The sequence below is a fragment of the Peromyscus californicus genome, unplaced genomic scaffold (genome assembly GCF_007827085.1).
Source record: "Peromyscus californicus insignis strain IS unplaced genomic scaffold, ASM782708v3 Scaffold_19__1_contigs__length_69161282, whole genome shotgun sequence".
Classification (NCBI taxonomy): domain Eukaryota; kingdom Metazoa; phylum Chordata; class Mammalia; order Rodentia; family Cricetidae; genus Peromyscus; species Peromyscus californicus.
This window is the reverse complement of record NW_026294491.1, coordinates 38,004,185-38,247,977: the sequence shown is the minus strand read 5'-3', so window position 1 is coordinate 38,247,977 and position 243,793 is coordinate 38,004,185. Positions and strand designations below refer to the sequence as shown.

Here is a 243,793-nt window from a genome sequence, read left to right as displayed (position 1 = left end):
AAAGGCATGCGCCACCACCGCCCAGCCAAGCGGGCAGTTTTCTATGACTCTAGTTTTGCCTCTAGGTAAACCCGGGGCGGCCGTGATTCTTTAATGTCCTGCATGAGCCCCTCGCTGGAAAGTGGGCGCACACTACAACTTCCAGACATCCTCGGGCTCAAGGGGCGGAGCCCGCCCCGCCCTAGAAGATAGGATTCACCAATGGGAGCCCAGAGCGCCGGGGGGGGGCGGGTCCAGGGGCGGGACCTCGGGGGAGGCGGCAGTCCAGCCGCAGCGCGAGTCAGTCGCGCCGAGAGCGCAGGGACTGGACGGCTCCGCTCGTCGAGGGTCTCTGGTTGGCGACGCGTGATCTCGCTGGGCCATGGGTAAGCGGCTCGCAGGCGGCGCCGGGGTCGGAGGGCTGGGGACCCGGAGCGATCGCGACCCGCGCGGGGCCACTCGGGTGTCTGTGTGCTCCCTTCTCGTGGGAAGTCGGGGCGGCTAGGGGCTTCCCAGGCGTTTATCTCGAAACTCTCCTCTCCGGCTCTGGACTGAAATTCACTGAGCCGCCCACACTTCCTGCTGCGGTTTCAATCTCAAGCGGCTCTGGGCCCATTTGTTGTGACAGCTGTCAGCAGCGGCGGCAGCTTCTCGGCCGCGGGCCCCTCCCTGCCCCGTGCCAGCCCAGCGCTTCTCAGAACCGGAGGCGCCGGGGTCGCGCGCGCCGCGCTTCCCACTGCGGCCGCGATTCCTGAAAGTGACTGCGCGGGTTTTGAAGAACTTGCTCAATGCGCTTTGAAGAATCAACGGTTCCTCTTTCTGCCGAGGGACGTGCTGATGGTTTGACGGCCACAGGCTTCAGGTCCCCCGCTCCTTCTCTTCTCTCTCCTCTTCCCCTTTCTTTTTGTTTTCTCTCTTACTCTTCTTTCCAGCCCCTGGCAGGAAAGACGGCTTCTTTTTCCTCGCCTGATCCTCTGACTTTCCCTCTCTTCCCTCGGGTCTCTCCAGAGGGACAGACAGGGTGGTGGCCCTGGGCTGGGGGTGATTAGTGGAGAGAGGGTAGAAGGGCAGGCCGCCAGAGTGCAACGAACAAGTTTGGCTTTGCTCTCAAGCTCGAGCTAGGACACAACCATGCCACCGCATGTGTGACCCTCCACACTGCCCAGGCGTCATACCCTGGCTGGGGTCACGCTCCACACCCCGGCCCACAGGCGCAGTGGGGTTGCCAACCCTGGGCCTGGAAGGCCTCACATTCATCCCAAGTTGTACTGCTCTGGCCTGCATCTCCGTGTTCGCAGTCTTGTTTCAGAGGAGGGGTCACAGCAGCCAAAGGAGGGGAACAGGTGTTCCTGGCCCCGCCCCGTGGGCACTGTTGGGAATTGATGCACATCTCAGGGTCTCAATGCCTAAACAGGATGCCAGGGCAGGGGAGGGTGGGTGATGTTAGCTAGAGGGTCTGGTCTCCACAGCAGTTACGGAGCCCAAACTAACTGCTTGGCCTAGAATTTGAAGTGACGGGGGCAGAATGGGCCTTAGAATCACCCCTCCATTGGCCTTTTATTACAGTCAGAAAAACTGAGGCATAGAGATGGGCTCAGGTCTGATAGTGAGTGAGGGCCAGGCTTCCAAGACCCCTTGCCCTTCTCTCCTTCCCTGGTGGCCTTCTGTTGCCCTAGGTGGGAAGCTGATCTGCAATGGTCTCCTCCATTCCCTCTTGGACTAAGGTAGCAGGCACTGTGCCGGGGTGAGGGTACCAGAATGGAAACGTGGTGAGGTAGGGAAGTACCCTGTGTAGGGGTTGTACCTCTACGGTTGAGTCACCTCCCTGAGCCTTGTTTCTGCCTAGGTGGGGTGGGAAAACCGGAAACGATCCATATATAGGGCTCTGTTTTCACCAAACCTATGGACAGAGGGGCGGGACTATGGGGGACTCAGTCCTTCCAGGAGTAGAGTCTCTTAGGCTAGTCCAGAGCTGGGTAGCCCCGAGAGGCTGGAATCTCATACCTGGTGCCACTACACCCCCGCTGTGCCTTTATGAACCTCTCAGGACTCTCATCTTGTCTCTAGCCACTAACAGGGCTCACCTCTCCCTTCCCTGGCAGAGGTGCCAAGGATAGGCTGTGCCTAGTTCTGGGCCCTGGATCCTCAGACTCCTGTCCAGCTAGCTGTCCTCAAGGCTGGCTCTTGACAGGACCCTCCCCCCCTCCCCATCCCCAAACTGCCCACTGGAGCATGCCCAAGGAGAATGCCAGGCAGCCGGCTTCTGGGCCACGGAGTGGACTGACCCGCTTCAAAGGCTGCCTTTGTTTCCGCTCCAGCTTGAGCTCAGAGAAACTTAAGCCAACAACCTCAGGCAAGGGGGTGGGGCCGTGTCTGCCGGTTGTTATTGAGGTTGCTGGTGCCTTTATTGTTGTAATTGACGTCGTGTTCCCAGTCAGCGAGTTTTCATGAAAGGAAGTGTCACTTCCTTCCCATCACACGGAGGGTGACTGGGGTAGGCAAATGAAAGAGACAGGAGGAAAGTGGTGCCCACGCCTAGCGAGCCTGGCAGCTCCTGGGAGGTGTGTGGCCTTGAACACTCCCTTGAGCATCAGGGTTTCTCAGATCCGAGTGTGTTCATCCCGTGTACTTCGGTCCGTCTTTCGGGAGCACCCTCGGGAGAGTCAGATGGCCGTGGGATCAGGCAGGTGTCAGCCAGCAAGGGTGTGTGCACACTTTCAACTTCAGCTTCTAGGGGAAGCCTCGTTTCTTGCTTTCCTCGGCTTAGACTCCTGGCCGTTGAGCCTGGCACCCCCACCTTACAGAGATGAGGGGACAGAGCTACCGAAGCAGTGATGGCGGTGATGAAAGATGCACCCAGCACGGCAGGGTGGTGCATGCCTACCGTCCCAACACTGGGAGATCTGATCCAGAGAACCGTATGTTCGAGGCCAGCCTGGGCTGCATAGACAGACCCTGTCCCAAGCAAACACATAAACGAAGCAGAGAGGCATCCGTGTGGTACGAGAGCCCCTCCTCCTCCTTCACCCTGCACAGTCCCATCTGATCTCAGCTCACTGGCTGGCAGGGTGGGGGAGGGGGCGGGCTTACAGGGACCTCCCGCTAGCTCTTCACGGATCCCACTGCCTCTCTGACTCTTCTACGGGGTGTCCCTCACCATTTTCATCTCCCCGCTTTTACACAGAGCCTCTGTCTACCCAGACAGCCTGGTCCCACTTCTTCCGGGATTCTCAGTAGTGTCTAGTGGCTTTCCTTCCTTAAAGGTGGTACCCTGTATTGCAATGATGGGGCCCTGGGAGATTCCAAGGCCAGGCACGTTGATCCACATGGTAGAGCTTCTTCTGCCCCTTCCTATTCTGGGTTTGGTTAGCTCGGTTGTCCACACTGACTTATTCTTATTAGCGAAGTGGGGCTACACAGCTCCACTCAGGCAATGTGGCTAAGTTTCTACCCTCTGAACTTAGATGGGAAAGCCGAAGGTCTCCCCGTCCTACTCACAAAGCTCTAGATCTTAGGGTTCAGGGTCTTGGCGCAATTCTGTAGCTTGGAATCTCAGCTTTGCTATTGGAAAGGTGTGTGTGTGACCCTGAGGCAAGTTGTCCAACCTCTCGGAGCCTCAGGCATGACATCTGTTAAAAGGAGGAAGATTCAGTAAAGGCTTGTGTTAGATGCCCAGCCCCAGGCAGCCCAGAGATTAGCTTTGGTGGAGCCGCAGCCAGCGCAGAAAGGGAAATGGGGCGTGGCTTGAAGACACACCGACTTTGGCAAGCTTGCTCTGATTGGAGACAGAGGCTGACACTGGGCGCTTCGTGCTGTAGTTTAGAGGCCGATCTGCCTCAGACGCGTCCTTGGAATTGATCAGAAGTCAGTCATAACCCAGGAGGGACTGAAGCAGCTCTCCTGCTGTACCCTTCTGCACCTCCCTGATGCCTAGAGAGGGACACCATCACACCCTGATCTCTTGAATGGACAGTGGAGAAGGGAGCCCCAAGGAGCTGTGGAGGGAAGCCCTGCCATTCCAACCATAAAATTACTTTCATTGTTACTTCATAACTGATTTTGCTACTGTTGTGAATGGTGATGTCAAGATCTGATATGCAGGGTATCTGATATGCAACCCCCGTGAAAGGGTCATTCCATAAAGCTACCAGAATTAAAACCCACACATGGATGCCAGCACTCCACCGTGAGAGGAACAGAATAGAAGGTCTAGGCACGACCCCAGGCATGCTTCTGTCAAGTGTGAGGCTGTAGGGAGAGCAGCATTTCATTCACTGCGGAGGGGGTCACTCCACCAGCATTTGGCACATACCTGCCCGGCGGAGGAAAACATGGGTAGACCCCTACCTCACACCCTACACGTCACACGTCACACCTCACACCAGGAGAGAGTTTCGATGTGCTGCAAGGAAACATCAATCCCCGTTATCATTATTGTTTCCCGTCTGGATGATATTGTGGAAAGCAGGCTGTCTTTTTAAAATAATTGGTCCTCTTCTCTACTCAAGAGTGGGACATCGAGGCACTGGCCCGGAAGGGATCTTACACACACGCTCTGATGTAGATGAAGACTCGGATAGTGGTAGCAACAGTCAAATAGGGAAAGGTGGGTTTCTCCTGTCTTACAGGCAGGGTGATCCTGTGCCACCAGACCCTTCCCACTCCCTGTAGAGCCAGAGGTGGGACCCAGCCTGATACTTCATGCTTAAACCAGGAGTTTCAGGAGCCAGGCAGCACGGGGCACTGTCTAAATCTGTGGTTGTGGGTTTCATAGCAGAGCCTTTCCTACAGATGATTTACCTGGAACCCATATCTAAAGGTGATTGGGGAAATGAGGGGTTAAGACTGCCAGGGACAGGACAGAGGGTACCCTGCCTCCTCATCTAAAGCTGCAGAAGTCAGGGCCCAGAAGGTCCTGCCAGGGACAGAGAGAGTGTCCTGGCCAAGAGAGAATGGACACCAAGTTCATTTGGGGACTCAGGACACAGTGATAAAGAAAGTATTTCCCTTTGTGACTCAGGGGTGGGAGCTCTGATCCCTTTTCCATTTGGGGCCAAACAGCTTGGATTGGCAACTTCCTTTCCAGGTAACCTGAGTGCCCTACTCCAGGAGATTTTCCCTGAGTGAGCATACAGATAGCGGAACTGAACGGAGCATCGGGGCTAGGGATCACCTCCTGGTGGCTGTTCACCTGCAGCCTGCTGGGATCCCTGGGAGCTTTTCGTTCTAATGAAGCCCCACTCAAGGCCATAAACATCTGTCTTTGAAGAGCTTCCAGGGGGTTGTCATGGTCCAACTGTGTTATTTTTTGAGATCCAGGGGCCGGGCCATGCTAATTCTTTAGCAGCAAGAAGCCCAGGTCACACTAAGGGATAGATGGAGAGTCCCTGCGGCCGGTGCCCAGGATCTGAGGAGCATCTGGAAGGGAGCATCTGGAAGGGAGCATCTGGAAGGCGAAGAGGCCTCAGGCTGGAGGAGGGCTGGAGCAAGATTTGTTTCTGGTTATCAGACTTGAGATTCACCCAGAGGTGGCAAAGGACCCCTCGGAGCCTTTTCCTCCCCTGTCCCAGAAGCAAAGACTGAGGCATGGAGTTTCAGAGAATGTGGTAGAAAAGGGAGTACAGTTGTCAGCTCCTGAGATTTCTGGAGACTGGCCATGAATCTGATGTCTGGAGCTGTCTAAGACAGTGCCCGAGGCTATTTAGGCCCCGGCAAGTGTTAAGATGAACGTCTCTGTGAGCTTATTTGGACACTCCATGAGGACTTTCCCAATGGTGACCATAATCACAGCAAGCCATTGAACCAGTGGTCAGACAGATTTTGTCTTGAGTTCTGGTGCCCTAGGGAAATGCTTAGCCTTGTGACATCTCTGGCTTCAGTGTCCCCGTCTTTAAAATGGGGTCCCTCCTGGGACCAAATGAGAGAATGCACCTGCAGAGCCAGGGACCCAGAGGCAGGGACCCGTACCTGTGAGCAGACATAGACATGAATGGCTGCACTTGTGTGAACTGTCGGAGGGAGAGCGGGCTTTCCAGGAGCTGAACATCCTGACACCGGGTCCTCTGGGTCATGTGGCTGTGGGACCAGTGTCCTCCAGGAGATTCCTCTTTGCCTGTGCTGATAGGAAAAATCTCCCAGCTTCCGGCAATAAGGGTTCTCGGAGCTGGAGCAAACCAAGAGTTGGTCCCATTGTACCGGGTTAGCAAAGAGAAAAGGGAAAGTTGTCGGACTGGGGGGGGCGGGGTGCCATGGCTCACGCCTGGGATCACTTTGCAGGTAGAGGCCGGGGCTCAAGGCCAGTCTGGGCGACATTGCGAGACCATTTCAAAACCCAAGGAAAGTGCTTGGTGGGCTGGAAGATCTGAATAAAGCACAACGAAATGTGTGAAACGCCACAGTAAAATCTGTTTCTTTGTATGCTAACCGCCCCTCCGCCAAATGATTTAAAAACATGTCTGCGTAGAATGTACCAGGCCCTCGACTCCATCCCCCAAACCACAAGGGAACAGATTAGCAGAAGAGGTGAGCGTCTAGGCCAGCTGTGCTGGCCCATCCTATCATTGCAGCGTCAGAGAGATGGACGCAGAAGGGCCAGGGGTTCAAGACCATTCTCAGCTACATAGCAGATTGCAGTCTGGGCTACATAAGCCCCCGTCTCATAAAATGGGAACAAAACAAGTTCCCTTTTAGTTGGGCCTGGTAGCACGTGCCTGGAACCCTATCCTTCAGGAGGCAGAGGCAGGAGGATTCCTGCATGTTTAAGGCCAGCCAGGGCTCCGCAGTGAGACACACCGCCTCAATTAATTAATTAATTAAAAAGATTTGGTTCCAAATCTGATGCCAGCCTGCCTCATCACCTGAGGCAGTTTGGGTTGATACTTTCGCAGTGGCCTCTCTGTGACGCTTTTACAACCTCCTGCTGCCCAGGCCAGAGCTTCACTAAACAGTGTCGTGCGTGCGGCTTCTCGCGGGCCATTCTCCTTTACCTGGCACGTGTCTTGAATGAGAGGCCTCACAAGGTGTGGGGAATCGCACAGTCCAGTCATTACCAGACAAGAAAGAGAAGGACGGGCTGGAGAGATGGCTCAGAGGTTAAGAGCACAGACTGCTCTACCAGAGGTCCCAGCAACCACATGGTGGCTCACAACCGTCTGTAATGGGGTCTGGCGCCCTCTTCTGGCCTGCAGGCATACATGCAGGCAAAACACTGTATACAGTATACATAATGAATAATCTTAAGAAAAAAAATTTTTTTTTTTTTTTTTTTTTGGTTTTTCGAGACAGGGTTTCTCTGTGTAGCTTTGCGCCTTTCCTGGAACTCGCTTTGGAGACCAGGCTGGCCTCGAACTCACAGAGATCCGCCTGGCTCTGCCTCCCGAGTGCTGGGATTAAAGGCGTGCGCCACCACCGCCCGGCCCAAGAAAAAAAATTTTTAAAGAAAAAAATGGAAGGACTCACAATGCTGGAGTTAGCTGGTGCTGGGAAAGGCCAGCCAGAGGTAGGGATTATAGCTCATTTGAACAGCCATTAAGAGCCTTGCTACACAGGGGCAATTGGCAGTGTGGGGACTCGTAAATAAAGCCTTGTCAGCCTTCAGCTGAACTGCTTACCGTAAGGCTTTCTACCTGAACACGGGCAGGTTTGAGAGACTGTCCCCGAAACACACCCTACCCATATCCCTCTGACTTGATTCTGGACAGTAATGATGAGGCTGAGGGTTTCCTGCAGAGATGTAGGGGTGTGGCTAGAACAGAGGAAAGAAAAGGGAGTGGCTGCCGAGGCAGGGTGAGTGTGTGCGTGTGTGCGTGTGCGTGTGTGTGCGTGTGTGTGTGTGTGTGTGTGTGTGTGTGTGTGTGTGTGTGTGTGTGTGTGTGGTGGTGGTGTTTACAGGAACAGCTCGAGTGTGGTACCAATACTGGCCAGCAGAGGGCACTCTGGAAGGGCTATGAGCACTCACCCCTTCTCTGACTGATGTGAGGGGACCAATCCTCAGGCCCCCCCCCCCGCCCCCGCCCCCGTTCCTCCTGCCCGCATCTCACCTGCCCTCTCCGCATTTGCTCCTCTCTCCCAGCAGCACCTCCTGCCAAAGAGAAAAGGGAGCAGTCAGAAGAGGGTGACCTCCTAGAGCTCCCTGTGTGCCCCAAGCCCGATGGTGAGCAGAGTAGGAGCCAGAGCCCCATCCAGCTGGAGGTGAGTTTGGACAAATCCCCGGACCTCTTCCTTGCTGGGCTCAGCCTCCCGGGAACCTGAGATACCCTGAGCTCTGAGAGGGAGACAGGCCTCAGCCTCACGCTGCAGAGCTGTTTGGGGCCCCCCCCGCATTGGAAGATGCAGGATCTGGATGCTAGGCGAGGCGGGACCTCACCCAGTTTCGTAGCAGAACTCTCTGCAAATCAGACAACCTGGACTCTGATCACAAAGCCGTCAAACACGAGTCTGTGGTGTTAAAAAAGAAGTATTCCCAAACCAGGAGGTGGTGGCGCACGCCTTTAATCCTAGGACTTGGGAGGCAGAGGCAGGTGGGTCTCTGTGAGTTTGAGGCCAGCCTGGTCTAGAGTGAGTTCCAGGACAGCCAGGACTACACAAGGAAATCCTGTCTTGGGGGGGCGGGGGAGAAGATAATCCCACCTGTCCACCAAGCTGATAAGGGGAAGCTGCAGGCTGTTGGCTCAGAGAGGCCGGCCCCCTGGTACCAGGAAGCATGAGTGCCTTTTGCTGTAGGGTTCTAGGGACACTAAGCCTGCCTTCCAGGAACTAAGATGGATAAAACAGATCAAAGCAAGATATACCTGGCCTGGAGGATGCAGGGCTGCCCCTGTGGCCACTTCTAGGCCTTGTCTGTCAGCACTCTGGAGTTCTAGATTCCAGCCCTTGACCTGAGCCTGGGCCCCAAGCTCATAGCTGCCCTTGTGTGATCCAGGACAGGCGGCTGGGTGCTCCCAGGTAGCCTATGGTCGGGACCTAGGCACTTATTCCTTTGCACAGCCGTGTGGTTTCCGGTGCCCAGCTGCCCATCAGTGGGGCCCAGCCATGCCTCCTGCTCTCTCCCCAGGACTCTCCTGAGGCAGGCGAGGAGCGGGAGGAGGAACAGGCCTTCCTGGTCAGCCTCTACAAATTCATGAAGGAGCGGCACACGCCCATCGAGAGGGTACCCCATCTTGGCTTCAAGCAGAGTGCGTTCCAGGGGAGGGGTACGGGGGGGGGGAGTAGATTTAGGGGGACCGTCGGGATCTTCCCAGATAGGACAACAGGCAAGGCGCCTCTGCTCCAGGTGACCCTGGATGCCTCCCGCTTACCGGGGTTGCCTATAAGAACGATACCTCCCTGGAGGCAAGGGGTGGAGTTGGGTTCCCATCCTCTTGACCATCAGGCCAGCCTGCCCCGTCCATAACGGTGGTCTCCTCTGGGAGCGTGTGGGTTGCAGGGGCTGACAGTCTGTCTTTGCCTCTCTCCTTCAGTTAACCTGTGGAAGATTTACAAGGCCGTGGAGAAGCTGGGGGCTTATGAACTGGTAAGGAAGGGCTCTCCAGTTCCTTGCTGGTCTCCAGCCTCAGCCATACCCCCGCAGGGGCTCGGGAGCAGGGGGGTGCTCAGCAGGGCTTCCTGGCCTGCGGACTTGAGGAAAATCGGAAAGCCCGGGTCCAGCCTGCGTGCTGTGGGAGGAGGGACCGGGTCCTTTGCATCCCTAAACAGCTTTCTTCCCACACCACCGTCCCCTACTCCAAAACCCGCTCTGCCTAGCAGTCAGGTAGCCCCTGGGAGGGAGAGCTGGTGGGCACTAGTAACCTTCTCCAGAATCCTGCCCATGGCTGGAGAAGGAACCCCAAAATTCAGCTCTCGCCCCACTCTCTGCAAGGGGAAACTGGAGCAGAGAGGGTCCCATGGCCAGAGAGTACCTACCCATTGGCCTATCCTGTCTTCAGGTGACGGGCCGCCGTCTCTGGAAGAACGTGTATGACGAGCTGGGGGGCAGTCCAGGCAGCACCAGTGCGGCCACATGCACACGCCGCCACTACGAGAGGTATGGGGTACCGACCCATGGGGTGCTGCACACCTAGGCCTTCCCCTTCCGGGGTCTTAGCGGGTGTGTGCTGGGAGTAAGGCGCAAAGACAGTATATAGACGGATGTGCCGTTTGTGTTGGGGGTGTGGGGGACAGAGTGTATGTGCCACAAGCGTGTCCTTGTCAGGGTTGGGTTGGGATCTTCCGCGGGATGAGGAAGAGCCGTGGTGGGCCGAGCGTGCGCACTGGCAGGAAGGAGCAGACAGCTTTGGAGACAGCAGGCGCTCTGGTGGTGAGGAGCCAGAGGGGCTTAAAGGAAGCCGAGGCCAGCTGTGAAGAGCTAGGCTTCTGATGGACGCACTGGCTCTTCCCCAGGCTGGTCCTCCCATATGTGCGGCACCTGAAGGGCGAGGATGACAAGCCACTGCCCCCTACCAAGCCCAGGAAGCAATACAAGATGGCCAAGGAGCTGAGGGGGGATGACGGGACCACTGAGAAGCCAAAGAAGGCCAAGGACTCAGAGAGGCACGTGGACCAGGTAAGCACGGAGCAGAGGGAGGTGGCTGTCACAGCTCCCACTCCTGTTCTGGCCAGGGCGGCTGACCCCTGCTTGGCATGCTGGGAACCTGCTGCTAGGGCAGGAGCTGGCTGAACTTTGGGTCCTCTGAAGACCGGCTGACACCTGCTCACAGGACCCTATGCTGGGATTGCTGGGAGACTAGGCCCCATCTGCTTGGGACGGGGCGTCTTGGAAAACTTTTGACCAAAGGTGTTGCTAAGAGCTAAGGGGCACTGTTGGGTGTCCTCTGAGGGCCTGCTGCCTCCAGGTCTCTAGGTTAGATGTACCGTCCTGCACCCAACTCTAAGACAAGGCCTTTTCTTATTCCAGACCACACCGGGAAAGACCAAATCAGATGCCGCTGGCCTGACACAGCTTCCCAGCCAGGGACCCTCAAGGGATAGTACAGAACAGCTCGGCCCAACATCTGGGCCCTCTCTGCCATTCGCGGGTGCCAGTGGCTGCCCTGAGGCCTACAAGCGGCTCTTGTCCAGCTTTTACTGCAAAGGGGCTCATGGTATCATGTCCCCACTGGCCAAAAAGAAACTCCTGGCCCAGGTCAGCAAGGCAGAGGCCTTGCAGTGCCGTGAAGAGGGCTGTTGCCATGGAGCAAGAAGCCCCAGCGGGGACCGTCAGGAAAGTCCCCAGAACCTAAAAGGGCCGGCTGAGAACTCTGAACACCACCGGCTAACCCCACAGGAAGGATTGCAGGCCCCCGGTGGCAGCACCAAGGTGGAGGTGCAGGAAGGCCCCTGCCCCGTAGCCCCCACTTTCTCAGGCTGTTTTCATGCCTACCCCACCGAGGTGCTGAAGCCTGTCGGCCAACACCCCAGGGACTTCTTCTCTGGCCTCAAAGACAGGGTGCTGTTGGAACCGCCTGGGAAAGAGGAAGGGCTGACGACCAAAGAGCCCCAGCTGCTGTGGGATGGGGATGCCAACCGCCCCTCCGCGTTCCAGAAAGGCAGTTCCAGACAAAGAAGTTTCTACCCCAAACCCAAAGCCTGCTGGGTGTCCCCGATGGCCAAGGTCCCTGCTGAGAGCCCTGGAGCCCCGCCCCCGCTCCCCAGTAGCCCAGGCCTTGGCAACAAGCGCAGCTTGGAAGAAGAGGGCTTTGCTCATGGTGGCAAGAAACTGAGAGCAGTGTCTCCCTTCCTGAAGGAGGGGGATGCCAAGGAGTGCAGAGGCAAGCCTGCAGCACCTGGCTTGGCTGTATCCTGTCTGCTGGGCCCAGCCCTGGGTCCCACTCCTCCAGATGCCTACAGGGGCACCATGCTGCGGTGTCCTCTGAACTTCACCGGTAGCCCGGACCCTCTGAAGGGCCAGGCCACACTCCCCTTCAGTCCCCTGGTCATCCCAGCTTTCCCAGCCCATCTCCTGGCTACAGCAGGCCCCTCACCCATGGCTGCCAGCCTGATGCATTTCCCTCCCACGTCCTATGACACTGTCCTCCGCAACAGACTGGGTCCAGCTTCATCTGCCTGGCACATGCCACCCGTCACAACCTATGCGGCACCTCACTTCTTCCACCTCAACACCAAGCTGTAGGTTGGATCCTGTTGTGCTGTGCTGTGAGGATCTGATGGGGCCTCAAAAGGCCAGGTGCTGCCGGAAACCTCAGGCCAGAGCCCACTGCCTAGAACTCCCAGGCCAGTCAGCTTCCCCGAGTCTGTATCCTCCCCGGGCACAGACAGGAGGGAGGCAACAGGCTTGTCTTAACGAATCAGCCTGAGCCCAAAGCCCAGGGACCAAATGGTGGCAAAATCACAAAAGTACCTGAGCTGGTATTCTCTCCCTCCACAGAGGTCAAGAGGACCGAAAGGCAATGGAGCTAGAGAGTGGCTCAAGGCATCCAGGTTGGCCATGAAAGGTCCAATAAAAAGACACTGGTGGGATTGCACCCAGCCCTGAGGTGTACAGCACTGGACTTTTGCAAGGGGATGTGAGGCAGGAGCCAGCTCGTGGATGTGGTCACCAGTGTGGGAGCAATGATGAAGTGACCCATTCTGTTCAGGATGCTCCCACCCCACTGGAGTGCAGGCCCAGAGTAAAACTCAGCCTCTTATGCACAGACGCACAGTCGTGCTTCCTTTTGCTCCAGCCTCAGGACACTTGCCTGTTGAGGTTGCCATGGTGCAAAGCCTAGAGCACACTGGTGACTTGTGAGACACGAGGGAGGAGCTGGGTGACTCCAACCCTCCGAGCTGAGCCACAGGCCCAGCCCAAGGATGCATATGCCCTGCATCTTTGAGCCAGAGCTAGGAAAGGAGTTGCTTGCTTTAAGAGGTTCTTGCTATGTTGCTCAGATTAGTCTCAGACTCCTGGCCTAAAGAAACCCTGCTGTGGCCCTCTTGGTAGCTGGGACTACAGGTGTGAGGCATGGTACCCGTGAAAGGGGGCTTTTGAGGGTGCGAAGACAAAACCCAAGTTATCTGTCCAGGTAGTGGGTAGACTTGTGAACCCTGCTGCCTAGTGCTCTTGGGGACCTGCCACCACCACACCCACTTTCCTGCTCTACATACTGGTTTTGGGGCGAGGGGCAGAGGGGACCCATCTCTGCCTGGGAATCTCTTGCCACGCCATGGTAAGCTTCAGCTGTGGTTGCTCCAGGGGCCCACACAGAAACCCTATGGTTTCGCGCCCTCCTCCCTTAGAGATGGCTTGATCTGCCGGTCCCAAGGAGACTGTCAGCACAGCTTCACAACCGTTCCCGGAAAGGCAGTGCCACCATGGCCCAGAGATGCCAGGATGCCAGAGAACCAGGTCAACAGATGGTTACTGACCTGCGTCAAGGGAACTCACCCTGTTCCTGACCTCAGGCCATGGACAGGAGGGCAAGTTTTTATGGCCCTCTTAGTTCACAGGTAACATGGCTAAGGGCGGGGACAGGAAGCGACACTGAGGATGCCTGGCTTTGGGAAATGGTGGTCAGCGAAGGTAGCTGCCTGTGAGGGGAGCTATAGCACAGGTATCCAGAGTGGGGGGGGGCAGGTGTCCAGTGATGCACTCAAGCATCTTCTAGCTCCCCACCTTCCTCCTGGAGACTCTGAGATGCCGGCGGCCTGTGTATGCGGATGACTAGCCCTGAGCTCCTGGATGCTTACTGCACCCATATGCTGTGTCCCCATCCATGAGCTTGTGCAGACCCATTGAGGAGGGATTCTAGGCTAACAAATGCCGTGGGTGCTGGGCTGCACACCGTGGGATCAGATCCCAGGAGAGGTGGAGGCTACCTTTGTGTTTGGAGGGATCCCCTTCATCTACAAAGTAACACTAGTCTCCAACTGCTCAAGGGTCGTGTTTGGCAAACAGCCTGACTTGGGTATAGGTTGTTCAGGACTGCAGCGGTGGGGCCCCCTGCAGGCACATCTGGAAAATGCACATCTCGTGGGGTAGCAGGGTAGATGGATTCCTGGGCCCGGACTCTGCTACTTCTGCCTAAGCAAAGACACTAGAAATGAGTGCAAGTCAGCCTTCTTGGAAGACCTCGGAACTCTGCACTGAACACTATGTATTTGCCTCACGTGTGAATTCTCATTCTCTTTCCCATTGTGAATGAGAGAACTGAGCTCAGGGGTGACTCCAGACACCATGCTGGCTGATGGGGAGTGCATGTTGCACACACACATCTCCCCTTGTTCGTTCTTGTCCCTGACAGACTGACCCAGAGGACCCAGAGGCCAGCAGAGTTCTCAGTGTCTGTGTTCAGAGCATAATTTGTGTTCAGGGTCGACTTTCAAATCATTCATGGCGTTTGAGCTGCTAATGGTGGGAGGTGGCAGAGGCCACCCTGGAATTTGTACTGACCCCGCCCCTACCCGTGGTCCCAGTTCATTTCCCTGGAAACAGCTTAAGTGTGATGAGTTAGGTGTTCAGCAGGTAATACCTTGGTTTGCTTTGGAGGTTAAAGCGTGCTGCCCCTTTATCTGTTTTGGGTGCTCAGCTTGGTGGCATTAATGCATTTCTCACACTGGGCAGGTATCATCACCACAGTCTTAAACAGAGTGGCCGAGAGTATCCTTTAGAAGACCTTGAGAATGACTGGAGGAGGTGACAGAGAGGCAGAGCAGCAAGTCCCCAAGGGAGCGGCAAGAGAGTGGGGTCCGGGAGCCAGGGTCCTGTGAGGGTTGGGACAGAGCGAGCCAGAGGTGACTAAGGCTGGGTTTGGTGCCTTCTAGGCCAGGGGGCAGTTGGGCTTTTACATGAAATAAAAGAAAGATGGACGAGTGTTCTGCCTTCCAGATTTTGTTGTTTGCTTTATGGTGCTGGGGATAGGACCCGGGGCATTATGCATGCTTAGCAAGCATTGATCACTGAGCTACATCCCAGCCCCAGCCTCTGGCAAATGGTGGATCTGGATGCTCTGGAGACTAGAATGGAGCAGGGAGCCTATCCTTGGAGATGGAGGTGGCAGCATCTGGATACAGGTCTGGGGATGCTGTGGGCGTGTCTGGCCAGTATTGCTGTTTAAACTCTGGGTGGGGGCTGGCCTTGGAGAAGGACGAATGAGCGATCTCCCCGAGTGTCCAAGCTGCCCAAGGGCATAGCTAAGGCATCTGAGGAGCTCCGGTTTCCACTTGAGGCTAGTGGCATGAGTATCATTGCACCCGGGAGGCCAGCTGGATGCAGTCTTCAGGCAAGGGACAGTTAAGCCCCACTCCAGTGGGAGCTGAGGTGGCTGCAGGGTGGTATTACGGGACCAGGGAATGAAGCGGGGTGTGTGTGTGTGTGTGTGTGTGTGTGTGTGTGTGTGTGTGTGTGTGTGCTGGGAACAGGTGGTCAGACCTCCAGACTTCAGGTCCTGGTGAGCTCTGGACACTGGAGGGGGTGGGCTGGGGTGACGAGAGGCTTGGCTGTAATCAGTTACTGGTAAGGTAGAGCAGGGAGGAGCTGTCAGGAGAGCTCGGGTGTGGGAACTCTGAAACACCGCAAATGAGGGCAGCCGGCACGCTAGGTGGTCACCGCAGCCAGGGTAAGGTGCACGGGCACAGGAAAGAGGGAGATGGGAACTTAAGCAAAATCAGGACAGGAGCAGCAGGCAGAAGTTAGTTCTCACATGGAGCTGCTGTGGTGGCCAGAGCTGCTGGAGGGGACTTTAGGAAAAGCCAGAGGCAAGTGAGAAACTTCCGTGGCTTTAAAGGGATTTGAATTACGGGCGGGCAGAGACTGCCTGACGTGTGTTGATGTGTTTGTTTGCTTTCCAGTGTGGTGGATGGAACCCAGAGCCTTGTGTATGCTAGGCGAGTGCTCTACCACTGAGCCACATCCTCAGCCCTGAGGTGTTTAAAAAACAGTAGAACCAACAGCACTTAAAACATTGAGTTTCTCTTGAGTAGCCAACATTTCTGGCCACATGGGATGACTTTCTGAATCATGATGGCGGGAACCCATCTATCTTCGATAGTCTTCAGCTCCCCCGCGCACCCCCCCTCCCCATGTCCAGCCCTTAGGGAGCCAGTCCTAACCAACTGCCCTGATTCCCACCACTCAAGTTGGAGTGATGACTCTGTTCAGACACTAGGTGGCAGCTGCTGTTCTTCATGGCTATAGGCTCAAGACCAATTTTCTTAGCTAATGACTCCAAGAATGTTACTGCTCAACTCTTCAAAGGGCTTCTGGGCAGGAGTGCAGAGCAATCGCTGTTCTGGCAGGGCCGCTGAGGTGGGCAGATGTGAACACAAGCTCCCAAGACGAGCTTCACTCCCTGGGCCATGCCTGCACACCCATGTGATGATGGCAGCCACCTGCACATTCTCTGACCCAGATTGTGATGCAGAATGGGATCTAGACACTGATAAAGAGCAGATGCCTGCCAAACACACTCCACAGCCTACCAGGGATAGCCTAGCCTCTTGTGGGCAGCCATTCCTCCTGGAAGGCACCATCTGCCTGGCCCTGGCTGTGGGGCTCCCTCAGAGAGGAAAGGCCCTGGCATACTACAAGGGGAGCAGAAAAAGGGGGCTACCAGTAGGGGTCTTTCAAAGAGGAACTCCCACCTTTGCATTTTCAGAGGCTCTTTCTTACCACTAGGCTTCTTGGCTTCATGCGTGAGCCTTGGGGTGCAGAGGAAAAACCAAGAAGCTGGAAGTCAAACAGATTCTGACCTGCACCCTCCCACAGCCAGTGTGCCAGTGGCATTCTTGGGTCCTTTCCTTTCAAGCAATAGAAACGAAGGCCAACCAGGCAAGAGAGCCTCCTGAGCGGCTCAGAGCATGAGGGAGAACCGGACACCAGGTCAGGATGGACGGACTCAACGTGAATCCTGTACTAGGGTTTCTTTTCTCACCACTGTGACCAAATGACCTTCAGAAATAACTTGGAAGAGGGAAGATTTCTTTTGTTCACATTTTCAGAGGCTTTATTTAGCCTATGGCAACTGGGCCCTGTATGCCTGAGTAGAACATGGTAGCAGAGCCATGTGGCACTAGAACATGGTAGCAGAGCCATGTGGCACGGGAAGTTCTTTGTCTTACAGCAGACAAGAGGGAGCAAGGGAGGTGGGTTGGGGGTTTAGCTCAGTGGTAGAGTGCTTGACTAGCAAGTGCGAGGCCCTGGGTTCGGTCCTCAGCTGGAGGGGGGGGGGGAGCAAAGGAGTGGGGGAGGAAGAGACAGAAACAGAGAGATTGAGAGAGGGCACTCAAGCCAGGTATAACCTCCAAAGACATGCCCCAGTGAGCTACCCCCTCCAGCTGTACCCAGTTCCTAATTTTCAGAACCTCGCAAAATAACCACCAAGTGGGAGTACCAATGTGTGTGAGGTAGAGCCCGCTCCTAACCCAGAGGTGGCCACGGGCACCTGTTCTCCATCTGTGTCCTGCGACATTTGCTGGTAGCTTGAACTGCATTGAAGTAGTAATATTTGTGCCCTTCAGAGTGTCTCCTGCCCACAAATGCTCCCTGAGCTTTCGTCCCAGGCAGTGGTTAGATCACCAGGAGCAGGCCACAGGCTCTGCCTGCCATCCCTCCTCGTGAGTTTCAGAAGAGAAGCTGATGGGGCTGGAGAGATGGCTCAGTGGTTAAAAGCACTAGCTGTTCTTCCAGAGGACCAGGGTTCAATTCCCAGCAACCACATGGCAGCTCACAACTGTCTGTAACTCCAAAATCTGACGTCCTCACACAGACATACGTGCAGGCAAAACACCAATGTACATAAAAGAATAATAAACAAGTTAAAAGAGAAGAAGGAGGAGGAGGAGGAGGAGAATAAGAAGAAGAGAAGCTGACTCTGAGTCTTGAGCTACCTATGCCGAGGCTCAGAGAAAGTGTGTGCCACGTGGATCAGAACACTGGGTGGCACCAGGTGCACCCCTTTCTCTGTCTCCTCATCTGTGGTATGGAAGTGAGTCATTTAACCTCAAGAGTCAGGGTATTTAGAGAAAGCCGGCTGCAAACTAGAGTTCTGAGGAACGTGAGTCACCACTTCCCTTGCCAGCTTGGCCATGCCGTGTCCTGTCCTTTACCTTACCAATTTTGAAACCCCTTGCATGTGTTCTGACCGCGACCCTTTAGCTTGCCTTCTGAGTCAGAGTCACCCTGACTTTTTGGATAGTGTCTGGGTCAAGAACGGCAAGTCAACTTTTGTGGTTGTCTGCAGCTCTGGATTGACTCACTGTGAAAGTGATGCAATTGATTAGTAATGTCTGCCAAGGCCCTAGGAAGGGGAGTGGAGGTTCACCTGCCACATCCGTGCCATCTCTGTCTGGGGCTTGATGATGGGCTGTCTGATGCAGGTCCCTGACCTCACTGCCACATCTCAGCCTGGCTCCGGTGGTTTCCCTCCCGCAGGAGCAAAGACTAGGGAAAGCAAGGCTTGCACTGGGAGTTCAATCCAAGACGACTGGGTTGAACATTGCTTGCCCGCCAGCTACAGTTTGATAGTAATCAGGAAGGGAACCAAGAGGGAAAAGCTGTTCAAAGAGGTCTGAGGAGGCTGGGCAGTGGTGAGTCACACCTTTAATCCCAGGACTTGGGAGGCAGAGGCAGTTGGATCTCTGTGAGTTTGAGGCCAGCCTGGTCTACAGAGCGAGTTCCAGGACAGCCAGGGCTACACAGAGAAACCCTGTCTTGAAAAAGAAACAAACAAACAAAAAAAAGAGGTCTGAGGAGATGGCTCAGCAGGTTTACCAAGCAGGAGAGAAACAACTACTGGAAGTTGTCTTCTTGCCTTCGGATGTGTGACATGGCATGCATGTACCCCCACACCAAACAAACGAGAGAGAGAGAGAGAAGGGGAATCCAAGGAGGAAGGGAGAGCAGAGGGAGAATGGTTTTTTCAGCAGTGGCTAGGTGGGAGAGATGGGTGGGATGGAGAAGTGGAGCTTACCATGTCATGTGTAGAGTAACCTAATGCTTTTGATATGGGGCTTGTGGCCTTGGGTGTAATCAATAGGTGATAAATTAGAATAAGCATGCCAAAATCCAGCTTTGACCAGCTCACTCTGCTTAAACAACTCTTCATTGCCCCCAAATTAAAACCCGGGTCTGTTTGGAAAGTTCTTCTTTCCTCAGGCTTCTGGTTCCCCCTTCCCCATAGCAACCACACTCTGCAGTTCCCTCCTGGGTTGAGCCCTGGGAGTCCTGTCCCTTCTCAGCTCCGGAAACACACGCTGTTCCTTCTACCTGAAGACCATCCTTTCCTCTGATTGCATGCTTCCTTCGGCCTCATCCTGAAGCCTCTTCCTCCAGGAACCCTGGCTTCCACCTCAGGCGCCCTCACAGCACCTAGTGTTTCCCCCATCCTGCCACTGCAGACCTACATCTGCATCCCTGCCCTGCCCTGCCCTGCTCTGCCCACTCTACCTTGACCCGACCCGCCCTGCCCTGCCCTGCCCCACCCGAATCTTGGGTCCCTGAGGGCAACCCATACTCTCTATACACCTCCAACTCCCACTCAGACATATCCCCATAAAACAGGAATTCTGTATTCACTCAATATATTATATAGTCCAAGTGTCCACTGGCGAGCATCACAAACAGCCCAGTGAACCTCGCTGCTTTGGACAGGAATTCCCAGAGGATTCCGGCATGTGCAGGAGCCAGAGCGGCTCAGAAGAATGGTGACACCACTGCCTCGGCCAGTTCCCACCGGCTTTGGGAGAGGGCTAGAACTCTCCCTGTAAAAATACGGTCCATGCCCCGTTCCTTCCCCAGCACTGTACACACGGCAGAGACAAGGCAGACATTTCTTTTACTTTAGGGACCTTTGTTTCCACTTTGGGTCAAGATTCATGGTTTTCCTCACTATTTAGTAAAGCAGAAAAGGGAGACTTGGGATTTGTAGACCATCATTAAGTGTACGTATGTGCACACCTATGTGCGTGCAGGCACACACACATGCTGTGGGACCAGTGGGGAATCAGAGGGCGATCTCAGGTCTCGGTCTTTGCCTTCCATCTTGTGTGAGGCAGGGTCTCTTTTTGTTGTTCACTGCCATCCTTGTCTGGCTAGATGAAGCCAGCTTCTGGGACATCAGGACTCCTGTCTCCACCTCCCATCTTGCTGTGGGAGCTCTGGGATTGCCGACACAGGCTGCTACTGTGGTCCGCTTTGTAGGCCTTTGGATTGACAGCCCTGCTAAGTCCTGTCTGGTAGTGCACAGTGGGTCCTCTCCATTTCTCATCTTCATTGTCGAAGTTTTGTTTTTTGTTTTTTCCCTGAGACAGGGTTTCTCTGTGTAGTTTTGGCGCCTGTCCTGGATCTTGCTCTGTAGACCAGGCTGGCCTCGAACTCACAGAGATCCGCCTGCCTCTGCCTCCCGGGTGCTGGGATCAAAGGTGTGCACCACCACCGCCTGGCTTGTTTGAGATTTTGGGGGCTGCTCAGGACTAGGCCATTTGTTTGGACAAGGGTATTAGAAGTTCTGTTGTAAGTATGTACCAGATCTCAAGGTAGGAGACACGTGCTTGAGAGCACGAGAATGTAATTTGTGGACAGTGGGAAACCAAGTCTGTATTGTCGGGAAGCCATGGAGGGAGAATTCTCAACAAGTTCTGTGCTTGTAGCTATTAACCACGGCTAAGAAAAAGGGCTCATGGGGCTGGAGAGATGGCTCAGAGGTTAAGAGCACTGGCTGTTCTTCCAGAGGTCCTGAGTTCAATTCCCAGCAACCACATGATGGCTCATAACCATCTGTAATGAGATCTGGCACCCTCTTCTGGCCTGCAGGGACACATGCAGACAGAACACTGTACATGATAAATAAAATAAATCTTTAAAAAAAAAAAAAGAAAAAGGGCTCAAAGGTGTTATAATAATACAGTATACACTTGACCCAAAAGTGGTCTCTTCATGGGTCATTAAATGATTATACGACCTTGCAAATATAACTGCATTGTCAGATTATCAGGAAAATGGTGTGCTCAATCTTTCACAAGTTTAAACAATCAAGATACACATATATAATATATAATAATACATATATAATACATAAAAAGAAAGGAGGCATACTAACTCCCTACTTAAAGCACCTGAATCCAATGAACACTTCAGAAATTTTATTAAGTGTACAGTGCTTTGTTTATATATAGCATGTGTATTTGCATGTATGGATGTACATCACATGTGTACCTGGTGTTGGCAAGGGACCAGAAGACAACATCATATCCTCTGGGAGTTACAGATGTTGTGAGCCACCACCATGTGGATGCTAGGAATTGAACCCAGGTCCTCTGCAAGAGCAGCCAGGGCACTTAACCACTAAGCTCTATTTCTAGCCTTGAGACTTCAAAAAATTTTTAAAGTGCATCTTGATTTAGTCCCACCAGTTAGCTTGTAACAGTCCATTCTGCAGTTAAAAAGCTGGATCTAAGGCGTTACTCTTTTGAAGATCTGTAAGCTATTAATGGAATTGCCTAGGACCTTCATTCCAGTGCCTAATTCTCACTCTTTGGAATGTTATGCTGGTACAAGGCCCATGCCCTAAAATGTCTTCTTTTATGCTCTATTGGCAAGCAAATCACCATTACTTTTTGCCTGTGGATGGATAGATTCCCAATTAAAAAGAAACCAACAGCCAGGCATTGGTGGCCCATGCCTTTAATCCCAGGATTTGGGATGAAGAGGCAGGAGGATCTCTGAGTTGGAGGCCAGCCTGACCTACAGAGTGAGTTCTAGAACATCCAGGGCTATACAGAGAAACTCTGTCTCAAAAAAAAAAAAAAAAAAAAACAAAAACAAAAACAAAAAAACCAAAAAAACCCAAGAAACCCAAAACAACAACAAAAACCAAAACAGCCCAGCAGCGGTGGCCCATGATCACCCAGGCCCCTCCTCACTGGTCCTCCCATAGGTTACAAGCACCATCTTCCCAGAGGTGTCGTCAGACAAGGCACACAAGCCGGCAAGGACTCCAAGGCGGGTCAGAGGCTCCAATGGTTCCAAGGTCCCCTCTCGTGTGGGGAAGACAATGGGCACGCAGCTTTCTACTCATCGATTTGTCTACTTTGAACTCAGATCAGTAAGGGATCTGTCCCCACTGGGAAGAGATAGGAAGGGTTCCTGAGTTTTGTTCCCGTTTCTTCTTGGCCCTGAAACTTGATGGAGTTTAGAACTGAAGCTATGTGCGTCCTTACCTGTGTTTTTTCCCAAGGGCAGCTTCATCATACCGAGTTAGATGGAAACCTTTGAAAGGAAATGATGCCTGTCTTTTGTTTTGTTTTGTTTTTCGAGACAGGGTTTCTCTGTGTAGCCCTGGCTGTACTGGAACTCGCTCTGTAGACCAGGCTGGCCTCAAACTCAGAGATCGGCCTGCCTCTGCCTCCTGAGGCTAGATGCCTCCCTGCCTGACTTGATGCCTGTCTTAGAGATAAGCTTACATACATTCTTTTGAAATTCCCCAATTTAAGTTGTAACTTTCAAGGTCCAAAAAACTTTTTTACCCAGCACTTGAGAGAGGCAAAGGCAGTCGGATATCTGAGTTCAAGGTCAGCCTGGTTTACAAATCAAGTTCCATTACACAGAGAAACCCTGTCTCAAAGAAAAAAAAAAAACTTTTACAATTTTTATTAGATGTATTCATCTTATGTATTTTGCCTATATATATATATATATATATATACACACACACACACACACACACACACACACACACACACACACACACACACACACACGTGCACCATGTGTGCGCATGGTGTCTACAGAGGTCAGGTGGAACAAATCCCCTGGAACTGGAGTTAAGGATGGTTGTAAGTCACCATGTGGGTGCTGGGAACTGAACCCAAGTCCTCTGTAAGTGCAAGTGCTCTTAACCACTGAGCCATCTCTCCAGCCCCAGAAATGTGGGTATTTGTTGTTGTTACTTTGTTTTGAAGACAGGGACTGTCTGGAATTTATTATGGAGCCCAGACTGACTATCTTAGTTTGCTTTTTATGTGATAGAGACCATGACCAAGGCAAGTGGGGGAGGAGAGGGTTTACTTGGTTTACTCATCTTGACCAATAATCCATCAATGAGGGAATCCAAGGCAGAAACTGAAGCAGGAAGCTGGAGGCAGAAACTGAAGGAAAGGCCAGGGAGGAGGGTGCTTCCTGGCCTGTTTTCCGTGGCTTCCTCAGCTTGTTTTCTTTTGTTTTTTTTGTTTTTTTTTTTTTTGTTTGTTTTTTTGAGACAGGGTTTCTCTGTGTAGCTTTGTCAGCTTGTTTTCTTACACAACCCAGGACCACCTGCCCAGGGGAGACACCACCAAGGGTGGGCTGAGCCCTCCCACATCAATCATTAATCAATAAGTGTCTCCCATTGCATTCAGACAATCTGACAAAATGCTGAAGTGTAAGTTTTGAGTTTATGTATTTTATATAAGAATATGATACTAGACGGCTAAAAGGAAAAACCTTAACCAGGTCAGCTTAACTGTGTTGAGTTGTGGGGCTGGCAGGACGGCTCAGCAGTTAAGAGCATTTGCTGGTCTTGCCGAAGACCTGGGTTTGGTTCCCAGCACCCACACGGCCATTTACAACTGTAACTCCAGTTCCAGGGGACCTGATACCCTCTTCTGGTCTCCAGCACACATGTGCTACACACACATACATGCATAAATGGAGGCAAAACACTTAAACACAGAAAATAAAACTTTAAAAACCCCAAATACTATAATGTCTAATTGTGCAAATAATTCTCGAGTTGGGCAGTCCTCAAAATCAGAACAAAGTCTAGTTACTCTGTCTGGGCAGACTATCTTAAAATAAGCATGTAGCTCAGTGTCAGTGTTTAGCTAGCATGTCTGAAGCCCTGGGCTCAATATCCAGAACCACACACAAATTCTTTCAGGGCTGAGAATATAGCTCAATGGTAGAAGACTTGCTTAGTAGGTGTGAGGCCCAAGGCTGAATGTTTTAGTTAGGAAGAGACGAGACAAATGACCATGAACAACTTGGGAAGGAGATGGTTTATTTCAGCTTACAACTTTCAGGTCATCCTCCATTGCTGAGGGGATTCAGGACAGGAACTCACACAGGGCAGGAACCTGGAGGCAGGAGCTGATGTAGAGGCTGTGGAAGGGTGCTTCTTACTGGCTTGCTATCATGGCTTGCTCAGTGTGCTTTGTTACAGAACTCAGGCCCACCTGCTCAGAGGTGGCACTACCCACAGCGAGCTGTGCCCTCCCATACCAATCACAAGAAAACACATGACAGCTTACCCACAGGCCAATCTGATGGGAGCATTTTCTCAATTGAGGTTTCCTCTTCTAAAATGACCCTTGGTCATTTAGCTTGGTATCGAGTTGACATAAAACTCAACTGGTACACTAGATCTCCAGAACCAACCCCCAAATGTTTTACTGTTCCTTTCGTTAAATGAGATTTTCTCTTAGTAACTCATGATCTCAAGTGAAATCTCACGGCAATTTTTTGACAGCTTGCTTCTCCCATGGAAAATCACCTTCTCTCTTTACCTTGGAGAGAATGGGGGCTGGAAAGAATTCATTCCATCAGACGTTACTCTTGAGTTGCAGGAAGCATTATCGTGACTGTCAGCAAAGACATTCTGAGTACAGTGCTGAAGACATAACTGTTCAGCACCTATGCACTGTGGGGGAAGACCTAAAGACCCATCTGTAGTGCTGGTGATTCCTGGTGTAATTCTACTTACCAGAGACAGGTCACAGCTCTGCCTGTTAAACAGAAGCAGTATAGCATTACTGGCTAAAATGTGTTAGTTTTAAATGTTTGCTCAGTTCTTTTTTGGGGGGGTGCAGTTGGGGGGACTGAATTTGCATAGTAGGTAAACTATCATTGAGCTACAGCCCTAGCCCTTTTATAAATTTTGTGATAGGATGTTGTGGGGTGTTCTGTATGCTGTGAATGTGTTGCTCTGATTGGTTGATAAATAAAAAGCTGATTGGCCAGTAGCAAGGCAGGAAGTATAGGCAGGATAAACAGACAAGGAGAATTCTGGGAAGTGGAAGGCTGAGTCAGCAGACACCAGTCTACCGTCCAGGGAGCAGCATGTAACGGCACTCAGGTAAATCCATGGAAAACATGGCAACATATAGATTAACAGAAATGGGCTGAGTTTAAGTGTAGGAGCTAGTCAATGTTAGGCCTGAGCTAATGGCCGGGCAGTTTTAATTAATATAAGCCTCTGTGTGTTTACTTGGGTCTGAGTGGCTGAGAGCCCGCGCAGGATTGGAGAAAACTCCAGCTACAAAAGGGTCTTGTTATGCCTTTGAACCTGTGATCGATCCTTCTGCCTTAGCCTCCTGAGTGAGTGCTGGGAGCATAGGTATGTACTACTATACCTATCTTTAATATAATATACAATTTAACTCCTTAAATCAATTCACCCTGTATCTATTTTTGGCCATTTCCTTGGAATAATTCCATTCCAGAGAAATTTGTTGTTCATGGGCTTCCTCTTCTTGAGATGACTGTCTCCTCCATGTCCAGTTATTTGGAGTAGTTATCAAAGTCGGCAAGATGAAAACCAAAACTTCCATTCTACTGAAAACTATGGACGGCAGAGTGCTGTCACTGAGGTGGAAGGGCGAAGGGATATCTACCAAAGCCCAGATAACAAAGCCATACAACTCCTCCCGGTGTTAGAGGGACTATGTGAAAACAACTATCAAGACAACCCTCCTATTCCAAGCAGGCTAGCATCTGCAGAGTCCCAGTGAGAAGCCAAAACCCCACCTGCACCAGGAGTGAAGGCGTTTCCACCCCATCTGAGGGTCCAGGAAAGCCAAGCAGAGGAACCAGACCTACACCCACCCCCGGCAGGTAGAGTTCCCCCTTTACCCTTAGGGCAGAGTCAGACAAAGACTGAGGAAATACAAGGTCTAAACTAGATCTAGGGATTCAGAAGTCTCATTCAAAACCACACAAAGCGCATACCAGGAGCTGAAGAAAAAGACAAACAACAACAAAAACAAAACAATCCCAACATCCGAGGGGGAGGGGGAAAATTCTCAGCACAAATAATAGACAGCTCACAGATGCCATCATCAAGGTGACATAAAAGCAGCTGTAAAAAATCAAAACAGGGCCGGGCGGTGGTGGCGCACGCCTTTGATCCCAGCACTCGGGAGGCAGAGCCAGGCGGATCTCTGTGAGTTCGAGGCCAGCCTGGGCTACCAAGTGAGTTCCAGGAGAGGCGCAAAGCTACACAGAGAAACCCTGTCTCGAAAAACAAAAAAAAACCAAAAAAAAAAAAAACAAAAAAAAACAAAAAAAAATCAAAACAGGCCGGGCGGTGGTGGCGCACGCCTTTGATCCCAGCACTCGGGAGGCAGAGGCAGGCAGATCTCTGTGAGTTCGAGGCCAGTCTGCTCTACAGCACAAGATCCAGGACAGGCTCCAAAACTACACAGAGAAACCCTGTCTCAAAAAAAAAAAAAAAAAAAAAAAAACCCAAAAAAACCAAAATGGTACGGTGGCTCACAAAGCCAGAGGATCTCATAGAGAGACCTATCTCAAAAACCAACAGCAAAATGGAGTCACTTGTGCCATCTATTGTGGGGATGTATTAAGGCAACTCCATGTAGTTAAAAGGGAGGTTTATTTGGGGGTTAACTTACAGCAAGTAAAGGGATTGGTTACAGAATCCGGGAGAGGTGTAGCGCAGTCCAGTGGTGTTCTCTGGAGAGCTCTGCTTGGTCTACCATCCAGCATCCAGGATCACTGGGAACCAAGAGAGCCAGCACATCTGGATCTTATGGGCTCCCGGGCGGGGTTGGTCATAGGTAGGCATGACAGCTATGAGAAGCCTCACTAGAGGTAGTACTTCCAGGTCAAAGCTGGAACAGCTACCCATTACAGCCATCCTTCCAAAAGAAACCAGTGTTTGGGCTTGTATGTGTAGCTGCCTGTCACCAGCTAGATAACCATCACTTTGGCTGCTTGTATTCTACTTCTGGTATTTCTTCCAGGCACAGACGTATCTCCAGAATTTTCACAGCAGTCTAGCATCAGACATTCCCAGACAAAGGACAGCTATAGAATTAGTTGACCTTTAGAGGCACAATTAAATCAAGTTCTTTAAACAGTAACAGAAGGAATCTTGACACATCAGTAAGAAAGAGCAAGGGAAGGAAAGGGTGAAAATGGATTAACCACAAGACTTTTTTTTTTTCCCCCAAATTACCTTTGAATAAAAACTCAAAGCCCCGTCTACACAGCAAAAATTAAGGCCCTGTCTGGCGAGGCTCTGAAACTGTAGACAATAGTTTTAGAAGCAGTAGGAAGGGCCCAGTGTGGAGTCTCAGCGTTAAGTGTGAAGAATGGGATAAGGCACAGGGCTGTGGTGCAAGGACACATGCTCATCATGCACAAGGCCCTGGCTGGACTGCCAGCAACATAAAGCAAGTTATGTCATAGAATGTAACACCTCAGAGCACACATCAAGAAGGCTGTATAAGGAGATACACTAAAAAACACTATAGGCCAATCAAAACTGCATTCTAAAAAGAAAAAGTTCAAGAAACCCACAATGGCAGGGAAAAAAGAAAACAAACAACAGAAAAAGAGGCTGACTGAAGCCCTGACATATCTATAATTATATATAATGGAAACAGTCTAAAGCCACCAATTGAAAGATTGTCAGAGGGAAAATCACATGCTAAATGCAGTCAGTCCACTAGACGTTCATATCTCATATAATCATATAGGTAAGTTTAAAACAAAGAATGGGAAAAAAATATACAAACACTAATCAAAAGAAAGCCAAGGGGCTGAGTACACCTCAGTGTGTACAGGCCCTGGGCTCTGTCCCAAGCAAAGGGCGTGGGGATGGAGAGAGACAGAAGTCACAGAAAGACTAATACAGACTTCAGAGCAAAAGTTAACACCAATAGACAGGGACATTACACAATGATAAATAGGTCAACCCATGCAAAAGACAAGGGAACCCCAAATGCATTTGTACCAAATAGCAGAACTGAAAAAAAGATTAGAGTTGGAGATTTCAACACCACCCTGACAGAACATGGCAGAATATCACTGAAGGTTCATAAGAACACGGCTGTGAGCAGAATTGTACTGACATCTATAGAACCTAATAGCATCAGAATAAACATTCCTTAAGTGTCCACAGAACATAGGACAGAGTGGGCCACAGCCCAGACCATAAGCAAGTCTCAGTAAATGACAGACCAAATGAGCCATCATGCACACATTGTTAGACTGACAATATAAAAGACATCAAGTGGTAGTGAGGAGGAAAGACAGCATGTTTCTCGTACTGCGGCTGGGAATGCAAAACGGCACAGCTATTCCAGAAAACAGTTAAGACAGTTTCTTATAAAACTAAAACTTTACCAGGGGACCCAGTTAATCATACTTCTGGACATTTACCCCTGAGGAGTGAAAACAAACGTTCACACAAACTTGCATACAATCACTTGCTAAAGCCATCAAGATGCCCCCCAAGTTCTCTGGCCTCAGATGCAGAAGCAGGTGGATGAAGGGTGCGTTTTATTTTGCAAAGCATGGCAGTAACATGCAAATGCTGTGTTGCTGCTGTGGCTCTAAGGCCTCTGCCTTCAGAACCTGTAACAGATGTGGCTCAAGAAAAGTGTAAATGGAGAGTGAAAGCCAAGACAGGACACTGGGACTGGACAAATAAGACATCTGAAAAATCACCTAACAGAGACTCAGACAAGGATTCTGTGAAGGAACAACAGATAAAACCCAAGAGGCCAGCTCCTGCAGCATCCAGCTCATCTTGAAGATTTTAATGACTAATCATAAGACACATGCTCTGGTTCCCTCAACAGGCTAATGCTTATGTTGTGGCATACCCACACCATGAACGCTACTCAGCAATAAAAGGAATGAACTATATTAAAAACCCTTACACAACTTGGACAGACATCAAAAGGATTACACTGAGAGAAAAGAGACCATCTCAAAGGTCATGTGCTGTACAGTTCTATTTATATATTACTCTATTTACGGAGCCGTAGAAGGGATTAGTGGTCGCTATGGCAAAGATGGGCAGTGACTATCAAAGGACAGGACAAGAACCCTGTGCAAAGGAACAGTTATGCCTTGACTGTGGTTGCAAGACTACGGTGACAGAGAACCACACACATATTGAACCAACATGTGCTCATTAAAAAAAGAAAACTGTATGTGCATTGTAGCCATGGCACAGTAGCGCTGGTCAGAGGAGGGCTTTGGGGAGCTGGTTCTTCCCTTCCACCTTGTTGAGGCAGGGCCTCTTGTCTGCAGCTGCACGGTGAACTCCAGGCTAGCTGGCCCACAAGCTTCCAGGCAATTCTTGGTTCCACTTCCTATCTTCCTATAGGAGTGCTGATATTACAAATGCATGTAACCAATCCAGCTCTTGATGTGGGTTCCGGGGAATACCAACTCGGGTCATTGGGATAATGAACTAGGACCTTTACCCTCTGAGTCATCTCTCCAGCCCTTAATTTCCTCATTTTGGTATACTAGTCGGGTACAATGCAAGCAGTGGGGGGAAAGTTGGGGAGGGCGCACAGGTCCTACACTACCACATTTGTTTTAATAAAAAAATTTTTGTTGCCGGGCGGTGGTGGCGCACGCCTTTAATCCCAGCACTCGGGAGGCAGAGCCAGGCGGATCTCTGTGAGTTCGAGGCCAGCCTGGGCTACCAAGTGAGTTCCAGGAAAGGCGCAAAGCTACACAGAGAAACCCTGTCTCGAAAAACCAAAAAAAAAAAAAATTTTTGTCTTTATGTACCAACCCGTTCTGCCTCCCTCCCCTTCTACCCCCCCCACCTACCCCCATCCCACGCCCAACCCCTCCTAAGAGGCTAAGGCCTCCCTGGGTAGTCAATACAGGCTGGCACACCAAGGTGGGGTCGGACCTAGCCCGAGCCTTGCATCAAGGCCGAGTAAGACATACACTATCACTCTTACGGCATATACACAGCAAAACAGCTCAACAGTTCATGTTTCTTACTACTTCTTTTAGAAAGGCAGTGATATGAATTGCATGACTCACTGGACTGTGGGGTGGGTGGGATACAAACCAGCCCCTAAGAAGGTTCAGTTCAATCGGGCTGTGTTTGGAATTAGAACTCAGAATGGAAATCCACAAAGGAGTCTGTGCTGGACAGTCCTGGGACAATATGAAAACACTAATCCTGGAGGGCACCAGACAGATGACTCAGCAGTTAAGAGCATACACGTTGCTCTTGCAGAAAACCTGGGTTCAATTCCCAGCACCCATCTGTAATACCAGTTCTAGGGAGTCCAACAGGCACACAGATGATGCACATATATGCATGCAGACAAACATTCATATAAGGTACAATAATTAAAATAGATAAAATTAAAAACCAACCAAATCCTGAAAACAAGGCCCCAAGGCAAGCACCCTGTCTCTAAGATGCTTTCTAAAGTCAGACTCTGAGGGCCATGCCTATAATCTCAGCACTCATGAGGCTGCAGCAGGAAGATTGCTGGAGCTCACCCCTGGCCTAGGGTAAGAACCAGTCTAAAAACAAGGAGCTGGGAGGTGAAGAATGCCCAGTGAAGGTAGTACACAAGTCTCTGCTTCTTCCACCCTGCAGTCCTAAAACCCGCCCTAGAAAAGGGCATGGAAAGACAACAAAGGCTTGTTCTTTTTTTTTTTTTTTTTTTTGGTTTTTTTCAAGACAGTTTCTCTACGTAGTTTTGGTGCCTTTCCTGGATCTCACTCTGTAGACCAGGCCTGCCTCTGCCTCTGAGTGCTGGGATTAAAGGCGTGCACCACCACCGCCTGGCATGACTTGTTTCATTTTAACTGTATCAATTTGCCTCAGATTCACTATGCAGCTGAACTGTCCTTTAACTCCCGATTCTTCTGCTTCTGCCTCCTGACTGCAGGGATTACAGGCATTTGCTGGCATACTCAGCTATCATTCCCTTTATAGGTGAGGAAAAAGTGTGTGTGGTCTGTTCTGGTCTGAGATGGAAGACTAAGAAGGATCTAAGGATCAAAAGGCGTGGAGGAGGTCCCTCTTGCTACAGATGCACAAGTAAGCTCAAGGTTAGAATCCACTTATCCTCCTCTAAGTCACTTCGGGGTCAAAGGGCAGCCTTAGGATACGCAATTGTCTGTTAGGATGAACAGTGAGGGATCCTACCTACTGACTTGAGGCCTAGAGAGAGCTCCACTCCAACAACAATTGCTCTTGGCCCGATGGGAAAACTGAAAAGAGCCACATTTTCCTCACTTCCTAGGTTGGTCTCCATTTCAGGTCTTCCATCTCAGAACCCAGGACAGAAATCAGCCCACACCTCTTCCTCAAGGGGTAGTGACATAAGGGAGTGGCAGCTGGGTGTGGCAGTAAATGCCTATAATCCCAGCATTCAGGAGGCAAAAGCAGGAGAATCAGGAGTTAAAAGCCAGTTCAGCTACACAGCAAATCCGAGGTCTGCCTAGACTACACGAAACCTGCTTTTGTTTTGATGTTTCTTAAGAATTACAGTAACTAGGCCTCAGCATCTGACAGCAGCAAAATAATCTCAAGCACCTACCACCTCTCCACTACACAGGCAATTCCCAAAGCATGCAAAATCAAATGAAAACAAGCTGAAACAATGCAAAGTTGTTTTTTTTTTTTTAATTATTTTTGATAATGAAAGATCAGACCATCACTATGGCTCACTTCTATGAATTCATCCACCCCCAAATTATTACTGCAATACAACCAAAGGTGGACAAGTCTCTGCCCCTGTGACCTCTTCTCAAAGCCACAGACAACTTCATGGGGGCATTTACAATACATCTGTTGCCCGAGAATTTAAAGCCTTCCTGATCCTTCTACACACTCCATAAGAGTATTATCTTCTGAGGCTATGCCCTCAAGTCTGCCACAAGACGGGTAGGGTAAAGCGAGTTTCCACTTCTGACAGTGTGGTTTGAGATGGGCTCTGGGGAATGTGATCCACAGACTCCAGGCACTTCCTTGGTGGTCAGTCCCTCAAGGTGAAGATCAGTATGTTGTAGCTCCCCTCCCTCAGTTTTGCAGCTCTTCAAGGTACATAGGTCAGGCCTCAGAAGTCACCCATGGGATGTACACAGATTCACCACCAAAGCAGGGTACAAGTTTTCTTTGGTTCCAGAACACAGGGGCAGCATCTCTCAGGAGCAGCCCCTCCAGTGTTGTTCAAGCTGTTCTCCTAAGTCACAAAGGGTTGTTCAGGGCCCTCTGCCAACCTAAGTGATCCCTCCAAGTTTCACAGAGCCCCACAGTCTTATCCTCTCTCTTTTGGTGGTTATATGCTCTGAACTATGAAGCTCTCAAAGCCTCAGCACTAGAGGCCTCTTCCAGATTTCATACCTTCTCAAATTCACTGAAGGCCTTCTGAATTTCAGAATACAGCCCCACGGTGAAGCAAGCACTGTGAGTGCAGCTCCACAGCCAAGGCCAGGGTGGAGCTTGGAGAGCACCCCCTACTCCTATCACATGTCTCTGACCTGACTTGCCTGAGGCTCCTCAACACTAGTTTCCACTCAGATTACAGTGAGAGGCTTTGGTGTAGCTGTGTATGGCCCTGTCAACGAAATCACACTTGAGTTCCCTTATTTCTCATCTTGACGGAAACTTTCTAAGTATGAAAAGGAAAGGAGCCTGCTCTGGAACACAAATTCAGAGCCAAACTCCAGGCTCCATCTGCACAGTGTCCTAGGAAATGAGGCTCAGCTCCATCTTCAGTGTCCACATCACCAGGGACCATGATCTGCAAGGCTCAGGCTGGCACCAGAGCCTCACACAGTAGTCACTACCACCTCCCTTCTTCTAACAGAAAGACAAAGTTCCAAGGAAAGGAGACCAACTCTGAAGCACAGCCTTCACTGTCCTACCGCTCCAACTCCTACAACAGCAGCATGGGAGCCGGTCAATCTGCTTCGTCGCCAGGCACCAGAGAGGACTCTGACTTGGCTGACTCCACTTCTCTAGCTAATCTTAGGTCCTCAAGTGTCACGCAGAGTCCCAAGCCCGAACTGTCAGCAGCACAGGGTCTGAGGGTGTGTCTTGCCACCCATTTCCTCTGGCTGCTCCATCCCTCATCTTCAGTCTTTTTGGACCTACAGGCTCTGGTACAGACAGTGCACAAACCATGGTGAAGAAGAAGAGGGGCCTGCTAACAACCGTTCCTCACGGCCCCAGCAGCTGAGGGGCTCAAAGCCGACAGCCCAGTTCTCCCTGCCTTCCTCATGAACTGCAGTGAGCAGCTCTATACTGACACTGGGGTCAAATGACAGTAGTGTTGGGGTAGAAATGCCAATAATCCACACACGGCCAGGCCTGCTGGGGATTCCAGGAACCAACCTGCTGGCCCTGGACAGTGCTCCCCTTGCTGGCACTATATCACCTGGCCTAATGCCCTCTCAAGACCCAGAGGCCCAACCCCAAAGACAGCGGGTAGAAGGTGGAAATGACTGTCTTTAGGATGTCTTCAGACACTCAGACGGCTCAGCAGGACCACACGGTTCACCTTGAGGCAGCTGTCACCAACCTGGTAAGGAGGACATATTGCTGGCATATTCAGGGTGCTGGAGGCAGGCGCTGTGGGCAGAAGGGTGAAAAAGGGTTAAAGCTTGGCCAGGCTAGACCCCTCCTCTGACCCACTCATCTCACTCCTGTGAACTTAATCCAATGTAATAATCAACAGGAAAGCAGCAGCACAAGATAAAGACCCTCTGGTGTGATGTACTTAGCAGAAGGTGGGTTCTGGAGTCAGGCTCACCTGGCCACTCCTTAGGGTAAGGGGCTCACTAGCTCACAGGCTCTGAGCTTTCTTTTCCTCACCTGTGCACACAGATGGCAGCACCTGCTTCCTAGGATTACGTGAGATAACTGCACGAAGCATCAATAGTATAATCCATGCTCAACCACAATGATCAGTTAGTTCTTAGCCTTTATCACACCCAAGGACAGGAGAGGAACGCACAGAAAAGGAAACAGGTGAGTGACTAGACAGAACCAAAGGGAAATTTCCACGACCATTCTGACAGTATCATTTTTAATTTTTAGGTCCTGGGAATTTTGGAGGCACGAAGGATAGCAGACTGTTGAGGCCTGCAGCCTGGGAAGAGGGATGGCATCTTTTCAACAAGTCTACCATGTTTCCCTGTTTCACACTTTCAGAAACCTCAGGACCACAGTGAAAATGAAGAACATGGAAGGGGAAGGATGAAGAAGGGTTGATAAACTGACAGAGGATCCAGGACAAGGCTCCACACAGGAGGAAGTCATTGTCCTGATTTTAAGCGTAATTGGGCAGGGACTACTGCAAGGTTGCAGTGAGGCCAACTGCCACAGGCAACAGCTAGAGGAGGGCTTCCCAGTCTGCCACCATCATGGTATGGTCAGGAAGACACAGAGATTACAGTATAAACAAGGAATCCATTCTCAGAACTATGATGTATGGCACAACATAGTCTTCTTCCATTTGCAGCCCTGAGTTATCAGGACACACAATAGCTCTTTCCCATTAAGGAAACATGATGGAAGCACTATTTAGTCCAGAAACAAGGTAATTAAATGCTTTCATGGATACAATAAAAATTAGCTGGTACTTACACTCTTTAAAATCCATTCCTTGCACGAGTACTATACTAAGAAATCTTAAAATTAAAAAGAGAAGGAGGCCGGGCGGTGGTGGCGCACGCCTTTAATCCCAGCACTCGGGAGGCAGAGCCAGGTGGATCTCTGTGAGTTCGAGGCCAGCCTGGACTACCAAGTGAGTTCCAGGAAAGGCGCAAAACTACACAGAGAAACCCTGTCTCGAAAAACCAAAAAAAAAAAAAAAAAAAGAGAGAAGGAGGAGGAGGACAAAGACAAAAACTACTTAAGATAGGTTCCCACTGGCCCAGGTCAGCTGAGGATGACCTTCTGAGTCTCCTGACTCTATCTCCTGGATGCTGGTATTATAGGCATGCACCACTTTGCCTGACTTAATTGGTGTATTTAGGGCTTCAATGCATGCTGGGCAAACACCTGACCATTCTCACCCAAAAAGAACTGTTTTTTCATTAAATGAGCCAGACATGATAGTTCCAGCCTTTAATCCCAACACTTAGAAGGCAGGTTGATGTCTCTGAGTTTGAGGCCAACCTAATCTACATAGCGCGTTCCAGGCCAGCCACAGCCACATACAGTAAAACCCTGTCTCAAACAACAAAACCAAAATTAGGTAAAATACCATTATCACATATAAAAAGTTAAACGCATGAGGACAAAAACCCCAGTACTTAGGAGGATGAGGAAGAATGCTAAAATAGAGACCAGTCTGAGCTACAAATGTGAGAGCATGTCTCAGAAACAACGAGCCGGGCGGTGGTGGCACAAGCCTTTAATCCCAGCACTCGGGAGGCAGAGGTAGGCAGATCTCTATGAGTTCGAGGACAGCCTGGTCTACAGAGCGAGATCTAGGAAAGGATCCAAAGCCACACAGAGAAACCCTGTCTCAAAAAAAAAAAAAAAAAAAAAAAGACACAAGATAGAGTAATTCTGAGAGAACCTCAACTGAGGAAATGCCCCAAGACTAGCCTGAAAGGAGAGCAAACTGAGAAGAGAAGAGCCTACTATTGGAAAGGGGAGTGTATCCTTTCCACTGGCTTCTACTTCACTGGAGAGTCCATTTACTAATGTTAGTCAGTCTAGAGTTTCTTCTGTGTGTGTGTGTGTGTGTGTGTACTGTTGCTGACTAGTTTTGTAAAAGAGCATTTCAGGCCGGGTGGTGGTGGCACATGCCTTTAATCCCAGCACTCGGGAGGCAGAGGCAGGAGGATCTCTGTGAGTTCGAGTCCAGCCTGGTCTACAAAGTGAGTTCCAGGAAAGGCGCAAAACTACAGAGAAACCCTGTCTCGAAAAACCAAAAAAAAAAAAAAAGAGCATTTCAGTCTTTGTAGAATACAATAGAAATAGTTTTGGGTTTTTGTTGTTGTTATACACTGCATCAAACAGTACAGAAGTGTTCGTTCTGTTCCTTGGTGCTTTGATGGACATGACCTTCAGGGCCTGTTCTGAGGCAACGAAGACAAACAAGGTCTGAGAATCGGCCTCTACTCACCAGTTCTGAATGAGGAAATCAAGAGTGGAGGAAAGAAGGAAGAGGCAAACACACAAAAACATTATACCCAGTCATGGCCATCCTTGACTATTCACAAACTCAATCCTCACAACAGCTAGGAGTTTTATAGATAAGAGAGGTCCTGCCTTGCTCAACGTGAAAAAGCTATAAACCTCAGGGTTCAAATTTGAATCTGGTCTGTCAACAAATTTAGTACAATGGCAGCTATGGTCAACCCTTTGGCTGGCCCCAAATTCACCTAGAACTGGAGCTCACTTCCTGGGTCCATCGAAGCCAACTCACCTGTGAGCTAGAGGGCAGCATCTGGGAGGTGGGCTCCTCGGATGGTGCTGCTCCTGAGCCTATAGGGCTTAGCGTGGTGATTCTGCTTGGCTGGCCACGGAGTGTCAGAGTAATGGTGGTGGGGACCTTTAAGCCTAAGTAAGAGACAGACAGACATAGATACAGAAGACAGAGGATTCATAGCCTCTTTCAGGTAACAGTTTCTTCCCATATAAAACATCCTCTTGGTTTCCTTCCTGGGTGGGTAGGTCTACCCCTATCAGTCAATTTGAAAGGCAACAGGAAACTTCCTGTGTTCTCTAGACCTCTCCGGGGGCTGGGCTCCACAGAGCTGAATCTAAGAATCAAGGCCAGGACCATGTGGTGCTGGGTTTACACCTTGCCTATGGCTAGTGAAGTGCTATGGAAAAACCCAGATCTGCAAGTCCCCATTATTTTCATGAGACTCACCTGATGCTTGGTTAGAAATCTGAGCTAAACCAGGTAGGCTGCTTGCCAACTTAGCGAGGCCCCCATTGGTCAGCAGCTGGTGGATAGCAGTGGGCTTCCCACCAGGAGTGGCAGCCAAGGAGGAGAGAGTGGTGGCCACAGGAATGGTACGGACGATGGTGCTTGTGCCTGTGGTGATGGCACCCAGGTTCTGCATGGGGGTTGGCAATTTCACACTGGCGGCCTATTGGACACATGACAAGATGATCAGAAGTTACTACCCAACAGAACATTAGAGCCTGGAGAGCCCACAGCTACTATTAAAAGCTAACACGCATAGTGCCCACCACATGTTAAAGTGCTCTTCCAGGCATTTTGCATATATCATCTTTAATCATCACAAATACATGAGGGAGCTAATATCATTACCTTATTTTATAGATAAAGAAATAAGACAGAGAAGTTAAGAATCTCACCCAAGGCCATACATACAGTAAGTCACAGATTATAACATGTGGTAGTTTTTTGGCTACATATTTAGAAGGTTCTTTGTTCTTAACCCACTGACCCCAGACACAATCTCCCTGACAAAATTAAGGAGTCCTAATCCCGCACTGCCAAACACAGCAGATGATATACCTGTGGGGCTGGCCCTGGAGAGGGACTTCCTGGGAGGCCAGAGGTCTTGCTGCTAATATCCTGTAAGCTGAAGCTGAGGCCTTGGAGGAGGCTGCTGGCCGAAGTAGCCCCTAGGAGAGGACACAGCAAGTAGCAGCAGAGGTCAGTCACTCAAGCAGGCACCCTTTCACCCTTACCAACAACTTCAACTTGCCCTAACACAAGGAGAGGTGCTACGCCAGCCTTGGATTTGCTCTGCACATTCAAGCTGTTCTAAATCTTGCTCAAAATGCAGCATTAGGAAAACCAGACAACTTAAATCCCAATTTTTTTGTTTGTTTGTTTTGTTTTTTATTTTTTTTAAGACAAGGTTTCTCTGTGAAACAGTCCTGGCTGTCCTGGAACTCACTCTGTAGACCAGGCTAGCCTCGATCTGACAGAGATCTACCTGCTTCTGCCTCCTGAGTGCTGGGATTAAAGGTGTGTGCCACTACTGCCCGGCAAATCACACTTTAGAAACCTAAATCCCCTCTATTTCTAGATAAGAAGAAAGACTTTTGAAGCCAAGTGGATTCAGATACCTGACCGCATTACATACGATCCAAAATTCTCAAAGTAAAAATCTGCTTAATGGAAAGATAATTTAGCAATGCTCTAAGTTATGGGATCAGGTGACCAGCCCTTCCATTAAGGCTGGGGTCAGAAAAAACTAGGAAAAACATACCTCATTTTGCTAATATCCAATTTAGCAACACCTCCCTTGATTCAGTCAGAGGTATTAAAAAGGAGAATAACAATACAGGCATCGCCCATCCTCACAGTAGAGGACACAGCCCCTACAGATATTAAAGACAAGGAATTTCCCTCATCCAAGCTAATTCTGGTCCTGTTAGCTTCTGCAATCACTGGAGAGCAGAGATACTCCCTCGAGTTCCAGTTCCAGAGCTCCTGGTCTAAGATCACCCTCCAGCGGCAGATCTAAGATTGCTGGTGACAGTGTGATGGGTTACAAGATACCTGGAAGGGAGCTGCCAGGAGAAGTGGCCACCAAGCGGCTCTGCAGTGTGTGGATGGCATTGGGTGTGGCACTGCTGGAAGCCACAGATGGGGCTGCGCTGGCTATAACTCCACCTTCAGAAGAACTTGACCTTGAAAAAAGAAAAGGAGCCCTATCATCCAAAGGGCGGCAGCCCACAGCCACAGAGGGAGCGATCAGAACCAAGTCCAGCAAGGAAGAATTTTCTTTCTTTGTTTCAGCTTCTAAGCCCCAAATTTATCCTTCTAAAGGTTAGGCCTAAATTAAAGAACTGAGGTCTTAATAAAGTCAGTGGATGCTCTGCAATCTCATAAGGACAAATGAACTCTAAACTGACAGAAATGAAGGAAAGCACCCAGTGAGAAAGAAGTCTCATGCTCCTAACTGACAGACTCCAGAATCTCTCAACTTCCCCCAACACAAACGAACCAGAAACTGAGTGAAGGGAAAGGAGGGACTAGGAAAGGCCAAAGGCATACTCACTTGGCTGTAGTGAGAAGTCCAGTGAGTTCCTTGGCTCCCGAGGAAGTTCCCAGCGTCATGGTGATGGGTTTCCCCCCAGGGGCTGCAAAACAAACCCCCAGACCAAAGGCCAGTCCTAATTTGCCACTACAACCAAGGCTAAATTCAAGACTGGAAAGAGAAAAAAGAACAGCTATGCTATTACAGGAGAGCCGAGGTTCCTCCTTACTTCCATCTTTTAAGCTTTCTGGAGTATCTTATTACCTTAGCTGAAAACCAGAAAGGGACAAAATATCAAGTGTTCTAAATGGTCCCACAACTATTTATATTGTCTCCCTTGTTGAGACAAGGTGACTGTCACTTTCCACCATGTGTGACCTCAGACCATCTGTCTGTCCCAGGTGTCCTTGACGCTGACAGAGCCTGGGCTCTGTCTTGGAAAGCTGGTCAGCCTTTACCAAACACTCCATAAAAGACTCACCTTCAGGTGTTCCACCTTGAGAAAGAGCACAAGGCCCTCCAGCTGTGTCCCCTTGGGAGATGAGGGACACTTTGATCTTTGGTCGCTTGGAGGGCTTTGCGCCAGGAAGAGGACTGGAAGGATGGTGCCGCTTCAGCTGGACCCGAAGCTCCTCTTTCTCTGCCTCCTCCATGGGTTCTGATGAAATGGGAACTAAGAAACGGAGTTGAGGTAAGATCTTCCGTAAGCTTATAAATACCACAGGTCAAGTCAGCCAGAAGCAGCCATGTGGGGACACACAGGAGAAATACCCCAGGAACTAGCTACACCTCATATTTCTACCTCAGCTCCCACCCATTCTGGACTCAACTTGGAGCACCTCAGAGATAGCTCTAGTCCATTCAGTTGCCCTGGACTTGCTGGCTCTCAGGAACTACTTGGTGAGGCAGCATCTCAGATGCTGCCCAAATATAACGGGGCAGAAGTGACCCATGTCACAACCAAGTCTGGGGATCTGGGCTTCCATGAACTCCAACAGATCATTGTGTATAAAGGTAAGTCTTCTGGATTTGCTGATCTTTAGGCTTTCTCAGTTCTACTCTTTACACTCGGAAGTCTCCTCCCTCTAGTCCCTCTTAGCACAGGCAAATAGGGGGGTCTAGAGAAGAAGACAGCAGCCCAGTGAATGGGGGGAGGGGTTCCTGGCATGGGGCACAGTGAGGGAATCAATTACCCGTTAGATGGACTGCTTAGGGATCAATGTACTGGCCTAAGACAGAGGAGAAAGGCGAGTGCTTGAAGTGCTGGTGCGCTTGCAGCAGTCAGGACGGAAAGAACCACGGCAGGGGGAAAACAGACAAGGAGGTGCAGGCCACAGGCCACAGGCACACAAACACAAGAGAAAGACAGACCAAGAAGCAAAAAAAAAAAAAAAAAACCCAAAAAACAAAAAAATACAAAACAAAACAAAAAAAACCACAGTGAGAAAGCAAAAGACACCATGAGAAACCAAGAGAAAGACCCGAGAACGGCAAAGGCGTAAGCAAGGGGAGGTGGTGGAAAGAGTCGGGAGACAGAAGAGAGGAAACGAAGAAATGGAGTGGAGAGAGGGGAGAGTGAGAGGCAGGGGAGGAGAGCAGCAAGCCTAGGCGAGCAGGTGAAAGCAATACTCACCAAAGAGACAGGAGGAGGCGCCGGGAGGAAAAGCTTTCCTCACCAGCATGTTTTGTTTCAGAAAAGCAGCAAACTGTGCTGGAATGAATCAGAAAGAATTACAGAATCACAGCCAGCTAGAGAATGGAGGAAGAGTGGGAACAAGGAAAAGATGAAAGTGGTCAGTGGATGCTCTTTCTGAGGGAGCTACACTGATCTGGAACCCGACTTTGCTGGGTACTTGCCACAGGGGGCCACTGTCTAGCCTTAACAAGGCAGGGCAAGTCAACTCCACGGAGGGGCGACAGGCAGTGGGGGCTCTGTCTGCATTAACTCCTACTCCACCCACCCATCAGCTCTGCTAAAGCCGTGGTTTTAGGGCTGCTGCTGTCCCCATTGACACTCTGAGTCCCATCCTAAACCCAGCTCCCCACACAGCCTTCAACATCACCTTAGTATCTCTACTAATCATGCTACCCAGAAATATAACAATCTGCCAGCCCTGCCTTTACCAAATTTCTAAGGGAATCCCACCAGGAACTCAGGAAAAGCTGGGTCACAGGGCATCCGTAGAGCCAGGCGCCTAGCCTCTTTCACTGCCGTCACCCACCCACTCATACTTGTTAGTGTGGCATTTCATAAGAAGTCTTGGTTTAGGTGGTAACTCTTTGGCTCCATTAAAAGCACAAGGGGAGGTGAGCAGAGGATCATGTCGGGGTTGGGCTGGAACAGACCGACATAAGGGACAGAGCCACTGATGCTTCTTTCTCAACTCACTGAATTTTCCTTTTCTACAGTTCCTCACACAGCCTGTGGATTCCTCCAAACCCTAATGTCAACAATACAAATGTTCTCCACCCTCATCTGAAGCGTAACTGCAGAACCCTGACCAAATCTGTAGACAATCCATCACAGAACTCTGAACTCTTCAAGAACAAAACAAAGAAGGGCAAGGGGACCTGGCCTAGAATCTGAGGAACAATCAGTCACCCCATGCTTATCATCTGGAAAGACTCTGACTACAGAAACGGATGGCAAAATACATACTTCTCCAATTAGTAATTACAAGGTCAGGCCACTACACACAGTCAGCTTAGCTCAATGTCTCCAGCACACCAACAAACAAGGCTGTGACTATCAAATACAAGGCCTAGTCCCACACAGCCTTGGCATTCATTTCAACCTGATTTTGCCTAGAATCCGTATGAGAAAGGGTGCCCCTTGCACTGCAGATCTAATGCTTCCCAACTGCCACATGACATCAGCTGTAGGAGACAGAACCCCACTGGGGCTGCGGGGCCAGGAGACTGTACCTTGGGCTTGTTTGTGGGTCAGTAGAGCTTCTGTCCTCTGCACATGTCTTTTCAGCAGCTGGGAAGCCCCAATCTGACTGGACTTCTGAGCAGAGGTCACCGTGGTCACTTTGGTCTTAGGACTAGAGGTGGGGCTGCTGGACACACTGGAGAGATCCTGGGTAAAGAAGGTCCAAAGAGGTTTGCATCCAACCATTACTTGGCTCCCTGGATCTCCACAAGGGAATAACCAATTATGCATCTTCACACCTCAACAAAGGTGCTCCCTCCCTGCCCACACTACCTCTGAGCCCGAAGGGGAGGTGGGGAGCTTGGCAGCTGGGGAAGCAGGCCGACTGCCTCGCTCAGGAATTTCAAAGGCCAAGTCTCTTCGGGCCAAATCTCGGGGCTTCTTCTTCTTCTCAGCGTCCTGATCCCGAGGCTCAGAACCCACATGCCCCTCAGCACGAGTGAGCACTCCAGTCAAGAAGTCCACAATCTCATCCTAGTGTGAAAACGAGGTAAGGTCTGAGTCCTTCTCTGGAGAATAGGACCCTCCTAGATAAAATCAAGGTAAATAGAACTCTACTCCCAAATGATGGTTCTTCCCACTCACACGGCCACATGAAGGCCAAGCTCCTTAGCTGCTATGCTTGGCGAAGCCAGCAGGTGCCCGTGTGAAAGCAGCTCTGGGCACACTGCACCCCAAGATGCCTCACCCGTACCCCTATCCCAGTTCTCCCCTCCTCTGCTCTGTTTCTCCCTCTCCCCCTTTCTGTAACTGTGACTTAGGTATACCACAGAACCCACTTGATACCCTTCATGGTCCAGAGCAACTGAGGCTGCTGCCAGTAAGACTAAACCCAGGGCAAGAGGAAGGAGGCCCCCCACTACAAAACAAGAGAAAACTACTGTTTACCTGGATACATCTGTCCACCATGCTTTGAGTCAACCCTTCTGACTTCTTCTTTGCTTTGCTTATTCTAAGAGGCAAAAAAAAAAAAAAAAAAAAAAAAAGAAACCATGAGGCCAGTGAGATGACTGAGTAGGTCAAAGTGCTCGCAGAAAGCCTTATGATTAAGTTCAAACTCTGCCACCGGAGTGAAAGGAGAGAGCTGACCTGAAAGCTGTCGTCTGACCTCCGCACACATCCTGGAACAGGTGTACTTCCATTCACCCACACACACAGAAAGAGGAGCAGGGGGCTGTGAAAAATTCTATCTACAAGAAAGACCCTACCTCAAAATAACAAAAATGTGGTTTCTGACTGAGGCTCCTGGCAAAGGGAAAACCAGGCCCCTAAGTTATACGATGGAGAGTAACATTATTGAAACTATATTTAACTTCCAAAATGAATTAAATGAAGCTTAACACAAACAATACCTATGTTCACGCTGATTCTCCAACCTGAAGACCCATAGTTTAAGGAGAGAACTAACTCCAAGTTGACCTGATTGTCATTAAAAGCGCTATGGCGAGCCGGGCGGTGGTGGCGCACGCCTTTAATCCCAGCACTCGGGAGGCAGAGGCAGGCGGATCTCTGTGAGTTCGAGGCCAGCCTGGTCTCCAAAGCGAGTTCCAGGAAAGGCGCAAAGCTACACAGAGAAACCCTGTCTCGAAAAAAAAAAAAAAAAAAAAAAAAAGCGCTATGGCAATGGGAACATTCACACACACAAAAATCAGTAATAAAAATATAACTTAAAATAAATTTTTTTAGACAGGTGTGGTAACATACACCTTTAATTTCAGCACTCAGGCAGAGGCACACAGTTTTCTGCAAGTTTGAGCCTGACCTGGTCTACCTAAGGAGTTACAGGACAGCCAGGGTTACAATAGACAGACCCAATCTCAAGAAAATTTTTTAAAGTAAATGTAAAGTGTACTGTAATGAAAGTTTGATGTCAAAGACAAGAGTCTCAAAATATTTTCTCCCAAATGACTGGCAGCTCATCTCTGATCTTACATTAACACCATCATTTTTCAGATGAGGATAGTGAGTTACAGAAATTAAGCAACTCACCCAAACTTCTACATAAAGGAATCAAGACAAACTGAAGTTTCCCAATTCTTAGTCCAATGATTTTCAATCTGTGCCAATGTCTCCTCACCACAACACAACAATACCCAGCATTCCCATCCTTGTCTATTCCCTCCAACAAATCAACACACACATATGCTAAATCTCTTGTGGATCATCTGAATTCTGCAAAAATAATGTGTTTACATGAAAACAATGCGTTGAACATCAACAATCAAGTAGCAAATGACAAAGGCCAGAAAGACCCCTCCAATATGCCGGAGTAGAAACCAGACAGACAGGAGCAGGCATTTGCCTGAACTGTCCAGTTAAAAACAGACATCTGAGACCAGGCGCGATGGAGCATGCCTTTAGTCCCAGCACTTGGGAAGCAGTCAGGCAGATCTCTGTGAGTTCAAGGCCAGCCTGGTCTCCAGAGAGACAGTTCCAGGACAGCCAGAGCTATATAGTGAGACTGTCTCAAGAAACAAACAAAAACCCTTATAAGTAAAGGTGTTTTCTAAAACCCCTCCCAAAATTTGGTTTTATTTATACTTCAAAACGTATCCAGTTAGGCTTAACACACGTAATCTATGTTCACACTGATCTTCACTAAGGAAAAATATTTTTTTAAATGCCTAGCACAGGAAAAGTCTGATGACAAAGAATCTCAAAGTACCTTCTCCCCACAAGATGACTCCTAATTACAAAGGGAAAACAATAATTTCATAGTGGAGAACCCCACAGCAGCTATCTCAACTGCATGATCAAAGTTATTATCAGTGGTAGTTAAGACAAATTGAATCACATATCCCCAAACAGGATAACTGAACATTTTCAATGCAATCAGAAGAAAATATTTTTTAATAAAACAACTGTCAGCTCTCTAGAACAGTGTCAAGGTCGCAGAAAACAAACACTGAAGACCAGGCAGAAGGAATGTGTTCAAGGTCATCCTCAGTACATGGTAAATCTGAGCACAGCCTAGGCTGCAAGAAATCCTATCTCAAGAAGAGAGACAGACATTAGGGAGACACTGATGAAATCTAAGTTTGTTATTCAAACCAGACAACAACTATCAAGTTGACATTAGTTTCCTCATTTTGAGAATTTTGGTTATACAAGAAACTCGAGGTGAACGATAGATGAGATTTCAGATTTCTTGTACTATTTTTGCAGCTTTAAAGTTTTTTTTTTTGTTTGTTTTTTGTTTTTCAAGACAGGGTTTCTCTGTGTAGACCTGGCTGTCTTGGAACTCACTCTGTAGACCAGGCTGGCCTCGATTTCAGAGATCCACCTGCCTCTGCCTCCCAAGTCCTGGGATCAAAGGCATGTGCCACCACCGCACAGCTTGTTTTTAAGTTTTTAAGACAGGTTCAAGGGCCAGGCTGGCCTCAAACTGAATCCTTTTGCCTCAGTCTCCTGAACATATACTGGGATTATAGGATGCAACTCTGATTTGTTATTTCTGTCACTGGTCTATCATGACACTGCCATCTTGGACAAGCATTCTTACGTTCTAATATGTTCCCTCTCAGCTCTAGAGGAATGTACCCACCTGAGATTATCATCAGCTCCTCCCACCACCACCAAGCTATTTTCTGCTCTAATCTTTTCCCGGAAGTCTTCCATGGCTTCAGGGTGACACTGTAGAGAATTCTGACCAATGACAAAGAGGACTGGAGTCTTCATGTCCAAGAGGGGATCATCCACATCCTAAAAGAGACAAGCAGCAGTTTAGATCTAGCCAATTGGTGCTCAGGAAGCACTGACCTTGAGGCTGTTCAGAAAAGTCAGTTGTGAACCTGCAGGAGACCTCGTCCCACCCTGGATGCAGCATGCACTCCACTGTCCCACATTCCTGCTGTCCCCCACTCCCACTGCCAAAGACCAACCAGTTTCACCTCGCTCTTACCCCCCGGGGGCCATCCACAGTAAGCAGAGGAAACCCAAGGCAGACAACTGCAGTGACGTACTCCATCACAGACACCTGTAAGTAAGGGCACCATTTATCTTTAGGGCAAGTGAATTCATTGCACCTCAGCCTCCCCAGAATGCAGGTGGGACTGGTTAGTCCAGAGCCACCAGTTGGTTCCAGCCTTTCTTGCTTGTCTTAGCCTTCAGTTTTATCAACCATGGCATGATTAAGTGTACAGAACACAGGCAGTCACTTCCTAGAGAACTGGAGCCCTGATAGGCCCCCACATACACCTGAGCCTGATGGGAGTTGTCATACTTCAGCCCCATCAGCAACCTAGACCAGAGCCCTCCTTACAGACTTTGTTATTGAGAACAAATATAATCAAAAAAAAAAAAAAACAAACAAAAACAAAAAACCCCACGAATGTTGCCAGGCTGGGAGATACAGCTAGCTCAGAGCAGCACATTTACTTCTCATGTGCAAGGCTCTGGGTTCCAACCCCAGAACACAGAGAAACATCCCCAAACACAGTAAAAACACAAATGCCAACCCTGTCCCTTAAGTGGAGAAATCTCTTATCAGTAGTTTTAAGGGATCGCTCCCACACAGCTGAGAGTTCTGTATCAGGTTGTTCGCAGTATATCGGATGCTTGCTCTCTCACTACTCTGGATACCACACTTCACTATGCTGGTTGGAAGAAGTGGAGCTATCGACAAAAGTCAAGGACACTTACACAAGCTGATATATACATGCAGGGAAAAAATGTTCCTTCATATTTATAAAGGAAACCAACTTGAATACAACATCAAATTTAAAACTACTCATTTGTCTCCATGTGAAATGTTGAGAGAGCGCAATATGGTATTTAAGTCTGTAGAAAAGGAAATCTTTTTATATGCTCAAACATATATAAATGAAATACAGTATTTGGATTTTTTTTTTTTTTTTGAAGGCAGGGTTTCTCTGTGTAGCCCTGGCTGTCCTGGAACTTGCTCTGTAGACCAGGCTGTCAAGAGATCCACCTGCCTCTGCCACCCCAAGTGCTGGGGTTAAAAGCATGAGCTACCACTGCCCAGCTGTAGTTGGAACTTTTCAATAGTTTTGTTTTCTCTTCTAAGAAGTTTGGGCTAGCCCAGAACTCACTATATGCAGCCCAAACTAGCCCCAAACTCATGGTAACCTTTCTGCCTCAGCCTACCTGGTGCTAAATAATATTATAAGCATGTGTCATCATACTTTGAAACTTCCTTCAAAATAATCTGGAGCACAGAGAAAGTGGGCAGGAATAAGACAAAAGTAAGCCTGGCTATGAGTTGATCACTGGTAAAGCTAGATGAGGAGATCAAGGAATTTATTTACTACTCTATTCTTGCTATAGTAACATTTCCTTAGTAACATTTAAAAACTCAGACTGCCTCCCACGTTGTAAATGCAGTTCCCACACAAAGTATCTATCACAAGGACAAAGAAGAATTCAAAATAGTAATAGCAGCAAGCACTGTTTCCATGACCACCTTTAAGTTTTCAGTGACCTCCAAATAGAACAGAATTTACTTACATGACAGGCCACCAAGGCTCCTGTATTCCATCCAATCAAGATGATGGGTTTGTGTGGAAAATGGCTGTGAATCTTTGTGGCAAGAGAAAGAAGACAGTAAACGGGACTGTGATGGGCACAGAACAATCCCACACCACTGGTGTACTTCCGTCAACTAAATCAACCTGGGAACTCTCACCTCCAGCACTTTGCTTCTCACGGCACCAATCATGTGCTCAAGGCACTGCAGAACTCCTACCCCACTACCATTGTTCAGCAGATGGGTGGCTACAGGGATGACCTAAAGGGAAGAAAGAGCATCCATGCCAGCAGTGCCAAGTTTCAAACCTCAATTCTGCTTAACTTATCCCAAATCTCTTAGACAGCTGACACTTAAATGCCAAAATTAGAGTTAAGGGGATGAACCACATTTGAGTTCAACAAACTTGACCTCCTCCCTCCCACACACCCTTTTCTTTAATCCTCCAAGACTACATTCCTACCCAGGATTCCTCTTGTCCTTACAATTACCTTGCCTAAGCAGGAAAGCTGTGACTGCCAGAAGCGGTGGCGGCGTGAGGCAGGGAACACAGAGCTGGAGGGACCAGAGGAGGCGATGAGAATCAAAGGAGAGCCAGGGAGTTTGCTCTGAGGAGACAGAATCCCATCCAAGAACCACTGAGTAAGAGGTATTCATCTAGGAACTCTCAACAACTACATCCCAACAGTCTTTACAGCAACCACCAGCCCTTTGCTTATGGCTAGAGAGACGGCTCAGCAGTTAAGAGCATACTCTGTTCTTCCAGGGAAGCAGAGTTCAGTTCCCAGCACCCATGTCAAGTGCCTGTAACTCAGTTCCCTCTTCTGACCTCCACGAGTACCTGCACTCAAGTGCAAACACCCACTTTAAAAAGAAATGAATCTTTAAGGAGAACCCAAGCTATTAATGAGAAAGTTAAGCCACTTATCTTCCCTTGCCAAGTCTCTAAGACTCAGTCTGGCCGGGCGGTGGTGGCGCACACCTTTAATCCCAGCACTTGGGAGGCAGAGCCAGGTGGATCTCTGTGAGTTCGAGGCCAGCCTGGTCTGCAGAGCAAGATCCAGGAGAGGCACCAAAACTACACAGAGAAACCCTGTCTCGAGAGAAAAACAAAAAGACTCAGTCTGACCACTGTATATGCCGGTTAAGGCTGAACTCCACTTACTGGCTTGTTATGAGAAAGCACACCAACGGCTGGGTCCCAGGGCCTCTTGAGGAGGAGTGACAAGGCCTCGGCTCCTGCAGCCCCAGTCTTTGTGTTGGATGACACAAGCATCCGATCGATCAAAGTTGGGATCTACAAAGAAGGATAAACAAAGATGCTTCCAGTGGCAAGTGAGAAACTTTCCCTCCAGAAGCAATGCGCTTCAGCACAGAAGCCCACTGAGCTCTTAGCTCTTATGCATATCAAATCAGTGCACAGCCAAAGTACACTCCCACTGTGAAAGGAAAGCAGAGCTGATCCTCTGGAAGGCAATCTGGTAAGCTGCACCAATGGACTGAAGTTTATTCCACCATCCCTTTCCCAGATGACTGTACTTTGTGTACTTTTTCCTATCAAAAGACACACAGAAGTCATGGTGACTCATTCCTATGTGATCCCAGCACTTGGGAGGTGGATGGAAGAGTATCAAAAATTCAAGGTCAACCCTCAGCTACACAGGGGACAGCTTGGGATACATTAGACCTTGTCCCAAAAAATAAACATCTACACTATCTTCTGGATATAGCCTTCAAGTTGAGACAAGTATAATGAAACCTGTTATTGTTCCCCAAAAATATATCCTACTATACTGTGTATACTGTGATTTATATCATATCCTGTTTTTAACTATCCCCCTAAAAAGTGATCTCACCAATATATAAATATAGGTTTCAGACATGCTGATGCTTTCTTATACTGCAAAGAAATATCTTCACAAATCCCACAATACCCACAGAGAAGTCAAAACAATCTCAAAGAAAGCAAGTAAAGATTTTTAAGTGTTAAAGGTTCTTTCAGAGGCATTTTAAAAGGGTTTCCAGAGACTAGAGAATATGGTTTGAGGTAGGCATAAAACTCCAAAGGCCACAGGCTAAGATGAGCTATTCCTAACTCAGGAGAGGAAGAGATGAAGGAAAGGAGAGAGGGAGGAGGAGAGGGAGAGAGAGACATGCAGACATGCAGAGACAGACAGACTGATTAGAAGCTGGGAGTAACTCTTAGGATTTGCAAGGCCCTGGGTTTGATCCACAACACACAAAATAATTAATTAAAATAAAATGGACAGCACACTGTGGTATGTTACGTGAAATCCTTCATCTTTCCTCCATGTAAATATGCTTCAGATAAGTAAGTTTAATAAGATTTGAAATCTGGGCTCAGCCGGGCGGTGGTGGCGCACGCCTTTAATCCCAGCACTCGGGAGGCAGAGCCAGGAGGATCTCTGTGAGTTTGAGGCCAGCCTGGGCTACCAAGTGAGTTCCAGGAGAGGCGCAAAGCTACACAGAGAAACCCTGTCTCGAAAAACCAAAAAAAAAAAAGAAATAAATCTGGGCTCAACACTCAGGAAGCTGAGGTAGGAGAATAACCCATTCCAGGCCAGCAATGGGAAACCCTGTCTCAAAAAGAAGAAAATAAACAACAAAGGGAGAAGAGACACTAAAAAGGATCTCCACAGGAGATTTGGGGAATTATTAATCTCTGGACTGCCTCAGTTAACTCAGAAGCTAATGTTTAGATAACAGCTGCTGTCACAGAACACCAAGCTAACGCTGCAGAGGGATTTAACTCAAAGGGTGAGAAAGACAAACCAATGGGGGCGGGGGTCAGTGCTAACTGCCGTGGGAGGAAAAGAAACCCTACACTGGTGATTCCAGCCATCCAACAGAGCAGGGCAGTCAACAGGAAATGGACATCCGAAGCAGCAGCAGCAGCAGCAGTAGCACATGCAGTGAAGCAGGCTTAGGTTAGGCACGACTCCAACATGAGATGAGTTATCAGCCAGACACACAGATGGGCACAGTAGCCCATTTCTGGAATCTCTGAACTTGGGAAGCAGAAGGAGGAGGATTGAAGCAGGTTCAAAGCCTGTCTGGTCTACATAGCAGGTTCCAGGCCAGACAGGTTAACCAGTGAGACAAAAAGCAAGGATGTGTGGTGTTTATTCCAGACCCAGGTGGACTTAAGTAACAGATTCCAGCAAGAAGTAGGAGTACACATGAAAAGGGTTAAAGCCAAACTGCAAAGGATCACCACCCCAAACTGGCCATTCTTTATAAGCCCTCTCTAATCATGAGCCACAACACTGTGAACACTGAGCTTACACTTCTAAAGCTTTCTCAGGCAACAGAGTTTACCTATGAAACTGGGAAGCCTGAGGCTCACTGTCAACATGAAATAAGTCATCAGTAACTGACTTCCACTTAAGAGCTAGAAGACCAAGCTTCCCCAGCCCTTCTAGTTCTGCCTTCATTCTGTCTCACCACAATTAAGACCCTGAGTTTGCTGTCCCTTCTCTGCTCTCTTCATAATGAAGCTAAAGGTGAAAATAGCTGGGCTAAGAGCATGACCTGAGTCAGTTACTGCCTAACACCTAACAAGTATTTTAAAGCAAAATAACCCCATATTCAATAGCTGTAAGTAGAGAACCGCCATGCAGATCACAGGCCAGGACAGACAGTACCTTATACTCAATGTGCTCACTGATTGGTGTACCAGGCAGACTCGTGACATTCCAGCTAACCCATACTGGACCCCAGCAGTATGTCCAGGTAGCACTGGCACCCACTGTACACACTTAAAGAGTCCACAATAGGCGTCTGTCATGCTTAAAACATCTATCACCTCATTTACACTGGACAAGACCCACTAGTATTTTAAACGAGAAGTAGTGTGAACTTGTCTCTTCAAGCAAGAGGAATCACATCTGAATCTTGACCACGGCAAGTGTGGCAGAGCTACCATTGCCCAGGGCACTACCAACACCTGTCCCTAGAGCACACTATTCACCAAAGAGACTTCCTTTGGCTCACTCTCATGTCTGGTACATTATAAATACAAGATAAGTATTAGCTGAATGAAAAACATTAGGTCAACTATTCTACCACACATATAACTATTGTACCTAGTCCTGAGTTTTGTTTTCCTTTGGCACACAGTTAGTTTTCTTCAGTTTTCTAACAAACTCAGCATTCTGCAATTTCAGAAAAAAAAAAATCTGACTAAGAAACAATGAAATTAGAAGTTTTGGAGACATGACTCAGGGAACTAATGATTGGGCAAATGCAAGGGCCTGGGCTCTACCCCAGTACCATCATGTGAAAGAAAAAGAAAGTAAAGAACTGAATTAAGTACCATTGTTTAAGACCATTCTGTGCTGGAGCAAAGCACGAATACTCCTCCAGCCCCTATGAGGGCCACTTAAATAATCCTCAGGAGTTACTGTGGGCTTCCCATTACTATGGCTTTTATGTCAATTCACTAACTCAATCCCTACAGAAATGAACTTGCAGTGTAGACCAGGCTCAAAGTGATGGAAACTAACCTGCCTATGCCTCTACTGGGATTAGAGGCATGTACCACCACATCCAGCCTAGGGTTCATCTCTTGATGAGGAGAGACTTAGTCAGGCAGTTCCTTGCTATGTAATCCCTGGCCCTCTGAACACCGCAGATCTGCTTCTCACACCCTCCTTATCGACAGTCCCCTCCCTGGTAAAACCCTCATCTCCTCCACCCCAAGTCAATTCAGCGATGACTCAAAGCACAAACTGCAAGGCTACAGAGGTTAAATATGTATTCTGGTTTTCAGAATGCCACACCTCATCCAAAAGATGGAAGGACTGAAGAAACTTACACCAAACACAAACCTAAAATGATACCTTTTTCCTATTTTTAATAGCTAAATTGCTAGACTCAACCATGCTGACCTGGTCCCAATGGCCTTGTCAAACCTATATCCTGAACCCACATCAAAATACTAGCTACTGCTAGAAAAAGCAACAAAAGCCTCCTCACCTTCCCTTTCAGTGTCTGCAAAGCATCCAAGTAAGCCGCCAGCATGGGCAGACTCAAGGTCTCCACAAGGGTGGTGTGCAGCCACTGGATCAGCTTGGTGTCCCAGCCAACACTGGCCAGAGCCTGTCGTACCCTTCTTGCACACTTGTCCACAGCCACACGACGCAGCACAGGCTCGTTGCAAGCCTGAAAGATGTTCATAGAAAGAGGTTAGTACAAGATGACGACACAGGACAGAGTCAATCAGTGAGGCCTGAATAAGAGGGTCAACTACAGACAGATTTCTGATGTCTTACCCCTTCATTGGCCAAGCGGGCGAGCCGGTCAGACTGCAGGGCTTTGAGGATCTTGTTAAACAGCTTGCTCTGAGCCATGGTCCAGCCAGTCCTGTAACAGAGACTCAGGAATTAAAGTGTAACCCCTAAGGACGTTTCCCATGTATGTCCACCACATAAAGAGATGCTGTCATATTTTTGTTCCCATTATGAGTCTCAGGTCACTGAGCTAAGGCATGAAATTTTGGTCCCAATTCCGCCAACGAATCAGCTCACCATACACTATAAGTCAGGATCAGTCATGGAGTCTTTCAGTGCTTGAAAAGCCAATTATTTATCTGGTGGCTAAAATAATCATATTAGTAACCAAAGACATGGCACCAGTGCACAAACATGTTTCAATTCTATTTATTATTTATTTTCCAGACAGAGTCTAACACCAAACTAGACTCAAATTCCAAACTCCTCCTGCCTCAGCCTCCAGAGTGCTGGGATTACAATATATACCACAATGCTTGGTTCAGCAAGCATTTTAATGTACTATACTAGAAGCATGACAGTAAGGTAAGAGCTCTATTTAAACCAGTTTGAAGAGCAAAAATGTGAAAGAACTATTATAATTCTTCAATGCCCCAATATTGTTACCCCAGCCTTTATGTTTTTTTCTGTCACACGATTAGCAAAATGATGCTAACATTAACTAGCACGTAACAATGACATATGTCTACCTTCCCGACAGCTTTCTAAACCCAGATGTAAACTCTGAAATTACAAGTCTGTACTATTTTTGGGGGGAGGAGGAGGAAGTTTCAAGTCAGGGTTTCTCTGTGTAGCCTTGACTGTCTTGGAACTCACTCTGTAGACCAGGCTGGCCCCAAACTCACAGAGATCTGCTGCCTGCCTCTGCCTCCTGAGTGCTGGGATTAAAGGCATGTGCCACTACTACCCGGCATATCCTGTTGTTCTTAGCCCCACACTTCACTTCCAACATGGTGGTATAGAGCTTATTAACATCACTCTTCACCTCATTCCAAATCTTAAGAATTCTGATATCCCAACTATGACTAGTAATCTTAGAGATAGGAAGATAATAGAAGGAAAGGTAATAGAAGATATTCAAACTTTATTTACTCTCTCTGCCATCAAGAGACTCCCAATAAGCTGAGCACGGTGGCGTACGCCTTTAATCCCAGCAGTCAAGAGGCAGAGGCAGGAGGATCTCTGTAAGTTTGAGGTCAGCCTGGTCTACAGAGTGAGATCCAGGACAGGCACCAAAACTACATAGAGAAACCCTGTCTCAGAAAAAACAAACAAACCCTCCCAACGACCTAGTGCTGGTTCTGTGGGTAAAGTGACAGCTATGCTAACATGAGGCCTTGAGTTTGTATCCCCCAGTATCCATGTAGAAGCTGGGCATGGAGACATGTGTCTGTAACTCTAGTGCTGGGTTCAGGGTGGGGAGAGACAGAAGGATCCAGGGACTTGCTGGCCAGCCAGTCTGACCAATCAGCAAGCTCTAGGTTCAGTGAGAGATTCGATATCAAAAACTAAAGTAGAAAACTAGAGGAAGATACCAGACATCAATCTCTGGCCTCCATCTGTAGAAACACAGGTGATACATACATACATACATACATGCAAAACATAAGCACACACAAATCAATAAAATGTAAAAGAAAAAAAGTTAAAGTTCTTGCAATGAACCATGTGGATCTCAGTACCTTCCCAATCTCATCATCCAATGACTGTCACTCAGCTTAGCTCAGTGTACTCTTCTATCCCTGATCAATACCGCCCATTCCCCTACACCCATGTGCATCACATGCAGTCCTGTATCTGGATCTTTTTCATTCATTCCCTAAAATCAACAGTAATGTCCTCTTTCCTCTCCTTCAGGTCACTGCTAAATATCACCTTCTACTGAAGCTTCCTTGACCCCTTTTATCCCACCGTGGGATTCTCTAGCTCCATTTTCCAACTACATCACCATCTCACATTCTAGCATTCTGAGTTTGGCTCCCTTTGTTAGAATATAAAAGGCAAAAAAGCCAAGATTCTTAATGGTTGTGTTTTAATGCTATATCCTCAGTGCATGCAACAAGTGCCTGACATTCTGGGAGTTAACACATGCTGAATAAACAGACAAATTGCACACACACTGCATTCTAAGTGCTTTGAACAGCTAGGTTCATCCTGTCATTACCCGCCACCCACCCACACGAAAACCCTACTAAGCACATGCGTGCTAAGCAACAGGAAGAACACAGCAGGAAGATTTAGACTCAACACTCAACCAAGCTCTTTACCACTCTAAGGTGGTCAAGCTACAGGCAAGCTACTTAAAATGCCATCAACAGTCCCCATTTCTTCCTTCACAGCAGATCAGCATCTTTTCCATCACACCTAGTCTTACTCCAACATGATACTTCATTTCTACAGGCCATGGGTCTACAAATACTACTATCATGGCCTAGTGAATACACAGATGAAGGATAAATTAGCCTTCCACTCTGTTCAACAATTTGGTATACAAGAGTAAGCAAGTATTTACTAGAAACCCCTTTTCTCTCTGTAAAATAAAATATCCACCTACTATACAACTCCCATGGTCCAGAAGAAGTCTAACCAAGAGCCAGGATGTTATTCCGCTCTTTAATAAAGAGCTGGCTATGTACCCTGGGTGTTCCAGTCTTTAAAAGAGAGAGAGACAGAGACAGAGAGACAGAGACATGAACTAGATTTTCTCTAAGTTACTTAAAATTCAGGTTAACTATGATAAACAATGATAGCAACATAGATTTAGAGATAGAACCAAGCAACCCCTCTTCAGAAATGCCATCATTTCCAGTCTTGGTAATCGAGATCTAACACAGCCAAGTATTCTACCGCTAAGTTATATATTCCCAGCCTTTGCTTTTATGAGACAGAATCTCATCAAACAGCTCAAGTTGACCCTGCACTTTCCTTTTTTTTTTTTTCCTTTTTTTTTTGGTTTTTCGAGACAGGGTTTCTCTGTGTAGCTTTGCGCCTTTCCTGGGACTCACTTGGTAGCCCAGGCTGGCCTCGAACTCACAGAGATCCACCTGGCTCTGCCTCCCGAGTGCTGGGATTAAAGGCGTGCGCCACCACCGCCCGGCGACCCTGCACTTTCTATGTAACCAACACTGACCTCAAACTCATGATCTTCCTGCTTCTGGCTCCTGAATGCTGGGGATTACAGGACTGTAGCATCATACCTTGCTAGCGATGCCTTCTATCTATCTGCAAAGCTTTCCTTGTTACACGGAAATCCCTTCTGAGTTCCCAAAGCTACTCACCCTTATAATACCGTGAAGATTCTAGACTGTGCTTTTCTTTTTTCTTTCTCGCCTAGTTCTCTTGGTATAACTCCTATTACTTCATCAGAATCATGTCTATTTTTATTGTGGTTTGCTCCTTAGAGACTTTGGATTTTGGGGATGGGGACTGAAAAGCCTTAATTCCACTTGGAATAGGAAGGCTGTTGGGACTAATATCCCTCGCCCATTAGTTCCTATTTCCCTTTCCATTCACATTATTGAAATGCCCAGCTTATTTATCCATGTACAGTGATTCTCAGGTGGTCTTGAGACTTGCATGTGTAGATGTGGGAGAAAACAATGTTCACAAACAGTATAGAAAAAGCTTTCTGGTGACAGATATATTTCCATTTTAATGTACTTCTTAATTTTTAATTACTGTTTGAATTCTACCCTATTTGTAAGCACTAAGATTATTATTTGTGTGTGTGGTGTATGCATGTGAGTGGGGTGTCCATGTGTGTCCATGTGGAAGCCAGAGGTTGAATCTAGGTGTCCTCTTCTTTTTCTATATTATTGTTTGGAACAGGGTCTCTCACTGACCTTGGTACTCAATGATTGGCTAAATGGCTGTCCAGCAAGTTCCAAGAACCCCCAACTTCTTCTCCAACCCTGGGTCACAGATGTCTATCACCATTTTTTTTTTTTATGTAGGTGCTGAGGACCCTAACTCAGGCCCTGATACTCACACAGCAAGTACTTTATCCGCTGAGCCATCTCCTCAGCCCTTCCTCACTCAGTCATTTTTTAACTCTATTTTTACTATGAAATACAAAATGATGAGGAAGAAATATGATCTCGAAAGAGAAAAGTTAAAATCTATTCAGAAAAGACTACCACATAACACATAAAACTAAATTTGAAAGCTTATGATTATTGCTGTACATACAACAAAGTGACCCAAGAACTGAAACACGTTCTATGCATTCTGTTAGCTTCGTGGGAGGCTAAAAAATTAAATAGGCAGGGGGGAAAAAAGATCTAACCCAAGATTAAGATAAAGATATAATTAAGGAAAAATTCAAACACAGGAGACCAAATTTTAAATACAAGCCTAAACAGTCAAGGAGCTGATGGGAACTGGGGTGAGTCAACTACCCCCTCCCTTCGGGCCAAAATCTATTTAATTTTCATGAGTGCCAGAAATGCATTTTCTTCGTTTCATAGATGAGATCAGACAGTCTTTGTTTTCCTTAGTCTGACCAACCTGAATGATATGCTGACCTCAGGCTCATTCTAGTTAAAGCAAGCAAAATAGCACGCTGGTCCTAGAAAACCTGACTCTTCTTTTCTTTTTCTTTCTTTCTTTTTTTTTTTTTTAAAGAGACAAGGTCTCACTATGTAACCCAATCTGTCTTCAAATTTGGATCCTCCTGTTTCCAAAAGACTGGGATTATAGACATATGCCACCAAGCCAAGCAAACCCAGTATTTTCAAAGGTAATTATTAATTCCCTGATTCTGTTCCAAGGGAGACTGATTCAATGCAAAAATGTCTAAAGGACAAGGAGGCTAGAAAAGGGAACTGAATCCCCTGAAAGCAGTTAGGATGGTTGTAGGCCATCACATGAGTGCTGCAAACAGAACTCTGGCCCTCTGCAAGAACAGCATCTCTTAACTGCTTAGCCATCTCTCCAACTCCAGATTTTTTTTTTTTTTTTTTGGTTTTTCGAGACAGGGTTTCTCTGTGTAGCTTTGCGCCTTTCCTGGAACTCGCTTTGGAGACCAGGCTGGCCTCGAACTCACAGAGATCCGCCTGGCTCTGCCTCCCGAGTGCTGGGATTAAAGGCGTGCGCCACCACCGCCCGGCCAGATTTTTTTTTTTTTTAATTGTGTGTATGTGCTTGGCATGTGTGTGTGAGCTGTATTTAGGAGGGAAGCACATGCCATGACATTTATGTAGTCAGAATACAACTTTGTGGAGTGATTTCTCTCCTCCCTCACATGGGTTCCAGCAAGTAAACTCAGGTCATCAAACTTGCACCAGGTTTGTGTTTTGGCAAGTGCCATCTCACTAGCCCTGTCTAAATCACATTTTTTTTATCTTAATTTTATTTATTTATTTTTGTTTTTGTGAGACAGGTCTCTCTACATAGTCCCAGCTGTCCTGGAATTCACTATATACACCAGCACGGTTTCAAACTCAGAGATCCACCTGCCTCTGCCTCCCAAGCATTGGAATTCAAGGTGTGAGCCACCATGCCAGGCCTAAAGAACTTTTTTTAAGTGAAAAATTAAACAGGGCAAGACAACATCAGAAAAGCTTAATTAAATCACACAACTAAGAAAGGAAAGAATAAAAGAAGGGAAAAGAAAATGGACAAGCAGTAAGGAAGGAAGGAAAACAAAGATCTTGGACTTGAAATACCAAACATCCGACCTGATATATACCTACGTATCATAGTATATAATCACACAAAGTTCAGAAAAGGAGAATGGGAAGATTCTTGGTTGAAATTCTGAAGTTCTGATTTCTAAGATAAGACAGCCTACTTTCCAGCACTAGATTAAAAAAAAAAAAAAGTTAAGACGTTATAAAACCCACCAGATCAAATGCATCTAATGCAACTCTTCATTTGACAACAGATGGGTTAGCTGGCCTGACATCTTCAGGACTATATTACTTTACCATCAAATAGAACTTCCAACAATCCTCCAAGTTATATGACTGTGACACACAGACACAAGAACATGACCCAGACCCAGTCAGCTAACTTTGTGGACAGGAAACCATGTAAACATACGAGGGATCATAGACCATATGGTCCCTGACACAAATACAAAACTCTTGTTTTTTTTTTTTTTTTTTTTTTTTTTTTTTGGTCTTTCGAGACAGGGTTTCTCTGTGTAGCTTTGTGCCTTTCCTGGAACTCACTTGGTAGTCCAGGCTGGCCTCGAACTCACAGAGATCCGCCTGGCTCTGCCTCCCGAGTGCTGGGATTAAAGGCGTGCGCCACCATCGCCCGGCCAAAACTCTTGTTTTAGTGCAAAAGCAGCCATGGCACTATCAAATGAATGGGCATAGCTGTATTCCAAGAATTGTGAATCATAGACACTGAAATTAATTTTTCTTTTTTTTTGGTTTTTCGAGACAGGGTTTCTCTGTGTAGTTTTGGTGCCTGCCCTGGATCTCGCTCTGTAGACCAGACTGGCCTCGAACTCACAGAGATCTGCCTGCCTCTGCCTCCCGAGTGCTGGGATTAAAGGTGTGCGCCACCACCGCCCGGCTTGAAATTAGAATTTTATGTGTTTTTTTCTCCAAGCACTTAAAAACATAAAACTACTCTTAAGGCATACAAAGCAAGCAATGGGCCAAACTTGGCACATGTGTCAGTTTAACAACCCCTGCCTGATCCAGACAATTAAATCAAGCAGAGATGGAAACCATTTCATAAAACATCAGCCATCGTTAGAGAAAACTAGGATTAGGTGGTGGTAGTAGATTTTGTTTCCTAAACACAAAATGATCTGTGGGAGTTCCTACTGAATAATTCAAGAGTCAGAGAAAAGAGCTCTAACAAAGAATGGAAGTTTCTGACTCTACAGATACAAGGCAATCAGTAGTCTCTCTAAAGATAAAAACCTAGATTCTAGGGAGCTGTCCTATAGAGCTCTCCATGGAGTTCTCAGTGTGGGAAACTGTAATTTTACATGGCTTATACAGGAACAAAGGAAGCAGCAATTTAACAAGCAAGGGAAAGAAGGCAATAAGATGCTTATAATCACAGCAGAGGCAACTGAAAACTTCCAAACAAGCTACAGAAAAAGGATGACCTCTTGAGTTAAGCTAATAAGTACTAACAAATAATGAAATCAGCTACCTGCAAAAGTTACCTAACCAAAGAGATAGCTTAAAGTCTGTTGCTAATAGAACACCACCCAAATCTTACCAGACACCAAAACACAGTAACAGTTTATTTCAAAATAACAAAATCCTATCAGTGTGCAGTTGGGTCCTAATAGGGGATGGAGGTTCACTCTGTGACTAGAGAAAGACAAGCCAAAGATAAGAATCTCTCTAGTGTTTTCTGCAGCACCCAGCAGGTAAAGGGGCACCCTAGTTATCTGGTGTGCCTATCTTTCTCCTGTAAAGATTCTCCACCCACCCACCCCCTATAACAGAATGCCTTCTCAGACTTTTCAACTAGGGATGGATACTCTAGTCAGGCACTCCAGTGTCTCTTCTGCTTTACAGTTTTATCTTTCCTTATAAATTAAGAAACTAGTGACCATGCATGGTGGTACATACTTATAGTATGTCTGGCCAGCCTTGACTTTCACAGTAAAACTATGCATAAAAGTAAATAAAGGCAAGGCATGGGGGCAACACATCTATAATCCCAGCACATGGAAGGTAGAGGCACAAGAATCAGTTCAAGATCAAATCCTAGCTACAAAGGGAGTCTGAGGTCAACCTACATTACACCAGAGACCCTGTCTCAAAAATCAATAAAGGGGCTCAACAGCTGTGAGCACTTGCTGCTCTTCCAGAGGACTAGAGCTTAGTTCCCAGCATCTATATCAGACAACTCGCAAGTGCCTGCAGCTCCAGGGGATCCAACAACCTCTTCTGACTTCGAAGGGCACCCATCACACATGGTATACACTAGCATACACTCATAGACAAATATACATTAATATAAAATGAATCTTTCACAAATTCCTTCTTTTAAAAGAAGAACTGACTTAAGAAAGGCATTACTATATATATACTATTAAGACTGATGACTTTAATAAACCAAACCTCTCAATCATAATCAAAGGTTAACTGATTTTAAAAAGTCCTTCAATTCTCTCAAACATTTGTCCCCATAGTTTTTAAAGTCATATTTTTATTATTTGTAACTGTGTCTGTGTGCACACGCGCATACGTAGATATGTACGTATGCATTCAGGTATGCAAGTAGGCCAGAGGCATCCTCCTTGGAGCTGGACTTACAGGCAGTTGTGAGCTGCCCAACTTACGGTCCTCTGAAGAGCAGGACAGCTCTCAATCTCTGAACCATCTCTCTCGCCCCTCTCACCATTTTTTTAAATTAAATTCTGTCATGGAGTTATATCCCCAACTTCAAAAAACTGTATTTTAAAGCAACTCAAACATACTAGCTTTACAGATAACTCCAAAACATTTATTACCCTAACCGTAGATCATATAAATGCAAATCTTACATACAAACATAATTTAGCTTTTTAGGTAGTTTGGGTGGCTCTTACACTGCATAACCTACACAGTAAGTCATACCTATGTCCAGCAAGCAAACTGTACAGTTTTGTGGTGCTGGGGTCTCACACATGCCAGGAAAATGCTTTACCACTATGCTACATCTCCAACCCCCACTTCTTATAAAGAGATTAAGGTTTCACTATGCTGTCCATACATGTCTTGAATTCTTAAGTGCACGTCCCCTCCTGCCTGGGCCTTCCAAGGTGCTGCAACTACAGACACCTGTATGTCACTATGTATGCCAATCAATGCGCTAGAGTTAGGGACAGCGAGTAAGGCAGCTGAGACCAACGCCTGCAGCCAAGTCCTTCACAGCACTGAGCGGAGATACAATTGACATAGCTACAAAAGAAATGAAGCTCAATAAATGCTTCAGTGAAGATGATGTCAAAGAATTAACCCCAAAGTGACCAAGTCGATCAAGGAATGGCCTACCTGTTGACATGTTCTTCCCAGTCTTCTGGTGGAGGAGGAGCATCTGCGTCAGTCCTGGCGAAGATGACATGCCGTTCACACTCGTTCATCACACTTCGTGCCTTCTGGTTGTCATAGAGTGGGACAGGAGTTGATGTGACCGTCTCCACATCTATTGGAACGTCTGATTCACTGTAAACAGGTGAGGAAATAGGACCAAGCCACACACACTTCACACAACACAAGTGCTTAACAATCATTTGGTTGGCAAATAAAAAGATACATACACTGTCTATTGAACATAATTAGCTTTAAATGATGAATAAGCTCATCACATCCACAAGAAAATTTTGATCCAAAGTCATCTTCCCCACACTCTCATCTAGCTCTCCTCTCTCCCTGGTATATGACTGGGAAATACAAGGCCATTATACCTTTAGTGGCTCTTGGTTTTTTTCTTTTGAAAACCCTGGCCTGGAATTGACTATGTTGCCTAGGTTAGCCTTGAACGTGGTTGTTGTTTTATTTAACATTTCTAAAACAATTTTTGTGTGTCTATTTAAGTGAGTATGTGCATGTGAATTCATGTCCACAGAGGCCAGAGACATTTGACACGGATACTGAGAGCATCTGGCATTGGTCCTCTGCAAGAACAGTATGTGATCTTAACTGCTGACCCATCTCTCTCCAGCTCCTAGCCTTAACCTCTTGACACTCCTCCTGCCTCAGTCTCACCAAGTGTCGGGATTATAGGCATGAGTTACTACACCTGGCTCCAAAGTCTTTTTTAAATGCAGCTATACAAAAACCAACAAACAGATATGTAGATATAAAGAGAGACAAATATATCCACAAGTAAATAATTGGCTACCCTAGGCATACTGTCCCAAAGTTATAGGCCTCTCATGGCTACTTAAACCTATTAAAATAAATAGGATTAAAAATTTGCTCCTTGTCCAGCGTGGTGGTGGTGGTGGTGGTGGTGCATGCCTTTAATCCCAGCACTTGGGAGGCAGAGGCAGGTGGACTGAGTTACAGGTCAGCCTGGTCTTCAGAGCGAGCTCCAGGCCAGCCAAGGCTACACAGAGAAACCCTAACTTGAGGAGGAAAAAACAATTCCATTCCTCAGGGCCGGAGAGATGGCTCAGCAGTTAAAAGTGCTTGCTGCTCTTTCAGAGGACCCAGGTTTGATTCCCAGCACTCACATGGGATAGCTCACAACTGCCTGTAACTCCATCTCCATGGGGATCTGATGCTTTTGTCCTCTGAGGACACTGGCACTCAATGTACATACCCATACTCATAAACACAATTAAAAATAAAATAAGTCTTCCAATAAAGTAATTTACTCAATCACTGACCTTCATTTTAAGAAAATGCCATGAGATACAAATACATGAGTTTTAATGTAAACAAGAAATTTTATACAATAAAAAAGAAATATTTCAAAAGACTTTCAGTTATGCCCCAGGCCAGAGGAATCAGGACTATTCTAGAATGTTCCTCTAAATAATGGCTCATAGATCTTGAGCAAACTGGAAGTCAACAAAATGTTACTATCATTATGAAATAAAAAACAAGTCTTCTGAGCTGGGTATGCTAGTACTTGGGAGGAAGAGGCAGATGGATCTCTGTGAGCCATCCTGGTCTACATAGAGAGTTCCAGGACAGCCAAGGATACACAGAGAGACCATTTCACAAACAAACAAACCTCTCTTCTAAGCCACACCTATGACTGCAATCGTAATGCTTGGGAGGCAGCAACAGGAAGATCAAGAATTTGCTGCTACCCTGAGCTACACAGCAAGTTCCAAGCTAGCCAGGGGTACAGAGTAGAACCCTGTCCCTAAAGAAAACACAAACTAATCAAGGTGGCATACACCTTTTATCCTGGAAGATCAAGAGTTCAAAATCATCTTAAGCTATACTACTGTCTGGGGAGGGGAATGGTGTGTCTATGTGTGTAGAGAACCCACTATCCCCACAAAAACAACAAACCCTGTGCTTGAGCAAAGATTAAACATGAAGTCAAAACAAAAAACAAAACAAAATCTCTTATCCAAAAATTTGTAACGATCAGACTAGAGTATTTCAACAAATCCTGATATGGGTGAAATCAGAAGGTTCAAAATAATTAACTAATTAGTTAGGTCAAATGTAACCAATCACTTATCAGATAGTAAATTTTTGAAATGTTCTTACCCTCTAACGTAGGGTGGCTGGAAATATAATGAGACTTAGGAGGGTTTAGATTAACCCACAGGTGGCTTTCTGTAAGGAGGTAAGAATGAAAGCAATGTTTTGGGAATTCCCTCCAAAATCTGTGAATCTGTGCACTAAAGCCAGGAAAAGCGAATGATAGATTGTAGCCACTGTCAAACAAATCAGATGCAGTAAAGTGACAAGGAAATTCTTCCTTTTCTCTTTCCACACAAGCTCTATGACACTTATCTAAGTGGACTAGGCTGTTTTCATTTGCACAATCTTCCTTTTCTAATTCACATTTGGAAATGTCTGTGAAGATGTCCCTGATTGGCTTATGCTACTCATCCAAAATCTCCAGTCACCCCCACAACCCCCAATCACTCCAAGAACACCTTTCTAAACCCCACCATACATATGATCACTGCCAAGGTTAGGCAGAAGTAGCCCTTAAGAAGGAAACCCAAACTCACATGGTATTCTCAAACTCACATAGTATTCTCCTGCTGCCGACGGGGAGTTACAAAGAGCATGCGGGTGGGGCGGGCACTACTGGCATCTGGGTGGGCACTCCATGGTTTAGCATAGCTATGATCCAAAAACACGAGGTCCAGCTCCCGTTCATGCACGGAAAGTTGGAAGAGCAGGGAAGTACCCATCCGCCGAGCTGAAGTCTGGAAGTCCCTCTCCCCACCCCGGTGGGCCATGTCAGTAGTCAGGCAGCCAAGTCAGGGTGCGAGTATCTGCATGCTAGTCACCTGCAGGGAAACGAGGTTGGTCAATTCAGTGTTTTCAATTTCTCCCAGCGTACACCATCAAAATATGCTTTTATGCCTATCACTCTTATCATCGATTACATACATCTTTGCCCACCGAGGTAAGAGTTCCCACACCACTACCAAAAAGGTGCCGGTGCTATACAAAATGCACAATCATGTATCTATAAACGGACAAGACTCCACAGTTCACAAAGACCTGAACTTTGCTTGCAAGGTGTAGTGGTGTAGGCCTTTAATCCTAAAACTGGGGAAGGAGAGGCAGACGGATCTTTATGAGTTAGAGGGCAGCCAGGGCTACACAGTGAGTTCATGTCTCTCTTTAAAAAAAGGGGGGGGGGGAGAAAAAAGGAAAAAAGAAAGCAAAACAAAAATCAAAGACCTAAATCTGCTATGCAATTTCCTGCCTGGGTGGTAAAGGTTTCTGCAAACAAGAGGAACCACAAGCATGAATTCTTCAAAAGCTAGGGGGTCCCTACTTTCCATCCCCTAAAGGACGTGGGCAGGGCCTGTGGGCTCAGGCGCCCCTGGAACAACAGCCGGGCACGGCGGGTGTCTAGGAAGCTGGCTGCTGCCAAGGGCTCCAGGCTTCGCCGCTTGGGGCTGAGATCAAGGGGAGTCTCCTAGGGTCACGTTCCAAAGTTCTGCACCGACCTCACGTTACACCCGAGTTTGAAAAGATTTAAAAAACGAGAGCCCGCCCTCAGCCCGCGCCGGGCCGGGCCCTCGGGAGGCCTTTCTTCCTTCGCCCTCCCTCGGCGAGGCGCCCGGCAAACTGCCCGCTCCTCCGAGAGCTTCCCGCCGCGGAGCCGCAAAAACCTCAAAACGGCCCACCCGGGCGGCGCGGCGACGGCGGCGGCTCGGAGGGGCCTAGGCGACTTGGCCAAGGTCATCCCGAGTTCGTGACGAGGAGGAGCCGCCCGGCCCCGCCTCCCGGGGCCCTTCTCGGCCCCGCGCCTCCGCCGCCCCAGGGCCGTCTGGGCCTCCCGCGCCCGGCCCGCCCCGGCCCGGCCCCGTGGCTCCAGTCCCGGCCCCCGCAGGCCCGCGGAGCCCCGAGGGCCTCCGCCGAGGCCGCCTCCCGCCGCCTCGAACCCCACGGCCCGCCACCCGCGCCGGGCCAGACCCGCGTCTCACCCGCAGTCGTCGGCCGCGCGCTCGCCCGAGCCGGATCCCAGCGCGCGTGCGCCTTACCGCCTCCGCGCCGGGCGCGCTGGGCTCGGGAGAAAACGCGGAACTGGATCGCTGCCAGGGAGCCGCGCGGCGGTGAGCGGCAAAGCCCGGAGCGGATCCAGCCCCCGCGACCTCGCTGGCCAGTGGGTAGTGCCGAAGGGGCACGCGACTCCGAGGCAGAGACCTCCTCCCTCCGTGATTTCGGCAGGAAGAGTGAGGGCAGAGGAGAAGATAGACAACCCAAGTGCTCGGGGTCCTCACCGCAGTCAGTTCTTTGTCCCTTTGACCATTAAAGAGCTAGCTAGGTTCAACTTGCAGTAGGAGGGTGGGGTTTACCTTCAGTCCAGTGCGGTGCTCTATCCTTATAATCCCAGCACGCAGGGGTGTATCCTTATAATCCCAGCAGGCCGAGACAGGAGGATCGCGGTGAATTCCAGGACAACCTGAGCTACAGAGTGACACCCTGTCTCAAAACTTCAAAACCAACCGGAGAGAGAGGGGGAGAGGGAAAGCTGAGCAGAGTGTTATTTCAGCCACCTGTCAAGAGCTCAAATTGATTTCTTGATGGCAATTACCATGAGCTACCGCCACCTCCAGGCTTTCAAACTTAGCGCCTTGGGTTGTTTATTTATTCATTTATGGAGGGGGTGGTGGAACAGAGTCCCATGTATCTCAGGCTGGGCTCAAATTAGGTATGGAGCCAGGGATGCCCTTGAATTTTTGATCCTTCTACCTCTCTACCGTTCAAGTGCTGGGATTTTAGGCCTGCAACACCACACCTAAAGTAGAACACCGTGTGGATTTTTTTGTTTGTTTGTTTGTTTGTTTAGTGGTTTAGTTTTTCAAGACAGGGTTTCTCTGTGTATAGCTCTGGACCTAGCTCTGTAGACCAGGCTGACCTTGAACTCAAAGATCTGCCTGGTGCCTCCCCAGTGCCGGGATTAAAGGCATGTGCCACCGCCCAGCTTAGAACACAGTGTTTTAAACTCTAGGTGGCAAATCCCATTGAGGCTTGAATAACTGAAGGTCGAGAGTCAGGAAGATTAGGCAACCACAAGAAGTTTCTAAATGTGCAATGGCCTAAAATTAATTCAACCAGTATTTCTGGCCGTTTGTGATGTGTTACATCCACAATGTCACTGCAGCCTTGGTTCTGAGCACACAGCATGTACACTTTCTCACAGCTCATGCCATAAAGTTATAGCACCAACAAATGCTATGTAAAAACCCTCGGCTGAGACTTCAGACTCTTGTATGTTATGAACTGCAGTGTTTTTACTGTAGACAACAAGTTTTCTGTTCTTACAGCAACCTGAGAGTTTCATTATGAAAAACAAAGGTTCTTAGTAGTTTCCTATCTTTCCTCAGCATGTATCAAAGTAGTACTATCTTTGGATTGTGATAGAATGTCTGGTTTTAGAAATTGCTGTTTGAGAGCCAGGCCAGTGGTAACACACGCCTTTAATCTCAGTACTTGGGAGGCAGAGCCAGGTGGATCTCTGAGTTCCAGGCCAGCCTGGTCTACAAAATGAGTTCCAGGACAGGCACCAAAACAACACTGAGAAACCTTGTCTCAAAAAACCAAAAAAAAAAAAAAAAAAAAAGAAAAAAAGAAAAAAAAGGAAATTGCTGTTTCAGTGGCTGTTTGAGCTTCATAAAATGATCAATGAATTATAGCTTGGGATTAGGACAGAATGTACAATCATTTCTGAAAACACTTCTGCCATTTTGTACTATGTCTTTATATAAAGTAGCTTTCTTTTTTTTTTTTTTTTTTTTTTCTTTTTTTGGTTTTTTGAGACAGGGTTTCTCTGTGTAGTTTTGGTGCCTTTCCAGGCTGGCCTCGAACTCACAGTGATCCGCCTGTCTCTGCCTCCTGAGTGCTGGGATTAAAGGCGTGCGCCACCACCACACGGCTAAAGTAGCTTTCTTAGCATTAATTATTATTAGCAAAAATATCCATCACCTCAGAGGCTAGAGGATCAGGAGTTCAAGAGCAGCCTCAGCTACATAGGAAGTTCAGGGCCAGCCTGGGCTACATGAGACCCTATCCCAAAAATAAAAATAAATAGATAAATAAATCAAACAAAGAAAAAAAGAGGCCAAATGTTTTGCTACCCCATTAGGAAGCACTCCACCGAGGCCTCATGGATTTCCCTGTATATATTTTATATATATTTTTATATATATTTTAAGGCCTCACTTCTTTTCTCATCTAAATTGCATGGCTTTGCCAAGAATTCATTCCAGACAAAAGAGAATTCTGTGCCTGACATTGAACTCAAAAGGACAGTGATAGAAGAAAAGAAAGGAATCGCCAAAGCAGCTAGGTTATTTTGTTTGTACAGGCCTGGTCACCTGAAGCCACTTGTTTTATACACCCTCTGTCACATGCCACTCGTCTCTTCTGGAGATTCTCTGCGGAACCAAGAACCACCCATCTCTGTGATGTCCCTCTGTTGCTAAGCTCCACTCACCCTGCGAATCTGGGACAGAGGAACTCTAAGGCGGACTCGGCGGCACCGTGAAGGGAAGGAGGGGAGAAAGCAGGTGTCCAAGATGCTAAGGCTTGTCGTGGAGTCGGCCAAGATTAACCCACCTCTCAGCCCCCCACCCAAACCCTGTGTAACTGTCTACTTCAGAGGTGAGAACCAGGTTCCAAAAGGCTACCAGGGGCCCTGCTAGGCATCACACACTCAGAGAAAACCCAGTTTCTCACATTCTTGTAGCATGAATCTTAAATGTTTTTATTAATAAAATCAAACCTGAGCCAGGTATTGGGGTGAACTGGAAGATCAGAGAACCAGAACAAGCCACAGCTACCTCACTTTGCCGGATCCTCAGCTAGTCTTGTTTCCTCAGACTGGAAGCCTCTGTGTCCTCATATCCAAATGGCTCTCAGCTGAACTGTGCTGCTCAAAACCTAAAAGCTTGAATGCTTAACCAGCCAAATGCTTCTTGTTCCTGGTCCTCACGCCTTATATATCTTTCTGCTTTCTACCATCACTCCCTGGGATTAAAGGCTCGCTTTCTGGGATTAAAGGCGTGAGTCACCATGCTTGGCTGTATCCTTGAACAGATGGATTTCTGCCTCTGGAATGCTAGGATTAAAGGCGTGTGCTACCACTGCCTATCCTAAGTATCTAGTGGCTTTTCTGTTCTTTGACCCTGGATAAGTTTATTAGGGTACACAATATTTTGGGGAACACAATACCACTACAAATTCTACTACATGGAAGATGTCCCGTGTGGCACAGTGAAGAGGTAGACTCTGATTGCTTCACAACCTGTTTGTTGTCAAGGCCCTAGCATCTCAAGTCTTGGGTCTGATCCCCCAACAACCCAGCCAGGAGAGAGAAGAAGAAAAAAAATGACAATAGGTTTTTGGGTTGTTTTCTTAATTTCTTGTTTGTTTGTTGGTTTTTTTGTGTGTGTGTGTGTGTGTTTGTTTTCAAGACAAGGTTTCTCTGTGTAGTTTTGGTGCCTGTCCTGGATCTCACTCTGTAGACCAGGCTGGCCTCGAACTCACAGAGATCTGCCTGGCTCTGCCTCCTGAGTGCTGGGATTAAAGGTGTGCGCCACTGCCACCTGGCCTTAAGTATTTTGTAACGCGTACAACTTTGCATGTGTGTGTGTGTGTGTGTGTGTGGTGTGTGTGGTTTGCTTGTTTGTTGTGAGATGTGGTCTCACTGTGTAGCCCTGGCTGGCTTGATTTAGAATTTGCTTTAGCCCAGGCTGGCCATGAACTCCTGAGTGCAGCCTCTTGAGTACTGGGGTTACAGATATGCACCAGCTGTGTATGACTGTCTAGCCTGCATGTAAACACGTTTACCTTGTGCGTACCTGGTGCCTATGGAAGTCAAAAGAGGCTGCTAGATCCCCTGGAACTGGGGTTACAAATGGTTGTGAGCCACCACGTGGGTGCGGGGAACAGAACCCAGGTTCTCTGTGAAGAGGTCTAGGAGTCAGCACAGAATACACCCAGACACCAAATTCTCAGCACAAAAGCAGGTGGGGGGAGGTGCCTCTAGATCAGACAAAGACAGCAGCAGGTGTTTCTGCAGGAGTGGTTTGTAGGAGAAAAAGAGGAAATCTGTGCTAGGATCAGCTGGTAAGTCCTGATTGGACAGGTTAGGCCCTGGGGCCAAATAATGAATCTGGATGGCTGGACCTTGGTGTTTTGATAGTCGGATCTTGGAGTTTTAGTCAAGCATGAGGGAGGGATGTAACCTAATGGTTTAACAAAGGGGAGGGAAGGGAGGAAGGTAAGACCCACCAGAGCCGTGTTGGCAACACTTGGGCCTGTTCCAGAGCCCTTCACTCTGCAAGAGCAACCAGTCCTTGCTCTTAAACAGCAAGCCATCCCTCCAGTCTCAAAACCTACCATCTTCATTGTTATTTCTTTTATTTTGATTCTCTGCCTCCCTCCCTCCCAGGTAGGTATGGGGGGGTGCAAAACAAACACTTCCTCTCCTTCTTCCATGAACTAGGGCTGTGCTATAAAGTAAGGGAAAAGGAAGAAGTCCCGTGTGGTTTCACCTACCTATAATCTCAGCACTCAGAAGGCTGTGGCAGGAGGATTTTGAGCTCTGGGCTAGCCTGGTCAACACATTGAGATCCTAGCAGTGAGGGGGGGGGGGGCTGCTTCATAGAATTATGAGGAGAAATTTTAAAGATAGCATAAGGATAACCTTTAGTATGACTTTTGCTAATAGCTGCTCAATATTATCAATTACACTTGAATGAGCCTTACAGTTGACAATGCCTTTTCATAAATGTCATGATATTTGTTCCTCACAGCAGTTCCATGAGGCAAATGAGGCAAGACTCATTCTCTCCACTTTTTAATAATAGAAGGAACATATGTCTAAGAAGGGAGAGGAAGAGAAAGGGGCGAAAGAATCTAAGAGACAGATTAACTCTATTTAGGAATCACAGGGCTGAGAGCCAATAGGAAGTATGGCCGGGGCTTGGACTCAGCAATATAGCTTTTGCCTAGCATGTGAGAAGCCCAGATTTTGATCTCACTGCCACAAAAAAAGGGGAAGAAATAAAAGAAAACATGATGGTGGTGTTTTGCTGGCGTGTATGGAAGCTAGTACAAGCCAACAAAGTTTTAGAAACTTGTAGGGAGTGAGAAAATCAGGTCCAAAAAGAAAAGAAGACACAGAACTGTTGGCCCTCCATATCTATGGGCTCTGAAGCTGGGAATTTAACCAACATGAGTCAAAACTATTTAAGGCCAGGCAAGATGGCTCACTTGTAAAGGCAACTATCATTCCTATACCCCATAGGCCAGAATGAGTCAGCCCCATATGGCTTTGAGACTCTGGGTACTATGTACTGGGACGAAAGTGAAGTGAAAATAGGGTTATCTATCACACAGGGTGATAAGTTTGAAATACTTGGAAAGGAAACTATAGATGCTATGTCACAGCTGCCAATGTAGATTTGACTTCTCATGGTACCCTACCTCTCTTGACCCCACTCAAACCCAGACACAGAAATACTTCCCCCAACTCATACCAGCCCCTTGGTATCTTTGCAGATATGAAGAAAAGAACCCGTGTGGAGGAAGGAAATGACCCCATATGGAATGAGGTAGACACACCATGGCACTTCTGGAAGAGGACTGAACAACTCCAAGAGCAAGGGGCAGGGTTGGGCACTAAGCAGGTGCCAGAGGTCCAGGGAGCTGCCAGGGAGTCTCACCTGGGTTTCTGAGACAGCTTAGCTTAGCCTCTGATCTGATAGGACTGCAAAAAGTCTCATCTATCCACAGCTGTTCTTGATCTTTCTCTCTTGCCTTTGGGGATGAACCACAGCATGGTCCATCCTCTAACCCATCCACACCATTCCGATAGACCTAGAAGCTTGAAGCGGAGACAAGGCTCCTTGCGCAGAATCCTCTCTCTCTCTCTCTCTCTCTCTCTCTCTCTCTCTCTCTCTCTCTCTCTCTCTCTCTCTCTTCAATTCACTCACATTGTCCCACCCCACAGTCACTCAACTCCAAACATGCCTAGGCAGCTTCAGCACAGGAACACATGTGTGATAGCCCACATGTGGGACAAGGTACAGATGCAATCTCCTTAGGGAAATAGACATTACAGAAAACTCCTGCATTCCAGCCAATTCCCTAGACTTGTCCTCACTGCCTAGAAGGGTGGGATGGGAAGGAAGAGGCGAGATGTCGTCCACCATGATGTCACAATGCTTGTAATCCCAGCACTCTTGAGGCTGAGTCGGGAAGATGACCAAGTTGCAGGCCAACCTGGCCTACCTAGTGAGTTCCAGGCCAGCCAGGGTTACATAAGAAGATCCTGTGTCAAAACACCAAACTTCAAAATGAAATGATTTCTCCCTGCTCCTCACAGACCCTAATCTGGTACCTCTGGAATCAACCACTGGAAAATGACTCCTTCCTGCAAGTCATCCTTCGGGATGAGGGCTTTAAAAAGAAAGAAAGGTGAGCTAGGAAGAGACAGGAGGAGCCTGGCCCCTGACCAAAGCAGCGTGGACCAGACATCTCATTTCTAACCCCATAACTAACCCAGATGAAAGGCCAGCGCCCATGCCACACAGTAAAGGAAAATGGAGGGTGGTGTACTAAAGGAGATGAAGTTGGCTAGGATAGAAACTTGGGTACCAGCAGCAGCTCTGCTTTAAAGCCACAGACCTTGAATGTCTACCTAATTTCAGCCTCTTCTGGTCAGAGCCCAATTCTGGTACCCAACCCAGACTAACATCCCATTCATGATACACTATGGGCCTTTTCCACAACATAGAATCTGATTGGTCCATCTTGGCCAGGTGCTCATCTTTGATCCAATGAGCTACTAGTTTTGTTTTTTTTTTTTTTTTTTTTTTTGGTTTTTCGAGACAGGGTTTCTCTGTGTAGCTTTGCGCCTTTCCTGGAACTCGCTTTGGAGACCAGGCTGGCCTCGAACTCACAGAGATCCGCCTGCCTCTGCCTCCCGAGTGCTGGGATTAAAGGCGTGTGCCACCACCGCCCGGCGAGCTACTAGTTTTCGTGGGATTCCCCAAGCAACTTCCCACAGAGTTGTAGTGACCCCCACCCCCATCCTCACCCCCACAGTCCTCTAGTGAAGGCCCTGCTTACCTGGATTCTTCAGGCTTTGGGAGAAAAATCATCCCTACAGACACAGCCTGGGACACAGGAGGAGTCCTCTCTCCCCCTGGCTGGGAGTCTCATACCTACTCCTTACCTCCCCCAGGTTCATTGGCCTGGCCACTGTACTGCTCAAGCAGCTGGTGCAAAGACCGAATGAAGTCTTTTTTGTGAAGAATCTGACCCTGCTCAACCATTCCATGAAACCCACTGATGTGAGTCAGGCACCAGATGGCCCAGCCCAGGAATGTGGGCTGCTGGTATAGCTGAATGTCTTGCTCCAGGAGCAGCCAAATGCTCCACCACAAAGGAGTCCTTTGTGCCCTGTGAGGGCTCCATCACACTGATATCATCTGGTCCCCATCCTGCCATCCATCTCCTATTTACCCTTTCTCTTCCCTGGAGGACTGAATGTTGGCAGGCAGAGGAATGGGAAAGCTTTGCAGTAGAGAAAAGGGAAGGCTTTGGCATGCCCCAATTGGAGGCTGCTGCTCTGGGGAAACCAAAGACAGGCTACCCAAGTGATTGGTTAGAAACTCCTAGTTGGCTTTTCCTACTAGGAAAAGCCTGGTTGGTCCTATGAGATGGAAGCCTGAGAACCTGAATTCAGCCCCCAGGACCTACATGGTAGAAGGAGGATCCTGACTCCCACATCCACACACTTGCACCTTGGCACACACATGCTCCCCTCCCCCTCCCATGCAAAATAAGTAAAACTTAGGTCATCTCTCAGCTTGCTATTTATCAAATCCTGGCCATTTGGGGCTGGTGGCTCTTGCTTGGCTTCTTGGCTTGTTGTTAAGAGATAGTGGACTGACTTCCTCCAAGTCTGACTGGCCTCCTGGGCTGCTTTCTGTAGATAATAGATTGGTCTTCTGGACTGGTGGCTACAGCGAGAACTCTGTTATATGTGTGGTCATCATCCATGTATATATTCAGTCTCTTGGAAGGACAAGAGTTTGTCCCCTGGCCTGGAGAGGGGGGTCCCCCAGCAGAAGTATCAGGAACATGGGGAGGAGGCAGGTTCAGGAGGCCAGGCTGCCTGTGTTACTGCGACACAGTGGAGGTGAAGGCAAAGGCAGGAGCCGGAGATGAGGGGGCTAGTGGTGTGTGCTGCTGACTAAGACTTGATTCTAATCATCTAAACTGGTAGTGGGTGTCCAGTGGACAATCCCAAGGGATGGTGGGTGAGGAGTATGTGGAGGAAGGGTGCCAGTTAATAGGCATTGGCAGTTTTCCTAGATCAGGAGACATTAAAATAGCATTGGGGAGGGGGGGGGGGTCAACACCCTAGTTAGCACAGTGGTCCAGGACAGGTCCTGAGTCACACTTCCGTTTTCTCAGCAACCTCTTGGGTATTCTGCCATTGATATCATTTTAATTCTATTATCTCTATTATCCGTGCTTACACACACACACACATACACACACACACACACACACACACACACACACACACACACACACACGTTGCACAGACGCCTGTAGCACAGCCTTGTCTCATGGCTAACTTCGTGTCCCCCAGGAGGAGGGGCATGAAGCCAGTCAGACGAGGAAGGCTGGTGCTATAAATTAACTCCCTGCTTTTGCTTTGCAGTGTACTGTCACCCTACAGGTGGCCCAAATATATGACCAGGATACTGAGATGACAGGTATGTGTTTCCCTAGGTTTACCCAGCAGTTACCAAGCATATCTGAATGGGTTCTTTGGGACCTTTGAGGCTCAACTCTTATGGCCTACCAAAAGATTGTGACCAGATAAGAGTTCTTGGAAGTTATAGGAACCTTATACACTGCTTACTGACTTGCTCTCCATGGTTTGTTCAGGGTATTTTCTTTTCTTTTTGTTTTGTTTTTCGAGACAGGGTTTCTCTTTGTAGTTTTGGTGCCTGTCCTGGATCCTGCTCTGTAGACCAGGCCGGCCTTGAACTCACAGAGAACTGCCTGGCTCTGCCTCTTAAGTACTGGGATTAAAGGTGTGCACCACCGCTGCCTGGCCCAGGTTATTTTCTTATACAACCCAGGACCACCTGTCCAAGGTGACACCATCCATAGTGGGCTGGGCCCTCCCACAGCCATCATTAATCAGGAAAATTTCCCCATAGACTTGCTTACATGCATTCTGATAGGGGGCAATCTCTCACTTAAGGTTCTCTCTTCCCAGATGACTCTAGGTTTATGTTAAGACAAAAACTAACCAGCACAGCCACCCATCTCCCCATCTCCATTTCTCATCTCTGGACATAAGGCTTATCTTAATGGGGAGGGGCAGAAGGGTAGAAGGATGGCCATTGCCAAGAGCCCCCATGTATGAAGAGTGGGGTCCAGGGATCCATCACTGTTGAGGATGAGAGGGGCCCATGATCACGTTCAGGGAAATACATCTGCCCCATCAGGATCAAGTGTCTAGTCAGGAGTAGGTCTCGGGAGGCAGAATGATTAGGAGGGGGAAGGGCCTGAAAGCTCCCTAAACTGCCCACCTTGGACTTTTTCCTTAGGCAATGAAGAACTCCTGGGCTCAACTGCAAATAAGGTGGCCCAGCAGAAACCCATGGTCCCCAGCCTCACCATGCACAGGGCCCTGGCTTCCAAGCCTCAGCACTTTCAGGTGAGAAACTAGAAAGCCTGTGTAGACCTGCCTGACGCTAGTGCCCTTTTCCCACACCATCCCCGCCCTTCTCCAAGGTCATGGGAGAAAGCAGAGCTTCCGATCCAGCTTCACATCCTCAGGTCCCCGCTGCCCCTGTTCCTTGAGGGACCACTCTGGAGAAATCCTACCTGTGGCTGGGGCTAGACTGCTCCAGTGAGGCTAGGAGGGGCTTGCTGAGCTTTGAAGGCTCAGACAGGTGCTGGGAATGCAGAGCAGAAGGCACAACCTTTCCAGAGCCCTTGGTTGTGGGCAAAGCAAGGCAAGGCACAGGCAAGATCAAAGAAACTGAGCGAGGCCGAGAACTGTGTGAGAAGGGACCATGGGGTGATCCGTGGCTTCTGGGAGAATTCAGGAAGCCCATCTCATGTCCCACCAACTTCCCTCCAACCCCCACCACTTGGCCTAGCATTTCTACCATTCCCCGACCCAACATGTCCGCAGGAGGTGGACTCCAGCCTTGAGTGCCCCTTTTCCTGCATCCGGTCTGTAGCCAAGTCTTGTCCCTGGACTGAACTTACTTCTCCATCACGTCTTCCACTCCCTTCCCTGAGCCTCAACTGTCCCTTCCTTGGACCACGTGGAGAGACATACTTCTCCGGAACCCCTGGTCAACATATCTATCCATTCTTTAGTCCGTAGTATTTTCAAAGATGCCTAGTAGTCATATCATACATCATCTAAAAATCCCTAGAGTCAGCACACACCTGGAATCCCAGCTACTTGGGACGGGGTTGGGAACTGAGGTTGTAGAATGAGTTTGAGGCCAATCTGGGCTACATAGGGAGAAGCTATTTTAAAAAATTAGCCACAGCGTTTTGGGTCCTTAGGTGGCTGACAAAGCCTTTGATAAACCAATCCTATATGTTGGGTTTTTTTTTTGTCTTTTGTTTTTTTTTTGGGGGGGGAGAGGCGGGGTTTGAGACAGGGTTTCTCTGTGTAACCTCCTTGTCTGTCCTTGAACTCTCTCTGTAGACCAGGCTGGCCTTGAAATCACAGAGATCTGCCAGTGGCTGCCTCCAAATGCTGGAATTAAAGGCATGTGCCACCACTGCCTGGCTCCCAAGCCTGCTTCTTCTTCTTCTTCTTCTTTTTTTCATTAATTAATTTTTTTCATTTATTTTACAAACCGGCCACACAGTTGTCGTCCACCCACCCCCACCCCACCCCTGCTCCCCATCTATCTCCTTCTCTGTCTCTGAAGGGGCAGGTCTCCCATGGGCATCAGCTAGGTCAACTAGGTTCTGCCTCAAACTGATGTGCCAAGTCTTCTTTTTTTGGGGGGGGGGGGGTTTCAAGACAGGGTTTCTCTGTGTAGTTCTGGTGCCTGTCCTGGATCTCGCTCTGTAGCCCAGGCTGGCCTCGAACTCACAGAGATCCGCCTGGCTCTACCTCCCTAGTGCTGGGATTAAAGGCGTGTGCCACCTCGCCTGCCCAAGTCTGCTTCTTTTTTTTTTTTTTTTTTTTTTTTTGGTTTTTCGAGACAGGGTTTCTCTGTGTAGCTTTGCGCCTTTCCTGGAACTCACTTGGTAGCCCAGGCTGGCCTCGAACTCACAGAGATCCGCCTGGCTCTGCCTCCCGAGTGCTGGGATTAAAGGCGTGCGCCACCACCGCCCGGCCCAAGTCTGCTTCTTAACATTCAGCTCCTCCCAGCGGGTGTGTCCCCCGTAGGTTCGGCTGAAGGTGTTCGAAGCCCGACAGCTCCTGGGCAACAACATCAAGCCGGTAGTGAAAATAAACATCGCAGGCCATCAACATCTCACGCGGATCAAGACGGGAAACAATCCTTTCTTCAATGAGGTAGGCTGAACAGGCCACAGAGGGCAGGAGGGCCAGCCAGGAGCTGGGCGTTATTTCCTGGAAGCAGCTGGCAACCTTGCTTCCTGAGCGGACTGTCTGCAAGCCACAAGCATTTATTGAGCACCCAACCGAACACCAAGTATTATGCTCAGTTTTGGACAAATAGGAGGGGGTCATTCAGAGAACTCTGCACTTGAGGAGCTCGTGGTCTGAGGGCAGCACAGCACATGAACCCACAAACCATCCCAGTGGGGTGGGCAGGAGTCTGGGAAGCACTGTTATTGGGGCTGTGAAAAACAACCCCAGTCCGTACACGTACTCTCATCCCCGCTAAGGCCCAATAGCATTGGGTCAGGTATACAGAAGCTGCTGGTGCTTGGTAAACTAGTTGGTGTCTAGATGAGTAAAGATGGAAGCTGGCAAGGACCAGGCGCTGGGACAGTGGAGAGGACTCAGAAAAAGGTGGCAAAAACCATGAAGAAAGAATTTGCCGGAGGATGGAGAAAGATAATTCAAAGACTCGGAAGCGAGAAGCAATTTTGATTCCCACCTCCTGTAGGTGAAGGGTGTGGTTGGGACTGTACAATGTAGATTAGAGTCCCACTGCACATAGCCCTGGAGAGCCATGGAAGACTTGAGCAGGGGAGTGACAGGGGGAAGGAGGTTCTAGCTAACATGGAGAGAAGGGGCGGAGCGGACTGGCAGGGCAATCTAGAAGGAGCTCAAGACTCAAGTAGCCACCCTGGAGCAGCTACTGGGTTTTGAACTGCTAGGTTCTCTAGGGAACCCCTTTACTTGGGCAGAACACCCCCTGCGAGCCTAGGAATGGTTCTGGAGGGGTGTGAGGGTGCTCATGAGCAGAAAGTCACTGAAATGGGCACACAGTGAGGGTGAGGGTAGGGGCTGGCAGTGGAAGACGCACATTATTCTGGAGCATCACGTTTTCTAGGCCTTGGGATAAAGTAGGGGAAGAAACTGTCTACCCCAGCCCCAATTCTCTCTGCTCCAGACATTCTTCCAGAATTTTCATGAGGTCCCTGCAAAGTTCTTTGAGGAGAACATCTTAATCCAGGTAAGGAACCAAACTGGTCTCCAGATAAATGGGACCATTTTCTTGTCCTACCTCAGCAACAGAAAACACGTTGGCCTCAGTGCCCATTCTCAGAGAGGAAGTCACCTGTTTCCAAAGTAGAATCTCGAACACTTTCATTCCCCTTGGTGGCCCAAATACCTCATTCATTCATTCATTCATTCATTCATTCATTCAACCTGTTAGAGATTGCCAATTGGCAGGCCCTGAGCTAAGTGCTTAGGTGAACATGGCAACTAGATTCTCTTGTCACCAGAGTGACATCCTCCATTCTCCAACATGAGGGAGCCAGTGACAATGGTGAATGGATGTTTATCAAGGGCCTTCTAGGTGCCCAGCCCAGGGCTGAAGGGAACTAGGTACCTATTCCCCTAGGGCATTTTCATGTTCTTGGGCACAAAACACAATGGAAACAACCAGAACAATATATACTTAGGAGAGTCGATTGCAACAGCTTGTTTTGTGTTGACCTTGGACAAGTGAATTGATCTCTCTGATCAATATCTTCATCAATGACATGGAACTAAAAATATAAACCTCACAAGATTCCTCTGGGAACTCCCTACAAAAAATGACATGCAAGCACTGGCCATAGGAAACACTCAGTGCGGTGGGTGTGGGGGCCTACACCTGGAACCCCAGAGCGTGAGAGGAGGAGGCAGAAGCATCAGAAGTCCAGAGTCATTACTGGCTACACAGTGAATTTGGGGCCAGCCTGGGCTACATGAGATCCCCAGATGTATCCTTGCTATTGCTCCCATAGAGGGTGGGGGGTAATTGGCATCGTGAATGAGAAGATCTTTCTGGAAACTTCTTGCAGGTGGTGGACTCTGCAGCATGGAGATCCAAAGCAGAGATTGGAAGATTCCAAGTAAGCCCTGGATGAAGGAGGAGGCTGGGAAAAGTCTTATGGAAACCCATGCCGGGCTCCAGGACCCAGGCTAGGGAAAAGCACTTGACATTTCACATAGATCCACACTTGGGTCTACCTATAGACCTGGTGGGGGGAGGGGGCGACATGCTCAGACAAGTTACTCTCAGCCTCTGCTTCCTCAGCCATAGGATGCTAACAATAACAACAACAATAATAACTGCAACAGTAATGTATGCAATCTGCGGAAGCACTGTGAGGATAAAGTGTGTCATGTTTAGATAAGGATTGCGCCCCACGCCGAGTTCCCCGGTTGCACGGTACTGTGGACACTGGCCAAATCTCTGCTTCCGTTTATGCACCCAAAAAGGTCACCTTTTCGGGGTTAAGGAACTCTAGAAAGAGACTGCTGCCTTTGAGGACAGGTCGGGGAAAGATATTCTTGTGAAGAACTGGCCAAGAACTCACTCTGTAGTTCAGGCTGGCCTCAAACTCATGGCAATTCTCCTGCCTCCATTTCCCAGGTGCTACAATGACAAGCACAAGCTGCTATGTCCAACTTAGTAATTTTATTTAATTTTAATGCTTTTATTTTGAAAGAGGAGGGGTTTTATTTATTATTTTGTGTCTATGTGCTTGCATGTGTGTCTGTGGTGGTCAGTATCATGCCTAGCTTTTATGTAGGTACTAAGGATTGAACTTGGGTCCTTGTGTTTGTTTAGTAAGTATTTAACCAACTGAGCCATCTCCCAAGACCCCAGACTTTTTATTTGTATGTTAGTTGTGTGTGTGTGTGTGTGTGTGTGTGTGTGTGTGTGTGTGTGTGCCACAGTGCACAAGTCATGGTGCATGTGTAGAGGAGAGAGGACAACTTTTAGAAGTTGGTTCTTTCTACTGCGGATCTGGGGATTGAACTCGGGATTTCAGGCTTACACAGCAAGCGCTTTTACGTGCTGAGCCATTGTGCTGGTCCAATAGCTAAATGGTGTATCCATGACCAAAAAGAAGAAACTTCTGTTCTGATGAAGTCTAGGGCTGGGGATGTAGCTCAGAATGAAGGACTTGGCATGCACAGTGCTCTGGTTCAATCTCCCACACTGGGAATTGAAGAGGAGGAAAGTCATTTTAGTCAAGTCCAACGTGTCCATTTTTTATGAGTTGTACAATGTGTGTGTGTGTTGCTGGGAATTGAACCCAGGGTCTTGTGTAAGTTGGGAAAGTGCCCTAGCCCAGCTTTTATGCTTCTTGTTGTTGTTGTTGTCTAAGAAGTTTTTGCCTACCTAATACAGGAGGGCAGGTGAGTTGAAAGCAGGCCTATGGCTAGAATCCTGGTATTGATCAGTGGAACCTGGGCCCTGGCCCTGTTCACACAGCCTCTTATCCTGTATCACGTCCCTCAGGCCCCAGGCTGATCCCTTCTCCTAGGAGGAAGGAAAACCACTTATAGTCTGTTTGCCAGCTACCATTTCATCATCCTCATCCTCTAGCATAGAGATGCCCTTCCCTACCCAGGGACAGGGAAGAGTTGAGTGTGTATTCTAGATGTTTCCAGCATCCTCACTTAGTAACTGTTAAGCCTTCAGGACATCTTTCCAACTCAGCAGCCTCCTCTATAGAGAGGACAATGGTCCTGCCAGTTTTTTCTGAAGACAGTTCTGATCTTGAGCCCACACTCAAGCACTGGTCTAGTATGCCACTGTGTTAGTTGGAATTGCACATCTTGGTGTTGGCTTGTGTCACACAACTTTCCCTCACTAAAACAAATGCCTGTAAGAATCAATATATAATGAGAAAGGGTTTACTTTGGCGTGCAGTTATGGATGTTAGTCCTGTTGCTTTGGGCCTGTGGTAGCACATTATAAAAAAAAGAATATGGCTGAGCAAATAGAAATATAAAAGGGGGAGAATGGGTTGCCCAAATCTCCTCCAAAAGAGTGCTTACCAATGACCTAAAATCCTCCCACTATGTCCCAACTCCTGAAGGCTCCACCCCCTCCACATAGGAACAGGTTGGAGACTGAGCCTTCAAGGCATGGTCTTTTGGGGGACACTTAAGACGCAAGCTTACTGGGCATGGTAGTGGATGCCTTTATCTCGGCAGAGGCAGGCTGATCTCTTGTGCGTTCAAAGTCAGCCTGGTCAACATAATGAGTTACAGGACAGTCAGAGCTACATAGTGAGAACATGTCTGAAAATATAAACAACAACAAAAACCAAGCTATAACTAATCTTTGATTTACTCTTTCAGACGGACATTGGGTTTATCTACCATTCCCCAGGTAGGTGACAGTTATTTCAAGGATGTGTGCCTTCTGAGAAAAAGTAGACCAGGAGTCAAAATCCCCCAGAATCCCCAGCAAATGGAGAGAAGATATCACAGACCAAGAGTTACTTTCCATGCTTGAAAATCTTTACTCTACTTTATGGTATATTTTATCATAACTTATCCTAATACCATCTTTCTCTGAAAAGTTCGCAACATTTTTGGAGGGTCAAATGCTAAATTGTTATTGAAACTCTAACCTATATTTCTAATGTGTGAAGCTAGGACCAGAAGACCACAGCTTTGTTTTTCCAACTTGTTGTGTTGTTTTTCTTGAGGCTGGTTCTTGCTATGAAGCCCAGGATAGCCTAGAACTCATGAACTGGCCTCTGCCTCCTGGGATCACAGGCAGATGCCCCATACCATGCTTTTTAAAAGCATACTTGTTTTAATATATATATAAAATAAATATATAAATTAAATGTGTTCTTTGACAGTTTTACACACACACACACACACACACACACACACACACACACACACACACACACGTAATGCTTGCTGATTATTCTCTTACCTAACCCTCTTCTCCCCCGCACATATATAGGTAGCTTTATGAGCCACTGAATTTACACAGCGCCATCTGTGTGGCCATGGGTTTAGAGCTATCCATTGGAGCCTGCTGGGCTCAGTGGTAGGCTCACAGCTAAAGACAGTGGTTCCCCATCTCTCGAAGCCTATCAACAGCCAATAGTTCAGCAGCGAGGGATAGGAACCCTTGAGTCCCTCCTCCATCAGTGACTGATGGTTCATAGGGTCAGTCTTGCCCAGGCTCTGAGCTGCTAACTACAGCGGCTGTGAGTTCATGATCATAATGGTTGTGTTGTACCTAGTGGGTGGCGGTTCTCAGCCCATCTCCCTGTCTTCGGCCTCTTCCTGCCTCTCTTCTACAGTGCCTCTTGACCTTTAGAAGGAACATTAGAAGGATGGAATGTCTTGTTTAAGGCTAAGTCCTCAATGTCACCAACTCTCAGCGTCTTGGCCAGCTCTGGGTCTCTGCATTCACTGGCATTTTTGTTTTGTTTTGTTTTGTTTTTGAGACAAGATCTTATATACCCAGGCTGGCCTCACACTTGCTATCATTTCTTTGTATTGAAAACGTCCAATATTCTATCATTGAAATAGACAATTATTGTCAATCATCATTACTTTGCTGTGGAGAACCTATTTCTTCTTATCCAACCACATCCTGTACCCACTCACCATCCTCTCCCTATTCTCCTTCATCCTACCCATCCCAGCTCTTGCAACCACTGTTCTACGTGAAGTTGAGACTGTCGTGGGGGAATTTTACCATGAGCCAGCCATAACATAGACACCAGGCTGAGGTTGGATGGAGGGGTGGAGAGCTGCTTGCCTCCATATGCCTGGCACCAGGCCGGGTCAATCACAACATCAGGAGGCCAGGGAGGATCCCTGTGTCCCAGAGACTCTAGTTGGGAGGCTTGTGAGTGTGCCATCATTGCTTAGTGGCAGAGGGGACTTTTGTTCTTCTCTGCCATTAGATGAGAGCCAGCGTATATGAGACATTACCTGCCCCATTTTCCCTACCAACAAAGGCTGTTTTCAGGAGAGAGAGCTGGAGACTGGAGGGTCTCTCCCTTTGGCTCTGCCTCCCCAGGTCACACACTCCTAAGGAAATGGTTAGGCCTCTGCCAGCGAAATAAGACCGTCAGTGGTGTGAGAGGCTACCTGAAAGTTACCATCTGTGCCCTTGGCATGGGAGACCAGGCGCTGGTGAGGCTGCCCCCGCCCCAATCCCCAGGAATATTTCTTACCTGGCTGCTTCCTTCCCTGGGTACCTCTGAGCCTTCCAAGTGGCCATTGGTCTATACCTCCTTTGTTCAGTGGGTCATCAAGGGGTTGTCCACTCTCCCTGCATCAAGCGGGAAGTTGGGAAAAATCAAAAGTGGGTGAACTTGACTGTGTCCTGCCTCTGACCCTGACCCTGTCCAATTCTCTGGTGTCTCCAGGTAGATCAAAAGCTGCCCTACGAGGCTGGGGACACCCAGGTCCAGATCTTCAAGTCGAAAGCCGTCCCAATCAGTCTGGCTTACTTACAGTTCTTCATCTACTGTGCAGAGGACCTTCATTTCAGTTAGAGTCCGTGGGCAGGGAGGAGGAAACTATAGGGTTCCCTGTGCATGGGCACCGCACCGCGGATCTGTACCAGATTTCCTCTTTTTTTTTTTTTTTTTTTTAAACCAGTCTAAGATTTGGAATGAGGGATGGAGTGACACTGAAAATCACAACTGTTTCTTTTTTGAGACAGGGTTTCTCTGTGTAACCCTGGCTGTCCTGGAACTCGCTTTGTAGACCAGGCTGGCCTCAAACTCAGAGATCCACCTGCCTCTGTATCCCGAGTGCTGGGATTAAAGGTGTGCACCACCATACCTGAGTAAAATTGTTTCTTAAAATTCTGATAGATATCTTTTTCAAGGCTCCAAGCCATTGGCCTGGTTTTGGTGTCCAGATGCAGGTTCAGGCTTCTCTAAGACATCCTGTATGTACACACACCACACACACACACACATACACACACATGCACATACATACACACACACACACACAGAGAGAGAGAGAGAGAGAGACGAGAGAGAGAGAGAGAGAGAGAGAGAGAGAGAGAGAGAGAGAGAGAGAGAGAGAAAAGCATGCATGTACACTGGGACCATTGTGTATATTGGAAGACCGGTCTGCTCAGAGGGAAACCAAGCTTAATTGGGAGGGAGGGTAAAAAGTTATTCAGTTCCCCCATTTCCTCTTCCCAACCCCTTAAAAAAAAGATGCCTCTGTCTCAGAAATCCTTATAACCTCCTGTTCTAGAGAAGCACCAGTCAGCTGCTACTGTCTTGGAGGTGGAACTAATTGGGGACAAGGTAGGTATGGAAAGGGTCTGACACCTAGAGAAAGTGGCACCTAGGGAAAGCAGTGCATATGAAGAGAGAGAGATAGAGATCAGGACCCCAGTCTGAGTCCAGCCTGGTCTACATATAGTGAGTTCCAGGCTAGCCAGGGCTACACAATGATACCCTATCTCAAAAAAAAGTACAATAAAAATAAAATAATGTATGCTAGTCAGACAAAGTAAATATATGCCTGGAACCCCAGCACTTGGGAGGGAGAGTCAGGGGGATCAGGAGTTAGAGGCTAGCCTTGACTACATGAGACAAGTTTCAGTTTTAAAAGGAAAGAGAGGGGTTGCTACTGCCACCAGCCATAGTTTTGGCCATATTTCTATTGGAATTGCTCTAACAAAACTTTTGCATATGCCTCATGGAACAAGGTTGGCAGTGCTATTTGAGACACAGGAAGATCACTGCCAATTCCAGGCCAGAGCCTGGTAAATATGGTGAGTTCTAGGCCAGCCAGGACTAGTGAAACCCTGTCTCAAAACAAAACAAAATTAGGCCTGGCTCTGCAGTTAAAGAGTAATGATTGCTCTTCCAGAGGTCCCGGGTTTAATTACCAGCATCAGCACGGTAGCTCACAACCGCCTGCCACTCCAGTTCCAGGGGAGCTAACACTCTTTTCTGGCCTCCTCTGGCACCAGGCAACATGGGCTAGCACAGACATACACGCAAGCAAATCATACACATAAAATAAGTAAGTAAATTTAAAAGCCAAAACCCCAAACAAGAAAAGCATCAAAGAGAAACAAAACAAAAAGGAGGTGTTGCTCAGCGGCAGAGCACTTACCTAGCATGCGTGAAACGGGGGGTTTTTAGTCCCCAACACTGCTAAAAAGGAGGGCTCGGAGGCAAGCACTTTAGGATAGAGAGTCAAGAGGAAAGAAGCTGGGGCTACTGTCGAAGGATAACTTTAGGCCGAGGGTTGGGAGTTAGCCCCTTCACCGGGGTGCTGCAGAAACTGTCTGCAGTGTCCACCTGTGGACGGACAGGGAGGTGGGAAGGGAAGAGGCCAGCAGCAGGAGGAGGGGACAGGCTGGCACTGACTGAGTCTCGGGACGTCCTCAGCTCAGGACACATCCACAGCCCCAGAATGACAGCCCGGTATGGAACCAAATCCTCACCTTCCAGATTCAGGTATGGCTGCCCCATCACACCCTCCCTCCCCTTCCTCGAATTCAAAAGGGAAATTCGGGGTCAGTGCTGGTGTGGATAGAGGCTAGCGCCACAAAGCTCAGCAAAAGAGGTTCTGCCTGGTTGGAAACATGAGGAAGCCCAGATTTGCTACTCAATCCAGTAGAGAACAGTAAGGGAGATGTACAACCGAATTCCAGAAATTTAGATGTGCCCTTTCACCCACATTAAAGAAGAAAACAGGCATGGGCTGGAAAAAAATATCTCAATGGTTAAGAGCACTTATTGCTCTTGCAGAGGACCTGGGTTCAGTTCCCAGCACCCACATGGCACCTGTATATGTGTGTGGGCATGCATGTGCCAGGGTGCATGTGTGGCGGTCGAACACCCAGAGGAAGTTGGTTCTTTACTTACATGGGAGGTTCCAAGAGGTTGAACTCAAGTCATTGGATTTACACGGCAATCCCTTTAATCCACTGAGCCATCTCACCAGCCCTGGTCCTGAAGTTTAAACAAACGGGTCCATGTTAATATCAAGAATACAAAATGGGCTAGAGAGATGGCTCTGTGGTTAAGAACTCTTGACAGTATTGGAAAGGACCCAGGTTCAGTTCCCAGTACCTATGTGGAGGCTCACAACAATCTGTAACTTCAATTCCAGACCATCCAATGCCCTCTTCTGGCCTCCATGGACACCAGACATACATGTTATGGTATACTTACAAAGACATAGGCAAGCACTCCATATACACAAAGTAAATTCTAAAAACAAATGAATACAAAGCAATGTATCATCTCAGGGCCCTGCCAGCAGTCCTTATAAGTGAGAAACCTGAGCCAGGCAGTGGTGGTGCACACCTATAATCCCAGCACTCGGGAGGCAGAGGCAGGCAGATCTCTGTGAGTTCAAGGCCAGCCTGGTGGTCCACAGATCAAGTTCCAGGACAGCCAGTGCTGTTACACAGAGAAACCCTGTCTCTGAAAAATAAAATAAAAAGTGGGAATCCCGGAAATCAAAAGTGCCCAAGCACGGTGATAAATTTGGCTTGTCGGTGATTGACTGGGAACTGAGGCAGGCCTTCCCAACAGCTTGCGAGGTCCCGCTGAGGACCACGCCATGCCATTCTATCTTCACTGTGCCTCCTGCCTTCCCTTGCAGCTGCCCTGCCTGTCTAGCTACATCAAGTTCAGAGTCTTGGACTGGTGAGCCCATGGACTAGTGGTAGACCTGCGCTCTGGGAAGGCAGAGACAGAGCTGGGCCAGGGGCTCAGCCTGCAGTGTGTCTTCTAGCTCCAAACGTGATTGCCGGGATGAGATTGGCTCTGCCAGCTTGTGCCTCAACCAGATCTCGTCCACTGGCGAGGAGATCCAAGGCAAGCAAAGCCTGGGGCCCCTCCCTTGGCACCCCTCCCTCCTGAGCCCGAGCGCTCTCTCACGCTCTCTCCTTCCAGGAATGTACTCTGGCTTCCTGCCCTGCTTTGGTCCCAGCTTCCTGACTCTCCGTGGGGGTAAAAAGGCCCCTTTTAGGACCCCAGAGAAAGACACTGTAAGTTTTTCCTGTCAATTTGGGGGAAATAATAGAGATAAAGTTGACTGTGTGTGAAGTAATAGAGGCTTGGAAATATCCAGGGAGGACTGTCTGGCCTCTGTCCATCTCCTTCTAGGAGAGGATGGACATGGGTACAGAAACAGCCATAATATATACAAGGATCCTCATATAGTATATACATCAATATACAAGGGTCCTAAGTCCTGGTACTAGAAAAGGACCAATGGGGTGCTCTAGATGGTCACTGAGGTAGGGCACTGAAGAGGAAACCTTGGTAAGGTTTCCCACAGGTAGGAAAGGCACACTGGGTAAAAAAAAAAAAAAAAAAAAAAAAAAAAAGATGCAGGTTGCTCAAGATGCTGATTAATGCTGGAAACTCAACTCAGATTAGCTTAATCAAGAATGGGAGCACTCAGAGGCTAAGGCAAGGAGAGTATGAGTTTGAAGCTAGCTGGGCTGCATAGCAGTTCCTTATCGAGAGAAAGGAAGGAAGGAAGGAAAGGAAGAGAAAAGAAAGAAGAGAGAGAGAGGAGGGGGAAGGAAGGAAGGAAGGAAGGAAGGAAGGAAGAGAAAAGAAAGAAAAGAGAGAGAGGAAGGAAGGAAGGAAAGAAAGAAAAAGAAAAAAGAAAAGGAAAGGAAAAGAAAAGAAAAAAGAAAAGAGATGGGGACTGGCAAGTTGGCTCAACCAGTAGAGATGCTTACTACCACACCTGATGACCTGAGTTCAATGCAGGAACCCACAGGAGAGAGCCGACTCCCAAAAGCTGTCCTCTGGCCTCAACTCTGATGCCATGGCACACCCCACCCCTCAACACATAGGCAAAAATAAAAATAAATAAGAGGGAAAAGGTGTGGGGCCTTAAAGATGTGGGCAGGGAGTGTGTGAGAGGAGCCCTTCACTGCCACAAGCTCCGCCTCTCCTTCCCCGCGGCTCTATGGGTGGCTCCTCAGCCTTTGTCTCCTACCATAGGCCGTTCTTGCTGGGAATCTGCCCACAAGGCCAGGGAAGCACTCTGGTTGGCCTCTTTTGGGCTTCTGTGTTCTTCTTGGATCAATTGCTCTTGACAAGGAGGCAGAGGCATAGCTTGATTGGCCAGGTTGGGAACATTCATTCTGGTGATAGCCATCCCCTCTAAGCCCTTGACATCTGTGTCGTTCAAAATCCTCCAGGTCAGCTTGGCGGGCAAAATGTATGAACAAGGAATGGTGGGTGGGAAGAGTGCAGAAGAGGGGTCAGGATCCAGAGGCATCTTGGTGACCTGGAATTCTTTAGTAGGGCTGTGGTTGGAGCCATCCCCAAGCTGACTGTCCCTGGAGAGTCTTGCCTTTGCTGTGTGGGCTCCAGGGAGATTCGTTTACTTTTTTTTTTTTTTGAGCATCCCTTCTCTCTGTTGATCTAGTGTATCCTTAATGCCGTTAAGGATGGTTTAACTTACCGAGGCCGAGTCTTCGTGGAGATAATCACCCAGCTAAAGTCTCACCAAGACTCTGTGATAATGGATCTGTCTCGGGAAGTGGCCCAGATAGAGGTAATCACAGAAAACAGGCAACCCACGAAAAAAACATGCAGTTTCTCTGCATCCCTCAGCTCGATCGTGAACCGCAATTTCTGACACTGCAAGAGGCATTGGCCACCGATCTGTTGGAACTATAAGGATGCTTAATCAGTATTCCCCAAGCACCTTCCAGGGTTTTCATGCTCAGCCGAATCCCTAGTGGTCACAGACCCTGGACACACAGGCTTCAGCTTTGGAAACTTGCTTTCTAAGAAGGAAGAAGGTTCATTCACAGCCTCATTCCTCAGGGCTTTGTAAGAGGATTTAAGGCATTTGGATTCCTTCCTAAAACCAGTGGAGACCCCCTGCACAGGAGGAGCAGAGCAGCGTTCTCAACTTGTGGGTCGTGACCCCCTTGGGGGCCAAACGACCCTTTCACAGGGGTGGCCTAAAACCATCGGAAAACACAGATATATACATTAGGATTCATAAAAGTAGCAAAATGACAGTTATGAAGAAGCAATGGAATTAATTTTATGGTTGGGGGGTGACCGTACATGAGGAACTGTATTAAAGGGTCACAGCATTAGGGCGGTTGAGAACCACGGGACTAGAGGACCAGGATGAGCAACAGATTGGAGGAAGGTAGCTCAGCCAATAGAAATAAGGGTAGAGTCTCAGCAGAGGAGAGAAGACAGGGTCCAGAGGCCCCTTGAAAAAAAGACAAAAGTGAGGCTGACTCCTCTAAGCTTGTGGCCATTTTCTGCCTTGGGTGACAGCATGGCCAACAGCGTCAGCCACAAAGATGAACTCCCCGAAGAAGGAAAGTGAAATGGGAGATCGCAAATCCTATCTCTGGTGTGAGCTTGAGAGACGTACACCTATCGCAGCCTGGAAGCTGCTGGCTGCAAAGACAGGAGACAAGGACGTCATGATTGAATCTGTGGTCCTAGGAACAATGGCCCAGGAAGAGTAGTGGATGGAAAGGAGATGAGAGCTGGGTATGGAGCCTAACATGACACCATGGCCAAGACAGGAGGAGAGGAAAAGAGATCAGAGATCTTGTGTGTGTGTATACACACACACACACACACACACACACACACACACACACACACACACACACACACACACACACACACACTGACCTGCTCTTGGTGGCTGACATCAAATCCCCCTCCCTTTTCCAGAAAGGCTGCCCCTTTCCACTTCTGCCTCAACTGCCAACTGTCCCCTAATTATGTCTATTTCCACCATGCCATCCACTTGTCTGTGGGTCCTCTGTCCACCACAACAGCCGCTAATTTTTATTGCTAACATCTACCCTATTTGATATGTGTTTGAACTCTACTTGTCCCAGCTCAGAACCAAGCTTAACCACAAAAGAGACCCTCCTGCCCAGTCTCAGAGAGGGAAGGAATGATCTAGCTGGGTGGGGTAGGTCCAGTGATGGGGATACTGGGAGCCGCCGCACTTGGATCAGCCAGTGCAAGATTTCAGTAATGATCTAGTTCATCCCCAAGTGGAGCACAGAACACTTTAGGGGGAAAAAAAAACAGGGTGCTTGTCCTCCTGTCCCTGCCTGTCAGGATAGCCATGCTCATCCCTTATGTACTGAGGATGTGTGTGTGTCTGTGGTTATTGTTTTAGAGACAGCACTATCGCCAAAAGTATGGGCTGTGCGTCATCTTCCTTTCCTGTACCATGATGCCCAAATTTAAGGACCTGATCCAATTCGAGGTCAGCATGGGCCACTATGGAAACCAGATGGATCCAAACTACAAGCCTCTCGTGTCAACCACCCAGCACAGCCCGGTGATATATGATGGTAACAGTCAGAATCCAGCAAGTAAAGCCGCCCATGTGCGTGCTGTAGGCTCTTCCAAAGGAATTAGCTCATAGAACATTCATAAACATCCCCTAGGCAGGGTCTCACTAGGTGGTACGAGATGGCCTTGATCTCATGGTCCCTCTCCTTCAGGCTGTCATGTGCTAGAATCACAGACCCAAGCACCACATCTGGTCATTTGCACACATTTCACACATGACGACGACGACGAAGTTCAGGGTAGTGGTCCCTTGCCAGACATTGCATAGCCAGTGGGCGATGACCTCCAAATAGAAAGCTTTCAGCCATCCAATCATCTGTATTCATCTCTTTATCCATTACTCCATTTACTTAATTGTGTTCATTTCTGTGTGTGCTGTGTGTGCATACGTACATGCATGCGCGTGCGTGCTTGCACTTGCAGAGGCCAGAGGAGGATGTTGGATGTCCTGCTCTATCACCCTCTAACTCACTCCCTTTTGAGTTACTGAACAATCCTCGGTAGCCTTCCTGTCTCCACCATCCACAACCCGCTTTTCACATAGGCGATGATATCTGAACTCCGATGTTCATAGGTGGGTAGCAAGCTCTTACCCATGAAGCCATCACTCCAGGCCCCAACCCCAACCTATTTAGACACTTAACATTCACCTATCCATTCCCCACAGACACCCAACCCATTCACCTACCCACCCCCTATCCATTAGGCACCTGATCTTTCCAGTATAGCCCCTAGGCCAACAACATCAAGCATGTTAGAAAGGCAGATTCCTGATCCCACTCCAGACCTAGAAAAATCTATGAATAGAGCCAGACTGTTGGGGCCTGCAGGTGGTGTGAATACACGCTCAAATTTGAGAGTCCCTGACATAAGTCTCCCCCTCGTCAGCTTCACCATATCATTGCCCATCAAGATGCTTTCCGTGGGCCCCCGCTTTCCTACCTACTCTTTTAAATGGGAGCTTTGTTGAGATATAATTCCCATAACATGTAATTTGCCCTTTTGAAGCATACAATCCCATGGATTTTAGGATTTTCACAGTTATGCAACCACCACCACAATCCATTTAGAATGCTTTCCTCTCTCCCCAAAGAAGCCCTGGGCCCATTAGCTCTCCTTGTCACTCCCTCACCTCCACAGCTGTAGACAACCACTAATCTCCTTTAGGTTTCAATACATTTTTCTAGTCTGGCATTTCACACACATGGCATTATACAATATGTGGTCCTTCGTGACCAACTGGCTACTTCCACTTAACATAAAGTTCTGCTGCTTTTATATTGAGAAATGTGTATGCAGAAAGGATCTAGACTGTGTACGTATAGCTTAAAGAAGGATAAAATGAGTTCTCACAAACTTGTCATCCAGCTAATACATAGAAGGCTGCCGATGCCTTAAATGGTTCCTTTGTCTGAGAAATAACTATGATTCTGTCTCATAGGCTCATCAGCCTCTGGCTTTCTTTTTCATTCTTATCCTTTGTGTATGGAACCCATGAGCAGCATGCACTTTTTCTGTTGTGTCTGAGAGGCCTCCATCCATCCATGTGCATCTGCCTTATACCTTCTGCCCCACATGACTAGACTCTGGGGAGCTTGATCTTATTTTCTGAATGCATCCTACTGTGTGATCAGACCACAAATTATGTAGTGTATATAGATAAGCTGACTGGTATAATAACGTTGTTGTGAGCATTCTCATACATGTCTTCTGGTCACAAGGACAGGGGTTCCTCTAAATTATATACCTAGGGGTGGGAGAGAGTCTCAGAGCAAAAGTGATTATACCAAATTACACTCTTAACAGCATGGGATGAGAATTCCTTCTGTGCTCTGTTCTCACCAGTACTCGATGTTGCCAGCCTTTTAATTGTTGCCATGCTATTGGATATGAAAAACTATCTCACATGACCATGGTGTGCTTTTTTTCTCATTATAAATGAAGGTTGAGCATCTGTGTTTACACATCATTTTCCCTTATCCTGTCCATCCTTTTTTTCCAGTATATAATCATTTGGCTCTATCTTTCTTGCTGATTCGTATATTAAACCTCTTTTCAGATCTGTGTATCATGTATTTATCATTCACCTTAAAATATCAAAGATTAGCCACCACTTCTGTTTTGTTTTGAGACAGGGTCTCTAGTAGCCCAGGCTAGCCTCAAACTCACTATGGAGCCGAGAATGACTTTGAATTTCTCATCTTCCTTACTCCACTTCCCAAGTAGGGTCACACTCATGCACCACCATGCCTGTTTTTATGTGGTGCTGATGACCAAACCTAGGGCTTCCTGAATGTTAGGCTAGCACTACCAACCGAGGTACACCCCTAACCCCACATATCTTTCTTTAGGGAAAGGACTGTTGAAGACTTTGGCCTATCAAATTTTTATTACATTTATTTATGTGTGTGTGCACACACACATGTGAGTGTGTGTGTATGAATGTGGGTGTGCATGTGGAGGTCAGAGAACACCTTGTAGGAGTTGATTCTCTCCTTCCACTCTGTGAGTCCTGGGGATCAAACTCAGGTTGCCAGGCCTGGTGGAAAGTGCCTTTATGAGAGATGTATTTTAGAGATCAGTTCCTAGGGGTTTTGTTATTGTTTGGGGGGTGCTTTTTTGAGGGGAGATGACTTTGAACTCAAGATCTTCCTGCCTAAGCTAAGTGCCAGGTTCTCCTCTTCATATTTCAGGGCCTGAACTCAAATAATTAATTAGGGTTGGTGGCAAAATGTCCTTGCCCACTGATCTCTCTCACTGGCCTTGACTTAATTTTGTTGTTTTGTTTTCCAAGACAGGGTTTCTCTATGTAGCCCTGGCTGTCCTGGAACTTGCTCTGTAGACCAGGGTGGCCTTGAACTAGAGATCTGTCTGCCTCTGCCTCCCGAGTGTTGGGATTAAATGTGTGCACCACCACTGCCTGGCAACTTAATTTTTGTATGTAACGCGAGGAAGGGGTTGAAAATTTTTTTTTTCTACATAGACAGCCAACTCAACACTATTTGCTAAGAAACATTTGATTTCTGCACTGAATTACTTTGGCACCTTACCTAAAGATCAGTTAACCATGTATTATAGTCTTTTTCTAAAGTGTCTATTCTTCCTCACCCCACCTTTTTGTTTTTTTTCCTTCGAGACAGGGCTTGTCTGTGTAGCTTTGGAGCCTGTCCTGGAACTCGCTCTGTAGACCAGGCTGGCCTCAACCTCACCGAGATCTGCTACCTGGCTCTGCCTCCTGAATGCTGGGATTAAAAGCATTCGCCACCACTGCCTGGCCTCATTATCTTTTGAAGTGCCCAGATTTTTAATTTGGATCAAATACAGTTTATTTTTTTTCCAGAGTGTGGTGGTTTAAAAGAAAATGGCCCCCAAATGAAGTCGCACTATTAAGAGGTGTGGCTTTGTTGGAGTGGGTGTGGCCTTGTTGGAGGATGTGTGTCACTGTGGAGGCGGGCTTCGAGGTCTCATATACGCTCAAGCAACACCCAGTGTCTCAGTTCACTTCCTGTTGCCTAAAAGATATAAAATCTCAGCTCCTTCTTCAGCACCATTTCTGCCTGCACACCACCATGTCCCACCATGACAATAATGGACTAAACCTCTGAAATTGTAAACTACCCAAATTAAATGTTTTCCTTTAATAAGAGTTGCCATGGTCATGGTGTCTCTCCACAGCAATAGGAACCCTAAGACACATGGTGTCCTAGCTTAAGAACTCAGCCTTACTTAAGGATATGAAATTTTTCTTCCTATTTTTTTTCTTCAAAACGTTGTACGTTTGGTTCTTGCATTTAGTTCTATGATTCATTTTGAGCCAGTTTACATGTATATTTTGTATTGTTCACACACCGTTTGTTAAAAACACTCCCCTTTCCCTGACTGGCTGTCCTTCACTTCTATGATAAAGCACTCTCCTGTGCCTTACTCTCTCCTTGGGGCTTCCATGTACGAGTTTCGCGATTCCCCTTGGTTCTCTTCTAGCTATCATTTTCTCCCTGATCCTTTCATGACTCTGTCTTTCCATTTCATTTTGGTCATTTGAGAAATTCTTGTTCTCAGTTCCATGTCCCTCACTCAATTGTCTGCAAGGTCTCACTGTCACCCTGGGACTTCCCCTGTTGCCTTCCCTGGGTGTTTTGGTTTTCTCTTGGCCTGTGTGCTGAGTTCTAGCGGCTCACATTTCTTCCCCTGAGTCCCGCCTTCCTTCAGGGGTGTATTTTTGCTGGCACTTTGCAAGGCCTCTTCCCATCCAGCCTGGCTTCCTGTTGTGGGTCTCGCTTTCCTCTCCCCCATAGGTGCCTTCTGCTGTCTTCCCTCCTCGGCGCTTCTGTGGAAGCCAGGGTTGCTTTTGGCTGTCCTTGTGTGTATTTTGAGTCTGCAGATTATCTCTGTCTCCCTGTTTGCTGGAAATGGACTTGTTTTCCTTCTTGTTGCCTTTGGAAGCTCTCCAAGAACGGAAGAAGAAAGTTGCCATCTCGGACCCCAGGCTCCCACTCGGAACCTCAGTCAGGGATCTCTTTGTATTTATTTATTATGTAGCCCATTCATTATCTGAGTCTGAAACTGGTTGTCTTCTAGCAAGCCCAGAAAAATTTAAGATGTTTCTCTTTGTGAATTGTGTTAATATTCTGATCCGCCCCTTGGAATCCTGCCCCTTGGCGCCATCCTGCATGTAAAAGGAAAAACTTGGCCCCTTCTCTCTCCTCTGCTTTCCTCCTACAAAGTGCACACCCCTCGCCCTTCTCTCCCCCCCCCGTCCTCTGGTCCCCCCCCACCAAATAAAACTCCCCACTGAGCGCTGTCTGCATGGCACCTCCGTCTCTCACCAGCTGTGGGGCACCTTGGCCCTCCCCGCCAGGACCTCCCGCTTACAGTATCATAACAAATTGTCCTTTCTAATGTTCTCTTCTGTTTCCTCCTGGAAGTACTCGTCCTTACACACCGTCTCCTCCTACACCCACCCCACCCCTATTTTTAAATCTCTTGTCCATATTTTTCACATTGGGATCTCTCGAGGCTACATCTAGAAACGTCTAGATCCTTTCACAGAGGCCTTAGGGTAACCATTCTGTTTTATATGGCTTGACAGTGCTCGCACGTGCGCGCGCGCGCGCGCGCGCGCACACACACACACACACACACACACACACACACACACTTTATTCCTCTCCGTGGCACTTTCCACCTCTCCGCACACTGGATTGTACACACCGCTTCTGTCCTTTTGGTCCTCACTATTTTCCTTTGTGTGTGTGAGACAAATGACAAATCATATTTTTACAATAAAAGTATTCATGGTCGGTGTAAGTTCAAACCCAACCACAGCCCCTGGGACTGAAAAACAGCTGGTGGCTTCCTCCACCATGACGCTCACCAGGGCATCACCATTTTCCAGTTTCTTAAGTAAAGGCTTGATGGAAGGATAACATACTCATGGAAAAAAAACCCACACAAACCAAAGCATGAGTTCAGTGACTAATCCTGCTGCAAATACGCCAGATAATAGTACTCGGATCATGAAGTAGAATTCTCACCCCCTAGGGGTCTGTGCCTCTTACCCCCACCCACCGAGGGCAATGGCACTCCTAACCTTCATTTCATGATATGTATTAAAGAACACATATCATATGTATTCTTTTTTTCTTTTTATCCCTGCCTTCTTCATTCATTGGTTTGTAGAATGTGTTCACAGGCCAACATATGCTTGAATACGGTTGTAGCTTACTTATGCTCACTTCCATGTCCTTAGTATTCCATTGTGTGAACATCGTCAGCCATGTGTTATCATGAACAACTGCAGGTTTAACCAACCAGGCATCAAAAATACTAAAACAAGCCAGGTATGGGAGCACATGCCTTTACTCCCAGCACCCTAGAGGCAGAGTCAGGTGAATCGCTAGTTTGAGGCCAGTCTGGTCTGCATAGAGAGTTCCAGGACAGCCAGGGCTATGTAGAGAGATCCCATCTCCAGATAAATAAACAAACAAAAAAGTAAGGAAAAAAAACCTAGCATTATTATACACAAGAAGTATACCCAAAACATAAAGAAATTGAAAAATACTAAAACAAGAGCTGGAGATGGTTCAGCATTTAAGAGGGCATGAGGGTTGGAATTAATAGTATAGTTCCCATATAAGAAGCCTGTAACCACATCACGAAGTTGGGGTGGGGACAGGAGGATCACTGGGTCTTGTTTCACTGGGACAGGTTGGATCACTGAGCCAAGTAAACTGAGCTCCAGGGGACTGGACAGAGAGAGCTCAATGGTTAAGAGCATTGGATGTTCTTCCAGACGACCTGGGTTAGGTTCCCAGCATCCACATGGTGGCTCACAACTGTCTGTAACTTCGATTTCAGGGGATTGGATGCTCTCTTCTGGCCTCTGCAGGAATCAGACACACATGTGATACACAGACACACACCCATACACATATAATAAAATAATTAAAAAGACTAGCTCCAGGAGAGTCCCTGCCCCAAAGAGCAGGAAGGGTAAGTAATCTGGCATTCATATTTGACATTCTCCTCTGAAGTAACTCCCCATACTGTGCACAAGTATCACACTCATACATGCATTACATAGATCACACTTGCTCCCCCCCACACACACACATATTTGTGCGCATGTCCTCACATTCTAATCAACAAACCTGCATCTGTGCCAAACGTGCTGATTTTCCTTCTTGTCATTGTCCCCTAAAGAATACAATATGGGAGGCTGGAGAGATGGCTCAGCGGTTAAGAGCACTGGCTGCTCTTCCAGAGGACCCAGGTTCAATTCCCAGCACCCACATGGCTGCTCACAACAGTGAGATGGATGACTACCCTAAGCTGTTTATGCCTTCTACTGTGGAGCACACTTTAGCCTGTTCCAACTTCGGGCCATTCCAGTCGGAGCTGCTACAAGCCCTCCTCACCCCTCTTAGCACCGCCGCATTTGTCTCCCTGTAGGGTATTTACAACTGAAATTGCTGGGTTAGGAATGTGTGTGCTGTTTCCAGACTGCCAATTTTCTCTCCATGTTGTGGGAATTCTTTGAGGTCTGGCTCAGATTTCATTCTCCAGGGAGATTTGCCTGTCCCTTACTCCAGGGACCCGGGCCTCTGCTCAGGGACCACTTCTCAATTGCTTGCTTGGCATCCTTCAGACTTCGCCAGTAGCGTGCTTCAGAGCGCTGAGCTGCGCCCTATGTCTTGGGGAAGGTTTTCTTCCCCTCCATCTAGAGCCACAGTGGAGACAGGCAGGTGTCCTCACTGTCCCCTTCCGGGTGATAGGCCATCTTGTATTCACCCTGGCCCCGAGAGCAGAGGTCTGGGGGTACCTGCTTTTTATTCAAGGTCTGCTGTTACCTTGTCCAAGAAACTGGGTGACTTGACAACTCTGGGGTGACAAGATGTCTCGGTGGGCAAAAAGTGATCGATCCCCAGAACTTACGTGGTGAGGGGAGAGAACGGACTCCTAAAGTTGCCCTCTGACCTCCACACACATGCTGTGGCGTGGGCATGCCTACACTCACATACACAAATCATGCATACTCGTGTAATGAAAGTCAAAATAAGAGGATAGGAGGGTGGAAGTTGGAAGTGAGGGAGTCAGGATTGATTCCCTGGGAGCGTGCTGAGGGCAAACCTTGGTATTCTTCATCTAGCAGACCAATCTCTGCCTTTAGTTTCCCTCGGCTCCCTGTGGTGCTGGGTCTTCATGTGGGCACCATCTTTCTGTCTCCCAGTCATATTAGCTTAAGGGGACATCCCACTCCACAATGAATGACTTTGTCTTGACTGATTACTTCACCAGTGACTCCATTTCCAAGTTAGATGGTATATTGAGGCAGCAAGGTTAGGACCTCAACGTATCTTTCAGGAGTCACCGGACATGGGGTGTCCTTTAGAATGCCCACATTGGGTAGTGCCCAGCCTTCTGTCCTACTCTGGGCCTGAACTTACCAAAGAAGAAGCACAACTTTTTCAAGATTTGAACACTAACCTCACAGGTTCTCTGCTGCTTAGACATTTGGGGCATTTGTGGTTTTGTTCCTTTGAGGCCAACACAGCAGGGTATTGCAGAACAAAAGTATCCTGTAGGGGAGATGGCTCTCACTGCTCTTCCAGAGGACCTGAGTTCAGTTCCCAGCATCCACATCAGCACCCAGCATCCACATCAGCACCCACCTGGTTTTCCTACCTGTAAACCAGAGGTCTTGAAAAGCCACATGACACACAGAACACAATATATCCCCAATAAAAAACAGCTGTGTTCACCAAGTACTCATCCTGGGCTCGGGCTGGAGGGCCCACGTGGCATGGTTAGCAGATCCTTGAGAACCAAAGTGGCCCAGGAACAATCCTTTAGGAGGATACCGTGATTAGGACCTTCTAGGTATGGTCCCTCAGATGTCCACCCCTACCCCCATGTCTCCGTGTCTCAGGGACTATCTACCATTATGTGCCCTGGTACAACACGAAGCCTGTGGTGACAGTGACCTCCCACTGGGAGGATGTCAGCTTCCGGATGAATTGCCTCAACCTCCTCCACATCACCAGGGATCACCTGGTGAGTGTACAGGAGGGAGCTGGGGTGGATGGGAGGCTTGGGAACATACACCACGGTACCAGGAAACCAGTCACACCTCGCACTTGTCCACACCATGATATTGGGACCCCATATCATAGAGAACTGTGCCAGGCTGAGGCTAGTTCTCGCCCTTCCTCTCAATGGACAGAAAGCCAACCTGGACACCCTCAAGTCCATACGGAATCCAAAGGATCCAGCTCTGCTCCAACAGTGGGAGAAGCTGCTAAGGGAGCTGATAGAGGACTGCCGGTAGGAGCTGAGGACCCGGGCTGGGGGTGGGCTTCGGATGAGCTAGGGAGGGGTCAAAAGAGAAACTGGAAGCTCTGAGTAGCACCCGATGGACCCCTACCCCAAAAGGAACACCGCTCTAACCGCCCCCCCCCCCCAGCTTCAGCCTACACAAAGCTGCTTCTCCCTGCCCATGCAGAACAGCCCTGAACTCCAGTCTACCACAGGCTTTGTTGCCCCATGTCCACACTCAGTGTCTGCAGCATATGGGCAGATCTGCATTGCCTAGACCAGCCCACACTCTCACCATTGCTTACCCCATCCAGAGCGCCCGTTTCAAGCTCGTGGGAAAGCTTCCCCCTGCCCCCCACCAGATTTTGGCTAGCCTCTTCCATGGAAAAAAAAAATCTACCCAGAAGAGGTCTTTGGGAACCAACCTAGCACACTGCAGGAGTTCAAGGATGGAAGAGGGCTGGGTGAGAGCCTGCGTCGGGCCCACAGCAAGCCAGCTTCCTAGGGAGAGCTGGGCAGGGCTCTCCATGTCAGGCCAGCCGTGGGTAGGGTCGAGTCTCCAGGCTAGAAAGGGAACACTGGCCTGCAGTGGGACCAGAAATAGACACACCCTTCCTATTAACTTGTCCTGGTCACAGGCGCCCTCTGCCTTGTATGACTGCTCAGCCCAAAGCTAACAACTTGGACAAGAATAAATGGCAGCTTCGCAGCCATCTTCTGCGCCAACTGGCGCAGAGGGCCTCGGAGGCCAAGCCAAGGAAGATGGTAGTCACGGCAGAGGACTGGCTGCGTCGTCTCAATGCTGTGATCCCCGAGGTGGGCACTGGACACACTGGCTGGACAGTGAGGCCTGGCGCTGGCCTGATGGTCCTGACGCTCTCCCACCTTGGCAGCCCCAGGAGAGCCTGCCTGATGTGATGATCTGGCTGACGTCTAAGCAGCAGCGAGTGGCCTATGCTCGGGTGCCTGCCCATACTGTCCTGTTCTCCCCAGCAGGACCCCTGAGCTCTGGCAAGTTCTGTGGGAAGATTCAGAACCTCCTCTTACAGGTGGGGAAGGAGGAGCGTCTTTCGGGAGAGATGGGGTTCCCAAATTCCCAGAGAGAACCCCTGGGGTTGCGTGAAAGTCCCATGGGGCCTCCCTGAAGGCATGGCCCATGTGCTATTTCCCTGGCCCTGCATTAAGTGGAGCAGAGCTCAAAGTCCCCAGAGGAAGGCAGGGGCCTGCATTTCTCAGCATGTGAGCTGCTGCCAAGCCCACATCTGTGGTAAATGCTCCTCAAATTCTCCACATCCTCTGTCACTCCCATGCCTACCATGCTGTCTAATATCTTGTCATCTCTCCTGTGAGCCACAAAATTGGATAACTTCCAGAATATTCAGTGACTGTAGGATTTGGTACCAGCTCCTCAGATCAGAAGTAAGCTATAACATAAGACTGACCGGACCCCCAATGATGGCCTTCTGTCTTGGAGAGAAGGAGGGTCCTCACGGCCCCTTCATGGCTCCCATCGCCACTCAGGGAAGATGCAGCTTCCCTGGCCTGCCCTAGCCACCTGTATCAACCCTGTCAACAGACAGGCCACTCTGGGCCTCCCCGATCCCAAATACGCCTACACCCTGCCCTTCCCACTATCATGCAAAGCCCTTCTTCCTGTCTAGTGCCTGACTGCATCCCGGCCTCCGTGGGTTACTCACTCCCGTGCTTGGTGACACCCTCACGTGGGGTATGAGGACGGAGGTGCTTAGCAAAGTGCTGGTGCCCAGTGATCAAGCAGCAGGCCGTGATTCGTTAGCTAGTATCACCAAAACCACCGTTCTCCCCTTCCCCTGGCTCCCCAGGCAGCCTCGACCGACCGCCTTCTGCACTGCTCCTCTTTTCTATTTGTCACCCTCTGTGAACAGCAGGGCCGAACTCAGTCACTTCTCAGCGCTGGTGATCAGCCCAGAGCTTTAGCCCCTTCTAGACTCTCTGACTCCGGCACACAGTCTGATGCGAGGGCCCTGCTCCCACAGCTCAGGCAAAAGGGGTGGATGTGACCCCTTCTGGCAATGTGTGCCCCCTCCCTCCCCCTCTCCCTCACCTGTCCCCCTGTCCCCCTGGGGAGTGGTACCCCTGTGGCACACCCACGGGACTGATCTGCCTCTGGCTCAGTACCCAGAAGGTGAAGGACAGAACAGGGTCCCAGCTCACCTCCGGGTCTGCATGTGGCTTGGCAATGTCGTACACAGCAAGAATCTGAAGCTGCTCCAACAAGGCAACATGGTGGTCTACGCAGAGACGGTGAGTGGGCGGGCACGGATGCACGCACGCAGGCAGGGCATTTGGAGGGTGGGGTGGGTCAGCTAAGTCAGGGCTAAGCCAGGGAAGTCAGGCATATGCAGTTCAGGAAGAGAAAGTGAAGAGACAATAGTCCAGACCCAAAGGCAGGGGAGGACACTGACCAGGTCTGACAACTCTGAGAGACAGCAGCGATGAAAGCCATTGAGGACGGTGCTAGCCTAGCATCCCTGCTCGCGAGCCACAGGCACGTGCTGGTCCCTGGTCACACTGTTCCTGGTAGCAGTTTATTGAGAGCTCCCTCCAAGCTTTGCTCAAGGCATGTGAACAGATCAGGGCTCCAAACTGCAAAACTTCTCATTTGTCACCAACAGGCAGCTTGGGACCCCCGCAGACCCTTTCCAGACCTTCGGGCCAGACTGGAGGTCATGGGAGGTGGGGAAAGGTCAGGGAGTGTGAAAGGAGTGGGAGATGAGACTTCTGCCCACAGAACGACAACCTGGGATGCAGGGAGAACAGCTGGGCCGACGGCTCTGCAGAGGGCAAGGGATGACCTTTGCTCTTTGGAGCGGGGCTGGCCCAGGAAAATAGTTCTGCCAGCAGAAGGGAAGTAAGGTTTGAGTGTCGGGCTATTATGTGACCCTTTCTGGGGAGATGTGAGCAAATGTCTACCCACCTCAGATAGATGGCCCATGACAGAGCAAAGAAACAGTTCCATCCAGCTTGGAGAGCTAATGGGGTTACTTACAGAAGCATGTGCAATGTATGGATGTCTACCCCACTGGAGAAACCTTCCTCCCAGCAATGTTAACTGCTTATATATTGAGGAGGAGAGGAGCCCATGAGCCTTGTAAGCTGCTCATGTACTCTAAAGGAGGAACAGGTGGCCCCATCTTGCAAAGGCCGCCTATGGGTAGTCACAGCTGACCTGATTTCAGGACAGCAATGGCAGTGTCAAGTCTGGAAGACAGAATTCCACAACACAGGCCTTTTAAGTTACAGAACTGTAATGTTTTTTTGTAGTTGGTTGACACGTGCGTGCAATCTCAGCATTTGGGAGGCTTAAGCAGGAGAAGTGCCAAGAATCCAAGGCTGACCTGGGCTCCATAAAGAGTCCCAGGCTAGTCAGAGCTATTTCAAAAGAGAAAAAAACATGCATTTATAACATTGCTGTGTTTTAAGTTGCATGTGTCGGTAATATACCATGATACAGTCAGCTCCCCATTCAACTGAATCTCCATTCATGTACTGAGCCAACTGTGGCTTGAAAAGGCAGTTAAGTTCGTGATGGTTGCGTCCATACCAAACACGTCCATACCTTTTTCCTTGTCACTATGACCTCAGCAATACGCTAGCAGAATGTTGACATAGCACCGACATTGTATTAGGTTTTGCGTCATCTATAGATGATTTAAAGTATATGTTGTACACAGATGCTAGGCCATTTCACAATGTAAGAGGCTAGAGAGTGGACTGTGGTAGCCAGGGACATTCTGGAACCAATTCCCTGAGGTTAGTCAAGGGACAGCTGTGTCTAACCAGGCCTGCATAAGGCAGGGACAGAGAAGGGATGGAGGGACTGACAAGAGAAATAAGACCTGGAAGCAACACAGAGGGTACATGTGTAGCAAGACTGGATTTCTCAGGTCTGCAGTGACTAGGGAGTAGGCAGGTCTCATCAAAGACACAGGCTTTGCCCTGGGCATCACCCCACTCATCGGCCAGCTGTGCAATGCCAGGCAGTGTCGACTGCTGAGCCTCTGTCTCCTAGGAACAGTTGGGACATGGCCCTGTCTTGCTTGGCTACTACATTTCTAAAGGTTGGGGAACAGGAGTCTCAGGACCCCCAGGACCAGGTGGTTGACGGAGGAGGTATGGGCACTGACCGGGACTCCCCTCCCCCAGTATGAAAATCAGGCCAAGTACAAAGACCAGTGGGGAGAGCAAGGACTGTACTACTGCCCCACCTTCTCAGATGTCATGGGACGCAAGGCCGTCCCCAAGTCAGATTTCAAGGCTCCCGTGGGGTGGCACTGGCAGGGCGACTGGATTGTGGAGCCTCAGAGGAGGTAAGGAAGGTGCCAGCCCTGACCCGGCACCCGGGATGTCCTGCTGTGTGGCTCCCTCTCACCTGGGAGGGCTAGTGGGAACTTAAGAAGGTGGGCTCCAAAGCCAGTGAGCTGGTTCCTGTGAGTGGGAATACACAAGACCAACAGCCCTGCCCAACAGCTGTCTGCATGCCAGGCTCTGCCTAGCTAAAGGGAAGTGGGATGTCACCTAAGGATGTTGGCCAGCCGAGGATGACCCGTGGGAATTCAGACAGTTCTGAGAACTTGGGGTCTCACTGCTGCCCAGACTCCTCCTGGACACAGACATCAACAAGAGCCAGGTGCTGGAAGAGGTGTATGAGAACCAGAGCCGCAAAGCCACAGGCGCTTGGGTGCCTGCCGCTATCCCCAACACAGACGTGGTAAGTGTCGCCATCCTGCCGCAGGGTACGGGGTGTGGGGGAGAGGCAAGGACCAGATTGAGGGGGAAGGACTCAGAAGTTGGGGTGTCCCAGCAGTAAGTGCTATGTCTGAACTCTGTTCCATACATGCCGTGGGAACCTAGATAAGTATTTCAGCCCTGAGGTTCTTCTAGCACCCATGAAGGGGTTGTACCCAAGGACAGCAAACTGCAGACCTTAAACTGGATGTCAGAAAGAGTTAAGACACTATGTAGCCTGTAGTCCAGCTGCTTTGGGAGACAGGGCAGAAGGATCGCTTGAACCCAGGAGTTGGAATCTGAACCTGAGTCCTATCCCCAGTTCTGACATAAAAAGCCACTCACGGTGCTATGTACTTACAGCCCCAGGGGCAGAGAGGCAGAAACAAGTAGGCTGGGTTTTTTTTGTGTTTGTTTGTTTTTTGGCTCTTTTGGGGGGGCCGCCACCCAGCTCCCAAATAAAGCACACACGGAGGTCTTAATTATGAACACCCGGCCTTAGCTTGGCTTGTTTCTTGCCAGCTTTCCTTAATTTATTCCGTCTACCTTTTGTCTCTGGGCTCTTCCCGTTCTCTTACTTCTGCATCTCACTCTTACTCCGTGGCTTGCTGTGTGTGTAGCTGGGTGGCTGGCCCCGGAGTCCTCCTCCTTCTCTGGCTGCTAGATCCTTTTTCTCCTCTCTCCTCCCAGATTTCTCCCTCTATATTGTCTCTCTGCCTGCCAGCCCCGCCTATTTCTCTCTCTCGCCTCACTATTGGCCATTCAGTTCTTTATTAGACCAATCAGGTGTTTAGACAGGCACAGGAACACAGCTTCACAGAGTTAAACAAATGCAACACAAACAAAAGTAACACATCTTACAATAATATTCGACTACAGTAGGCCCCGCCCCTAGTGCTTACTGGTCAGACAGTCTAACTTAACAGGTAATCCCCAGATCTCAGTAAGAGATGCTGTCTCAAAAACTAAGACCAATGGGCTCCTGAACAATGAGACTACTCCCAGCTTCCACATGCATGAGTGTCGCGTGTGTGCGTGCACAGACACACACACACACACACACACACACACACACACACACACACACACACACACACACACACACACACTCTGTCTTGACAGAAATATTCTGTCTTCTCTATCACTCCATGACTCTTTAGGAAATAATGGTGCTAGGATACAGGAACCAGCCTTTGAAATTTTGTTTCATTTTAATGGAGTTAGCCCAGAGGCTGCTGGCCACTGAGTAGACCCATGCAAGTCTAACGTGTCCCCAGTGAACAAGGAAGGAGCCGTTCACCTCTAAATAAATGAGCCAGGGTGGCAGCAGAAGTAACAAGGTTTTCTGGCCTTGAGGGTGGCTACCTCGCATGACCCTCCCTCACCCTCAACATCCATAACAGAACGGACAGCCCGTGGAAGCCCTGGAGAATGTGAAGTGTCCCCAAGGATGGCACTTTAAGAACAACTGGATTGTGGAGCTCAACCATGCAGTGGACAGTGAAGGTCAGTCTCTGGTCAAGTCTAAGGGCATGAAGGCCTGGGACCCTGAAGCATTCGAATCTGGTTGGTTCTTCTAGCAGCCTGTGAGTGGCCAAGCTCTGGCTGGATGTGTCTAAATTCCTGGGGATTCCCAGCCGCTTAGGGAATGGTGGATGACTGCGGGTGAATATGGATTTGGTTGTTGAGCTTCGGTTCAACCAAAGCGGCTCCAGGGAGGCAGCGGTGGATTGGAAGTCTTGAGTCCTGGGCTCCAGATGCAAGCAATTGCTGCACTTGGTCCCATGTAGCCCAAATTACACAATTCGAGCATATCTTCCCGGACATGAGGACCCCTCTGCCCCCAGGACCTGTCCCTCTAGAGACCTTCTCTCAGGCATGTCCAAGCACCTCCCCAAGTCTGCAGGTACACGTGGACCCAGAGGCTATGGTGCCGCCCCTGCAGGCTGGGAATATGGAGTAGGAATCCCACCCTCCGGCCTGCCCCAGATCTGGAACTCGGTGGAAAAGACTTACCATTCATACCGCCGGCGACGCTGGGTGCGCGTCCGCTTCCGGAACCCCAGGGAGCAGGGCCAGGAGCTGAGCCAGGAGATGGAGACCCTCTCCTTCCTGCAGATGGTGAGACATCTGGAACAACAGCCCTGGCTGGGACACAGGCAGGGGTCACTTGCGACGCAGGGACAGGGGCACCAACCTGCATTCTTTCCTACAGCAGGACCTCTCTGGCGAGGGAAAGGAGGGCTGGGAGTACGGCACCTTTGACTCCAAGTTCAACCTGGACCCACAGCCCACGAGCCGGTTCCGTCGCCGCTGTTGGCACCGACGACTGGTGCCCAAGAAGGAGAAGGGTGTGGCTTCCATATTCCTCCTGGAGGGATCCTTGGTAAGGCCTCCGTGGACTGAGTGACACTTGTTTATTAACTCTACCTCCCAGAGGCTCAGGAACACACATCCCTGACCCCTGCTAGCTGGGCCCCAACTCTTCAAGTGTGGCAGCTTGCATCTGTAGAGGGGTACAGGGGGGCTAGGGTCTGGAGAGAGGAGTCAGGAAGTACTGAGAACCTTAAGGCGGCCTTTCTGGGCACAGGCAGTGGAGTTGGAGAGCCAACCTAAGAAGGAACAGAATAAAACATGGTCACTGCAACATTGGAAGGACTCCTGGAAACACACCCCCGAGAATCCCCGGACCCCCACCATGCCCTTCATCTACTGCATCTTCAACAGTGAGCCCTGGCCTGGGAGTCTGCTGAGGGGCCCCAGAGGCCAGAGCCTGAGGATAGGGAGGAGGGAGGAGCCTATGAAGAGCTGGGGACAGGTAAGGAATGAATGAGATGTCTCTTTATCCAGAGCCTCACTACTACCAGCTCTTCTGCTATATCTACCAGGCCCGGAATCTGATGTACAACCAGATCCTGACCTTTCAGGGTAGGAATGCCCCTTGTCCTTCAGCCCTGTCTCCTATCCCCCAAGGCCTGACAACACATCCACGTATGCCTGTGATAAATGTCTGATGTTCAGATCCCTCCCTCAAGCAGCTTGTCCTCGTTAGGATGACTATTGCTGTGATGAAACACCGTGACCAAAAGCAACTGGGGAAGGAAAGGCTTTATTTCTCTCACACTTCCATATAACAGTTCATCATTGAAAGCAGCAAGGACAGAAATTCACACAGGGCAGGAACCTGGGGGCAGGAGCTGAGGCAGAGACCTTGGAGGGGTGCTGCTTACTGGCTTGCTCCTCATGCCTTGCTCAGCCTGCTTTCTTATAGAACCTAGGACCACCAGCTCAGTGGTGACCCCACCTACAATAGGCTGGACCTTCCCACATCAATCACTAATTAAGAAAATGCCCTATAAGCCTGCCTACAAAATGGTCTTATGAAGGCAATTTCTCAGCTGAGGCTTTCTCCTCTACAATGACTCTAGCTTGTGTCAAGTTGACATAAAACTAGCCAGCACAAAGCTTATGACTGTAATTTAGGGGAAAAGACCACCAAATAAAGACTACAAAGTCTAGGGTGCTCTTGAAATGTGACCCCAATGCTGTGAAATTTGGAGGGGGGTTGAGGGACTCAGTCACTTACCTGGGGTCAATTAGTAGGCCTAGAAGAGGGAGAAGCTCGCATGGCAGAGGACTGGAAGAGAGGGTGGGACATGAAAAAGAGTGCCACAATGGGCTGGAGAGATGGCTCAGTAGTTAAGAGCCCTGGCTGCTCTTCCAGAGGATCCAGGTTCAAGTCTCAGCACCCACACAGCAGCTCACAACTGTCTGTAATTCTGTTTCCAGGGGATCCAACATTCTCACACAGACATATATGTAGGCAAAGCACAAATGCATACAATATAAAAAGAAATGGAGGGAGGGAAGAGAAGACAGAGAGACAGAGAGAGACAGAGAGAAAGAGGAGATATGCTGGGGAACCATGTCATTTGAGGCTTTGTAGAAGAGAGACAGGGAAGAGGCCCTGTATGAGGAAGACGCACAGAATCATTCAGGAGGTGGGCTGAGTGCTCTCACCCTGTTCTGTTAATGGCACTGTGATAGAAGATAAGCAATGGGTGGCCGGGCTTCTGGGATGTCTGCTGAACTCTGTGTCCCCTGAGCATCACCAACCATATTAAAGGACACTCAATGCTGCTATGGATGATCAATTATGGGAAGCCTTGGCTGGGGGCGGGGGTGGCGGCGGCGCACACTTTTAATCCCAGCACTCAGGAGGCAGAACTTACAGACAGATCTCTGTAAGTTCGAGGCCAGCCTGGGCTGCAGAGCGAGTTTCAGGAAAGGCACCAAAGCTACACAGAGAAACCCTGTCTTGAAAAACCAAAATAATAATAATAATAATAATAATAATAATAATAATAATGGGAAGTCTTATCCCTAGAACTCCTCCATAAGAGCCTCTTCCCTTCATCCCTGAGAAAGCCAAGCTGTAACCACAGTGGGCCTGGCATTCACATGGATGGAAGCCAAGGTTCCCCTGGCCTGTGGGGTAGGCAGCTGATCTGCAGCTCCTGCTGAAGCTGCATTCTAGAAGGGCTGGCATTGGCAGTGGCGGCCCATCCTGAGTCTCCTCAGGTCTAATGGCTGCCACTGCAGAGAGGACACCCTCACTTAGCAGTTTGGAGCGGTGACGCCCGGCCCCCCCCCCCTGCTTTAGAGCCTTTCGTTCGAGTGGTCTTCTTGAACTACAGCCTGTGTACCCAGACACTACGAAGCTCCGCAGCTCCGACGTGGTCCCAGACGCTCATCTTCCAGCACCTTATGCTGTTTGAGAACCCCAAGGATACCAGAGAGAACCCCCCACTTGTGGTGCTGGAACTGTGGCAGCATGACTCAAGGGTACAGCAGGCTGTGCTTGAGGGAGGAAGATCTACCTCAGAGCCCCGCTTCAGGGGTAGAGGTGTATTTTAGAACAAGATGTTGAGGGGTTCACTGAGGCTGCTGTGGAGGAGTCAAATAGATGTGCTAACTGAACTCCCCTTTCTTCCTCAGAAGCCCATGCTGGAAATCTGAACTCCACATTCTCTGAACTCCCTTCTCCTCTAGGGAAACAAAATCTTATGGGCACAGAGCATGTGGCACCCGGTGGTTTGGCTGGACCTCCAAGGCTGGGCCTTGACCCCCCTGAGGTGGCATCCCCTTGTGAGAGAGTTGGGAGAGGAAGAGGGTGAGATCTTGGCATCCTGTGAGCTGATCCTCGAGACTGAGGTACAGATGAGAAGAGCAGGGCACGTGTCCCTCCATCTCCAGCTTTCCACACACACCAGGACCCTCCCCTTCTCCTCAGGAAAAGTCTGAGGCTCAGGGCCACACACTGGGTTCAATGCTGTCCACCTGGCCAGTCTCCCCTTTAACTCCCTTCTAGCTTAACCCGTCAATTCTGGGACTTTAGCTAAGCCCTTTATGGGCCATTCTGGGTGGGGATAGGAGCATCAGGACCAGAGCCCCCAGGGCTTCACGCTCCGTTTTCCCTCCTCTGTCCTCCAGAAGCTGAAAGACACACCTCTGCCAATCCTAAGTGTCCCCTGTAAGAATGGGATATACGCACTGCCCAAGAACATCCAGCCCGAAGTGAAAATGATGGCCATTGAGGTGTGTGCGGACGGGGGTGGGGGTGGGGGGCAGGGGGAACGCCTTTCCCAGAGCAGCCTGGGGCGCCCTGGAAACTCTTGGAGGGACTTTTCTGACAACCTGGCTCAAAGTTTGAACCCTAAGAACACATTCTCAGAGGCAGGAGAGACAAGAGAAATGGGAACAGAGGCTTGGACAACATGGCGGTCAGGCAGGGAGCAGTTGCTGTGGGACTAACCTTGGGTTGGTCCCTGTGCATCAGGAATTGATTTTCCAAGAAGGAAATCAAGGCTCAGAGAAAATACATTGCAAACACAGTGACCAGAGACGACAGAGCCACAGTGTAAGCCCTTCCCTGCTTGAGGCCAAACAGAGGTCCCCACGTTGGTTATTCTATGCCCTGTTACAATTTGGCCAGGAAAGAACAATTAAGTAGTTCAGGAACTAGTGACTCCTGAAGACCAGCTAATGGAGTTGGTCCCCACTCAGCCCCCAAGGAGGCTCTCATGAAGGGTATGGACATTCCTGAGGTGCCCCGTTGTCAGCTGATAGAGAAATCACAGGGTGCCGGGTCACTGGTTGGTCATGGAGCTATCTAGGACACAAGTCAGCAATAAGCCAAAAGGCAGAGAGACTCTGCAAAATCTGGGCACCGTCTGCTCCTGTGGGCTCCAGAGGCAGTCAGCCTCGGGAGCTCAGTGTCTGAGAACTGTCTGGAGCGTCTGCTTGGAGGCCAGTGGAGGCAGATCCGCTGGCTGGTGGTTAGATGACACCTTCTTCATGGAGACAGCAGACAGCAGGTTTTAAGAAGTAGCCTGTCCCCTCACAGGGCAGGGAAACGCTAGCTCTGGTACTGCCACATTCCTAACCCTGGCCTGCTTCAGGCTGTCACTTCCAGGCCAGTTCGTCCCTGCCCTGATTAAGATGTTCTGTCTGCCCCTTGCTCTGCTTTCTCCTGGTTCTGACAGATTATGGCTTGGGGCCTTCGAAACATGAAGGTGCATCACCCACAGCTCCTGGTGGAATGTGGGGAGGAGTCCCTGAGGACAGAGCCCATCAGCAACTTCCAGGAGAATCCCAACTTCCCTAAGTCCAACTTCTTCCTCACGGTGGTAAGAGGTCGTGGGAAGGGACTGGACAACGGACAGTCTTCTTCTCTTGAGGGACCTCACATTCCCCTCTCTTTGGGCTATAGTTCATGCCTCTGGAGGAGACCCATGCATTGCCCCTGGTAGTGAAAGTGGTGGACAACCAAGTCTATGGCCAGCAGATTGTGGTGGGTCAAGCCAACATCGACTTCCTCCAGCCCTATTTCTGTGACCCCTGGGCTCTGAACTACACACCTGTAACGCTGCCAGGTATGATCCTTCTCCTAGCCCTCTCTACAGGAAGCCCTCATTGGGAGTAGGGCGCGACGCTGGCTCCCTTGTGGGGTTGGCACTCCTCTTCCTTGGCTTCTCCCTTCCTGAGGCTCATGACTGTGTTCTCTCCACAGCCCTGTCTGTGAAGAAGCCCAATACTGTGAGTAAGGGCCCCAGGCTACCTTCTCCCATACCATTTCCATGAATGACTCTGCCCCTGTAGAGGGATGTCTATTAAAACCAAACCGATGAGGAGGCTTAACTGTACAGTAGAAGGCTAAGGGTTGGTCCTCAGTCAGGTCTGCATGTGAGAATTGCTTGAGTGTCTCAGGGAGGTTAGAGGGGAGTTCTGAGTCAGGGTCGCATGTATCTGAGGCTGGTCTTGAACTTGCTATGTAACAGAGGATAACCTTGAACTCCCCATCTTCTTGTCTCCTCCTCCCAAGTGCTGGATTACAGGCATTCACCCAGCCCACCCAAGCTTTTATTATTATTATTTATTTATTCATTTGTGTAAGGATATACGTGGTATGTGTGTATATGTATACCTGTGTGGACACCAGACAGACATAGCTCCATCTTGCCTTTTGAGACGGGGTTTCTTGCTGACCTAGACGTTGTTAATTAGGTAAGGCTAGCCAGCCAGCTCCAGGGATTCCTCTGTTTCCACCTCCCCAGTACTGGGAAGCAAACACACACCACCATGCTGGGCCTTTTTACATAGGTTCCCGAGCTCAAGATCCTTACACGTGCAAGACTGATGGTTATCACTGACTGTTCACTGGACAAGATCTAAACTCACCCAGGAGACAAGCCTCTAGGCATGTCTGTGAGGGGTTATCTAGATGAGGGTAATTGAATGTGGGCAGCACCATCCCATGGGTTGGGGTCCTACATTAAATAAAAGGGAGAAAGCAAGCTGAACACTGGCATTCATCACTGTTTCCCAAATTCATGCATAATGTGACCAGCTGCCTCAGACACCTGCCCGTCTTTTCCTTACCATGACTTCTCGAAATGTGAGCCAGAATTATTCCTTCTTCCCCAAAGTTGCTTCTTGTCCAGGGATTTAATCACAGCAACAAGAAAACCAACACACAAGGCAAGCATTGTATGGACTAAGACTCCCTTACCTGAGACCCTGGCCACTGAGGGATCCCACGAGAGTTGCCGGTCCTTAAGATTTTGTTCCAAGTCCCTCTATGTCTAATGTGTTCCACAGTTACAGCACTTGGGCATCAGCATCACATTTTAATGCAGAGCAGCTCTTAAATACCTTCATCAAAAGCAGATGCTGCCAGGCATAATGGTACATGCTTGGAATCCCAGCACTCAGAAAGAGGGACAGGAAGATTGAAGGTCTGAGACAGCCTGAGCTACATAAGCAAGACACTGTCTCAAAAACCAAGGGGTAGGGATGTACCTAAGTGATAGACTACTTGCCTAGTATGCATAGACCCCGAGTTCCATACCTAGCACAAGATATAAGGGGGGAGGGAAGATTGATTTTGCTGGGTGGGGCATAGTGGTTAGGCTTGTAATCCCAGCACTGGAAAGGCTGAGGCAGGAGGATCACAGCCTAGGTACATGGTAAGACTTTGGGGTGCGGGGGAGATTCTGCCTCCACGGGTTCAGATAGTGTGAGGTTCTGCATTTCTGAGCATGTTTGAGTCCTGACTATACAGATGGGCAATGAACACTAAGAAGCATGACTCTTCCATCCTGTCCGAACTAAAAGGCCTATGTGAAGTGCAAGGGGACAGGAGCGCCGTGAGTTCCCGCCTCAGCTGCTTTCTCCACTCTTCTCCTGTAACCTCCTCACTTTTCAGTTCCTAGGCACCCTCTACAAGAGGTTCTGGTTGGAGTCCAGCAAAGATGAGGTAAAGTGAACTCAGACCAGGGAACAAAGGACAATCCCAGTTGGGGGGGCAAGGGGGAGCACTCTAGGCCCGCCTGAGAGCCAACAAGAACCCCTCTGTCAGGATGACTATGAGCATGATGTGGACTGGTGGAGTAAGCTATTCTGGGCCACAGGTGATGGTGACAGTTCCGTGCCGTACAAGTACAAAAGCTACCACACCTTGAAGGTGAGGGTCCTGGGAAAGGGTGGAACAAAACCTCCTCTGGGAGGGGCTAGAGGCTTGGTCGTGGTTTGTCAGGGTACCACCAAGTGGCAGAACTGTTGGTTAGGTTTTGCCTTGTTTGAAATAAAGTCCTGTGTAGCCCAAGCAGGTCTCCAACTTGCTATGTAGGTATAGGTGACCTTGAACTCCTGAACCTCCTGCCTCTACCTCCTGAGTGCTAGAACTGCAAGCATGCACCACCGCATTCAGCTTAGCGTAGTGCAGGGATGCATCACCGCATTCAGCTTAACGTAGTGCAGGGATCCTGTAAGACAAGCACTCTCTCACCTAGGCAGGGAGGAGGGACTTCCTACATTGTCCCTCAGAGAACCAGAAACCCTCCCACCAGCTGCTCCATCTGAAGCAGACACTGACGAGCCCAACATTCTGGAAAAGGCTTGGGAGCCGGTAGTCCCTTCACCTCTTGATTTCCAGTGGTTCCCACAAGCCCAGGTCCTGCATATGCCCCCTACAGGTGTATGACTGTGAGCTGGAGGCCGTTCTGGCCTTCCAGGGCCTGCAAGACTTCTGCCAGACCTTCAGACTTTACCAGGAGAAGCCCAAGGTGGATAGCCCTGTGGTAGGGGAATTCAAGGTGTGTCTACGACAGCTGGGCTGCCTGTCTCTCTACAGCCCACCTGTCCCCGAAGTTTCTAATAAAAGCCCTAAGGAAGATGAGCCGGGGCCTGAGAAACAGCCCCAGAAGTAGAGCGACACAGATCAGTCTATGCAGGCAGGGATGGAGGGAGGCAAGACCTTCAGATTACCAGCTCTAGCTCAAGCTGGTTGTCCACAGAAGCCAGCCTCACATTCAAACCTGAAGGGATGGGTGTGTAGTCAGAGTTGACATTAGCATAGTCTGGAACACCAAGTAGCTTCAAGTGCTTTTGCCCAATGCCCCTTTAAATGAGGTCCCTGCCTCAAGACCCCTGCTACTCATCCTCAGTCTCACTCTCCCTGCTGTACTGGGGCCCGGGAGGGGTGGTGGTGGTGGTGGTGGTGAGGGCAGGCAGCTTTACCAAGTTAGGCTTAGCACCGTCAGATTGGGCTGCCAGTGTCTTCTCACCCCCAGGGCCTCTTCCGCATCTACCCCTTTCCTGAGGACCCAGAGGCCCCTAAACCCCCACGTCAGTTCTCGTCTTGGCCTGAGACTGAGGACTTCCCTCAGCCATGCACGGTGCGGGTATACCTGATACGAGCCATCAACCTGCAGCCACAGGACTACAATGGCCTGGTAAAAAAGCAGCCCCACCTGTCACCAGTGGTCCCCACGCCAAGCCTAAATGACAGCATGCCGTTGTGCTTCCGGCTGTTTCTACCCTCGTAGCCGCCACCTGCAGGCACCACACGGTGCACACCTGCTCCACTCATCCTCCCCTCCCTTCCTCCCCTCTGCTTCTCTCCCCGCAGTGTGACCCTTACGTGATCCTGAAACTGGGGCAGACGAAACTCGGCAGCCGGGACTCATACTACCCCAACACTCTGGATCCTATCTTTGGCACGTGAGCTGCCCCCAGTCACCCACTGCCACTTTTCAGGTCCTCCAGGCTATGCTGGAAGGCAGTTCTAGTAGGCAGATGCATTTCTCTTTTGTTGTTTTGCTTTTTGTTTTTCAAGACAGGGTTTCTCTGTGTAGCTTTGGAGCCTGTCCTGGATCTCACTCTGTAGACCGGGCTGGCCTCGAACTCACAGAGATCCGCCTGGCTCTGCCTCCCGAGTGCTGGGATTAAAGGCATGTACCACCACAGGTCCAGCATGGCAGATGCATTTCTTCAGAGCCTGTCTCACCGACTCTTAGGGGCTCAAAAGGTGGCAGATAAGTGGATTATCCACCACTTTTTCACGCACTCCCCCTACCCCGAAGGAAAGGCACTCAGGTCTCCGTGCACAGGCTGTTTTATAAATTCCTTTAGCCATGTTCAGGGACTGGATGCAGGTGGACAAAAGCCTATCCCATGCTCTGCTACCCATGTTCACCCTGAGTGAAGAGGTAGGGCAGGGACTCTTAGGCTGAGATGCTGGCCAGTGAGGCAGAGTATATGTCCACAGCCACTTTCCAATCCCTTTGCCTCTAGGATGTATGAACTCACATGTAACATCCCACTGGAGAAGGACCTAGAGATCCAGCTCTACGACTTTGACCTAATTACTGCAGATGATGAGATTGGAACTACAGTTATCGACCTTGAGAATCGACTTCTGTCTGGCTTTGGAGCCCGTTGTGGGCTCTCTAAATCCTACTGCAAGTGAGTGTGGACCCACTCAGCAAGCAAGCTGGGTTGGGGGAGGTGTGAGACCTGAGGAGAGGCTGAGAACTGGGCTGGACCTGCCTCTCTGTCCCTGTTCCCAGCACCCTTACCAGCTCAAAGCAGTGTGTTCTCCGGGACCTGTTCCTTCCCATCTGTTCCTCTTGCATCCTCTCACAGGTCAGGACCATTTCGGTGGCGGGATCAGCTGTCCCCAAGCCACCTTCTGACCCGCTATGCCAGACAGAAAGGGCTGCCTCCACCGATATTTGACCTTGAGAACGACTCAGTTTTCTACAATGGGAAAAGGTTCGAGTTGCGGAGCTTTGGTGAGCCCAGCACACTTCCAGACAATGGAAGTGTAGCCTTGGGGAACAAGTGTGGACCTGAGATGGAGTGCAGAAGGGAGGGCAGGATGAAGAGAGGTTGCCCCTGGGTAGAGAGTACTCGTATCTCGCCAATTTTCCCTTCTCATAGAAGGCAAAGGTAGCCAAATATCCAGGCCGGGCTGGGGAGGGTGCTCAGATGGAAATGCTAATGACTTCATGATCCCATCTTTATCCAGAGTCCACACCCCCTACCTTTGAGGGTTTGGGGCCTAAGAAGGAACGCCTGGCACTGTACATCTTGAACACCCAGGGGCTGGTTCCTGAGCATGTGGAGACCCGCACACTGTACAGTAACAGCCAGCCAGGTATCGACCAGGTATGTGAATGGAGAGGCTGCTCCTGCCTCCTATAGACTGGTGTGGATCAGGAAATGGGTGCCCATCCACCCAGGACATAGTTCACAGTGAAAAGCAAGGACAGGTCAACAATTCACATAAATACAGACAAGAGCCAAGTATGCTTTGCACGTTAGTAAGGAAGATGCTCCAATGATGTCACTTAGAGCGTCACACCTGGAAAGGCTGTAAGAAATGGATGCCACACAACAGTTGTGGGAACCTCTAGGGTATCCCACCAACCGTTTATATTACTGCTTTTGCTCTCCTGAGGTGTAAGGAGGTGGCATCACAGCTCAGAGGGTACAAACACTGCAAAACCCGGGTCTGGATGCTTAACTGCAAGCGGTCTTCTCTATGGCAAGGAACCAGGGACACAGATCTCCAAGGGCACCTTAATTATCCCTCATTGTCTAACAATAAAAATGGCTCCATCGTTCCACAAATCTTTCAACATTCATGAAGTCTTCTGCTGAGCAATTTTTAAAATAACCATCCTCATTAAACTGGCTTTCTCAAATGGGTCAACTCTGAAGACTAAAAGTAGGCCAGGTGGTTTGACGGGCAGAACATGTTTACCTGTTTTCCAAGGCTGGTGGCTCCACCCCTTTTTTCCGTTCCTCTACTCTCCATTTTCACCACTAATTCTTTCTCTCAAGACTCTCTACTTTATGGCCAGCTTAATAGCCTTAGATGGTGGTCACACAACACAAAATGACCTTACTGACCATCCAGTTTCCTTACTTAAGGCTTCCATGCTGCTGAATACACAAGGCCCACCCCCACCACGGATCCCCAACAACAGGCCACCTAGCATGACCTCCTCACTCCCTACCCCAGTTCCTAAGTGACATCTCAACACTCTCGGTCTCAGTCAGCATCCTTCCCCCTTGCTCACTTGTCTTCCCAGACAAAATCTAAAGCCGGGCGGTGGTGGCGCACGCCTTTAATCCCAGCACTCGGGAGGCAGAGCCAGGCGGATCTCTGTGAGTTCGAGGCCAGCCTGGTCTCCAAAGCGAGTTCCAGGAAAGGCGCAAAGCTACACAGAGAAACCCTGTCTCGAAAAACCAAAAAAAAAAAAAAAAAAATCTAAAGAGGTTGGCAGGTGGCCACTTGCCGCCTCCCGGAAATCTCTGTGCCCAACCCCTGGGTGGTGGGAATACAGCCTCCTCCAAGCCTCTGGCCCTCCCTCATGCCACCTAACTGGAGAGAGACCAGCAACCTCCAACCTGCAAATCCATTCTGGCTCTAGGGAAAAATACAAATGTGGGTGGATATCTTCCCCAAGATGCTGGGGCCTCCTGGCCCCCGAGTCAACATCAGCCCCAGAAAGCCTAAACGGTGAGTCTGTGAAAACCCAATTCCTAATCATGGCACTCCAGTTCAGCCCCCAGGGTGCAGGGAGCCTCTGCCCTCCCATCCTAAGCAGTGGGAATGCTTCTCTACCAGCGTTAGAAGGAGCTTTCCTGCCCAAGTTCAGGCTCTCTGGGCAGCTCCTCCCTCTGCGAGACTGTGGCTGGGGGGGGGGGGGGGGGGGTAGGGGCTGGTCCTCAGCCCAGCCTCAGAGCACAGTGACTGCAGGTATGAACTGCGCTGCATCATCTGGAGTACCTCCCAGGTGGACCTGGTTCGTCAGACCTTAAGTAAAGAGAAGATGAGCGACATCTACGTCAAAGGGTGAGACGCGGGGGAGGACTCCAGAAGGCCCCTCAGTTTCCTGGTTCTGTCACCCTGCTGGAACCTCCTGGTCTTGAGGGAGACATCTTTCAGCCACTGCTTGTGTGCGGCGGGATGGGGACCACACACAGGAACCCCAGGTGAAAGGACTCTGGCCCCAGGTGGCTATCTGGGCTAGAGAAGGACATGCAGAAGACAGATGTCCACTACCACTCCCTGACTGGGAAGGCCATCTTCAACTGGAGGTTCATCTTTACCATGGACTACCTGGCGACAGAGCGTGTATGCGTCCAAAGCCAGAAGGTAAGGGGTAGGAAGGAGAAAGGGGAGAGAGCCTTAGGGTCCAAGAGATTCGCCCTCGTTTCAGAGACCTGCAAGCTGGGACCAGATGTTAGGAACAAGTCCTCAGGCAGAACCCCTCTTCCTTGCTAGTCTGTCATTACTGACTAGTGGACTGATGGGCATCCAAGGGCAATGTCCATGAGGCAGGCCATTAACACAGCCTTCTGCTGTCCTCTAGGACTACATATGGAGCCTGGATCCCACCTCAATGAAGTTTCCAGCCCGGCTCATCATCCAGATATGGGACAATGACTTCTTCTCCCCTGATGACTTCTTAGGTGAGGTCCTGGGGTAGGGTTTGTGACACAGGACAAACAATTCCTCTTGCTGATGATGGCCTTTCTCTGGGCTCAGGGGTCTTGGAGCTGAATTTATCAGACATGCCCCTTCCGGCTGTGAGCAGCAAGCAGTGCTCCCTCAAGATGATGGAAATGGACAGCAAATGGCCCTCCATGCAACCGAAGCGCATCTCTCTCTTTAAGAAGTCCAATGTAACTGGATGGTGGCCTTGTCAGGTCCACGATGGGGACAAGTGGCGTTTGTCGGTAGGAGCTGGGGAAGGTGTTTAGTGCACAGGGCCACGATGCCATCTAACCTGGCTCTAGCAGACTTCTAGGACCTTAGCCAAAGCCCCCTTCCTTTGTGGAGGTAGGGAAGTGGTCCTGGAAGGCCCCTGCCCCTACTGTCTGACCAGGGCAGGCCCTGCCTCTGTCTCTGGCCTTTCTAGGGTAAAGTGAAGATGACTCTGGAGATGCTGTCAGAGAGGGAAGCTCTAATCAGGCCAGCCGGGCGAGGCCAGTCAGAACCCAACCAATTCCCTACACTCCATCCTCCCGTGTAAGGGCCCTGTGGGGCAGAGGCACCAGGCCCTTGCCTCCTCCTTTGTATAGGGTGGTGACTGGTGGGCCTCCATGTGGAAAGGGATAGTTACTTCCTCCTACATGGCTAAGTTACAGTCAGGAAATAAGACATGGGGTTGGGTGTAAGGGGCTCCCCAGTCTGCTAAAAAAAAAAAAAAAAAAAAAAAAAAAGCCGGGCGGTGGTGGGCGGTGGTGGCGCACGCCTTTAATCCCAGCACTCGGGAGGCAGAGGCAGGTGGATCTCTGTGAGTTCGAGGCCAGCCTGGTCTACCAAGTGAGTTCCAGGAAAGGCGCAAAGCTACACAGAGAAACCCTGTCTTGAAAAAAAAAAAAAGAAAAAAAAAAAAAAAAAAAAAAAAAAGAGCCAAGGCTCTGGATCACTTGACCTGAAGGTCCCTCTTACCCTCCATTCTCTGGCATCTGCTGTCCTGGGCAGACGAAATGACTCCTGGTGGTACCAGTCACCTATTAAAAACTTCTGCTATGTTTTCTGCAAGCGCTACCGCACCAAAATCATATGCTGCGTGGTGGTCCTGGTTCTGGGGATTATACTGTTCAACTTCGTCTATTCGGCTCCGGTGAGTGCTGATCACTGGGGAGGGGCAACGATGCCGGCCACTCCTGTGCCACCTCTGAGAGTACACTTAGGTTTCTACTCTAGGCTACTCTGGTGTCTCTTCTCTCTAGAACTATCTGGCCATGGCCTGGATCAAACCTGAACTTCGGCTGAATCCTCCCATTAAAATAGTCAACCTCATCGGTTCAGTAAACACCAGCAATATCAACTCTACCGTCTTTTCCATGGAGGGCTCAAAACTACGGCCTTTAAAAAACAATGGGTCGACATTCCTCTAAGGATCCAGGAATCGCATGAAAGATGTCGTCCTGGAGATTCCAGGTCCACAAGGCTAGGTGACCTGGCTTTTCTCTCCTGCTAAGTACCCTGACCCTTGGGCTTCCTAGCAGATCCTTGTTTGAGTCTTCTAGGATATGTCCAAAGGGCCGTGCATATTCTGACTCAAATGTTTATAGAGACCACCTCTAACAAGAGCAGAGCTGTTCATTGTCTACTGAAATAAATACGTTTTTCTAACCAAGCCACTTGGCACTTGGGGGTTGGGATTAAAGACAATGGGAAAGGCTGAAAGCGGCAACTCTTCACGGGAGGCTTGGGGAATGACGCCATCCACGCTAATCACCCCGTCTAGTCCTGGGCTTCTTCTATGTGCAGAGGCTTTGACAGAGAAAATCAGGGAAAGGTAACTGCGAGTCATACACTGAGGCCACGGCTTTTACTCCCGGATGAACGCACAAGAGCCACACCAGGGACCAGGAGCTACCTCCTCCAGCACACACTCTGGGGTTACACTGCCTAGAAAAACAGCCCCACTTGCATGAAAAACATTGGTTTCTGCAACAAAAAGCAAGAGCTGAGGCAGGACGTATGATGCTGAGTGGTGGCTTTCTTTCTTTTTTCTTTTTCCTGAGATAAGGTTTCTCTGCATAGTCCTGGCTGTCCTAGAACTGGCTCTGTAGACCAGGCTGGCCTTGAACTCAGAGATCCACCTGCCTCTGCCTCCCGAGTGCTAGGATTAAAGGTGTGCACCACCACCACCCGGCACAGGCAGTTTTCTTATACATTTCTCAGTGGGAAAAGACTAGTTCCCAGGCTATGTGGGGACCACAGATCCTATCTCCTGGCCTTCTTAAAAAGCATCAAGATGTAGATGAGCAGGAATCCCACAAACCTGACTCACTCTCTCTTACCCCTCCCATGATAATAAAATCCTCTTGGTCCACTGCTATGACCGTCATCTCAACAGCCCACTTAGGTCCTCTACCACATGGACCCATCCCCCCTCCTTTTGAGCTCAAAATGGACAAAACTACCATTGTTTCCAGTTCTCCTAGCTCCCCTGAAGCTATTCTGCTACTGTGAGAAGGTGTTAGGAAGAGGCTCTCTGCAGCCCACCTTGAACTCTCCTGCATAAGAGCACCATACTATCCTGCTTAATTAAGCACACGGGAGAGCCAGAGGCCTGAGAAGATGAACACCCATCTGAAGCCGGGTGACCCCTCCTCCTAGTCTGGGGACTGATGGGCTAAGGGGAGAGCATGAGGGCTTTCCCAGCCACCCAGGAGGAGCAAGGCAAGAGCTCAGGAAAAGGCTGGAGCCTCGCCACTAAGCCCACCAGAGAAGCCACTGAGCCAGGACTCATGATTGGTTCCATCAGTCTCTTTAAGAATTTTCCTTGGGCTTCCGAGACCCAGAGAACTCAGTTTCAGGCTCTCCAGGGAGACTAGCCTGCAACCAATTTAATCACAGGGCAGATATGTGACATCTGTAGACTAAGGCAGTATAATAGGGGTGACGCACACACAGGACTGCACTCGAGCTGTGCAGCTCAATGGTCAGAACTTCTCCAGACACAGAGGATTTGTTACATGAGATCAGCAACTGTTTCTTCTCAATAAGAAGCCAAATCTCTCGGGGTCATGTCCTGTCCGAGTCCAGGGAACAAGAAAGCTGCTTTTCACTTCCAACACTCAAAGCAGGATCCCAAGAATCACGAGAAACAAAACATGCAGCTAAGCAGGCTCCGGGGGTCCAGAAACACCCCCACATGGTCGGACCGATGAAGGCTGCTTTCTGTGGCACACCTGGACCGGGATGATTCCACAGTCAATCTCACTGCATCTGTAAAGTTGTCTGAGTTTCTCTTGATTTGTAACAACCTTTAGCCAAACGATCCAAAGGCCTGAAGAGCTCTGATTAGGAAAGCACAGGGACAGACAGGAACAAGATCCGCCCAGCACAGAACACAGGCTGAAGCAATGAGCTAACGCAGACAGCCCCAGGGCCACCTAATGGGAGCAGCAAATTTCTTTCCTAGCTCAGGATGCACACAAAGAGGACAAGGAGTGAAGGGAGACAGAGAGGCCGGGGAGGCAGGTACGGCCCAAGTCTCCACTCACATTGCCAAGGAGCTCCTCAAGTAGAAAGAGAAAGCAAAAACTAGTAAGTGGGTTTGTTTCCAGGTTGTGTGAGTTCTGGTTTTCTATCTGGGAATTTCAAAATGAAGTGGAAGGCCTGCTGCATCCAGTCCATGTGGGGGGGGAGCTGTCCAGTTCTGTAATTTAGGCATCACAATCTCTATTTCTCCATGTCTTTTCACTCCGAAGTGGAAGGACTGCAGGGAAAGGCACGTCACAGCTGCTTGACCCTGTGGGTGGCATCTTGGGCCAGTGAGATGCTCCTGTGGATGACCATGAGAATGCAGGGTCACTGCATTCAAAGTCCCAGTGACAGAACACAGTCCCTGAACAGCTGGTGACTTAGGCAGACTTCCCGGGCTGTATGCTCAGATCCACACCTCATGGGTAAACATCACCGAGGGACGGATGGCGGCAGGCTCAGTAGAAGCGTTTTCGGCTCTGGTCCTGCCATTTGTTGTAGAGTATGATACCAATAACAATGGCAAACACAGAAAAGACCAGGGAGAAAAAGACGATAAGAAAGAGGGCCAGGCCACTCAGGGGTGCTGGTGGTACAGTCACTGAGGAAGAAGAAAAAAAAAAATCAGAGAAATGGAGCCCATCCTACAATGGGTCAACAGGTTATCCGGTCCCTGGTTTCTGACACCCACTTCTGGGGAGCCAGAGCCCTGACTCCCCCTTTCCAGATGGCTCAATTTAAAAATGAAGCAGCCCACATGCTACTGCTTGCCTGTTACAGGACAGGTGGGAAGGTAGTGCAGGCATTCCATGTGCCTCAGAGGAGCACAGACAGACCAACCTGACAGCTGTAGATGCCAGTCACCCCAGACTCCATGGACACTGCAACCTCCTCCCTGATCATGGGCCATTTCCCAGGATCCCACACTCACTCTCAGGTAGCTTCAGATTGTCCACTGAGGGCAGAAATACATCACGATGCAGCTTCTCTTCTTCTGGGGTCCTCACCCCAGTCAGCTCAAACAACTTCATCGAAATGACGTCATGATTATCTAGAGGAGAGAGTTGGGAGGATTACTCCAGCTGCCTCAAGAGGGCTTTTGGAGTTAGTATCCGGGCTCAAGTCTCTGATCCACTGACGGCAGTGACCTGAAGCCACCTTGAAATCTCAAGTAGAAAGAGAACTGTTTGAGGGGGCGCAAGGAGACTAACAGGAGGAGGGAGGTGGAAATGAGGCAAATAGAGCGTTCTCCTATGGGGAACTAGAGGGGAAAACTAGCAGGAGGGCACAAAGACAGGGTGCTGGGTATGAAGGACAATGACACAGATGGATCAAAGTGTCATGTGAGCCCCTGTGATGATGCACGCCTGTGACACCAGCACTTAATTAAAAAAGAAAAAAGCCAAGTGTGGTGGCCCATGCCTGTAATTCTAGCACTTGAGAGGCAGAGACAGGAGAACTGATGCAAATTCAAGGCTAACTTGGTCTACACATCCGAGACTTAGGCCAGTGGGGGCTACACAGTGAGACTCTCAAAAGCAACAACAGCAAAACCCAACAAAAACCAGACTTCTTAAAAAAAAAAGTAAAGCCTCATTATTTCCTCATCTAAAGAATAAGGAACTGTATATATATTCTATGTATCCTATGTATTTTATTGGCAAATATATACATACATATATATTATAAATGAAAAAAACTAAAAATATTGAAAGTAACTGGGGCTAGAGAGATGTCTCAGTGGTTAGGAGCACTTGCTTGAGGACCAGAGTTCAGTTCCCAGCACCCACATCAAATGGATCAGAACCATCCGCAGCTCAAGCTCCAGGAATCTGGAGCCCTCTTCTGGCTTAAACAGGCACCTGCCCACACACGTGCATACAACACACACACAAGCATGCGTGCACACGTGCACACACACACACACACACACACACACACACACACACACATATACACAAATAAAAATTTAAAACCTTAAAAAGCACTGAAGATAACTAAATCCTCTATCATCCATTAAGAGGAGACACAGCAGCACCACAGCTTCCTCTTGGTGGAGTATAAGCACACACATACACATAGGCAGAGAGGAGAAATGGTCCCCCACCATCTGTTTAACAGGCCTTGGTCAGGGCAACATTACTTACGTGGAAGATGCTGCTCCCCCAAACTCTGTTTCTTTGTGGCTATTTGGAATTCTGGCCCTGATCTCCCTAATGCTACTAGAAAGGAGATCAGGAAACTAGAGACTAGGTCTCTCTTTATGTGCATAAGTACTAGTGTGTAAGAGAGTCTTACAGTGCAGTGCAGGCTGGCCTTGATGGATGGGCCTCCTGCTTCAGGCTCCTGGGTACTGGGATTACAGGTATCTGATACCACACCCAGGTCCTACTTCTCTCCTTTGCTCGTTTGGTCTCTGCTTGGTTTTAGGAGACAGGGTCTTACTATGTGGCCCAAGCTGCTGGCCTCAAACCTGTGACTTTTTCATCTCAGCCTTCTTAATGATGAATTAGAGATCTGAGCCACTGTACTTAACTTCTCTTTTTAAGGGTTTTTTTTTTTTTAAAGTTGGTTTTTGGGCTTTTTAAAAATTTGTTTGATTGATTTGTTGAGACAGGGTCTCTCTCTGTAGCCCTAGCTGTCCTGGAACTCACAGAGATCCACCCACCTCTGTCTCCTAAGTGCTGGAACTAAATGTGCATGCCATTGCATATGGCCTTCCTGGCTGTTCTCAGTTCTAGGCTTGTCACATTTCTTGTCTCAGATCTGGTTTCAACTAATTCTTGAGGAAGCTCTGCTCCCTTGAGGGGGCATTGATATTCAGTAATTATTTCCTTCGAGCCTAGCCTAGATTTCTGGTAGTTTCTGTGGACACACCCACAGCTCCTTGGTCTGCTACAACCATCAACAAATTCAGAGCAGAAGAAATTGCCTTCATCTTCATTTGGAAAAATGTTTTTGCTGTCAGAACCAAGTTTAAAATATAGGACATAAGCCGGGCGGTGGTGGCGCACGCCTTTAATCCCAGCACTCGGGAGGCAGAGCCAGGCGAATCTCTGTGAGTTCGAGGCCAGCCTGGTCTTCAAAGCGAGTTCCAGGAAAGGCGCAAAGCTACACAGAGAAACCCTGTCTCGAAAAATCAAAAATAAATAAATAAAAATAAAATAAAATATAGGACATAAGATAAAAAGATAAAATAAGAGCCGGGCGGTGGTGGCGCACGCCTTTAATCCCAGCACTCGGGAGGCAGAGTCAGGCGGATCTCTGTGAGTTCGAGGCCAGCCTGGGCTACCAAGTGAGTCCCAGGAAAGGCGCAAAGCTACACAGAGAAACCCTGTCTCGAAAAACCAAAAAAAAAAAAAAAAAAAAGATAAAATAAGATAAAAAGCCAGGGCAGGCCAGGTATGGTGCATACATGCAATCTCAGCACTCAAGAGGTTGAGGCAGAAAGATCCTGAGTTCAAGGCTAGTCTGGGCTACACAGCAAGTTCTAGGCTAGCCTGGGCTACATAGACCCTCTCACAAAACAAACAAATAAAATGTCAAAAAAAAGCTACACAGAATACAGATCTTTCCTTTTTTCCTTTCCTTTCCTTTTTTGAGGCAGGGTTTCATTTTGTAGCTCAAAGTGGCCTGGAACTGCTATGTAGTCCAGCTCATCTTTCTTTTCTTTCTTCCTTTTTTTTTTTTGTTTTTGTTTTTTATTTTGTTCATTTTTTGAGACAAGGGTCTCACTGTGTAGCCCTAGCTGCCTTGGAACTCACTATGCAGACCATGCTGGCCTTAAACTCAGAGAACCTCCCGCCTTGGCCTCCTCCTTTTTCCTCTCCTTTGCCCTTCTCTGTCCTTCCTTCCTTCAAAACAAAGCCAGGGCAATGCTTTCTACAGTGTGTGGACATCAAGGCCTGGGACAACTGAGAAACAGTTGAACTTTCTCAATGAGTCCTTGAAGAAGAAAAATGAGACTATGCTAGGTGTGGTGATGCATTCCTGTAATTCCAGCACGTAGAAGGTGGAGGCCGGCTGTATCGCCAGCTCAGGGCCAGGGTACAAAGTAAAACTGTCTTAAAACCAAACCAAACAACTACCCCCCCCCCCGAAAAAAAAACAAAAAAACGTAACTATAGGTTAGAAATTTATAGATTTTTAAATTGGCTGCCTGGACCAAAACTAGGTAGAGTGTTGGCATATCAGTCAAGGAAGGTAAGCGTTTCAGGGTGCCAGTGAAACGAGCTGACGAGTGGTCAGCGCATGTGGAGCCCAGAGCACTGTGCATGGCAAGGAGGCAGGGGCTGCTGGTCAAGAGCAGGCAGACGGCAAGGCAGAGAGACCCAGGGACCGAGCACAGCTCGGGAGCAGGCAGACGGCTAGCAAACTGTACACACGCTCCATTCAACAGTCTGAACAAAGGGGGATGGCAGGCTGGTTAGGAGAGGGACGCTGGAGTCGAGGAACAGCTCTGAGAGGAGAAAGGGAACTGGGCACAGTGGTAAGTGTAATGCGAGAAGCCTGACAACAGGATAGGCCGGAAGAGGCAGGGAAGCAAGGCATTCACACAGGATCGAAGAGCTGCCTAGACAAGGGCACACACACTGCTTGAGTTAATCCCAAGAGGGCCTGGACTGGAGCTTTGACAGGATCTAGACAGCAATGTCCAGCATTCTTAAGCCATGTGCATGGCTTCCCATAGCTCCTACATCTGATTCTCTTCAGAGAAGGCCTCACCAAGCCTTGGGTACTGACAAAAGGGGTCAACTGAGGCAGAGGAAGCACAGTGCAATACCAGAGAGATCCCCAGTGATGGAGGAAGTGCCGAAGTAATAGCCCCGGGGGAGACGGACCCCAGGCATCTCAATGCAGTCCCTCCACTCGTGTTTGCCATCAATATCCATCATTATCTAGAATAAAGGAAAGATCTATCAGGGACAGGCCACAGGAGCAAAGGTAGTGCATATCACCAACTGCTCCAAGACAGGACTCACCGTCAGATGCCTCTTGACATAGCGAATCACAAGGAAGGTGTCATAGCGGAGATTTCGGACAATGGCTGTGCAGCCCCCCAGCTCTGTGGGCCGTCCATCCCGCTCATGGTCATAGCTGAGGGAGCCGTTGTTCACCATGGCTGAGATGTAGGGGAATACCCGCTGGGACACAGGGAGGGAAAGGCAGATGGTGAGGGAGAGCTCTTAGCAATGCCTGCATATCAGTGAGAGGAAATTAGCACCTTTTGGATGAGCAAACCACCCTGCCTCATCTCAAGCACCCCTCCCCCAGCACCCACATACAGATGATCACACAAGGGACATGGACCCAGGAAGCACTTAACTCCACACAATGTTAGTAATGCTCCTTGCTCCGGACCTAGGGTAGACCTGAAGTGGCCCTGCAAGACTCTGGAGTTTGACTCTATTCCTCCCAGCAATCGCCATTTGGTACTTACATACTAGGAGTTTCTTTTTAACAGATAGACTACCTTTCTCCCCAGGTGCTGCCTGAAATGGAAAATCATCTTCCAGGTCTCCACTTCAGCCCATCCCTCTGCCCAAGCAAAGTGTTTTACATACAGCAGGTATTCTGAAAATACCTGTTTGAGTGGGCAGGGAAACCTTTCCAGTCTGGATAGCTCCTTTCAGACTGTAACCCTACCAGTATATGATGCCAAATGAAATAGGACCCCAAAGCACTGCTGGAACAGGCTCTGGGCGGGCTTATCTAGCCACAACCACTTTCCTTAGTCAAGACTTTCAGTCCATCCACACATAACTTCCAAGAATGCCAATAGCAAGAGGGCAACATCCCCCTTGGAATCCCCCTAGGAAAACTTAAACGTTTCCATGTTACCTACTCGGGTTTCCACTACTTAAGAGATACCTTCTCTCCAACAGAGCTGTAGAAGTAAATTCTTCCTCACAACCGATGAGCTAACCATTCCAGAATGATCCCAGTGCAAGTCAATGCAGAGGGGCAAGGTGATGGAAGGGGAGGGGAACACAGGGCATGCTGCTCCTTGGACAAGCTCCACACTGTCCCAGTCAACATGCAAGGGGAAATGCAGTCAAGACCAGAGACTCAGAAATCCTGAGACAACAGCCACATGGATTCTAAGCAGCAAGAAATGTCAGATGGACACATGAGAATAAGGGATGACCATCGGGAGTCAAGAACCGGGTACCTGGACTCCTGGAGAATAGCGCCTCTTCTGGGCCTGAGAGGGTCCAGCAGGTTATTACAGAAACAAGATAGGACACAGAACACAGGAGACCAAATCAGAAGGAGACAGCCTTGGAAGAGCTGTGACCCTGCTGTGGTGGATGAATTACCAACCTAAATCCCCAAACAGAATTTTAGGGTCCACAAAGGGCACTCAGTGAGTTCTTGAAGCTCTCCCAGTATGTGCCAGAGTACATGCAAGGTGTTTGCACCTTTGTGAGGCTGCCTGGTACTATCATCAGATTCTCAAAGGAGTCTACTACAAAGGCCTCTACCTCATGGAAGGACCTGGGGCTTTTAGCAGCTTTATAAAACACACCATCTTGCACTGTCCAAACACAACTGGGTTATTTCTCCCAGAACACAGTATTTCTATAGCAACAGCAGGGGTGAGGGGTGGGAAGGGGGGCGGTGTATAAAAAAAAATTTCTTCTAAATTTGAGATGTCTTGTACTGCTCAGGGTCTCAGGATACAGCTCTTGCCCAGAAGACAAAATTCCCACTGTATGAGACCATGAAATTAACTCTAATCCAAAGGGATCATTTACTCTCTAATTGAGCCTCATGGACATACATTTCCAAATAACCGTTGTCACTCTAACCTACAACATGGGGGCAGGGTGAAGCTCTGTGGGAGCATAGCAGCAGCAGATTTAGAAAATCATTGGGCTTGAGGGCACTTTAGCTTTGCCTCAGCAACTTTCCAGAGCTCTAAACTGCCAGCATTGAGAGAAACCCCCACAGGCTCAGCTCAGCCTGGTTTATAAGAGGGTGGGGGAAGGGGATCCCAAAGCATCCACTCCTCTCATCCTTAGTGAGCATCTATGGTAAGAACCAGTACTGTTCGAAATGCTGGGGTCCGGTGGGTCCAGGCTGGACTGGTATCTGGTCTCAGAGCTAACCCAGAGAGGGAGAGACAGAGAGCAAGTAGATAAATAAAATTATTTCAGACAAAAACTGCTATGATGAAAACAAAAAAGGCAATGTGATGGATATGGGAACTCTGTTCTGATGGGACCCAGGTGGTTAGAGGGATCCAACACGTGACCTGGTGCATAAGAACAAGAGGTCAGCGTGTTGAGAACTCACAGAAGACAGGTCTATCTGAAACCTAGCTAGTGAGGAAGAGGCTGGTGCAAGACAAGGCACAGGCGACAGCGTATCAGCCTCATGGATCAGGGTACCGGCAGGGGTGGGGGGGGGTGGGGGTGGGGGAGCACGGCAGGCCCCAGAGCAGCTTCCCAGACGTTGTGAACCACAGGCAGAGCATACACAGGACCCCGAGAGGCATGTAGTCCATCCACGGATGGTAAGGCACCATAAAGTTACTCTTGTGCAACTGTCATTTTGAGCAAGGTAATTGCCAGCATGTTATTAAGTAATTAACAGAAATGGGATTCTCAGAAAGCTTGTAACTTCAGTGAACAATTAAGGAAAGGAAGGGATTAAAAAATGCCCTGGGGTGCGCTGATGACCCCAAGATTTGCTTCATTTATCACCTCTAATCACAAGTTTAATTTAGAATTGTAGAATGCCTAGGACAGCACTCCTTAGCCAAGGGTGCCCAACTCTTCCCAAGGCTGGTGTGACATCCGATCATCCAGCAATAGGCAGATGGTAAGCTGTGCCCGAGTCGACCTGGAGGAGCTTTTCGTCTTTACACATCCAGGGGAACCCCAGCCAAAGGACGTCACAGCAGTCTGGAGTGGGGTACAGGGATTCATTCTTGGTTCTGTTTTTTTGAGATAGAGCTTCACATAGCCCTGGCTGGCATCAGACTCCCTGTATAGCCAAGGATGACTCTGAGTTTCTCCTCTCCTACCTGTACTTCCCAAATGCTGGGAATCAAGAATGTGCCACCACACCTAGTTTAATGCAGTGCTGGGGGATCAAATCTAGGACTTCCTGAATGCGATCGACACACTCTAATTGAGCCACATCCTCGGCCTCAGGAAGACCATGACATGCGGTCAAAATTAAATACTGCACTAGATGGCACTGAGCCCCATGGCCCCAGAGCTACCACCATCTGTCTGCTTTAGCAACTCACACTATGCCTTCAACTCTTAACCTCACACAGCAGTAAGCTGCTGAACGCCAGTTCATTTTCTGCTCCTAGTCAGGAGTTTTTAAAGTGTTTCTTGCATAGGCACTGATTGCACATGGCAGCAGAGTGACAGTCCTACGGCTGGAACCAAACTCTGAGAAAAATCACACCGATCTAAGCAAGGTGGGGGTTTCACTCCTAATGTCAGTCACCAACAACAAGGGATTCCCACCTGTGTCCAAATGCACACTGTCTATAGCACGGGAAATGTTTCCAAACTTGCTTCTATGCAGCTACTCACGGTTTTTAAAATGACCCTCTACTACTAGCTAATTTTTGTTTTGTTGTGTTGTGGTTTTTTTCGAGACAGCGTTTCTCTGTGTAACAGCCCTGGCTGTCCTGACCTTGCTCTGTAGACCAGGCTGACCTCGAACTCAGAGATCCGCCTGCCTTCCGAGTGTTGGGTTTAAAGGTGTGAGCCACCACCACCAGATTCTACTAGCTAATTTTACAGTACTCTCTCATTAAAAAGATACTCATGATTCAGCCTTGGACCCGTCCGACTCTCGGGAGTTTTCTCTTTTCTTTTCTGATCATTGGTGTTTTGCCTGCATGTATGTCTGTGTGAGGGTGTCAGAAGCTTGGAACTGGAGTTATAGACAGTTTTAAGCCACCATGTGGGTGCTGGGAATTGAACCTGGGTCCTCTGGAAGAGCAGTTAGTGCTCTTAACTGTTTAGCCATCTCTCCAGTCCCTTACTTTTCTTAATAAATCAGTTTCTTTCACTTTGCTTTAAAAAAAAAAAAAAAGCTGCTTGTAAGGGAGCTGGCAGGTAGCTTAGATCTAGGTAGACTGCACAAGGCCTTGGAGTGGACGCCTAGTACCACATAAAACTAGGCATGGGCCGGGCGGTGGTGGCGCACGCCTTTAATCCCAGCACTCGGGAGGCAGAGCCAGGCGGATCTCTGTGAGTTCGAGGCCAGCCTGGGCTACCAAGTGAGTTCCAGGAAAAGACGCAAAGCTACACAGAGAAACCCTGTCTCGAAAAACCAAAAAAAACAAAAAAAACAAAAAAACTAGGCATGGTGGTACATGCCTGTAAGTCCACAGTCATCCTTGGTTACATAGCAAACTCTGGGTCAGCATCAAGTATGTGAAACCCTGCTTCTCCCTACCATCTCCCCCAAAGGACACACATGAACTTTTGGACTTCTGGATTCGATGCTAAAATTCTACAGTTCAAAGCACATAGGTTGATCACCTAACAGAAAAGAGTACAGAGGACCTTTGGAAGCAGAGAGCTGAGTCCTAACCATCTTACACTGCTTACAGCTGCATACCTTTGAGTGAGCTATGTGACCCTCACATCACTATGCTTATTGGATCAGGGAGAATGGTGTGTATAGCTCACAGGACTGACCATGGGAAGAAGGTGAGGTGGGTGCACCACTTGGCATCATGCCTGGCATTCAGGAGGAAGTCAATAAAAATCCAGTCACTTAATAGCTAAATTAATGAATGTTTAGATATTATTCAAAGCCAAACATTCATGATTGAGGGGAGTAATTTCCTTGGCTGGCACAGACCACCAAAATGTCCAGAAACATTTGGTCAGTTTCTTTTCCTTTTTTTTACCTGCCACCAACTGTTAATGTGCTCCTGACACTCCACAGCTGAGACGTGAAGACAAGGGTGGGGAAAGGAAAAGACAAGAGAAGGTGGCCACAGCAGCCACTGCCAGGACGTCTGCCAAATGTTCCCGACGAATCCGGTTAGTGGAATGAGGAACAGCAGCACTTACTGAGGACCGAGTCTTCAGGACACTGTGTGTAGTGATGGGTTCACACGCTTTCACTGAATTCTCACTCCGAGGAGCCAGGACCAGGACCCTCATTTTGAAAATGACATTGATTTATTTTGCAAGGAAAGGGACCACCTGTGTGCTGTGGTGCCCTTTAAGGTCTGAGGACAACTTGAGGGAGCTGGCTCTCTCCTTTCACATGTGGGTCCTGGAGGTCAAACTCGCTTGGCGACAAGCACCTTTAACAGCTGAGCGAGCCATCTCTGTGAGCCACAGTATCCTCGTTTCACAGGTAAGAATTCTCATCCAAGAGAACAGTGGTAGTCAGTAATGCCCTTAAGGTCTGAAACCAAGTAATTCGGATCCCAGAGCCCCAGCTTAATCACACTGCAATACTAATCTATCCATCAATATTTTTAAAAGAAGTCTCTCTCAGCCAAGTATAATGGATATCTATAATCCCAATATTCAGGAGGGAGAGGCAGGAGGATTGCTGCAATTCAAAGCCAGGCAGAGATACAAAATAAGACCCTGTGTATTAAAAACAAAAAAAGTTTCAAATGTTCAATTTCCTTTTAAAGAAAAGTCAGGTATGTAAACGGTACACTTATGTACCCTAAGCACAAAGACATACTTCAGAGTGGTTCCAGATTAAAGACTAAGAGAGAGAGGCAGCGAGATGGCTCAGTGGGGGAAGACACTTGACCCCACGTCTGACAACCAGAGTTTGATCCTTGGGACTCACAGGGTGGAAGGAGAGAGCCAACTCTAGCAAGCTGACCTCTGACCTTCACATGTATGCATCTACCCACATACAAAATAAATAAGGTTTTTTGTTGTTGTTGTTGTTTTGTTTTGTTTTAAGGAGCGATTTAACAGCTGAAAAACTTAAAATAGGACCTGGGTTTTCTTTTGCTAGAAAGGATGTAAAGGGGCATTTGGCAAATCTGAGTTAGGCCTGAAGATCTGTAACAATGTGCTCATCATGTTTAACTCCTTGACTCTGATCACTAAGAGTAAATAGTCCTTGTTTGTTTTGTTTTGTTTTAGGAAAAACACAAGTATTTAGGGTTAAGGAGGCAATATGCAACAATTACTCAAGCATGGGCATGCAGAGGCACACAAAAGGCCATAGGCTGGGGGTAAAGTGGTCCATGACTATAATCCCAGCTACTCAGGGGGCTGAGGCAGGAAGAGTACCTGGGACCAGAAGTTTGATACCAGCCTGGGTAGTATCAGAAGAGTATATTCTAGAACTCTCTAATGGATTAACAATCTATAAATCTAAAACTTTTCTCAAAATAAAGATTAATCTGAATCTAGTATTTATACTCTTGGGCTCCCAGAGTTTCACAATTATGTTTTCAGACACTTTGCTACACGATGTGACATTTTTGTTTGTAAAAAGATGTCTGTGTAGATTTGTCTTTTTTTCCTGCTCTGGATTTTCTGTAGTAACAAAACAAACGGCTCTTCTACTGGATGCGCTGGGAGCCAAGCTCCTCCCAAGGCATGCACATAACCCCTCACACAGAAAATTCAGCATCCAACGCCACTTCTAGCTGCACCTATCCCTTTCCAAACCCCACACTGCATGCGGTACTCTTTAGCAGGAACCCACACATAAGGAATGTGGAGGAACTGAGCAGTGCCCATGACACTCAGAGCAGCAGCAATCAGCCCCAAAGCCCATAACCTCCCACTAACTCAGTGACTCTTGTCTCCACTCTCTCAACTCCTCAAACAAAAAGTAAGGAAAAAGTGGTACTTCCAGGTCCCCTAAATGACACTTACATACTTGAACATCATCATGAGCTAGGAAACTGAAGGAAAAAAAAAAAAAAATGAAGTCACAGCTAAGTGTAGTGGGTAGCCATTCCAGCTTTGATCTGGAAGTTCCAACCTTACTGAGGCTTTGGTAACTGTCACGCCTACAAGGCGGGGCCAAGGGAGGACCCTGAAGACCGGAGCTCTCTTTGTTCCTGGACCCTGGACGGTGGAGGTGGGCCAAGCAGAGCTCCAGAGAACACCGCTGGACTGCGATACACCTTCCCCAGACCCCGCGACCTACCTATCCCTTCATTTGTAAGTTACACCACTAATAAACTTTCCTTTTAACTATGTGGAGTGGCCTTAATAATTTCACCAATAGCTAAGTTTTGTAACAAGAAAACTCTGGATGTTGCTGGCGCATGCCTTTAATCCCAGCACTTGGGAGGCAGAGGCAGGTGGATCTCTGAGATTGGTCTACAGAGTGAGTTGCAGGACAACCAGGGCTACACAGAGAAACCGTATCTCAAAAAACAGAAAGAAAGAAAAGAAAAAAAATTAAAAAAAAAAAGAGAAAGAAAAAGATTTCCTGGGCCAAAAGTGAAAAAGACCAAATAGCATTAGTTTCATTATCAAGATAAGGACTAAGGGAACACAAGGTGTACATACATGTGTGTTTGTATGCCTGTGTTGTATGTATGTGTGTGTGTGTGTGTGTGTGTGTGTGTGTGTGTGTTGTGTGTGTGTCTGGGGGTGGGGAAGCAGTGTTAGGTACTTAGAACGTGTCTTTAAGACATTGGTGTCAATTTTCTTCCAGTTAAAAGGAGGAAAAACAAATGCATATATATGTATATACAGCTCTATAGGTATATGGGAAGTCCTCAAACACACTTCCAAGCTAGCTTGGTCGGGACAGCCCGGGAGCTGTTCATTTCACCGTCCAGCCAGCTACTTCTACCTCCTGTGGGTGAGGCTCAAACAGGTCACAAACCAGAATGAGGGCCAAGACTGCCAACGGCTGTACTTCTGTTCTTCCAGGAAGTCTCTTGCCACTAGACTCCGATTTCAACTGAATCAAGACATCTGTGCTCCAAGGGTGCTACCAAGTTCCCCACAGTGCTCACCAACATCTGGGTTCACATGGGAAACATGTTCATCAGTGGACAGGCTGCAGACCAAAAGGTGCCAAAAGGCTAGGGATTCATCTTTCAACCATTTCTACATCAACAGTAACACTGAGACATCATCCATATACCGCTCATCCACCCAAAGTGGGTTTTGGTATGTGCTAAGTTAGGGTGATGCTTATCATAATTTCTGAACATTTTTATAACTCCATAACTCCGTACCCACTGGTAGTCACTGTCCCCCTCCCAACCTGGGAGCCCCAGCTCTGACAACCACTCATCCATCTACCGTGTCTCTATGGACCTGACCACAGTTCACAGGGATGGGCTCACACAATAAGCAGGACTCTTGTGACTGGCTTTTCTCTTGTAACCAAGTCACCCATACTGGAACCCACAGCAATACTTCTGTTCTCACTGAGGATTTCAGCTAATAAACATCTGAGGGGTATCTGTTTTGGCTGCTATGAACATCTGTGGACAAGCTTTTTCATGGATGCTTTTATTTCTCTGGCTATACATATGCAAGTGGATTCACGGGATAAGAGAATCTCTATCTTCAGCCATCTGAAGAAATGTCTGTTTTCCAACTATATCATTTTACACGTCCACAAGCAGTATATGTGGGTTCCAAATGACATCATATCCTTTCAACATGTACATCTCTTCACTTGCATTCTAGTGGTTGAGGTTTTCATCTGTGTCTCCAAAAGTTAATGACATAGAACATCTTTTCATGTTTAGTGGCCATTTATTTATCTCCTTCAGATAAATATCTATTCAGACCCTTTGCCTATTATTTTATTGGCTTTTTTTAAAGTTACAAGTTATTTATATGATAATTCTCTATATATTCTAAAAATGGGTTAGTACAATTTGCATGTATTTCTCCCACCCTACAGGTGATTTCACTTTCTTGGTGTGCTCTCAGTGCTGGGGCCTGAATCCAGGGCCTTGTACATGAGACAAACACTCTACTGAGCTCTGATACCGGCCCTCCTCCTGATAGTGTGCTTTGAAACACATAAATTATTACCTTAAAAAATTAATTTTAGGCCAGGCGGTGGTGGCACACGCCTTTAATCCCAGCAGAGAAAGGCAGCTCTCTGTGAGTTTGAGGCCAGCCTGATCTACAGAGCAAGATCCAGGACAGGCACCAAAACTACCCTGTCTCAAAAACAAACAAACAAACAAAATTTTTAATTTTAAATTTATTTTATGTGTCTGAGTGTCTTCCTGCATGCCTGTCTGTGCACCATATGCATGCCAGCAGAGGTCAGAAGAGGACATGGGAGCCACATAACTAGAGTTATAGGTGGCTATGAGCCACCTTGTGGGCACTGGGAACTGAACCCAGGCCCTTTGCAGGAGGACCTGCTGCTCTTAACTGCTGAGCCATCTCTCCAGTCCCAAGTTACTACTTTTGATGGAGCCCAGTTTGCCTGGGCTTTCTTTTGTCATTTCTGCTTTTCTTACCATACCTAAGAAGCCAAAATAATGGAAGTGGAGTTCTTGGAGTCACATCTATGACACCAACAAGCTTTACAAACTTTCTTCTGCACTTCAGTTTCTTACCCACAAAGCAGAGATGGTAATAACTGTAACAAAGAGTCTCTACAAGGAAATAATACATGTGGAACAATGCCTGGCACCCCTGCACATAAGAGTAAACCACACCACTGACAAAACATATTTGATCTTATCCTCCAAGACATGGAAAAGAAGACAATTTTCTACATTCTCTGGACTGAATAGAAGCTCAAAGAACTGAAATCACACATATGAAATTACCTAATGTCTCTTCTCTCAAGAAAGAACTCAACGGACAGGAAGACAGGTGGAAAGCATCAGAATTGAAGGAAAGCCTCAGAATGGGTAGAGCCTACAATAGCTGCTGCCCTGAACAAGACAGCTTCTCTATGTTTAGTCATTGCTAAAGAGGGATCACATTGTGATTGTTTCAATGCTGACCAACCACTTAGGCACACAGTCTCAGTGTGGCTGATGTGCCTAAGAGGGAGGAGAATGAACAGTCAAGAAGGCAGCTCCCAAAATGTGTAACATAACAAGGCTGCTGGCAGCTTTCTTTCTAGCCTCTATTTGATGCTCTGTATTTCGTTATACCCCCCTGTCCTTCTTATACCCCTCCGAGTGCCTCAATATATGCTTTCCCTCATCCTCAAACACTAGCTCCTTATCCTGCAGACCTCACTGTAAATGATATTTCCTGGAGGAGGGCTTTATGGCCACCACTACTGCCACATCATGATTAGATGAGTCTAGTGTGTCTTCTCAAAGTGCCCCGGAGTCTGCACCAATCTCCACACTTCAGAGCACAGAGACTATTCTGGTCTTGTGAGTTCCCAGGCCCTGGCATCGAGCAAGGGTGTGATGTACGTGGAACAAAGAGGAGCCCAGAGGAGACATGGAAACACCTTTAACTGACCCACAGGCGGTTACTCACCTAACACAGGTCTCACTTTCCAGCTCCTCTAAAGTGAACAATGGGAAATTCTGACTGTTACACCTGAGTGTGGCATGTATAGTGGTCACATTTTAAACTTTTCCTGATAAACCCTTGGGGGAAAATAAGTGATCGCCATCTCCATTACCAACTCTGCCTTCTGTAGGGCACCCAGTAACAACTTGCCATTTTTCTACCATCTGATGACAATGCCACAGGAGAGAGAGGATATAGTCCTGTGCCAGTTAAGGAAGTGCCAGAGAACCCTCAGGGATGGTCAATAAGCTCTGTGATGTCTAGACATTGGGTTCCAACAGGATGTTAGATTTGAGGCAGGTGTAGTGGCCCCATTTATAATCCCAGGACTCAGAAGGCTGAGGATGAAGATTATGATTAGTTCAAGGTCAGCCTGGGCTACATAGTGAGACCTTATTATTATAAATAAATGCTGTGGTTTCACAACTTTTTTCTTACACCGTTCCTTATAAGTGACAGGACCTGCCTCAAAAGAAGCTAAAGATGCTGGACAGGGCAAGTGGCCAAAGAGAGTACACATTAATGGTCAAAAGTACCAGGCACTCATCTTTCCCCTTGCTCTGGCCCTAACCTAGGAGCCAAGACACCACCAGTCACATGTGCTCAATTCCAGGGGCTACCTTATGGAAAGGAGTGAGAACATTGCAGGCACTATAGAAAAAGCACCCCATGTGACATTATTCCTAAAGGACTGCTGGGATCACAAACAGTCCTCTCCAGGAAAACAGCAACAACAAAAATGCCAAGGACATCAACTTTGGAAGGTCAACAGATGGGGCCTCACTGTCACTCCCGTCTCTTCCTGCACACTGCCCTGAGGGAAAGAACTGTGAGATAGATCAGTGTGGCTGCCCTAAGCTCTGACACTCGCCATTACCTCTTGCTGCTTCTCCTCATTGGGATAGGTGTCTACAAACACTCCCAGCCCCACAAATTTGTCCATGTTTCCAAACACAGGCCCTAGAGAGAGAGAAGAGATGATGAACAATGACATAAAGCCAGAAGTTGACAAAGGGCTAACATCTTATATGGCAGAGGAAACGGTGATCTTCAAATGACCCAAGCATTTCCTACGATGAACACACACACACAAAAGCATCCAGCAAAGTGCATGACCGACAGCTGGGCCCACTAAACAGCTCAAGTTGGCTGTTGCTGAAGGCAGGAAAAGAGGGAAGGCCACTGCAACCTTGTTTGGTACTACAGTAGCTCCCTGATCCAAACTGGTTGCTAAGACACTCCTACCTACAGAATTCTGCTTCACAAACACCCGGTGAAGATTATGCCCCCAAGAGAGAACTGAATTCCCAAGTTCTATTTCTCGCTGCAAGAGATCAGGTCAAATCAGGTTCAGCCTGCCATCCACTTGGAGCACTGACTCCAACAACAGCAAGGAAAACAAAATTCTTCTCTTAACTCAATTGCTGAGACTGTTGAGTGTGGATGTTCAGAAGAAACCAGCTCACTGGCCTCCAGTGTTCATGAGAGCCAGTGCATTCAGCCAGCCAATGGCTAGGCTTCACAGGGAAACACAGAAGAAACCAACAAGCAAGAAATCATCGCAGGATGAGCCAAGTTCAGACTGCTTAGGATTCAAAACCCCATTTTAGAGACTCAATGGGCTAATGTTCATTTACAGACATGAAAAGAGAGAGAAAACTAGAAGGGCCCTTCTCAAAAAGAGGTCACAGGAATAAGCAGGCCTGACACACCCATGCAGAAGCAACCCAGGGTCCCTAATACCTGGCTGCATCCGATCCTTTGTGTACCAGATTGCCAGGCCATCTCCATGCAGATTCTTCTTCCCTTGTCCATGGATCTTGAAGTGCACCTGCAGCTCCCAGTCTTTCAGGAAACAGGGCTAACATGAGGAAGACAGAGGTGTAAGGGAGGAGCGTGAAATTTGAAACCCATTAGCCCTCAGCAGCAATCTACAGACTTGGAAAGCGGCTTTGGTAACAAGGCTAAAGTTAAAATGATACCTAAGACTTTGGAAGTACTCCTGCCATAAGACTAAACAGACTGAGCCATTCAACTGTTTAAGGTACTGTGTATAAAAGGTTAAGTAAACCATCTGATTATCCTCACATCTTCCAGAACAGGATAGTACATGCAAGCTGGAAAAGGCATGTTAGTCTCCCATGATTGACATCTACCCAGCAGTGTGTCTCAGTCAACTGGGTAAAGAGGGTTGACTTAATACTTGTTTGCAACTGAAGCTTATTCCTCTGACAGAAGGACTCTAAAAAGCTGGGATTCAAAGAAAGGTCAAACCCTCATTCATTTAAAAAAAAAAAAAAAAGAGTAAGAAAAGCTAAGAGGTTTTCAGGGGTAATTAGCAGATGCTATGAAGAACCCTAATTAGCTAAAGCTGGCATTTGGCCAAGCTGAGGGGCAAGCTTGAGTTCCCAAGAGAACAAATAGTAAGCAACAATCCCCAAAACCTTTGTGCCCATGGCCAGGAAGCATAAGTGTGCCAGGGGCAAATGCCATCCCCTTCCACTGGGACAGCCTCTTGGGGGTGGGGGGACACTAATGAGATGGGTGTTACTCAGACTTCTGTCCAGTTTTAGAATTGTGTATCAAAACCTTATAAAAACAGAGAAGCGGTGAGTGGCTGGCTAAGTGTTCAGCACAGTTAGTGTTTTCAGGAGGAACACAGTGAGTACAATATTTGGCTCGGGGAGGCTCTAGTGAAAATCTGTGAAGAAAGAAGGGAAGGGTTCAGCCGGGTTTGGCCAGGTTCAGCCAAAGGCTTTCCAAAAGCCTGTTCTGGGCCTTGAGCAACACAAGGCTTGATCATTTTCAGTTTTTTGTTTGTTTGTTTTTAATTCCTGGGACATCATCCAAAAGAATTAGCATTAGGAATACAGAGTCAAAATGAAGAGAGGTTGGACACTTTTTCACAGCAGGGAGCCCTGATATCTCCAATAGTCTGCCCTATTCTGTCTTTTCATTTTGGGTTATCTCTCTGCTGTTTCATTTAGCTTTCAGGGCAAGAAAGACTTCAGTGGCAGAAAGCTGTCCTGCAGCCAGGGGCAGTACGATAGCCCTGGGAAGAAGGCAAGGCAGAGAATAGAGTCAGGAGGTATTTGCCACTAATTCTTGGCCTTGGGTATCACAATGCTATATAGTTTTGCTCAGGGTGATGTTTAACAGTGGTTCTGAAACTTTGCTGCATGTTTGAAAACCCCAGTGACCTAGCCAGTAGTGGTGGCACATGCCTTTAATTCCAACACTCGGAAGGCAGAGGCAGGCGGATCTCAGAGTTCAAGGCCAGCCTGGTCTCCAGCAATTTCTAGGACAGCAAGGGCTATACAGAGAAACCTTGGGGGAGGGGGAGACCCAATGACCAAATTGCAAGCTATTCCAATTAAATCTGGGATGGGATCCAGGCATAAACTCCAGTGGACAGCCAAATTTGAGAACCACTTGCACAAACTATGTACCCTACTCAAACAGCTCAAAAATAATTCCTTGGTTTCATTCTGTTGAGAATATAGGTATCAGAGAATCTTATAGATTAAGGCATTAATCCTTGTGCATCGATGCAACTGAGAGCAGGTCTAATAATAGCATATATTTCTGTTACTCTTGTAGCAAATTTTGCACCAAGCCTTTTCATGCCCACCATCTGACAACTCAGACAGGCAAGCCAAACAGTCTCATGAAGTCAATTTAACAGGTGAAGGCTGTTTAACAGAAAACTGAGAGGCTAAGCGACCTGCCTAGGGCTCATGGTAGCTGGGTAACCAAATTGGATTTAGGATCCAAGTCAGTCAACTGATTCTAGCATCTTCTGCCATGCCCCATAATTGAGCTCAGCACTACAATCTAGGTTACGGGGCCAGCCTATGCAGATGGCTCACAGAACAAGTGCTCTTAGCCCTCTGCTCCTTTAGAACTCTTAGTTAGAGAAAAATGAACAGGGAAAAGAAAGTCCTCTTTTACGAGATCCACTCACAGCATCTACAGCTAATGAGAAAAACCATGGGAGTGTAAGATTTTCCCACCCTCATTTATAGGAGCCCAGGAGAAAATATCAATGGATGCCAAAGTCATCCCTAAAAGTAACAGGACTGTGAATGTTTAGGAAGGACCTGGAAAACGAAAAGGATCATCTTACACTTGAACAAAATCACAGAGCAGCCATGTCAGGTGCTCACTTCTTGCCATCATACCTCAAGGAAGACAACTAGAAAGGGTCCAGAGGACAAACACAATGACTAGAATAGCTCAAAGTGATTGTCATACTGAAATAGAAACTTAAACTCTTGACTGAAACAAAGGAAGGCTACTAGGATTAAGTTTGGGATATATGTATTATGTATTCCTTTCTTTTTTTCTTTTTTCTTTTTGTTTTTTGTTTTTTGTTTTTCAAGACAGGGTTTCTCTGTGTAGTTTTGGTGCCAGTCCTAGATCTTGCTCTGTAGACCAGGCTGGCCTCGAACTCACAGAGATCCTCCTAGCTCTGCCTCCTGAGTGCTGGGATTAAAGGTGGGGATTTATATATTTCTTTTTCTTTTCTTTTCTTTTTTTTTGGGGGGGGGGTTTCGAGACAGGGTTTCTCTGTGTAGCTTTGTGCCTTTCCTGGAACTCGCTTTGTAGACCAGGATGGCCTTGAACTCACAGAGATTCACCTGCCTCTGCCTCCCAAGTGCTGGGATTAAAGGCGTGCGCCACCACCGCCTGGGTGAATTTCTTTTTTTTTTTTTTTTTTTTTTTGGTTTTTCGAGACAGGGTTTCTCTGTGTAGCTTTGTGCCTTTCCTGGATCTCGCTCTGTAGACCAGGCTGGCCTCGAACTCACAAAGATCCGCCTGGCTCTGCCTCCTGAGTGCTGGGATTAAAGGCGTGCGCCACCACCGCCCGGCTTGAATTTCTTAATGCTTCTTAGCATTTATTTATTTAGTGGTAGTATCCCACTATGTTGCCCAGGCTGAGGCTGAATTTCTGGACTTAACTGATCCCCCTGCCTTAGCGCCCCCCCCCCCCCCCCAGAGTAACAGCAACTACAAGTGTATAGTACCATATCCAGAGTAGAGAGGTTGAATCAGAAGGATCACAGGTTTGAGGCCAGCCTGGGCTATTACCAAGTTCAAGGACACCTTGGGTTACTGACAAGAAGCAAATGACAAAAACAGTAAGAGCACAACCAAACAATAGTTTTCTGTTTTACAAAGTAATTAAATAAGATTTAAGCTATTAAATCCCAAAACATGGTATGTCAGGCTAATGAAAAACTGAATTATTTGCTCTAACAACAGGGCAACAGAGAAATATCTGATTTCTTTATTATGAAGTTCACCATTATCTCTGAAATGACTTTTACGTTTTTTAATGATTTATTTATTTTTACTTTATGTGCATTGGTGTTTTGCCTGTGTGTATGTCTACGTGAGGGTGTCGGGTGACCTGGAACTGGTTTTGTAAGCTGTGGGTGCTGGGAATTGAACCCGGGTCCTCTGGAAGAGCAGACAGTGCTCTCTTAACCACTGAGCCATGTCTCCAGCCCTCTAAAGACTTTTATTATCTTTAGAAGATGGAATATTGGGAAAAGATGGTAAACTCAAAGTCACTTCTGAGTTTTTTTAGGACATTCAGGGTCCTAACACAGGAAGCCTCTTACCACCCGATTCCACAAGGCACCCTGTTTACTTTGCATATCTGGAGTGAGTCGGATATACTGGGTCATCACCATGGCATTGCCCATCAGGTTCCACAGAGAAGAACTGCTCGTTCCCACACCTATGGGAGGGAATACATCAGCTCATATTCTTCATCAATTAGTTCACAAAGCCACCACAGATCCTACCAAAGTTGCAGCCATTATCTTTTTTTTTTTTTCAGTATTAATAAATAAACCTTTTTTTTGAAACAGGATCTTAATATGTTACCCAGGCTGATCTCAAATTCCTACACTCATGCAATCCTTCTGCCTTAGCTGCCTGAACTACTGAGACCACAGGTGCTTGCCATCACACCAAGCTTCCTTTAGCTAAGTCCTTCAGGTGAACCCAACGCACCTTAGAGCTGTCATTTATGCATGGCACAGTAACCATAGTTCAGATCCAGTATTCCCATTTTATGTGTGGGTAAACTTCAGCAAGAATTTTCTCACTTATACCAAAAGAGATTGACCCTCAAAAGCTGTGGGCTTGGGGTTGGGGATTTAGCTCAGTGTTAGAGTGCTTGCCTAGCAAGTGCAAGGCCCTGGGTTCGGTCCTCAGCTCTGAATTTAAAAAAAAAAAAAAAAGCTGTGGACTTAATCATATTCGTCATTTAAAATCAGTCTCTCAAATGTGAAGCTGATTCTTCCCAAGTCTCTCGAACTATAAGTATCTCCAGGTTGAAACCCAGTCTAACGCATAGTATCAGCAGGGACTAACGCTAAGGAGGTACTCGGTACACCTGCTAAATAAATGAAATCTTAGCAATAGCGTGTAGCTTTCTGCGGTTTGAATCTTGTTTTCTGCACCCCCTATCCGCAGCTCTGTGGGAAAAACAAACTCGTATTAAGCTATCTGCACTAATTTCTCTTCTTTGTAGACACCTGTGTCAATTTTCTGGCATTGAGCTGTGCTTAGAGACCTAGAAATCCCTGCAGAGAGCAAAGCTAACCAGCTTCTTTCATCATCAGAGCTCGCGGCCTGGGAAGGAGCAGGTGTTCTGAACAGCAAACAGACTTTGTTTCTCCTTTCTTACTCCGACCAAGTTCTACCCGGTTCTTTCTCCTGCTTTTATTTCTAGGGCAGCCACCTCTCCATCCCGACACTGGCTCATCGCTAACGGTCCTCAATCATCCCTGCTTATTCTCTCTCCTTCTTGTACTTTTTCTGTCCAAATCCAAACTCCTTCCTCTGAGCCCGACACTGGTGACATCTGAGAGCTCTGCCTAGACCTACTAGAAACTTCCAGCGCTCGGAAAGGGACGGGGTGGGGGCGGACCCTGTCCTTGGGACCTGTGGCTCATTGAAGCAGCGGGGATCGTCGGGGGCGCCCCCTCCCGCTGGTGACAGCGTCTGCAGAGCTACCCTGACCTGCGTCCCCGAGCTCACCGTCCCCATGCCCGCCCTCCCCTGCGCGACCACCTCGTCCCGGGCGCCTCACCCTGGTAGGGCTTCGACAGCGAGTGCTCCCGTTTCAAGTACTCCACCGCTTGGCCCGCCCTGACGTGCCACGGCCCCTGCACAGACCCCAGCAAAAGGAGAAGGAGCCATAGCCTGGCCCCGTCCCGAGCCCACGCGCGCAGCCGCCACCGCCGCCACCAGGAGGGTCTCACAACCGCCGCCATCTTTCCCACCGCCGGCCCTTCATCAAAAAGCCCGCCCCGTTGCCCAACCCATTGGCCTGCGGAACCATCGGCCCGACCTCCCATTGGCTCCTGGGGAGTCCCCGCCCCCGCAGGTGAGTCTCTCACCGATTGGCTGTCTGGTAGCAGTTGCCTTGCCAACCCAGGCAAGGGGCGTGGCCGAATAGCCAGACTCCTTTTTTTTTTTTTTTCTTTTGTCCTAGGCTCCACCAGGCCTGCTAGTTACATAGTGATTCTTACTTAATTCCTGCATTCTGTAGTAAATTTAAAGCGATAAAACATTTTTTTTTTCCGATCCCAAGCAAATGTTCTATCGTCACCGCCATTTGTATTTACCTGACCACCAAGCTGTCAGTCAGGAAGACTTCCAAACGAAAGGAGCAATAGACAAATCCGTTGGTAAAGGATCTGGCCTAGAATGTGGGGGAGCGTTCGGTAATCCCCACCCTCTGGAGACTGAGGCAGGAAGACGGGGAGTTCAAAGCCAACCTAGTGAGTTAGAGAGCAAACTCAGTAACTCATTAAAATGAGGCAGCTGGCAAATTTAAAAATGTATAAAAGATCAAACGAGCATTATCAACCAGTATCACCGGATGACATTTATAGAAATGAAATGTTTGCCAAACTGTGTGTGTGGGGGGGGAGGGAGGGATTGAAAACACACCATCCATCCCTTTCCATAGCTTCTTTCAAGCCACAATAACCGATATCCAGTATTAATCAGTCCTTAATAGTTTGTCATCACCTTCAGGAAGGAGACATAAGTCCCTCAACTGGGCACATAAAGCTCTCTACCATGGGACCCTGACCCTCCCCTATAGCCAAACTGCCCACAGAGCCCTTATTTCACCATGTTCCAGCTTCCTCATCTGCTCACTCACTTCCTACTCTTTCAGAAACTGGCTTCCTCTTACCTACTTCCCCCTGGAGGCTTTCCTGGATTCCCTCCGGCCAGAGCATGTGTGCATCTCTGAGCTCTGAATATGCTCCACAGATATCTACAAAGGACTTGTCAGATCTGTGTCTACATCCTCCCAGTAGACCTAGTCCGTGTTAACGCTCTCCTGAGCATGAGTAACGAGAAACGCAACATGAGCTTGCTTGCCTCAGGGAAGACCGGCTTTTACTGATGATTCTTTACAAACTCCACCCCAAACAGATACCTGGTGACAGACATTCAGAACTGCAGTTAATCTGTTTAAGGCATATCCTGACTGTAAAACCGTTCATGACCCACAATAGCCATAGGATAAAATCTAGTCTCCCTAGTGTGGCATTCAAAGCCCTTTACAACCTGATCAGCTCAGTCTGTACAAGTCTATTATAAACGATGTCACTGGAATTATGTAACTCAGTTAATAAATTATGCATTTTTCCCTTTCAAGGAATGCAGCTAATAGGCCACCAGAAGCAGTTCTTACTCATTTCCTATACCAGGCCCCACCAACATCTCCACTCCCCTAATCTTTACCACCAATAGAGAGAAAGGGTTCTAATGGTTTCACAGAATTATTCCCACTCTGTCAACTAGATTGTATGTGTTGTGCTTAAATAATAAAATTTAACCTTTTATTACTTTTGTTTATTTGTGATAAGTATTGGATCCCGGGTATTCCTCCGCCAATGCAATAAGCCAATCAAGCTGAATTAATAAGTCCAGGGGGTTTTTTGTTTGTTTGTTTTGTTTTGTTTTTTTCAAGACAGAGTTTCTCTGTGTAGTTTTGGTGCCTGTCCTGGATCTCTCTCTGGAGACCAGTCTGGCCTCAAACTCACAGAGATCCACCTGCCTCTGCCTCCTGATTGCTGGGATTAAAGGTGTGTGCCACCACCGACGGCCAAGTCCAGGTTTAATAAGCAAAGGAAAGTAACTCCTGGAAGGTAGGAGGGAGAGCACAAGGCAGGTCTGGCGACCAGGTGACCAGGTCTTAAATAGCTGGCCTTGAACTCACAGAGATCTGCCTGCCTCTGCCTCGCAAGTGCTGGGATTAAAGGCGTGTGCCACCACCATCCATTGATTTATTTCATTTTTATGTGTATGAGTGTTTTGCTCAAATGTATGTTTGTATACCATGTGCATGCTTGGTGCCTGATGAGGTCAGAAGAGGGCTTTGGACCCCCTGAAACTGGAGTTATGGATGACTGTGAACCACCATGTGGGTGCTGGGAACTGAACCTAGGTCCTTTGTAAGAACAAGTACTCCTAGCCATTGATCCACCTCTCCAGCCTCTCATCTGTCTTTCTTGAGACCAAGCTCATCTGTATGAACTCAGGAACTTACTTCATCTGTCTGGAGCTCAGTGGATAAAATGGGTGTGAGAAGATTAGCACAACCTAGATTGCTGGAAGCATGAGACAAAAGACTGTGAAGGATACAGATGCCCAGTGGTATTCTCAAGAGTTCTATAAGGGTACGTGAGATTTTGTTATGGCTAGCCTACTAATTCTTTTTTCTTTTATTTCTTTTTAAAACATTTTTCCTTTTTAAAAAGTTATTTTTTGAGACATAATGAATTATGACCAATCAACACCCCCAACTCTTTCTGGATCCACCTCCCTTCCCTACCTAACCAACTTTGTGTCCCTCTTTTTTTTTTTCCACATCATGTTCAGTTTGCTGTGCCCATTTATTCAGGGATGGTGTGGCCTTCCACGGGAGCATGGTCAACCTCTCAGGAATAATGCTGTTGAAGAAACTGACTTTCTCCCTCCCAACAGCATCAGTTCCCAATGGATCCTGGGCTAGGGGTAAGACTTCATGTCTAGCTCCCTTCTCCCTGCTGAGATTTGGTTTGGCTTGAGCTTACACTGGACTTGTACATGTTGCCATAACTGCTCTGAGTTCATATGTACAGCTGCTCATTGACACACACACACACACACACACACACACACACACACACACACACACACGGAAAGGAAGAAAGAGAAGAACTTAGAACCTACAGGGAAAAGCAGGTTCTTTGAGACAAATGGAAAGCCTGAGCACATCTAAGAAACCAGCCTGGAACCCTGGAGGGTAACCTGCTCCAAGTCCTGAGCCAGCTTGATGATGGCAATTCCCAAGGTAAGGCGAGGATGCTGGTTCTTTCAGAAAGCTGAGAGGCCAAGGTTAGAATAAAAACTCAGGGGCTGAAAACTGAAGACTCGGCTTGTATGGCAGTGTACACCTGTAATCCTAGCACTAAGGAGGCACAAGTTCAAGACCAACCGGGTCTACATAGTGAGTTTCAGGTCAGCCAGTGCTACATAATAAGACTGTCTCAAAAAAAACCACAAAACTCTGACCTTCAAAGGACATTCATACACACACACACACACACACACACACACACACACACACACACACAAATAAATGTAAGATAAAATTTTAAATTTGTTGGAAAATAGGGTTTTTTTAATCTGAATTTTATGCAGTTCTGCAACCCTAGCATTCAGAAGGCCAAAGCAGGAAAATCTTGAGTTCAAGGCTGTTCTGGCTACATAGAGAGGCTTTGTCTTAAAAAAAAAAAAATCCTGGAGGCTGAAGAGAAGGCTAACCACTTAACAGTACCGGCTGTTCTTCAAGAGGACCCAGGTTCTATTCCCTGCACCTGCAAGGCAGCTCACACCTGACAGTAACTCCAGTTCCAGGGGATCTGACATCTTCTGTCTGGCCCCTCTGATGCACATCATATACATGTATACAAACACTCATATACATAAAAGAAAATTTAAATTAAAAAAAATCCTGCATTTGGCCATGCCGGGCAGCACAAACCTGTAATCCCATTTACTTGGGGGGCTGAGACTGAATGGTCACAGTTCAACATTTGCCTGGGCCAGCAGCACACAATTTCAGACCAGTCTAGGTAACATGGAAAGACTTTCTCTCAAAAGAAAAAGTGAAAAAGTGGATGGGGTGACACTGAGGTCAGAGTTCAGCGGAAGAGCACCAACCAGCCTGGCAGGCATGGATTCAATCCTTAACACAGCTAAATATATAACTAACACCTGTACAACATGTGTAGAGACTTACCTCGTGACCGTTCCATACACAACTATTAATGCATGACTCACACTGTGTTAGATGTCAAATAATCTAGAGACAGTGTAAAGTAAGCAGAATGGGGGCTGGGCCTATCAACTCGACAGTAGAACACTTTTGTGGCATTTATGAGGCTCTGTTTGATAGTGCTTCAGAGAAGTAAAGAAGGTTGGGGGCAGGGGAGATACGCAGCCATGGGTTTCTGTATCCTCTAAAGGAACCAGATACCAAATAACGACTGTACTTTCAGTGTATAGTCAACATAGTTTGTTGATGAGACATACAGAGATGTGATAGAAAGCGGGGAGTGAAACATAGCTCCGAGAAATTTAGCCATATCAACTGGAAGGACAGAATTGCTATATAGAGGGAAAATTGTGGGGAAAGCTGAGTGCAGGAGTGCATGTGGTGGTAGGGATTTGTAATCCCAGCACTTGGGAGGCTAAGGTAGAATGTTTGTGAGTTGGAGGCCAGCCTGAGCTACACAGGGAGTTCAAAACTGGTCTGGGCAGCTAGCGAGACCCTATCTCAAAATAATAATAATAATAATAATAATAATAATAATAATAATAATAACAACAACAACAACAAAAGTTGGAGAGATGTCTCAGTAGATAAGAATGCTTGCTGTGAGCCGGGCGGTGGTGGCGCACGCCTTTAATCCCAGCACTCGGGAGGCAGAGCCAGGCGGATCTCTGTGAGTTCGAGGCCAGCCTGGACTACCAAGTGAGTTCCAGGAAAGGCGCAAAGCTACACAGAGAAACCCTGTCTCGAAAAACCAAAAAAAAAAAAAAAAAAAGAATGCTTGCTGTGTGCCCGGGGGCGGTAGCACATGCCTTTAATCCCAGCACTAGGGAGGCAGAGGCAGGCCAATCTCTGTGAGGTCAAGACCAGCCTAGTCTACAGATTGACTTCCAGGACAGCCAAGGCTGCACAGAGAAACTATCTCAAAAAAAAAAAACAACAACAACAACAAAAAGACAGAAAGAAAGAATGCTTGCTGTACAAGCATGAGGACCTGACTTTAAATCTCCAGCATCCACATAAAAAGCCAGGAGAGGCCATGCATGCCCAGTGCTATGGGGAAGTGGAGACCAGAGGAATGAATGCTAGGGCCTTGCTGGTAGCTAGTCTACCTACAAGTTCAGTGAGAGACTGTCTTAGGGAAATAAGGCAGGGAGTGATAGAATAGGAAACCTGACGTCCTTTTCTGGCCTCCCCACCTACATAGACATAGTCACAGACATACATCGTACACACAACAAGAAAGAAAATATTTTTAAGTAAAAAGAGAACTGAGGAGTAACACAATGGTAGGTTGCTTTTAACATGCATGAGTCTCTAGATTCAGCCTCCAGTACAGAAAATAAATAAATAAATAAATAAATAAGCAAAAAACAAATAAATAAATAAAAGAGAGGATTACCAGAGTCTTAAAGAAAAAATGCCAGCTTCATTCTGGTGGTTCTGGGTTTGTTTGCCAGTTGGACACCTAAGCAGAGAACAGTCACCCTCATAAAGCCAAATTTCCAATCTTTAAAAGAAGCAACTGGGATCCCAGGAGCGGATATCCCAGGAGGGTTGATCTGCGGTTAGCATGCTACCTTTCCATAACTGCCATAGAGTATCTGACAGAACAGTTGAATGGAGCAAGGATTAATTTCAGTCCATCATGGTGGGGAAGCCATGGCAGCAGAAAGGTGTAGTAGCTGCTGTTCACATGGTGTAAATAGGAAGCTGGAAGAGAATCTGATATACCCTTCTTCAAAGGCCCTCCTTCTTGACCTACTTCCTCTAGCCAGGCCCCACCTCTTAAAGGCCCCACAGCCTTTAAAATAGTACTACCACTGGAGATATGTGAGCCCATAGGGGACCTTTCAGATTCAAGCCTGGGCTAGGCATGGCGGCACACACCTTCAATCCCAGAATTTGGAAAGTAGAGGCCAGGAGGACCTCCATGCGTTTGAGGACAGCCTGGCCTATGTAGTGAGTTTCAGGACAACCAGGCTTAAGGAGACCCTGTCTCAATTAAGCAAAACAAAACAAAAAACAATCAGACATTCAGTGAAGGGGATGTTTCTGTATATCCTGCAATAGCCAGACCCCTGATGGCTATTTTCAAATGTACAGTCATTTTGTGGGTTCTTCCCTTCAGAATATCAGATACGGTCCATGTGACCAATGGAGTAGGAATTTAATAGGAAATAAGTAGCGGTTTGTAGTTTTGTGAGGCAAGATCACAAGACATACCTCATCTTCCCCTCAAAGCCCTTCCTGGAGCACTTATTCTCAGGAAAGCCAGTTAACATGCTGTGAGCAGATCCAATAATGCAAAGCTACAGCCTCTTGCCAGTGACCAGAGATAAGGACTTGGAAGCGGATTTTCCAGCCCCCAATCAAGCATTCAGATGACTGCAGTCCCAGATAACACTATGAGTACAACTTGTGAGCCAGACCACCCAGATAAACCATTTCCTAGTTCCTGACCCTCGGGAATTATGACTTAATAAATGTTTACTGTTTGGAGCCACTCAGTTGGGGGTGGGGGTGGTAATTTGTTATGCAGCAAAAAAACAAACAAAGCAAAATAACAACAACACCAACATACCTCTCACATTCAAGTGGTGGAGGTGAGCCAAGAAAAAAAGAGAGATTGTCACTTCGTGCCACCATCAAACCTCTGCTTCGGCAGACTTAATGCTCCGCCCCAGGACTACCACCATAGCAGAGGGATGAGAAAAGGACAAAGACGTAGAGCAGAGAGGGAGGTTGCTGACAGTCTATAGGATAGCCATTGGGATACTATGCCAAGAAGGGTGCTTGCAGGCCAAGGTGTTGTGTGACTTTTCCTGGGTAAACAGGAACCAACATCTGTCTCTTCACGCCAGATGGGGTGCTGGCCACAGACCAAAGAAACAATTCCATCCAAATCTAGCTTAGCTGGGTTTGCCCACAAGAATATGGGTGATGGATCATTTACAGGAGCGGAGATGAGTCAAAGGCAGCTGTATCCCTGGGAAGCCCACTCCAGCAAGGGTGACGCTAAAAAGCTGCATCCCTAGAGCTCCCTTCAGGGCTTGCAAGCAGGCCGCTACACCTGTGGGGGACATCCTGAGATTTGGAAATTTAGTTCAGAGTCTTAGTGAGCCTCCCTTCTCCTGCAAGGGAAAGATGTTTCCATTCCAAGGAAATCCCTACCAACAGAAGAGTCACCCAAGTGCAAGAAAGGCAGTAGTAAGCATGCCACAGAGCTAAGCTGAACCTGTCACTATAAGAATCCACAATCTGCCGGGCGGTGATGGCGCACGCCTTTAATCCCAGCACTCGGGAGGCAGAGCCAGGCGAATCTCTGTGAGTTCGATGCCAGCCTGGTCTTCAAAGCGAGTTCCAGGAAAGGAGCAAAGCTACACAGAGAAACCCTGTCTCGAAAAATAAAAAAAAAAAAAAAAAAAAAGAATCCACAATCTGCCGGGTCGTGGTGGCGCACGCCTTTAGTCCCAGCACTTGGGAGGCAGAGCCAGGTGGATCTCTGCAAGTTCGAGGCCAGCCTGGTCTACAGAGTGAGATCCAGGAAAGGCTCCAAAGCTACACAGAGAAATTCTGTCGGGGATGGGAGGGGGGAATCCACACTCTAGGCTGGCAAGGTGGTTAAGCAGGCAAAAGTGCTCACCATTAATGACCTGAGTTCTATCCCTAAGACCCACACGGTGGAAGGAGAGAACGGACTCCTGCAAGCTGTCCTTTGACCTCCACATGTGAACCACGGCTTACACTTACACGCACACACATTCACATAAATAACTGTTTTAAGAATCCACGATCAGCCGGGCGGTGGTGGCTCACGCCTTTAATCCCAGCACTCGGGAGGCAGAGGCAGGTGGATCTCTGTGAGTTCGAGGCCAGCCTGGACTGCCAAGTGAGTTCCAGGAAAGGCACAAAGCTACACAGAGAAACCCTGTCTCCAAAAACCAAAAAAAAAAAAAAAAAAGAATCCACGATCAGCCCAGCCCGGGCACACCTGTAGTCCCAGCACTCAGGAGACAGAGGCAGTAGGATTACCCCAAATTCAAGGCCAGCCTGGGTTACATAGTGAGTTCCAGGCCTGTCAGGGCGACATAGTAAGAAGACCTCGTTGCAGGACAACAGGGAAAACTGGAACTCTGTCCTGTCAGGACTTTTGATGATGTACTGTGATACGGAAGTGTAAGCCAAGTAAACCCTTTCCTCCCCGCCCCCCCCCCCAAAAAAAAAAAAACTGGAACTCTGGACACAAGTTATACTTAAGTAAGCACTGATGACCAAAAGTGGAGTGAGGAGGGAGAGTTAAATTGTGGAAGATTGCTGGGTGGTGATGGTGCATACCTTTAATCCCAGCCCTCCGTAGTAGAGGCAGATGGATCTCTGTGAGTTCAAGTCCAGCCTGGTCTACAAAGAATGTTCCAGGATAGCCAGGGTCAGACAGAGAAAGCCTGTCTTGAAAGAAAGAAAGAAAGAAAGAAAGAAAGAAAGAAAGAAAGAAAGAAAGAAAGAAAGAAGGAAGGAAGGAAGGAAGGAAGGAAGGAAGGAAGGAAGAAAGGAAGAAAGGAAGAAAGGAAGGAAGAAAGGAAAAAAAGACTTTAATTAAAAAAATAGATTTATTTTATTTTACATGTTTGAATGTTTTATCTCCATGTATTATAGGTTGGCACCTCCAAAAATCAGAAGAGAGTGTCTGTTGGATCCCATGGACATGGAGCTCTAGATGGTCGAGAGCCAACATATGGGTGCTGGGAACTGAACCTGGATCTTTGGCAAGAGCAACCAACACGTGTTTTTAACCACTGAGCCGTCTCTCTAGCCCTTTATTTTAAAAAATAATGTATATGTATGTGTGTCTGTGTGTGGGTACATGCATGAAAGTGTAGTTGCCTGCTAAGGCCAGAGAGGGTATCAGAGCCCCTGGAACCCGAGTTCCAGCGAGCTGCCTAACCTGAACTAGGAACTGAAGTTAAGTCCTCTGCAAAAACAGAACACACTCTTACCAGCTGAGTTATCTCTCCAACCCCTTGACCAGCTTTATTATTGTTTGTTTTTGAGACAAGGCCTCACCCTGTAACTCTGGCTGGCACAGAACTTGCTACGTAGATCAGGCTGGTCTCATACTCAGAGAGATCCACCTGCCTGTGCCTCAGGAGTGCTGGGATTAAAAATGTGCACTGCCACACCCAGCCTTGATTGGGTTTTTAATGCTAAAAGTTATACTAAAGCTGTGAGATCCTTCCAGATTTTCAGAAGAAATTTGATAGAAATTGCTTAAGCACTTTTACTTGGGGAAAAAAAATGAAATTCCTCAAAAAAGTATTTACTTTTCTGTTCCTTGAACACGGGTCCACAGGAAGATGCGCAGGAATCCTGAAGGATTAGAATCAGGACAAGCATAAATGGGGTCAAAATCCACTTCTGTGCATGCCTTAACAGGTTTCTTAAGCTTTCCAAATCTCCATTGGAGAATGAAGTGAAAACTCCACATTGTTCCAAAATAATGTAAAGGAAGTGTTGGGCACACACCTTTGATCCCGGTTCTCAGGAGGCAGAGGCAGCACACGGCCAGCCTGCTCTACAGAGTAAGTTCCAGGACACCCAGCGTTACACAGTGAGATCTTGTTTTGAAAAAAAAATTAAATTAAACATACATAAACAAAAAGATGTAAAGTGAACAAGGATTTGTGCTGCCAATGGGGCTGGGCAAGGAATAAGAAACAGAGAAAAGAAACAAATAATAATGACTAGTTTTCTCAATTTTTCATTACTATAAAAAGCAGGGCAGTGGTGGTGCACACTTTTAATCCCAGCACTCAGGAGGCAGAGCTAAGCAGATCTCTGTGAGTTTGAGGCCAGCCTGGTCTACAGATCGAGATTCAGGACAGGCACCAAAACTACACAGAGAAACCCTGTTTTGAAAAAAAAAAGGGGGGGGTGTAGAGATGACTAAGTGGGTAAAGGTGCTTGCTGCCAAGCCTGAGGACCTGAGTTCAAGCCCCAGTGCCCACATAGCAGAAGGAGAAAACTAACTCTGGAAAAAGTTGTCCTCTGATCACCAAACATGTACAGCAGTGCACACACACACATACACACACTAAAATAAATAAATACAAAAAAATACTTTTCAATAGATTTGTTTTTAATCTATCAATTAATTCTCAGTACCCACAGGGAAGCTCACAGTCTATAACTCCAGTCCCAGGGGACCTGATACCCTCTTCTTCTCTCCCAAGGACCCTGAACACACATGGTACACAGACATATATTTAGGCAAACTTTCATAGTCATAAAATAAAAATAAAATCTAAAAAAAAAGATTTTTTTTAAAGAAAACACACTATAGAAGATGAAAGAGTGCCATCCCCAAGGACAGGAGTGGGGTGAAGCATGGAGAGGACAAGCCCTAGAACAGATCCAAGTATTCATTACCATTCGATCCAAGCTAGCCTTTTCCTTGATGTATTGGAAACAGTTGTTTTTTTTTCCCCCCTTTGGTTGACTAATATCTTTGTTCATTTGTTCTTATAGCAAAATCCCTGAGGCCAGTTAATTTATAAATAACAGAAGTTCATTGGACTCATGGTTCTGGTGTGTGAGCAGCCAGCGAGAAACCTTTTGTCTATGTCCTGACATGGGAGAAGGGCATGCCATGGAGAGACTGAAAGCATGCCAGGTCCCTCTCTTCCTCTTCCAGAGTCACTACCGCCCTCCTTCTAGCGACCTTGCCTCATCCTAATTCTTTCTCAAAGTCTCTACTTCCAGATACCATTCAACACATGACTTTGGGGGGCCAAATTTCCAACACATGAATTCCAGGGGTCACACCCAAACTCTAGCCCCAGGAAGGACTGTTCAACCAAGAATTTAAATGAGGACAGAGCCTGCATCTGATTCTGATTCAGTCCCCTTGTGTAAAAGGCCCTGAGGCCCAGCAACAACACACTACAAGGCTCTCCAAAGAGCTTGTGTGGTGGCAATTGTTCAGCTAAACCTGAGGAAATCTGAACACCTGGGAATGAAGATCTCCTATCCTGATTTCTGGGTGAGGCAGGAACACAATCAAAACTTGCCTCATTGATTTGCCCAAGGTGATTGATTGCCACATTGTGAAGTCACCATGTGTCTTAGGGTTACTATTGCTGTGATGAAACACCATGACCAAAGCAACCTGCGGAGGAAAGCGTTTATTCAGTTTATATTTCCACATCATAGATCATCATCAAAGGAAGTCAGGACAGGAACTCACACAGGGCAGGAACCTGGAGGTAGAAGCTAATGCAGAGGACATGGAGGGGTGCTGCTTACTGGCTTGCTCCCCATGGCTTGCTCAGTCTTCTTTCTTATAGAACTCAGGACTACCAGCCCAGGGATGGCACCACCCACAATAGTGCCAGTGGTAGGACCCTCCCCCCATCAATCACTATAGTGAGAACTTATGGGGCCATTTTCCCTCAGTTAAGGCTCCCTCCTTTCAGACGACTCTCCCTTGTGTCAAGTTGACATTAAACTAGCCAGCACACCGTCAATGTAAACACCAATGACAGAGAACTGACAAAGAGAACATTCTAAGCCTCCTCCAAGGGCAGTTCCAGTAAGACGCGTATAGTAACACATGAGACCTGGATTATTCTTGCTGTGGATTGGTCAAGAAATCAATTTAAGCTGGGTGGTGGTGGCACACATCTTTAATTCTAGCACTTGGGAGACAGAGGCAGATGGATCTCTGAAGTTTGGAGGCCAGGCCTGGTCTATAGAGTGAGTTCCAGGACAGCACTACACAGCACTATGCAGGGCTACACAGAGAAACTGTCTCAGTAGATAGATAGATAGATAGATAGATAGATAGATAGATAGATAGATAGATAGATGGATGGATAAATTTGACTGGGTCAAGATCAGACTTTTTTTTTCTCTCTCTCTTAGGAAATAAAAAACCAGGGCCAGAGAGAAGGCTCAATGGTTAAGAGCTCTTGCAAAGAGGATCTGAGTTCAGTCCCCAGCATCCACATAGTGACTCACAACCATTTATAATTCCGATTTCAAGGGTTCTAAAACCCTCCTCTTAACCTCCATGGGCACCAGGCACAACATGTGGTGCACATACATACATGCAGGAAAAACATATACACATAAAATTAAATAAATCTTAAAACATAAAATACAACACAGGGCCTGGAGAGATGGCTCAGGGGCTCAGAGCACATATAGCTGAGTTGGGTCCAGTACCACATTCTGTGGCTCACAACTGCTTCTAACTCCAGCGCCTCCAGCTCCTCCAGCTCCTCCAGCTCCTCCAGCTCCTCCAGCTCCTCCAACTACTCCAGCTCTAGGGGATCAGAAACCTCCAGCTTTCCTGGGCTCTGGTACACACACACATACACACACACACACACACACACACACACACACAGAGAGAGAGAGAGAGAGAGAGAGAGAGAGAGAGCAAGGAGTTAAAAATAGCGTCAGGAAACAGACTTGTAGTTTTGTATCTAAAGCCGCTGGCTAAATGCTTCCTCCTCTTCTACCCTAGTCCCTAACACTGTCGTTCCTGCCTCTTTTTATTTTGTTTTGCGAGACAGGGTTTGTCTCTGTAGTCCTGGCTGACCTGGAACTCGCTTTGTAGACCAGGCTGGCCTCAGAGTCGTAGAGATCCACCTGCCTCTACCTCCTGAGTACTGGGATTAAAGGCGTGCACCACCATGCCTGGCTTAACAATATTTTTAAAAGCTGAGGAGATGGCTCATGGAAATGGTAGACGCCCCCTATGTGTGGTGATCCCAGCCTCAAAAGGCAGAAGCAGGGAGTCCTTAGAAGAAGCTGGCTGACAAGACTGGGCCATATTGGTGAGCTCTGGGTTTGAGAGACATTGCTTCTGTAATTTTAGCCAAAGCCAGGTGAGCACTGGAATGGTCACTAATCCTTATAATAATTCTCTTGGTAGTCTTCTCTCTTTTTCTCCATGCTGTAGATTAAACAACATATTGAACAGGGTCTGGCATATGCTAGGCAAAGCAATCCACCATCCGAACTACATCACCTGCTGCCTTACAGGGGTTCTGTGTTTTTCTAGGGTCCAGAATCCAAGGGCACCGGGGCTTTCAGCTTCCTGTAAACCTAAGGAACGATTACTGGTGACCTACAACATGCTGTCCTTTGTAGTTTCTTTTATTCTTTTCAGGCAAGGCTGCCTCTATCTGGTATTATTTAGGATAAGAAGCTTGAGGAAGTCAGACTTGCCAAGGCCAGGAATGAGTCTACCCATAGACCAGCTTCAAATCCACACAAGGGTCAGACCCTGGTCAGGTGCTAAGGGCCAGCCATCCCAAGCACTTCGCTTTTAATCCTTTGTAAATACTCCACGTTTGTTATCTCAGTCTTTCGTTTTCTCTAGTGATCACTGGTTAATCCCTTACAACACAAAAAGGTCAGGGCTGGAGGTGTAGCTCAGTGGTTGAACATTTCTTTACATGTGTGAGGCCCTGAGTTCTCTCTCCAGCATGGTATAACAAAGCACCTTGAAGAGGTGGGTGTGAAGGCACTTGCCTGTAATGCCAGCACTCAAGAGCTTGATAGCCAAGGATACTGAGTTCAAGGCCAGCCTGGGTGACCCTGCCACAAACAAAAAGACAACCCATTGAACAGAAGACAACAGATGTTAATCACAATCTTAGAACCAAGGACTTGTTTCAAGAATATATAAAGAACTAGAGATATAACTCAAGGCTAGAACACTTACCTGTTACTCAAGTAAAAACCTTAGGTTTGATCCTTACACCAAAGAATCAAAAGAGATAGAGACAGACAGAGAATCTTTGTGTGTTTTCGGAAGCAGAAGAAAAATCTTGCTGGGATAACCAGACTTGGGGACGGTGGATGTTCCAGTGTGGAGGTGGCAGTGGGCAGCAGAGGGAAGAGAAGGGTGAGTCCTGGGGTCTACAGAGACCCTCAGATCCGTGTGACCTGGTGCTCTTTACAGGGGCTCTGGATAAGCAGGGCTTGGGGGCTCCTGGATGCTGAACTGTAGGCTTCTCTCCCTGATTTGCGTAGACTTCCAGGTTCTGATCCTTTTGAAGACCTGCCTCCAGCTCCCCTCTACCCAGTATCACTGCCTCTCCGGCTTCCTTGCTTCCTTCCCCGCTTCCCCACAGAGGCTGAAGTGTCCAGATGTGATCTTTTTTTTTTTTTTTTTTTTTTTTTTTTTTGGTTTTTCGAGACAAGTTTTCTCCAAGTGGTTTTGGTGCCTATCCTGGATATTGCTCTGTAGCCCAGGCTGGCCTCGAACTCACAGAGATCCTCCTAGCTCTGCCTTTTGAGTGCTGGGATTAAAGGCGCACACCACCACCTCCCGGCCCAGATGTGATCTTGTTTGATCGTATGTGACCTTTCTCTCAGCGTCTCCCTCCTGCCCCACCATTCTCTACAGATATTCCTCTGGAGAAAAGGGAAGAGAAGAACAGGACTGTGTGGTCAGGGGTAGATGGGGACACACAGTGATTAAAAAAGGAGGGCAGCGAGGGAGGAACCTACTATTATTGTTTTGCGAAATGACCATGTTGCCAAACTGCGTTTTAAATATTTATGTGTATACCCATAGATTTGTGCTGCTCTCTCCTTTGGTCAGTGAAGCGTCTTCTTGCAAGGGGACGCAGAAGTAGTGGAAGTGCTGAGAATGAGTGAGCGACTCTGAGTGCTCAGCCCTAAATGGGACATCGATACTAATAGCTCCCTCCACCATCTGCATCACTAAAGGCTCAGGGAATAATTTAGGAGACTGGGGGGCGGGGCGGGGTGGGGGTGGGCAAGGCTGTAAAAGCAGGAAGGTGGAGAGCAGAGCCTGAAACGCTATCTTCTGGACATGACATGGTCACCACCCTGAAGAACTAATAACAGTCGTGGTTACCGCACGAGATCAGGCCAGTCAAATTTTCGGAATGGATGGGGGAGAGGTTCCTGAAATCCTCCACCCCTAGCTGAGAAACTACGGGCAGTTAAGAGCTGGTGGGGAAGGGAGGGTAAGTTCTCTTCGTGAGTGTGGCCACTGGTAGGCTGCCCGTGTTCCAGGTTATAGCCCCACACCCAAGCACACATGGGTAGCACTAATCTGACTCAGTGGCTTATTAGAAAGGGGGTGGGGCATGAGGTTGGAAAGGGAGGGAGACATACTGTGGGTTGAATGCCCAGCGGGTGTTGAAAAGGGGAGTAGATATGATCAAAACGCATTGACTGTATGTATGACATTTTTTTCAAAGCAAGGGACAGGGGTGTGTCCTCTGTAAAAATCCTGGCTACATCATTTATATCATGACCATGGTATAAGCACATCTATTGAATTCTTGCCATAACCTGTGAAGACCTTACCATGTGTCATCATACAGCACTCAAGAATGTTCCAGAACTCCAGGCCTCATGGGCAGTCAGCAGCTGAACCAACCCCCAGTGTGCCTGAAGAACTCTGACCCCCAACACCGGGACATCCAGCCTCCTGTGGTTCTGTCCCCAAGGAGAATACCATGGCAGGTGCCCAAGTGACCTTTGAAACCTACTTACCCAGTTAATACCAACCGTCCCTCTGCTTTGTGGCTTGGCATTCCTGCCTGAGGCACATCCTTTCACTGGTCTGACCCTCCAACCTGATGTTTTCACTTTATTCTCTGACTCAGTGAAGTCAGAAATCATGACACTCTCTATACCCAGGTCCCCATGCCCTCACTTGCTGGGATGATTTGAGTTGGGATTTGCACTAATTTTCAGCTCATTTTGTCCCCCTGTACTGGGAGAAAAGTCCCCTCCCTCCCGAGACAATGCAATGGCTTGGACGTGTCCTACAAATAGCAAGGACACATGTAGGCTTATGGGGGGACTTGGGCACAGGCTGCTATACATACTGATGATGGCTTGCACCATCCCCTGATAAATGCCCTACTGTCCCCAAACAGGCTTTCCACTCCAGGGTCCATGACACACCCCAACTGGCTTCCAATGTGGGTTTAGGGCAGGCTGTAGACTCTGGGCATCATTAGCAGGAAGGCAGTTTCTGGGTTTTTTTTTTTTTTCCCACATTTCCTCCTTCTTGGGAACCTAGAAGGTGAAGAGACTAAGAATCCAGCTTGGAAGGGTTAGATCCTGGTTCACTAATTGAGAGTCCTTCATCATTCAAGGCCCAGTATTAGTGTGATGTCAGGGACAAGAAAAGGAGTGATACCCCTTAAGGTAACATCATTGCCTGGGACTACGAAGGAGCAGTTGCAGCTATGGGAGAGGTAGACATCCTGCCGTAGGCTCTACCCTCAGCAAAGACCATTCAGGTCCAAAGAGCTCATGAATGGAGTGATTTGAAATGCTCGTCGCCTAAGGAGGACCTTCACTCAAACTCACTACTTGCAAAAGGAGACAACTCAGATGAGTAAGGATTTGCCACCCTGAGGCAGAGAGACAGGTGCCTTTCTCTGTCCCCAAAGAGAGAAGTTTCTCCATTCTCACAGCCTAGCTGCTGTGAGCCATCCATCCATCCAGGTTTCCTGATACTATATGCTTTGTTGTTGTTGGTTTTTCATTTTATTTATGTATTTATTTTTTCTATTATCAGCTTGATACAGTACCATTTCTTATCCTAATAGTGAAATGTTTCACTGAGGCTTGCCCAGTAATTGAGTAAAACCAAAACTTATTATAAGCCACAGTCATCCTAGGGTCCCCCCTGCTATATATATAGCCTCCCTGGTTCTGTGGGTTGCAGTCTGATTGTTCTTTGCTTTATATCTAGTATCCACTTATGAGTGAGTACATACCATGTTTGTTTTTCTGAGTCTGGGTTACCTCACTCAGGATGATATTTTCTAGTTCCATCCATTTGCCTGCAAATTTCATGCTGTCATTGTTTTTCTCTGCTGAGTAGTACTCCATTGTGTATACATACCACATTTTCTTAATCTATTCTTCAGTTGACGGGCATCTAGGTTGTTTTCAGGTTCTGGCTATTACAAATAGTGCTGCTATGAACATAGTTGAGCATGTATCTTTGTGGTATGATTGAGCATTTCTTGGGTATATGCCCAAGATTGGTATGGCTGGGTCTTGAGGTAGATCAATTCCCAATTTCCTGAGAAACCGCCATACTGATCTCCACAGTGGTTGTACAAGTTTGCACTCCCACCAACAGTGGAGGAGTGTTCCCTTTGCTCCACATCCTCTCCAACATAGACTGTCATTGGTGTTTTTGATCATAGCCATTCTGACAGGTGTAAGGTGGTATCTCAGAGTCGTTTTGATTTGCATTTCTCTGATGACTAAGGATGTTGAGCATTTCTTTAAATGTCTTTCAGCCATTTGAGATTCTTCTGTTGAGAAATCTCTGTTTTCCTGATACTATATGCCATAGATTCTTTTCTATATTACTCTATGAGAAAGTATGGCAGATGCCCTGCCTAGAGGTGCAAGCTGACAGCCACCAACACTGAATCCCAAGCCTGACCTCCTCTGACATCTCCTATATCACCATTTATTTGTTTATTTATTTATGTAATGTGTGTGTGTGTGTGTGTGTGTGTGTGTGTGTGTGTGTGTGTGTGTGTTGTGTACATGGAGTTGAGAGGTCAAGGTCAGGCACATTCTTCCACTACCGTCCACCTTATTTTGTTGAGACAGGGTCTCTCACTTACTCTGGAGCTCACTGAAGTGGCCCCTGGCAACAAGCCCCAGGGATCCTCCAGTCTTTGTCTCCCAGTGCTGGGATCACAGACATGCACTGTTACACACACCCTTTGTACATGAGTGCTGAAGATCAAACTCAGGTCCTCATGCTTAACGTGGCAAGCACTTTAATAACTCAGCCATTTCCCCAGATCCCGTCGCTCATTCATTTTTTATAGAGCAAGTCCTGTTTGCTCTGCTAGATCAAAGAGGAATTTCAGTTCTTTTTAGATTTATTTAATTTATGTGTTTGTCCTTTAATCCCAGCACTTGGGAGGCTCGGATATTATTATTATTATTATTGGTATTTTGAGACAAGGTTTCTTTGTGTAGCCGTGGATGTTCTGGAACTCGCTGTGTAGACCAGGCTAGCATCCAACTCGGAGATCCGCCTGTCTTTGCCTCCCAAGTGCTGGGATTTAAAGGCATGTGCCATCACTACTTCAAATTTCATTTCTTTAGTTCATGGTATCTGCTCGTGCTGCCCTAATCACTATGGGAATCCAATTGTGAATTAACCTGACTTTAACAGGCAGTGTGTTTCTTAGCAGACCCTCACTATTGTTCCTATCTTGCTTTTTTTTCCCTCCTGCTTCTTTACATCTACTTTTAACCAGAATGCTGCCTCTTCTTCCCCTCTTTTGGCTTCTGACTTACACCAAGTGTCTACCTACAGTCCCCAAAGGGCAAAATAAAAATAGCCAATTGGTCGATAACAGAATGCGAAAGTTTGTAAGGACAGAAAGGGCAGGCGGGGGGGGGGGGGGGGGGGGGGGGGGGGGGCGCATGGACAACTGGGATGATGAGGAAGCCTGGGAGAAGATTTTTTTGGGACCCGGGGTTCCTTTCAGACAATGCAGGTGGCTCTTCCGTGTTGGGGAAGACAAGGAGGGGACAGGAAGTTTTGGCCAGTGCCCAACCTGAGGCTACTGTTCAGTAAAAACCTAGTCTTCTGGACACACTGTGTGTGTGTGAGGTGAGGCACAAGGCACTTCCTCCAGTGGGCTGTTTACAGAAACCCCACCCTTGATGCCAGAGCATCCAGTTCAGCTTCTGCTACCAAGCCTCCCCGACAACACGGCATGAGTGTTCCCTCCTGTTTAGGCTTTTTGCTGCTGGTATTGATTGTTGCTTTTATTGGCAGACTGTGTACCAAAGTAAAAATAAACACAGGAGTTTGTACAGGGAGACAGTGAAGGGCTTTCTGTGTCTCCAGGGTTTGGGGAAGCCTTGCTGGGAGACCCAGGGGTCAACCCAGTCCTGGCTGCTTAGTGTAGCTCCGCAACTAAGATAAGGATGTTTGTCATCCGTGTCCTGCCCTTTCCAGGGTGGACAGCTGTGGGTGGATGGCTGTGGTCATCCTCACACACTCAATTCATAGCTGCCAAATGACATCCAAGTAGGGCTGTCCAGGAAGCAGTGATCTCAAGGCTAGAACAGCAGCCACACCTCTGTTCATTTCCACATGCAGCTGCCTCAGCTGGCCAGTCACCACAATTTGGGGTGAAGGGTATGGTTCTGAAAGAGCAGGTAGCAACAACTATTACTACATAGGCAAAGCAGATTCATAGAGAGTTGTCCTGTCATGTGCAACGTGGAAGCCAATTGTTCCCACATACTTAGCCAGGTGGTGGTGTGTTATTTATTCTGTCTGCCATCAAATTAAAAACTAAAACTATAACTAAAAAATACAACCAATCTAGCATGGTGGTGCATGACTGTAAACCCTGCACTTGGGAAGTGAAGGAAGGAGGATCAGGAGTTCAAGTTCAGCCTCTGACTTTGAGAGTTCAAAGCTATATTGGGCTACCTAAGATCTTGTTTCAGAACAAAACAATCATTCTTACTGTCATTTACAGACAGGAACTCGGATTAACGGCAGAGATCCTAAAGGCCTAGGATTTGTGCCTAGGTTCTTACAGAGGCAAAATACTATTGTGTTGCCAGAAAGATTCAATAACTGTTCTGTATGTATTTATTTGCTTATTGCCATTTTTTTTTCAAGTTCTAGGCTGTAAACTAAGGTGGGCAAGGATTTTGGCTTGCTCATTGCTGTATCTTCAGAGCCTGAAACAAGTGTCTGGCACACATTGGGTATTCAATGAAAACCCATCCCTAAATAGAAATGACAGGTGGCAAACTCAAGTTAGAGCCTAGCCCCTCTAGGCGCTTTAGTGGTCGAGTAGAGCCCCTAGGCAGAAGCGAGCAGTGGGCTAGGGGGAGTTCGGGGGCAATGACAACCTACTTCTGGCCTCGGGTCAAGGTCAGCAAAAGTCTCAGAAGTGAGGAGATTGTAATGCCAGCCTGAGTCCTCAGGTTCCCTTTTCTTTTTCTAAATCAGGAAATGCATCTTTCTCCCTGTGCCCGCGAAGAAGCGCCGCCCGCACCGGAGCCGAGCTACAGCGTGCAGAGAGGACCCGGAAGGAGCCGGGCGCGCGGGGCCTGGGAGCCCGGCTCCCCAAGGAGGAGCGCGGAGAGAAGCGGGGCGCCGCGCGGAGGCTCGACTTGGGCGCACCCCCGCCGCGGGCTCCCGCGTTCGCTTAGCGCCGCCGTTCCACCTTAAGCGCGCAGACCTCCTTAAGTCCGGCGCGTGAGCGCGAGTAGGGGCGGGACCTCTCATGCAAATAAGGGGCGTGGGGCGGCGGGGCGGGGCGGGCGGGGGGCGCGGCCTGACGTCAGGCCCGCTGCTGGGGCAGTTGGCGCGGCGGCGGCGGAGCGGCAGGAGGGCAGGAGCGGCGGCGCCGAGCGAGGCGCGCGGCGGGGCGCGGGCAGCGGCGGGGCCGGAGCAACATGGCGCCGGGGGGCGGGGGCGGGCGGCGGGACGGCTGGCCGGCCCGAGGGCGCCTCCTCCTGGCCGCGCTGCTGCTGCTGCTATGGACGCGGGCGGCCAGCGGCCAGAGCAGCCCCCAGCAGAGCGTGATCCTGGGCATGAGGCTGGCGAGCTGCAACAAGTCGTGCGGGATGAACCCGGATGGCGTCATCTTCGTGTCCGAGGGCAGCACGGTGAACTTGAGGCTCTACGGCCACAGCCTGGGCGAGATCTCCAGCAACCTGATCTCCTTCACCGAGGTGGACGACGCCGAGACGGTCCACAACTCCACCAACTGCCTGGAGCTCACCAAGGACTTAGTGGTCCAGCGGCTGGTCAACGTGAGCCGCGGGAACACGTCGGGGATGCTAGTGGTGCTCACCAAGTTCCTGCGGAGGAGCGAGAACATGAAGCTGTACGCGCTGTGCACCCGGGCCCGGGCGGACGGGCCCTGGCTCAAATGGACGGACAAGGACTCCCTGCTCTTCATGGTGGAGGAGCATGGGAGGTTTCTGCCGCTCTGGCTGCACATCCTTCTCGTTTTGGTGCTGTTAGTGCTGTCGGGCATATTTTCTGGCCTCAACCTGGGGCTTATGGCCCTGGACCCGATGGAGCTGCGCATCGTGCAGAACTGTGGGACTGAAAAGGAGAGAAGGTACGCCCGCAAGATAGAGCCCATCCGGCGCAAGGGCAACTACTTGCTCTGTTCGCTGCTCCTGGGGAATGTGCTAGTCAACACCTCCCTCACCATCCTTCTAGATAACCTCATCGGGTCTGGCCTCATGGCAGTGGCCTCCTCCACCATTGGCATTGTTATCTTTGGGGAGATCTTACCTCAAGCCCTGTGCTCCCGACACGGCCTGGCTGTGGGTGCCAACACTATTGTTCTCACCAAAATCTTTATGCTGCTCACCTTCCCTCTGAGTTTCCCCATTAGCAAACTCCTGGACTTCGTCTTGGGTCAGGAGATTCGCACTGTTTACAATCGGGAGAAGCTGATGGAGATGTTGAAGGTGACAGAACCCTACAATGACCTGGTGAAGGAGGAATTAAATATGATCCAGGGCGCCCTGGAACTAAGGACCAAAACTGTGGAGGATATCATGACCCAGCTCCACGACTGCTACATGATCCGCAGTGATGCCATCCTGGACTTCAACACCATGTCGGAGATAATGGACAGTGGCTATACGCGCATTCCCGTGTTTGAAGATGAGCAATCCAATATCGTAGATATCCTTTATATCAAAGACCTGGCTTTCGTGGACCCTGATGACTGCACCCCGCTCAAGACTATCACTCGTTTCTACAACCACCCAGTTCATTTTGTTTTCCATGACACCAAGCTGGATGCCATGCTGGAGGAATTCAAGAAGGGTAAGGACTGGTGTAGTTCCTGGTTAAATTCCTCTTGATCCCCCTGAAGCATCCCCTGCATGTTTTTGTGTTTGCCGGTTTTACTCTTCCGTTTGTGTGATTGGGTCTGTGTCCCTCCGTCCATCTCTTCCTGTGCCCCTGAGGGGAGTGTTATCAGGTGCAGCAGAAACCGTTTTCAAGCCTTTGCCTTCTGCCAGGTACTGTGCTTTGTGTTCAGTTGAATCGAAAAGAGACACACTTGTCTGGAGCTGGGGGAGGGATACAGAGTAAGGCTCGTGCCTGTGAAGAGGCAAACACCAGGCCTCCCCGAGATTTAGAGGGCAAGTAGCCAGAGAGCTGAGGATGTCCCAGGGGAGGAGACATTTGAGGGGAATCTTAAAAGATGTAGTGGCCTGGTCCTGGGTCAGACCCCTCTTGTGAGGAAGCCAAGGATGTGCTTGTGGCTCAGCAGGTGGTCCTGTCTAGTGGACCTCTCTTAGCTCTGCTGGTCAGTGACCACCAGGAGAGAGGCTGGAGTATTTGCACAGGGGGAGTACCGTCAGTGGCTCTCCGGCCCACAGAAGCGTAATTGGGAGGTCTCTCCTTGGCTCCTGGGCTCACAACAATGCCATGTAGCAGTTTCCACTGTTTAGCAGAAGCCTGGAGACCAAGCTTTGGTCATTGTTCCTCCTTTCCCAGGTGCCAACATAAACTTGCCCCACCCCACCCCCAATCTTAAGCTGGTCTTGCCCTGCGCGCTCTCTCTCTCTCTTCCTCTGTCTGTGTGTGTTTTCTAACGTGTGCTTGGCTAGCTCCCAGGTAGATGGTTTATTCTCCCCGTCTCAAAGCTCAAGGCGCACACCCCTTTCCTTATTCCCAATAAAGACTTCTTCCCTCTTCTATCCTGAAACCCTCAAAGTGGCTGTAAACAAGGTGATTATAGAGTAAAACCCTCCCAGGCTGAAGGAGGTGAGGAGGCAGAAAGGGCAACTCTTTTGAGAAGAACCTGAGGCTATTTTGTAGGAACTTTTCTTCATAATCTTGGTCCCAACCATCTTCCCGTATGTAGAGCTGTTTCTGGCAAAGGCCCAAGCTAACCTAGGAACCACTTTTGAACCCTAGTTGTGGATAAGCCTGGGATCATTTCTGAACTGGAAAGTGGTGGACAGTCTTGAAATGGGATCAGGAGAGAAGAGATGGTCTTGCCAGATTTGGCCTTAAAAGGTGTACTTGGGTCAAGTCAGGGTCAGGGTAATGCCAAAGGGGCAGATTGGTACCCTCTCTTTTTTGGTTTTTCGAGACAGGGTTTCTCTGTGTAGCTTTGCGCCTTTCCTGGTACTCGCTTTGGAGAACAGGCTGGCCTCGAACTCACAGAGATCCGCCTGCCTCTGCCTCCCGAGTGCTGGGATTAAAGGCGTGCGCCACCACCGCCCGGCCGGTACCCTCTCTTTTAAGTGTTCTAGACAGATGTCAGCATCAGAGCTAAACCAAGACAGGATGTCTGGGTGGCATGGAAGGAGATTTGAGGAGCCTGTTTTGCCCAGGGTCAGAGTCAGGGCACAGGGGCAGTGGGGAGTGTCTCTCACCTCCGTTTTGCAGCTAGGGACCCTGACCGTTTCTCTCCGGTGATTTCACTAGGATCCTGGTGAAGACTCACATGGTGAAGACTTCCTTCTCACCTGCCTCTGTGGTCTTTGAGGTGGTTGCTGGTGACGTATATACCCACCAGTACCTCCCCATCAGTTTGCTCAGATCTGGATCCGACTAGTATGGATTGGCTCAATTTGGTGTCCAGCTCCTGATCAGCAGGGCTGAACTCTTCTGTGGGAGCATGCTGGGTCTGGGCAAGGCATCTTTGGACTCTACTCTGTCCTGTGAAGAAGTGTACTTTCATTGAGTTGGAAAAAAACAGAGCTGGCATCTCTTAGGCCGGAGCTCTTCTGGGCTGAACCCTCTCCCAGAGTTTGGTCCACTAGAGGCTTGTGGCCTGAGTCCCAGCCTTGGAGTGTGGATCCCAAACAGTTCACAGGGAGGCAGGTGCGGTCTACCCTGTGCATCAGGACACTGGAGATGTCACTGTGTCACGGTGGCCACCCCTTATGAATAGACCCTGGGCCTTGTGTGGTGCCTTCTTGATGTCTGGAGGGCTTAGGAGACCAGTCTTAGTTCATAAGTTACCACGGAGGTGTCCTGCCATGTCCATGCCTCCCACTGTGTGGCCTCTCCTGGATTTTTCCATCCGGTGCCTACTCCTATTCTGAGGCTGCCCGGGATGTGGCACACACACCTCATGTGCACTTACAGCTTATAAGATTTTCTTTCCGAGTTTAGCATCTGGAAGGCTTTTTTGTTTTTGTTGGTATTAAGAAGGAACAAGCGATAAATTCAACACTACCAGCATTATGCCAGATGGAGTGGCATATATTTTAGGGTCTTTGCTGGATCTTTCACCCCCAAATTGTGTGAAGGCATTTGACCCCACTCTGCTGGAGGAAGCCTTCTGCTTAGCTGTAATTTTCTTTCTGTCTGTTTGGGTTTCTGTTTTGAGTCGAGTCGGGGTCTCACTTTGTAGCTGAGGCTGGCCTTGCCTCCCAAGTGCTAGGATTGTAGTTGTGTGTGTTGCTCAGCCTGGAGCTGTAAAAAAAAAAAATTTTTAACCAGGTTCTTTTATCCCCACTCCCCAGCTTTTTAAGTTCGTTGAGAATGGGACCCCGCCTTATTGGTTTTCCCCACTGAAGGCCTGCCCAACAGATGGGGCCTCAGTGAACGTTAGTTGGACCAATGAATGGGTGATTCTCTGCCAGGCTTCTCAGGCTTTCCTGTTCCTCGAACACACCTCGACACTCCCACTCTGGGGCCTTTGCCCTAGCTGTTCTCCAAGAAAGTTAGAGTGGCTCCCTTCCCCTATCCTGCCTCTTCAGCATCGCCTCCGAAAGGCCTTGCTGCCGCCCCATGTAGGCCTGTAGCCCCCACATCTCACTTGACCTTCCCCACCCTCCACCCTGTGCTCCTCTTCCCTCTTCTCAAAGCACATCTCACCGCCGGCTCTGGCGCTTAGTGGTTCGCGGTGTTGTCCATCTCCACCCAGTACCACAGAAGATCCAAAGGGCAAGCTCTCCGCTCTGATTGTATCGATAGCTCTGGAATAGCCCTTGGCACATAGTAAGGCCTCAATAAAACGTTCATTACCTAGTGAATGAATGACTTATCAGATTTGGGAGACAATTATTCCTCGTCTAGAAGCTTTAGAATTTTGAGAACGCTAAATGGAGTGCTGTGGCGCCTCCATCTGCACCCGGAAAAGCCAGGGGGTGCCTATAATAATGTCTTGATCCCAGGCATGAAGAGTCTGGGGCTTGAGTTCCATTGCTAGTTGGTTCCCTTTGCCTGCTGGTCAGCCATCTTTGGCCTTGGGAGGTTTTTTTTTTTACCCAGCCTCCCTCATTAAGATGAGTCATGAAATGCCCCTGCATGGCACAGGGTGTGGGGAGCTGAATTCCCCTAGGATTAAGGCAGAGAATCCTGCTTCCTACCTCAAGACAGTGACCATGAGATGCTTATCAGCCTTCCTGCCACGTTCAGGAGGCCGCAGGTGCTTGAGGGACGGACCTCAGGAGTAAGACTTTGTGTGGCATGAAGATATGCCAGTTCATCAAGGCCACCCAGATTCATGTCGTTTGAACCTGGGCCCTTCTACTGGAACCTCGCCTGCAACTGTTTGCAGTACTGGGTGTTGGGAGTGGGTTTGTCACAGCTTGGAATCCTGAAACAAGGGTGCCCAGTGACTCCTAGCCCAATTTACACTTCACTTCCCCTTAGATGCTTTTGCAAGCACTAAGACAGAGTCATGAATGACGCCCCACACATGCCTTGAGCTATCTCCCAGCTTTTACTGTGCCCCCTCCTGGGGTAGTCCTGCCCCTCCCAGGCCCTTAGCTCATCTTTAACCATCTTATCTTTCCCCACCCACCTTATAACCCTCTGGACCACTGTAGAGCCAAGGACATAAACTCCACCCAGCCAAAGCTGGGGTTGTGTTCTACCCAGCTTGGTCAGTGAACTATACGGGGTGACCTTGAACCTGTTAGTACTCCCCTTAGTGGGGTGTAATTTGGAGGCGAAAGCAAGCTAGAAATATTTTCATTTAAAAAAAAAAAATCCCTCCCACATTTCCGTCTGTGCCACGTCAGATTTTCCCGTCTACTTAACTTGATTCCCAGAATAACTGTAAAGCCAAGAAAAAGAACAAAACAAACCACTGCATGAGTTTTGCGTTCCCTCTTCATTCCTGCCATCTGCCACACCTTCATAACTCCCCCACCCCCACCCCCAGCACCTCCTTGTTCGTGCATTTTTGTTCAACAAACATTTAACTTTTTGCAGCCCGTGTGTCAGACACAGTGCTGGCTGTTGAGAGTCAGAGATGTGTAAAAGCCGTCTATTCACAGAGCTCCCAGTCGGCCGGGGAGACAGACAGACAGGCCACCAAGGTTTGGTTGTGCAGATGCACAGACAGGGCAGGCAGGACCGAGGCTGAGTGGGGTGAATGTCCGAATGTCTGAGGTGTCTGGCTTGTGATCTGGAACGGCTAATGTGATTTACCTATGGTAGGGAAAGGAGAAGGAGGAGTCAGTTTGGCGAGAATGGAGCAGAAGGAAGTAAAAACAAGCCTCACCCTCTACTGGCTCCTTGTTCAGCACTGTACGCACCGGAGCTTCTCACACTTTGCTCGCGTCCTTAGACCGCCCAGAGTTTGTACTGAAATTCTGCATTTCTTTTTCTCCTTTTTTAGGTTTTTTTTTGGTTTTTCGAGACAGAGTTTCTCTGTGTAGCTTTGCGCCTTTCCTGGAACTCACTTGGTAGCCCAGGCTGGCCTCGAACTCACAGAGATCCGCCTGGCTCTGCCTCCCGAGTGCTGGGATTAAAGGCGTGCGCCACCACCGCCCGGCCTCCTTTTTTAGGTTTTTCGAGACAGGGTTTCTCTGTGTAGCCCTGGCTGGCCTCGAACTCACAGAGATCCGCCTGCCTCTGCCTCCCAAGTGCTGGGACTGAAGGCGTGAGCCACCACACCCGGCCTGCATTTCTTTTTTAAAGTTTGTGTGTGTGTGTGTGTGTTGCTCTAACTTTTAGGAGTCAGTTCTTTCATTCTGCCAACGGGTTCCAGGAACCAAACAAGTGCTTTTACCCTGGGAGTCATCTCACTGGACTGGTTTCGTTTTCTCGAGACAGTGTCTCACATTGTAGCCTAGGTTGGCCCCACTGACCTTGAACTCACAATAATCCTCCTGCCGCAGCTTTCTAGGTGCTGGGATTATAGGCATGAGTCACCCTGCCTAACAAGTCTGCCTTTCTGACAAGGTCTCAGATGGTGCTTCTGTGGACAGACGTGGCCCACATACAGTGTGGACCATCTAGGCACCTGTGCAGGTGGATGTGCTCACATGGGGCTAGGGAAGGAGGCCAGGGGCAGGATGGACATTGTCATTGCCGAAAGCACGAAGAAGGTGAGAAGGTGTCAAGGATGGTTCTGGGAGCGGCAGCGTGGAGAAACTTGGAAAGCACAGACTGTTGGGTGGGACAGCTAAGCCCCAGAGGGCTCAGAGACAGTGCAGTGGCACTGAACACCTGATGTCCATCAGCTCTTCATCAGTCAGTGACTTGATCTTGAGGAGCTGTGTCTGAGAGTGACAGTTGCTGCCTGTGTGCGGATGGCACTCTGGGCATGGGGCATCGGTCCCAAGTGTGGGCAGCTGACAAAGCCCTTCGCCAGCCTGGCTGCTGCCTCCTTTCTTTTTGGTACCGTGCTGTGAGCAGGGAGCAGAGCTCTGTGGAGCAGGCTGGCACTGTGCCACCTGCAGACCGGTTCCCTCCAAGGAGCCAGGGCTCAGAGATCTACTATTGATAGACCTCTCTTAAGACCCTTGATGGGTGTGCCAGAGGGCGCCTCCTGTGTCTAGGTCCTAATAAGCGCTTGTTAGCGTACCAGCATTGACTTTGCAAAAGTCTCATATTTTTCAGTTAGGAGCGCCCAGCTCTAATGTTTTCCTGAGAGCACAGGTCAGGATAAGGATCATTGAACAGAGTTGAACCTGCAAACAGATGAGTCCTGAGAGCACCAGATCACAGAACAGCGTCCTACGGGGGGGCAGTGAATAAAAGGAGGGGGCCTCCGTGAGGAGGCTGGCTTGTTGCTAGAAGTCTGGAGATGCAGTGAAGCGAGACGACCTTTCCCTGGGTTCTTCACAGGTGCCAGGCCTTAGACAAAGGCTGTCAGATAGGAAGTGACCCCATTGACCTTTTGAGCCCACTCTGGGCCAAAGAGCTTCTGCCTGTTGTAACTGCTTTCGGCTCTTCGGAGGAGCTTTGGAGTGCGGGTCACTGCTTTCTCCGGGTACTCCTGCCCATCCTAGTACCATCCTCCAGACAAGCCTGGCACACTGAATAACAAGGGCATCTTTGAGCAGGAGGAAGCATCTTGTGCCTTGAGAGTTACACTTGCCTGCCAGCTCGGGTCTCCTTAGAACTGACAGAGAGTGTGTTTAGCCTTCGCTGAATGTCGGTTGCTAAAAGGCTGCACAGCCGGGGAGGCATGTACAGGAGGAGGGAGGACCAGGCTCCTCTGTCACTGTGTCCCGGCCTCCTGGTTCCTTTGTCTAGCCTGTGAGAAGGGACAGGGTGCCGTTGCTTGTCCCCAGGCTGGCTCCCTCTTAACACTTCTTGTGGGCTTAAGGACACTTGGAATTTCTGGAGGGAACTTACTCTGAGGATATAAGGGTTATCCAGGCTCCCCAAGTACCCACCATGACCCTGGGCTCTGCTGCCATTTCATCCGGCCTCGGTCCTGGCACATCTGCATGGGTTACAGCTGCCCTCAAGGGCTGCCTCAGTGGGCCAGTCTGCCTCACTTGTCCTGGACCATAGTTATCCTTATCCTCACAGCTGAGCATGCCAAGGTATCCTGTTGCAAGAAACTTGGAGGCTATGTCAGGGACTTCTGAAGTCTGGATTCCTTATTTCTATTCCTGGTTTATTTATTTGGAATTTTCTTTTATTTTTATTGCTGTTCACAAAAGACACGCATCTCATTGCCAGAACTTTGTAAATGACAGCAAAAATCTAAGCCAAACCAAACTGCCAGCATGTGACCAAGAGGGAACTACTTTGAATATTCTGGTGTGTTGTGACAACTTTTTGAGAAATTCACTTTCATGGTTGGGTGTAATGGTGCACACCTGAAATCCTAGCACTGCAGTCTGTAAGCTGAAGTAGGAAGATTGTGAGTTTAAGCCTAGAGCTGCCAGAGAGTCCAGGGAGGAGGTGGGGGGAGGAAGGGGAGGAGGTGGGAGGAGGGAGGGGAGGAGGGATGGAGACTTACTTCCATTGCTTTACTTTTTAAAAATTCTTACAACAAATAGCAGTATCAAAACCGTGTTCGTGGTAACACAGGCCTATAATCCTGACGACAAAGGAGACAGAGGTGGGCAGATCTCTGAGTTTCAGACCAGCCAGGGCTGCATAATGAGACCCTGTCTGAAACAAAACAAAACAACAAAAACCATTTTTATTTCCCAGCCACATGCTTGGCCTGGAGCCGCCCATAGTTACTTTGACATTAAAATCATTGTCTACACAGTTTTATGTCCTGCTTTTTGGAACAGCTTAGATCAGTTCTCCTTAGGGAAGAAGTGACTTACAGTTATCCTGCACTCCCTTCTTGTTTTGTCCCAGGTGGCTCTGTAGGAAGGTGAGCCTAGAGGCCAGGTGTGCGGTGCCAGCCTGTTTGGCTGAGGGGTTAAACGTGGCGGCACTGGAGCATTCCCCAGAGCTTGCCATCAGAGTGACTTTCCTGCTGCAGGCCTGATCTGCTGTGACCTGGGCAGGGTTCTAGAAAGACTGGTTCCTTGGGCTCTCTGGAATGCCCACTCTTTGGCCAGTAGGCAGCCTGGAGTCTCCTTGGAAGGAGGATCCCTGACCTTATCCCAGACAGGCACACACACACACGACCCCACATAGGCAGGGAGGCTCATTCACGTGAAAACACGCATACCCCTACCCCAGATTTGTATTTGCCTAGATGTGAACACACACACACATACACACACACACACACACACACACACGCACACACGCACACTCCCACACCCCTCCCCAATACACAGGCAGGGCCACACCCTGGTACTTGCAGGCTCTCATACACTTGTATACACATGCACTATAACCTCGAGACCTACTCTCAGCTTGTCCTTCTCATCAAGCTTTCCCAAGAGTCAAAAGTAAGTTTGGAAAAACAAGTAAACACGTACGCACAGTCAGTTTATTTTGTGAAATGTTTAGAATGGTGACTTGACTCTTGAACTCAAAAACATTTCCTTAGTGGCCACGACTCTGCCCATCCATGCTGATGACTGTGTCCACCTCCAGGTTGATGCGAGGGCTGAAGGAGGTCAGGCATGCAAGGCATTTAGTTCTGTGCCCAGTCCTATGTCATTGCATAGTAAACATTAGCTGTGTTAACTGTTCCTGTTCCTGTTGTCTAAAATGTGCCCCAGTTGGCACCAACAGCAACCGATGACCACAGTAGCTCTTACACACTGGCAGTCGGCCTCACTGTTCAGCATGGTGCCTTTTTTTTTTTTTAATAGTTATAAATGCATTGAGCTCAACAAAAAGCCCCCTCTAGAGCTGTAGAGATGGCTCAGTGATTAAGAGAAATTATTGCTCTTCTAGAGGATAAGTTCCCAGCACTCCTGTCTGGCGGTTCACAGTCACCTGTAATGCCAGTTCTAGGGTCTGATGCTCACTACACTCTTATGCACAGCTCCTCCCCCCCAGTTAAAAATAAATAAAAAAGATCTTAGTTTCTGTAAAAAGCCAGTCACTCAGTTTTTTAAAAGCCTATTATATAACCATATGCAAGAAGTCAGATATTATCTTATTTGTAAGGATCACAAGCCGAGCTTAAAGAAATAGTACTGGATAAGAACTGAATATTGGGGATAGTCTCATTTTTTAAAAGAAAATTTGTATGCATGCATGCATGTATATGCATGTGTGTTTGTGTGTGCACATACATCTGTGTGTGCTATGATGTGGGGGGAGGGTTGGGTCAGTGGAAGGGAAGGATGGGTCTAGGACTGTTAGCCTAGCATTAGGGAGGCTGAGGCAGGAGGATTACAGCCATGCCTGGGCTCTAACATGAGTGTAGAGGGTCAGAAGGGCCACTTTTCAGGGATAGGTTCTCAACTTCCACCCAGTTCTCCAGATTCGTGGTTTGTGTAATCCAGGCTGGATCCGCCTGCCTCTGCCTCCTGAGTGCTGGGGTTAAAGGCGTGTGCCACCATGCCTGGCTTTTTTCCCCATTTTTCTGTGGCAAAGTCTCACTAAGTACCCTTGGCTGGCCCTCAACTGATACTCCTACCTTAGTTTCTCCAAGTGCTAGGATTACAGGTGTGTGCCATCATGCCCATATTAATGCTTTGATATGTGTACACATTGTCCATCAGTGACTACATCAAGCCAATTAATGTATGGATTCCCTCATGTAATTAACATTTTTCTTGTGTGTGTGGTGAGAACACTTAGTCTCACGTTGTTAGTAAATGCACTCACCATGTTGTACAATAGAGCTGTTCAGCTCATTTCCCACAACAATATCTGCCCATTCCCCAGTCAGTTCCTTTCTTGTTTTCAAGACTTTTGGTGACTTGAGCATCTTGTATACGCATGCTTGTGCAAGTGTCTGTGCGTGTGTGTGTGTGTGTGTGTGTGTGCGTGTGTGTGTGTGTGTGTGTGGTTTGAACCTGGAGCCCCATGCATGTTGGGCAGATGCTTTAACACTGAGCTGCTTCCCAGCTACTTGGCCCTTCTTCGTTCTGGTGCAGTGGTTCAATTAATTAGCCTTTTTCTTTGGTTAAGGAAAGCTCCTGCTGTTCTGTTTAAAATTCATTGCCTGTGCGTGAGTCAGGAAATTTGTCTATGCTGTCTTCTAGAATCTGGAGTTTGTCTTTCTCTTTTAGATCTGCAACCCTGCTAGAATTTAGCTTTGTTGTACCCTGGGAAGTTCAATCTTTATTATTATTTTTAAAATTTTTTTTTTTTTTTGGTTTTTCGAGACAGGGTTTCTCTGTGTAGCTTTGCGCCTTTCCTGGAACTCACTTGGTAGCCCAGGCTGGCCTCGAACTCACAGAGATCCGCCTGGCTCTGCCTCCCGAGTGCTGGGATTAAAGGCGTGCGCCACCACCGCCCGGCCTATTTTTAAAATTTTAATTATCTATTCTTGGAGAATTATATACATACATGTATACAGAGTCACTCTTTTTTCCTTCCTTTCTTTTCTTTTCTCTTTTTTTTTTTTTTTTTTTTGAGACAGTGACTCTGTATGTAGCTCTGGAGCTCCCACTATGTAGAATGAGTTAGGTTTGAGCTGCCTCCCAAGTGCTAGGATTAAAGGTATGCACCACTTTAAAAAAAAAAAAAAAAAAAGACAGTTAAGAAAACCCTGTATTACCCAAAACAACAACAACAACAACAACCAACATATAGTTGCCCACATAGTCTAGTATTAACTACTGAATAAAAAGACTCCTTTCTGTTGGGCGCACGCCTTTAATCCCAGCACTCGGGAGGCAGAGGGCAAGTTGATCTCTGTGAGTTCGAGGCCAGCCTGGTCTACAGATGGAGTTCCAGGACAGCCATAGCTGTTACACAGAGAAACCTTGTTTCGAGTGGGGGAAAGAAAAGGTGCAGGTTTTCTCACTAAGCTGTGGCATATGTATGAGGCTATCTCTGGGCTCTGTAGTCCAGTGGTTTATTTATTATTCCTTATCCCAATCCTACCACGACATAGTGCAGTAGCTTTCAAATAAGTTGATATCCGGTAATAGTGAGTCCTTTGTTTTTAAGGGCATCTTGGCTATCCTTAGCTTTTCACCTGTAGATTTTTATGAACTGTACCATACCTATAGATAGCCGCAGGTGGGGTCCTTATTCCCTTGTGCACTTCTGAACAAATTGTTATAAGTTTTGGGCTTCCCATAGGCCCCCTCAGGTTAACTAATTTTATTTTATTTTTTGATGCTAGGGATTGGAGGTTGAACCTGGAGTCTAATGTATGCAAGGCAGATGCTCTATTAATTCACTAGAACAATCAAAAGAATTGGGGAAGTGCAACATTCAGGATTGCAGTATCATGTTGAAGGGTTCATATTGACAGGTGCTGGGAGAGCTGGAGTTTCAGGGTCTGTGCCTGTAGAGTCTAGGCACCTTCCCCCCTGGGACAACAGTATAATCACCAGCCAGGAAGCCCCACCCAGCTTGTGCCAGGGCTTCATGATGTAGGCATGATTGATTAAAGTCATTGCCCTCAGAACTGAATGCAGTCTCCCAGTCCCCCCATCCAGGAGCCCAGCAGTGCCAAGCCCCAAGCTTGTATTACAGTTATTGAGCTTGGTTTTCTGGTGACCAACTCCTGAAGCTATCTGGTAGCCTACCCTGAGTTGCCTCCTTACTGTAGCAAAGACATTTGGGCTTTTGAAGCCCTGGGCTAAGAGCCAGAGTTAAACACCAGATATGCTCTTTTATCATGCATACAAGTATAGAGAAATGGAATTAACTTTTATTGTTGACCTTGCTCTAAACTCACTCCGTCTAATAATACTTATTCTATATTCTTTTGGATTTTTTTTTTTTTTTTGGTTTTTCGAGACAGGGTTTCTCTGTGTAGCTTTGCGCCTTTCCTGGAACTCACTTGGTAGCCCAGGCTGGCCTCGAACTCACAGAGATCCGCCTGGCTCTGCCTCCCGAGTGCTGGGATTAAAGGCATGCGCCACCACCGCCCGGCTTCTTTTGGATTTTGTGCGACTGTATTATCTGTGAGTGATGGCAGTTTGATTTATTCATTGCCAAGCCTTTCATATTCTCCATCTTGTTTTTGCCTTATTTCAGTGGTTGGGACATTACAGGTCATAGCATCCTGACCTCACTTTTGGTTTAGGGGAAGTTTTCAAAACCAATCATCAAGGGCTGGTGTCTTAGTTAGGGTTTCTACTGCTGTGAAGAGACACCATGACCACGGCAGCTCTTCTAAAGGAAAACATTTAATTGGGGTGGCTTACAGTTTCAGAGGTCTAGTCCATTATCATCATGGCGGGACATGGCAGCGTGCAGCCAGACATGGTGCTGGAGAAGGAGCTGAGAGTTCTACATCTTGGTCTGCAGGCAACAAGAAGTGAACTGTCTCACTAGGCGTGGCTTGAGCATATATGAGGCCTTGAAGCCCTCCTCCTCAGTGACACAGTTCATCCAACAAGGCCACACTTCCTAATAGTGCCACTCCCTATGACCAGGCATTAACACGAGTCTCTGGGGGCGCCGTACCTATTCAGACCGCCGCAGCTGGGGAGCACAGTGCTCACCTGGCATGCCGGACACCAGTTCCCTTAGCATGAGGGTGGGAATGAGGATGAGTGAAGTAATGGACATGATTGACATGTAATGTTGTTTCCTTTAATTTGTATAGAACTCCTTTATCAGTGAAATTCTCCCCTTAGCAGTTAAATGCGTGCGCGCGCACACACACGCACGCACGCACGCACGCACGCACGTTAGTGGACAGCTGTGGAGCCAGGCTGCTGGGTTTGCATGCAATCCCCTTTACCTGATGATACGATTGAATGATTAACCCCCTTGGTTCTGAGACATACTGATTTTCTTTCCCATGTTGAAACGTTTCACGACTGGAGCCAACCTGTCTTCCTCATGATTTATTACCCGCTTTAACATCACTAAATTTAATTTGCTAATATCTTTACTGGGGATGTTGGCACCTGTATTCATGAGAGATGGAGCTATAATTGTTTTTCCTGCTATTATAAGATGCCATCAGCTTTTTTAATAGCAGGAAAAATAATTGTTTAATAATTAAGTCTTTCCCCCTCTTGTAATTAATATCTCACTTTAGGTGAGCAAGTTTAAGCATATCAGAGAATCCTCTTGTCCTCTTCTCCCATCCCTGGTCTAGTTCCGGCTCCTTACATCACCACCTCTGCCGTTGCTGTAGTTTTTCTCCCTCTTCAGGTTTGACTACCAAGATCAAGAATAATTTTAATAGTGTGTAAACAATTTGGAAATGGCATATGACTACCAGGAACCAACTGGGGTTCACCGAGGGGAAAGATGCTTTCTTTTCACTAATGTGTAATAGGGTGGAATTACTAGGTTCATTCATTGGAAAACCGGTCGCAGGCTAGGATGGATTTCAGTGAAGCCTTTAGCAGAATATTTCCTATCAAATATTTATGGCTAACATGCACATGTGTGCTGATTGACTGTGGTCTGACTTTTCGGTAGATATGGCAGTAAATTGTTGGCTAACTGCCCACAGGTTTGAAGAATAGGAACCTCCCAAGGCGGTGAGCTTCGAGCAAAGGCCTGATGGAGAAAGGGCTCTTTCTGGCTGGGGAACTCTGGAAGAGGAGGCCAGCACGCCCTTCTTCCGGCTCCGTGACCCCACTAGACAAAGGCGAGGGGGCTCCTGAAACGAGAACTGGGTGGAAGGGGCGAAGCCCAGGAGGCTGGCAGTGCTGATGTACTCCTGGAATCCCTGGGACCTCCAGGCTACATGGCCCCTGCCCTCTCTTTGGAGGGACACCAGATTATCAGCCAGGTCAGCATCTGGGCTGGACATGCTCACACTCCTCTCTCATTTCCGTCCATTGCAGCCAGTGGAGCAAGCTCTGTGTTTTCGTCCTTGCTGCCTGGCTTTGGATCCCTGAGTCCTAACTGTCCCTAACCATCCCACCATGATACCTGAGATCTGAACTGAATCTATGTTAGGTAATTTCAGAAACCTTTAAAGAACCTATCCTCGGACGCCTCTCTCAAATACGTGGAGATATCGTCACAAGAGTTTCCATATGATACCAAAGGGGATGGCACAGTTGAAGAGGCTAGCCTTAAATTCACATCTGGCTCAAAAACCTTAATGACACAGGAAATAAAAAGAGCGTGAAGTACTTTTTTGCAAAAAGCAAGCCTCCACATGTGGCGATCTAATTCAGGTGGATTGTTACCTATGGAGATAGAGGTTTTGTTTTTGAGACAGTCATGTGATGCTGTTCAGTCCCATTTGTCCCAGACCTCATGATTCTCTTGCATCTGCCTTCCCAGTGCTGAGATTGTAGGTCCATGATACCATGCTAGGCATTCTGTATATTCATCGTAAAATACTACACTTCCCAAAGAATTACAGTTAGCTATAGTTGTCTTGGAAAGGTAGGCATATTTTTGAGTGCTGGGGGTTAAGTCCAAGCTACTCAAGCACTCAGCATTGTGGCTTGCTGTCAAACTACACGCCCAGCAAGACAAGATTCTAAATGCTCTTCGCTTCCTTGCTTCCTCTTTTGTATCAATGCCAGGGGGGAATAGTAAACATTTGTGGAGGTATATATATCCAAGAGTGGGACACACGCCTTTAAGACCAGCTTTCAGGAGGCAGAGGCAGGTGGATCTCTTGTGAGTTCGAGGCCAGTCTGGTCTACAGAGTGAGTTCCAGGACAGCCAGGGCCATGTAGCAAGACCTTGTCTCAAAAAAAAAAAAAAAAAAAAAAGAATGTGTGTAATACACACACACACACACACACACACACACACACACACACACACACACACACCCCTACCTTTCCAAGATAACTACAGCTAACTATAATTTTGCAGGGGAGTGAGGATATTTTAAAATGAATATGTATGGTAATATTTCTACTCCTAACAGAACATTTGGGGGTTGGAGATGGAGTTTAGTTGGTAGAGTACTGCTTTGCAGTTTAGTTGGTAGAGTACCTGAAGTCCCAGTAGGCCATCCATTGAGTGTGGTGGTCCATGCCTGTAATCCCAGTGCTTGAGAGGGAGAGGCAGGAGGGTCAGAAATTTCAAGTTATCTTCAGCTACATAGTGAATTTGAGGTCAGCCTGGCTACATGAAACCAGGTCTCAGAAAAGAAAAAGTCCATTTTTTACAAGTATTTGTACAAATACTGGCTGGTTTTTGTCAGCTTGATTCCAGCTAGAGTCATCTGAGAAAAGGGAGCTTGAGTTGAGAAAATGCCTCCATCTCATTGGCCCATAGGCACGCCTGTGGGACATTTTCTTGATTAATGACTGATGAGGGAGGGCCTATGCCTTTGTGGGTGGTGCCACCCCTGGGCAGGTGGTCCTGGGTATATAAGAACGTAAACTGGGCAAGCCATGAAGAGCAAGCCAGTCCGCAGCGTTTCCCATGGCCTCCACCACAGTTCCAGCTTCAGGTCCTGCCCCGCATTCCTGTCTTGACTTTCCTCCGTGGACTGTGCCTCAGGTTAGTTATGTAAGCCAAGAATCCCTTTCCTTCCCAGTTCACCTTTTTTGGGGGATGGGGCGGGGCATAGTCTTTATCACAGTAATAGAAACCCAAGTGTGAGGCCAGCCTGAGCAAAACTCTGTCTCCGAAAAAGTCCTCTTGAGATACAAATTGAAATATTAGATATCTGCGGGTATAATTTTATAGATGTTTACAGATAAAACCTGGACTTTACTTCAAAAAAAAAAAAAAAGCTAGTAAAGTGAGTGGGGGTAAAGAGGAAGCGGAAGCAAGATTGGCCACGAGTCATTAAGTATTTAAAGTAGATGAGGCTGCAATTAAGTTATTACCTCTACTTTTGTATGTGTTTAATATTTCCCATAATAAAAAGGTTCAAAAGCATGAGCATGTCCCTGGGGTTGGAGACCAGTCTTAGGGTCCCTGTCTCTCTCTCAGCAGCTCCACCCTAGGGTGCTGAGGTTAGCAGGCTGTTTGGAGCAGGTCACAGCCAATCACCCCCTTGCATAATGACCCTGGGGCAGGACACAGCCAATCACCCCCTTGTACAATGACCCTGGAGCAGGTCACAGCCAATCACCTCCTTATACAATGATCCTGGAGCAGGACACAGCCAATCACCCCCTTGTACAATGATCCTGGAGCAGGACACAGCCAATCACCCCCTTGTACAATGACCCTGGGGCAGGACACAGCCAATCACCCCCTTGTACAATGATCCTGGAGCAGGACACAGCCAATCACCCCCTTGCATAATGACCCTGGATGTGGCTTCTCTAGTGGAATTCAAAGTCAAGGTCTGTAGTAGGAGACTTAGTGGTACTTCCTGGGATCCTTCTCAGTACATAATTGTGGGACACATAGACTTCGGGAAAGAAGGTCACCCTAAGGCTGTGATGGTGACACCATGTAGGCATTTACTATACAAAGAGGCAACTGAGGCATGGCCATCTTTATGGGGCTATTTCTTTTAATTAAATTTTATTTATTTAGATATATAGGTAGGTAGATAGATAAGATAAGATCTAGTGTGTGTACACATACTGCAGCATAGATTATTAAAGGGTCAGGGTACAGCTTGCTTAAGTGGGTCCTTTCTTCCCACCAGGTGGATCCTGGGCTGGGGATTGAACTCGGATCGTCAGGCTTGGTGGCAAGTGCCCTTAATCCACTAAGCCATCCTACTAGCCCTGGTCTTGTTCCTTTTTTGGCAATGGGGCCCACTGTGTTGTTCCTCTTGATCTTATGTAAACTTCCCAAGCAGTCAGCCTCCTAAAGGACTGAGACTACAGGGTTGTTCTACAGGGGATGTCCTAACTTTTTATTGTACGCCCCATTTACAAGAGGTGTTTTTTAGTTTGTATCTCTGTTCTTTCAAATATTATGTATGTGTAGGTATTACCTTGATAGTATATTTCATAAACAACTAAAAGCAGTTTTCTGTTTGTTTTATTGATTGATTGATTGATTGATTGATTGATTGTGTGTATATACACATGCAAGATTGTGCCCTGGTGAGTGTGTGAGGTCAAGGGACAACTTGCAGGAGTTGGTTCTCTCCTTCTACCGTGTGGACAAGAGATCAGACTCAGTGCCGGGACCTTTCCCCACTAAGCCCGTCTCACCAACCCAACATAGTGTTTAAAGAAGTAAAGATGAAGTCACCATGTTTAAATTTGCTTTCCTAGTAGTTATTACTGTATATTACTAGCTCTAGAACAAAGTCTGGTCTCTCTCAAGACACAGAATACACCCAGGGTGGGATCCACGGTTAATGACGGTAGCTAGAAGACTGCTTTAAATGGCGTTCTTAGTGAACAATTTTGAGTTGTTGTGGCCAGCTCCCATCGCCCCAGCCCAGTCACTGCACTTCCCCATGCTGTGGTCAACAAAGGCTGGCCTTTCTAGCCTCCTGCCCTTTTCTCTCTCTGCGATCCCTCCAACCTGCCATTGGCTTCCAGGAGTCCCAGCACACCAAGCCTCTATCTGCTTGGTGGAGATTGATCTGGCTTAGAGTGCAAGGAACCCCTCATGTGTGCTCCCTCTCAGCTGCTGGAGAGGGAGTAGAGTGCACAGCCCCTTCCCACGAACAGGCGGATCTGGACAGGGCCCACGGTCGGTGTGTGTGCAAACAAAAGGGAAAATTACTTATTTTGGATTCGGACCTAAGTGTAAACAGAGCTGGCACTGACAGGTTCCAGGCTGGCCTGGCCCTGCAGCCTGTGTGGTGTCCTGTGTGTTGTGCTGTCTCCAGGAACCCCTCTCATCTCCTGGCTCTCCTCCTGGTTTGGCCCACAGTTGCTACATCACTTTCTTTCTTTTCCTTGAGGTTGTTATCTATCAACTTCTCTCTTTCTGCTTTACTCCATTGTTTTTCCCTTTGTCATTTCTTTTCTTAAAAAATACTTGTAACTGAAGAGATGGACTGGAGAGATGGACTGGAGAGATGGACTGGAGAGATGGACTGGAGAGGACAGTTACAAGCCCTTGCTCTTGCATAGGACCTGAGTTTGGATTCCAGCACCCACAGAAAGCTCACACCTGTCTGTAATTCCAGTTCAGAGGATCTGACGCCCTCTTCTGGCATTCAAGGGCACTGCATGCACCCAGTCCATGGACATGCACACAGGTACATGCACAGATATACATGCAAACAAAACATCCACACACATGGAATAAATATAAATATTTTAAAAAGATTAAAAGCATATCTAAGCCAGACATAGTGGCACACGCCTTTAATCCCATCACTTGAGAGGTAGAGGTAGGAGGATCTCTTGAGTTCCAGGCCAGCTAGGCCTACATCGTGAGACCCGTCTCAAAAAAAAAAAAAAAAACAAATTAAGTTTAAAAACAACAATGTACTTAGTTATGATGCAGTGTTCTCATCGGTGGTGTCTACTGAATTGCTGGTTTATTGAGCACCCACTGTCTATTTACCCTTATGCAAGATGTAGAGGAATGAATAAGAACTACCAACTGTGACATCTGCTGGGGGGGAGTATGAACCTGAACTCCTGCTGAGAAGGGAGTGTAGAAATCATATTAAGTTTGCCTTTGCAGGAACCCTTTGGCCTGGCAACTCTGTTTTTACAAATGTATGGGACTCATTCCTATGAGTCATGCAATAGACGTTTATGCAGAGGTTTTTACTATTGTATTATTCACACAAAAGAAAAAAGTATATAGAAAAAAAGAGCTTGGCCATACTTTGTCTGTGTCTTGGGAGGAAGGAGGCTGGTATATCTGTAGCACACCTGGTGGCCCAAGTGGGTGGAATTCTGGGGTCCAGGTGAACTGGCTGAGGACAAAAGTCAAGGCTCAGGAAGGGGCATGCTTTATTTCTGTCTTTTCTTTTTTTAGATTCTTTTTGTGTGTGTGAATGTTTTGCCTACCTGCATTAATGTGCACCATGTGCATGCCTGTTGGAGTCCTTGGAAATGAGGTTATGGATGGTCATGAGCCACCACGTGGGTGCTGGGAATTGAACTCAGATCCTCTACAAGAGCAACAAGTGCTCTTAACCGCTGAGTCAGCTCTCCAGTCCTTTTTTTCCTTTTTTTGCGACAGGGTCTCTGATGCCACCTTGGCTGGCCTGGAACTAGATATGTAGATGAGGCTGACCTTGAACTCACAGAAATCCTCCTGCCTCTGCCTTTTGAGTGCTGAGATTAAAGTGTGCCACCATGCCCAGCCCTATTTAGTTTTGAGCTGGACCTTGTTATATGGCCTGAGTTAGTTGGAAAGAAACTGCCTGGCTTTCTTTCCGTGGCTGCTCATGAAGGTGGCATCCTCATCCTTTTTTACTGTAAAAGGGAGAAGAGATAGTAGCAGTTAGTATCCAGTGCCATTTCTGCACGGTGAAGCGCGGTGAGCACTCTTCCTACGCTGGTCTTCGTGGCTGCCCTTGGTGTTTGCTTGTCTGAGCCGGTTTCACTGTGTGGTCCATCCTGACACCACATTCACTCTGTCGTCCCAGCCGGTCTTGAACTAGTGATCCTCCTGCCCCAGCCTAAAGTGCTCAAATTATAGGCATGCACCACCACACCCAGCTCCCTTCGTGTTTATAACTTTTTTGTTTGTTTTGTGCATACCGTGAATCGCTAACTCCCTCAATAAATTTAGGTCTGAGTCACCCCTTTTAACTGCTGCAGTTCTGCATTATAAATATTGGATGGACCTTCCTGCATACACCTTGCACATTCTGGGTATTTCCTTAGTAGTAAGTCACTTCCTAGGAGTGGAGGAAAGGACTGAGTCCACATTGTGCCTTTTAACATATGCTGCCGTGTTCCTGAAGGAATTATTTAAACTCCCATCAGAAGTGACTAGTTCTTCTACTAATGCGGGATACCGATGTGATAAATCAAAACACCTCGGCAGCTGACTGGCTTGGGTCCCGAGCACTGCCAACAACAACACAGCAACAAACTGACAGGCCCCTTTTAAAGTTTGCAGCTCCATGGGTCAATGTGTAGTCATTGTATTTGTATTTAAAAATAAGTGTGGGCAGGAGGATTGCAGTGAATTTCAGGTCAGCCTAGGCTACAACGTTTCAGGCCACCCTGAGGTACAAATGGAGACCCTCTGTCAAAAACAAAACAAAACAAAAAGAAACCACAAGGGACCAAAGAGATGGCTCAGTGACTAAAAACTAAAAACACACACAGTATAAACTTGTGATTTTTCTTTCTTTTTTATTTTATTTTATCAACTTTTTTTTCACTTATTTTACATATAGACCACAGTTTCCCCTCCCTCCTCTCCTTCCATCCCAATCCCCCCTCCCCACCTCCCATCTACTCCTCCTCTGTCTCCATTCAGAAAGGGGCAGGCTTCCCATGGGCTTGAGCAAAGCATGGCACATCAAAACTCGTGATTTTTCTATTTGCCTTATTAAAGGCTGGCAATGATAACTGGCCAGTTAGTCCAATACCTTTCAGTGAATAGTCTCTTTTTCTTTTGATTCAAAATATCAGGTTTGTAATATGATCTCACACACACACACACACACACACACACACACACACACACACACACACACACACACACACACACACACACGGGGTGGGGGTGGGGTGCCAACTGGAGGTTTTGTTTTGTGTGTTTTAGAAACTAGGTTGGCTTGGTTGGCCTGAAGCTCCCTATGTAGCCCAGGCTGGCTTTGAACTTGTAGCAATCCTCCTGCCTCTGCCTTCCAAGTGCTGGACTTTATTTCTGAACTCTTCCATTGGTTTGCCCAGCAGAGCGCTGCTGTGGCCACTGTAGTCTTACTGCTAGGCACGGTGGCATGTGCCTCCTCTAAGAGAGGCCAAGGTCAGAGGGTTACCTGAACCCAAGAGATGGAGAGAAGCACCATACTGAGACAATATTGAAAATATTGAGAATAAATAAAATCTGGGCCTGTGAGCTGTCTGGGAGGGTGAAGATTCTTATTTCACAAGCTGACCTACCTGAGGTAGAGCCCTAGGACCCAAATAAATATGGAAAGAGAGAACCAACCCCACAGACTTCTCCTCTGACCTCCATACGTGCACAGTGGCATGACCTCCCCATCACCACACACACACTAATAGTAGTAGTAATAATAATAATAAATGAAATTATTGAAGTATATAAGTAAAATGAACTTGAATTAAATTAAGGCCTTCCTTAGCATCCCTCTCTGTTGTGACCGACCAGTCTGTCCCAGGCCAGCCCCCGCCCCAGCTGTGGATAAAGTGATCTCTAATGTTTGAATGGTCAAAGTGGGAAGGTTGTAGACAGAAGACCTTTATGTGAGACCACTGCTTGCTCTGAGCCCCTGTTGGCCTGTGGTACAGCCTCTGTATGACACTCCTGGGCAGTTGGGCAGACTGGTTCTCTTGTCTGTTTTCAGGGGAACAAGGGGGCCATGCCCCTCCCTAGCCTGCCCACTCACATGGTTCCAGTGGGTCAGTGGTATTGGCCTGCCTCTCAGTGCTCAGGCGACCCCACTTTTTCTTTATCCTGTATTAGTATTAGTTATAATTGTTTTACATAGGGTCTGGGGATCAAACTTGTGTCCTTGTGTTTGCAAGGCAAGTACTTGACCACCTGTGCCAACTCCTCAGCCTCCCACTGTTTTTTTTTTTTTGCAGCCTTGGAAACCCAGCATGACTGAGCACAGTGTGGGCAAGGACAGCCTGCTGGGCAACCACAGCCTCTTGGTCTCCTAGCTTCTGCCAGGTCATTGGCCCAGCCTGGGAGATGAGCCTCAGATGATGGATGAAATGTCCCAGTCTTCCCAGGCTGGAAAGCTTAGGTGCTTTTCCCTCCCTGGCTGACTTCTCTCTCACCCCTTCTCGCTGGGAAGGGCAGCTGCTCCTCCTGCTGGCTGAGGTCAGCACTATTAATAGCCAGCTTAATCCCGCTCAAGCCTGGGCAAAGGGAGGCAAGAGGAGCTGGCTGCCAGGAAATCAGGGTGTCCAGCTGTCAGTAGGTGCAGACCTGTGCCTCGAGGCCATTGTGTTCAGTCACCAAGTCAGCACCCAGGACCAGCTGTGGGAACCTGGGGATTGGACGTGTTGAGTGACCCAGTGAGGAAGCCACTAAGGACGCCATCTCTGGTAGTAAGGTCCCTTGTGTGATCCAGGGCCTTGTTTCTTCCCCAGGAGAAAAGTAGCTGGAGTTGCTGGGGGCCCCTGTGGACTTTGAAACTCAGAACCCAGTTACGTATTTCCTTATAGTCTTTGACGGATTGTAATTTTTTTTTTTTTTTTTAATGGGAGGGAGGAGGACCGTGCAGGGCAGGGTTCTGGCCTTCTAGGGCTCTAGAGACCACCTTTAAAATCTGGGTGAGAGTTTGGAGCACCTGACCCTGCTGAGCTAAAAGCCCAGATGCCGTGCAAGGAAACAACAAAGTCTGGCTGGGGGTAAAGAAAACCTTCGGGGTTAGCTGGGATGATGTGTGAGCTTTGGGCAGAGAAGACAGATGCACACATACAGCATTTGGGAAGTGAGACGAGAGGATCAGAAGTTCATCATAAGCCACATAGTGAATTCAAGGTTAGCCTGGGCTACGTGAGACTCTGACTCAAAAAAAAAAACCCAAACTAAACAAAACCAGATGTGACACAGGATGCTGGAAACAAAAGGAGCCACTGAGGAACTCGAGTGGTAGATCCTTTCTCTCCCTGCCTCCAGTTTTTAACCTGTTTCACATGAGACAGGGCCATGGCTTGGAGGTCGGTGGAGGCCTCACCTATGGCTGTTGGGGAAGGGTAAGGTTCCTTCTGGCTAGTTCTGGACAAAGGTCAGTAAAGGGTAGAGTGGGCAAGCTTGCTGCAAGGTAAGACCTGAGGATAGCCAGGATTCCAGGATGCCCCTTTTCCCGGTTCCCACCCACTCGACTGTTCCCTTTCAAACAGTGCCCCAGAGAAGCAGTGTTAGAAGGTCTTTACAGTAGTTCTCTGCGTTTTGTCTTATTTGTATGTGTGTGGGCATGTCCATGCTGTGATGCAGTGTGCAGATGTCAGAGGACAACTGTGGAGTCTGTTCTCTCCTTCCACCAGGTGGGTTCTGGGTATCGAATTCAAGTCATCAGATTGGCCATGCCTTTACCCACAGAGCTATCTCCAAAACCTTAGAATGGTTTGTTGTTGTTTTTGAATGTGTGTGTGAGAGAGAGAGAGAGTGTGTGTGTGTGTGTGTGTGTGTGTGTGAGTGTGTGAGCATGCGCACCTGCAGGCAGGTTCCTGTGGAGCCCAGAAGAGGGTGGTAGATGACTTAGAGCTGTAGTTTCTTGGTTTTTTTGTTTGTTTGTTTGTTTTTGTTTTTTGAGACAGGGTTTCTCTCTGTAGCTTTGCACCTTTCCTGGAACTCACTTGGTAGCCCAGACTGGCCTCAAACTCACAGAGATCCGCCTGGCTCTGCCTCCCGAGTGCTGGGATTAAAGGTGTGCACCTCTGCCACCACCACCGCCCGGCAGAGCTGTAGTTTCTCTATGGCGGTTGTCAGCCACTCAGCATGGGAACTGAACTCCAACCCTCTGAAAGAGCATCAGATGTGCTTAATGCTGAGCCATCTTTCTAGCTCCCCCACAGTGCCTTTTTTTAAAGTTACTTTGTGTGTTCCTTCTAATTATAAAATTAATACAATTAATTATGGGAAATGTAGAATGTCTGTATAGAAAAAGATAAAAATGAAGAAGCCCATCCTCAGGTTGTACCATGTGAAATTGCTGTTTTGGGTCAAAAGTAGCCAAGTACCAGCAATTATATATGGCTCAACCAAATATTAACATTTTATTCTATTTCTTCAGTTGTTTTTCTTTAAAGAACACTCCTTTGAAAAAATGTGGAATTTTCTGCTGTAGGTGTACTATTTAAATACTCTTCATTTCTTATCTCAGCCATAGCCCAAGTCTAATTATCTATTCAAATGATCACTAACAACAAAGTAGCTCATTAAAATCAACTTTATATTAGAGTTACAAGCTTATAATGAAAACTATAAATTCAAGTCTTAAATTGATATACCTAATTTAGTTTCATTTCATGGTGCTGGGGCTTATGAGGTAAGCCCTCTAACACTGAACTGCACCTCCAGCTCCTGATCTGTTTATTTGATGATGATGATGATGATGATGATGATGATGATGATGATGGTGATGATTTTGGTCTTTTGAGACAGGGTTTCTCTGTGTAGCCCTGGCTGTTCTAGAACTCACTCTGTAGACCAGGCTGGCCTCGAACTCAGAGCTCTGCCTGCCTCTGCCTCCCAAGTGCTGGGATTGAAGGCATGGGGCCACCATACCTGGCTCAAAATATTTTTTTTTTCAAAACAGGGTTCCTCTGTGTAGCTCTAGCTACACCTGGAACTCGATCTATAGACCAGACTGGCCTCAAACTAACAGAGATCCTCCTGTCTCTGTCTCCAGAATGCTGGGATTAAAGGCATTTGCCACCACTCTCCATGCTTTATTATTTTTATAAAATATTTTTGTGTATTCTTTGAGAATGTCATACATAGTAGATATGATCCACTTCTCACCCCTCTAACATATATCCCTCCCAACTTCATAGCCTCTTTTTTTTTTTTTTTTTCCTTTAAATAGTCCAGGGGCTAGAGAGATGGTTCAGTAGTTAAGAGTAAAAATGTGCGAAGAACCTGGGTTGGGTTCCCACACACACATGGAAATTCACAACCATCTGTAACTCCAGTTCCAGGGGATCATCTGCCCTCCTCGATCACAAGGCACATACATATATCTGTGCAGGCAAAACACTTATACATATAAAATAAAAATAAATAAATCTTTAAAAAAAAAGAAAGAAAGAAATCCACTAAGTCCAATTGGTGCTGCCCATATGCACATAGGTGTGGGACCCTCCCCTAGAGTATTGTTAACAACTTACCAGTTTTGTTGGCTTGATTTTGTGCAAGTCTTGTGCAGGTAATCGTAGCTGCTGTGAAGTCATGAATGAGTTGGCCATGTCATGTCCATAAGAGCACATTGCACAGCTCTCCTCTCCATCCTCCAGCTCTTACATTCTTCCCACTCATCTCTCGGATGCTCCCTGGGCCTTGGTTGTTGATGGTGGTATGGGCTTGTGGGGTTGTGGTGGTACGCTATAGCTGTCCAGCTTAGGGGCTGAGCACCCGCCAGTCACTTGCAGCTCTTTGACTAATTATGAATCTCTGCATTAACTGCTGTCTGCTGTAAAGAGTTTCTCTGACTGAGGTTGAGAGCAGCACAAATCTGTGGGTATAAACATAAACAAACACATATTTAGAAAACAGTTTAATAGCCAAACAACTCTAAGCTTCAACGTGGGGCCTATGACCTTCCAGCTGTGGGCTTTTGACCAAGTTTACTGTACCAGACATGAATCCTCCCCTTTGGAGCAGGCTCCAAATCAGTCGGAAAGTGGTTGGTTATCCCGTAACAGTCATACCACTGTTGCAGCCGAGGGCACATCTTGGTGGGCAGGTTGCTTGCTAGTTCAGCATGCAGTGGCCAGTGATGGTTAGGCCCATTGATGTCCTCTCTTCCCCAGTAATCTGTTTCCTTCAAATGGTAAGTCAGCAGTATGGGAACTTCAAAATTACTGAAACCTAAAATGTTTCTTTCTCAAGTCTGCATCCCTTTCTCTTTCCCCTCACTTACTATCTTTCTTCTGCAGCTGAGGAGATGAAGGGGGATAGGGAAAGACAGGAGGCAAGGCTCACCACTGCCTCTGAATCTGACTGACTGAAAGGACAAAATGGAGCTGTCTTGAGTAGAGATGAGAAAGACTAGGGGCACATGAGCTAGCTCTCAGCCTTTAGGTGCAAGGTGTTAAGGCTTTTTAGCTTGCAAGGAATAGAAAAGTTGGGGGTGGTGCACAGGAGAAGGCTACAGAATTTTACTTAGAGTCTGGGAATGTAGCACAATTGGTATAGTGCTTGACTAGCCTGCACGAAGCCTTGGGTTGGATCATGAGCACTACGTAAACTGGGCAGGATGTGCAGGCCTGTAACCCCAGCATTTGGGAGGTAGTCACAGGAAGGCCAGGAGTTCAAGGTGATTCTCAGCTACATGAGACCCTGCCTTAACAAAACAAAACTTTTTTATTTTTTAAGATATCTTGACATATGACTATTTAAGTCACTAGGCAAGGTACCAGCTGCAAGGACTCAGCCCTCCAGCACTAAGAGGTCTGAGAGGAACCAGGCATAGTGACATGCCTCTACACACATTTGTAATCCAAGCACTTGAAAAACTGAGTCAGGAGAACCATGAGTTCAAGGTTAGCCTGAGCTACATGGTATACACTATTTCAAAAACAAAACACAACTGCTGTAACTCCAGTTCTGTTCTGGGGATCTGATACCCTCTGCTGGCCTCCAGGGGCACCAAGCATGCATGTGATGTACATCCATCCATCCAGGTTAACACTTATACACATAAGTTTGTTTTTGTTGTTGATGTTTTAATTAAAAAACAAACTAGAGGCTGGGTGGTGGTGGTGCACACCTTTAATCCCAGCACTCAGGAGGCAGAGGCATGTGGATCTCTGAGTTCAAGGCCAGCCTGGTCTACAGAGCTAGCTCCAGGACAGCCAGAGGGCTACACAGAGAAAATCTGTCTGGGGGGGAAAAAAAACAAAACAAACTAGAGATCAGAGAACAGGAAGAAGCCCTGGGGTCAGCCACAGCAGAGCAGTGTCTGTTGCCAATGGGAGAAGGGGTTTCCAGGAGGGAGGAAGGACCCCCTGCCAGCAGGTCCTCTCAGAATGAAACCTCACCAGTGAAGGTCACTGGTGACCTTGACAGAAGGTTCTTCCACAGGGGAAGAAGGTTCTGCCAGGACAAACAGGTGTTCCGCTTGACAAAGCATATTAGAAAAAGGCACATAGTCTGGGGAGCTGAGCTGGCCCAGCAGAGGGTCCTGAATGGCTTCTTAGCCAGGAACTTTTTTTTTTAGGGCCCAGTGGGCACGCTGTCTTTAGGGCTAGTGTCCAGAATTCTTGGCATAGATCAGGGCTGACTGTTCAGTGGTTCCCCAGGGTGACATACCTACAAAGTACCTGTCATGTGGGTGGCTGCCACCAGAAGGTGCCTGAGTGTGGCAACGGCTCCCACAAAGAAGCCTCAGAGAGGAGGCAGAGTCGAGACAGCTCAGGTGGCCGTTCGGGGCTCAGCTTGTTCTGTATACAGATGGTGTTTCCGCCCTTCACAGACGCCACCAGCCTTTCCTGTGGTCCCAGTAAAACCATGGCTGTGTGTTAAGATTCACTCAGAGCCTGTGGCTCTTTCCAGGAATTCGCTGAAGGGTGGGTAGTCATTGAATTCCAGTCCTACCAGGATGCTACTCCCCAGACCTTGTCAAAAGTTACAGGCTGGAGGTATGGCTCTCTGGTTAGGAGCACTTACTGTTCCTAGTTTGCTTCCCAACAACACAGCTCATAACCACCGATGACTCCAGCTTCAGGGAATCTGGTGCCTTCTCAGCTCTGCGGGCAGCTACACATACACACACACACACATACACACACACACACACACACACACACACACACACACACACACACACGTCCTCCCCCCATACACATAATTAAGAAATTAACAATCTAAAAAGAGAAGAAGGTGATGATGATGATGATGATGATGATGATGATGATGATACAGCCTGGACAGAGACACGGAATCTTTACCCACCCGAGAGACTCCCATTGGTTTCCCATTGTCCTTGTAGTTTTCTCCCAGGTTTTACTTGGCAGCGCCGAGGATGAGGACCGGGGCTCGAGCACACCCGACACACATTCCACCCCTAAGCTACCGCTCAGACCCTTAGTTAGAACACACTCATCTACAAGAACAGCCTAGCAAGGGCTGGAGAGGGTTAAGAGGCCCCTCCCCCAAACTCCGCACACTGTCAGAATAGGAGCCCATCACCCCTTCTAGCTGCTCCTGGGCCAGTTCTGATGCCTCTTCATTCCTAGGCAGCTGATGACGTTGTTCTGCTACTTAAGAGCGCGTGTGGGGCTCCGTTGTGCATTCTGTCCGTCCAGCTCTATCTCACGCTAAGAGCAGCCGGGGGCTGCTGTCCAGGGTCGCTGTGTCTGCTGATCTAGGAGGGTTCTGCTCTGGGCTGTGATGGGCACCCTGTCTTCTGTGTGGTCGTGCGCTTTTGTGACAGTTGTCTCTGTAGATAAATTCTTAGAAGTGGGACATCAAGTCCAAGGTTACAGACCCCTCATTTTGAGACAATTTGTCTGCTTAACTGGTACGTCCTGTTACCTGTCCACCAGCTCCACTGAATGTGAGAGCCTCTTACTACACCCCTCCACAGACACACATACACAGTGGCCATCATCAGTCGGGTGTAAGTGGTGTCAGTCTGGAAGATGCTAAGAGATGTTTCCTTTTCACTCCTGGCCCTGTTTAGTCAGCATAGCTCAAGCCCCTGGACTTGTTGCTCGCTCGAGACACTCCTCAGCGAGAAGAGGTCCTGGGGTTGGATACCAAGGTCTTGGCTCGGGCGGATAGCTTACCTTTGTTGCTTCCTCTCTGGACGGGCACTGGGGAATTTATCATTGTGTACAGACGTGGTTCTGCCTACAGCCTGTGGGCGGCATTGTAACTGGCATGTATGTAACCCCCAGAAGCAGTGCTCCCCATCCTGTGGGCGGCATAGTAACTGGTGTATATGTAACCCTCAGAAGCAGTGCTCCCCATCCTGTGGGCGGCATTGTAACTGGCGTATATGTAACCCTCAGAAGCAGTGCTCCCCATCCTGTGGGCGGCATAGTAACTGGCGTATATGTAACCCCCAGAAGCAGTGCTCCCCATCCTGTGGGTGGCATATATGTAACCCTCAGAAGCAGTGCTCCCCCATCCTGTGGGTGGAGTTGCAACAGTTCTCAATTCTCCCCCCCTCTCCCCAGGGGGCCCTTAGGCGTTCTGAAGAGTCAGTCCTCTTGGGACCCAGGCACTGTCTGTGGCCTGAAAACCCTGGCAAACGCCCCCTCCCAAGAGTGTTCCAAATGAGTTCTAGCCTGAATGTGAGGCCTGAAAGTTAGTTTGGGGGATGGGGCAAGCCACGAGGGAGACCCAGACTTAACCTGCAGATATCTCCAGAGCTTTCGCCTCAGTTGACTGTCAGCCTCCATGTGTGTTGGGTGGTGTGTGCGTGTGTGTGTGTGTGTGTGTGTGTGTGTGTGTGTGTGTGTGTGTGTGCCATTTCACCTTAGTTGACTCTCAGCCTCCATGTGTGTTGGGTGGTGTGTGTGTGTGTGTGTGTGTGTGTGTGTGTGTGTGTGTGTATGCCCTAACAAGCAGACCTTTTCATTCTTAGAGTGGGTCAAGCCCTTCTTGGCTGTTTCCGGTTTTTTTGTTCCCTGGGGTATGAGAGCCCGGCACCTCACAGATAGCCTGAGAAGCATTTCCATCCACAGTACCTGCAGAAGGTCCCGACTCACCGGCCTCTCAACTCTGTCTCAGGTTGAGGGAAGGTGTTGGGAGCCGTGCGGCCTAGTTTCTGACCAGTATATGAGTGCTTGTCCAGCACGTCTCCTGATGAAGCAAAAGCCCATGGGGGCAGACTCACTCGGCAAGGACCAGTGGACTTTGGGGACAGCACAGAGTACTGCTAGCACCTCTCGGCCTGCACACTCTCTTCTCTCTCATAATATTGGTGATTCTCATGGCGGATTTAGTGTTATTTTGCCAATCACGCATGGGACAGATGTGATCATTCCTGGAAATCACAAGAATTCCTGGATTCATTTTTTTCTCGAATATTTTCTCCTAAAATTACTTGGGATGCTTCTCGGGTTTCTTGTCTGAGGTGCCAGCTGTCACTTCAGACCCCAGGAGTTGTTCTGATTCAGTGCTGACAGGATCGCAGGCAGATCACCCCTATTTCTGTAAATATGCTTTGAACGGGATTGTAATTCTTGAAAACGTGTGCCTAAGTCAAATACCTTTTAGTTTTGTAAAGACAGGATGTACCTGGCTCAATATCTGGCCAAGCTAGCAAAATGATAAGTGTTTTTGGTTTAAAGATGTTTTGGTGTAAACGTTAGAAGAAAACGTATTTGACTTATTTGTTTTTGCCGGAGTTAACATTGGAGGATGGGGAAAATTTGTTAGTATGGAAAAACATGCTTGTTTTTGATATATAAATAAAGACAGCTGGAGCTATTCAGGGCTGGCCGGTTGTGTGAAACTAACTCATCAGGTAGTCGGACAGTTCATTTCTTTGTGCCCGTGCCGACACCCCTTCCCCGTCTCAGGACCTGAACCCAGGCTGCGGCTGGACCTTGGCAGCAAAGTCTTTCCAATTGTGGGCCTGGCCTAATACAGTGAGTTCGTGGCTTAGAGACCCAGAGCCTTGGCTTGGGGCAGTTGGCAATCCTTGGTTCCCTGCAGGGAGTTTGCCAGGCAGAGCTGTGTGAGTGAACTGAGTGTGGTGGTCCATGAGGCCCTGGGCAGTGTTAGACCCTCTGTCCAGCTGGCATATGCATGCCCCTGACCAAGGGCCTCCTGTGGCCTTGTACTGTAGCCTCTCACTTTCCTGGGGCCTCGGAACCCTTGGCAGTCAATACCGGGCGGAACCTGTCATTTTTACCCTCCTTAGGTGTATATAGTTCAGGCTGGCCTGGGATTGACTGTGTAACCCAGGATGGCCTCAAACTTGCAGCAATCCTCCTGCCTCCACCTCCTGAGTACTGGAATGACAGATGTGAGTCACCACACCCAGTTTCCATCCTCTTTAAACAAAGGGTCCCAAGTGTAATGTCATGCATTGAAAAATCCTGTGGTCTTCCCGTCCACAAGAGCAGTATCTGCTTGTAGAAGCAGCATCAGGAACCGGGAAAGGAAAGAAAACCACAGTGACTCTGCGCCTGCAACTCACCCCGAAGTGTGTGGACCTTGTGTTGAGGGAGTTCATGCCTGACTTAGTGTCCCTCCTACAGGGAAGTCGCATCTGGCCATTGTTCAGAAGGTGAACAACGAAGGTGATTGTGACCCCTTCTACGAGGTGCTGGGCTTGGTCACGCTGGAGGACGTCATTGAGGAGATCATCAAGTCTGAGATCCTGGATGAGTCGGACATGTACAGTGAGTTCCGCCCTCTCCACGGGCCCAGAATCCCACTGTGTCTCTGAAATCTAGTATCCCTAGGTAGAAAGACTTCAGTGCAGGGGTGTGGAGGCCCTGGCCCCCTGAGCCAGGCCTAGTAGCTAGCTAGGTACCCTTCACAGGCTGTGGTGAGGAGGGGACACGATGCTGAACAGAGTGACAGGAGTCCTCCTCTGTCCTCCCTGTGGAGAGAGGCCAAGGAACTAGAGGGTCCGGGTCCAGTCCTCGGGTCAGGGATCTTAATTCCAGACCTTCCCTCTTACAGCTGACAATCGAACCCGGAAACGGGTATCTATGAAGAACAAACGTGACTTCTCTGCCTTCAAGGATGCTGACAATGAACTCAAAGTAAAAATCTCACCTCAGCTTCTTCTGGCTGCTCATCGCTTCCTGGCTACAGGTAAGAGTGTGGGAAGCGCCTTCGCTGTGGATGGGAGTCCAGTCACAAAGGGAGCAGCCTGGGCCTCTGGCCACGCCTCCCATGGAGAAAGGGCAGTGAGTGCCGGGACATGTTCACTTTGGAAGGGTCCGGGGATCGATCCCTCTTCTGCTCACCGTGAGTGGTTATCAGGGACTTGAGGGAACAGTCTAGTTAGTTTACAAAGCAATCCCTGAGACTTCCAAGGGAGTACCTGGGAGCCCCAGGCCCTTCAGACTGTGATCCTGCCATATACACTGCCCCCTGCTGGCCTGCTCACCTGCCCTGAAGAGCCTGTTCACAGCGCCATGCTTACCCCTCCAGCTTCCATCTGTATGCAGGGGAAGGCTTGTGCCCACAGATGAGCCTGCAGAGCTGACTTGTAGATCAGTGGCCTTTTTCTTTTATCATCTCTCATTCTAAGCACCCTTTGGGGCCCCGGGTGACAGTTCAGAAAAACACGGACCTCCCATGCTCTCGCCTTTCCTCCAGCTTCCTTTCTGGCTCACCTGCTGAAGGTGCAAGAATTCCTTTCCCTGTGTGTTTTCTTGCTGGTCGTCGCTGGTGCAGAAAGTAGCAGTTGTAGGAACACTTAATTAACATGTACAAGGGAAGAGTGTGTCTAAATGCTGTGCTGTCTCACTTTAACAGGAAACCACCCAGGGAAGGTTTGTCCCCATCTTACTGATGAGAAAACTGAGGCACATGACTTCACTTAGCTGCCCAAGCAGCATGGAATCTGTCAGCCTACATGGCTCTGGTACTAACGATAACTAGTATTCTTGTTATTATTATTATACTAACTAGTATTAGTTAGTACTAGTATTGTTAGTACTAGAAGCCCGAAGCAATAGCCCAAGCAGGGAGGAAGCCATCTTAGTACAGAGTGGCCAGGACCGCTTAGATGTCGGCACAGCAGTGACCCAGCTGCAGGGCCACCTGGTCCACGCGCCACGTGACGTCTCCTCTCTTTCCTGCAGAGGTGCCCCAGTTCAGCCCCTCTCTGGTATCAGAGAAAATCCTGCTGCGGCTGCTCAAGTACCCAGATGTCATTCAGGAGCTCAAGATTGATGAGCACAACAAGTACTTCAGCCGCCATTACCTGTACACCCGGAACAAGGCGGCTGACTACTTCATCCTCATCCTGCAGGTGAGCCAGCCTCTGACGCTGGGCCTCGGGGCCCAACGCCTGCGTGTCCCCCTTCCCATGAGCCACTAGAGAGTGTGCGGCCTCCCCCTGAACCTGTGTTCCAGGTTGCCCAGCGTCTCCCCCAGAGGCCACTCTTGTGCCCAGAGGTCGAGGCCCTGAGTGCTGCAGGCTCCGGGGCCAGCGTTTTGTAGAGATGCCTCGGTTTAACGCCTCTCTTATTGCCACACAGGCCTCAAACCAGCTCTCTAAGCCAGGTTGTAATCTTAACCCTGTGTTCTTTCAGGGGAAGGTGGAAGTAGAAGCAGGCAAGGAGAACATGAAGTTTGAGACGGGCGCCTTCTCATACTATGGGACCATGGCCCTATCCTCGCCAGCCTCGGGTGAGTTGTAGGCCAGGTCCTGGTGACCCACTGACACTTGGGATCCAGCGACACTGACCCTGACCTTTAGGCAGCCTTGATGGCTTGTACATAGCAGAAGGAGGCAGGTGAGGGCCAGAGCTGCCAGGCCTAGGGGAACAGAATGACTTTGCCCATTGGAAGGCTGAAGGCAAGAGAGGCAGAGAGGGTATCCTGAGGTAGTGAGGGGACCAGCCGCTATGGGAAGGAGTGTGCAGACAGGGATGGTCAGGGGGTCAGGCGGTTCCTGGGCTTTGGAAATGGAAATGATCAACGACCTTTGACCGCAGACAGCATGATGAGGTTAAAATGGGCCAGTAGGAGACCCCTGTACCATCATTGACTAGAACATCAGGGCAGGATAGGAGGCTCATGAAGTACTGGAGAATTGGGGTACACAGAGTACTGGTGTCAGGAGGTAGCGCAGAGCCTGCTCGCCTGGGAAAGTTGTAGATGACTTTAGCTCTCCAGGGCCTCAGTTACTGCCGTTTGGTCAGGTTTGGTTCTGATAATAGGGGCAGGCATTGGGAGCTGGGTCCCCTCAAGGATGACCTCTGGTCCTGGGTGGCTCAGGTGTCCCCTGTTTAAGAGGTCATGGGGAAGGGTGAAACCTCAGCACGCTAGCAACTCTCACCCTCCTGGACTTTACCCTGTGTGAACACTCTGACCTTGGCAGAGGTGTGCCAGCTTACTGTAGCAGGGGGAAGAATAAAAGCCATCTTTGGTGCCTAGAACAGGGTTTGCCAGAAGGGTATTAGCTGTAACTCTTAGAGAATCCTGGTGCCTCATTTGTCATATCCTTTGACAAGAAGCTCCCAATGCACAGGGCTGGGGCATCCAGGAATACCAACACAGCATAACCATTGCTTTCTCTGCCCATGGGTTAGGATGAGCCAGGGTACTGCAGGCTCCTGGGGCTAAGATCAAGGGCAAACAAGTTGGGCTACAGAGCAGGTGCCCCTTGCCCGAACATATCAGGACTAAGGAAGACTGAGCCGCCCCTGCTGAGAGCATCCTTGGTTTTTTGCTTAGGAGATTTTTGATATTTTGAAAAGGTCTTGCTTTGTGACTGGCCTGGAACTCTTCATCCTCCTGCCTTAGTCTCCTAAGATTCTAGGTGTGTACCCACCTAATGTTTGGGGAGCTCTTGTTCAGAAGGGCTTGAGGGTGGAAGGGACTCTTCCCAGTGCTGATGTAGAGAACTCTCTGGGTCTTGGGCACAGTCACTTGACCCTAGGTCATGACATTCCGTGTGGAGTTGGCTGGAAGGCAGGGGCGATGACTCTGGACACTTTCTCTGCATAGGGCTCTTTGGTCTGTCCTGAGCACCCTTCCCATCTAAGTATGTCCCTTAGGTGGGACTGTGGCCCACTCCCACCTTACCCTGCTTGAGGTAGCCTGGCCCATCAAATCTGCCTCTCCATCCTGTTCCTGTGGCTTGTGACCCTTCCCAGGTCACTGACTTCCTCCTCTGTTGCTCCAGCTCCTCCTGTGCAGGCTGGGTGTTCCCCTGGCAAGCTGAACTCCCTGCTCTCCTGGCTCTCAGGTAACATGGCATGCTAGAGAAGTGCACAGTGCCACCTGCTGCTAGATCTTTGTACTGCAGCTGCACTAATGACTCCCAGAGGAACCTGGGGACTTGCTCCTAGGCACACTTAGGGTCCAGCCTGACTCTTAATGGGTATTATCTCTGTGTGGCCCAGGGCTCAGTTTCTGGATGGGTCTGCCACAGTCTTGGAAGGGCCTTTCCAAGGGTCCTTAAGTCCTTGAGAAAGCATCACCCAACAGACACATAGGACGCTCAGATGATGGGTCTGAGAGTGGAGGATTGTTCCTGACCAAGCCAAGTGCGCACACTCAGCCTGTGGCTGCTGCTGGAGCCTGGAGGCAACGAAGCCCAGCCAGCCAGCACTCTGCTCCAACCCTCTCACAAGCCTCTGCGGGATGGCACGTCATCCCATCAGCTTTCTTAGTCCTTCTCATCCTTCTTCATAGCCTAATGAGCGAGACTACAGCATGGCAGGATGAGGCAAAGCCCCAGAGTAAGGCCATCCCTTTGCCTCTCTATCTACTGTTCTTAGCTAAACTCCACCCCTGTCTTGTTCTTCCCACTTGAAAAATGGAACTAACACTCTACCCACTTCAAAAGCTTGGGGTGGGAGCAATAAATGAGATAGTTGATGTAGAATATGCTTAGAGTCCAACTTTCATTATTTTGTTTTCTCTGTAACAACTAAAATGTGAGATTCCCACCAGCAAGTGCTTAGAAAAAAACCAAATGCCAGGTGCTGCATCTGGACTTGGCCTCTCCTAGGAATCATGGGAACAGTTAGCAACATTTAGTCCCCACATGTGTGTGAAGGACCCAGTCAGCCCTCAGATTCTGGCCAAGCTGATGAGCCCTGCACAGGTCAGAACCAACCCAGGCCCTGACAGCATGTCTAAAACTTGACAAGCCAGTCTGTTAGTTCTTGAGATAGATATATATTTTTTTGTTTGTTTGTTTGGTTTGGTTTGGTTTTTTCGAGACAGGGTTTCTCTGTGTAGTTTTGGTGCCTGTCCAGGCTGGCCTCGAACTCACAGAGATCCACCTGACTCAGCCTCCCAAGTGCTGAGATTAAAGGCATGTACCACCACTGCCTGACTTGTTTTATATTTTTATAATTAGTTGTTGTTGTTGTTGTTGTTGAGACAGGGTTTCTCTGTGTAGGTTTGGCTGTCCTGGAACTTGCTCTATAGACCAGGCTGGCCTCAAACTCACAGAGATCCTTCTGCCTCTGCCTCCCGAGTGCTGGGATTAAAGGGTCACCACACCCAGCTTGTAATTAGTTTAACCCCGCCCCATCCCTCTGTGTGTGTGTGTGTGTGTGTGTGTGTGTGTGTGTGTGTGTGTGTGTGTGTGTGTGTATGTATGTATGTATGTGTATGGAACCCAAAGCTTTCACACATACTAAACAAGTACTCTACCACTGAGCTAAATACCCAGCCCCTCAATTTTTACTTTTCTTGTGTGATTTTTTTCTCTAATGTTTCACAGTACATGCTATCCTGACTCCCTGTTTTAAAAATGGTGACTTAGTTGTCACACACTGCTTTAGCCCCTCCCTCCATTCTTAGTCTTAGTTCATGAATGGCCAGGAGTTTATACATCTGTAGCTTGAACCCTGATGTTTGTGTCCGAAATGAATGCTTTTCTATAAATCCCCTCGTCAGGGCAGGCAGGAAGACTCAGAAGGTAAAAGCTCTGGCCTCATAGCCTGGCAACCTGAGTCCAGTCCCCAGAATCTGTGGTGGTATGAGACAACCGACTCCTGAAAGTTGTCTTCTTAGCTCTGTGAGTGCACCATAGCGTTCACGTACCCACATGCCTGTTTATTCCTGCACGTGAACACACACAAGTTAAAAGAAAAAATTCAAATAAAGGGGCTGGAGAGATGACTCAATGGTTAAGAGCACCGCATCCTCCTCCAGAGGTCCTGAGTTCAATTCCCAGCTACCACATGGTGGCTCACAACCATTTGGGATCTAATGCCCTCTTCTGGCATGCTGGTGTATATTCAGACAGAGCACTCAGATAAAATACATAAGTAATTGTTTTTGTTTTTTTTTTTTTTTAAAGATTTATTTATTGTGTATACAATGTTCTGCCTGCATGTATCCCTGCAGGCCAGAAGAGGGCACCAGATCTCACTACAGATGGTTGTGAGCCACCATGTGGTTGCTGGGAATTGAACTCAGGACCTCTAGAAGAGCAGTCAGTGCTCTTAACCTCTGAGCCATCTCTCCAGCCCCATAAGTAATTGTTAAAAATTGTTTTAAAAAATAAAAGTAGAGGCTGGAGAAATGGCTGGGTGGTTACGAGTGCAAACTGCTTCTGTAGAGTACTGAGCTCCAGTTGCCTGCACCCACGTGGCACCTTACAATGCTTGTAGTTTTTCTTTTCCTTTTTTAAAAACACTGGATCTTACTCTGTAGGCTAGAATGGCTTTGAACTTGCTATGTAGCCCAAGCTGGTTATGCATGCCAGGTAGGACGGGGAACTTTAAATTCAGCTTTTGGGACTACTCAGTGACAGAGCTTTTGACTGGTGTGTTCCAGGCCCTGGTTTTGATCCCCAGTGCTACAGTAAACAAACAAAGTCAGCTTTAGTAAACATTAACTAAACATAACATAAGTAAACATAACATAAACAGTGTTAGTAAAAATTAACTAAAGAGCATCTTGTCATTCAAATAATTAAGATGAAATTTTTTTTTTTTTTTTTTTTTTTTTGGTTTTTCGAGACAGGGTTTCTCTGTGTAGCTTTGTGCCTGTCCTGGATCTCACTCGGTAGCCCAGGCTGGCCTCGAACTCACAGAGATCCGCCTGCCTCTGCCTCCCGAGTGCTGGGATTAAAGGCGTGCGCCACCACCGCCCGGCGAAATATTTTTTAAATTTTATTACAGTTTGTGTGTGTGTGTGTGTGTGTGTGTGTGTGTACAAGCACGTATGCTCATGTGCACATGGGAAGTCAGAGAACAGCTTGTGGGAGTCTGTTCTCCCCTTCCCCTCTGCAGGTCCAGGGGATTGAACTCAGGTCGTTAGTCATGGCGGCAAGTGCCTTTACCTGCTGAGCCACCTTGCTGGTCTTCCAGTGGCCCTGTTTTCTGGTGTTAGTAGTGGAGCCATCACCCAGTCACTGAGTCATCAGACTATGTGTCCTAGTTTTTTCTACGTGACGATCACAGCCGCATGTGGCACCCGCCTAGTCTTCTTAACTCGGTGACTAGGAACCTAATAGCTCCGTGCTCAGACCAAGCCCCCTCGCTCTTCAGAGTCAGCTTCTCTGTGCACCCCATTGTTCTTTAAGTGTTCTCATAACTAAGAGCCAAGGATGGCTGATAACTTAGTTTCTTCTCGCTTCCTCTGGACTCGAGTTACTACCCTTGCCTGGGGAGGGAGGTCTGTGCTGCCTTTGGAACCTCTGGCTTTCTGGGGCAAGGGCCCGTTCACCCCATTCCTCTGCCAGGGTTGGGGTTACACAGAGAGCACACCTTTGACCCTCTTAAGAGCATGACAGGTATTGTGTTGCCAGGGTAGAATTCATAGTGAGAACGCAAACTCTATGTCTTTCCTTTTTCTTGAGACAAGGTTTCACTGTGTAGCCGAGGCTAATCTAGAATTCATGATCTTTCTCACCTTGGCCTCCTGGGTGCTGAGATTACAGGCATGTGCCACTCAGCTCAGCCTGTGTGTTCTTCCTTTTAATAGATGTGCTTTGTCTTAAAATCCACAGTTTACAGCAGTTATGGTGCTGTGTGCCCATAATCCCAAGGCTTGGGAGGGAGGGAGGGAGACTGAATTGGAGGCCGACTTATGCTGTACAATGAGACCTTGCTTCAAAAAAGTTTTTAAAATATTTTACATTTTTTGTTTATTCCTGTCTGCATGAATATATATGCATATATGGGTGTGTGCGCCTCTATGTGGAGGCCAGCCAGAACTTATCAGATCCCTTGTCAATTGAGTTACTAGTGTTGACTGGAAACCAGGCTTGATGCAGGGGTGCTGGGATCCCAGTGCCAAAAATCCTCATCATTATGCAACAAGCACTCTTCACTGAGCCATCTCTCCAGACCCTCTCCCGATTTTTGTTTTGTTTTGTTTTTCGAGACAGGGTTTCTCTGTGTAGTTTTGGTGCCTGTCCTGGATCTCGCTCTGTAGACCAGGCTGGCCTTGAACTCACAGAGATCTGCCTTCTGCTGCCTCTCCAGTGCTGGGATTAAAGGTGTGCGCCACCGCCTGGCTCCAATTTTTTTTTAAGTGTAGGTCACTTGATGTAAGTTGGCGTTAGAATAAGATAGTGGTTTGTCTATGTCACATGTGGGAAATCATTGTGTTATATTGACTAATGAGGAGTTTTTGTAGCCATAAATGTCTTGGTTTTTATTTTCTGGTTGGTTTGCTTGGGTGGCATTCTTAACACCTACCATGTGACACTTTTAAGCACACTAACTCACTGACCTGTGTGTACTTCTGTTTGCCCCTGAGAACTGTGACCTCTTCCTGGTGGGGACATGGTTAGAGTCCCTAACATCCATGTCTGAGGTCAGACAAGGAGCTGGGGTGGGCGCCAGGGGAGGCAGGCTCTGTGATTATCTGATTATCTGCTGTCCCTACAGACCGGTCCCCAGCCCACCCAACTCCACTCAGCCGCTCGGCCTCCCTCAGTTACCCAGACCGCAACATAGACATGACGCCCTCCTCATCCCTGGCAGGCAGCAACCAGTTTGGCAGCTGCATTCTGGGCCAGTATGTGTCTGACTTCAGTGTCCGAGCGCTCACAGACCTGCAGTACATCAAGGTAAGTGCCTCCCACAGTTTTCCAGTTCTCTAGATAGCTCTGTTCTGGAGCCAGCATGGGCAGTCCAGACCTGAACACTTTTTTTTTTGTCTTTAAAAAAAAACTTAGATGTCACTTATTGTATTTCTCTTGTAGTCCTGGAGATATAGCCAGGCTGTCACCCATGCCAGGCCAACAGTGTACCACTGAGCAACATTCCTAGCACTTCTTGTTTTTTGTTTTCTTGAGACATGGTCTGATTGTAGTCCAGGCTGGCCTCAAGCTCTGAAAATGTCCTGCCTAGGACAATTGATGATGATGGTGGTGAGGTGTGTGTGTGTGTGTGTGTGTGTGTGTGTGTGTGTGTGTGTGTGTGTAGGTCAAAGGACAAAGAACAGAGTTAGTTCTCTCTGTCCACTTTTCCATGGGTTCTGGGGATTGAACTCAGGTCCCCAAGCCTGTGTGGCAGGTGCCCTTCCCTCCTGATCCTTCTCGCTGGCCCCTGGAACACTTTTCCTTCCAGCTCTTCTGGCCTTCCACCTGGCCACCTCTCTCCTGGCCCCGTCTGGCTGGATCCTCAGCCCTGCATGTCACACCCCTTCTCTCTCTCTCTCCTCCCCTCCCTCTGCAGATCACGAGGCAGCAGTACCAGAATGGGTTGCTGGCCTCCCGCATGGACAACAGCCCTCAGCTGGCCTTAGACAGCTGTACCACCTGCTCGGAGAACTTTACCGAGAAGTCGGAGCTGCCTGTGGTGGATGAGACCACGACGCTCCTCAATGAACGCAACTCTTTGCTGCACAGAGCCTCCCAGGACGGTGCCATCTGACAGGAGGGCCCGGGGACTCCTGCCTGCCCTGCGGGGGTCTCCCCAGTGGGCCCACATGACGTCAGGGAGCCTGTTAGGCTAGAAGGGGTGCAGGTAGATATCCTGCATGACCGAGCAACTAGACATCCCTCCCAGGGGATCGATCTGGCTGCAGATGGGGACCTCTTAACAGCTCTGACATGATGCCTGCCCAGCCCAGCTAGTGAGCAAAGGCTGTTTTTGTCTTTTTTTTTTTTTTTAAACACTGAGAGAATTTTTAAGCTAGGCTCATTGCTCCTCTTTTTAAATATCATTTTGGGAAGGGAAGACAGGGTTAAGGAACTTTATGTTAAAAAAAAAAAAAAAAGAATTTTTTTTTTTTTTCAAGAAACCCAAAGGGGAGGAGGGTTCCTCACCCCAGGAAGCAACAGCCATAACCTGTTCCTGGCCAAGACCTTTCAGCCTGTGTCTGTCGCTCTAGGAACCATTCTTCTGCAGCAGTGGGGGCCTGGAGCCCACAGGAGGGGGCTCCTGGGAGGAGAACAGTTCTACCTAGGAAGCAGGGATCCAAAGGATACTGACATCCACTGCTAGGACACACGCACTGAGGTCACTGAGGCTGAGAGGTGCTGGGGAACTGTTCAGGGACACGATGACCCACCCCGGCAACAGAGAGGACTACATCTGCTCCAGGATCCAGTGATCTCCTAGAACTCCGTCCACAGGCTCTGCTGCTGAGTCAGGACTCAGCTGAGAACCACCCCCCCCTGGCTCTCATCGATCCCTTTGGACAATTCCCTCCTGTTAGGGTCTGGCTCCAAGAGTTAGGCGTGGTCTTTGGCTCTACCGTTGCTTATCTGCTTCTTGGCCATGCGCTCTGTTTTACCAAAGGTCCCCCCTCAGAGGGGACAGCACCTACTTTAGAGGTGACTTGTCGGATACCCCTTCTGGTTCCAGGGCTGAATGTGACCGTAGGTATCTGTGTTAACAGTTACTACTCTACCACCCACAGCTGCAAGAAGAGTCAGGGTTCAGAAGTTCACCCAGGAAGACTTCTTCCCCAGCTCCCCATTCTTATCTCTATACTCATCCCTCTAGGGACTGGGGACAGGACATGTTGGAAGCCACCCAAGCTGGGTCATCACACCCTTGCCTGTGTAACTGGCTGAGGGTCACCTGACCTCTTTTGCCCACTTAAGGACCCCCAGGAAAGGAGGGTTTCATCTAATGTATTCACTCCTTTCCTCAGCCAGTGGAGTCCTGTCACCCCAAGTACTCTGCTGTCTATGTACCCAGAGAATCCCACCTCCTAGGGGTGTCTTGTACCCCTGGCCAGGCTGAGGTCTCCTCCACTCACAGAACTTACTCCTAGAAGCCCAGAGAAGAAGGTGGTTTTCAACTATAAGGGAAAAAGACACCAGACCTCCAAGCCCTTAAGAAACCCTTAGTTTTCTGTCGGTGCAGCATGCTCCCAAGTCCCTAGAGGAGCTGCCAGCTGTGTTCCTGAGAGACCTAAGTGCCAGGTAGAGCAAAACCACGTGGTTGGTGTGAAGCAAAAGTAGCAGGTGCATACACTTCCACAGCTACCTCTCTGCAGACACAGTCACCACCAACAGACAGGCCCCTCCCCTCCCAGCCCGCCCTCCCCCTCCCACATTTAGAATCACTTCTTGCAGAGGGTCATAATTATTTCCAAATATTACTGGTCTGATGACTTCCTCCTCCCAGCGCAATTTTTCACTTCCTCATCCAACCTCTGGTTCCTGGGCTGAGCCATACCCTGGAACTGGCCTCGTCCGTATGTCTTCCCAGGTAAGGAAGACTTTGCAGGTGGCATCCAAGTGGGTAGGCAAGTCACAGTCGCCGTAGCAAATGACTCCTATTTATTTTGCATTAAGATTTTAATTTGTATATTTTTGTGATTTATTTTGGCATTGTTACGAGTTTGACTCTCGGGGAGTTTTGTTGTTATGACTCTTGTGTCTTTTGTCACAAAACAATGATAATATTTGCTAAACAATATATGGAATTTATTTTTGATTGGTAATAAAAAATGAAATGCATATAAGTCTTGGTGAGCATATAACTCGGGTGTTTTGCTTCCGGACATATTTACTGTATACTGTAGAGACAGAAATGACTGGCTATCACTTGTGACAGGACAAGGGCGGTTGAATGTTCTGGAACTGTTTGGAAGTGGAATGCAAGCAGAACTGTTAACTTACAAAATGGTATAGTCACGGAAGTGGTCACAGGAGTCGTGGAGTGGTAGCTGTTCACAGAAGCAGGGCAAATAAATCAGATGTCATAGGATTCAATTTGTGAGTGCTGGGATGGGGCAGCTGGGATGAGCAAATGGCGCTTCTTCCCTCTCTGGGGGATGAGGGCTGTTTGGGATCGTGTTGTTTCACAACACGCAGAGGCTGCTTTTTGTGTATACTGATGAGCTGGTGTGCTTTCTGGGATGGGGTGTCCATCTCCTGAGACAGCTGACTGAGGTTTTCCTCGCTGTATCACTCAGAATCGCAGCTGTGGAACCCTTTTGTGGCATGCACACATCCTGAAAACTAGCATGTGCAATCCTGTGCTCCAAGGCCAGAGAATCAAACAAGCAAAGATCCACATTAAACTGGAGGTTGTTTTGCTTGTGCTTGGAGTGTCAGATTGGGGGTGATCCCCTTGCCTCCACCTCCTGAATGTTAGGAATGCGGGAGTGCACCACCATGCCTATGTTTTTTTTTTTTTGGGGGGGGGGGTTGTTGGATTTTGTTTTTGTTTTGTTTTTAGACAAGGTTTCTCAAATTATGTACCTCTAGCTATTTTAGAACTTGCTATGTAAACCAGGCTGGCCTCGAACTCACAGAGATTTATCTACATTTGCCTCCTGAGAGCTGGGATTAAAGGCATGTGCCACCATGCCTAGCTCTGGTTTTGAGACAAGACCTTGCTCTATAAAAGGTGGCTAGTCTCCATTTGCCTCCCTTTCTTCCATTACCCTGGTGGAGCTGGACATGCTGGCAGGTGGAATCCCAGCACACAGGAGGCTGAGGCAGTAAGATCATGAATTTGAGGTTAGCCTAGGCTGTATAGGAAGACTCTGTCAACGAGGGGAGGGGAGGGAGGAAGGCACTTCGGTAGTCAACAAAGAGAATATCCCAGATGGAAGGGTAACACAGATATGTGTATACAGGGGTGGGAAGAAATGCCATCCATCTGTCCATCCCAAAGATATGTTTGGTGCTGAGCTCCTGCTACACATGAGCTGCTACCAGCCCCTCAGTGAGTTTTGCGAGGAAGAGCCCCAGAAGGGATCATCACTCAAGGCCTTTGCCCTTTTGTCACTGACACCTAGGACATTTCTTCCCAGTCGATAAGGCTTGCCCCTCATTTCATTTAAACCTCTGCTCAAAGGTCACCTCCGTAGAGAAGCCTTCCTTGATTACCTTCATGTCAGAGATAGCATCTCCTTAAAGTTTCCTTATTGTCTCTGTATAACACTTTCTGCTAGATCTTCTGTTTTCCAGCACGATTCTGAGCACCACGAGGGTGAAGCTTTTGTCCCTGGCAGAGTCCCAGCCTTTAGAAAGGTGCCTGTCCTGCATGCACTCAGGGTAGGAAATGCTTGTCAAAGGAGCAAATGAAAATCTTGGCTGGATCCTTGACCCAGTCTAATCAATGTATCAGGGAAGATCATACTGAGTGAGGGATGTTTGAGCTAAGAAATGCAGAAGCCAGCCAGGGAGGTCAGACTGCATAGCTGTGAGGGTTTGGCTTTGTTACATTCTTCTGTTTTAAAATTGTATGTTTGTGTGTGTGTGTGTGTACACATGCACCATACAGCACATGTGTAGAGGTCAAAGGACAACTTTGTGGAGTTGATTCTCTCTTCCCTTTACATGGGTTTCAGGGATTGAACTCGGGTGGGCAGTAGGTGCCTTTATCCACTGAGCCATCTCACCAGGCCATGTTTTGTTTAATACAGGGTCTCTTTGTAGCCCAGGCTGGCCATGAAATTTCATTTACCCTGCCTCTGCTTCCTGAGTGCTGGGATTATAGTAGTTATGAGTTTTAAATAATAATGAATACATGTTTTGCCAGGCAGTGGTGGTGCACACCTTTAGTCCCAGCACTTGGGAGGCAGAGGCAGGCTGATCTCTGAGTTTGAGGGCAGCCTGGGCTACAGAGCCAAGACAGCCAGAGCTACACAGAGAACAAACAAACAAACAAATAAATGTTTTGATAAAAAGTAGAAATGGTCTGTCCTAAATGACCACTAAAGAAAATGTCCCAGGGAGCACCAGTAAGAAACCTAAATGAAAGTCAAGTGTCTCCATGGAAGTCGTGATGGACCAGAGATGGGGCAAAGAAGGACAGAGAGAAAGAGTCCTCCACACTGAACCACCACACGAGCAGCCTGGATTCTTCATATGCTTGGATGCTGACAGTTTAAAGGACCATCTGTTGTTTTCCAAATCTTACTCAATCTTCTTTTACTCAAGGTTTTTAGCCTCAAAAAAAAGTAGAGAAGGGAGAAAAAAAGTCACTTGAGTTCCTTCCTCTCCTGTAGGTTGTTCTTGCTAGCTGATGGCTTCAGACATGTGACTCATTTCATGCACACCATCTGTTCTCTCTTGGTGTCAGCATTTTATCTTGACTCGGAGACACAGTGAAAACTTAAAGGTTGAATCCACTCTAAAGCTCTGGGACTTTTTTCCTTAAAGGCAGCAAGACAGCTCCAATGCAAAAGAGCAGCCATGTCTTAATTGCTTCTACTGGTAGCTTGTTCTGTCATCCGAAAGAGGCAAACTTCTTGTAGCATACAGTACTGCTCAGATAATAAAAACAGGGAAGCAGAGATGTGATTCGCCAGCCACTATTCTGAGTTTATAATGTAAAAGAATTACTGCCAACTTTGTAAAGACTTGGGGAAAACTTTTAGTTTTTTTTTTGTGTGTGTGTGTGTGTGTGTGTGTGTGTGTGTGTGTGTGTGTAACCACCTTAGGGTCCTCTGCAAGAGCAGCATGTACTCTTAACCACAGAGCCATCTCTCCAGTCCCTTGTTCTGATTTTGAGACAGGATCTCACTATATAGCCCTAGCTGGCCTCTGCTAGGATTACAGATGTGCTGCCATATCTGGATCAGATTTTTTCACAAAACATTTTCCCTCTTATCTTTCCTCATGGGCCTCTTTTTGCACCTTATCTTCTACACAACTTTTGACCATATTGCACATACTTTTTTAGGTTGGTATTTTCAGGGCAGTGAGTTACGTCTACAGAATCCTTTTTTTTAAATCATTTAATGGGCTGGAGAGATGGCTCAGCAGTTAAGAGTACTTACTGCTCTACAGAAGAACTGGTTCCCAGAACCCACGTGGTGGCTCACAAATGCCAGGAACTCCAGTTCCAGGATATGCAGTGCCCTCTTCTGGTATCCTTGGGCACCTACACACAGTGCATATACACACACTTGAGTCCACACATACACATAAAACAAAACTAATCTTTCAAAATATTATTTAAATTGACATGTATAACAAGTGTACTTGTACTAGGACTCGGGGGGAGGGGAGTATAGAGAAAAATATAAAGTATGTGGATACTGTAGAGAAGTTAATCACAAAGACCAAATGCAAAGGGTGAAGAACACGCCAACAAATTGATGTATTGTCTTCTAAAATGAGGACATAAGGATCCTCTACCCGAGGAATCAGGATAAACTGTGTTGTGAAGCTAGCAAATACGAAAATTCCTGACAGCTGCTACCTCCTTGCATTGCTGGACGACCTGGAGTCAGGTCGCACATCAGAACCCAAAGGCTCACACAGTCTGTGAGCATTGCTTTCCCTTGTGAGATTGATTACATGAAGCAGCTGTGAGGATTCAAGGAAACTGATGTTTAAGGGTTTGAGTATTTACTATGGGTCTCCCTGTCAGGGCAACTCCTCAAAAGCAAGTGTGTGTCTTGATGTCTACAGAGTCTGACGCAAAGCAGGCACACCCTTCAAGAAACCTTAGTGTTTTTTTTGTTTTTTTGTTTTTTTTGGTTTTTTGAGACAGGGTTTCTCTGTGTAGCTTTGCGCCTTTCCTGGAACTCACTTGGTAGTCCAGGCTGGCCTCGAACTCACAGAGATCCGCCTGGCTCTGCCTCCCGAGTGCTGGGATTAAAGGCGTGCGCCACCACCGCCCGGCGAAACCTTAGTTTTAAAACAAATCAATGGGGCTGAAGGGCTGGCTCAGAGGTGAAGAATGCGTGCCGAGGACAGTTCAATTCCCAACACACCACCTCACACCAGCTAGTAACTCCAGCTCCAGGGGGAATCCGACGGCCTCTTCTGGCCTCCTAGAGCACTGCACTCGCATGCAAAAACCCACACACACACACATAACTAGAAAATAAATCTTATAAACAAAGAACCTCTGGCTTCCGTGCACCCAGTCCCTGGTTCGTATTCAGCTCTAAGCCTTGCAGGCTAGGTGGTTAACAATCTTCCTTTCCTCCTACACACGCGCGGAGACCCTTAGGTCGTCCCAGACCGCCGCTCGGAATCCTCCCTTGCCGGCCGAGCCCCACGCCCCCCGGCCCCCGGCCCGCCCAGCGCCGCTTGTTTACTCCCCGGCGCAGCCTAGTTCTCCCCGGAGCCCGCCCCCGCCGGCCGCCTATTGGTCTAGGTGACACGAAGGCCTGCTCCGATTGGCCGCGGCGACAGAGGCGCGGGTGAGTAGGGTAGGCTGCGCCTGAGGCCCAGAAGGGGTAGCAGGCCATGGCGGCGGCGGCGGCTGCGGCTGTGGCGGGTTGGCTGGGCTGGGTGCTTGCCGCGCTCTGTCTGGGCAGCACCGCGGGGGAGGCGGCGCCGGGAGCGGGACTGCTGGGCTTCTGCATGGAGGAGGACAGCGCGCCGGGCGCCGGCTCGCTGCGCGGAAGGGCAGCGCCGGAGGCCACTTTCTGCTTGCGACTCTTCTGCTCCGGCTTAGGCAACAGCTCCTGGACCTGGGTGGCCACGGAGGGTGCAGGCTGCCCCGAGGGCGGGCGGGCCACGGAGCCCGAGGAGGCGGCCGCCCCGACGGGCGAGTGGCGTGCCCTGCTGCGCCTGCGCACCGAGGCCGGGCGCCCGCGCTCCGCGCTGCTGGCGGTGCGCGTGGAGCCGGGCGGCGGGGCAGCCGAGGAGGCGGCGCCGCCCTGGGCGCTGGGGCTGGGGGCGGCCGGGTTGCTGGCCCTGGCGGCCGTGGCGCGCGGCCTGCAGCTGAGCGCTCTGGCGCTGGCGCCGGCCGAGGTGCAGGTGCTGCGCGAGAGCGGCTCGGAGGCGGAGCGCGCGGCTGCGCGGCGCCTGGAACCTGCGCGGCGCTGGGCCGGCTGCGCCCTGGGCGCGCTGCTGCTGCTGGCCAGCCTGGCGCAGGCGGCCCTGGCGGTGCTGCTGTACCGAGCGGTGGGCCAGCGCGCCGTGCCCGCGGTGCTGGGCTGCGCGGGGCTGGTGTTCCTGGTGGGCGAGGTGCTGCCGGTGGCTGTGAGCGGCCGCTGGGCGCTGGCGCTGGCGCCGCGCGCGCTGGGCCTCAGCCGCCTGGCGGTGCTGCTCACCTTGCCCGTGGCGCTGCCGGTGGGCCAGCTGCTGGAGCTGGCAGCGCGGCCGGGGCGTCTGCGTGAGCGCGTGCTGGAGCTGGCGCGCGGCGGCGGCGACCCCTACAGCGATCTGAGCAAGGGCGTCCTGCGCTACCGGACCGTGGAGGACGTGCTCACGCCCCTCGAAGACTGCTTTATGCTGGACTCGGGCGCGGTCCTGGACTTCGGCGTCCTAGCCAGTATCATGCAGAGCGGCCACACGCGCATCCCCGTGTACGAGGAGGAGCGCTCCAACATCGTGGACATACTGTACCTCAAAGACTTGGCCTTCGTGGACCCTGAGGACTGCACGCCGCTCAGCACCATCACCCGCTTCTACAACCATCCGCTCCACTTCGTCTTCAACGACACCAAATTGGACGCCGTTCTGGAAGAGTTCAAGCGAGGTAAGGTGCTGTCCCTGGTGGAGAGAGGGTCTCACCCCTCCAGAGAGGCACTAAGACTTGACCTTTCCCAGAAAGTGATGGCCTTGAATCTGGGAGTGACCTTTGGAAATATTTAAAGACCGACTTTTAGACGCGGGAAGGAAGTGCTGTGTGTCTGGTGCAGGAGGATCGGAAGGTGGTTCCAGGCCAGCCTGGGTTATGTAGTAAGACTCTATTTATTTAAAAAAAAAAAAAAAAAAAGTGAAGATGTAGCTCAGTGTTTGCCTAACATACACAAAGCTCTGAGTCACTACATAAACCCAGGTAGTGGCCTACCTACTTAGAAAGATGGAAGCCAGTCTGGGCTAAAGATTATGTCTCAAAGCTAAATGAATGAATAAAAGCCTCCCGCGGTCCCTCTCCCCTCATTGGCAGCAAGCATGTCTGCTTGGCTCTAACCCCAGAGGTTCCTTTGTCCTGAGCCGTCTCTGTGCACTTGGGCTTCCAAGCTCACCCAGATTCTTGGATAGTAACTAAAAGGATGTCAAAAGGATAAGGTAACTGGAAATGGTTATCTTCGCCTATTTAACATTAAATTAGCAGGACCTGTGATGTTTCCTGACCCTTCTAGGTTGCAGGACAAGGAAGGGACTCATAAATACTTTTCTACAGGTACTGAGAAAACTTTCATTTAATGTCGTTGAAAGCAACATCATGAATAATTTAATTTCCCTTCCTGCTTTTTTCCCTTAAAGTTTTTTTTTCCTTCAGATTTTTATTTTTATGTGTATGAGTGTTTGCATGTATTATATCTGTGAACCACGTGCATGCAGTTCCTCCAGAAGCCAGAAGAGGGGGAGGGGTTCCTTGGTACTGGAGTTACAGACAGTTGCTAGCCGGCCTGTAGGTGCCGGGAACTGAATCCTGGGTCCTCCAATGCTCTTTAAGCACTGAGCCATCTCTCCAGCTTCCTCCCTTTTGTTTAAATTGTTTTTTCAGGGAAGGCAAGTGCTCTTCCCCTAAGCCACACCCCCCATTTCTATTTCCATGCTCCCCTTTTTCACCTAAGGTCTCTGGGATTCTCCCTTAACTCTACATTTTTCACCAACTCCTTTCACTGGTTTGTTTAAGCAGCTTTTTAAATTTTTTTTTTTTTTTTTTTTTTAGGATTTACTTATGTGTATGAGTGTTTTGCATGTCTGATGCCTGAGAAGGTTGGAAGAGGGCTTTGGATCCCCTGGAACTGGAGTTATGGATGGTTGTGAGGCATTATATGAGTGCTGGGAACTGAACCCATATGGCGGGTGGCTCACCATAGGTGACCTGAAACCCAGGTCCCATCTGTTAAGGTTGATAGTAAAAACCGTGAGGCTCTCCAAATGTTAACATGTGGATTCCTAGCGGCACTGGTGGCGCGCACCTTTAATCCCAGCACTTGGGGAAGGCAGAGGCAGATGGATCTCTGAGTTTGAGGACAGTCAGGGCTACACAGAGAAATCCTGGGGGGGGGGAAGAGGGGCCAAAACTACAACCAAAATAATGTGGGTTCCTCTATAGCACTCTACCGTCATCCTTGGGGTGCTCTCCAGAGCCTGGGTGTTCCTTGCCCACCAGATACCCTTCCTTGGAGGGTAGGGGTGGATGTACACCAGGGCTCTAGGTGGACTAAGCTGCATGATAAGAAGTGGCGGATGGAGCAAAACCCCTTTGAACTGGCAAATCTTCTGGCCCCAGGTCCACTCAGCCCCTGGACCGTCAGTACAAGAGGCAGCTCTTGGCAATGAGCACACTACTCTTGTATTGAGTGCAGCGTGTGCCAGACTCTGACGGGCACTCTGCATGCCAGTCTCCCTTTGTCTTTGCGGGAGACCTGTGTGTAGATCATGAATGGCTGAGTGGGAGGCTTGAATGAGCATCTCTGACGGGGCTGTTGGAGGACCTCTCAGATGTGTCCTGGCCTATTCCTAGAACTCGGTCCTGCAGCCTCTTCACAGGGAGGGTAGGGTCCATCTGGGCTGCTGTCACCCTAAAGCAAGGCACTTCTCATGGTGTGGGAGGCAGCCAGCAGGGTTCTGGCCTGTCCCTGCCTGCTTTGAGTTCCCAGGTTGTAGGAAGATTGCTGAGTCGATCTTGCTCTGTTCGTTTATCAAAGACGAGAGACTTCGGTCTGGCATGCTTGTGAGTCTCGTGACTGTCATTCCTGAGATAGTGTCTGTCAGCTCCAGTGAGTTAGCCTTTAGGGTGAACCTGGAAGTATAAGGCCCCATTTCTTCCAGAATAGTCACAAGCCTTCCTTTTAGGAGGGTCATATAGAGGCCACCATTGTCCCTCTGATGTCCCAAACTCTCGTTATTAAGGTCTTTAAATTGTTCCTGCACATCAAGGGCAGTGGCATATGCCTTGCCAGAGCAAGCTCTGGTTGACCTGTCAATAGGAAAGAAACGTCCCAGCTGAGGACAGAGGCAGGAGGATTGTGAATTTGAAGCCATGTGGGATAGGTGGGAGAGAGGTGGGCAAGGAAGTGTTCACTGTAGTGTCCCATTGCGGCTGGACCTGTGCTTTGATGTTTACACGCTGTCAGTGTCACAGATTTGGGACAGTGGCGGTGTAAGGGTTGTCCCTGTCTGGATAGAACTGAATTTAAGCTTTAGGAGTTGGTAATGATGTTAAGGATGAGGTTGATGAGAGCCGTTTTTCATTTAGTTAAAATGTTCACAGAGGTGGGGCTAGAGAGATGGCTCAGCAGTTAAGAGCATTGACTGCCCTTCCAAAGGACCTGGGTTCACTTCCCAGCACCCACATGACAGCTCACAACTGTCTATAACTCCAGTTCCAGGGGATCTGATACCCTCGCACAGACATATACATGCAGGTAAAACACCAATGCTCATAAAATAAAAATAAATATATTTTAAGAAAATGTTCACAGAAGCAAGATGAGTGGAGTGCTTGTTTGTGTATTGCATTATGGACATGGCTTTGATCAACAGGGTTATGAGCCAGGAGCAGCACTGTGTGGGTGGTTTTGTTTTTTGAGGCAGGGTCTCACTATGTAGCTTTGGCTGGCCTTGAACTCAGATCCACCTGCTTCTGCCACCCCCTGCTCAGACTAAAGAGCTGGGTGTATCCTACACCCAGATTGTCTTGCGTGTTTTTACTGATCAGTGGCTGATGTGGGCAACAGTGGTGTGGGGAACCCAAGTAATGTGTCACATTGGCTTGAGGAGGTGACCAGGGAGGCATTAGGAGGTAGACATTTGCTGCTTGGCTAGGGCTGGGGAGCCAGAAGTCGTTTGTTCGTATTGGAGCCTAGGTGTCTTCCTGTGTGATACAGTATTGGCTTCCTTAAGGGCTGGAGCCAGGAGCAGGTGAGTGTTTCCTTACATTGGAATTTGTGTGCCAAGGAGCAGATTCCTAGCTGGCGACTGATAGGAACCGCAAACAAAAGACTGAAGGGGAGGAGAAGACCTGAATGTCAGCGTAGAAGAAATCTATCTCCTGAGCTACCTACAGGAGTGGTACAGGGAGCCTGAGCCCTGGGGACCCAAAGCATGCAGGAGGAGGGGCTGGAAAAGATGCCAGGAACAGGCTGGAGCACAGAAGTAAGAGGAACCAGAAGTTTAGAGACTCCTGAGAGCTAAGAGAACAGACCACCTTCTAAGAGAGGTCAGCAATGAGGATGACTTAGGCTTTTTTCCTCCCAAGTGCTTGGGAAGGAACCCAGAGCCATGCACATACTAGTCAAGCACTCTGCCACTGAGTTCTGCCCTTGATCTGTGGGTCTGGGGCTGAGGAGTAACTGGGAGAATGAATGTGGATGGCCTTCCTTCGCCATGTCCTGTCCAGTGGGGACAAACAGTCCCTCCAAGCTCTCTGTCTTACGTATTCCTATGGCCAGGGACTTCTCCCATTATTGAACCATCCTGTTGCAACAGGTTCCAGAATTGTGAGTCTTTTTCAGAGAACTTTGAGAGCACAGAAGCAGTTAATTCTTTCTGTTCGGGCTTTGTCAGAGGGACTCACTCTTGGGAGGAGGGAGCTGCATTGAGGTTTCCCTGCTCTGAGTGGCCTTTTAGAACCCAGGCTTGGGGTCTGAGGATCCCAAACTTGCATGTTGCACTCTTGACCCTCCCCGCGTGGCCTCACAGGTTTGTATTCCACGGCAGAGCAGCCCTGTGGAAATGGCACCTGCCTGCTAGCTTGAGCCGGTTCCAGCGCTATCGCCAAGGATCGGAAGGAGTTTAGAAACCTGGCACTTTGACCCAGTGCCTCTGACTCAGTAGAGTGAGCAGTTGTCGGGGGTACCTGGCCTTTTCCTCCTGGGAGGCTTTAATCTTTTCCTGGGGCATTTAGAGCCTCCCCTGAAGAAAGAGGCCTTATTTGGTAAATATTTCATGATTCGTGAAAAGGCCTGGGCATTTTCTCCAAAAGATCCTGGGAGCACATAGCCCTCATGTAGGTCTGGACCATTCTTCACTAGTACTAGGCATGTGTGTACTCATTGCCTTGTCTCAGACCTGCCTGTCTCCATCCTGTGACCCGTAGCCCACCTATGACTCTAGAGCCTTTGAGTGGACCCTCTTCGGGGTTGTGGTAGGCTGCAAGTGTTAAGCACATATACACCAGGTTTCAGGGGTGTGTTATAAAATGTAAAAAGAGGTGTAAAGTATATATTATGTTTCTGTGTTGGTTACACGTTGAAATGATACTTTAGCTATATTGGATATCATATAGTGTTAAAATGTTAACTAAAAGATTTTAAATTATATACATAGCTTGTACTCTGTCTTTCAAATAGATATAAAGTTTTATGGGTGGAAAATACTTATGTAACCCCAAGTAAATATCTGAAGTCTCCCCAACATTTGCCAACCCTGTAAGAGTTGGTTTTTTTTTCCCAAACTTTTCTGTCCTCACTAAATCAGCCAGACAGGAAATTGAATGAGAAAGACACAGGAGCAAGGTGGCATGTGCCAGCTCTAGCTCTTCCTCTTGACATACTGCGGATTCTAAATGCCCACCCTTACTCAGCCCCATCCTCCGGAAGACCCCTGAAGGGCAGCTTTCAGAATTGGGAAAACCTGCTGAGGATGCATGTCTGTCCTCTTGGGGTCACAAAGCCCAGGCCAGCCTGGATTGCATAGTGAGACTTCCTCAAGAAACAAAAGAGGAGAGCTAAGTACAGTGTTGTGCACTTGATCTCAGTACTCCTGAGACTGAGGCAGGAGCATTGTGATTGCCAGGCCAACATAGGCTACAGTAATGAAACCCTGTCTTTTTTTTTGGTTTTTTGAGATGGTTTCTCTGTGTAGCTTTGTGCCTTTCCTGGAACTCAGTCTAGCCCAGGCTGGTCTCGAACTCAGAGATCCACCTGCCTCTGCCTCCCAAGTGCTGGGATTAAAGGTGTGCGCCACCACCGCCCAACTTGAAATTCTGTCTTAAAAATAAAATCAGGGGGCTGGAGAGATGGCTCAGAGGTTAAGAGCACTGCTTGCTCTTCCAAAGGTCCTGAGTTCAATTCCCAGCAACCACATGGTGGCTTACAACCATCTGTAATGAGATCTGGTGCCCTCTTCTGGCCTGCAGGGATATGTGCAGACAGAACACTGTATACATAATAAATAAATAAATCTTTAAAAAAATAAAAAAAATAAAATCAGGTAAATGAATAGAAAAATAAAATAAAATCAGCCCAGGTGGTAGTGGCGCATGCCTTTAACCCCAGCACTTGGGAGGCAGAGACAGGCGGATCTCTGTGAGTTTGAGGATTGCCTGGTCTACGGAGCGAGTTCCAGGAAAGCTAGGGCTACACAGAGAAACCCTGTCTCAAAAAACCAAAGTGGAGGGGGCAGTAAAAAGAGGGCTGAGGATATAGCTCAGGAGGGGGTAGCGTGCTTGTGTAGCAGGTGTGAGGGAGGCCCTTGTGTGCCTTGCTAGTGTGCAGAGGAAAGGGTGTGGGGTGGCCAGTACAAGCATCTTCTGTCCTTTGGTGCAAGGAAACCTGGGAGGTCCCTACACACTGCAAATAAGTGTCCCTCCTACAGGGAAGTCGCACCTGGCCATCGTTCAGAAGGTGAACAACGAAGGTGATTGTGACCCCTTCTACGAGGTGCTGGGCTTGGTCACACTGGAGGACGTCATCGAGGAGATCATCAGGTCTGAGATCCTGGATGAGTCTGAAGACTACCGTGAGTCTGACTGTTGTCCTCTAACTCACAGCCCTTCCTGCAGCCTCTGGAGCATCTGCATCAGAGGCCAGTGGGCCTTCATGCTGCTGAACAGTGTCTAGAGCTCCAGCCAGACCTCATCTTCCCTACTGTGGTATGGGCCAGTGTTGCCCCTCCACACAAGCCATGCAGACCATCCATCCCATTGTTGACGTTCGTGGCCCCCCGAGTGAGCAGAGGGCTTTGTAAGAGCCCTCCATCACTGGAAGAAGTGTCTGCCCTTGACGGGCCCGGGTCTTTCTGCTGCTTTTGCTGGCCCACATTCTTTTGTGCACAGCTCCTTGATGTATTCTTTGAATTGGATGTGAAGCTCCGTGGTAGAGTATTTGTCCAGCTCGAATGGGGCTGAGTTTGGTCACCTGCACCACACAGGTTAAAAAAAAAAATCCACGTGCCTTTAATCCCAGCGAGGCAGAGGCAGGTAGATCTCTGAGTTCCTGGCCAACAGAGGATATGTAGTAGGTAGACCCTGTCTCAAAAAAAAAACAACCAAAACATTCTTGACCAGCTACTGAGCAGGTCTTCTACAGCAGACAGCCGTGGGACCTTTGATTGTGTCTTCCTTCGATGGCCAACTCTGTGGGGCAGGCACAGAGCCCATACTTGATAGCTGGGGCCTCACGTGGCTTCTTGAGACCCCCGCACTGCCGTGTCTGTGTCTTCGCTTCCGTTCCTGAGCCAGTGGAGGGAGGGTCACCAGGGTAGCTGCTGCCATCTGCCGTGGGTGATCTTCAGGCACTTGTACCTGAAGGATCTCCACAGCAGCGTTCTCTTCTGCAGGAGAGCCAGACTTCCTCTGGGCATGGCTGGAAATGCATATGGGCTGTTGCCTCCTCTGTCCTAGGCACTGGGATTGTCATGTGGTGGGCGTGGCAGCTGAGTGTCTTGCAGGGAGCAGTGCCAAGGATGCTTCCTTGGGGATCCCCTAAAATCCCTGGACCTTGGAAGGAAAGAGTGGGTAACAGGGCTGTTTGCTCTGTTTGTGGTCATAATTGGGTGCTGATATCCACCCATGCTATCTTTTCACTGCCTCTACAGACACCAAGGTGAGGAAAAAGACTGTTGCCCTGAGCACCCCTCTCAAGCGGAAGGAGGAATTCTCCTTATTCAAGGTGTCTGATGATGAATATAAAGTAAAAATCTCGCCTCAACTGCTCCTGGCCACCCAGCGCTTCCTTTCCCGAGGTGAGGGTGAAGGGTGGTCCTTGCCCCTGGTCTCACCACCCAGAGGGTCAAGAAACCACCCAGACCAGACGCCAGCTTGGCTCCTAGTGAGCTGGAGGCTCCCGAAGAGCATCTGCTTCCCTCTGCAGAGCTAGTGGGTGTCTCCTGATAAGACGTGTTCTGGGCACTTCATCTGGCCCTGTGTGGTATGCCCTGCTTGGCTCTCTTGTGTGGATTGCCGCAGCCCAGGGACCACTGGGAGAGCCCAGGAGGCAGCAGGAGGCAGGTGTGATGACAGGCCACTTGGGCCCCAGTGGACACTGTCCCTTTCTCCCACCGCGGGGCAGAGGTGGATGTGTTCAGCCCAATGCGAATCTCCGAGAAAGTCTTGCTGTATCTGCTGAAGCATCCCAGTGTCAACCAGGAGGTGAAGTTTGATGAGAACAACCGCCTGGCCACACACCATTACTTGTACCAGCGCAGCCAGCCGGTGGACTACTTCATTCTCATCCTGCAGGTAACCACGGCTGCCCAGACCCGAAGCCTCCCACGTCCTCAGACCTGGAGAGAGAGCTATCCAGACAGGCACCCTCAATAAACACCTGGGGCTGAGGTTCCTCCTGTCCTCTCGAGACGGGAGAGATAACCTGTCCGCTTCTGTCCTCCTCCCAGGGCAGGGTCGAGGTGGAGATTGGAAAAGAGGGCCTGAGGTTCGAGAATGGGGCCTTCACATACTATGGAGTGTCCGCCCTGGCAGCTCCGTCTTCAGGTAAGCCAGGGCCCCTTTGGGGGTTGTGGTCATGGTTGTGGTCAGCTGCCCCTGACGCTCCGGATGCTGCGGAAGGTCTAAGTGCCCAGGACACAGGCTTCCCTGGAGCCTGTGTCTCTGTCCCAGGAGGGGCTTCCTGTCTAGGCAGTGTAGAGGGCGGAGCAGCACTTCTGCCTTGTTTATCTTGGTAGCCACTGGATCCCCGCAAACGTTCCAGGGTGGCTTCGTCGTGGTCTTCCATGTCCCCACCCACCCCTCCCTCTCCAAGGGGACTTCAAGGGCAGGCACTGGAGGCTGTGCACTGATCCCACTGCCTTCGCCGTCTCTGATTATTTCCTCCGTAGCTCACCAGTCCCCCGTGTCTTCACGCCAGCTCATCCGCCACGACCCGCAGCCTGAACCACCCGAGAGTACCCGCCCCTCCGCATACTGTCCTGACTACACCGTGAGGGCCCTTTCTGACCTGCAGCTCATTAAGGTGACTTTGGGCTGCACGTTGGTGCTGCTTTAACTGGCTTTGTGCTCCCGAGGGGCGAGTCCAGCTGGTCACTGTGAAGATGGAGAGTGAACCCAGCACAGAAAGACAGGCTCACATCCTGAATGGTGGGACCTCCCCTTCTCTCTGGACTGCTGGGTCTGCACCTCTCTGGAGGCCTTGTGCCTGATCTCCATTGTAGATCTTAAAATCACTTGGCCATAAAAGAAAACCGTGTGGCTCAAAGGCTTTCTGCCCTCGCGGCCAGTTTAAAGTCCTGCCTGTCTAGTGCAGGTCAGAGGTGGGAGCTCTGCTGTCCGTATCTCGCGATTGCACCTGCTGGGTAATTTCTCCATTCTCTTATCCTCTAGATCACACGGTTGCAGTACCTTAATGCACTCCTGGCTTCCCGAGCCCAAAGCTTGCCTCCATCCCCAGAGAATGCTGAGCTCCAGGCCATCCCAGGCAGCCAGACCAGGCTCCTTGGTGACAAGTCCATTGAGACAGCAGGTAAGCCCCCCCCCCCCCCCCCCATGGTACATCCTGCAGTGCTGGGGCCCAGGGGTCACAGGAAATCCTGCCACTGCGCTGCGTGTGCTCTCTCCTCCCCGTCTGTACCCTCCTGTTTCTCTGCCCATCCTTTCCTTCGGACTGTCTGCAGTAGCTTGGATCACACGGTCAGCTGGCACTCAAAACAGAGCAGACGGCCTTTTCTGTCTGTGGCCTCTTTGAGATGGTTTAGTTAGTTCTCGATAAGTGGGGGATGTTCAGGGTAGAAACTCTCAGGCCACTTAAGATCAGGGTTAGGTCACTTAAAGAGTCAAGATTTGGCTTTTCCTTGGCCCTGGCTCAAAGGAGCACTTGCTGTGGAGCTGGGTCAGCACATGTTGATAGCGAGGTTCTGTAGAATGGAAGCAGAACACGCTTGGGTGGGGGGCAGTTTGCATTATGGGTAGCCTCTGGATAAGGCTCCGGATTGCCAAGCTGAGCTTCAGAAGTAGCTCTGGAAGGCATGCAGGCTTCTGCCTTGCTCCACTTGGCCGCCCCAGGGACCCAAGTTCCTCCTGGGCATTTACTCTGCAGGCATGCTTAGAGCCGACCCCGTCTTCCCTGGCGAAGCTGCCCACCATCCTGAGAGGTGGGAGTTGCTGGGCTTGTCTGATAGATGAGGAATAGGGTTTGAGGGCCCTAGACAGCCTCCTGGGGACTTAGGGCCGTGGTCACTGAGGCCCACACTTGATATCACGAACATGTTTTTACAGTAGAAATCGCTTTTTTAATCAAGAGGTGACAGAAGGTACAAAGGACAGAAACCCTTGACCCTGAGCCACGGTGATGACTCAGCCCCTGTGGGCTCTGCTCTGGCTCCAGGCACTACTAGGGGACAGCTGAGGCATGCCCTGTAGGAATGTCAGTTTCAGAAAGGCCTTTTGTGGAATACCCCAGAACAGAAGTTCACATGACCACGTTAGCCTTACCAAGACTCGTTTTTAAAACATGAGTGTCTTCTGGCTCCAACCACTACTCAGACTGCAGGGGCTGTATTCAAGGTACAGACGTGATCTGAGATTGGCAGTTCTCCTAGGAGCGTGTCCTCCGTCAGGGATTGTCCCCTCCTTCCCTCTTCTGCCCCCCCCCCTTTGCCCCCTCCTTTCCTTTCCTTTCCCTGCTTTGCTTGCCTTTCTTTCCAAGTGCTGGGGGAGGGGGGTGGGGGGATTGAACTTACAGCCTTGCACACACTAGGCAAGCATTCTTCCATTTGAGCTATACCTCTAGTCCCTGGAGAAGCTGGAGACGTTTTCATCCTCTTGACTTGGCCTGCTCTCTGGGCCGGCCTGTAAAAAGAGTAATTTACTGTGGCTTGTGGGTCATTTCTTCCTTACAATGCTTTATCCGCCCTGTTTGCCAGTTTTTACCTAGGTGACCTGATGTGTGCCCCAGTGAGGTTTGCCTGACTCTGGGGTCTCCCTGGGTTTGTCCCTGTCCCCGAAGAGTTTAGTGTTACTGCACAGTGCTGGTTTCGGTGGGCCACTGTTTAAACGAGTGCAGGAAGACTCAGTCCCTGGGGATTTGGGCACTGAATCCCTGGCAGGAAAGTGCTCTTGTTGAAATGTTTGGAATGTACAAGAATTTTAAATGGCGTATGTCAGGGATTGGGTCGGGTGGTGGCAGTGCACACCTTTTATCCCAGCACTCGGGAGGTAGAGGCAGGTGGATCTCTGAGTTCAAGGCCAGCCTGGTCTATGTAGTGAGTTCCAGGACAGCCAGGACTACACAGAGAAACCCTGTCTGAAAAACAAACAAACCTGCATCAGGGATCAGCCAGCTATGGTGTGGGAACCTGATGTGGCCAGGTTCCAGAGTTTATAAATGAGGTTTTATTAGAGTCCACCCTTTGGTTGTCTGGCTGCTGTGAGTGGCAGCGGGGACAGAGCAGGTGACTTGGCCCTTCACTGAAAGTCTGATCCTGGACTCCTCACCCGTGCGGCCCTGTGGTGGGTGCTGTCCCTCTGTGGTCCTCAGCATCACCTGTGTAGCCCAGAGCCCTCCCCAGCCTTCCGCGTGGTGCTGAGGAGCTGAGGCCCACTGCCACTCAACAGCGTGTCCCTCTTCTCTCTTCTCTCCGCTCTCTTCAGCCTTCCCAGTAGACCTTTCCCTCTTTGGCACATTTGGAAACTGCAGTTGATAAATGACTGTGGACTAGTGAGCATTTTTTGTTTTAAGAAAACACCAAGGTAAATATCTGTTTCCTTTTTCTTTGATTTACTTTTCCCATCCTTTAGCTGTTGGCAGGCACCACAGACCGCTTCCCCCAGGCTGGGGTGCATTTCCCTTGGTGGGGGAGTTGGGAGGGGTACTGTATTTTATTTTTCTAGTACTTACTTTTTCTAGAAGACAAGCGGTCATGGCACACCTGGTTAGTCCTGGAACATACGGCTTCCTTGTAGCACAGGGGTTCTTCATTATCTACGGAAGTTTCTTTTTGCCCAGCATAGCAGCCTGAGCCCCTAGAGTCAAAAATACATAGCACTCCCTAGGTGCCATGGCTTACACCTATAATCACAGCACCCCTGAGGGTGAGGCAGGAGAACTGCCTTGAGTTTGAGGTCACTCCACACTGCATGGTGAATTCCAAGCCAGCCAGCAAGACTTTGTCTCAAAACAAAATAGGGGCTGGCAGTATGGCTTTGTGGGTAAGATGCTTGCCGTCAAGCCGGTGACCCACGTTCAGTCCCCAGAACCTATGTGGTGGAAGGTAAGAACCGAGTTTCACAGGTTGTCCTCTGACCTCCATACACGTCATGACATGTGCATACCCTCACACGTTTATACGTACACACCAAGGTAAATGTCAGAAGAGCTGACTGACTGTGAAGAATGAAAGAAAGACAATTAAGTTTCAAAGCCAGCTGTGGTGGTACACGCCTGTAATTCTAGTTCTTGGGAGGTGGAGGTAGGAGGAGCTGACATTTAAGGTCAGCCTGGGCTGCATAAGACCCTGTCTCAAACCCTGCTGCCCCAAAGAAGTGGGGGAGGGGGCAGACCCACAAACCAATGACAAAAAAAGTCAGTAGCCCATCTTTGTCCCTCATGGGTGGCATCTGTCCTTGGAGTGGGTTTCTCTCTTGACCATGTTCTTGACTGCTTTGATGGTTCCTGAGATGTCCCAGGGCCCATCTGTCCAGGCTGTCTCTTTGTCCTAAAGGTTCAGTACTTGGTTTTGCTAGAGCCTGCCCCTTGACTACTGTGAATGCCATTCTTTTTTCCCCCTATCCTTAGGGTCCAACAACAGCAGACCTGACGTCCCAGTGGAGAAGAGCCCTGGGCAGAACCCAGGAGTGTAACTGCTTGCCAGGCAGCCCTGAGCTGGAAATGGACAAGCGTGTGGGGAGCTGGGGAGAGCCAAGCAGGAGCTTCATGCCAGCCTGTCCCCCACCGATTCTGGCCACGTTTTAGATGGCCATTATAAGATGTGGGTCCTGGGCCTCCTGAATGCCAGAGCCTTCAGCTGGCCCTGCCTTCCCTTAGGAGATAGGACTGGCAGGGCGGTCCTCCAGAAGAAGCCTGTTTCTGGGGGGATGAAAGGAACAGCATCATCTCTAGTCCCCAGGGCCCAGCCTCTCCCCTGATACTGTAACGGCACAGTGTCTGTACCTCCCTGAGCCAGGTGCCATGTGGGTGCAGTTACTGCCTTTACACGGTCTTGGCCTGTCTCACTTTGCTTTTAATTGGCCAACCCTCTGTTGTTGGCATCACTTTATGAGCAAACCAAGAGTGCTGGCTCTGGATGGAGAGTCAAGTCTATGGCCCTGTCCTGTACCTCTTTATTTCCCTTACAATGCCATATTTTGATTCACGTACCCCAGTTTTTTCCATGTGCCAAATCTAAAAGCACGATTCCCCAATAAGTCTGTGCCCCAGTTCTGCTCCCTCCTGTGGAGGGAGGTTAGCCTCTCTGACTCCTGAAGTCGTGAGCAGGCTGGCCCAGTGACACAGGGGCCTGCCCAGCATGGCTGAAAAGTCAGTGTTGAGGACCTGCCTTGTACTTTTGTCTTACGCCTCCGGGGACATGTGTGGCCGTAATGGGTAGAGAAGAGCGATCGGGGAGGATTGTTTGTAACCCTGGTACCTCCTTGTCACCTGCTGAGAAGTCAAGGTTTTCTTGTATCTGAAATATTTCAAATTGTGTGCCCTTTTCCGTCTCCAGGGACGTTGTTTTTGAGATGCAGGGGTCGGAAAGCACAAGTTTCCTCTTCCAGGGTACCTACATTTTCCTTCCACGGTTCCGGCTCTGGGACCATAGATTGATTGGGCTGGGGAGGGAGGATTTCTGGAACCTTCCTCAAAAGAATGTGGGTCCTGGTAAGTGAGACTTGCAGGCCAAGAGAACAGTGGTATGCTTGCCAAGAAAGTATTCTCAAGGAATATGCTCTAAGAACAAACTCAGGTTGGAAGCAAATACTTTAAAAATCATCTCTCTCCAGAAAAGAATTCAGAATTCTGGCTGCAGAATCACCTGGCAAATTAGAACCTTGGCTACCTGGGCCCTTCTGGGGCTTCTGATTTAGTCACCTTGAACACCAGGGTTAGGGTCTTGAAATAGTTTTAGATTCATAGAAGAGTTCCATATGCCCTTTACTCTGCATCCCCTGATGTTAACATGTTAAATAACCTTGTTACAGTTACCCAAATTAAAATGTTAACATTGGTGTCATACTATTTAACTGGAGGCTTGGTTTGGATGTTACTTTTTTTTTCTAGTAATGTCCTTTTCTGTTGCAGAATTCCAAGGCAGGATGCCAAGATGCACTTAGAGCTATTGTTTTCCTTTTTACCTAACTTTGTATTTTATAGTAATTGCAGATTCATAGGAAGTTGGAAAGATGCAGAGTCCATGCATCCTTTATCTGGCTTTCCTCAGTGGTCCTGTCTTACAAACTGTAATGTAGTCTCAAAGCCTGGACTGGTGCAGGTGGTACCTGGCATCTGTATAGACCTGAGTAACTGCTGCCCAAGTCTAACCCACTGTCCTGTCACTACCAGGGTTCCCCCTGGACTGCCACTCAGAGCCACCTGCCCCGTCCCTAAGCCCTGGCAACCACTAGACTGTTCCTCATCTCTTTTATTTTGTCATTTCAAGAGTGTTGTTTGAGGGGTCGTGCAGTGTGTGGCGTTAGGGACTGACTTCTTCACTCAGCATAGCTCTCTGGGGACTGATCCAGGTCATTGTGCCAGCAGCTTATTCCCTTTTCTTGCCAAGTGGTATTCCATGGTGTATTCATTGTCCTGTCAAAGGACATCTGGGTTGTTTCCAGTTTTTGGCCTTTTCCAAATAAAGCTGCTATGAACATTCATGTACAGATGTCGGTGTGAATGTTGGTGTTGACTCTGGGGGAAGTGCCAGGAGTGCCGTTGCTAGGTTGTTTATCATTGAAAGAGAGCCTGCCAGGCCTTTTGCAGTAGCTGTGTGCAAGCCTCAGTTCCTACATGAAGTGTAGGAACGATCCAGTTTCTCAGTCCTCCAAACGGTCATTGTTTTTACTTGAGCTATTTAGACAGGTGACCAACAGAACCACTGTGGTTCTCATCTGTTTTTCCTGATAGAATCCAGCACTATTAGTAAGCATCTGTTCAGGTCTTCACCTTGGTGACGTGCCTGTGTTCTTCGCCCATTCATTTGCCCCCCTCCCTTTTTTTTGGTCTGAGAACTCTTCATATATTCAGATTCTAAAATCCTTTGTTGGATTTTGGGTTTGCAGAAATTTTGCTCTGTAGTGCTCTAGTCTAGTTCTGAAATGTGCCCCTAAGGCCTGTGTACTAAAGACTTAATCCCCTTGAAGTGAGTCCTGCGGTCATTGGGGCATGCCCTCAAAGGGGTTGTTGGGGCCTTGGCGTCTTCCTCTCCTTTGCTCCCTGATGACCCTGAGGTGAAGGCCTCTGCACGTGCTCCCTCCTTGTACTGTACATGGCCGGAAGGACCAGGCACCCACAGGCCCCTGTGAGCTCCCCATCTCAGTTGTGTGCTCACAGTAACAGAATACTAACAGTGAGGCTGTGCTCTACGGCAGGGTCTCAGGGAACAGAGGTTTTTCATTGTGATTAAAGTCGTTTTACCAAACTTTGTTTTGTGCTTTTAGTATATCTGACTGTTCTAGAATCTCAGAAGTTGTCTAACTTTAACCCTAATAGTTTGAGTTTCTGTTCTACATGTAAGCTTGTTTTCCATTTTGAATTAATATTTCTATGAATAAGGCTTGGGTCACAGCTTTTTTTTTTTTTTTTAATTTATGCATGTGAGTGTTTTGACCGCATGTATGTCTGTACGTCACATACATGCTTAGTGCCTGCAGAGGCCAGGAGGCATTGGCTCCTCCCTGGAACTGGAGTTATGGTTGTGACTCACCATGTGGGTGCTGAGAATCGAACTCAGGTCCTTCGGAAGAGCAGTTGGTGCTGGTGCTCTTCACTGCCCAGCCTTCTCTCCAGCCCCCACAGCTGGTTTTGGTGGTTTTGTAGGCCCAGGCTCAGGCTGGCCTCAAACTCAAAACCCGCTTTCTCTGGCTTTTCCCCTCCTTCCTTCCAGATTTAACCTAAGGATGTCTGTCCATTTGTTGAAAAGGCATCTCTCCCTCTGTTGGGTGTATTTGTGTGTGTGGGGGGGACTATTTCTCGGTTGTCTACTACGTCACATTAGTCTGTATGTATCCACTACACTCTGGATCACTGAAGTTGAACCCACTTTTCCTCCCCCCTCCCCTAATTTTCTCTTAGAGTCCCAGGCTGGGTGTGGTGGCACACGCCTTTAATCCTAGCATTCAGAGGCAGGTGAATCTTTGACTTCAAGGCCAGCCTGATCTACAGTGAGTTCCAGGACAAAAACTATTTCAAAAAAAAAAAAGGGAGTCTCAGTCAATGGGCCAAGCTGACCTCACATCCCCCTGCCTCAGCCTACCAAGTGCTGGATTTACAAGCATGGGACAGCGTGCTTGCCTTCTGTTATTTCTCAAAATGTGGGTGTTTTTCCGTGTGTAATCTCTATACAGCCTGTGCTACATACACCACTGTCTCACACTATGTTCGGCCTAACCTGCAATGCAAAGCAGTCCTCCTGAGGCCTCCCAGGTGCTGGGATTACCGGCAGGCCCTACCATGTATGGCTCCAATTGTTCAGGCTATATATTTGCTTACACAGTTTAGATAATCTTCTCTACATCTTGCTTGGATTTTGGTAGGAACTGTGTTAAGCCTGTATGTTGTCAATTTAGGAAGAGCTGATATCTTTACATGTGCCTTCCAATCCATGAGCACATTATGTCTATGTAAACATTTTCATTTGTATACTTCAGCATCGTAGAATTTTTCTTTTTAGGTTTAAACTTAAACAGTTGTAATCGTACTGTATTTTTTGTATCCATAATCACTGGTATTAGGGATAAATAGATTTTCGTTTCTATTGTATCCTGAGGTCTTGGACTTTTTTTTTTTTTTTTTTTTTTTTGGTTTTTCGAGACAAGGTTTCTCTGTGTAGCTTTGCGCCTGTCCTGGAACTCACTTGGTAGCCCAGGCTGGCCTCGAACTCACAGAGATCCGCCTGGCTCTGCCTCCCGAGTGCTGGGATTAAAGGCGTGCGCCACCACCGCCCGGCTTTTTTTTTTTTTTTTTTTTTTTTTTGGCTTTTGAGGTCTTGGACTATTAATATTAAGGTAGGTATTTATTACCCACCACCCACCTAGTAGAATTCCTTACAATTTGCTAGTCTGCATAGATAACCATGTCTTCAACTAATACTTGGATCCTACCTTCAGGGCTTCTGACCTAGTAACATTAGACATTAGGACTTTGGAGAAAAGGTTTCACTGTGTAGCCCTGGCTGGCCTCGAACTCAATATGTTGATCTGGCTGGCCTTGAACTCAGAGATCAGTCTGCCTCTGACTCCTAAGTGCTGGAATTAAAGGTGTGTGCCACCATACCCAGTGGATATCAGGACTTTAAAAAACAAAAACAAAAAACCTGGTGAGCTGGGCGGTGATGGCACACACCTTTAATCCCAGCACTTGGGAGGCAGAGCCGGGCATATCTCTGAGTTTGAGGCCAGCCTGATCTACAGAGCGAGATCCAGGACAAGGCACCAAAGCTATGCAGAGAAACCCTGTCTCAAAAAACAAACAAAACCTGGTGATTCTAAACAGCTGAAGTTGAAAACTGCCCTTTTCTGAACTTGTCTATCAATGAGCAGAGGTCCTGAACACGGGAGCCATGTGCCAGGACACCCCGCCCCCACATATATAAAACATGCGTAGTACTTGGTGACATGTCACGCTGTTGGCCGGCAGGAATTATGGCCTTGGTCTTTGCAGCTGAGGATGATAAGGCCTCCTCCCAGTCCCCACAAGACAACCAGGCTGTGGTGGATAATCAGTTTAATGAGAAAACAGTGATCTGTGTGTATAAAAAGGTGGCTGTGTGTCCATTAAGTGTCCTCATTCCTGAGGAGTCGTCATATCATGTAGTCTTGAATGTCTGTCTTGCTCATGGCACCGTCTGTCTAGGTGCACGCCGGCTGTCAGGACAGGGCAGGGCCTGCCCATAAAAAGGTTCATGCCCCTAGGAGGAGCACTGGTCAGGATTTTCACATAGTAACAAGGGCCAGAGAGGCTGCCAAAATCAGACTAAAAATAACTGTTGCTAAATGGGTGTCAGCTCAGGGCTATCTGAGGGAGGCGAAGCCTTCACCTTTTAACCCTTTGTTCAGCCTGTGGCCTCAGTGGAGGGCCCAGCGCTTTATCATCAACTTCCTGGCATCTAAGGAGCCAGCCTTGCCAGTGAAGCTGGAGACCCAGCTGGAAGAGAGGGAGCGTGCGCCTGTGCGAAGGTCTCGCCACACCACCAGTTGGCACAGGGGCCTGGAGAGGTGTGTATACTGTTGTTGCTGCACCCCATAGCAAGGTGCTGAACTCAGAGTGCAGGGCATGCAGAGCCTAATCCAGGCCCTTTCTCCAGTACCAGGGGGCATCAGAGCCTTAGGGTAAGCTAGGGTTGCGGGCCGCCGCCCCAAAAGTTGAGTGGGCCACAAGCAGTCCCCAGCACCTGACACTCTACCCTCACATAAGACAGGCAGGGTTGCCTGAAGCCTTTAGGTGGGACTTCCCCAGAGTACACACTAGTTCCAGCTCATCAGCCTCCAGCTTCTGGGGCAACCTGGTAGGTACTGACTTCTGTGGGGCCTCAATCTTGTTGACATGCCCCTCAGCCTGCCAGAACCCTCCCTCCAGTTCTGGAGACTAGAGATGGCTAGAACTACTCCAGACACACTCAGGGTTGCTACTGATAGGAATGGAGTCCCTGGAGAAACTCCACCCAAAGGACAGCAGTGAGTTGCCCCAGTGCCTGGCACTTAGGTAGCCTGTTTCTTCTCTTATACCCTGGATGCAGCTGCTGGTCACATCTGAGTCTCTACTTCCAGAACAGGCCAAGGCCAGTCTCCTGATTGAAGGATTGGTAGACAGGCCTAGACCCGGCTGTGGGTAGTGCTGGTCTGTTCACATCCTGCTCTGGCCTTGGCCCTCGTCTGGACCCACTTCACTTCTTGCTACCCTATGGTCCTCTGCTCCAGCCCTGGCAGGGAACACGGTCTCCCTCACTGAAACCCAGGGGACCTGCTCTACCTGCTGCTTCTGGCCCAAGGAAGCAAAGCCAGAGAAAAATTGGGGCTGGGGCCGAGAACCACTTAGAGGTGGATGAGTGGGAGAGTGGGTGTGGAATGGCGGCTGTGAGTGACCCTCAGGTTTTAGTCATCAGCACCGGGTCCGGGGGTGCCCCACATGGGCCTGTAGCGCTTCCCGGATACCCCGCTGCCAGTCTCGGGCCAGCTGCACTGGTGTTAGAGAGGCCTGTGAACAAGGATACCGAGTCAGTCTTCCTCTCCTGGGTACTCCCCTGACCTCAGCACAGGTATCAGACATGGCCTGGCTGGCACTCACCACATTCTTCATGCCCAACTTGGCTCCATAGAGCAGCAGCAGCTTCGTAGCTTTGTGGTGCCCATAGCGCACAGCCTCGTGGAGTGCTGTGTCCCCTTCCTGTGGAGAGAGGGACCAGTCGGTCACTGCGACGGGCCCAGTACAGGAAGGCGCTGCTGACACACAGGTGGCCTCCAGTCTGCTTCAGGCTGCTCAGTCACCAACACCCACCTTATCCTGCGCATTGATGTGGGCGCCACACTCAATGAGATGCTCCAGGCAGTCAGAGTGGCCCGTGCGTACTGCTACATGGAGAGGAGTGCTCCAGATCTAGGGGGAAGTGAGGTGCAGTGCTGGATCTGGGTGGCCATGCCACCCAACCCAGAAGAGCTGTGCCTTTTTTTTTTTTTAAACGGTTTCTCTGTATAGCCTTGCTGTCCTGGAACTCATCAGTAGATAAGGCTGGCCTCGAACACCACCATGCCCAGCTGGGCTATGCCTTCTTATAAGGTGAACGTCTGTTCTCTATGCTACGTGTGCCCCTAACAGGTTACCACCCAAAGCAGGCACTGGTCCCTTTACCTTGTCCTGTGCGTTGACCTGAGCCCCCTGGTTAAGCAGCAGTTTGAGGACATCCAGGTGTCCTCCACGGCAGGCCCAGAACACAGGTGTCCTGTCCAGCTGCAACACAAAGCATCGAGGTGCTCTGACCCACGGGGCCGGAAGGCCTGACTGACTAGATGAGCCACCACATCCCCTGTGAGGGCGAGCCCTGCTTCTCACCAAGTCCCGAGCTTCTATAGCGGCCCCTGCCGCCAGCAGCTTGTTCACCAGCTGTCCGTGGCCCTTCAGACAGGCCCAGTGCAAGGCTGTGCGGTGGAGCTGGGAGCAGAGACAAAATGAGGCCAAGAGAGCAGAGCTGCTCCCTAGAACCACCCACCCCACCCCTTCCGTTCCTAGAACAGGTCACCAGAGTTACCCAGTGTCCCAGGTGAGGACTTGAGTGTCCAAGATGGCATATACAGGTGTCATAAGTGCATGCACCCACCCTTCCTACCTTGTCATGGGCATTAGGGTCCCCTCCGTCTGTCAGGTACTTGTCAATCAGGGCCTCCTGGTTCTCCGCAGCTGCCTTCAGGAACATTTCCAGGTCCACAGGCTCCAGTGGGACCTGGGGCTGCGGCTGGGTGAGCAGAACAGGACAGAACTAAGTCAGTCCCCGAGTCCGTGGGCACCCGTCACTGCCGCTTCACTAGTCTGGCCCAGCACACTTGGCCTGTTCGATTATAGTTGTTTTTCAATCTCATTCTCAGGAGATAATAAAAGAACGGGAAGTGTGTGTTATGCACCCATTGTTCCCATACTCTAGTTCATACGCTGAATCTTAATTGTAGTATCTCAGAATATGACCGTTCTGGAGATAAGGTCATTGCATTTGTAATTATGTTAGAGTAAGGTAGACCCCTTTCCTGTATGACTGCTGTCCTTATGTCGAGGACTTTGGATACAGGCAGGAACACAGAACGTGAGTAAAAGGTAGAGATGGGTCATGTGTCTACAGACCAGCGGGCCCTAGTTGCAGCAGCCCCAAGAAGCCGAGCAGGGGAGTGGACGCTCCAGGACAGGACAGTATATCTAGCTTCTGAACAAACTGGAATGACCTGTTGGTGTGGCTGAGTCCTCCACGGCCAGCACTTGGTTACAGCTAGCTGCCTGTGATATTGGTTAATTTCACAAGCCCTTGGGCACATCAGTGAGAGATTATCTAGATAAGGCTAGCTGATAGGAACCACTGTAAATGTGGGTGAAACCATTTGATGGGCTGGGGTCCTAGGCCGAAGAAAAAGGAGAGAGCAAGGTCAAGGAAGTGAGCATTGGGGCTGGGGTGGGGGAGGTGGCTCGGCAGTTAAGAGCGCTTGTTGCTCTTGCGGAAGATCCAGGTTCAGTCCCTAGCACCTACCTGTTGCTTCAAAACCATCTGTACAGGGTATATGATGCTCTCTTCTGACCTCTGACCACCAGGCATGTACATGGTGCACATACATACATACATACATACATACATACATACAGGCAAACACTGGTACACAAATAAAGCATCTCCTCCCTCTCCCTCTCTCCTCTCATTTCCAAATAACCCTTAAGTTGCCAGGTGCTTGGTCACAAGAAGCTAAGCAGCTAATACATTGCCCTATGGAAGAAACACAAGGCTCTGGGATGCGTTCCATGCAGCTCCCATGCACTGCCTAAGCAGCCGCGGCCCCTAGCTCCATTCTTCCCAGGCCCCCAAGACTGGAGGCCATCTGTGCCTCTGGAACACCAGCCTTAACCTCTCACTCACCTCGACCACGGGCTCAGCTTCCCTGGGGGGGACTTTGTGTCTCAGTCGCTTTTTTCTTCGTCTTTGAATCAAGTTTTCCAAGTCTCTCATGTTGTCCAGAGTCAGTCTGGAGCTGTTAAATCTTTCCAGCTAGGGCAGAAGACATGCCCAAGCCAGACATCAGTCACCAGGTAGGGTCTCAGGGCAGGCTCCTGGTTAGACTAATACTGCCTTGAAGAAGTACACAGCCACTGGCTGGGTAACAGTGGCCATGGGCTCTAGTTACCACTCATAGATACCCACACTGCCCAACCCCTTTCCAAGACACTTACTTTCTTCTTCTTCTCTTCCTCCAACTTCAATTTCTCCCGGGCCACGGCCTCTTGGGGTCCCAGCCTCCAGTCACTAGGCCAGCCTCCAGGATCAGGAACTCCATGTCCAAACTCCAACACTTTCCTATTAGCTCTTTCTCCACTTACCTGCAGGACAGGTAGAGTAGATTAAGGAATGGGACAGTTGGAGGGATGCTTGGGAATCAGTGTGTGGCACAGCAGGATGGCTGAGATCCTATGTGCAAAGGTTAGCTGTGAACCTGGGTGTCAGCCTGACTCATCCTGCTGAATGTTTCCTGGTGGGCTACAATGCATGTGTGCACGTGCACATGCACACGCACACGCACACGCACGCACGCACGCACGCGCACACACACACACACACACACACACACACACACACACACACAACCATCTGCAGTGGCAATGGCCAAGGCCCAGGGGAATGACCGCTTATCAGCTATTAGGCTCAGCTTCCCTGAGTTGAGGGAGGGTGGTATTTGTCTATACCACTGGGTTCATGCCTGGGAACTCAGGCAGATGACACCTTAGCTTCCATCCGGGGCTTCTTTCCCTGGATTCCGATGACATCATGCCACACTGCCATCTGACCCAAGCTTCGAGAAGAGAAGCTTCTGGGCCGAATTCCAAATCCCTGCTTTCAACCCTTGGGTCTTAGAGAAACTGTTTCTGCCTCGGTAAAACGAGCTCAAACCATCCCTATAGCTGGTCACAGCGGATACCCACCCAGTTCCTTAACAGCCACCCAGGAAGCTGGAGCGCACCAAGGAAGGTGCAGAGTGTGCTGGGAGAGAGGAACAGAAGTCTGAGGCTTCTGGCCAAATGGCCAGGTCTTCCCTCTAAGTCAGCAGCTTCAACAACCTAATAGTTCCTGGTCTGGGCTTTGCCATCCACCTCCCCGGAGCCAGCTGGGGCCACTGCACCACAGTGAGACGTAGGTGCCTCATACCCTCCATGCCCCATGTCACCCAAATTGATACCACATAGCTGCACCCGCTTCACTCTGTTTCTCTTACTGCTTGGGGAACCCAAGAACACCACCCCTAAAGTGGCCAGACCCTCCAGAAGTTCCAACCAGACTGTCCTGTGCTTGACCTTAAAGGAACTATACAGCTCTACCCATGGCTTCCAGATAACTCTTCACTTCCCATTTCTTTTCCGCCATCCAGACAGGTATACCTGCAAGCTTGGGGGTGCAGCTCTGTGGGAGAGTGCTTACCTAGCATGTATGAAGCCCCAAGATGGATCCCCAGAACCACACTCACCAAAAACAAACAAACAAAGACTCAGTAATTGAAGGGTTTTTCCCATCTGCCCAGCTTTGTCCATCCCCAATTATCTTCCTTCTCTTGACACCCCCTAACATGAGGACGGGGCAGGAAAGAACCATGCTGTCTTGCCCCTCAATCTGCCCCTCCGATACCCAGAAAGCCGCTGTCTGCTCTCAGCCAGACTTCGTTCCTCTGGCCATAAAGTCCGGGTACCTGCCCCTTGTGTTGAGTCCTTACCCGTTACCTGCCTCGCATCCTTACCAACTGCTGAATGCTGATGAAGTCCATGGTCCCCCCCCTTGCTCTCCACACGCCCAGCGAAGCTAGCAGAGCGCTCAGCCCTTTTATGGGAGAGCTCTCTCTTGGGGGTGGGGAAGGACAGAGTCTGTGCCCAGGCCGGATGACTCTGGGGCCCTGTCACACTAACCAAAATACAGGTCTGGGAATGTGGCCCACTGAGGGCAGGAAGAGAAGCTGTCTGGAGCTGGGTCTGCAGCCTCCTCAGACACCCACCACCCTGCACCTGCCGCATCCCACATCTAGCAGGGAGTCATTTTACCAACACATGGGGCTGAGGTGCTTGGGCCAGACCCAAGGGAAACATTTCTTACTCTTGGGAGTTCAGAGCCCACTGGCGGAATCCAGACTTAAGATGGAGATCTGGCTGCCTGCGATATTGCAAAGACTAGTGGCGTGGTCACCGGGGCACAAGGCAGGCAGGCGTCCTACAGAGGACCTCAGGAGGGACAACGGAAGAGGCTGACCTAACGCCTTGGGAATTCTCCTGGGCCTACATGATGAAACTAGACTTCATAAGATTTCCCAACTGGCTAGTTTCAAGGCTGCCCTTCCCTCCCAGATTTGTCCCTCAGCAGGTGGTGTTCTGCCCCAGCCCTCATAGGGTCCACACCAGATAACTCTCTGGGCACGAAGCATGTCCTTCAACAGGGCAAGGGGACTGAGAACCGCTCCGGGTCCCGGTCTGTAGCAATAATCACGACAGCCAGCCACGAAACAGGCTGTCTCTAGCCAACAAAATCAAATTCCTAATTCTTCAGAAGCCAGGAATGCCTTTCACTCTGCTGTGCCCTAAATTCCAACTTGACCTTTGAAAGGAAACCAGATACCCAGTAAACAAGACTCCAGCATGAAAGCAACATGAACAGGGAGAACCAAATAAGCACAAGGGGAAATGTGGCTGAAAGGGGGCCAGAGACCACAGGGGGTTACCAGAGCGCCTGTTGTCCATGCTGACCTCATGGACATGCAGAGTTTTCCGAGAATTTAAGGAAACGCAGCTTTTTAAAGAAGCCCGGGTCTTCTGCATTAGGATGCTTTCTTTGGAACACCCTCCTTGGTAATGAGGAGGGAAGCAGTTTCTCTGTGAGCAAGGCGGCAAACGAGAAAGTCAGGCTAGCCCTGTTCTTCCCTGTCCTGCATTTGATGAAGCTGGGCATGGTTGTCCATGACTGTTATTCTAGTACTCAGGTGGGTGGGGGGCACACACCTTTGATCCAAGCACTTGAGAGGCAGAGACAGGAGGATCTCTGTGTGTTCAAGACCAACCTGGTCTACATAGTTCCAGGAAGCCAGGACTACATAGAGAGACCCTGTTACAAACAGACAAAGAAAATGCCTAGTACTCAGACAGGTGAAGAAAAAGGACCCCAGGTTTAAAGTTCATCTGGGCTACCGTGAAACCCTGTATCCAAACAAAAAAATAAATGTTTTTTTTTTTTTTTTTTCAATGCTAGTTTGTGCAACACAAAGGTAACTGGTATTATCTCTAAAAACAATAATTAGTCTTTATTTTTAAAAATAAAACTGAAGACCTATTTGATTATTCCTGCCTCAATGGCCCAGGGGAAACCATATCTTCTCAACTGCTCCTCTAGTGTCTGCACGGCACGTGCCATTTGAAGAGTACCACGCTGTGGGCACCACCCGGCACTCTTGCCACACTGCTACCTACGTTAAAGTGATGTGCCGAACCTGACCCCTTCCTGCCAGGGAGCTGGTCAGTGTGTGCCTTTTCTCTCTCAGTAGGTCAGTTCTTGCACTCTCTCCCTCTCTCCCTTCTCTTTCTCTGTCTGTGTCACACACACACACACACACACACAGAGTCTCACACTGTAGCTCAGGCTGGCCTCAAGTTTATAATTCTGCCTAAGCTCCTGAGTGCTAGGATTGATTACACGTTAGCCGCCATGCCTGGCGCTCTTTTTAAATATACGCTATATTTCAAGGCATCTCTTGTGCTCTCAGTGCTGGGGAACAGGGCCTTGTTCCCTAATGCACAGTTTGTGAGTGAGTCTGGAAATGGACACCTTTGTTATCAAGGATGAATCTTCCTAGGTTGCTACAGAGAAGTCAAAATTGTTGGCTCTGCTCACTTAGATAGCTATTGCTAAGTACCATAAACTGCTATCTATGGTGTGTATAGCAGTTTCCATGACTGGAAGCCAACCAACTTATGGCAAGTGATAGTACCAAAGAAAATTTTAATACACATATATAAGGCATATATTATACATGTTTCTCTATATATAGGCATACACCCAAAGCAAAGGCTCAATATTCTAATATAAAGTTCCTGTGAATCAATAAAAACATGGCAAGCTGGATGCGCTGACGCATACCTATAATCCCAACACTCAGGAGGCTGAGGCCAGAGGATGGCTCCAAGTTGGAGGCTAGCCTAGACTACGTAGCAAGAACAAAAACATTTTAAATAGGTGTAAATAGGAAGGTCAAAGACAGGTGTGCAGTCTCACTAGTAAGCAGTGCAAAACAAACAAAAAAGCAGTTATAATTACACGGTTTTTGGAGACCAGGTCTCTGTAGCTCTGGTTGACCTGGAGTTCCAAGAGATCCTCCTGCCTTGGGCGCCATGACTAAAGGTGTGTGTAACTACACCTGGCACAGTTACACTTTGTACAGACTGGACTTCTAGAACTGAAATTCTGGAATAAAAGCCAGTATCAGTTAGACTTTGGGACTGGGCACTGTTTCTCCCCATTGTATTAGGGACTGAACGTACGGCTTTTGCATGTCAGGCAAGCACTCCACCATTGAACTACTGAAACGGGGTCTATGTTGCCCAGGCTGGCCATGAATTCCTCTGTAGCCTCAGCCTCCTGAGCAGCTGGTATTTCAGGCCTGCACTGCCAGGCCAGGCCTGGTAGTGGGTACTCTCCCATGCTGCCTGTAATGTAGTGCACTCACTAGAGTGCCCTCCATGGACTTCCTCAGACCCAGAGTAACCCTAAGGCAGGCCTAGTCTAATCATTCTAGGTGTGTGTGGGGAGGAGTGGGGACTGAGGAACAAGCAGGTTAAAAAAAGAGCATTGCACCAAGCTGATTCAGCTAGGAAACAGCTTTTGTTAGACACTCTATATTTTTTTCTAATACTTCAAAGTTTTGCTTTTTTTTTTTTGGTTTTTCGAGACAGGGTTTCTCTGTGTAGCTTTGCGCCTTTCCTGGGACTCACTTGGTAGCCCAGGCTGGCCTCGAACTCACAGAGATCCACCTGGCTCTGCCTCCCGAGTGCTGGGATTAAAGGCGTGCGCCACCACCGCCCGGCTAAGTTTTGCTTTTTTATATTTAGGTCTCTGTATCTTGAAATTTATCTTTGTCTGTGGGATATTGTCAAGATATAAGCTTTATTTTCTTCCAAATGGATAGCTGTTTCTACAAGGACTAACTTCTATGATCACCTGTCCAAGCTCACAGTCTTCAGCCCTCCTAAGCCTCCCTTCTGGCTCCCATACTGGCCAGACGTGGGCTTTTCTGGGCATTCTGGCCCTGGTCCCATCCGGATGATGCTGAGCAAGGCAGGGTGTGGAGAGCTAGTCTGTGTACTCTTCAAGGGCAGCCAGAGACAGGAGGAGGAACCTCAGCTGGCCAACAGGTCCCGCAGGCCACTGTTGCAGGGCAGCAGGTCACATGCTAGGCGTGCTTTGCGATCCCGGACAGCCTTCAGGGCTGGGCTGTGTTCTAACAGGAGGGAGCAAATGTCCTCGTGACCCTTTTCTGCAGCCTGTGGAGAGAGAGGCCTGAATCAAAAGACATACCTGAGCTGGGCCCTGCATGCTCTCACTTCCCTTTCCCTTAGAAAGGTCTCCTGGAAACAGGCACCTCAGATGTGTGAGCAGAAACCTTACCAAAGCCCCAGGCCTTATACACAGGCTTGTGAAGTACCTGGGACCGTTTGGGCAGCTAGTCAGTATAAGGAACTGTTCTGGAACTCTCCATGTAGACCAGACTGACCTTGAACTTTTGGCAATCCTCCTGCCTCTGACTTCCAAGTGCTGGAATTATAGGTATGAGCAGCCATGTTTGGGCCTTTGTGCATGTCAGGCAAGCACTCCACCACTGAGCTACACCCCCTCTTTTTATCTTTTGAGACAGGGTCTCACTATGTTGTTTGCTCATGTTTATGTCTTTTTTTTTGAGACAGAGTTTCACTATGCATACCAGGCTGGCCTTTAGTTCACTAATACCTGCCTGCCTCTGCCTCCGGAATGCTGGAATTAAAGGCATGTGCCACCACTCCTGATCTCTTATTTATTGTTGTTTATTTTGGCTTTTTGAGACAGTGCCTCACTCTGTAGTTCAAGTTAGCCTCACACCCATAATTCTCCTGTCTTGGCCTCCTAGGGTCTAGGATTACAGTTACGTGCTACTCTCCCACCCAGCTTAGCTTGAATTTTTTTTAATATCCTTTGCCCAGTCATCATTCTGGTCTTTATTTAGCTGTCCCACAATCACCCATAACCCCAGCACTGGAGTGAGTGAAGACAGGAGGATCTCGGGGGCTTGCTGGCTTCCAGCCTAGCTGAGAAAATTTGAGTTCAGGAAGGGACGCTTATCTCCAAGGAAAAGGCAGAGATGGAGTAGAATTCCGAGTGCCTATTTCTGGCCTCTGTGTACAGGCACACAAATGTGCATCTGCACACAAGTGTGTGCATACACTCACAGATATATAGACGTAAATAGGTCATATTTTTGTAATTATGTGTATGTGAGGGCGGATGTGTAGATGTGTGCAGATGCCTGCAAAGGTCAAAAGAGGGCAGCAGATTCTCTAGAGCTGGAGTTACAAGTGGTTGAGAGCCGGGAACTGAACTTATGTCCTCAGCAAGAATAGTACACACTCTTGGGCTGGAGATGGCTCAGAGGTTAAGAGCATTGGCTGCTCTTCCAGAGGACCTGAGTTCAATTCCCAGCAACCACATGGTAGCTCACGACCATCTACAATGAGATCTGATGCCCTCTTCTGCCATGCAGGCAGAACACTGTATAGATAATAAATACATTTTAAAAAAAAAATAGTACACTCTTAACCACTGAGCCACCTCTTCAGTCTCCACAAATCAGTAAACTAAGTTCTTTTTTTGTTTTGTTTTGTTTAAAGACAGGGTTCCTCTGTGTAGCTCTGGCTGTCTTGGAACTTGCTCTATCGACCAAGCTGGCCTCTGCCTCCTGAGTGATGGGATTAAAATGTCCACCACCACCACCACCACCGCCAGGCTATTAGTAAGGGTTCTGTTTGTTTGTTTTTGTTTTTCGAGACAGGGTTTTTCTGTGTAGCTTTGTGCCTTTCCTGGAACTTGCTTTGTAGACCAGGCTGGCCTCGAACTCACAGAGATCCACTCACCTCTGCTGGGATTAAAGGCATGCGCTACCACCGCCCGGCAAGTCTTTTTAAAAAAGAGAAGACTGGGGCTGGAGAGATGGCTCAGTGGTTAAGAGGTTCAGAGGTCCTGAGTTCAACTCCCAAAAACCACATGGTGGCTCTCAACCATCTCTGGCGCTTATTAGCTAAATCTTTAAAAATAAATAAATAAATAAATAAATAAATAAATAAATAAATAAATAAATAAATAAAAGAGAAGACTCAAGCTTCCACAGCTGTCAAGGATTTAACAAAACCCAGCCTTCAGCTAGCTGTTCACTGAGCACCTGTCCAGTGTGCTAAGGCATCCACACACTTGACAAAAACAGGTCCCAGCTGCTGCCTCTGAGACGGAATTCAAATAGAATCCCGAGATGAACAGTTAGCTTAGTAAGATTTCTGTAGCTGGGATAGAACACCATGACCAAATGTAACTTGGGGAGAAAAGGCTTTATTTCAGCACTGGTTGTTGCTTATCAGG

At 48.6% G+C, this 243,793-nt stretch overlaps 8 protein-coding genes and 1 long non-coding RNA gene across 23 annotated transcripts in view; 4 read left to right on the top strand and 5 right to left on the bottom strand.

Moving 5' to 3' along the window:
- The first annotated feature begins 257 nt into the window (after positions 1-257).
- On the top strand, positions 258-14,766 carry Arid5a (AT-rich interaction domain 5A). Of its 2 annotated transcripts, none has more exons than XM_052745173.1 (7): positions 258-365; positions 8,054-8,169; positions 9,032-9,152; positions 9,438-9,490; positions 9,903-10,000; positions 10,357-10,519; positions 10,871-14,766. In XM_052745173.1, the coding sequence occupies exons 1-7, from the start codon at positions 362-364 to the stop codon at positions 12,083-12,085; spliced, it is 1,770 nt and encodes a 589-aa protein (XP_052601133.1). In that variant the 5' UTR covers positions 258-361; the 3' UTR covers positions 12,086-14,766. The 2 variants fall into 2 exon arrangements, with proteins under 2 accessions (XP_052601133.1, XP_052601132.1); XM_052745172.1 differs by having other exon boundaries at positions 8,051-8,169.
- A 16,787-nt stretch (positions 14,767-31,553) lies between these two features.
- Kansl3 (KAT8 regulatory NSL complex subunit 3) lies at positions 31,554-65,755 on the bottom strand. Of its 10 annotated transcripts, none has more exons than XM_052745163.1 (22): positions 65,001-65,517; positions 64,238-64,503; positions 61,565-61,735; positions 52,590-52,680; positions 52,294-52,479; positions 48,461-48,592; positions 47,787-47,903; positions 47,455-47,556; positions 47,277-47,348; positions 45,712-45,786; positions 45,355-45,512; positions 42,699-42,762; positions 42,084-42,284; positions 41,801-41,957; positions 40,509-40,586; positions 39,357-39,548; positions 38,897-38,978; positions 38,395-38,525; positions 37,399-37,508; positions 36,781-37,003; positions 36,331-36,464; positions 31,554-33,518 (listed from the first exon to the last, which is right to left on the bottom strand). In XM_052745163.1, exons 2-22 carry the CDS (start codon positions 64,450-64,452, stop codon positions 33,498-33,500), a joined length of 2,712 nt encoding a protein of 903 aa, XP_052601123.1. In that variant the 5' UTR covers positions 64,453-64,503; positions 65,001-65,517; the 3' UTR covers positions 31,554-33,497. The 10 variants fall into 10 exon arrangements, with proteins under 10 accessions (XP_052601123.1, XP_052601124.1, XP_052601126.1 ...); XM_052745164.1 differs by having other exon boundaries at positions 65,176-65,517; XM_052745165.1 differs by lacking the exon at positions 65,001-65,517 and adding an exon at positions 65,656-65,755 and having other exon boundaries at positions 31,555-33,518.
- A 2,171-nt stretch (positions 65,756-67,926) lies between these two features.
- Positions 67,927-121,063, top strand: Fer1l5 (fer-1 like family member 5). The gene is made up of 53 exons (XM_052745157.1): positions 67,927-68,335; positions 71,240-71,292; positions 72,066-72,157; positions 72,927-73,035; positions 74,418-74,472; positions 75,319-75,428; positions 77,139-77,267; positions 78,277-78,339; positions 79,178-79,228; positions 81,477-81,507; positions 83,173-83,288; positions 83,525-83,648; positions 84,375-84,427; positions 85,526-85,594; positions 86,751-86,794; positions 86,883-86,965; positions 87,044-87,138; positions 88,542-88,670; positions 90,288-90,465; positions 98,895-99,019; positions 99,189-99,289; positions 99,919-100,096; positions 100,174-100,329; positions 101,435-101,563; positions 103,466-103,629; positions 103,916-104,030; positions 105,451-105,553; positions 105,993-106,168; positions 106,263-106,433; positions 106,638-106,773; positions 106,898-106,975; positions 108,711-108,892; positions 109,100-109,261; positions 109,541-109,645; positions 110,593-110,736; positions 110,820-110,982; positions 111,120-111,145; positions 112,815-112,865; positions 112,968-113,072; positions 113,584-113,703; positions 114,181-114,342; positions 114,519-114,610; positions 115,184-115,354; positions 115,535-115,683; positions 115,920-116,059; positions 117,331-117,419; positions 117,660-117,755; positions 117,917-118,058; positions 118,276-118,375; positions 118,452-118,642; positions 118,825-118,934; positions 119,394-119,535; positions 119,645-121,063. Exons 1-53 carry the CDS (start codon positions 68,251-68,253, stop codon positions 119,810-119,812), a joined length of 6,111 nt encoding a protein of 2,036 aa, XP_052601117.1. The 5' UTR covers positions 67,927-68,250; the 3' UTR covers positions 119,813-121,063.
- Positions 121,064-121,178: 115 nt separating this feature from the next.
- On the bottom strand, positions 121,179-144,684 carry Lman2l (lectin, mannose binding 2 like). 4 transcript variants are annotated; one of them, XM_052745158.1, is made up of 9 exons: positions 144,477-144,683; positions 142,996-143,114; positions 139,112-139,229; positions 138,246-138,328; positions 128,086-128,118; positions 126,896-127,057; positions 126,697-126,811; positions 122,845-122,964; positions 121,179-122,514 (listed from the first exon to the last, which is right to left on the bottom strand). In XM_052745158.1, the coding sequence occupies exons 1-9, from the start codon at positions 144,658-144,660 to the stop codon at positions 122,372-122,374; spliced, it is 1,077 nt and encodes a 358-aa protein (XP_052601118.1). In that variant the 5' UTR covers positions 144,661-144,683; the 3' UTR covers positions 121,179-122,371. The 4 variants fall into 4 exon arrangements, with proteins under 4 accessions (XP_052601118.1, XP_052601119.1, XP_052601120.1 ...); XM_052745159.1 differs by lacking the exon at positions 128,086-128,118 and having other exon boundaries at positions 144,477-144,684; XM_052745160.1 differs by lacking the exons at positions 138,246-138,328; positions 144,477-144,683 and having other exon boundaries at positions 142,996-143,109.
- Positions 144,685-165,203: 20,519 nt separating this feature from the next.
- Cnnm4 (cyclin and CBS domain divalent metal cation transport mediator 4) lies at positions 165,204-208,680 on the top strand. The gene is made up of 7 exons (XM_052745156.1): positions 165,204-166,599; positions 197,352-197,495; positions 197,782-197,916; positions 198,915-199,084; positions 199,368-199,464; positions 205,644-205,825; positions 206,436-208,680. Exons 1-7 carry the CDS (start codon positions 165,204-165,206, stop codon positions 206,631-206,633), a joined length of 2,322 nt encoding a protein of 773 aa, XP_052601116.1. The 3' UTR covers positions 206,634-208,680.
- On the bottom strand, positions 206,850-213,168 carry LOC128114843 (uncharacterized). Its single transcript, XR_008219915.1, has 2 exons — positions 212,810-213,168; positions 206,850-212,625 (listed from the first exon to the last, which is right to left on the bottom strand). It is a non-coding gene; the product is annotated as an uncharacterized LOC128114843 (long non-coding RNA).
- Positions 213,169-213,340: 172 nt separating this feature from the next.
- Cnnm3 (cyclin and CBS domain divalent metal cation transport mediator 3) lies at positions 213,341-229,085 on the top strand. 2 transcript variants are annotated; one of them, XM_052745155.1, is made up of 9 exons: positions 213,342-214,616; positions 220,640-220,783; positions 221,861-222,007; positions 222,334-222,503; positions 222,659-222,755; positions 223,100-223,233; positions 223,602-223,740; positions 225,867-225,965; positions 227,011-229,085. In XM_052745155.1, the coding sequence occupies exons 1-8, from the start codon at positions 213,377-213,379 to the stop codon at positions 225,914-225,916; spliced, it is 2,121 nt and encodes a 706-aa protein (XP_052601115.1). In that variant the 5' UTR covers positions 213,342-213,376; the 3' UTR covers positions 225,917-225,965; positions 227,011-229,085. The 2 variants fall into 2 exon arrangements, with proteins under 2 accessions (XP_052601114.1, XP_052601115.1); XM_052745154.1 differs by lacking the exon at positions 225,867-225,965 and having other exon boundaries at positions 213,341-214,616.
- Positions 229,086-232,135: 3,050 nt separating this feature from the next.
- Ankrd23 (ankyrin repeat domain 23) lies at positions 232,136-241,458 on the bottom strand. Its single transcript, XM_052745152.1, has 9 exons — positions 241,352-241,458; positions 236,344-236,490; positions 236,033-236,161; positions 234,749-234,874; positions 234,475-234,573; positions 234,274-234,372; positions 233,923-234,021; positions 233,713-233,811; positions 232,136-233,622 (listed from the first exon to the last, which is right to left on the bottom strand). The coding sequence occupies exons 1-9, from the start codon at positions 241,430-241,432 to the stop codon at positions 233,527-233,529; spliced, it is 975 nt and encodes a 324-aa protein (XP_052601112.1). The 5' UTR covers positions 241,433-241,458; the 3' UTR covers positions 232,136-233,526.
- The window catches only part of Ankrd39 (ankyrin repeat domain 39), an 11,659-nt gene continuing 7,985 nt past the window's right edge, over positions 240,120-243,793 (bottom strand). The window contains exon 4 of the mRNA XM_052745153.1: positions 240,120-241,674. Coding sequence (XP_052601113.1) covers positions 241,531-241,674 — 144 coding nt within the window. The 3' untranslated portion in view covers positions 240,120-241,530. The remainder of the gene's footprint in view (positions 241,675-243,793) is intronic.

Excerpts from the sequence above, each read along its gene's own strand:
- Fer1l5 (XM_052745157.1), top strand. The coding sequence starts at position 68,251 with ATGCTAAGGCTTGTCGTGGAGTCGGCCAAGATTAACCCACCTCTCAGC. Across the intron at positions 87,139-88,541 it reads GGACCCCAGAGAAAGACACT|TGTATCCTTAATGCCGTTAA; the intron begins GTAAGTTTTTCC and ends CTGTTGATCTAG. Across the intron at positions 119,536-119,644 it reads ACTTCGTCTATTCGGCTCCG|AACTATCTGGCCATGGCCTG; the intron begins GTGAGTGCTGAT and ends TCTTCTCTCTAG.
- Kansl3 (XM_052745165.1), bottom strand. The coding sequence starts at position 64,452 with ATGGCCCACCGGGGTGGGGAGAGGGACTTCCAGACTTCAGCTCGGCGG. Across the intron at positions 52,681-61,564 it reads TGGGAAGAACATGTCAACAG|GACTGGCTGGACCATGGCTC; the intron begins GTAGGCCATTCC and ends TCTCTGTTACAG. Across the intron at positions 52,480-52,589 it reads CCCGCTTGGCCAATGAAGGG|GCTTGCAACGAGCCTGTGCT; the intron begins GTAAGACATCAG and ends AACATCTTTCAG.
- Cnnm4 (XM_052745156.1), top strand. The coding sequence starts at position 165,204 with ATGGCGCCGGGGGGCGGGGGCGGGCGGCGGGACGGCTGGCCGGCCCGA. Across the intron at positions 166,600-197,351 it reads GCTGGAGGAATTCAAGAAGG|GGAAGTCGCATCTGGCCATT; the intron begins GTAAGGACTGGT and ends TCCCTCCTACAG. Across the intron at positions 197,496-197,781 it reads GGATGAGTCGGACATGTACA|CTGACAATCGAACCCGGAAA; the intron begins GTGAGTTCCGCC and ends TCCCTCTTACAG.
- Ankrd23 (XM_052745152.1), bottom strand. The coding sequence starts at position 241,432 with ATGCCCAGAAAAGCCCACGTCTGGCCAGTATGGGAGCCAGAAGGGAGG. Across the intron at positions 236,491-241,351 it reads AAGACTGTGAGCTTGGACAG|GTAAGTGGAGAAAGAGCTAA; the intron begins GTGATCATAGAA and ends CCTGTCCTGCAG. Across the intron at positions 233,623-233,712 it reads AGTTGGGCATGAAGAATGTG|GCCTCTCTAACACCAGTGCA; the intron begins GTGAGTGCCAGC and ends CCTTGTTCACAG.
- Arid5a (XM_052745172.1), top strand. Across the intron at positions 8,170-9,031 it reads AGAGCCCCATCCAGCTGGAG|GACTCTCCTGAGGCAGGCGA; the intron begins GTGAGTTTGGAC and ends CTCTCTCCCCAG. Across the intron at positions 9,153-9,437 it reads CCATCTTGGCTTCAAGCAGA|TTAACCTGTGGAAGATTTAC; the intron begins GTGCGTTCCAGG and ends TCTCTCCTTCAG.
- Lman2l (XM_052745158.1), bottom strand. The coding sequence starts at position 144,660 with ATGGCGGCGGTTGTGAGACCCTCCTGGTGGCGGCGGTGGCGGCTGCGC. Across the intron at positions 139,230-142,995 it reads GTGCCTTGTGGAATCGGGTG|CCCTGTTTCCTGAAAGACTG; the intron begins GTAAGAGGCTTC and ends TCCTCATGTTAG. Across the intron at positions 122,515-122,844 it reads CAATCTGAAGCTACCTGAGA|TGACTGTACCACCAGCACCC; the intron begins GTGAGTGTGGGA and ends CTTCTTCCTCAG.
- Cnnm3 (XM_052745154.1), top strand. The coding sequence starts at position 213,377 with ATGGCGGCGGCGGCGGCTGCGGCTGTGGCGGGTTGGCTGGGCTGGGTG. Across the intron at positions 220,784-221,860 it reads GGATGAGTCTGAAGACTACC|ACACCAAGGTGAGGAAAAAG; the intron begins GTGAGTCTGACT and ends CTGCCTCTACAG. Across the intron at positions 223,234-223,601 it reads CTGACCTGCAGCTCATTAAG|ATCACACGGTTGCAGTACCT; the intron begins GTGACTTTGGGC and ends CTTATCCTCTAG.